A 261,465-nucleotide genomic window follows, 5' to 3' on the forward strand; every position below is an offset into this window, starting at 1 on the left:
AATGGTTCACTGTCAACATGGCAAAACTACCCCAGGGATCCATACTAGGCCCTGTCCTATTTGACATTTATTTCAATGACTTTGATAAAGGCATAGATGGCATACTCATCAAATTTGCTTTCAGATTAACAAAGCCAGAATCCAAAAAGGATTTTGTTAGATTAGAACAATGGGCCTTAATTGGTCTATTTGGCCCTAGAGGTGAGAACCAAAGGCAATGAGTGGAAGTTGTAAAGAAGCCAGTCTGGGCTTGATGTATGGAGAAAAAAAAACCTTTCTAATGATGAGGTTTGTCCTAAAGTGGAATGAGCTGCCTCAGGATCAGATGGGTTCCCTCTCCCTGAGTGTCTTTAACTTGAAGCTGTATGCTCATTTGCCAGTTTCGTTATAGTAGGTCTTCTTTTCTGGTGTGTGTCAGGCACAAAATGGCTACTGAACTATATTCCATCTTTCAAATTCTGTGATTCTGTAAAGTCCTGAATTAAAAAAATGAAATAATCATGGAGGAAAGGAGTAGCCATAGGGTAGCAAAATGATGGATGTCAAATATTCAGAAGATTTAACCCCCTACCTCTAAGAAGAACAAAAATATAAGCTAACAATACTATTTAAAAATTTATTATTTATTTATTCGGGATTTAACTAACACCAAGTGAAATGGGTATTTCCATCTATCTATCTATCTATCTATCTATCTATCTATCTATCTCTATATACGTGTAGTAGAACAGAAAAAGAAAATTGTACACAAAGCTGGAGCTCTCTAGCGTATACAACTTGCTTTTCTTTTTAACTATGTAATAAATTCTGCCTGTAGCTTTCAAAGCTGTTTTGCTCATCTCTGTCTCTTTCTGGCCCTTTTCCTGCTTTCTTCTCTGCAGTTTTATTTTTTAAAAAATGATGATTCAATAACCCTCTTTTCTTCTTTTTTTTTGGCTACACTATTCCCATAAGCCTTCTTCCTCTTAAACCACCTCACCTTCATGTTGATTTCTTTTGTTTTTATATCACCTTAACTTCCAAATACATCTCTTCTTCCTCCCCTATCCAGAGAGCCTTTCTTATAACAAAGAAGGAAAAAGAAAAAGAAAAAAAGCAATTTAGCACAGATAATTAACACAGCAATTGATTCTGACAGAATATACAATATTCCACAGTTCCTGCAGTTAAGTAGGGAAGATTCTGAAGGATTTAGGAAACCAAGATATAGTCCAGTTCTAGGTTTTACTACTAATTACTTATGTGACCTTAAATGAATCATTTTATCTTTCTTTGCCTGAGTTTGCTCATCTATAAAATGGCAGTGATGTCTGCCATATACTCTTCATAGAGTCTTCATGAGGCTCAAATGAGATCTCGTTGATTAGTAAAAGTGCTGCTGAAAAGTAGAAATGAGTATGCAAATTGAGGAATTATTGTTAACTCTGACCTTTAAATTCCATGCTGTATGTGAGAACATTTTCCTTGTTTTGAATTCAGCACAAACCCTTTTGCTCTCCTTGTGCTACTTAAACTGCTCTTCTAAAACTCACAAAATCTGATGCCTTTTTATCAGTTTTCATCCTCTGACCCCACTTTAGCATATGACAATGTTGACTTTTTTCCTCCTGGATCCTCTCTTCTTGTAGCCTCAGAGACACCACACTCTCCTGATTCTCCTCCCAACTTTTAAACTTATATCTCTAACTATCAATGAGACATCTCAAAGTAGATGTCCCATATACATCTTATATTCAACCTATCCAAAACTGAACTTATCTTTCTCCACAAATCCTCCTCTCTTACTTACTTCCTTATTATCATCAAGGACACCACCATCTTCTCAGTCACCCAGACTAGCAATCTACATGTCATCCTCATTCCCCACCATCCCCCTACCCCATTCAGTCTTTTGCAAAGTCCTGTCAATTTTACCTTTATAACATAGCTCATATATGCCTCCTCTCCTTCAGCACTGCTACCACCCAGGTGTAAGCCTCTCATCAGCTCATGCCTAGACTATTGCAATAGCCTGTTGCTTTTTCTTCATGCCTCAAGTCTCTCCCCACTTCCACTAAGCTGTCAAAGTGATCTTCCTAAAGTGTCACTCCATTTACTCAATAAGCAATCTATTACCTTAAGGATCAAATGTAAAATTCTCTGTTTGACTTTTAAAGCCCTTCATAACCTATGCCCCTCCCCTCAACCTTTCCACTATTCCTACTCACCCATATGTACTTTATATTCTATTGACACTGGCCTCTTTGCTGTTACTTGCACAAAATGCTCTACCTTCTGACTCTAGGCATTTTCACTGGCTGTTCCCCGTGCCTGAGATTATCTCACTCCTTATCTCTGCTTCCTGGATTTCTTGCCTTTTTTTCAAGTCTCAGCTAATATCCCACATTAATCCTAATCCCCCTTCATTCTTGTGCTTTCTTTCTGTTGATTATCTCCAATTTATTCTTTATATAATTTTTTTATACATAGTTGTTTGCACATTGTCTTCCCTCCATTAAACTGTGAGTTTCTTGAGGGCAGAGGTTATCTTTCACCTTTCTTTGGATCCTCAGGGCATATCACAGTACGTAGCACATAGGAGGTATCTAATAAATGCTTATTGACTGGCTACGGACATGCTAGATATTACATCTTTGAGGGATGATGGGAAACCCAGCTGCCTTTAGGCAAAATAATGAAAAACATTTGTTCAACTTTATGTAATGAATTTTCTTCTAAAAGTAACCTAGTTTCCTGAGATTATTCTAACAATAGCTTGATAGTTGAGCTTCAATGACTCAATTCTGTATACCTTCATTAATTTCCCACCTTTCTATGTCTTCAGTTATCTCCCACAACCTCTGGTCACTGGAATGTTTCTGTGCCATACTAATCTTCCTCCCAGTTTTTCTCCCCTTAAGCCATGATAGCTTGATTAAGGACAATCTTCCTTTGAAACAGCATATCCCAATTATAGAATAAGCAGGCAATATAATGACCCAAGTGCCCAGAAATGAGCTTGCATTCAAATAGTAGATCTTAGACCCTGGCTCTTGGTCAGCACAAGCATTCTCTCCAGTGTAACTAATAGAAATAGCTTCTCTATACTCCAGAATTTTTTTTTTGCTTTGTTGCTTCTGTATCTTCTTCCCTTGAATGGTTGGTAGATACTTGCCCCAAAAGATGAAATGACTACTTCGCTTCCTCACATCCCCCCATAAGTACTGGTACACATGAGCTTTGTATGCCTGTCTTCTGGAAGACTCCCATCTCTGCTATATTCTGACTAGCTTCTCCTTTTCTAGACTTAAACCTCTCTTGTCTTCCTAAGATCCCAAGACCCTTGGCCCTTCTTGAGACCACAGAATCTTAAGACTAGAATGGACTTTCTAGGCCTTTGAAACTCATACCTAAATCTCTTCTACAACATTTAGTTCCTGACAAGAGGCTATTTAGCCTCTGCTTAGAGATTTCCTTTTAATCTACTATCTCCTGAGGCAGTCTACTCTGTTTTTGGATGCTCTGACACGAAAGTTTATTTTATTTTTTTCTGTGTATGAGGCCTAAATTTACCTCCTTGCAGCATCTACCTAGTGCTGTTCCTAATTCTGTCCTAGGAGGATGAGCAGAGCAAATACAATTCCTATTCCAAATGACAGCTCTTCAAACACTTGAATACAATTCTAATGTCTTCCCCTTCCCCAAGTGAAATGATCCTTATATGGCACATTCCCAAGGCCTTTTACCATCCTGGTTGCCCTTCTCTGGGTGTTCTTCCTCTTAAGCCATGTCAACAAGAACTAAAACCACTCTTCCATATGTGATCTGACCAGAGCAGAGAAGGACGGGATTATCACCTCCCTACTCCTAGGCACGGTTTCTTTTTTCCCTTTTATTTTCCTTTTTTCCAAATTGCACGTAAAGATAATTTTCAACATTCATTTTGGTTAAATTTTGAGTTCTAAATTTTTCTCCCTCCCTCCCTCCGTACCCACCTCCCCAAGATAGCAAGCAATCTGATATAGGTTATGTGTGTACAATCATGTCAAACATATTTCCACATTAGTCATGTTGTGAAAGAAGAATGAAAGAAAAAGGGGAAGACCAAGAGAAAGAAAAAACAAAAAACCCAAAAGTGAAAATAGTGTGCTTCGATCTACATTCAGACTCCATAGTTCTTTCTCTGAATATGGATAGCATTTTCCATCCTGAGTCTTCTGGAATTGTCTTGGATCATTGTATTGCTGAGAAGAGCTATGTCTCTCATAGTTAATCATTGCACAATGTTGCTGTTGTTGTAGACACTGTTTCTTAATGCAGCCAAAGAGTATACTGTTTCTGGAGATGACAATACATCACACCATCATTGAGCTTGCTAAAATCTCAGAATTTTTTTTTCCTGAAAACCTAGGCCTGTTTTCCCCCATCTTGTGTGCAGGAAGTTAATTTTTTGAATGAAAGTATAAGACTTCATGTTTAACCCTGTTAAAGTTTATCTTATTCTATTTATTCCAACATTTTAACCTATCAAGACCTTTTTGAATATTGACTATCATCCAATGCATTAGTTTTCCTTCTGAGCTCTGGGTCATTGATACATTTGATAAACATATCATTGCCTTTATCAAAGCCATTCATAAAAATATTAAATAGCACAGGGCCAAATGCATATTCCTGCGACACTCCACTGGAGACCTTCTAAGTTGGTATTAACCCCTAGTGACTACCTTTCAGGTCCGATCATTCGACCAATTCTGAATCTATTTAGGTACAATCTTATTTGCTTTGCATCTCTCCAACTTTTTCACAAGAATGTAGTGGGGGATTTTTGTCAAATGTTTTTGCTAAGATGTAGGTTAATTATGCTTATAGCTGTCTCCTTATCTACTCGTCTACTACCTTGTTCGGGAAAGGAAATGAGATTGTACTAGCATGACTTGTTGTTGATAAAAACCATGCTGGTTCAATATGATCCTCCTATTCCAGATATTTACTCACTGTTCTCCTAAAAATACTTTTTTTGCCAGCAATTAAAATTTTGTCCATAGCTGGCTGACTCCATTGTCTTCCCTTTTCTGAAAACCAAGTCAAGTCAAGTCATCAAGGATTTATACTTACTAGGTACCAGGCCCTGTGAAAAGTGCAAGGGTTACAAAGAAAAGCAAAAATCAGTTCCTGTCCTCAAGGGGTTTATATTCTCATGGGGAGAGATAGCAAGGAAACAACTATGTATATAAAAGATATATAGAGGACAAATTGCAGGTAATTTTGGAATGACAGGATTGGAGTGGCGTGGCACAAGGGGAGAAGGTCTTTTTACAGAAGGAAAGACTTGAAGTGAATCTTGAAGGAAGCAGGGAAGCCAGGAGGTGAAAATGAGGGAAAACAAACATTCCTGGTTTAAAGGACAGCTAATGAAAAGTTACTGAGTCAGGAGATAAGAGCATCCTATGTGAAGAACAACAAGTGGTCCAGAGCCCCTGGATTATACAGTATTTGTGTTGGGGGAGGAAGGGGAGTTAAGTATAAGTTAAGGGGTCAGATTGTTAAGAGACTGAAAAGCCAAATAGAAGATTTTATATATGATCCTAGAGGTAATGGGAAATCACTGGAGTTTATAGAGTAGGAAGGTCCCATAGTCAGATCTGTGCTTTAGGAGATCACTGCAGCAGCTGAGTGGAAGACGGACTGGAATGGAGACAGATTTGAAGCAGGCGGACTGACCAGAAGGGTGTTGCAATAGTACAGGGGAGAGAGGATGAGGGCAGCTGTGTTAGAGAAGAGAAGGGGATAAACCGACCTTTGCCCTTCTCAAAATCCTGCTGCACCCTTCCCATTCTCCACATATAGTATTTAAAAGAGCTTTGCCAATGGCTTAACTATCACATTTACCATGGTTCTTGAGAGTTTCCCACTTCTCCTTGACTGACTACCATAGAATGGCATTCATCTAGGACTTACAACAAAAACATAACAAGGACAGAAGGATGCTCTCTTACCAACACCTTGGGTATTGACTGGGTCTTAATTGAGTATTAGCCATGTTTGTTCCATTCCAAAGATCATTAATACTTGGCAATGAGATTATCAGATCAAATGAGATAATAATTGTACATTGCTTAGCATAGGGTCTGCCACATAATAAGCACTACGTAAGTATTAGTTTTAGTTGGCAAAGAAAACAAGATAAGTTGATCAGCTGTGCCCATTATTATGGTTCTGTCCCCTCAGAGCATGAATCCTATCCTTTCTTTGATCCTCTCCTTTTGTCCAAAATCACTTAAAAAAGCCAATAACACCTTCTCTTTTTTGGGTTCAGACACAAAGCCATGGGTCTTGTTGCTGACTCATGTGTTAGATTCCGTCCCTTGTGAATTTCTGAAAGTCCCTTCTACTCTTCCTCTATTTGCTATGGTTTCTAACTTAGTAGGTAGGAGAAGATGGGCAGCATGATTTAATGGCTAGAGTGCTAGATTCAGGGTTAGAAAGAACTAAGTTCACATAGTTCCCAACTAAAATCCTATCTTTTACAGGAAGCTTTTCCTAACCCCTCTTATTTCTAGTGCTTTCCCTCTTTTAATTACTTCCTATGTATCCTTCGTATATATTTGTTTGCATACTATCTCCCCCATTAGATTGTAAGCTCCTTGAAGCCAGGCACTGTCTTTTGCCTCTTTTTGTATCCCCAGTGCTTAGCACTGTGTCTGGTACGCAGAAGACACTTAATAAATGCTTGTTGAATTGAATTGAGTCTGTTTCTGATAGTTACTGGCTATATGATCATGGACAAGGTACTAAACCTCTCTATGCCTCAGCTTCCTCATTTAGAAAATAGGGATACTAATACTTGTAGGATATTGCAAAGCTCCAGAGAGATGATACAAGTGCTTTGCAAACCTTAAAGTATGATATAAATGTCAGCCATTTCCTCCCTGATCCCTTTCTTTCTAATTTAAGACCCTATACAGATTTGCAAGATCCTATACAAATTCCTTCTTCCCAGCCTCTGTTAGGCATAATCCATCCCTGTCCAATATTCTTTATTTTACATTGTAGTTCAGAAATTCAAATTTCATTTTCATAGACCATATTCTTAACTGGCTGTTCACTTCCCAGAGTTGCCATTCTAGAAGTTTAGTCCGTGGAAAGCCTAATGCTACCACCCGCTAGGAAGACGAATTCTCCAGTTGATCTACAGCCGCATGAACTTGGACCTCTTTTGCCACCTCAGATACATTATATAGCCTTCCCAGTCCTGAGCTTGTTCCATCTTTCTTTCTTCTAGGAACTCATACAGCTCCATGGTCAGAACGATTAAAAGTCACCAAATAGTCAGGCTCAGGAGGTCCTGATAAACAGTTCTTTAAGCTCACAGCCAAACTGTTATGAAATGTTTCTGTCAGTACTGCCTCCTCCCAGTCCAAGATGGCCCTTGGTTGGTAGAATTAATTTATAGAGGATCTGTGGAGAAGTAGCAAGACGTAATGGAAAGATCATTGAATTTTAAGTCAGAGGAGTTGTAATGGGCATACTATGAATGACCCCATGCCTGCCTTAACTTACTTAGAGGTGCCCACCAAGGGGCTTTCCTCCTCTACCAGTGGAACTGACCTATTTAGAATCCTATTTCCTAATGCTTTATAAGCAACACTGAAAGGTATAAGATCAGATTGTCTCCTCTTGTATAATCTATTTGACTCCTGGGCCCGGTTGAACTTATCTTCAGGTTTCTGTTAAAAGGCAAATAAATACCTGGAAGGTCACTGAGCAACCTAAAGCATGCCTATGTTTAGAGCATCACAGATTTAGAGCTAGAAGGAACCTTGAAGGCCAGTTAGTTCACCCTCTTTATTTGGGATTTGAGGAAACCGAGGCCCAGTGAGTTTAACTGACTTGCCAAAAGTCACTCAGTAAGAAGCAAAGATGAGATTCATACCTAGGACTTCCTATTCCAGTTTCAGCACTCTATCCTGCCATCATCTCAAATAGTGAGTGTCTGTTCCAATGGCAAACCAATGGCGGGTATGGACCATGACAACATCACCAGCATGTAGCCTTATTCAAATCACTATGGTCAATGGTGTAGGATATTCTTGTTATACCACAAGTTAGTTCGGTGGCCACCTGTAACCAGGCATCCAACCTATGGATAACCACAATCAGACCCACTAGGGTTATGGGTTAGAAAATGGGATTGGTACCTAAGGCTGACATTACTTACCAGTGTCCCATGACTTCTGACTGATGGTATCTCGAAATCCTTGACACAGGCTAAAGAAGTGTTTTGATGCATTGTCAAAGATGCAACTATCTCTGACCTAATGACACAGAGTCCTACTTAGGCTCTTGAGAGCTCAAGAAGTTTACAGCACAGTCCAATGAAAACATGCCTCAGAGAGGAATGTGAACAAAGATGCATTGAAAAAGCTGCCAAGGTAACTAGACTAACTGGAATGGCCACAAACATTCTCATCTGATTTTCTTACTATCCTCCTATTGACATAGTCAAATTTATAGTCACAGTATAAGGGCTAGTTTAGGAAGTACCAGCCCAGAACATCTTTCCTTGTATTTCCTTGTATTTTCCCAACCTGCAACTGAATAAGGCTGGGACAAGAAAAGCAAGGGATTTGGAGTAACTTGCCCCCAACCATTAATGTAAAGATAATTGCTAAAAAGGTATTTAATTGTTTCACTGAGCGGGAGTAGACTTCTTTGAAAAAAAAACATGCCAAGACAGAAGTGAAATGATACCACTTGGACAGTGTGCCATGTGCAGCTGCAGTGTGTCAGGAGGCAGTTGATCTGCCTGTTTTGGTAGGGGACACTTTCCCTCTATCTTGAGTATCAGGACCTCAGAAGCCTTATATGCCTGAATGATGGGGACACCAGAGAGATCTGCCAGAGATCAGTCACAGAAGAAGGTTGAGTGTGCTAAATAGATATTGGTGGGGAGGTAGGGTAGGGAATGATGCACAGTTGACCCTAGGAAACCAATGAGAGGCTCCTGTCCCTGAATTCCCTGATGACGTTTGTTGACGGAGACACCAGATCCCCAAGAGGATGCTGATGAGACAATTTCTCAATTTTTCTCCATTGACTTTGAAAGTGGAGTATAAGCATATGGTCTCCTAAAGGGTCAATTAGATAATACCTAATTGAAAAGATGAGATGAAGTAGAAATTTCTTCAGAATTGATAGAACAGCCAATTTTAATAGTGTCTCTGTGATTCTGGTTTTATTTTGTGAAAGTACTCTAATTAGCTGGAGGCAAACACTGGGACTGGAGTCAGGAAAACTTGAGTTCAGATCTGACCTCAGATCCCTCACTAACTGTGTGACCCTGAACTTCTATTTGCTTTCAATTTTCTCAACTCTAAAATGAGAATAATAAAAGCACCTACCTCCCAGGGTTGTTGTGAGAATCCAATGAGACATTTGTAAGGGGCACTTAGCACAGTGACATAGTAGGTGCTATGTAAATGCGTATTCCCTCTCCCAAATCTATAATGCGAGCATGCTTTCCTTTACGTCAGAGTCTCATGAAGTTGGGAAGAAGATCAGAGTCTTGAGGGGGAGTAGGGTCACAAGCCAATTTTGATAAATTGGATAAAATGTTTTTATGTTGATGATTTTATACTTTAAACCTTAAATCAAGTTGAGCAGAAGAATGCATCCAAGCAGTGGGAAGTTAGAAATGTTTCCTAGTGCATATGTCAAGATCCAGTCAGGTAGCTTGAGGCTTAGTAGGTATGTGGGCCTAGTAGCCTTGCCTCAATCTGCCACCTGTTTGCTTGTGCTGAGATTGTGATCTAAATAAATAGTATTCAGAAGAGAAACAGATACTCATTTGCTTAATTTTACTTCCTCCACGAGTTTCCACTTGAGAGATAGGTGCATCAGTAGAAATAAAACTCCCAAAACACCTCATCCTTAAATCATGGCAAAATAAAATGATAAAAATGAAAACAAAAAGTGATCGCAGCATGAACACAATCATTGCAGCAAGGATGTTGCATAGAAAGGGAAGCTGTCTTTAGGGGAAAACATCCTTATATTAAATATCTTTCTATATGGATCTGATATACAAACTATGTAGGGAATTAACACCTACCTCCCAGGGTTGTTGTGAGGACCTAATGAGATAATATTTGTAAAGTGCTTTGAAATCTTTATGGAAATGCTAGGTATTGTTGTTATTATCATTAGAACTGGAATCGGTCCAATTTGGAATTAGGCTAAAAAACTGATTAAAATGTTCATATCCTTTGACCCACAGATTCCACTGTTAGGTAAATATCCTCTAGAAGGTCAAAGAGAGAGAGAAAAATATTGCCATGTAGAGCAAAATATTTATAGCATGACTTTTTGTACTAGAAAAGAATTAGAAATAAAGTAGATGCCCATTGATTGGGGAACTGTGTTATGTGAAACAAACTGTGATATAGGAATATAATGGAATATCACTGATTATTAAAACACTGAATATGAGGAATTCAGAGAAGCATGAGAAAACATATGGACTGAAGCAGAATGGAGTAAGCAGAACCAGGAAAGCAATGCAGGGGATCAAGGCAAGGGAACAATCATATATTGAGCACCTACTGTGTGCCAGGTATTGTACTAAGCCCTTTACAAATATTATCTTATTTGACTCTCAATACAACCTTGATATTTGGGTGCTTTTGTGATCCCCATTTTACAGTTGAACTCATTGAGGCAGACAGTGACTTGCCCAGGGTGTTGTAGCTAGTAAGTTTCTGAAATAAGACTTGAACTCAGGTCTTTCCAAATCTAGGTCCAGCACTCTAACTGCATAATGCATACAATGAAAATGTAAAGATCTGAAAAGAAAACAAAATACTATGTAATTGTAATGACAAAGCCTGGCCATAAAGAAAAGATATGACAAGGTACCTCCCTCCCTGCCCCTTTTTTCCAAAAGTGGGGGGTCTATGGGTATGAATACATACAGTTTTAGACTCATTGTATATGTTGGTTTTGCTGAACTGTTCTTTTGTCTCTTTAAATTTTTTGTTATAAGGGGTGGTTTTCTGGGGAGAATTGTAATTTTTAATTTATTTGATTAATTTGAAAACTAAGATGATATAAAAACAAAAAAGCAATAACTTTGAAAAATTATATAATTATATTTATTCATACTTATTTTTATATTTAAATATATATTTATTATTTATTTATAAATTATATAATTATATATTAATATAAACTTCTAATATTTATATATATTTAGTATATGTTAACTTTAACAAAGTTGCAGCAAAATAGTTCTTTGTAACAAAACTGCTGAACTTTTCCCCCTTGTTTTAACTGGATTTTGTTGCCCTTGTTGTCATGTTTATTTACATGGCTCTAGTTGGTGTTTTTATTAATCTTTGAGCTCTGAACATTTATGTGAGGCTAATGAAGTAATCAGGAAGGCCTAGCATGCATCCAGTAAAGGAACCAATCTGTGTTGATATCTGTGGTACAGTGTGTGGGGGAGTATGGGAAGAATGGTTAGATAAAGCTCTGGGGATTTGTGGAACATCTCAGCTGGGGTAGTCCTTTGCATTTCCCTCCAATGCCCTCCATGGCTCTCCTAGGTGGCTTTGGTTGTATATCTTCTGGCAGAGACAAGAGCTCCTATGCTTTGTTTAGGTTCTCTGGGCACGGAGCCATATAGTTATGGTATAGGATGAATGGGCTCTCATCCCAGGGCACTGACATCTGGATAAAAAGGAGTGTACTTCCTTCCCTCAGTGACCCCCCTTCCTCACGCATCACACCTTGGCCTTTACCACCTTGTGTTACAACCATTCCCAGGGACCAGCTGGGGTACCCTGGAAGAGAAGCACTATCCCTTTTCCTCTAACCCCTCTGGAGATGTGGGTTAAACTTTTGCTTTATCTTTTAGGGTGACTGTGCCTGAGGTTGGATTGTCTTTGTGCTGCTGGTTTCCATTCCCAATTGTTTTCTCCCTTAAGTAATACAATTCTTAGATATGGTTTTACCTGTCTGTGGGAGTGGGAGTGAGATGGGGAGAGGAGCACAATGAGACACGGTGCCAAGGGTGGGGAAACTGAGACCTTGAATAGCCTTCTACTTGGGTACAGCCTTTTGACTGAGTCCAAGTTTTACTGAACAAATCCTTTTATTAAGGGGATTTATTCTGTGAAGCTTGTATTCAGTCAAAGGGTTGTACTTGAGGACCTAGAGGGCCACATGTGGCCTTGAGTCCACAGGTTTCCCATCCCTGCAGTATGCTATATGAGTCAAAATATGGAATATATCAGAGAAGAGATATGAACGGTTGGGACCCGTGTCCTAGACTGGCATATTTGACCCTCACTGACTGAGGTCAACCCTCTTATCTCCACAAAAGGTGTGCCCATCTGTGGACATTGGGGATATGACAGAAGGAAAAATGGAACAAGGTCTTGTAGGAGGCAGAAATAGATTGGATCAAGGGCATTGGAGGGTTTAGTTATCTTGGAAATAATGAGGATCACATCTCTTACTCTAAGATGGCAGCTAGGTGAAGCAGTAGATAGAGCCTTGAATCAGGAAAATCTGAGTTCAAATCTGGTCTCAGATACATCCTAGTTGTGTGATCCTAGGCACTTAACCTCTGTTTGTCTCAGTTTCTCATCTTGTAATATGTGGATAATAATAGCACTTACCTCTTAGGATTGTTATGAGGATTAAATGAGATACAATTTTAAACACTTAGCACAGTGGCTGACATGTAGTGAGCTCTATGTAAATGTCATCCATTACTGTGATTACCATTAGATGGACAGGAAAGAGAGGGTGATCGAAAAGAAGCTTTGAGGGAAGCAGGAGGGAAATTGAGGAAGCTCAAGTTAGATGGCCTCTTTCTCAGTGGAGAGTCATCTGCTCAGAACAAAGAAGGCAGAGATGAGGTGAGAAGAGGAAAATAGGAAAGGTTTGTAATACTGATGTGGGGAATCTTATAGAATTAACAAATAAAAAATAAAATAATTTCTGGATGGTATTGATGGCTTGAGGTTAAACAATGTTCTTTTGAGGGGTCAAGAACTATGAGTTTTTTGGAATAGAGACCTCCCATTGGGGAAAGCCCTTTCTACTAATGTAGATCAGTGACTGCTCTGCCACTAGTTTTAATGAGATGCCTAGGGGCATTGAAGCTTGAATGACTTCCCCAGAGTCATTTAGCCAGGAAGTCTTAAGAATGGATCCTAGTAGCTCAAACTATCTACTCTACTGGCTGATGGGGCATAAATGCCATCCTTTGGGAATGAGGCCACTGCCAAAAACATAAGAACAGGAATTAGGAGATTAGTGTCCTAATGCTGATTCTAGTCTTCAGGACCTCCTGGTCTTCAGGACCTCCTTCATGTCTCAGTTTCCTCATATGTAAAATGGACATTATAATACCTCCTCTGCCTAGCTCAGAGGGCTCAAATAATATGTGTGAAAATACTTTGGAAAATACAAGTATTTAATATGTCATGCATGCCCAGCATTTACAAACTGGCTAACATTCTCATCCAGGAAATGAAAGTTTATAAAATGTGACAACTGTGCTTTGTGGGTGGGGCCTTATTATGTGAGAGTAAATCTTGGTGAATTCACAGGGCAAAACTATGAATGACTAGGTGAATTAGGACTGGGTTAATGAGTATCAACATGCTATAGTAACTTAGTTCTGTCTGGTACAGGAGATCCAAAAACACGGCTAGAACAAGTCAAGGAAAAAGGAAATGATTGACATTTTACCAGGAAGAGAGACGCCAGAAAATGAGACAGCTTCAGGTGAGTAGAGATCTCTGTCTTGTTTCTGGGACATATGCTTCTTTTAAACAAAAACAGAATAGAAATCCACTTTTGGTCTTGCTGGACCAAGAAATATTTTTCTGGGAGATATCTATACATACATGTGTATATATGTCTGGTTTATGTATCTTCTCCCTAAGACTATTAGTAAAGTAAGTACATTTAGGACCCAAGCATCAGAAAGGGCACATCTGGACAATTCGGATAATTCGTTATTGAAACACTCATTTTTCCATAAGTAATATAGAAGGGGAAGCGTACCTTGTAATTATTCACACTACCTTGGCCTCCTGACGATACAGGGAAAGCAAACTCAAATTCATTCACATTTCTTCATCAACTATATTTAAGTGAATGTTTAAATACGTGATTTAAAGAGATTTATTTTTGAAATACAGCGCTCCCTTCTTCTGCCCCTACTCCTATGCAGCTAAATTAAGGATATTAAAATTAAAAGCTTAGTCCTGTAATTTTCTCATCTGAGGAATGGACAGTGGTGATGAGAAATATGTATGTATAGGCATGTGCATATGTATATGTGGAGGGAAGCTTCCTGTAATGAATAGAAAGTTAGCCTCAGACAGAAAGATGATGTGGGTGCAACATCTGCCTCTGATTCGTATTGACAATGTGACCCTCAATAGTCCACTTACTCTTTCTGTGCCCCCAGCAAATCATCTCCCCCAGACTCCTGTATCAGGCAAGAAGGAAATGCTACTTCTTACTTAACTAGGATGAAAATCTGGTCCTCGTAAGTGACATAAAAAAAAACCCTCCTCCATTCCGGTTTGTCTAACACATCAAAGAAGATATAGTTATAGTTCATGGTAACAACTGACCAACCCCCAGGGAATGGAGGGTCAGGACCTCAGAAATCATCTAGTCCAGCTTCCTCGTTTTACAGATGTGGAAACTGAGGCCCCAGAAAAGAGAGATGACATGGTTAGAAACGGGCAGAACCAGGGTTTGAAGCTAGGTCTATAGACTCAGAGGCTAGAGCTCTTTTCTTTACATCATGTAACCTCTGCGGTAGATCTTTACATTTGCAGCTGAACCTTATTGGCCTCAGAAGTGGTTTTTCTTTTCTTTTTGGATACTGGGATTTACTTTCACTCTGGTACAAGATTCTTCATTCTAAGAAGTCCCTTCTACAGTAAGACTTCCTTGATTCTTCCCTTCCCCTCTAACGACCCTGTGTTTATCTCTTTTAGTTTAGCTTATGTATATTTATTTGTTATTCGGTTCTGTCCAACTCTCCATAATTTGGGGTTTTCTTGGCAAAGATACTAGGGTGGTTTGGCACTTTCTTCTCCAGCTCATTTTACATGTGAAGAAACAGAAGCAAATAGGGTTAAGTGACTTGCCCAGGGTCACAGGGCTAGTATCTGAGATCACATTGGAACTGAGGAAGATGAGTCTTCTTGATTTCAGCCTCAGCACTCTATCCACTGTACCACCTAGCTGATATATATATGTATACATACACACATATACATATATGTATGTATGTGCATATATGTATGTATAGGTACATGCATGTATATGTATATTATAAATGTATATTATATCTATATATACATACACATACATATATACACATTATATATATATATTTATGGTATTGTTTAATCATTTTTCAGTTGTGTCCAACTCTTGCTGACCTCATTTGGAGTTTTCTTGGCAAAGATACTGGAATGGTTTGCCATTTCCTTCTCTAGCTCATTTTACAGATGAGGAAACTGAGGCAAACAAGGTTAGGTGACTTGCCCAGGGTCACACAACTATTAAGTATATAAGGTCAGATTCAAACTCAGGAAAATGAGTCTTCCTGACTCCAGGCCTGGCACTCTACTGCACTACTTAGCTGCCTCATATATACTTATATGCATGCTTATTGTTTTCCTAGACTGGCAACAACAACAACAAAGCCTTGAGGATGACTATTGTCTCATTCTTTGTATTTGTATGTATTCCCAGGATTTAGGACAGAGTAAGCACACAATAGGTGCTTGCTTTTTGAAAAATAAATGTTATTGACATTTTTTTTACATTGCCTAAATTTCCGCCTTTGTTCATTCTCCTCTTCTTCCAGAGAGTCATTGCATATAAAGAAAGTTTGATAAACTCATTTTTAAAAAAGAGAAAAGAAGGGGGGAAGTAAGCAAAACAATGGAAAAATATGAAAATATATGCAATGTTCCACCCCCATGAACCACCCCCAATCCTCAAACTGTGGGGAGGAGTGGGGGAAGGTATTTTCTCATCTCTCTTCTTTGGCACCAGGCTTGTTCTTTGTAATTTTGTAACATTCATTTTCAATTATTTTGCGCTTGATGTTCTTTCCATTTACATTGTTGCAATCATTGTTTATATTGTTTCCTTGGCTCTGCTTACTTCCTTTTGCATCTGTTTGAGTAAATCTTCCCAGGCTTCTCTGCATGCATCATATTTACTACTTCTTACAGCACAGTAATATTTCATAGCATTCTTATATTCATTTAGCCTTTTCCCAGTGAGTGACATCTGCTTTGCTTCCATTTTTTTCTGTCAAAACTATAAATAGTTTGCTGTATATGGGGGCTTTCTCTTTATCAATGACTTCCTTGGGGTATATGACTAGTAATGGAGTATGGACATTTTTATCACTTTATTTACATAGCCATAAGCACTAACGGTTGATTAAGAACATGTGAGTGGTGTTACTTTACCGGTTCAGAACAGGTGACAGCAATATCTAACAAAAGAAAATCAAGTTCAATTCTGGCTATAAGAGTTTATATGGAAGAGTCGCAAACTGAAACGTATAAAATAACAGTGATTGGTCACATGAGCGCTCTCATTCTTTCTTTAAGTGAAAAATAAAGCAAGTGAGAACTCCCTCGGAGGACCAAGGATCAGTGATGAAAAGCGGACAACACTGCCCTCTCATGGACGAAAGAAATAAGAACAGTCAGAGGAAGGCCAAAGGAAGTTTTCAGAGCTGGCTGGCCTCTGGCATCTCCAGGGCCCATCATGCCCAAAGTCGAGAAGAAATGGTTTTATTAGAAAAAGAGTAGCATACAAGTAGGCCAGTGTTGCAATTTATGCATTTGTTGGCCATTTTAAATTAAAATCTGGTACACGTTTTTAACTTCTAAAGACATTACTGGCATTTTTCCTATTCTGATTAGTGGCTCAGAGAAGGAATCTTTTGATAGTAGAAAAAAATGAACTAATATTACCCTTCTCATAATGACATTTAATCACTCAGTAGTTTAGCATTGGTAAATAAAAAGGACAATAAACTGTTTTTTGGGGTGGTGGTGTTTTTTTTTTTTCCAAAAGAGAGCAGGCTTCCATACCAAGAATCAGGCATCTGTGTGCCAAATGGGTATATTTTACAATCAATTATTACCACCATTCAAGTTTTGCATTATTGTTACCTAGTAATAATTGAATAAACATAAAAATAAAAATCTATACACTAATAAAACTTCCAAAAGTTTAATCTTTTCTCTTCCCCCTCCATTTAGTTGTGCAATTCAAAGCAAATACCTAGTATGCCTTTGTGATGGCCAGTCTCTCTAAATCCCTCCTAGTTTGTGCTATCAAACTGAGACATCAACATCAAAGTAGAGTCTATCATAGGATTCCCTGAAGCACAAAATGAGGAGCAGACTGAGCAAACATGACCCAGGAAGGTATCAGTTGAACCAAGACAAATATGATAAAATGTGAGAAAAAATAAAAGCATGCCCATGAACATATTGCTTAAAAAGGTAACAACTCCGTGAGTAATTCTGGAACTGGGTAGATAGTTTCCACAAAAAGCTGAAAGAAGATAGGAATTTTGCTATTCAAGAATACTCCCAGCAGGCTACAGAAGGTATATAATATCACTGTAGATAAAGGCAGATGAGTAATGCTGTTCAGGCAGGTTAGGGTGAACCAAGGAGATGAGAATGTAGCTACAGAAACAGTAATGGGAGGATGAGCTTCAGTATGTGCTTCTGATAAAATCTGCAAACCTTGCACTGGCTATACCCCCAGCTATAGACCCAAATCCAGTGCAGCCAGGATCAACTTGGCTGATGTCAAAATGAAATCCAGAACTCCAAACCAACCAGCAAATACATCTAAAAGTATGTCATAGGCTTAAGCTATCATCAGAAAGTGCTTAAGAGTTTACAGAAACTGTCTGTATCTTAGTGGCTGGTTTGCTGCAGCCATGCTAGGAGGAAATGGAGACTGTGTTAGAAAATTGGCAACTGCCGAAACAAGTCAGAATTCCAAATTCTGAGTATAATACCATCTCTGTGTGATATCTCTACATGATCCTTAACATGGATGCTGTTACTTTCCGAGGCAAGTAGATGTGGTTTCATTAGGAAATGGAACACAAGAGGTCCAATCAGAAATGCATAAGCTCCACCAAGGTAACTGAGCATGAAGGCCATCACTGTAGAAGCAACTCATTCATCTGTAGAAAACCATGTAGTAGACAGGAATGGAGCAGTATTCATTACAGTTGAATGTGCTGATCCATTGAGCAGCTGTCCTCTATGGATCAGTCTTATTTTAATCTCTAAGTCTCATGATACAGGTGCGTATCTTAGACTAGTTTCCAAAACCATAAGAAAGGATGTCAGCTGCACAGTTAATCAGAGATCTCTTTGTCTTGCATTTGAAGCAGAACAAGATGCCAATGGGGCCCCAGAGCACAAGCAACCCAATGGATGTCCCAGCTGGAGAAGCCATATACCCCGACTGAGTTCTGGATGGAGCCCCAGGTGTTTCATACCAGGCCTGCAGGAGGCTGGCTACCAGGTGCTGATTTTTTTTTGGTCACAATAACCCAATGTTCACATTGTGATGATTAAGAAGGTTTGAGAGACATAGTTTTTGTGTAATTTAATTTTTAATAAGGCTAGCAGGTTGTTGATAAAAGGATGGTCATTTGGCATTCTCTCTTAGACCAAAGACAATCATGCCAGGCAGGCTCTGTAACAACAATGTTACTAGCAGCTGCTGTGGCTGTGTAAGACCAACAACACCAGTACCTAGGAGTGCAGCTAGTACAGGCTCTTTGATCTGTTTTCCTAAAGAAAGCAACTTTAAGGGGTTTACAATCTCACTTTGATTAAACATACATATATCGTTCACTTAGTTCAGGGGAAAAAGTCAGCACCCTGAACTTCAGAGAAAACACAAACAGAAATTACAAGCAGAAATTATATAAACTGAGCAAATAACACAAGTCAACAGATAGGGCTTCTGTCTGTCCATAGCAATACATACATGGTTACCAGAGCGAGAAGCACCAACATTTGGGTTTTCAAAGCTGAGGGGCTCCTTAACGGCTACCCAGAGTCTCATCTGGTCAAGTCAAAGGAATGCTCTTCCAGTGAGTGAGGCCCATAGCAAAATGCTAACCTCGGAGTATATATACACCTCCTCAGGGTCAGCCCACAGAGGGTGTCACAACCATGTGACTCAAACTCATGTGAACTAGGCTTTCTTGTGACTTAAGCAGGTCATCAAAGACTCCTGATTCTAACAAAGGCAAGACTCAATCATAGGCACTTTGTTGCCTTAGAGCTGAGAGGCACTCCAAAAGAAAAAAACAGCAAAAGTCCCACCTTGCTTGCCATTACAGGCTCACAGTTTCAATATCCTTCCAATGAGGGGCTGATGGTACCCATCACCATGGGTGCCTTGGACCTTGGAGGAAGGACCTTGGACAAAGAAAATATCTCTATGCCAGACCACTCCAAGCCTTGGACTATGTAGACCCAAATTTGAATAGGACACAATGGGCTTCCCCACTGTGGATTAAATTCTTTGTAACGTTGGGTGGGGTCTGATCAAGATCAAGGAGAGTCAGTGCAATCTCATTTTCAGTGATGTCCTTCAAGAGACATTAAAATCAGGACTTTGAAAGAAGGGAAGAGCCTCTGAATCTCCCCAAGGTATTGGTTATTAATAATCATTTCTCTCAACATTAAAAATATCTATTTGCCTTCATTTAAAAGTGAGCCCAATTATTCTAGTTCCATAGCAAATATTTTGCATTAAGTTTTGATTGCAGGTCTGCTTTTCTAGAGCGAGGTGAAATTTTTCTTTGAGTTCTTTGCAGTATTAAAAACAAGCCTTGTATTTGTATAAATTTACATGAAAATCTCTTCTGGTAGTGTCAGTAAATGAGCCATTACCTCAGGTCAGCTCTATGGGGGAACAGGAAGAGAGCTGAGCAGGGAATTGTTAGATTTCTGCATTGATTCTGACTTTTCTCAGAAGAATCTCACTATGTGGCTTGAACTATGCCACTTAACCTGTGCCTCAGTTCCCTTATAATAAAAATGGGGATGTGTGATAATACCTGCCATACCCAACTTTATGAATTGTGAGAGTTGAATGAATGTCATTCAGTCATTTTCAGTTGTGTCAAACTCTTCATGACCCCATCTGGAGTTTTTCTCGCAAAGATACTAGGGTGGTTTGTCATTTCTCTCTCCAGTGCATTTTATAGATGAGGAAACTGAGGCAAACAGGGTTAAGTGACTTGTCCAGGGTCACACATCTAGTAAGTGTCTGAGGCTAAATTTGAACTCAGGTCCTCCTGACTGCAGACCCAGTGCTCTATCCACTGCACTACCTAGTTGTCATACAAATTCAAGATCATCATCACCATCATCATTACCATCACCACACTGAAGAAGGAAAAGTGCTAGTGCAGGGCAGCAGGGATCAGTGATTGTACTGCATCCTAGCCAGAAGGGACAGCAGAGAACATCAATAATTTTGTTGTTTTATAAATGAGTAGACCAAGTCTCAGTGAATCTATGCGATTTGTCAGTCACCTTTGTAGTAGATAGCAGAGGTGAGGTTCAAACCTAGGTCCTCTGACTCCTGGGTACCACAATGTTCTGCAATCACCTTACAAATAAATAGAATAATCTACACATCCATTAATTCACTACACTCTATCTGTTGTGGTGGAAAGAAGACTGGATTACAAGTCATCAGACCTAGGTTGGAATCCCTGTTCTTCTCCTTACTATGGATAGAAAGGACATCTCAGAATTCCTGACACCCTTACTCCTCTACTTCCCTTTTCTGTATTAAATATGTTATTCCATATTTTTCTCTAATAATTATTTAGCCATACATGCCCAGCAAATCATTTCAATATGGAGAGCACAATCCTTTCTTTGTCTGATAACCCAGCCTAAATTTTCATAAATACATATATACACACATACATCCATGCATATACACACATGCATATACATGTGTGTATATGTGCATAAACATACATAACCCATGTGTGCATATACAAACACATGCATAAATATACATATGTGTCTATGTGTGCACACACACATATGCACAAACACACATATACACATGCATATACATATGCATACATATATGGGTACATACACACATGCATACATGCATGCATACACATACATACATGCATACATACATGCAATCTCCCAAAAAGTCTTAGTGCAATTTTAAACTTTAATAGCTTAAAACTGCACCAAGACTTTTGGAACACCATGTATATGACTACACATCTGTGTGTTTACACACATATGTGTATACACACATCTGTACGTACATATAATGTAAATATATAGGGATAGAATATGTACATCAGCCCTCCTGACTTATTGGAAAGGGTACTTGATTTGAAGGCAGAGGATGCAGCTTAGACTATATTAAAAGAGTCTGTATTATAGGAACTTGCCCATCTAAACTTAGTAGTGCTTTATATAGATCCATTCTCTATGTGGCTATGAGCAAGTCAGCTCATTTTCCTCACCCTCAAAAGAAGGGCTTATACCTTATGAACCTAAAGACCCCCTCTAGCTCTGAATTCTATGATTCTTGTGAAGCTGCATCAGCCACCTCGTCCTAATAAATTTCTACAAAGCTCCCTCCTTCTACTCAACAATCATCCCTGCTTTAGTTGTGAAGTCAATTCAACAAGCAAATATACCGGGAGCCTAATATGTACAATGCACCATGAAAAGCCTTGGGGATACAAAAATAAAAACAAGATCCGCCATTATGGAACTTACAAGGCAAACGCACAGATAATTGTGATTCATGTTATAAGGTGCTAAATGTGTTTAATGCTACATGACGCAGTGGATAGGGCACTGGGCCTGGAGTCAAGAAGATTTGAGTTCAAATCCAGCCTTAGAACGTTTACTAGCCATGTGACCCTGGGCAAGTCCCTTGCCTCATTTTCCTCACCTGTAAAATGGAGCTGATAATAACAGCACCTAAAGTGCTTAGCGCAGTGCCTGGCACATAGTAGACAATATATAAATGCTAGTTATCATCAACATGATTATCAGTGCATTGGAGAGGTCTAAACAGAGTAGTAAGAGAGAGCTGGGAGGATAACGGGGGGGTGGGAGAGCACAGGGAATCATGGAAGGATTCATGAAGGTGGTATCATCAAAGCTAGGCCAGGAAGGAAAGAAAGGCTAGGAAATGGAGTCCATTTTAGGTTTGTGAATCAGGTGTGAGAAGTCCGAAGCTGGGGAAATGTGAGGAGTCTTGTTTGGCAAAAGTTTATAGTACATGAAAGGTAATGAAATCTGGAAATTCAGTAAGACAGTCTGGAAGCAGGCAGTCATTCAACATTTATTAAGCACCTCCTAGTTCACCGGATGGCTTTGAGGCCTGGTGGATACCTTCAGCCTAATTACTTTCAACCTGATTTAGCACAGCTGCCAAGACAATTTTACTGGAATGTGGCCACTATGGCTTCTTGGAATCACAGGTGAGAGTTAGGAGACAGGTCGTCATCAAAGGTGGATAAGCAGCCCTGAAAAGGGCTCAGCATGGACCAGAGGCGCTAGTCCTCCTTGAACACACAATAAATATAAAGCACATGAAGACTTCCCCTGGTGGAATGGGAGGATCAGAATGATTTGCTTCAATAGCCATGAAGGCAGCTCAGGCAGGGGCTGTGGAGTGCTTAGAGTTTGGTCAGACATTGAAGACACCAAGGTCACCCTCTGCATCTGGGGCCATCACCAGTTGTCTTCACTTTCGTGCTGCCACTGGACTTCTATGCACCTGTGCCTCTCTTAAATCCAATTCATTTGCAAGCTGAGACATTACCCCATGACATCACTCATCCTCTTAGAGGACAAAGGATGAACAACACCGTTAAGCACCAACTATGAGGCAAAAGACAGTCCCTGCCTTCAGGGAGCTCACAATCTAAGGGGACAACAAACAAATAAGCTACACACACACACACACACACACACACACACACACACACACACCGGATAACTAGGAAGTAATTAGTGAAGTGGGGCAGCTAGGTGGCACAGTGCACAGAGCGCCTGGCCTAGAGTTGGAAAGATTCATCTTCTTAAGTTCAAATCCAGCCTCAGACACTAGCTATGTGACCCTGAGCAAGTTGCGTAACCCTGTTTGCCTCAGTTTCCTCATCTGTAAAATGAGCTAGAAAAGGAAATGGCAAACTCCTCCATCATCTTTGCTAAGAAAACCCCACATGGGGCCACAAAGAGTCAGACATGACTAAAATGACTCAACGACCACAATTAATCAAGGGAAGACACTAGAATTAAAAGGAATTGGGAAAGGCTTCCTGTAGAAGACAGGCTTTTCATTGGAATGTGAAGAAAGCCAAGGAAATCAATAGGTTGAGATGAGGAGGGACACTATTCCAGGTACGGAAGCCAGAGGAAATGCCTGGAGGCAAAGGATGGAGTGTCTTATAGACGGAGCAAGGAAGCCAGTGTCACTGGATCAAAGAGTACAAAGGTGGAGGGGTTTGGGGGTGGAAAGGGGTTCAAAGCCCCAAACAGATGATTTTGTATTTTACCCTTGGAGGTGATAGGGAACCACTCAAGTTTTACACAGGGGTGTGATACAGTTAGACCTGAATTTTAGGAAAATCATTATGGTGGCTGAATGAAGGATGGATTGACATGGGGAGAGACTATATACATAGTCTGTCATAAATATACATTACACATATACATACATGCACATATATGGATAAACATGCAGGGTTTATGTTTTATTTCATATACAATAGAGAAATACTGAAGGTCTGGGGCAAAGGGTGTGTGGTTATTTAAACGGAGACATAGTTATTTGTGCCTGAGGTGGATTTTGTGGGGAGAGAGGAGGGCAGAAAACAGTCAGCAATGATCCATACACCAGAGAGTCTGACTCGGGCCCCTATGGGGTTAGAGCTGTGAGAGGGGTACCACAGTGATGGGTATGCAGGGATGGTGGCTGGGCACTTGTGCAACACATTTCTGGATGATTACTAGGGAGGCATAGGCACAGCGGTTCCTGTGGGGAATTAATGTACCACACCATGTTGTTGTCCTAGGGCGAATCCCCAATTCCCTCTCCACATTCCCCCTCATTTTGCCTCAGGGATATGCAACGATCAGTTATCCCAATTAGTATGATTAATCTGGCAGTGGTTCCAGGGATAGATTGGAGAGAGAATAGACTAAAAGAAGGGAGACCAATTAGGAGGTTATTACAATAGCCCAGGAGAGAATGATGAAGTGAGAACAGTGGGACTGGATATTGACAGCCCAGCCACCTTGGCCAAGTGGGGAGCAAATTAGTCAATTTACAGCCTTTCTTCCCCACTTTGGGGGCAGAAAACAGTAGTTCATATTTATATGGTGCTTTAAAGCTAACCAAAGACTTTCCTTTACCAAGATTTTCCTATGGGGTAGGTAGCACAAGCATCATTGTCTCTATTTTTTTTTAGATGAGGAAATTGAGATTCACAGTAATGAACTGACTTGGCCTTGGTCTCATAGACCATAGGCGGCAGAAGTAGGACCCAAGCCCTGGTTTGCTAATTAATTACCAGTCCAGGGCTGAATTTACTGTATTGCTTCAAGGAGTGGAAGCCAATAGGTGATGCGAGATTAGCAGTTTTGTAGGTGGAGAGTGGGGTTATGCTAAGGAGGTTAGAAGGACTAGGGAACCAAAAACCTAGAGAATGGTGAAGAGGCTATGAGTATAGCTGGGTCGTGCCCTGGATAAAGTGCTAGGCCTGGAATCAGGAAGACTCATCTTCCTGAGTTCATATCTGACCTCAGACATTTCCTAGCTGTGTTCCCTGGGCAAGTCATTTAACCATTTGCCTCAGTTTCTTCATCTGGAAAGTGAACTGGAGAAGGAAATGGCAACCCACTTTAGTGTCTTTGCCAAGAAAACCCCAAATGGGGTCACAAAGAATTGTGCACAACTGAAAATGACCGAACAACAACAAAAGAGGTGGTGAGCTATGCCACTGGAAAAACTTCAGAACAAAACAAATGGTTGTGAGAAGCATGAAAAAAAAAAGGCATAGTAGGTTTGGGGTAAAGCCTCCTCCTAACAATGGTTTCATAGTAAATAAGGAGAAATGTCCCTTCAGAGATATTACATTTCCACGCTATAGCCAAACATTGTTATTTTCTCTCCCCTATCCAGGCTAGATTTTTCAGGAAATATCGGTCCCTTCACCTCATTCTTACCTTCCTCTTTGTGACAAAAAATAAAAAAATAAACACAATGCTTCTAGGCATTATAACTTCACCCCTATTTGTCCCTAGGAAAAAAATGCAAACTACTTAGGTTGGCATATAAGGCCCTTTGTAAATCATGGTCCAAACCACCTTTTGGACATTTTTTTCCACACTGCTCGCCTTCGTTCACCCTTTCAGCCTGTTTGGATTACTACCTCTTTTCTTAATTTGTTCTGCCATCTCCTACCTCCATGCATTTGTACAGTCAATCCCCCATACCTGGAGTGTATGACCCCCTTAACATCACTTTTTCAAAGGATTAGAGCCATAAGTAGGAATTTTTGCACGTGGGTCAAGTAGCACAAACCATGTCCAAGAAGTGGCCAAAACAGTATCGCCATCTTAGGTTGCTTTTAGAGAGGCGTGCATTCCAGGTGATGGAGAGATCTGTTACACTCTGCTTTGGCCAGACCTCACATTTTTGGAAGGAAATTGCCCAGAGGAAGGCAACCAGGATGGGGAAGGGCTTCAAATTAATGCCACATGAGAAGCCAGTGAAGGATCTAGGGGTATTTAAGACAAAGAAGAGATGGTTTTTGCCCAAGCCCTCTCCTTTTCCTAAATTCCCCATCACTATCAAGGTTACCACTATCCTGCCAGTCACCCAGGCTCACAACTTTGGTGTCATCCTCAACTCTTCATTCTTACCCTCCATATCCAATCAGTTGCCATCTGTTGATTGACTTATACCTTCTTATTTCTTATATAACCCATTGACACAACTGTCATACATGCCCTCTGGGACTGTGACCTTCTGATGAAAGCCTTTACCACCCATCCTTGAATCAAATCTGTTTCTATTCCAGTCTATCGTCCCCTCAGAAAATCCCCTTCTCTCTCAAGAATGTTTGATTACTGAACTCTTGAACTTACAACTCTCAAACTGGAAGTCTCCTGGACAAAGCACTTTCCCAAGGCTAGCACTACCCAAGAAAATGCCCCTTGTCTGCCTAGAAAGCTGTATCCTACAATCTGACCACCCAGGAGATAAACATTTCTCCTCTTCCACTCAGAAAACATCATCCATGAGCTGTCTTCTTGGTGTGTGCATGTGTCCACTTCTACCGTGTGATTGTCTTCAGAAAACCAATCAAAGCTCTGGTTGCTGCCATCTCGTTGGCTAGGGGAGTCTGCTCTCAGAAGGAACTGCCTTCTCCTGCCTCGCAGACAAGCTAATGACAATATCATGGGATCACAGAGCTAGAGCTGGAAGAGGCTTCACTGGGTATTAGGTCTAACCCTCTCATTTCAGAGATGAGGAAATTGAGGCCAAATTAATCTTTGCAAAGAGCAGGTCTGACCATGTCATTCCCCCTATTAAACAAACTTCAGTGGCTCCCTATTCCTCAGAGGAAACTGAGGTCCAGAGTTAACGTTAGAAGAGGGACGTTCTCCTTATCTCAGCTCAATGCTCAAAGCAAAACTTTGAGTGAAAGAAAAGTTGGCACAGCTTTCCAGCAGGGGTGGAACTGAAGTATCCCTTTACCCAATTTGATCTGTTTCCCAATACACAATAGGAAAATCATGAGTATAAGAAAGGGACCCTCCTTACCTTGTTGCTATTTCCTGTGCCAGGGGACCAGCAGGAGTTTCTGATCAATCTGACGAGCTTAGAGGGCATAAGCCTTTGTTTTGGGTCAGGAAAGTACCCCTACCCTCCCACAGAAAGTATGTATGCCCATTGGATCTCATGTGGAGGAACAAACTCCCAATTGACTGTCACTGATTGGGGCTGCTTCCCAAGGTCATTGGCAGGCTGGTATTGAGAAGGGTGGAGTCTTGTGAGAGGAGCCACCCTAACAAAGGGAACTGACAGGCCAGATCGGCCTTTTTTGGACTTTTCTTCTTTTTCTGTTTAGAGGACTGGCCAAGTGGGCCTGTCTCCTTGGGAAGGGTAAGCCTGTGAATATGGGATCTTCCTTTCTACTCTAGAAACTGTCACAGCTGCCTTGGACAGCATTGGGAAACATATGGCACTTTCATAAGGAGGTAGCATGATACAGCATAAATAGCCCTTGCTTTGGAGACAGGAAGTTTAGGTTCGTGCTTTGTTTCTCATGCTTATTATATGTACAATCCTCAACGAATCACTTAACCTTCCTGGGCCTCAGCTTTCTCATCTCTGAAATGAGAGGGTTAGACCTGATTCCCAGTGGAGCCACTTCTAGCTCTAGCTCTGTGATCCCATGATGGTGTCATTCACCTGTCCATGAAGCAGGAGAAAGTAGCTCCTTCTGAGAGCAGACTCAACCTAGCCCAAGGGATGGCAGTAACCGGAGCTTTGATTGGTTTTCTAAAGACAATCACAAAGTAGAAATGGACTCATGCATACGGCAAGAAAACAGCTCATGGACACTGTTTTCTGAGTAAAAGAGGTGAAGTGTTTCTCTCCTGGGGGTCAGATTAGAGGATACAGCTTTCTAGACAGAGAAGGGGCATTTTCTTGGGCAGTACCATCCTTGGCAGATTCTTTGTCCAGGGGACTTCCAGTTTGAGAGGTCTAAGTTCAAGAGTTCAGGAATCAAACATTCTTGAGAGAGAAGGGGATTTTCTGAGCAGTGTTGTCTCTTGGCAAAAGCATTGCCCATATGACCCTTGTGCTTAGAGAACTGGTGATTGGGAACCTTGAATTAGGGAGATAAAAGACCTGAAAACCACTATTTCAGTGCGGAGGCCCAATTGGAAGGAGGCATTACTTTTTTTTAAGGGTTTCCAAAGATGGGTTCCCTTGCTTCCCTTTAAGTGTCTTATATGTTTTCTACATGTTTATGGACTCCTGTAAGTCTTTTGTATTTCTGTGGGGCAAAATAAAGGCTGTCTATCCTACTGATTTTGCATTTTTAACTTTGAACACTTGTATGGTAGCTGGGATGGAGGGTTCTTTTAGTTCGTTTACCTTAGATGTGAGCTATACCTAAGATCAATATGGAGATTTTCCTGGAGTAAATTCATAATTTTGTTCAGTCATATTTCAGTTGCGTCCAACTCTTTATGACCTCATTTGGGGTTTTCTTGGCAAAGATACTGGAATGGTTTGCCATTTCCTTCTCCAGCTCATTTTATATATGGGGAAACTGAGGCAAATAGGGTAAAATGACTTGCCAAGGGTCACATAGCTAGTAAGTGTCTGAGGCCACATTTGGACTCATTAAGATAAATCTTCCTGATTCCAAGCTTGGTGTTCTATCCACTTCACCACCTAGCTGCCAAGGAGGTGCAATGAACCAAAGGTAAAAATTACCCTCTGGAGTGGACCCTATGATCAGTCCCAGTCAATGTGAGTCCAGTGGCTTGGGGCCTTTGGACAACCAGTTACAAATGAATGAATGAATGAATGTTGCTACTTTTTTAGGGATGAACTTAAAACAGAAGGAAGTAAGCAAGTCTCATTCGTTAACCATTGTAGCAGCACACACCCTAGCATATCCAGGATGGCCTGCTAGCACAGGTTCTTAGATCTGCTTTTCTAGGAAAGACTGCTCAAAAAGGGGTTAACAATCTGACTTATAATTACATTCACTAGTTCAGGGGAAAAGTCAGCACCCTGAACGTTGAGAAAATATAAGCAGAGAAAATACAAACAGAGAAAACAGAAGCAGAGAAATTAGTGTAAAGACCAATAGACAGGACTCTGACTGTCTGAATCAAGGCAATGTTGCTATATACTTTACGTACATCACTGGATCAAGAGAACCTTTACCTCTGAGCAGTTGGAGGGTTCTGAACATAAGGCTACTCAGAGTCTTAACCAGGAAGTCAAAAGATCCTTCTCATAAACAAACCCCCAAAGCAAAATACCAACTCAGGGTATGTATACACTTCTCAGAGCCAGAAGGCATCACAACTCTTGTGACTCAGTGCCTAATTAACTTAGTATCAAAAAGTGTGAAAGCCTTCCTACAAGCAAGCCTCCCCTAAGCAAGCTTCCCTCCCCCAATGGGCTCCATATGAGTCCTAGTAATGGGTGGGGAAGATCTTATATCCCATTAACCTTACAACCATTTATGAAGCACCTACTATGTGAAAGGCACTGTGCTAGATGTGTTTATCCTTCATTCTCTAAGAGGACCATGACATCAGGGAAATGATGACATGACTTACAGTTGACTTTAATTTGAGTGAGGGAGGGGTGTGCAAGGTCACCAGCCTCACTTTCTCCTCCAGAGCCATCTGGGTCCAGTGACCTATATCCGCCAGGACTACTGGAGGATGCATTAGGGGACCCTGGCCCTTCTGGGCTAAGGTCTTTTCAGGTTCTCACTTTGAGTGAAGTAATACCCATTCAATGAATAGGCCTCTTTAAGAAATTAATCAAGGGATGTTCGCTCTAATCAAAAACTCAAAAAAAAAAATCAGCCTGGGAGGGGAAGACCCTCAGGGTTCCTGCCCAAGAGAGAAACAGTTACTATTTAGTACTTACATTCACTCTGTGCTAGGAGGGCACTTGAGATAGAAAGATGAAAACTACACAGTCCTACCCTGAAGGAATGATATCTCAATAAGATGCTTATGATCCAAAAAATATGATCCAAATTTGGCTGGATTAAAGCAAAGGAGATACCCAGACAAAGTACTCTAGTAATAGGAGAGAAGGGAGAGATGATTTTTCAGTGGGAATGAGGAAAGCTTCGTGGTTTTTGAAGGAATAAAGAATTTTGAAAGGCAGAGATGAGGAAGGCATACATTCCAGGTTTTGTGGACAACCTGAGTGAATGGGGAAGGTGGTGTGCTGAGTTCAGAGAACAGACTAGCTTGACAAGGATGCACAGCACATTATAAGGAAGCTAGGTGGTGCAGTGGGCAGAGTACTGGACCTGCAGGCAGAGACTTGAGTTCAAATTCAATGTCATACACTGTGAGAATCTAGGCAAGTCACTTGACCTCTGGCTGCCTCCATTCCCTGATCTATAAAATTGAGACAATAGTAGTGGGGTTGCTATGAGGACCACATGAGATGATATTTGTTAAGCACTTTGCAAACCTTAAATCACTGTATAAATATTATTATTAGTAGTACATGAAAGGGAATACTGTGAATAAGGCTGGAATTAGGTCAGATCCAGATTGTACAGGTCTTTAATTGACAAACTAAGGAGTTTGTATTTTATCCTGGTCAGACCTATGCAACAGAAAGATTATTATTTTTGTCAGCTATGTAAAAGATGTGCAGCTGGGTGGCAGAGTGGCTAGAGTTCTGGGCCTGTCAGGAAGACTCATCTTTCTAAGTTCAAATGTGGCCTCAGAAACTTACTAGCTGTGTGATCCTGGGCAAGTCACTTAATTCTGTTAGCTCACTTTCCTCATCTGTGGAATGAACTGGACAAGGAAATGGCAAACCACTCCAGCATTTCTGCTAAGAAAACACCATATGAGGTCACAGAGGGTCGGGCACGGCTGAAACAACTCAGTAACACAACAATGTAAAAGAGGAACTGGTGAAAGAAGACCCTGGAGCTAGGGAGAACATTTGGGTAAGTCTGTTGGTAGTCCAGCTGAGAGGGGATGATGATCTGAAATAGGAAACTGCCAGTAGGGGGCATGTTGCAGAGTCAGTAGGAGCTGAATCAAAGGAAGCATCCAATGTAGTAGACAGAATGCCAAACATACTGGAGACATGAATTCGAATCTTACCACAGACACATCAATCAATCAAAAAACATTTGTTAAGTGTCTATTGTATGCCAGACATTGTACTAAGTGCTGGGGATACAAAAAGAGGGAAAAGACAATCCCTGCCCTGCCCTTACGATCGAATGGGGGAGACAACATGCAAACAAATATATACAGAGCCAGCTATGTACAGGATAAATAAGAAATAATTTAAAGAGAGAATTAGAATTAAGAGTTAATTATATAGATTATATAGATAGATATAGATTATATAATTATATATAAATTATATAAATTAAGAATTAATTATAAAAATTAATTATAGAATTAAGAGGGGTTGGGGAAGGCTTCCTGTAATAGGTGGGGTTTTAGTTGTGGCCATGGCAAGTCATTTAGCCCTTCTGGACCTCGGTTTCCTCATCTGTAAAATGGTGGAGTTGGACTTGATCTCTAAGGTCCCTTCTGGCTATAAATCACTGCCCTACAGTGTTTAGATAACAGAGCTTGGGAGAAGACCCAGTCTGCAAGGTTTCATGACTTCTTTTAGCATCATCAGCAGCTCTAGAGTAGGGATGAATGGCAAGGGTGACCAAGGGTTAGCAGAAGGACAAGGGGCAAGAAACCCAATAGTGCATCTTCTGAAAGGGCTAGCATGCTAAAGTGTAATCAGAATAGGAATGATGAACTTGGAAAAGAGGCCAGGATCCAGAGACCAGAGGTCACAATGAGGATAAAGGACAGGTTAAGGAGGAGTATGACAGCAGGAAGCAGGATCTTCATTTAGTCAAGAAATATTTATTAAGAGCTAACTATGAGCTGGGCACTATGCTAGGTGTTAGGGATTCAGGCACAAGAATCAAAATGGTCCCTGCCCTAATGGAGCTCATTTCTCATTGGGCAAAACAACATGGGCAGGTATATAAGTACATACGAAGCAGCTTGGTGGAGTAGCACTAGCCACTGGGAGGATGGAAATCAGGAATGTAGAAGGTGGCCTTTGAGCTAAGGTTTGAAAGAAGCTAGAGATTCTAAGAAGTGGAGGTGAAGAAGGAGCGCATTCCAGGCAGGCCTCGCTCATAGCCTAGGCAAATGAAAGGAGGCAGGAAATGGCACATCATACGGTAGGCCAGTGGGCCAGTTAGGTTGGCACATAGAATACCTGAAGGTAAGTAATGTGCCATAAGCCTGGACAGTGGCCCATTTTCTAAAAGATGTGATGTGCCAAACAGGAGCCAGTATTTAATCCCAGAGACCACAGGAACTTGTCGAACTGGAGCACAGGGCTTTAGGAATATATTTACCTTGGCAGATGTGTGGAGGATAAACTAGAAAGGGGAAACTCTTGAGACAGGCTATTGCAACAGCCCATTGAGAGATGATAAGGGCCTCAACTTAGGCAGTTGGGTGGCCAAGCTCTGGAGTCAGAAAGACTAATCTTTCTGAATTCAAATCTGGCCTCCAACACTCACTAGCTGTGTGACCCTGGGCAAGTCACTTAACTCTGTTTGCCTCAGTTTCCTTATTTGTAAAATAAGCTGGAAAAGGAAATGGCAAACTACCTTAGTATCTTTGCAAATCCAGGTAGCGAAAGGTTGAAGAAGCAAGAAGAGAAGCAGAGGCAAAGAATGGAGAGTTTTTAAGAAGAATTTGGCTGAGGGGCGTCTAGGTGGCACAGTGAGTAGAGCACCAGCCCTGGAATCAGGAGGACCTGAGTTCGAATCCAGCCTTAGACACTCGACACATTTACTAGCTGTATGACTTTGGGCAAGTCACTTAACCCCAATTGCTCTTCCTTCCCCCCTCCAAAAAAAATAATTTGACTATGAGAAGGAGGCTCCAGAGATGGAGATAACTGGAGTGTGGAGAGTAGGGGAAAGTACTGGTTTTTTGAAGGATGGGAGAGACCTTAGTGTGTTTGCAGGCCACAGGGAAGGAAGCAGGGTATAGGGAGAATTTAAAAATGAGAGACAGGGAATGATTGTGGGGGTGGGGAGCCAGAAGAAATGGGAGAGGGTGGGGTCAAGTGTACAAATACTGAGATTGACCTTGGCAAGGGGAAAGGGCCTCTGAGGTCTATTCCAGGTCAAGATCTGTGATCTTACGATCCTATGACCCCTTTCATCAGAGACTGAAGAGAAAAGGAAGAGAGAAGGGGGAAGTATATTAAGAAGTCTTGAAATGGAAAGTGGGGAAGAAGAGGGAGCTCACAGCAAATGTACTTTCTTTTCTCAGTGAAGTGAGAGGCAAGGTCATCTGCCGAGAGGGAGGAGGGTTGGGGTGTTGTGGGGGTGTAACAACAACGATGTGGCTTGTAGCTTCTGCTGAGGTGTAAGACCCAGCAAGACCAGCAACAAGAGCTGCCAGCACAGATTCTTTGATCTGCTTTACTAAGGAAAGTAACTTTAAGGGGTTCACAATCTCACTTTAATCACACATACAAATATCATTCACTTAGTTCAGGGGGAAAAGCCAGCACCCGGAACTTCAGTCTATCCATAGCAATAAAGTTACCAGGGAAGCATCGACATCTGGGTTTTCTTCAAAGCCGGGGGGCTCCAGAGGCTACCCAGAGTCTCCACACCAACACTCCTTCTGTGAGTGAGCCCCAAAGGCAAAACGCCAACTTCTGAGCTTATGTGCCCTTTTCAGCATCAAAGGGCATCACAACATGGGACTCCAACCCATGTAAACTAGGCTTTCCCTTGAGGTAAGCAGGTCACCAAAGACTTAATCAAAGAAACAAAGGCTGGACTCATCGAAGGCACTTGATTACCTCAGCGCTCTAAAAGAGAAAACAGTAAAAAAAAAGTCCCACCTTAATTACTGTAACAAGAGGACCTGAGGAATGAAGAGAAGGTTAAGAACAGTGAGGGCCTGTAGTGAAAAGGTAACAAATTTGAAGTGCATTCTATTAGCATGGTTACATGGCTTCTTTTGGCACAGGTCAGCAGCCCCTGGAATAGGAGGGACATGACTGAAAACCATTGAACAGTCTTCCAAATCCTATGATCTCCCATCTTCCCCTCACCCTGCCTCCCTTCTCTATCTTCTCTTCTTCAGGTTAAATATCTCCCTTCCTTCAATTGATCCTCATGTGACATGGACTCAAAGACCTACGCCACAATGGCTGTCCTCATGAGAACTTTGGATCTTATTTTAGAGTTGGAAAGGACTTTACAAGGCATGCGGTCCTACCCTCTCATTTTTCAGATGGGAATCTAAGGCCTTGGGAATTTAAATGACTTGCTGATCCTTTGGATGTTCTCTAGTTGATTAAAAAAATTTTTTTTTGGATCAAAGCTATGGGAGAGCTACATGGAGAACTCCCTGGGGGAAAATTACTTTTATCCATTCAGATCTACATTTGATCTGCAATTTATAGTATCAGATTATAAATTTACTGGTGTACTAAGAGTTTGTGACTTCTTGTTGTTTAGTCATTTTTAGTCATATTCAACTATCCGTAACCCCATTTGTTGTTTTCTTGGCAAAGATACTGGAATGATTTGCCATTTACTTCTCCAGATAATTTTACAGATAAGGAAACTGAGGCAAATAAAGTTAAGTGACTTGCCCAGGGTCACACAGCTAATAAATGCCTGAGGCTGGATTTGACCTTGGATCTTCCCGACTTCAGGCCTAGCGTTCTATTCACTGCATCACCCAGCTGCTCTAGTTGCACTTTGTTGTGACTAACTCAGGATCATAAAGTCAATTTGTTTCAGAAGCGGGACTAAAACCCAACTTGACTTCAAGTCTGGCTCTCTATCCACTATATAATTCTGTTTTCCTGAACTATGTCTCTAGGAATTAAACACAATACTACAGAATTAGTCTGACGAGGGCAGACTATACACCTATGCTATCACATTCTCACATATTCAAGTTATATCTCTCTTAACGCATCCCAAGTTCAGATGAGCTTTTTTCTCTGCCATATTACACTGTTGGCCCATAATAAACATGCAATCTGGTAAAGATCCCCCTTCCCCAATTATTTCTTTTCAGATTAACTGCTTTCCCTATCCTGTACTTGGGAAGTCAATTTTTTGAACCCCTGTCTATTGCTTTACATTTGATCCCTATTAAATTTCATCTTTATTAGAGTCAGCTCAATGTTCTAACCTGTCAAGAAGTTTTTGTATCCTAATTCTCACCCACTATGTTACCTATGTCTCCTAGCTTTGTGTCATATGCCAATTTGATATGTTCTCTGTCTATGCCTTTTTCCAAGTTAATGATGAACCATAAAGCTGAGCAGAGATCCCTGGGGTATTCTACTGGAGAGCTTGAGAGAGGATTAAGTCTTAGATGTTACTATTTAGGTCCTAGGTCAACAAATGATGGCCCATGGCCTAACTTTGGCCTGCTGCCTGCTATTTTTTTAATAGCCTGAAAGCTAAGGATGGTTTTTACATTTTTAAATGGTGAGATTTGGCCAATAGGTCATCATTTTCCAACCGCAGATTTACATGACTGAGGCAGAGAGGGAATGCAGGACAAAGAGTTGAGAAGGCTGATGAACTTGGAAGCCAAGGTGATAGAAAGATAATAAAAATGAATATTGAAGTCATTAAGGATGATGAAAGGGGTTGAGATTGAAAGGAAGATTATAAACCATGTGCAGGGCTCAATGAACAAAGAGGGAGAGTAGTCTGGAAGTCTGTTGATGACAAAAGGAAGAGTCAATATATACATAGTGACTTATTTAGACAGTGAGAAGATAAAAAAAGAGGTTGCTGAGTGATGGTGTAGTGTTAATAGAATAGGAAGATCTTCTCTGTCCATTAATAGGCTAATGTGATCACATGTGTTCAGCTCACAGCTATAATACATCCTGAGTCACATAGAGCCCATTGGGGGAGGAACTTGCTTAAAGGGGAAGCTTGAGGCAAGATTTGAACTCAGCTCTACCTGAATCCAAGTCCAGCATTCTATCCACTGCACCACCTAGTGCTTGACCCATTGGCGTCATAAAACCAGTGTCATTGACTTAGAGGGTAGTTGGAGAAATGAGTTTATTCAGCAGCTACTTTTGGGGAAGGGTATTAAGAAACAAAAGACCATACTGGAAGGGGCAGGATCAGTGTGAAGGGAGAAGGAAGGAGTGAAAAAGTCAGGATTGATAATATAGATCTGAAAAGGGACACAGGGAACAACAGTTTGATAAATGTTCAAGATCCCAGCCTCCAGTGTTCACTATTGGCCACCTAACTTTGAAAGGTTGGACCTTGACTGAAGCTCAATGGATGTATGGAATTGTGGGTAATACAGTGAATGAATTATACTTTTAGCTTCTCGGGGGGACAGCAGTCATCCAGGCTTACAAACTAGCCATCATCCTCAACTCCTCACTCTCTCACCTGTTATAGAAATATGCTGCCAAGTCCTGCCAATTTTACTTTCATAACCTCTCTCATATATGCCCTTTCTCTTCTCTGACACTTCCACCACCCTCTGCAGTCTCTCATCAGCTCACACCTGGACTAATGCAGTAGCTGCCAATTAGCCCTCAAGTCTCTCCCCACTCCCGTCCATCATCCACAGCTGCCACAGTCATCTTCCTAAAGTTTAGGTCTGACTATGTCACCCCCTTACTCAATAAACTCCAGTGGCTCCCCTACCTCCAGGACCAAATATAGAATTCTCTGCTTGGCATTCAGAGCTCTTCATAACCTGCCCTTCCCAGCCCACCCCCTGTACTTTCCCAGTCTTCTTATACCTTATATCCCACTACTGCCATGTACTTTGTGATCCAGTGATACTGGACTCCTTGTTGTTCTAATCATATGACCCTCCTGACTCTGTGCATATACACTGGCTGTCCCCCATGCTTGAAATTCTCTTCCTCCTCATCACTGCATTCTGGCTTCCCTGGCTTCCTAGAACTCCCAGCTAAAATCTCACCTTTTACAGGAAGCCTTTTCTTCTTGTTGTTGTTGGTGGTGGTGGTCAGTTGTATCCAAGTCTTCATGACCCCATTTGGGGTTTTCTTGTTTTTTAATACTTTAAAAAATTAGTTTATTTTTAGTTTTCAACATTCACTTCCATAAGTTTAAAACTTTTCCCCCTTCCTCCCCCTTCCCTCCCCAAGATGGGCTGCAATCTGATATAGGCTCTACATATACATTCCTATTAAACTTATTTTCACATTAGTCATTTCACAAAGAACAGGAGAAACCATGAGAAAGAAAACAAAACAAAACAAGAAAGAAAGTAGTCTGCTTTGCTCTGCATTCAGACTCCATAGTTCTTTCTCTGGATATGGATGGCATTTTTCATCCTTCAGAATTATTTTAGCTCCTTGCATTGCTGAGAAGGGCTAAGTCAATCAAAATCAATCATTGCATACTGTGGCTATTACTATGTACAGTGTTCTGGTTCTGCTCACTTCACCCAGCATCAGTTCATACAAGTCTTTCAAGGTTTATCTGAAGTCGCCTGTTCATCATTTCTTATAGCACAGTAGTATTCCATTGCATTAATATACCACAGTTTGTTCAGCCATTCCCCAATTGATGGACATCCCCTCAATTTCCAGTTCTTGGGTACCACAAAGAGAGCTGCTTTAAATATTTTTGTACATGTGGGTCCATTTTCCATTTTTATGATCTTTTTTGGATACAGTCCTAGAAGTGGTATTGCTGGGTCAAAGGGTATGGACATTTTTATAGTCCTTTGGGCATAGTTCCAAATTGCTCTCCAGAAAGGTTGGATCAGCTCACAGCTCCACCATCAATGAATTAATGTTCCAACTTTCCCACCTCTTCTCCAACATTTATCATTTTTCTGTTTTGTCATGTTAGCCAATCTGATAGGTGTGATGTGATACCTCAGAGTTGTTTTTATTTGCATCTTTCTAATCAATAGCAATTTAGAGTATTTTTTTCATATGACCATAGATAGCTTTAATTTGTTCTTCTGAAAGTTCATATTCTTTGACCATTTATCAGTTGGGGAATGACTCGTATTCTTGTAAATTTGATTTAGTTCTCTATTTATTTTAGAAATGAGGTCTTTATCAGAGACACTAGTTGTAAAGATTCTTTCCCAGTTTTCTGCTTCCGTCCTAATCTTGGTTGCATTGGCTTTGTTAATGCAAAATCTTTTCGATATAATGTAATCAAAATTATCCATTTTGCATTTCATAATGTTCTCTAACTCTTGTTTGGTCATAAATTCCTCCATTCTCCATAAATCTGACAGATAAACTATTCCTTGCTCCCCTACTTTGTTTATAGTATTAGCCTTTATATCTAAATCGTGTACCATTTGGACTTTATTTTGGTATACAGTGTCAGATGTTGGTCTATGCCTAGTTTCTGCCATATTTTTTTTCCAGTGTTCCCACCAGTTTTTGTCAGATAGCGAGTTCTTATCCCAGAAGCTGGGGTCTTTGGATTTATCAAATGGTAGATTTCTATAATCATTGACTACTGTGTCTTGTGTACTTAACCTATTCCACTGATCTACCCCTCTATTTCTTAGCCAGTACCAAGTAGTTTTGATGATTGCTGCTTTATAATACAATTTAAGATCTGGTATGGGTAGGCCTCTTTCCCCAGCATTTCTTTTCATTAATTTCCTTGATATTCTAGACCTTTTGTTCTTCCAGATGAATTTTGATGTTATTTTTTCTAGCTCTATAAAATAATTTTTTGGTAGTTTGGTTGGTATGGCACTAAATAAGTAAATTAACTTAGGTTGATGGGGTTTTCTTGACCATGATACTGGAGTGGTTTGCCATTTCCTTCTTCATCTCATTTTACAGATAAGGAAACTGAGGTAAACAAGGTAGGTGACTTGCCCAGGGTCACATTAAGTGTCTGAGGATGAATTTGAACTCAGATCTTCATGACTCCAGGCCTGGGGCTCTATCTACTGCACCCCCTAGCTACCCTAAGCCTTTCCTGGTTCCCCTTAATTCTTGTGCCTGCCCTCTGTTGATTTTCTCCACTTCATTCTATATATAGTTTGTTTGTACATAATTGTGTATGGGCTCTCTCTCTCTCTCCCTCCCTCCCTCTCTGTCTCTCTCTGTCTCTGTCTCTCTCTCTCTCTCTCTGTCTCTCTCTCTTTTCCCCTCTCTCCTCTCTTCCTCCCTGCCTCTCTTCCTCTCTCTCTCTCTCATTAGACTGTGAGCTCTTTGAGAGTAAGGACTATCTTTTGCCTTTCTTTGTAACCGGAGAGCTTAGTATGGTGACTGACACATAGTAGGCACTTAACACTTTGGGATAGTTCTGATTACTAGGAAATTCTCTCATGTCAAGCCTAAATCTGCCTCTCCAGACTGTTTACCCAATGAGGTCTATCTGCATTGGCACAACAAAGAAAGAGACAGGTAGCAAAGGCAAGCAAGGATTAGCAGAGAGGAGACTGTCAGAGGCAGACAACAAACATTAAGACCTCAAACTCCTAGGACAAAATGGGAGATGTTTTGGAGCCCCTTGCAGTGGAGAGTGGAAAAGAAGTCAACAAACAGAAACTCTTGCATACAAGGTGCTATTCCAACCATTTAAAATATCAAAATGTGACTGATTATCTTAGTGGGAAAAATTCCAAACAAGATTTGTTTTTCCTTCTTTGGCAGTCTGATTCTCCTGTTCTGCTCCTCGCCTAGATTGGAAACACCTCAAAAGCAGAGAGGCAATGCCCCTGAAGCCTCAGCATCCAGCATTATACCCTGCAGGGAGTAAATTGGTTCTCAACAAAATATTCATTGATGAATACAATCTGATGCTACATAAAATGTTGTTTCCAGCAGGAAATGGTAGGAAGGAGAAAGTGCTTAAATAAGAAGTCAGCCCCAGGGCAATAGTTGAGAAGTAGCATAAGGTAGTGGAAAGACCTCTGGACTTGGAGGAAGAAAGCCTAGTATCAAATCTTGACTCTATTCTTTTCTAATCTGTATGACCTTTGGCAAGTCCTGTAACTTTTATGGGCCTCAGTTTCCTTATCAGTAAAAAGGGGATAATGATACTTATACTATCTGCCTTCAGTGGGTTGTTATAAGAATCAAATGTGTTAATGTTTAGAAAGGCCATAAGGATAGGACCTCTGATTACATTGGTATTGGGAACTCCCAAAAGAGGTAATTCCTTCCACCAATGTAGATCAGTATCTCTTTTAAATAGCCTTAGAGAATATGCCCTAGGTCACAGAGCCAATGTATGTCAGAGGCTGTACTTGAACCCAGATATTTCTGGTTCTTGGGCTAGATCTCTATCTATCACACCATGCTGCATCACAATGTATGCAAAGGGTCCTATAAATCCCGATAGAGCACCATATAAATCATTGCAGGACTGATGATCATTATCATCTTTCTTACTGACTGGCTGCGCATCTAGGAAGGCTGGATTTGGACACACAGGATCTGAGTTTGGGTCCTAACTCTATCACTTACTACCTGTGACCTTGACCTTCTTGGGGCTCAATGGCCCCAATTAAAAAAATAAGGGGATTGGTCTAGATGACTTATAAGGTCCCAGCTCTGAATTTATTGGTTACCTCTCTGAGGTTCTGTTTCCTTATCTGTAATATAAGGAGGTTGGTCTCTCAGGACCCTATCAGTTTTGAAATTTGGTGATCATGTCCATGAAAAGGAAATCGCCCATTCTTAATCCTCATGCCCTTTGTTTAACATGGTCTGTGCCCATTTTCTTGTCTTTCTGATGATTAATCACCTTGCTAGAGAATGGTGTTGCTAGCTGATACGAAATATAAATTCGATTTATCACCAATCTGGACATGTGAAAGAGTTAAAATTCATTCATCATAGGCTCCTCGCATTCAACAATAAAGCCATTTGTTCATTCAGAAAAGGGTTTCCTGCCCTTGTAAAGGGCTGTCTAGGAGTAGGGACTGGTTGTCGAATTTTGTCAAAATTTAGCAGAGGGCTAGGGTAAGGAAGGAAGCTCTATTTACCAACAGATGGCCACATGTTGAATTTGAGTGCAATCTGAGAAAATAATTCAACCCTTAGTTTACCTGAGGGGAGAGAGAGAGAGAGAATGTGTGTGTGTGTAGGACAGGTGGGGGAAGGACCAGGAAGGGGGACACACAACTACTAGAAGCAATGTAGGGAATGGAGAGCTAGAGAGTAATGAAACCCTGTGTTCATTTTTGGCTTCTGACACATACTGACTGTATGACCCTGACAAAGTCACTTGAGCTTTCAGTGACCTCCCTCCAAACTTTCTATTATATTTATTTTATTTGTATTTATATTATAGACAACTATGTCATACAGGGGATAAAAAAACCTGGACCTGAGTTTACATTTGGCCTTAGACACTTTCTAGCTGTGTGACCCTGGGCAAATCACTTAATCTCTGCCTACCTCAGCTGTGAGGGTTGTGGTGAGGATCAAACGAGATAATATTTGTAAAGCACTTTGCAAACCTTAAAGCACTATGTTAATGCTAGCTATTTTTGTCATTATTTATAAGACCATAAGTTGTAGAACAGTTACTGATCTCATTGGTGGAGGGCATTTCCTTTCCAGGAGTTGTCTAAACCAATGAAATCCCAAGTCTGGGCAAAATAAAATAAAATAAGGGTGGGGCAGAGAAAAAAAAAACTAACATTCTACTTACAAGTATAATTAGAAATGAAAGAGTTAACTATGTTTATTAGCTTTATCTTCCACCCAGTGGAAATGTGGTTTGCTGATTAAAGCCTTATGTAAATGATTGCTAGAGACCTGTCATCTGTAGCTGTTCGTAGCTACTATGTGTGTTCCGCAAATGTGTGCTCCTCTGAAAGTTTGTGTATGGTAACCTGTCTCATTTTTCTGTCCCATCCTGTCCAGGCTCTTTTAAAGAAAGACAGCTCAGACAAACAAAGATGGAAGACAAATACTACAACACTATCTATGATATGATCCAAAAAGAGGAGACGTATGAGGTCCCTGATCAGCCAGCAGAAAATGAAGATAAATTTTATGACCAGGTTTGTGATGATGGGTTATCCCCAGATTCTACTACTGATGAAAAAAACACATACATCAACATCCAGGAGACTCAAGGGAATGCTCAGTATGAGTCTGTGTCCTCCTCCTGGGGCAATGATGAAGATTACAGCATGGTCTTTTCTCAGCAAGGAGAAAGAAACTATGAGCTGCACGGAGAAGTCTATGAGCAGGCTGAAGATGCCCATCAACAGTCTGAAAATGGCTATGAGTCTCCCACAGACATCTACCAGCTACCTGAACCAATCTACCAGGCACTGGATGAAATCGACCAGAAGTCTGAAGAAATTTATCAGCAGCCTAGGGCAGTCAACCTACAGGATGAAGAAATGTATCCAGAAGATAAATCCAGGGAGAGGATTGACACAGGAAGGGGCAGGATTCTCTCAGGGGACACATTGCCCTCTCCCACTAGCTTCAGCATACAGTCTACCAAAACCTCCTCCAGCTTGTTTTCCAGATCTGACAGTTTGCAAGAACACAGAAATTCTTCCAGTGATCCAGAGATCTATCTCTTCATCAAGGTGAGAAGATATTCCTCTTAGATATATAGATGCTTAGGTGGTGTGGTGGGGTTTTCTTTTTAAGGACAATCATGCATTGCTGGCCATGCTATATAGCAGAGAGGTATCAAACATATAGCCCTAACCATGTTAGGGGTCAAAATAAGGTAAACTGAGGCACAAAGTTATGAGCACAATAAATTTATTAGTAAAGTGTGAATTTGCCAATAAAGAAGATCTCAGCTTCCTTGGCAAAGCTAAAACCCTGAGGTGGGGAATGGCTACACTCTTATAGTTTTTAGGGAGGTGCAGAACAAAGAGCAGAACTTTATAGGTAGGAAACAAGTTATGGATTGGTTAAAAGAATTTGACATCACAAATGGCGAAATCGGTGTGATTGGCTACAGAGCTGAGGCATGGGGGACACTAAGATTAGCTGAAAATTGGGAACTAGGGGCTAGCAACAATCCTATCTTTCCCTCCTGTGACTAAGAAATGTTCAACGTTTGAGTCCATATGCCAAGTTAGAGATGGTGGACTAGAATTCTTTGGATAGCAAACCAGACATCCTTGAAGGATAGCTTGGTGGTATAAAGATCAGACTCCCTGGAGTCCATCTGCTTCCTTCAAGAGTACCAGGTTTCCTTGACATAAGAATAACAGTGCTTAACAAGGGAACTGGATTTCTAAACTTAACTCATTATATGCCCAATGAATTCTAAACTAAATTCAGAGAAAAAGAACCATGACTTAGGTAGTTATAGGACAAAATCAACTGTACGACTGTACAGGACAAAATTAATTGTAAATAGGATCAATTAAAAACTAATACAGATCCAGTTTGATTATTTCAGCTGCTTTGTCCACAGCATTCGCAAGTATTGCCTGAACTAGATAAAATATAATTGGGAAATATTTAATAAAATAAATAACAATACAATAGAACAGTGGTAATGATAACATGTGGTTTTCTAAGAATGTGTAGTTCTCAGGGATCCTGTTGCAGGGTTTGGTGGCCCAGTTTCTATTTGTGTTTGACACCACTGCTATACAGTGTCATACACTGAGACTCCTTCCTAAGCAACAAAGTTAAAAAGCCACAACAATAACCAAGGATGTAGTTGAGTGGCAGAGAAGCTGGATGCTGAGTCAGAGGACCTCACTTTGAATCTTAATTCTGTTAATACGATATCTCTGTGACCTTGGAGAATTAATGACCCCCGCTCTAGGCCTCTGTTTCCTTAACTATAAAATTAAGGAATTGGTAGAACTCAGCTCTAAATGTGTGTTATGATGTGATGTGATATATAATACGTTGTGGTTTGACATTCTATAGCACTTTTCTCATGGCAGTCCCTGATGTGGAGTAGGATGAGTCTTATTATCCTCATTGTACAGAGGAAGAAACTAAGACTTGGACTAGTGACGCCACTTGTTCATGGTTCTACGATTGGTAAATATGAGAGCTGGGGTTCAAACCTAAATTCCTCTTGAATTCAGGTCTGTGCTACACTGTTATTCAACAGCTATTCACCAAAGAAATTGACAGTCCCCAAATCCATCTAAGTATTCTCAAATATATGAAAACTTTTATTTTAAGAATGTGTTAAAATGTATCATTGGGTTTTATTTGGATATTTACCCTATCTACTATTAACACTTATAAAAGGCTGGCTGTTTGTCCTCATGTGAATTGTAGTTGTACAGATTAAAATCATTAAAAAACATTAAATGTCATCAAATGTCACAAAGACATTAAATGTCATTAAAAATGTAAAAGTCACTAAAAACATTAGAATGTCAGAGTGTGAAGGGGCTCTAGAACATAGAGTGTTAGAATGATCTATCAGCTGGGAGGGACCTCAGAAGATGGTTTAGTCTAGTCTAAGTCACTCATTTTATAGGTGAAGTAGCTGAGACCCCCAGGGAGTATAAGGAGGCAAGTAGAAAGTCAGTCTGTATTAATGTCCTACTGAAATAGGGGAACCTGGATTCAAATCATGACTCCGCTGCTTTCTACTTATACATATGGTCTTAGACAAGTCACTTTCCCTTTTAGTTTTTCTTCCTTGGAAACTTAAGGGGCTAGACTCCATGATCTCCTGGAGTCTGTGCAGTTTTATATGCTATCGAACCTAAGAATTGCCTCAAATTTCTGTGTTTTGGAATAGTGTAAGGTTTATATTTCTCCAACAAATGAAATTCCTTCTGTCAACATGGATTTTTCTTTCTTTCTTCATTTTTATGACACTATAGCTTGTGAAAGTCAGCTTAAAAATGTTTCTCAGTTTCCTTTCCTGTGTGTTTCACCTGTTATATAGAAATTTAACTCTTAGAATAATAAATGCCCTTTGGTTTTTGACCTTATCCTTTTGTTCCTGGTATCACTATCTAAGTTGACATGCAAAGTAATTACTGCTTTGATAATGGTCAGGAAGATGATGATCTGTGTTAATGTTTAATGACAGTGACATTCAGATATAAACCTTCAGTGATTTTTGAATTGGGGGACATTATGATAGAGAACAGATGAAGTTAATGAATCTCATGAAATATGATGATTATTTCAGACATGAATAAATAATTATTACGTATTAGAATGCATGTGATATTTCTCAACATTTTCTCCTGACAATGTTCACAACTGTTGATATTTTGAGGACCGAATATTAACAAACATCCAGGTGAATATGATCATGGACCTCACCCTAAAGAGGAGTAATTCAATTTATCAAATATTTGTTTTTAAAAATTTTGTTGATGTCTGTCTCTTGTTTTTTAGATCACCTTCATTTCTCAACATTTTCCTTCCCCACTACTTTCCAGGGAAAAACCCCTTAAAATAAAGATTTTTTTTAAAAGAAAAAAAAGCATTTAAGGAAAAATTAATCAACAAATATATTGATAGTCTGACAGAATATGCAGGGTGTTGCATTCATTCATAGTCCTTCACTTCTGAAAAGAAATGAGTGGCCAAAAATTTATTAAGCATTTTCTTTGTGTTCAGGAATGGGAAGAAATACTTCAAGTCTTCAATACTTAAAAATTGGGCATACTCTGTGGTTTAAATGATGTAGATATGATCTCCATTGGGGCAAATTGAAATCCATCCCAGCTTCCTCTTCCCATGTGATTCTGGTGCCCCTTTCCTCCTTTGTTTGGGGGATATGATATTTTATTTTTCCCAATTGCATGTAAAACCATTTTTAACATTTTTTTCAAATTTTAACTTCTAAATTCTTCCCTTCCCTCTCTTCCCTCTCCTGATTGAGAAGGCAAGCAATTTGACATGTTATACATGTGTAGTCATGCAAAACACATTTCCATGTAAGTCATGCTGTGAAAGAGAACACAGACCAAAAAAAAAGCCCAAGAAAAATAAAGAAAAAGTATCTTTGATTTGCATTCATACTCTTTCTCTGGAGATGGATGCCACCTTTCATAAGTCCTTCAGAATTGTCTTGGATCATTGTATTGCTGAGAATAGCTAAGTTATTTACAGTAGGTCATTATACAATATTGCTGTTATTATGTACAGTGTTCTGGTTCTGCTCATTTCACTTTGCATCAGTTCATGTAAATCTTTTTTTTTTCTTTTTTCTTTTCAAAGGGGGAAGGCAGGGCAATTGGGGTTAAGTGACTCGCCCAAGGTCACACAGCTAGTAAGTGTGTCAAGTGTCTGAGGCCGGATTTGAACTCCGGTCCTCCTGACTGAAGGGCTGGTATTCTACTCACTGCACCACCTAGCTGCCCCTAGTTTATATAAATCTTTTCAGTTTTTTCTAAGAGCATCCTGCTTGTCATTTCTTAAAGTACAATCATATTTCACCACAATCATAATACAACAGCTTGTTCAGCCATTCCCCAGTTGATGGACATCCCCTCAATTTCCCAATTCTTTGCCACTACTAAAAGAGCTGCTATAAAAATTTTTGTACAGAGAGGTACTTTTCCTTTTCCTTTTTAAAAATCTCTTTGGGAGACAGATCTAGTAGGGGTATTGCTTGGACAGAGGGTATGCATAGTTTTATAACCCTTTGGGCATAGTTCCAAATTATCCTCCAAAATGGTTGAATCATTATACAACTTCAACAATACATTAGTGTTCTAATTCTCCCATGTGCCCTCCAACATTTGTCATTTTCCTTTTCTATCATATTAGCCAGTCTGGCAGCTATGAGGTAGTAACTCAGAGGTTTTAAATTTGTGTTTCTCTAATTAATAGTGATTTAGAGCATTTTTTCATGACTATAGATAGCTTTGATTACTTTGTCTTAAAACTACCTGTTCATATCCTTAGATCATTTATCAATTGAGAAATGCTCATATTTCTATAAATTTAACTCCATGTCTGGACTGAGAGGTTTGGAAACCGCTGCTGCCATGACCGATTCAGTCGTCCCCAAGGCCTGCTCCTGGTTTTCTGGGACCAGTCTACTCTGGCATGGCCTGAACTGGACTGTGCTTCACTCTCACCCTGGCACAACAGGTCTTTCCTGCCAACCTTCTAAGTTTGTCTTGGGCTGGAAAAATGTTTCATTCTGTCTTTCTGTGGGTTCTATTACTCTAGAATTTGTTTAGAGTCATTAGTTAAAGGTATTTGGAGGGGTTTGGGAGAGAGCTCAGGCAAGACCGTGCTTTTACTCTACCATCTTGGCTTTGCCCTTCATGAATCCTTTATGGAGGTTCTACCTGACACGTTGGAGGCCTTCCTTTGACTCTCTTTTTTAAGATAATTTTTTATTTTTCCCCAGTTACATGTAAAGACAGTTTTTTTTAACAATTTAAAAAAGAATTCAGTTCCAAATTTTCTCTCTCCTTCCCTCTCCTTCCCCCATCCCTGAGATGGTAAGCAATTTGATATAGGTTATGCATGTTCAATCATGCAAAACATATTAACATATTAGTCATGTTGTGAAAGAAGACCCAAAGGGAAAAAACATGAAAAAATACAGAAAGTGAAAAATCATATGCTTCTCTCTGCGTTTAGACTCTACCAATTCTTTCTCTGGAGGTGGACAGCATTTTTCATCCTTTAGAATTGTCTTGGATCATTGTATTGCTGAGAGTGGTTAAGTCATTCACAGTTGATCATCACACAGTCTTCCTCTGACTCTTACGTGCAGTGGGCACCAGTGCCATATTAAGGCACTGTTCTGATTGCTGCCACCCTCCTCTTTAGCTGCCCATCTGACCATCCATCTCCTCTGTCATATCCCTTACATTGCTTCTTTCTCAGGGTTCATGGCTGGATATATGCTACTGCCTACTTATACCTATTGTGTAAGTGCCATTTGGGTCATCCATAGCTTTGATGCTTTGGTAGTGGTCCAAGATTCATAACCATACAGCATTATTGAGAGAGACAGACACAAAGAGGGAGAAACAAATATTAAATAAGGCAGGATCCCTGCCCTCCTGGAGCTTTTCATCTTGTTTATTGAGCTGGATTTAATTTAATAGTGGGATATAAAACATTCATGAACAACTATAATACAAAATAAACCGTGGGAAATATTGGAAGGGAAAAGCATGAGCAAAGTGTTATGTAATGTCCAAAGGTAGGAGTGTTTATTTTGAGGTGGGAGACAATAAAGAGAGTACATACAAAAAGAAGTACCATTTGAGTTAAGTTTAAAAGAGTTCATTGGATTTCAGCTGGCAGAGTGTAGGGGAATGGTGCTGAAAGATACCTGCTTCTTAAAAAGGTGAGAAATTCAGCCAAAATATGTTGGCTTTACTGGGCAGAAATTTAATGAATCATTTAACTCAACTCTAATTTGAGTTACTTTCAAAATTTTATTTTTTATGGAGGTAATTTTTTTTCAAGTGACCAGAAGGGGATCTGAGTGACCTGAGATTTGGGAATTAGAAACAGGAATTAGGAGCAAGCCAACTTATTAGGGATCTAGAAGGTAAGGATCTTGGGCCAGAAATAAGCTACAGTTTTATGACTAAGAAGTGAGGAATCTCTACAGGAGATTTACCTACTGAACTAGACAAAACTTGATTCATTAAGTATATATTCTACATAGCTGGAAGAGCCTATCCATAAAGGAAGTTCTTACTGTGGAAGTTTTTGTGGTGTTGGGTTGGGTCAAGTATCCATTTTGAACTTATTGAAAAAATCCTTCCAAAGGCAGACATTGGAATATTCTGGATTTTGGTAATCTTCATTTGGGAACTTGTTGATTCCTCTTTCAGTGGTGTCTCTTCCTTAACTATCACTTCTTAGCAATTACAAATAGAAGTTGTTTAGCACAGAGAAGAAAACCCTTGGGGGTACATGATAGTTGTCATTAAATGTTGGAAAGGTTGCCTTGTGGAAAAAAGATTAGATTGGTTCTAGCTGGTCCCTGAAGGCAGAGCTAGGAGCAGTGTGCTAAAGTTGCCAAGAGGAGGATTTAGGTTTAAGGTTAGGAAAAACTTCTAAATGAAGTAGAGCTATCCAAAAGAAGAATGGATGGGCTGCATAAAGAGATAGGGAGTTTTCCCTCACTGCACGTCTTCACGCAAAGGCTGGATGAACCGCTGTCAGGGATGTTGGAGCATGTGCTCCGTTTCAAATATGCCGTTGGCCATGCTGGTACCTAGTCTGTGAAGATCCTTGAGAGCAGTGCATATTCCCCCAAAGGTTACCCGGATGGATTTCTTTTTCCTAGTCTGTCCAGGACTCAGCTCCATATGCACTAACAATATAGATTGTATTTTCTGGCAGGCAGTTGTTAGCAAAAACACCAATAATAAATAACTTAAATTGATATTTATTTAAGGTTTTCAACAGGGCAGTTTGGTGGCACATTGGTTAAAGTGCTAGGCCTGGAGAGTGGAAGACCTGAGTTCAAATCTGATCTCAAACACTTATTAGCTGTGTAACCCTGAGCAAGTCACTTCACCCTGTTTGCCTCAGTTTCCTCATTTGTAAAATGATCTAGAAAAGGAAATGGCAAACCACTCCAGTATCTTTGCTAAGGAAACCCCAAATGGGGTCATGAAGAATTGGATGTAATTGAAAAACGGCCGAACGACAACAAGGTTTTCAATGCATTTTGTACATGTTATTTCACTTAAGCCTTACTATAACCTCCTAAGGTAGGTATTACAAGTATTATTATTATCTCTGCTTTAGAGTTGAGGAAACTGAGGCTAGTAGTGCCTTGGCCATGGGAAGGAAGGAAACAAGCTCTTATTAAGCAATTACTATGTATGTGCCAGGCACATGACAAATATTATCCCATTTGATCCTTATGACCCCCATTTTATAGTTGAGAAAATTGAAGCAAACAGAGACCGTGACATGCCCAGGATCACACAGCTATCAAGTGTCTGAGACTAAATTTGAACTCAGGTCTTCCTGACTCCATGCCCAACATTCTATCCACTGTGTGCCTTTATGGACACACGGTAAATGCTAAAAGTAAGTCTCTAACCTACGTCTTCCTAAAGAAGATCCTGCACATAGTAAATGACTAATAAATGCTTTTTATTTACTCATTTTTCATCCATTCTCATTCTCATGCCAGACTATCTCTCTATAGGCAACTAGTCAGTACAGTGGACAGAGCATTGGACCCGAAGTCAGGAAGACCAGAATTTAAATCCAACTTCAGACACTCACTATCTTTTTGACCCTAGTGTGACTTGCTACCTGCTTTTCTTTTGTAATATCCCATAATTCATACTTTTTAAAACCAATTCAATTGACCTAAATCCAGAGAATAAGAAATTATTATTTATTATTATTTATTACTTTATATATTCATTTATATTTATATATGTTTATAGATATATTTATATATATTATATTGTAATTTCTTATTTCAATTAAGAAGCTCCTGTTTTGATATCACTTCAAAATTTATAAAGCCATTCTTTTACAACAGCTTCAGGAAATAGGTAGGTAGGTTTTTTGTTTGGTGCAGGAATATGATTTTATAGATCTGCAACTCATGCAGAACTTATAGCCTTGGATAATTGTCTGGGTCATGGAGGAGTTAAATACCTTGCCCATGGTCATACAACTAACATGCCAGAGACCCTACTAGACTTCAGATCTTCTTGTTGCCCGGGGCTACCTTTATCTACCACCCCACAGTAGTATCTCTCAGGTATGTAGTATAAATATGATTATAAATATATAATATGTTATATTACACATTATTAATATATTATATTTATATATTATCTATAATAAGTGTACATTAATATTAATATAAATAATAAATATTTATGAATGATAATATATAATAATATAAATATTATTATTCTCATTATAGAGATGAGGAAACTGAGAATCAGATCAGTTATGTCTAAGGTAAAATACTACTGGAAACTGGAACCATGTATCTAAATACTTTGCTTCATACCGACAAAGCTTATTTTAGACATATTATCTCATCATCATACATTTTTCTATATGTCTATGTAACCACTTTCTGATATAGCTTTAACTGGAAGCTGTGTTCTCTTGTATTTTAATTAGTAATTAAGACAAGACTTAGGCACAAAGAAGATGCTTAGGTAATATGAAGGACTAAATCAGGAGGTCTTGGGAGTTCAGGAATATTAAAAATGGAGAGTATTGCTTTGTGCATTTATGTGTCTCTTTAGCTGTTTTTATTCCAGAGTTCAAGCTTCTAGTGTATGGGGGAAGGGGGAGAGTAGGGTTTAAGTTTGACTGCCCCCAACCCAGGACCCTGGTAGATCTGAAAAAACAAAAACAAAACAAAAAAACCTCTGAGGGAGCATTCAACAACATGGGTAGCTAATACAAAGTTTTCTAGGACCAGCCTCTGAAGGGAGTGTGCGTAGGATTCACCTGGGGGACCATCTTGGAGTTCCAAACAGGGTACTTTCCCCAAGATAGGAATTCTTAACCTTCTTTGTGTCATAGACCCCTTTGGCAGTCTGGTGACCACATTATTCTCAGAACAGTATATTAAAATACATAAGATTATAAAGGAAATAAATTATATTGAAATAGTTATTAATATATTTTACTGTAAACACATTTGTGGAGCTCATGTTAAGAATTCCTACTATCAGAGGAGGTTGCTTCAAAGTGAGCTAATTAGCTTCCTCCTTTCCCTTCCCCTTCCCCAAGAGATTATGAAAACGGGACACTAGAGAGCGCTTCCTTAAAATGGCATTTGGGCGTACCTGTGAGAATCAGGTACAGAAGATAAGGTGGAGGGAATAAAGGTAATTGAAAAAAGATACATACAATCCTTTCTAAGAGAGGCTGAGTAGCCACTCAGGAGTTTTAAGAGCTCTGTTTTCTTTTTACGTTGTATTTGAATTCGTTAGATAATTATGTGCAACTATGTATGTGTAACATAGCTAGGTGGGACAGTGGATAGAGAGCCAGACTTGGAGTCAGGAAGACTCATCTTCCTGAGTTCAAATTGGCTTCAGACACTTACTGGCTGTGCCACCCTGGACAAGTCACTTGACTCTGTTTGCATCAGTTTCCTCATCTGTAAAATGAGCTGGAGAAGGAAATGACAAACCACTCCAGTATCTTTGCCAAGAAAACCCCAAATAGGGTCTCAAAAAGTTGGATAGGGCTGAAACAACTGAACAATAGATGCATAAACAATTCTTTCTAGATGACATAACATTTTGAAAGCGAATGAGGTTAGAAAGTCAGTATTGTACAGTGGATAGAATGCTGGACTTAGAGTCTGGAAGACCTGGATTTATTTAAATCTTACCTCAAAAGCTTAATACTTGTGTAACCCTGGGTAAGTAATTTAATTCATTATTAAAACGTCTGTAGAATCATAATGAAAACATCTGTAGAATGTGAGGGTTGAATTGTAAAGCTATAATCCAATGGGAATATAGGCTAGAGCCAGTTGGAGTTATGAATTATGATGCAAATTATTCTTAATAACAAGAATAGAGAGAAACTCTGAATTGGCCCTGGAGGGAAAAAAGGCTGGAAAGACATAGAAATCAAGCAAGTCCCAGTCTGAAAAGGCCCTAAGACTTAGAATGTATAGTGCATATTACTTGAACAAATAGCTCAGAGATCAGGTCACCACCTGGTGGCTCGTACAGATATTGCATTCTATTTAGCTATTCCAATCATTCCTCTTAGTGCCAATGCAACAGAAGTTGTAAGGGGGTGTGTGTGTGTGTGTGTGTGTGTGTGTGTGTGTGTGTGTAGATGGGAAGGTTGGGGGTGGATCAGACACATATATACTTTATCAAACCCTATTACACATGTAAGAATATACACTGGAGGAAATTTATTCATTTTACCTCCTGTAGAATGGTATCTATAGGATCTATCGCCAGCTATGCATACTAAATGCCAAATATTGAGATATTTGGAAATATGTGGGCCTGCAAAGATGTCTTGTTCCACAAGACAAATAAAAGGTTGTTCCAGCTTGAACTAAAGCAGATAGTTCAAACTGCATCCCTGGAAACCTCTGTGGGGATTGTACAAGCTTGGACTTGTCCTGTAAGCCCAATTGTCATTTCATAAGACTACAGAAGTATTAAAAAAAATCTCTCTAAATGAGGAACAAGTTGGAGCTAAGATGAATTTCTTACTATGAATTCCTGCTTCTTCAGGGTGCTAGTCAGTCTTTTCACATGGGTCAGTGTTCAACTCAAAAACATCGTAGGCATCAAAGAGTCTCTAATAATTGCCCATAGTTATTGATTTGAACAATCATGAAGATATTCATAAGATTTAGAGTTGAAGGAACCTTAGAATGCAGTTTTAGAACACAGACCTGGATGAGACTTTAGAACACAGAATGTTTGATCTGGAAAATATCTTAAAATTTGGAATGTTAGAAGACAGCACACAGAATGTCAGACCTTAGAACATAGACTGTTAGAATATGGACTGTCAGTGCTGGAAGATGACTTGGAAACTACTAGTCCAACTCCCACCTTTTACAGAGGCAGCATAGAAATGTGTAGACAGAGGTCAAGAAGACCTAGATTCAATTCCTGTCTCATATAGGCTATCTCAAACAAGGGCAAATCACTTAAACTTCTTATAAACACTCCCAAACTAAAGATTTGGGAAGATTTGGGACAGGTTTAGATCTACGTTGGTAAAAGGAATTTCTTCACAGGGAATTCCTCCTACCAATAAAATCCTAGGTCCTCACCAATGATGATAATGAGGAGGAGGAGGAAGTGAGAGAAAATTAATTTACTATTAAATGAATAACCAATTATTAATTTGAGATCCAGGATTTTCTCCTTTATTTCCCCATTTAAAATAAAGTCAGTAACTGTAAAAAGTCTCTGTAAAAAGTCAATCTTTGAAGGACATGACTGATTGATTAGATTGTCCTAGCCCTCGAGGAACATGGTCTTCAATCTTAGGCAGGACCCTACCCAACTAGGAGACCTTACTTCTCTTTAGAGTGTAAATAGAATCTAGTCTAGGTGATTTCTTGGCCTTGGGGTAAAAGCCCCTGTCCTTATACCCCTCCACTAGAGGTTAGGGTGACCCAGCTCATGAAGGAGAAAACCAACCAGAGTGGTCTGGATAGAGTTGGCTTCTGTGTCCATATTGCTGGAGGTGGCTGAGTCTCATGATCAAGCCATATTCTCACCAAGAGGAACCGAAGACTTTCTAGCCCCATTTTCACTTGGCATTCCCTTTTACAAAGTATTTAAGGCATTCAGTGTCTCCATTGGTTGTCTTTAATTAATGAGAGAAAGCACTGGTCATCAGTTTATTGATTGCTGGCTAGTTTAATTAATTAATTGATTATTAATTACCCAGAAACTGTCTCTTGGGGTTTTCATTCATCAGAGAGTAGAAAGAGAAGGAGGAGGAGGAAGATGAGGATGATGATCACACATTATCAGTCAGAGAAAGGAAAAAGGCCCTGGTTAAGAGGCTTCAGTAAAAAGACCACTGACCTCAGAGCCAGAAAATCTTGATTTGAGTTTCAGCTCTGTTCCTTGGGTAGTGGCTTCCTCTTCTCTGGTCCTCAATACAAATAAGGAGTTGAACTTAATGTTCTCTAAAATTCCTTCCCCAGCTCTGACTTTTTATTTTTGAAAGTTTCACTTTCTCTTCAACAAAAGCTTTTCTTTTCCAGAAAAACAACATCATCATAACATTCTCTTAGAGACCTGATCAGTTCTATGACCTTAAGGTTACAAGGGGGTGAGGATATTTCTGCAAAAGCCAGAGCAGGATCAGAACCCAGATGTGTTGTGGTTGAAAGAACACTATATTTGGGGTTAGATGACCTGAGTTCAAATCCTAGCTTTTCTCTTTACTAGCTGTGTGAACTTGGGTCAATCTAGGCTTCAGTTTCCTTATCTATAAAACAAAAGGTTTGGACTAAGGGATTCCTACTCTATAAAATGAAGAGGTTGGTGTTCTAGCCTTTAATTCTCTGACCAGAAGTCAAGCAGTTGACTCTAGGTCCCTGGATCTCCTGAATTACTTTATCTCCTGATTCAGTAACATTGGTCACTATCAAAGGAAGTGGGCTGTGGCTGGGGCCCAGTTGGCCTGAAGTCAAAGCATCCTGTCATTATGTTGAGCTTATGTTACTGAAGATACAGCAAAACGTTTTTAGTAAAGGCAAGAATGGGTTGCTATCTTCACCAGTGCAAAGATAATCCGCATTGATGGAATCACAGATCTATTAATACAAATTTAATGTTCATTAATGGACTTATTTTGTTTTCAAATATGCTCTTTACCCTCATCTGGATCAAGGCAAGAAGAGGTCGGTTGGTTCCTGTCTTCCCTCCTCCTTGATTTCTATAACAGTGTGTCTTCTCCTGTACAAGATTTCTTATGCCTTAGACTCTTAACCTTTCAGAAACTGAGCAACAAATATTCTAGGCTGATCTGTCTCATCACCGAGCTCTGGACAAGTTCATCTCCTCAGGTTCCTCCTTTCACCAATTAACCTTGTGGTGATCCTATGTCTGCTATTCTGCTCCATCCCCAGGGTAAACTGACTTCCTCACTCATCACTAAGAAGGACCCTATTTCCCTAGTAATGCCTCAACTTCCCTACCCCCTTCATTCTTTTGCTTTGCTATCTGTGGGAATTGCATGGAACAAGTGTCAGAATCTGCTGATTAGTAGTTTCATCCCAGATAAAGCCTATCTCACAGTTAAGAGACTAATCTTTTTTGACCAAAGGTTGGCCTTTCTCACTGACTTGTGCAGCCTTCTGGGGATAAAGGTTAGGAAGCTGCACTCCAATATGTATGCCCCACTTATGTGCTCCATAAACAAAGTGCTCCTTCCTTTCTGAAAGCTCCATGAGTCAGTGGGGAGCTGGTGAAATCAGGTCCTCTTGGTAGCTGTCAGCCTCCCTTGGTTACAGGAGTTCAGTGTATGGCAGTCACTGAGCAACCACTAAAATAAACAGGAATATGCATTGTTTGGGAAACTCTTAAAGCTTAGAGGTTTCAGCAGCAATGACTGCCATGGTCATTGGAGCCTGGTCATGGGTAACTGAAATGTGATCCTTTTGTTAGGGACACTGCCAGGACATTCTTCTCCCTCACCTACCTACCCCACCTCTCCCCAGAGAGGTTGTTCATTCTTCAGTGATCCCTGAGCCTACAAAGATGTTGGGTGGAGGTGACTTTTTAGGGGTGCTACACTTTTATTGGCTCAAGACCCTCCCTGGGAATTTGGTACAGAACTCTACCAGATTGCCTGATAAATTAACACCCTTCCTTTAGGAGTCAGAACTAGAAGGGACCGTAATAGTAATAAAAACAGTAGTGATAAGAACTTGTATGTGGTGATTTGAAGTTTACAAAGCACTTTGAGTATGTTAACTCATTTGATCCTCATAGCACCCCTGTGAGGCAGGTGCTACTATTATTCCCATTTTTACAGATGAAGAAACTGAGGCACAGAGAGGTGAAATGACTTTCCCAGGGTATGCTTCTAGTAAGTGGCTAAGGGAGGATTCAAACTGAGATCTTAATGATTCCAAATTCTGCACTCTATCCATTGGGCCACCTAGCTGTCCTAGAACCTAGAGTGTTTGAGATAGAAGGGAGCACAGAACATGAGTTCAGAATGTTAGAACGTAGGACGTTAAATGCTCAAAGTAGAAGGGACCTTTGACTGCACGCCCAATTCATTAATCTGCTCCTTCTCTTTTTAATTGATGCAAATGTTTAGAGATATAAAATTTTCCCTAAGTATTGCTTTGGCTGTATCCCATACATTTTGGTATAGTGTTCTCACTGTTGTCACTGTCTTGAATGAAATTGTTGATTATTTCTGTTATTAGTTCTTTGACCCACTCATTCTTTAAGATTAGATTATTTAGTTTCCAATTAATTTTTAATCTATGCTTCTAGTGCTTTTTATTAAATATAATTTTATTGCATTAGGTCTGAAAAGGTTACATTTAATTTTCTACTTTTCTGCATTTGGTTGTGAGGTTTTTATGCCCTCGTACAGGGGCAGTTTTTGTGAAGGTGCCATATGTAGCCAAGAAAAAGGTATATTGTGTTCTATTCCCCTTCAGTTTTCTCCAGAAGGCTATCACATCTAACTTTTCTAAGATTCTATTCATTTTTAACTTCTTTCTTATTTATTTTATCATTAGGGTTATTTAGCTCTGAAAGGGGAAAGTTGAGGTCCACTTCTAGAACAGTTTTATTGTCTATTTCCTCCCATAATTTGTTTAATTTTTCCTTTAAGAATCTGGATACGATGCCATTTGCTGTATATATGTTTGGTATTGATATTACTGCATTGTCTATGATGCCTTTTAGCAAGATGTAGTTTCCCTGCTTATCCCTTTTAATTTGGTCTGTTTTTGCTTTTGCTTTGTCTGAGAACATAATTACTACCCCTTGCCTTTTTCACTTGAGGTGAAATATAATAGATTCTGCTCCAGCCTCTTATTTTAACTGTGTACGTCTCTCTGTTCCAAGTGTCAAGTCTCAATTCAACAACATATTGTTGGATTCTGGTTTCTAATCCATTCTGTTATCTGCTTCCTTTTTATGGGTGAGTTCATTCCATTCACATTCAAAGTTTTGGTTACCAATTATGCATCTCCCTCCATTCTATTTTCTTCTGTTTATCCTTCTCTCTCTCCCTTTTTTCCTTTCCCTTTTCCAATGTCTGTTTTACTTCTGACAACTGCCATCTTTTATCTGCCTTCTTTTTATCACCCTCACCCTTCTCTTATTCCTTTCTCCTTAGAAGGGACCTTTGAAGATAGAATGTTAGAACACAAGACTTAGAATGACCAATTAGGAAGGTTACCTTCGAAGAGAGAATGTTAGGACACAGGATATAGAATGTTTGAGTGGCAAGGGAGCTAAGAGACATCTAGTCCAACTCCTTTCTGTCATGGCTCTGCAACTAACCAGCTGGGTGACCTAACTTCAAGTCACATCATTTCTCTGAGCTTTTTATAAAATGAAAGGATTGTATTAGATCATCTCTAAAGTCTGTTATACCTTGAAGACGCTATGAGGCTAAAATCCTTTGACTCCTATGAGGTTAGAGTATGCTTAAAAACAAAATAAACGCTTACTGAAAATTATTTGTAGCAATGGCTCTATGAACTTGTGAATATTCCCTCCACTAATGCAGATAGCAACCTATTCATACTTTGTCATTCTGGGAAATTTTGGTTCATGTCCTTCTATAGATCTTTTGTTCATTGAGAACCTATCCAAGACACACAAAGCTTTCCTCCAGTTCTGTTAATATGTTGGCATTACGAATATGGCATTTGGACTGTCCATTTGTTATCTACTCCTCATTCTACATGCTCTATGTAAGCCCATGAACAAAAGTGACCTATTGCAACAATTCTTAAATCAAGTCCTAATGACCAGTGGCTATAGTTTCAGGGAATCCACAAAGAAATAAGATCTACACTATGTTCTCCACAACACTATCGCTGTCTCAGTAGAGTATTCCCAGGCCGCTTTGACAGACAGTGAGCCTCTTTTTCATTAAAAGGTCATCAGGTAAAGGTAGATGACCAATTTTGAAGTGTGTTGGAGGGAAGACTCTGTTTTTCAAAAAGGTACAGGTTGGACCAGACAAAAACCAAGTTCCTGTCTAATGCGGAGATTCTGCAATACGAGGAGGTATCATTGTATGGTGGGAGAAGCGCCAAATTTGGGATCAGATGACCTGACTTTGAACCCTGGTTTTATCATTTACTATCTGTGTGACCTTAGGGCAAGTCACTTACCTTCTCTGGGCCTCAGTTTTCTCATCTGTAATATTAGATGGGCTCTGGGATCCCCCCAACCTTAAACCTAGGAATCTAGAAATGAGCTGCAAGGGACATCAAGAGGCATAAGATCTGGTTCTTTCTTCCAAGAATTTGACACTTGGGTAGATGAGCCTCATATTCATCAAAGAATTATAAAACAAGATAAAATCCTATATCTAAAACCAAATCCTGGATTGTGTAATTCAGGCTGCATACATAAGGGCTGGTGGAATTCAGAGGAAGGACCAGTCACTGTGGCCAGGAGATCAACTGGAATTCATCAGGAAAAGCTTCATGGAGGAGATGAGTCTTACGGTGGGCACTTGTTGCAACAATTCAGCTAGCATCTGTTGTGGGGGTGAAAGACCAACACAAGCCAAACAACAAGAACACTGCCAGCACAAGTTCTTTCTATCTGCTTTACTAAAGAAAGCAACGTGAAGGGGTTAACAGTCTTATTTCAATCCAGCATACAAATATCATTCACTTGGTTCAGGGGGAAAAAGCCAGCACCCTAAACTTCAGAGCAAATACAAACAAATTACAAACATCAACAGACAGACCTTGTCTGATTCAAATCTCAATGCATAGTTACTAGAGTTTAACAAAGTCCTAACATCTGGGTTTACAAGCTGGAGGGCTCTTAACTACAGCTGCCCAGAGTCTCCACAGCAGCGCACTGCCAAGAGTGAGAGCCCTAAGCAAATAGCTCTGTCTTCCCTTTTTATGCACTCTTTAGCCCTCATCAAACGTCATCTGAGCCACCAGAACTTAAGCTCTTACTCTTGGCCCTGGTCTTAGCACCTCCCTTCATTGGCCCCACCTGGAGCCCCACCTTAGTTACCATTCACACCCACATAGGCTTAGCACCTAAAAGATAGGGGTTTGGGCCTGGGACTTAGCATCTGGTAAGACTCAATCAAAGACATTGAATTAATCAAAGGAAACAAAGGCCAAACTCTTCAAGGGCCCTTGGTTGAATAAGTGCTAAGAGCCCATCTTGATCCCCAATACAGCCCTAAGGAAAGTGTGCTGGTTTGGTTGACAAATAGGAACAAGGAAGATTTTTCTAGGCAGAGAACTTTATGAGTGTTGTCTTAATCCCTCCCAAGAGGCAGGAGTTTCTCTTTGGAGTGTCCCATAGCTCTCTGTTCAGTCTGTCACTTTTCTTTTCATCTCAGACCTCTGATTTCAGCAGTGTAGGGACCATCCCTTGGAGGAACCCCTTCTATCAATGAGGATCAGCAACAATTTTTTGTATATCATTTTATGTATGTATGATATATGTATTATATGTATTATTGTATAATATGTATTATTACTTTGTATATTGTCTTATAGATCTTAAGACAGTTGCCTGGGAGAACTGAGAAGTGTCTTACCCAGGGTCATCTAGCCATTAAGTGTTAAAAATGGGACTTGAACCCAGGTTTTCCTGACTTCAAAAAAGAAAGGAAGGAAGAAAGGAAGGAAGAAAGGGAGAGAGACAGGAGGGGGAGGAAGGGAAGGCGAGAGGGAAGGAAAGAATAAAGAAAAGAAGGAAGAAAGGAAAGAAGGAAACATTTATTAAATGATTACCATGTGCCAGGCATATAGGAAAAGTTAAAAAAGTCCCTATTCTCTAGAAGCTTACATTCCAATGGTAGAAGAAAACACAAAAGGGAGTTGAAAAGAGAGAGGGGAGGGCAAAAGGAGACGTGATGGAGGTACCTGGTGTGAAGAATATGGTTTGAAGTCCAGAGCCAGGAGAGAAATGAAGGCTGGCTTGGACACCTCCAGAATGCAGGAGTCAAAATGGAGACTCCATGATGAACTTAGCCATGGGAGAGTGGGTTTTAGAGAGAGATGTTCCATGTTGAGAAAGCCACGGGAATAGTTGGATGTTCCAAAGTGAGGAAGCCCCAGATGCTGAGGGAAGTTCCACAATGAAAGAACATCTCTGGAGTCAGAAACAGGGCTGGAACAAGGGCTGTTATCTATTCACTACATCATGCTGCCTCTTATCTTGGTACATTCTAATTTATGTCATAGTCATTTACGTACAGATCTTAAACTCTCTAGTTGGCTTCTTCTTAACACTCACACTATACTGTAAACTCCTTGAGGGAAAGCATCATGTTTTATCTATCAACAGGATTCTTATTCAGGTGTAGTTGGACTAAGGGACCTTGGAGGTCCTGCATAAGGCCTTTCCTGCTTTCCACAATAATCTCTGCTCCCTGCCTCTTGAAATTAATTTGTGTAACTCTGTATTCACTAGCTTTTGTTCATGTTCTTTCTCCCTAATAGAATGCAGACTCCTTTAGGACAGGAACTGTTCCTTTGCACAAGCGGTCCTTCACGACTAGGGCATATCGGCTCTTTAGCTTTCTGCCTTTTGGAATCCCCAGCTTCCTTCAAGGTACAGGTCAGGGGTCTCTTCCAGTGGGAGGCCTTTCCTAGCATCCCACTCGACATCTTAGAATTACTTTCATGTTGCTTTTTATGGAGTTTGTACTTATGTACTTGTGTATGTGTTTTACTCCTTGAAAACTCCTCGAGGGCAGGCACCATTTCATTTTGTTTCTTTGTACTCTCGGTGTCCGGCATAGTGCAAGGCAAATTGTAGGGTTTAACGGACATTGGTTGAATCAAATCTAACCCAACTCCCTCATCTCTCAGGCGCAGAGTGGGGAAATGACCTGATCGGCCCAAGGTCAGAGAGGCGACAAGTAACTATTGTGTTTGGAGCCCAGGTCCTCCGCATCCCAATCCAGTGTTTTTCACACTGTGCTAAGGCTGCTTTTTAAATAAAGCAAAGTGAGTTGCATTGAATTGTTACTGCTTCATGCTACACTAAGAATCAAACCTTCTGCCTAAAACCCAATTAAAAAATCATTTTAGCAAATGACGTTGAATCAGAACTTATGAATCAATTGACTCTAAGTAAATTGTAGTCTGCTCTTTGCTGATTCCTATGTATGTAGCACAGGGGCAGCCAAGCGTTGAAGTGGATAGAGTACTGGGTCTGGAGTCAGGAATACTCCTCTTCTGAGTTCAAATCTGGCTTCAGAGACTTACTAGCTGTGGGACCCTAGCCAAGTCACTTAACCTTATTTGCCTCAGTTTCTTCATCTGTAAAATGAGCTGAAATGACAAACGACTCCAGTGTCTTTGCCAAGAAAACCCCAGAGGAGGTCACGGAGAGTAGGACACAAGTGAAATCACCGAAGAAGGACAACAGTGTCCGTGGCAAGGCCCACTTGCTCTTGCATTCCTGGGTGTGGCTGGGTACTGGAGACCTAACTAATAAAATGTTGATTGCAGGGCTTTTACAGAATGAGCTGCCTGGCCCAGGGTAAAGTTCCCTTTGGTCTCAGGAGGTGATTGGCTCTCACTGGCACAGCCAGCAACAGCTAAAAATAGCCAGAGTATAAAACCCAGCTTGCCATAGCACTCAGAGGACACTCATTTCTGAGAAGTGAAACGGACGGACAGAAAGGTCTGCCAGGGTTTCTGCCAACGTGTTATCAGGCATGTGCTCTCTTGTCTGCCCACGATATCAACTATCAAGAAGTAACGTAGTTTAGAAACAGCATTTTTGAGAGGTTAAGAGGAGACATGGCTCTTCTTTCTCCATACCTTGAGTTCAATTCCACAAGCATCTACTCTTTTCCAGGCACTGTGCTAGGTGCTGGGATTACAAAGACAAAACTAAAATCATCCCTTCTCTCAAGGTTCTTTCGTTCTACTGAAGGGGTGGGCAGGAAGCGGCATGAACAAGCATAAATATTTTTGTAATGTAAATTGGAGGGGTGATGATTGAGAGAGCTGTGAGGGATCAGGAAAGGCTTCACGGAGTAGATGCAAAATCCTGTGTATCTGCAAGTGAAGAAACTGAGATTCTGGTACCTCAGATGACTTACCCAATGTCACACAGCAAATTAGCGGGAGAACTGAGGAGGACTAAAATCCAGGCCCTTGGACTCCTTTTTTGGAAACACCATGGTGTTTTCCTTACTAAAGGGAAAGAAATGCAGATGATGCAGATGATACAAAAATGCAGATGATGCAAATGCTCACCCTCTCTATCGGTAAACTAAGGTTGGCCCTCGACAAAATCATAAAATTTATTTTAGTAACACCATGTTTAAGATCTACAAAGTGCTTCACAATAACCCCGTGAGTTAGGCATTATTAACCCCATTCTACAGATGAGAAAACTGAGGTTCAGAAAGAGGAAAAGTGCTTCTCCCAATGCCATAGTAGCAGGCTTTAGAGGCAGGATTTGAACCCATGTTGCTTTTAACATCAGGTACAAAGACCTTTCTACTTCACCACACTGTCTCAAGCTTATGTTGTTAGATTTGAAGATGGCACAGCCAATACACTATTTCTATAAGAAGTTTGTCATCTGGCTGCTAATTAGTGGCTTTATTCACTCTTCATGCCAATTGAATTCCATTCAAGAATCCTTTATTTAGCACCTACTGTGCTAGGAGCTGGGAATAAAAAGAGAAAAATGAAACAGGATAACATTGGTCACATATGAATGAATAAGAAATGCATGAACAACCATTTCTAACAGAAGGGCACAGGTCTAACATGAAGAAAAACTTTGATAGCAAGAGAATATGTGCTTGGGGCAGCTAGGTGGCACAGTGAGTAAAGCACTGGCCCTGGAGTCAGGAGGACCTGAGTTCAAATTCGGCCTAAGACACTTGACACATTTACTAGCTGTGTGACCTTGGGCAAGTCACTTAACCCCAACTGCCCTGCCTTCTCCCCTCAAAAAAAAAAAAGAGAATATGTGCTCTTTAGAGATCCTATTTCTCTTCGATACATCAGCATCATTCCTTCAGGGGCTAAATGATGCTTTGTGCTCTAAGCATTTCTGGCTACATCTAGGTTATATCTGGTATAAACTGGCACCAAACACTGACATAGATGTCCCCCCATTTCTGTGCTTTTGCATCTTTGGGGGTCCTATCCTACCCTCTTGGTAAAGCCTTTCCTATCTCTTAATTTCCCTCCCATAAATTCTATCATTTAGTGACTTATTTGCCCAAGTTTCTGAGCCCAGACTCATGCCACCCTGCCCTCCTCAACCCTTAAACTTGGGGGCAACAGTGCTAGGCAGGTGACTGGAGAAGAAATTTGAAAAATGCGCTTCTTTGAAATCAGAGCTTGAGGCATCTCATATAGCTCATTGGTGCCCTAGGGGTAGGACCAACCCTCTTCCAAAAAACTTTTAATTTATTTTGTTGAATATCTATCTAGTCTTCTTCTGTCCTTCACATGACATACTTCTTTCTAATGGAAAGCACTGTTAATTTCATTGTTAATCATCTATATGAGCATACTTTTAATACTTTAAATAAATTTTGTTGAATATTTAATTTTTACATTGACTGAATTTCTTTCCCCTCCCCAGAGGATTATGTTATATAACTAGTTTCCAATTGATTTTTAATCTATGTTTTCATGGCCATTTATTGAATGTATTTTATGGCATTGGGATCTGAAAAGGGTACATTTAATATTTCTGCTTTTCTGCATTTGGTTGTGAGCATTTTACACCCTCATACATGGTCAGTTTTTGTGAAGGTGTCATACACAGCCGAGAAAAAGCTATACTGTATTCTATTCACATTCAGTTTTCTCCAAAAGCTATCACATCTAACTTTCCTAAGATTCTATTCATTTCTTTAATTTCTTTATTATTTATTTATGGTTAGATTTATCTAGCTCTGAGAGGTGAAAGTTGAGGTCCTCCACTAGGATAGTATCATTGTTTATTTCCTCCCATAATTCATTTAACTTTTCCTTTAAGAATCTGGATACCATGCCATTTGGTGCATATGTCTTTAGTATTGATATTACTTCATTGTCCATTATGCCTTTTAGCAAGTTGCAGTTTCTTTGCTTATCCCTTTTAATTAGATCTATTTTTGTTTCTGCTTTGTCTGATATCAAGATTGGTACCCCTGCCTTTTTTACTTCAGGTAAATCATAATAGATTCTGCTCCAGCCCCTTATTTTAACTCTGTGTATGTCTCTCTGTTTCACGTGTGTTTCATGTAAGCAACATATTGTCGGATTCTGGGTTCTAACCCATTCTTCTATCTGCCTTCTTTTTTATGTGTGAGTTCACCCCATTCACATTCACAATTTTGATTTCTAACTGTGCATTTCCTTCCATTCTATTTTCTTAGTATTTATTATGTCTCCTTTACTAAGCTGGTAATTGTCATTTCATATTTTTATTGCATTTCTCTCATTACTTTGCCTGATTTTTCCTTAACTACTCTTATTTGATTTTGAAAATATTTTTTAAACGCTTCCAGGAATTCTTGCTGGACTTGTGTCCAATTCACATTTTTTCTTTAGGTCTTTGCTTGTAGCTGTTTTGACTTCATTGTCTTCTGAGTTTGTGTCTTGATCTTCCCTGTTATGGTCACATTTCTTTTGTTGTTATTGTTTGCTCATTTTCCACCCTATTTCTTGATTTTGAACTTTATATTAAAGTTTGGGTTCTGTGTTTGTGTGGGGGAGAGAGGCACTTTCTCAAGGTTTAGGCTTTTTCCCACTACTGTTTTCCAAACTATTTCTGGTGGTTTTGAAGTGTTTTTGTGTTTCCAAGGTGGTGTGATCTATGGAGAGGTGTGGTTACTGTTTTACTGGTTTGCACTCTGTTCCTTACCCAGGGCTCCTGATCTCTTGGGATTGCAGTTGATACTGTTCCTCAGAGTCTCTGATCCCTTATGACCAAAAGTAATACTGCTCCTCAGAGCTCTCACTTCCCCTTGACCAAAGTAGAGGGTAGAGACAATAGATTTGCCAGACAGCATCTGGCTCTGTATTCAGTACTAGGGTCCTCTGTAATCTCTTTCTGACTAGTTACCATCTCTGGCTCAAGAGCTCCTGAAGATTCTGATGCTTCTATACCTACCAACTGGTCCCACCACTGGTCTTTCATCTACCTGGGCTTCAAGCCAGGCTCTCTTTTTGACTTCCCAAGTTGTCTTGGGCTGGAAGAATATATTACTCTGACCTTTTGCTGGCTCTACCACTGTGGAATTTGATTTGAGGCATTATTTTAAAGTTATTTGGAGGGGAATGTTGGGAAAGCTTAGCTGAGTGCTTTCTCTACTCTGCCCCCAGAAGTCCTGGTCATATTATACAACAAAGAATTTTTTTTAAAGAGAGGAACAAGAGGAAAAAATTAGCAAAACCAATTAATACTTTGATGAAATATGATGGGAAACACAATCTTCCTTATCTGTAGACCTCTCAGCTTTGAAAAGGAGGTAGGAAAGTGTTTTCTCATATGTCTTGAGATCAAGCTTGTTCTTTGTAATTTTTTTACATTCATTTTTGATCATTTTGTTCTGTTCTTTTCATTATATTGTAGTTTTGTGCATATTGTTTTCTTGGTCTATTTGCTTTAATTTGCATCCATTCTTTTCATGCTTTTCTATATTCATTATATTCATTGTTTCTTATAACACAGTAAGATCCCATTATATTCATATACCACAATTTGTTTAGGCTTTCTCCAATCATGAAACATCTACTTTGTTTCCAATTCTTTGCTATCACAAAAAAATGCTGCTATAAATATTTTGGTGTCTATATGGACTCTCTTCTTATCAATAACTTTTTTGTGATATGTATACCTAGCAGCAGAATCTCTGGATCAAAAGGTATGGACATTTTAGCCACTTTATTAATATTCTAGTTGTTTTGTTTCATCATGCCTGACTCTTCGTGACCCTATTTGGGGTTTTCTTGGCAGAGATACTGGATGGTTTGCCATTTCCTTCTCTGCCTTGGTTTATAGATGAGGAACTGGGGCAAACAGGGTTAAGTGACTTGCCCAGTGTCACACAGTTACCAAGTGACTGAGGCTAGATTTGCCCTCATGAAGAAGAATCTTTCTGATTCTAAACCCAGAACCCTATCCATTGTGCCACCTAGCTGTCCCTCATATTCCACTACTTCCCTTCTTGTCCCAAAATTGTTAGGTGATTTTTAACCTTTTCCTCATTGTATCTATCTGTCTTCAGGATTCCTACACATCCCTCAGGGTTTTCATAGAATACTGCCACCCCCTTCTTGAAGCTTTCCTTGATTCATTGACTTTAAAATGGTCATTCCTTCCCAAAGTACTCATAGCATTTTGACTGGGTCTGATTAATTTGAGTTATAGTTATTTGTGTATTCTCCTTTATATTCTGCGATGGCAAGGTCTATGTTGCCTCAAAGCTTACCACGGTACTTTCCACTCAGCACATTTGTTTGTTGAATCAACCAAATATGTATTGATTGCCTGCTATATATCCAGCTCCATGCCAAGAACTGTGAGGAGAATTAAAGAATACTTGTTTTCCTTCAAAGTACAAATCAGGTACCATTTCCTACATGACACCTTACCAGATTTCTCACCATTCCCTAGATGCTAATGTCTTTTTCCTTGAAATTGCTCTGTGTCTGCTTATGTGTACGTTGCATTTTCCCAGTACAATGTAAGGTGCTTGAGGGCAGGAACTGTTTTAATTTTGTCTTTGTAATCTTAGTACTCAGGACAGTTCTGTCTTCTAGTAAGTACTTGGGAAATATTTATTTAATTGAATTAGGCAACTAGGTGGTACCATGACCGGAGCAGACAAGTTGAGGTGAAGAAAACCTGAGTTTGAATCCTGCCTTAGTCACTCACTAGCCACTTGACCTCTCTCAGCCTCAGTTTCTTCATGTGTAAAATGAGTATGATAGCAGCTACCTCATAGGATTGAAATGAAGATCAAATTAGATAATATTTGTAAACTTTTTTTGCAAATTATTAAGGGCAAAATGAATTGATACTGTCTGCCATAAAATACTATTTTTCCAAGAAATCCTCAGGATCCCTCAGAGGCTCTCCTACATTTACTTCAGAGTTCTAGAGAAGGTGGGGGTTGGGAGGGCATGTTGTTTCTCTCTCTCTCTTGTTTTTTTTAGTTTTCTGAAAACCAATAGCCCTGCTTCTCCAAAGCCAGTGCATCTATTATCAGTCCTTTCATTTCCAAAGCTTAAAGAGCAGCAGATTGGTTTTGCACCTGTGTGATTGACTCTTAGCAATTAGTGACCTCATTATCTCAGAATATGGAGCTTACTTTGGTCCCAAATCAAGTAACATTCTTTTCAGCTTCTCATTTCCTTAAGTTCAGCTTGAACTTCTTTATTTCCCCTTCTTAAAATTTTCAGTTAGAAAATCCAATTTAGTCAAACAACCACTGGTAGCAAATAAAGCATTTCGTGAGCGTTTGCAGCTGTGTCCACACTCCCTGTAGCAAAGCCATCGCCAGAACTATTCTGAGGGTAACTTTTGGTCACAAGGATGAGCGCAGGCCTAGTTAGCAAAGGCTCAAATGGCAATGTGGAGAGGCTGCCCGGTTGGGCTGAAAGTAAAGGAGGATTCTAGAATCGTTCCTTTTTTGAGATTGTAGATACAACAGTAATGTGGTCAAGACCTCTCGCCGAGTCTGTACCAACACACTAATGGGAGGGAAAAATAAACAGAAGAAGAGGCAATTTCTTCATCTGCCCGGATGTTCTGACCAAATGATGCCCACGAATTATTGGATGGATTTTTTTAAAAGAAGGAACTGGCCAGATGTTTTGACAAAATGTAAAAGTGAAATCATCAATACCCATGAGGAAAGCAATTTGTCTCTTTTGACTGATTTGGCCAAGTGGCAAACTCATTCAACCAGATGTGCATTATAGACATGGCCTAAATCCAAAGAAAGGATCTAATTTAAAATAGCAACATTAATAGCTAGCATTTATAAGGGCAACTAGGTGGTGCAGTGGGTACAGTGCCAGGCTCGGAGTCAGGAGGACTCACCTTTTTAAGTTAAATCTGGCCTCAGACTGTAGCTCTATGCCTCTGGACAAGTCATTTAATTTTGACTCAGTTTCCTCATCTGTAAAATTAGCTGGAGAAGGAAGTGGCACACCACTCTAGTATCTCTGCCAAGAAAACCCTAAATGGGCTTACAAAGTGTCAGACACAACTGAAACAACTGAACAAGCACAGATGTAATAGTACTTTAAGGTTTGCATTTATGTGTAAGTATACATGCTATCTCACTATATATGTATTTATATGTATACATATATAATATATAGTATATATGTGTATATATATACTGTCTTATTTGATACTCAATGACAGTGTTGTGAGGTACTGTTATTATAGATATTCTCTCATTATTTCCATTACACTGTTGAAGAAACTGAGTCTGAGAAAACTTCAGTAACTTGTCCAAGGTCACTTAAATTAGTAAATGTCTAAGGCAGAATTTGAACTCAGGTCTTCCTAAATACAACTACAGCATTCTTATCCATTGCACCACCTAGCTGAGAGACAAGGATGTTAATGAGAATGTGAGAGTTCAAGGTTTGTTACGGATGTTTATCTGTATTTGTTTATATTTATATTTTAACAGAACTAAGATATGTTATGAATAAAACTCAGTGAAGACACTCCACCTGCAAACTGACATTCAGTTTTGAAAAGCCGGGCAAAAGCCAATGCTGGAGTCCTCCAAAATTCAGCAAAGCAATATGAGATGCTGTACATCATGTATGCAATTGTCAGAGGAGGTCTTCTCTCCACGGCAAATGGCAATCTCTCCATAATATACAGTTTTATGTGGCAGCTTGAAAATCAGAGAAATTAAGTGTCTTGCCTAGGTTCACATAGCTAATACCTCTGAGAGGTGGCATTGGAACCTTGTTCTTCCTGACTCCAGGACCAGCCTTGTGTCTACTATGCTACGCTGCAGGAAACTGGAAACTTTCCAGATTCTAGTCAGTTCATTAAACATTTATTATATCTCCTGTATGCAGGACACTGTGTAAGGCATTGGGGGTGGGGGTATACAAAATTTAAATAAGACATTGTTCGTTTCCTCATAAAACTTAAAGCAGCTAAGCAGCCAAGTTGGAGCTCATCAAAACTGAGTTTAAATCCTGCCAGGGATACTTCAGAGCTGTGGGATTATGGGCAAGTCACTTAACTTATCTCAGCCGAGTTTTCTCATCTGTGAAATGAGAATATAATAGCACCCACCTACCTCACATGGCTGTTGTAATAATCAAATGTGACAATATGTGTAAAGTACTTTGCAAACCTTAAACCACTATATAAAGTCAGCTATTGTTATTATTGTGTCATTGTGATAAAAGTGGGCTAAGACACAGATAAGGAGCTAGTGTACAGCTGAGGACATAATACTGGAGCTGGAATTAGGAGAGACCTAGGTTCAAATTTCATCTCTGATTCTCCTAGCTCTGTGTCCATGGGCAAATCGCTTAACTCCTCTGAAATTTAATTTCTTCATCTAGAAAATAATACCAGGAACATCAACTTCATAGGATTGTTATGAGACTTAAATGTGATAATGTATGGAGATTGATCTACCAGTTTATTATTAAGATGATACAGAATAATGCATATGTATACTAGAAAGGATGAAAACAAAATTATTTTGGCAAGGACAATGGTCCTTCTTGACAGAGCATCAGAGAAGGAGATAGGATTTGAGTTGGGCTTTAAAGGATAGGTAGGAATTTAAGAAGTAAAGAGGGAAATGCACCATGGTCCAATGAAAAGAACACTGGGTAGATTAAAATACTGGCTCTGCTATTTATTACCTCTGACTTTCAGTAAATTGAGTCACCTCTCTGGGCCTCAGTTTCCTCAACTGTAAAGTGAACAAGATAGACTAGATGATTTCTAAAGGTCATTTCTCACCCCAAATTCTGATCCTATTATATTGCATGCATATTAAAGAGTTAGTTGGTCAGTCAAAACCTTCATTAAGCATCTATTATGTACCAGGTACTGTGCAAAGTACTGGCTATCCAAGAAAAAAGACAAAAAAAAAACCTATCCCAGGTCTCAAGGGGCTCACAGTCTAATTGGGGATGTAATGTGTCAACAACTATGTATAAACAAATGACATACAGAATAAATTTGAGATAATCAATTAAGGGAAGATACCAGCATTAATCAGGATTGGGAAAAGCCTTCTTAAAAAGATGAGATTTTTATCTAAGACTTGAAGGGAGCCTGGGAGACCAAGAGTCAGAGATGAGGAGGGAGAGCAATCCAGGCCTGGGAAACAGTCAGAAAAAATGCTAAGTATTACAAGGTGGAGTCACTTGTTCAAGGAGACCAGCGTCACTGGATCAACCGGGTGAGGTGTTTGAGGAGTAGGGACAGGGTGGAAGTAAGTTGTATGAAGACTGGGAAGGTACATGGATGGGCACCAGATTAGCAGAGAATTTCATATTTGGTCCTGAAGGTAACAGAGCACTTACTAAAGTTTATCAAGTGACTTGGTCAGACCTGAGCTTTAAGAAGATCAGGGTAGAGTATGGACTGCAGGCAGAAGAGGAGACTTGAATCACGTACACCCAACGACAAGCTCTGCAGTATTCCGGGCGTGAAGTGAAGTCGGCCAGTTCAAGGGTGGTACCAGAGTTGGAGGAGATGAGGGGCCATATACTAGAAATGTTATGATGGCAGAATGAACAGATTTTGGCAACACATTGGACGTGGGGGAGGGATGAGAGTGAGGAGTGAAGGAAGATCAGGAGCTCTGGGGAGGTACAGGGTCTACCGGGGGTGTCAAGTCCAGTTTGTTTGGAGCATATACAAGTGGAACACAGCCATGAGGTAAACCCCACTGAGAGGTTTGAATATCAAGCAAAGAAGTTTTAACTTTACCTGTTAGACTGTGGATAGCCACTTTGATCAGAGGAAGAAGTAATTTTTCATTTATGTGCATTGTAAAATACGCTTGATCTAAAGCAAAAGACCAAGAAACAATTCAACAACTATTATATTAAACTTCTACTATGTGCATTCATTTAACATTTTTCCTTTGTCTGAAAACTATTTTTAGTGTGGGGTTCTATAATAATTCCCAGAATTCCCATCTTTTTTGTCCTTTGTTTCCTCTCCAACCCCATCAACCTGAGAGAGGGAGAGAGAGAGAGAGAGAGAGAGAGAGAGAGAGAGAGAGAGAGAGAGAAATTACATACAATTTGTATGAAAACTTGAGACTTGCGAAGTACCCTGCAATGCAATTAATGTTGTGGGAAGACTTAAGCACTCAAGGCTTCTGAACATTTCTCCCTTCATCACCCATCATACATGCTAGGTTGTTTGTATTAATTGGTTGTTTGTATTAATCCATGTGTGATGGCTCTGTACTCTCAGAAAAAGGTATTCCCAGGAGACACTAATTTTGGCTTTGTTGGAGCAGTCCTTAATGAGCCATTGTTCCAAACTATCATGCTCTATGCAAAGCAAGGGATGGCCAGAGTCCAATCTCTTATCTTCCCTGAATCAGTCTTCCCATAGGAGAGTGGAAAAGGGAATTCAGGATAAAGGCTTATAAGGAAATGCCCTTTAGACAGCAAGCTCTTTTGTTCCATTCTCCTGCTCCTGACCACTGTAACCTATTCCCTCCCCCCCCCATCACTATTCTTATTTGTTATTAAAGATTAGATTGCAGATGATTTGCAGTGGCAACTGTCAGCTGAACTGAATCCATTTTCTGTGGCCAGCTGTCTTTGTCAAGACTGGCATCTAATGGACTTTTTCCTCAATCACATCTTTAAAAAAAAGGTTGTGGCTTTTGTTTTTGAACTAGCTATTTTCCCTTGAACCTCACCATATTTCTCATTGAAACGTATCTTGTAATGAAAATAGAGCCACTTGACATAGGAACTATATGACAGGTTTGCCACACTTCAGACCCATCCTCCCCCACCTCTCCATTAAGAGAAAGGAGGTATGTTTCATGATCATTTCTCTCAGACTAAGAATGTTGATTACAATTCATCCAAATTCAATAGCTTTCAGCATTGTTGTCGTCGACATCATTGTAGTCCTTTTATATTGTTCTCACCTATCTACTGCCTTCTTTACTCTATTACTTCATGCAAATCTTACCTTTTTTTCTTCTCTCTTTTTTTATTCTCTCTTTCTTTTTGGTCTGGAAATGTGATTTTGCTGACACAGGGAATTCTTGTTGTGGAAATTACCACCATTGGTTGGCAATTCGTTTATACTTTCTAGTCTTTTTAAGCTGCTTGGGGCACTGAGAAGTTAAGACTTGTTTTAGATAACACAGTTGGTATGTGGCAGAGATAGGACTTGAACCCAGGTCTTCCTGACTCCAAGTCTAGCCTTCTATCCATTACATCTCCCTGCTTCTCATCACTTTTTTTTGGAAGCAATCGGTGTTAAGTGACTTGCCCAGGGTCACAAAGCTAGTCAGTGTTTAAGGCCAGTTTTGAACTCAGCTCTTCCTGACTCCAGGGCTGGTGCTCCACATCTACTGCACCACCTACCTGCCTTCATCACTTTTTAATGACTTGAAAATATTCAGTAACATTTTCAGGTATTCACACTTTTTGTCCTCTGACTCCAAATCTAGCTCTCTTCAACTCCATCAACACTTGTCATATGTCTACTTTGTGCAAGGCCCCAAACTTCTAATTGTCCCATGAGTCATAAGCCGCTGGAACCAAGAAGCTAATCAGCTCATTCTGAGAGATTAATGGGTCCAGTATTGAAGCTAGAACTAGAAAATTCTGAATCTATTTTTGAACTACAAGTCACAAAAAGGTCTATCTTCACACCAATGGAGATAGGATTCATCAATGGAGGACAAGGATCAGGTTGGAAAGTTGTCAAGGGACTTCCACCCTTTCCTGATTAATAGTCACAGAAAAAAGTTTCCTTTTATGAGGTTGTTTTCTCCCTCTTTATGGATTTCTTTTGGTTTTATTGAAAGGCGATTTATTAGAAGTCATCATGGCATAGAGAAAATAGCCCTGGACTTGGTGCTCCAGTTTTAGCTCTATCACTTAAGTAACTCTGTGGTCTTGGGCAAGTCATTTAATTTCTCTGAGACTCAATTTTTTATATAATCAACATGTACTGCCTATCTCACCTGGTAGGAAAAGCATTATGTAAATATGAACTCTTTTTCCTCTTCTGCCTCCTCCCTTCCTCCTCCTACTCTTCCTCCCCCTCCCCCTTCCCTTCTGTCCCTCCTCCTCCTCCTCTCCCTCCCTGTCTAACTCCTTTTCACATCCTCCCTTCTTCTTCCTCTTCTTCTTCCTCTTCTTCTTCTTCTTCTTCTTCTTCCTCTTCTTCCTCCTCCTCCTCCTCCTCCTCCTCCTCCTCCTCCTCCTCTTCTTCTTCTTCTTCTTCTTCTTCTTCTTCTTCTTCTTCTTCTTCTTCTTCTTCTTCTTCTTCTTCTTCTTCTTCTTCTCCTTTTCCTCCTCTTCCTCCTCCTCCTTCTCTTCCTCCTCCTCTTTCTCATCCTCCCCCTCCTGCTTCTCTTTCAGAAAACTGAAACTAATCTAGAACTAATCTATTTGTATAAGCTCTGAAGAAATTTGATCACCTAACCAGAAATGAATGAAATTGGTAAGGAGAGAGGGGTGGAAATAAGGATGATTATTCAATCAGAGTTCTAGACTTTTCTAGTGCTTTGGGTTTTACAAAGTGCTTTGGGAAATCGAGAACCAGAGACATGAAGTTATTCAACCAAGATTGCAGGATTAAAACCCAGAGGAACTAGATTCTTGAGACTCAGACTAAGTTGTTGTTCAGAAGACTGAGTTCCCTCTTGGGGAATCAGCGTTTTAGGGGATGAGAAACTGACACCCTAGCTTGCCCAAATGTCCATTTGTAAATGATGCATGAAATCACTCTCAGGCATGAGTCAGTTTACAATAACTGATGTTTTCCATTGGGTAGACAATTTCCCACATCTGGCATAGGAATTAAGAAAGGAAAGTTAATGCAACTTTGTTGTTTTCACATTGAACAAAGGAAGGATCCATCCTAAGAATATGAATCATTGTTCATTGGGCCAGGTTGTGAAATGAAAATAGATACTCCTTCCCAAGGGTTGACCATTTAGGGGATTATCTTTTTAGAGTCTTAGAAAATATGTTTATTTCCAACCTCTTGGAAGAGATTTCTAAGAAGAGTCAGCTAATTACTCTGGCAAACTTTGTGGAAATTTGACCCACCAAGTATCTAGGATGGTATTAAAAATGAATGAGGGCATTTTATTCTCTAAGGAGAGCAAGAGAGTGATCATGCCCACTCATTGCTCCAGGTCAGCAGGCTAATGATCATTTATTTATAGAAGACATTCTGCCAACAAGCATTGGTAAAGCCATTCACCAGTGTGCAGGTTGGGCCAGGTGAATGCCCACAAGCTTAGGAAGACTTAGGAAGGATAAAAAAAATCTGAAGGGGGCTAGAACTTTTTTCTATGTAGTTTCATAGATAAATGTCCTTGAACAAGGCACTTTTCCTGTTTCTTCCTCTGGTTCCTTATCTACCGAATGATGAATTTAGGACTAATAATAGTTATTATTATCAATTAACATTTATATAGCACTTATTATGCACCAGTTACTTTGCTGAGAACTTTGCAATTATTCTCTCATTTACTCCTCACAACCACCCTGGGAGTTACAAATGAGGCATACAGAAGTTAAGTGACTTGCCCAGGGTCACACAGCTAGTAAGTATATAAGGATCGATTAGAACTCAAATCATCTTGATTCCAAACCCAGGCATCCCACCCATGCATCTCATTCTATGTTCTCTAGCCTAAGTCACTTCTACTTCTTCCATTCTACCTTCTGTGGTCTAAGGTCACTTCCAGCTACAACATTCTATGTTATATATTTTTTGAATCAATCAATCAATGTACATTTATTGTCTACTATGTGTTAGTTGCTATGCTAATTTTAGATGTCAAAGACAGAAATAAAACAGCCCCTGTCCTTACATTCTATTATGTAAGAAGAGAAAACATCTATCTCTATAGCGACATCAAAATGGAAGCTAGTTCTTGAGGCAGAAGAAGGCATTAGTAGCTAGGGGGTGGGAAGGAATCAGGGCAGGCTTCTTATAGTAGGTGCCACTTTTGTTGAGCTTTGAAAGAAACTTTTTTAAGTTTCTCAAAGACGATTTTAAGAGGCAAAGGTGAGGAAGTAGTGCATTCCAGACATGGGAAATGGTCTAAGAGAGGGCAGAGATATGGGAGATGGAGTCTTTTACATGAGGAACAGTAAGAAGTCCAGTTTTTTGGACCATGAGCACATGGAGGGGAGTAATAGGTAATAAGGCTAAAAGGTCAGTTGAGGCCAAATCATGAAAGGTTTAAAATGCCAAACAAAAGACTTCATATTTGGTCTTAGAGGTACTAGGGAGGCCTTGAAATTTACTGTGCGATTGAGTGATATGGCAGACCTGAGCTTTAGGAAATATCTTTTGTAAGGGTATATTAGGGTTCAGAGACACCTGGAGCAGGGATACCAATTAGCAGACTATTGCAAATGTCATGGCAAAAGAAGATAAGAGCCTGAATTATAGTGGTGGATTTGAGAGATGTCCTCTGATTCTCTAATTCTTAATACAGTGCTTCAATTTTAAAAGGATGAAGTTTAGATGATCTTTTTTTAAAAAAATATTTTTAAAATTTATTACTAATTTTTAACATTCTTTTCTTTTTAAATTTTGAATTTCAAATTCTCATTCTCCACCCCCCATCCCCTTCTCCAACCACTGAGAAGGCAAGTAATATGATATTCACTATATATGTAAAATCATGCAAAGCATATTTTCATATTAGCCACATTTTGAAATTAAAGCAAGAAAAATAAAGAAAATGAGAAGGAATTATATTCATTCAATTATATTCATTTTGTATTCAGAGTTCATCAGTTCTCTCTCTGGAAGTGGATAACATTTTTTCATCATGAGTCCTTTAGAATTGTCTTGGATCATTGTATTAATAAGAGTAGCCAAGTCTTTCACAGTTGATTATCATTGCAACATTGCTGTTACTGTGTGTAATGATCTCCTGGTTCTTCTTGCTTCTTTACATCAGTTCACATGGGTCTTGCCATGTTTTTTTTTTCTGAAACCATACCCCTCGTCGTTTGCCGCAGCACACTAGTATTCTATCACAATCTTATGCCACAACTGTTTAGCCATTCCGCAAGTGATGAGCATTCCCCCCAATTTCTGATTCTTTGTCACTATAAAAAGAGCTTCTATAAATGTTCTGTACATATAGGTGTTCCCTTTTTTAAAATCTCTTTGGGATACTGAGATAATAAGTGGTATTGCTGGGTCAGAGGGTATGCACAGAGGGTATGAGAGTTTTGTATTCCTTCGGGACCAGTCACAAACTCTTCTCCAGAATGGTTGACCCAGTTCACTACTACATCAACAATTTGCTGGTGTCTCTATTTCCCCCTCATCCTCTAGCATTTGTCATTTTTGACAGGTATGACAGAATTATTTTAATTTACCTTTCTCTAATCGATTGTGATTTAGGACATTTTTTTCATGACTATAGATAGCTTCGATTTTTTCTTGTGAAAGCTGCCTATTTATATTCTGTAACCATTTATCAATTGGGGAATAGTTTTTATTTTTATAGACTTGACCCAGTTCTATACTCAGTATATATTCGAGAAATGAGGTCTTTATAAGAGAAATTTGCTTTAAAAACTTTTGATATTGCTTTGTAGTCTATGGTACCTTTTATCAAAATATAGATTCCGTGATTATCCCTTTTAATTAAACCTGTTTTTCCTTTTGCTTTGCCTGAGATCATGATTGCTGTCTCTACCTTTTTTTTTTTAGTTCAGCTGAAGCATATTAGATTCTGCTCTAGCCCTTTATTCTAATTGTGTGTGTTTTTCTGTTTCAAGTGTGTCTTTTATAAAAAAAATATTGTTGGATCCTGGTCTCTATTCCATTCTGTTATTTGCTTCCATTTTATGGGTGAGTTCATCCCATTCACATTCATAGTTATGATTATTGTGCATTTCCCTCCATCTAATTTCCTTCTGTTTCTTCTCTCTTTCTCTCTTTTTATCTTGTCCTTCCTCAAAAGTCTATTTTGCTTCTTACTTCTGCCTCCCTTAATCTGTTTTCTTCTTTACCCCCTCCTCCCTTTCCCTTCTACATGCAAGTTTCTTGTGCTTCCAAAGTGGTGTGATCCTGGGAGAGGGATGGTCTCTGCTATCCTCGTCTGCGATCTGGTCTTTAACAAGATAGGACCCATGGTCCCCTGCAGCCACAAGTGCTAGCACTCCTCTTGACCCTGGAACTGTGACCAGGGTGCCTGCTTCCTTCTGTCCGATGCCCAACACTCCTCTCTGCCCTGGAACCATGACCCAGAACTACATATGGGCAATAGAATTTCCGATTAGTGCTAGCTGCACCAACTGCCAGCAAGGACCCCCTGTAATCTCTTTCTGACCAATTGTCCAGCTCCCTTACCATCTCTGCTGAGCTACCAAAGCTGCTGCTGCTGCTGTGGGCCACTGTTGCTGCCACCACAGGTATGGGCTCCGTTTAGGCGCCCACCCCAGTGTCACAAACTTCTCCTACAGACCTCCTAGGCTCTCTAAGGCTGGAAAAATGTCTCACTCTGACCTTTTGTTGGCTCTGCTGCTTCAAAATTTGATTTTTCTATTTTATTTTTTCCCCAATTACATGTAAAAACAAATTTTGACACTCTTTTTTTTGTTTTGAGTACCAAATTCTAACCTTTGCTCAATCCCCAACCTCTTCCCTGAAACAGTAAGCAATCTGGTATAGGTCACATATGTGCAATTGTGTAAAATATTTCAATATTAGTCATTTTGTGGAAGAAAACAGACCAAAAAAACAAAGAAAGTGAAAAATAATATGCTTCAGTCTATATTCACACACCATTGTTCTTTCTCTGGAGGTGGATAGCATTTTTCATCATGAATTCTTTGGGATTGTCTTAGATCATTGTATTGCTGAGAAAAACTAAGTCATTCACAGTTATTCATCATACAACATTGTTGTTACTGTTTACAATGTTCTCCTGGTTCTGCTTAACTCACTTTGTATCAGTTCGTGTAAGTCTTCCCAGGTTTTCCTGAAATCGTTCTGCTCATCATTTCTTATAGCACTAGAGTATCCCATTACAATCATATACCACAGTTTGTTCATCCATTCCCCAAATTATGGGCATCCCTTCAATTTCCCATTCCTAGCCACCATAAAAAGGGTACTAATTTAAAGTTGTTTGGAAGGGAGTGTTGGGAGAGTTGCCTCTGATCTGCTGTCTTGGCTCTGCCCCCAATCCAAATGATCTTTTGAGGTTGTAGTTCTAGAAAGTATCAGGAGAATCCCAGAAAGCCTATTTCTGCTAAATGTAGTTACTCCAAGGATAAGCTATAATCTGGGAAATAAATAACTAATCAAAAGAGAATTGGAGTATTAGAAAGCGGACAGATTTATTTAAGCCCATGATAGTCCCAGCTTCACATGCAGTAACCACAACTGCTAGCTAGCATGTATATAGGTCATTTAAAGTTTGCTGAGTACTTTAGAAATATTATCTTGATCCTGACACCCACCTTGGGATATGAAGAAACTGAGACCCTGGGAGGCTGTGACTTGCACAGGACCATACCCAAAATGGAAGCATCTGAGGTAGATTCAAACTCGGGTTTTTCTGACTCCAAGTCAGGCACTCGATCCATCTAACTGCACCATTTAATTGCTGCTGAATTTGGATTCAAAAGACCCAGTTTCTGATCCCAGTTTTGACTTGAGCTGTATGATTTAGGGAAAGCAATGTCACATCTCTGAGACTCATTTCTTAATCTGTGAAATAGTTATAATGATATCTCTACAAAACATTTCACAAGTTTGTTATGAAGAAGGTGCTTTATAAACTGTACAATGCTATAGAAATGGGAGTTATTATTATCCGGGGCTACGGTGACAAAACAAAACACCTCTGCCCTCAAGGAGTTTATACTTTACTGGGGGCAGGGGGTGGTGGTAGAGAGAGTGTGAACAGTTAAGTATATAGGAGATAATTTCTGAAGAGAGAGAGCATCAGCTAACTAACAGCTAGGGGGACTGGGAGAGGCTTGCTGTAGGAGATGGTGCTGGAGCTAAGCCTTGAAGGAAACTCAAGATTCCGAGAGGCAAAGGCCGGTGGGGAAGGAGTTTCTTCCAGGTACGAGGGACAACCTGTGCTAGGCATAAACTTGTTGTTGTTTGTCTTTCCCTCTCAAAGAGGATCACCATATCAGGAAGGTGATGCCATGATTTGCAAGTGAACTGGATTTAAGTGAAGTGGATTTAAGGGTTCAGCAAAGTCACCAGCCTCACTTTCTCCTCTAGAACCATGTGGGTCCAGTGGCAAGATATAGATCAGAATCTGGAGGTGGCCCCCCAGGCACAGAATAATGAGTTCTGGGAATAAAGAGCAAGGTGGGCAGTTTAGATGGAAGGTAGAGTGTATTAAGGGGAGTGGTGTATATAATAAATGCTCGCTCTCTCTCTTGCTCTCTCTTGCTCTTGCTCTCGCTCTTGCTCTCTCTCTCTTACTCTTTCGCTCCTGCTCTGTCGCTCTCACTCTCTATTTCTGAAAATGTAAACTAGAGCCAAATTATGAAAGACTTAAAATGCCAAACTGAAAAATTTGCATTTTTCCTAAGGACAATAGGGAGCCACTGGAAATTCTTTAAAAAATGAGAGTGACAGTTAGATTTGTTTTTGTGAAGATTTTATTGTGAGACATGGAGGAAGGATTGAAAAAGGGAGAGCCTGGAAGTAGGGAGACTGATTAGGACCAGATGAGAAGTAATGAGGACCTGAATTATGATAATACCTGTGGAAGTGCACATCCTGCTGGTGATGGGTATGGTAGCCTTCACCCAAGATACCATATTTTCTGCACCACGTCTGATGTAATACCCAGAGTGCTGGATTTGCAACCAGCGGTCCCAGATTTACTACCTACTGTGTAACTTTGGTCCAGTCACTTCAGACTTAGTGGGTCTGCATTTCCACATCTGCAAAATAAAAGAGTTGGACTGGATGACCCCTTCTTATTCTAAATTCTTGGATTCTGTAACGTAAGATGTTTCATTTTCGTTCTTCCATTTCTCTCTTTTTCTCCTATTAGCCGAGAGGACAAAACAGCATCAATAAACTAAAGAAACTGTGCCCTCTAGGGACTGATTGAGAATAGCCCAGAATTAAGGATGAGTGAGAAAAAAGAAAGTAAAAGGGTATTTCAAAAGCATCTCTACTTTCTAGGATGAATAAACTTGTGATTCCTGACCTTCATAGTCCTCCAAGTCTGCCACATTCCCTCTTTAATCTCCCTTCTTTCCTCCTAAAAGGTCACTTGTTGTTCAGCTATGTTCAATTCTTCATGACCCCATTTAGGGTTTCTTTGGCAAAGATACTAAGTGGTTTGCCATTTCCTCTTCCAGCTCATTTTATAGATGAGGAAATTGAGGCAATTGGGGTTAAGTGACTTTCCCAGGGTCACACAACTAGTAAGCATCTGAGTCCAGATTTGAACTCAGGAAGATGAGTCTTCCTGAGTCTAGGCCAGCACTATGTGCACTACAGCACCACCCTGATGCCTTAAAAGGCTTAGTTAGTATTGTTTTTATGCTAATATAAATTAAAATGAATTTGGTGTTGACTCTTTTTTTTCGTGGTGACAAGCCTTAAAAGAACTGGAGAAACCTTAGGGTACAACAAAACCAGGGCCAAAGTTGGACTAGACATGTGAAGCCCAACTCCAACATCTTAGTTTATGCTTCTTCCATGAATTCGATAGTGTTAGCTTTTAATGAGGAAATAGCGCCTTCTTAACTTTTTTCATTTTTTTTCATAGACCTGGAAGAAACCACAAAGGTCATCTAGTCCAACACTTTTCATATTACAGATGAAGAAACTGAGGCCAAGAGAGGTTAAGTGACAGGAAGTAAGAATCAGAAGCACGATTTGAATTCAGGTCCCATTACACCAGAGCTTGTGTGATATCTCCATTACTGGGATGCACTACCTCTTCACCAAGCTGCCTCAGCCTTGTAAAAGTCAATTTTTACTTGAGATTCTAAAGAAAGCATATTGTCTGTTCAACTGAGATACATTAAAATACAGGCGCTTTTTAAAACCAGTTCTTTTATAAAGATCCATTTTGATTTACATTATCCCTTCTAAACATTTGTAGCAAAAAACAGCTCAAGTAACTATAACCTGAATGCAGAGGTACAGTAGAAAGAAAGGGGCAGCTAGATGGCACAGTGGATAGACTGCTGGGCCTGAAGTCAGAAAGACTCATCTTCCTGAGTTCAAATCTGGCCTTAGACACTTCCTAGCTGTGTGACCCTGGGCAAGTCACTTAACCCTGTTTGCCTCAGTTTCCTCATATGTAAAACAAGCCAGAGAAGGAAATGGCAAAACACTCCAGTATCTTTGCCAAGAAAACCCCCAAAGGGGTCACTAAGAGTCAGACACAACTGAAATGACTGAACAAAAACAAAAAAACTAGGCGATCTCTAAGGTCCTTTCTAGTTCTAAATCTATGATCCTAGAGTATCCATTTCAGATGCCTGTATTTTGAAATTCACAATTTATTGATGTCTGTGGGCTTTTAAGTATAACCACAAGCTAGCCAATGTTCTCATTAAGAAACATCACAATTCCTTAGGTTCCTATCTGTGGCTTTTCTATTAGAATGCACTCTCTGGGATCATAGCAGGGATGGAAAGGCTTGCTGAGTACTAAACAGAAAGCTCTTCTTGGTCCTTGTGAGGAATAAGAAATTTGAGGGTAGGGTGGAGTGAGGAAGGCATGTCAAATGCAAATGGAGGGATTCAGGAGAGAGAGTGGGAAGGACCATTTTAAGAACCGGTCACAAGGTGCCTGAATAGGATAGAATAAAATCATAGTCATAGAGTCATCAGGTCCCATGTCATGGACTTCTGCCACAGCCACAGAGTCTGTGTGAATATATGCTCAGGACTTTATGATTGGTTTTATATGGTTTTTGAAAAATTTCAATTTGATCCATTTCAACAAACATTTGTTAGCATCATCACAAGGTACCATGCTAGGTGCTGTGGACTGAAAGATGAGCAGGGCAGCTGAGTTGAATAGCGAACGGAGAATTCGTCTTGGAATCAGGAAAATGAGTTCAAATCTTACCTCAGGCACTTGCTAGCTTTGCAACTCTTGGCAAATTAGTTAACCTGTTTGCCTCAGTTTTCTCATCTGTAAAATGAAGATAGTAAAGCATGGACTGCACAATAATAGCCCGATAGAATTGTGGTGAGGACCAAGTGAGACAACATATGTAAAGTGCTTTGCCAACCTTAAAGTGCTACATAAATGCTAGCTTATTGTTTTGTTGTTGTTGTCACTCAGGTCCTGCCCTCAAGTGGTTTCTGAGCTAAAACAAAGCAAATTCAAATCCCAGTATATAGAGAAGGTAAAGTATAAGATGGGATGCCAAGTAGTTTAAGGCAGGGTCCTTGGCCATCAGAAGCTTGTAAGCCAGTTGAAGAGATAAACCATACACCCGTTAAAAGGAAAACTATAAAGATAATATGTGCCAGGTATATCAATAAGGCCTAGGATACTCAGTGTTATTAAGAGTTCAGAGAAGAAAGAAATCTCTGGGCTTGGCTAGGCTAATAAGGCTTCTTAGGGGTGGGGGAAATATGGATTTGGAAAGGCAAGAGGAAAAGAAAGAGCGTTTCACACCAGGGGAATGTCATGAGTAGAAGTAAATAGAGGCTAACGTTGGCTGTGTCCATGTGATATCGAAACAACCAACCACGTTAGTCAAACAATCAACCAACCTAGCAGAGAAAAAAATCCCTAATTACTCAAAAGCTTGAAAGAAACTTGAGGGAATTTAGACACTTCCCCTCAAGTGCAGGGTGGATTTGTTCTGGATGTTATAGTCACACAGGTTTCTTTCATCTTTCAGGGGCTTTCCAGACAAGATAGATCTCTGCTGGTATGAGGGAATGCTCTCCTTGTCTTAGATTTTGGCCTTGACATCCTCAGTGGTACAACTGGGCACCATTTCAAGTGTTATGTCTTACCAGTCAAGGTTTTCACAAAGATCTATATCCCACTTGAGATGAAGGACTGAGTGAAGGTGGATTCTTTCGGGATGCCATAGTCAGATAAGGTTCACCCATCTTCTAGCTGCTACTTAGCAAAGATTAATCTCTGTTGATCTGGGGGAATCCTTCCTTGTCTTGAATTTTGGCCTTGACATTCTCAATTGTATCATTGGACTCCACTTCAAGGGTGATGATCTTGCCAGTCAGGGTCTTCATAAAAATCTGGGTTGTCAAACAGTGGTAATGGTAAAGTACCTGCGGAACAACAGAGTCAACTCTTGTGCTTAGTGAATCTCAGGTTTTTTTTATGTTATTCTACTATTTAACCTTTCATTACCCTTTCCTGTCACCCTTCTTCCCCTCTACTCAAACACATCTTGTTCTGTGTTTGGTTCCCTAGGGTTTTGTTCTCATTTGACCTCCATTAAAGCTTAAGATAGTAGCCCTCTTAGGGGCTTTAAAATTATTGATACTTTTTGCTTTCGCATAACCTTTGTTTTTCCATATATGACTCCTTTATCTCTACTCATAATAATTTTGCAATTGATAGAGAAGCCTGGAGAAGACCAAGAGATCTATAAATAGTGTTTCTGTCCATTGGTTCCATACTACCTCTTGATTCAAGGTCAAAGCCTTCAGTCTCTATTTTGTCTTGGTATACATTGAAAGATTTACACTGATTGAATTCAATTAATATTTTCATATAATAAGAGAGACTTTCCATATGAAAGAGAAGCTGTTTAATGTGTTCTTTGATGGGACCATTCTATTTGATGACAATGTTGCATATAAAGTGATTGATTCAATGATTTGATGCAATTCTCTTCTCAACTTGGGAGCCATACTCAATTCCTTGAAAGTCATACTCAATTCTATTCAGAAGATAAGATAATGGATTTGGGGCTACGCAGAAACACAGTGAGCTTGGTTGTCCTAAAAGGCCATGTTTTATATCAATTATTCTTTATTATTGATGATATATTTTTGATAGAGAGTAATTTTCTATGTAGATACCATATGCTGTAGTATTCTCACTATATCCATGTCTATTTTACATATTTCCGGTACATGAATGGGCACTGAGCTGAATCAAAACCTCTTAATACTCCACGAAGGCCACATAAACATTTTGCTTTTGGGTAGCTTGCTTAATAATTATCAAATTAATAATGTGTTGCCCTTTATACCTCTAGGACTTTATGGCACACTCTCGGCTGATATATTTTTCTTCTTCAGTGCTTATAAGATTTTTGGATAATGCAAGATATGAATGCTTTATAGAACATGCATAAGCACATAAATGGCTTATATTTATAGAGGATAACTGGTTTTCTCATTTTTGGTGATAAATATGTGATACCTTCTGTTAGGAAGGGTAGAGAAGCTTATATCCAAGGTGAAGTTGGTGAACATTACTTTGTTAGTAATTCATACACCACTGTGAAGTGTCTAAGTCAATAATTATGAATCTCATCTGGACTCATTATTTTTCAGTTTTGCCAAGAAGCTAGAGTTTCAACCATCCCCCTTGATGTAACTCTTCTGTAATTTATTATATTAAAGTTCTTTGCTTTGTGCTTGATATAAATTGTACTTTCATTGTTGGAGGGCTTCCTGTATCCTCATGGATAATAGATGACTGGAAATTTTCCATAGCTTCCTTCTTTGGACGTTCTCTCTCTCCTCTGATTTCTTTTCTTCTCAAATCTCTACAGGAACATTTTTGATTGGTGTTAAATTATTTAGTTCATTGTGTTGTTTTGACTCCTTAACCTTTCAGCTCTCGCTCTAAACTGTTGATTGAGGCCAGCTCTCCTGATGGGTGACTGACTGTCCAAGTACTATTTCAGGAGTGGCTTCGGCAATGTTACACTCCACTCCTGACTCCATTCTTTGAACTGCTTTTCCTCCTGCACAGGTGCCTTGCCTTCTTTCTCCTCTACCACCCCCTCCTCTCCCAGCTCCCCTTTTTGTGTTGTATTCCCCCATTAGGATGTAAACTCCTTGAGAGTAGGAATTGTCTTTCTTGCTTATGTATGTTTTTCTGGTGTTTAATATGGCATCTAGCATATAATAAGCACTTAATAAATGCTCCCCCCTCTGTGTGTGTGTGTGTGTGTGTGTGTGTGTGTGTGTGTGTGTGTAAAATCTGTCTATAATTTCTGTTTTGTTTTGTTTTGTTTTTTGCTTTCTAAGTTCCATTCTGGGTTTGTTTCTTTGTTTATTTGTTTGTGTCCCTCTAATCAGGTATGGCCCTAAAGTTTTCTACTGCAAATGTAGGATTGATATTGATGATAGAAAGATTTCCAAAGTCTTTTCTAGAGGCCATCAATGACTTTCTCAAGCTGCTTCTGCTATCACAGGGCTTATCCTTAGGAGTATTCCTTGACAACTCCACCTTTTCCCCTACATTTCTTATGGTGGGGACACCCACAGCAAATATCTTGTGCAGATCCTGAAACCTTTTCACATTCATGTTGCTAATGCATAATCATTATAATTCTATTAATTATTATTATTGGTAGTAATATTCTGCTATGTCATTTCTTATGTAGGGTCAGGATCCCTTCTGTTTTATTTCTGCATCTATTTTCCACTATTGGAGACTGATAACTGATCAACCATATCTTTACCTTCACTTTTGCCGTTAGGACAAAATAGCCTAACATTCAAGATCCCGCACAACCTGGTTTCTAACTATCTTTCCAATGTTATTTCCCATTATTCCTTTTCAACAACTCTATCTTCTAGCCAAACTGGACTTCAAGTTCATGGTCCTCAAACTCCACATTATATTTCCTGTCTCTGTGCCTTCACCTATGCTAAAGCCCCATGTCCAAATGGCACTCCCTCCTCACCTAGGTCTCTTAGAATCCTTACATTCCTCTAAGGCTTGGTCGGCTCAGACGACATTTTTCTCTGTTAAGTCTTTCTCTGGGAACCAGTCCCCCTCTGTACTTCCCTCCTCCCTAGTTGTTAGTTCTTTTTCCTTCCTCAAATTACCTTGTATTTACTTATCTGCTGGTGTAATCATATCTTCTCGGTAGCACATACATTCCTTGAGGTCAGAGACTGTTCATTGTTTTGTCTTTCTATCCCTGGTACTTAGCACAGGGCCTCAGACATAGTAGGTGCTTAATAAATGTTTTTCTTTCTAACCCTGGTGCTTAATAAATGTTTGTCAAATTGAATTGACCCATTGCCATCTCCCTCTATTAACACGGAAGTATTTCTTCTGGTAGGGGTAACAAATCTCTTTCTGTTAATAGTTAACAAATAACAAGTGTTTAAGTGTTTATTAAAGGGCAAGAACTGGGCTAGGTGCTAGAGAAATTAAAGTCAAAACAGTCAAATAAACAGTGCTGGCCCTCATTGAGGATGTACTCTATTGCATGGCTTAAAGCCTTATAGAAATGTGAGTTTTTTAAGGTATATTTCTACTGTCCTGATGGGCCAAGCTCATCAGAAGGACCCAATTCAAAGAAGAAAAAAATGCAGATACAGTAGGACATCAGCCTTTCTTTCCCCTCCTCAAAACACACACACACTCACACAATCTCTATTTATCTGTCTATCAACTGGCTATCTATCTATCTATCTATCTATCTATCTATCTATCTATGTATCGCATCTCACACAGGTTCAATGTGGAAGCTATTTGGGAAAGCCACTTCAGAGACCTTGGTCACAGGAAAGAGGGCGGCAAGTATTGCCGGGAAGGAGGTATCAAAAACACATCCTTCCTGCCTCCACTCCCTTCCTTTCCCTCTCCCCCTACTTCCACACCAAACACACACATTGGGGTCATCTAAGTATCACAATGAATATCCATTGTGCTGAGCCTGGAGTCAGGGAGACATGAGTTCAAATACTGCCTCAAACACTCTCTGTGTGATCCTGGACTGGTCCCTTAAGCTTTTTCAGACTCAGTTTCTTCAATTATAAAATAGAGATACTAATAGTGCCTACCTCACAGGGTATATGCTTTGCAAAGGATAATATGCTATACAAATGCTATCTTAACAATTATTAGAACGATGTGACATCCTCCTTCTCCTCTCCAGCAGTCCAAACTTCAAAGGCCTCCCTAGGTTTATTTCATGACCTACTTCCTCCATTAGGCCTTCCCTGATTAACTTAGCCTGCAATGGTCTCTCACTTATTTGAATTCCTCTAATTTCACTTAGAGCCTATGAGAGTTATTTAGAACTTGGATCTAAGAATAGGAACAATATCTTCCCTAAACCATCTATTTCCCCTAGCATCTAGCATGCTGCTCGACACATAGAATTATAAATTTGGAGCTAGAAGGAAACTTGGAATTCTTTTAGTATAGTGGTTCCCAAAGCGTGGTCCAGGGACTCCTGGGAATCACCAGGAACTTTTCAGGGGTCCAAGAAGTTAAAGCTATTTTCCAAAAAAATACTAAACTTTTTAAAATGTCTACTTTAGTAAGTATCAATGGACATACAACTCACATAAACAAAAGCTCTTTGGAGTCCTCAATAATTAAAATTATTAGAGTATTATAAGAGTAAAAAGAGATCCTCAGAACAAAATGTCTGAGAACCACTGGTCTAGTCCAATTTCTACTTATTCTGCAGGTGAGGCAATTGAGGATCAGAAAGGTTGAGTCATTTGTCCAAGGTCACACAGGTGACCAAGGGGAGGTGAGATTGAACATAAATCTTGTGACTCTGAAGCTAGCATTCTTTCCAGGGGAAAGGAAGGAGGGAGAAAACAAGCATTTATTAAGCACCTACTCTGTGTCAGATACTGTGCTAAGAGTTACTTTTCTAGCATGCAAGGTTAGGGCCAGGGCTTTGAGAGTATTTCATATAGTAGTGGCCCCTTGACCTACCTGGCATATGAAACCTCTTGTCCTTCAGTGTGCCTTGTAACTTCAGCTAGACTGACTTTACTGACCTGTCAGTGGCAATTGGTCAATAATTGGTGTTAGTGGTGACAGGGATGCCAGGCCTCAGAACCACAGGTTCGCCACCAAATGATGGCTTTGGGGTAGAAGCCATGACAAAGGAATGGGGAGATGCTACTTTTCATGGGGTTTTGGGGCTTATCTGCCCATCAAAGTTCAGTAGGTTGGTGGACCCTATTGTATCCATGCATTCATACAAGCTATTATCCAAGCCTGAAGTAAATTTTATGTATATGGCATATCTCCCTATTCAGTTGTAGAATTTTTTTGAGAGGCATTCAGAGTTAAGTGACTTGCCCAGGGTCATACAGCCAGTAAGTGTCCGAGGTCAGATTTGAACTCAGGCCCTCCTGATTCCAGGGCTGGTGCTCTATCCACTGCACCGCCTAGCTGCCCCCAACAGTAGACTTACTGAAGTCAGAGATGGTATCCTTTTTCATCTTTGTTTGATCTGCGCCATGCACATAGTAGAAACTATACACACACAAATGCAGATATACACACACATGTATATGTACACGTGTATATCTATATGTATATACACATGTGTATATATATATATAAATATATATGCTTATTGAATTAATAAATGTTTTTGAGTAGCTGAAAGGATGGATTAATGCTAGGAGTGTATTTACATGAAGGAAGTGGGTAGTAGATGATGGGTCCACTGAATCTCATGAGAAAGTCCATTTTCCCTCATGAAAGCCTAATTCAGCTACAGATCTAAGGCTGGTAACTTGAAGCCACAGCTAACTCAGAATCACAAGGCAACAATACACAAAACTAAGGTTTCTTGGTAACTCAAACCCCCATTCTTCAGAGTCAACTGACAATGTGCCAGTTTTTTTTAAACAAGTTATTAGAGTTTCCTTCACTGAGAATTCATTTTACAGCTCAATGTGTGCCGTAGTTAGCTAGAAAAAGTGTCCCATGAGAACATAGTGCTTTGTCTAATCGTGTGTCATTCTTCTAAGAAGTCCGCCCCTAAATTTGGCCCCAACAGATTTGGTGAACTATTTAGTCACATAAATTTTCTGGTGGAGTTCATGTTGTGTCTTTAATCAGGATAATTGTAACTAGGGTGGGGTGGCTACCACTTTGCCCCAGGGTGCTAAAATTTAGAGTGCCCTGATAGCACTGTTTATACTCTTTCAGCTGGCAGAAACAGCTGAGTTTAGCAATCAGCTAGCAAGGATAATTAATAAAACTAGGAAGCTACCAGACAGTGTTTCTTTTTCCCTTTATACTCTTTACTACGACCCGGACAGCCATACCCAGGTGACCTTCCCCCACCCCCACCCCCAGTTAGACTCCATGCTACTACCTCCCTAGGAACGGATTCAAGTTGTCCTCCAGTCTCTGTGTCCATAGGGCCTTGTGACCTCTGAGCTGGCTCCCTTAGGTGAGTTTGAGGGGATTCTCCTTGTGTTTACCCTAGGCATTAGCATTCGTCAAACAATAGGCATTTATTAAGTGCTAATTAATTATATGCGGTGCATCATGTGAGCACTGGGGATACAAATAAAAAGAAAGAAAGAATCAAGCATTTATTAAGCCCCTACTATGTGCTAAGCACTGCTAAGAGCTTTACAAACATCTCATTGGATCCTCACAATAGCCCTGTGCTGTTGTTGACTTGTTTCAGTTGTGTTCGACTCCTTGTGACCCCATTTGGACTTTTCTTGGCAAAGATCCTGGAGCGTTTTGCCGTTTCCTTCTCCAGCTCATTTCACAGATGAGGTCACCAAGGCAAACAGGGTTAAGTGACTTGCCCAGGGTCACACAGCTAGGAAGTGTCTGAGGCCAGATTTGAACTCAGGAAGATGAGTCTTTCTGACTTCAGGCCCAACACTCTATCCACTGCGCCACCTAGCTGTCCTACTATTTTAATATACTATTATCCCTTCCATATCAAGACTTTCCCTATCATGGTTTTGAAAAATCGTGGGTTGGCGTAAGAAATCAAATGGGAATTTTTTGGGAGTTTTGAGGAAGCTTCAGACGACGAGTCTATCACCAGAAGACAACACGGAAGTTTAGAAATAAAGAAGTGCGTGAAATGTTTGTATCGTACTGTATAATAGCAATATGTTTGTCTTTTAATACCATGATAAGTCAGATTTCTTCTCTGGTACTAAGGGAGGGCCAAAAAGTTTGACACAGATTTTCCAGATTACTGGGGTGCTACTCCCCAAACCCCTGCGATGTGGAAGGGATAATGACAGACTCATCATCATCAGATCACAGAAGCTGGGTCTGGAAAGGATTTCTAACCCAATCCCCTCTCTTCACAAATGAGGAAAGTGAAGCCCAGGGATATCAAGGGACCTGCCCAGGGCCACTAATGTAGTGTTGAGACCCAGGTTTTCTGATTCAAGGAGCCAGTGTGCTTTCCGCTGTACATGGTGCCACCCTGGGCATTATTATAGTCATCATCCTATGAACCCTGTACCCATTTTCTCCTCTCTGTACCTCTCTTTGTTATCATAGGGGGTGCGGTGCTAAAGCAGGGTTCACATCCAGAGGCACATGGTATTTCCATGACCAGCAGAGAGGAAACAGCTGAGGAGCCAGAGCTGACCATTGAATTTAACAAAATTTTTCGGGTGTGGCTGTTTTACAGCCAGTCCTGTGTCCTTGAATTCAATGGCTTCCCACCAAATGAGGCGTGTGAGTAATGCAGGGTGTATGTCAGAGCTTTGGTTAGTCATCCATCTGGGCTCTTGGAGCTTTATAGTGGCATTAAGTGTGATGAGAGCTGATGTAATCATGCCAGGCTGTGTCAATCCAAGAAAAATGACTAGTGTTATATTCAGCTTTCTTCATCCAGAGGCTGTGTTTTATAAAGAGGGTGGGAGGGGGATAAGACACTAGTGACAATGGCTTTGTCTATCCTTCGATGCTCTAATGGGTCTGTAATCTTATAGATGAGGGTGCCCTTGCTAACAATGGGGATCACAGCCAGTCCTAGGCCACCCTTGGCATGATATAATCATCCTCCTATATGTTTGCCACCAAGGGGGTGTCCAACCAGCATGTTGGGAGCCTTCTTCATGTTCTCTTGATTTTGTGAGGATAAGGGACAGGGACTGATTTCTGGTTCCTCTGGATGAAGAAACTCCCTCTCTGGGTCCTTGAACAAGACGCTTCATCTCCCAACTGGAGGCATTTTCACTCCCTGCCTGGAATGCTCTCCCTCATCCATGCCTCCCGACCTCCCTGGTTTCTTTGAAATCCCAGCTAAAATTATACCTTTTGCAAGAAGGCTTTTCTGATCCACCTTGATGCTCATGCTTCCCCTACATTAAATATCTCCAATTTATTTTTTAATATATATATATACACATATAATACATAATATGTATAGGTATAAATATGTTTAATCATATTTATGTTAAATATTTCCAATTCATTTTAAATATTTACACATATAATACATAACATGTATGGGTATAAATACATTTAATCATATTTATGTTAAATATCTCCAATTTATTTTTAATATATACACATATAATATATACCATATATAGGTAGAAATATGTTTAATCACATTATATATATGATCAAATGAGATGATATATGCTAAGCACTTTGCAAACTGTAAAGTCCTCCATAAATTTCAAGTACCATTATTTATTAATTAGTAGTAATGTTAACGTAAAGAAGAGAGGTTTATCATCACCATCAGACCACAGAAGTTAGGGTTGGAAAGGACCTCTAGCCCAATCCCCTTTTCTGAGGAAACTGAACCCCAGACAGACATAGGGACTTCCCCGGAGCCATATGGTGGTGTTGAGGCAGATCTGACCCAGCTTCTCTGACTCAGGGGGCCACTGTGCTTCCCTCTGTACATGCTGCCACCTTGGGCTTTACCACTGTCATCACTGGACTATTGTCTTCTGGAAATAGGACTAGTTGATGAGGTAGAAGATCCTGACCGAGGTTCAGTGCTGTTGGGCAAGAAGCTCCCTTTATGTACAGTGTATTGCTCACTACTTTCAAGGACTGGTGATTTCTTCCATTCCGTGTGTGCACTTAGTCCATTGGGACAGCTGACAATCCAGTCACAGCTTCATATCCATCGCAATGCTTTCTCCTGTTCTCCCATGGATCCTCTCTCCGTCTCCTCAATGTACGGAGGACTTCCTTTTTAGGTTTTTTATTTGGCGGGGGGTGGGGGGGGTGGGTGAGGCAGTTGAGGTTAAGTGACTTGTCCAGGGTCACACAATTAATAATGTCAACTATCTGAGACCAGATTTGCACTCAGGTCCTCCTGACTCCAGGGCCCCGTTCTCTTTCCTTTAGGCTTTAAAAAAAAATATTTCATAGGTAATGGTGCAACACTCTATCTGTCTGTTTTCCCTCACTCTCAGTCAACCAACAAACATCTATTAAAGAGGCTAATAGGTACCAGGCACAGTTCTAGGCAGTAGGGATACAAATACCCAATATAAATTAGTACTTGCTCTCAAGGAGCTTACTTAGGTTCTACTGAGGCAATATATACATCTGATAAAAGAGCATGTTGAATAAAAACAAAATAAAAATAAGGCTGTTACATACAAAGTAGTTAGGGAGGGAGGAAGGGGTGTTCTGAAGCCAGGTAGCTTGTGAAAACTCATTATTAAATTTTAAGCTTGAACATTTACACCTTGGGAATCAGTAAACCAAGAAATCAGGACTTGATTTATTGATCTGTTCATTGTCTAGACTTAAGAAAGTGATGGAGAAATTTTGTGGTTGTTGTTTAGTCATTTTCAGTGTCCCCATTTAGGGTTTTCTGGAGATATTTACCACTCCCTTCTTCAGCTCATTTTCCATATGAGGAAACTGAGGCAAACAGGGTTAAGTAACTTGCCCAGGGTCACACAGCTAGTAAGTGTCTTAGGTCAGATTTGAACTCATGAAGATGAGTCTTCCTGACTCCAGCCTGGCATTCTATCCACTGTGCCACCTAGCTGCCCCCGAGAAAATGTTTGCAATGTATATTAAGCTTGAAAGTGTGTTGGGAATACTTTTTTTTGAAAGCTGATTGTTCAACATGTACCAGCACACCCTGGAAAGAGAACACTGGCATTTGGAGGGAATAAGGAAATGCTTCCTGGAGAAGGTGAAACGCTCAAGCTTTGTCTTGGATGAGGAGAAAGGGTCTATGAGGTCGAAGTGAGAAGGGAATGCTCCCTGGGCATAGGGGATACTCAGCCATTGCAGAGGCACTAGGATAGGACATAGAGCACTACATAGGAGGAAACAGTGAGGAAAGTCAGTTTGGATGAATTGTAGAAAGGAGGATGCATAGTAATATATAATGAGGCGGAAGAGAGAGGGCTGGACCAGCTTGTGAAGGGTTTTAAAGCTTAACAGAGGAGTTTATCTCTTATCTTGGAGGCGATGGGGAACCCATGGAATTTATAGAACAGGGGAATGACATAGTGTAGTGGCAACCACACTGACACACCCAGGATGGCTGCTAGCATAGGTTCTTTTATCTGCTTTACCAGGAAAGACTACTCAAAAAGGTGTCAATAATCTTCTTTTAATTACATTCACTAGTTCAGGGGAAGGGTCAGCTCCTTGAACATCAGAGAAAATACAGAGAAGGGAAATTAGCATAAAGACCAACAGACAGGGCTCTTAACTGCCTGAATCAAAGAGGATCAAGAGAGTCTTTATCTCTGAGCAGTCGGGGAGCTCTGAACATACATCTACTCAGAGTCTCCACCAGGGAATCACAAGGCCCTTCTCATAAGCAAGCCCCCAAAGCAAAATACCAACTCAGATTATATATACACTTCTCAGAGCCAGAAGGCATCACAACCCTCATGACTCAGTACCTAATTAGAAATTAGCAAAAGGGGTGAGAGCGTTTCCAAAAGCAAGCCTCTACTAAGCAAGCTTCTCTTAATGGGTTCCATGTGAGGCCTATTAATGGGCAGGGAAGATCTTACATCCCATTAACATTACACATAGTCAGACCAAGGTAAGGAAAACCACTTAAACAGGTGTAAAGAGGATGGTTTCAAGTAGGAAAAGACTTGCAGGTGGGAGGCCAATCAGATCTTACTACATTTCTTTTCCTATCATACCTTTCCTGAATGATACTGAGAGACAGTATAGCATAGTAGTGGGTTGGGCACTGGACTAGGAGTCCAGAAGAACTGGGTTGGGGTCTTTCCTTGGATGTTTACTAGCTGTGTGAGCCTGGGCAAGTCACCAAAAGGTTCTGTGCCTCAGTTTCCTCAAGTGTAAAAGTGAAAGGGGTTGTACTTGATAGACTTTAAGGTCCCTTCCAGCTCTAAATCTATGATCCTATGGGTTAAGGTTATCATAGGTAACATGTAGTATCCTACTTGTGCCTACTACTCTTGAGTCTGTATATGTATACATGCACATATACACAAATATGTATGAATATATGTAATACATATGTATATGTAATTATAAAATATACATGTATATGTATGTATGTGTGTATATACATATATATGTATATGTATATACACAAACACATACATATATATAGTATATGGAGTCTTCAGGGAAGACTAGTACCTTGGGTGTGAGGCCTTGCTGAACCCTTTTCAGGGCTGCTCCTCTACATTTGGTGTCCACCTTTCACCCAACTCTCACTTGTAGATCTAAGAAGCTGTAGCATCTGCAGCAGGCACATATCAGGCTAACCCACGTTAAGGGTAACCAATAGGCCTCAAACCCATTGGTGAGTTAGGGGGATGTCTCCTCCAAGCCATGTGAATACTTTCCCCAGATGAATGGGTGGATGAGAACAATTTGTTCCAATATCCATGAAGGTGGCTGAAGCAGACACTGTGGAGCTTGGTCAGACATGGAAAACATCAATGTCACCCACTGCATCCCGGGCCATCGCCAGATGTCATGACTTTTGTCTTGCCACTGGACTTTGATGACTCAGGAAGAGACTGTGAGTCTGATGACTTTGTGCAACTCTGCCTCACACCCAATTCATACGCAAGTGAAGACATCACCCCGTGATGTCATTGGTTTATCTATAGATCTCTATATAGAGATAGATACAGATATAGATAGATACCTATGTAGAAAGATAGGTATAGATCTATAGATAACCATAAATGTGAATAATATTTACACACATATATATGTATGTATATACACATATATATCTATCTCTATAGCTATAGAGATAGATGGATAGATAGATAAATGATGGATAGACAGAGAGATAGATATTAGACAGTGACTACCTGGGACCAGTCTCCAAAAGGAGAAAAAGAGCAGCTTAGACTGCATTTGGGAAACTGTGCAATGCTTTTAATGACCCAAGGCTGCTTACTCCCAAGCCCCCCCAAATTGTTCAAAACACAAAACCAAAAATGTCATCCTGGTGACATCGTGTGGTTGGGGACCTTGGAACATCATAATCTCTGAAGAATCAAAGTTGTGAGTGATCCAAAGATCGTTTTTTTACAGTCTAGTGAAAGTGGGTTATCCTGCCGACACATTCTCTTCAGCTGGAAGTGGAAATGGCATTTAGACCTTATGAGAACATTGTGAGCACAATAGATAAGATGTGTGAAGCATTTTGTGCCTTCTAATCAGAAGGGCATGAGGGTAATCCAAGGTACACTGCTATGATTTTATTTCCACCCAAGTCCTGTGGGATATTGGTGTCACCTCTCTGAGCCAACTATAAACAATCTAGTAACTGCCTAAAGGGCAAAGTGTATCATGAAACAGAGTCTTGTTTATCTCCCGTGTTTAGATTGAGCAGAACTCAGATAGAAAGTGTTGTAGCTTTAAAGAATAAAAATAAAATGGGTCTCCTTTTGCCACTATTGGCAATGACTATAGGATAGTTTTAAGGAATGTATGGAGATACTACACAGGTGGAGTAACTGGGTTTTTTAAAAGATAAAAATATAGAGAAAGGGCTATTTATAAAGAGAGGGACAGATGGAGCAACAACAACAAAAAAGGACTGACAGAAATATAGAACTATGTGTAGAGCCCTAGGGCTGAGACACGTCTTCATAGTGTCATTCCCATGCCTTCATGAAAGACTTTCTTTATATCATTGCCATTAGAGAAGAAACTATCTAATTATTAAATACTTCCCAAACAGATTTTACTATTTATATAATATATATCATACAGTTATTATAATATGTTATATTGTATATTATTATATTTTATTGCAGATATTTATATTATATATTTATTATTGTGGAATCATGTAGAGCTGGATGGGACTTAAAAGCTCAAAGAAGACAATTTAGGGCAGCAGAAAGAATGTGGTACAGTGGTTAGAACACTGACTCAGGGTCTAGAGGAACTAGGTTCAAATCCTTTTTCAGATGATGGCCACTTATACGACCTGAGGCAAGTCACTTAACCACTCTAGGCCTCAGTTTTCCCGTCTGTAAAATGAGGGGTGGGGAGATTGGTGGACTAAATTAAATGGCTTCTGTGGTTTCTTCTAGCTCTATGATCTGGTTTTTTTTTAAACCTGCAAAGATAAATTTTGCTTTTGACGCTTACTACATACATGATCTTAAGCAAGTCGCTTAATTTCCGTGGGCCTCTATTAGCAGCAGACTCAACTGAGGACAGTACCCAGCTGGTTCAGGTTCATTGTTGGAATGAAGTGAGGCACTCATAGGTCATTCAACTGGTAACATTCAAGTAAGGGGAGGAGCACGAAAAAAAGAGAAAAGTATACTCTAGCACTTAGCTTGAGTAGATGAGGCCACCTTCATCTCCCATGGAAACATATCTGGTGGGCAGGGAAGTGTGGCAATTCTATTTGCCAGCTAGATCATGAGACATCTGCTTCTAAGTCTAAAGGGCCCTGACCTTATAGACTCCATTTTATGCCCTTAGGTGACCAGGAAGCCACAATATAGCCGTCTATAGCTTTGGCCACCCGGTCTAGTCAAGTCCCAGGAACAGGATAGCGTACTGAGCCTGGAGTCTGGAAGACTCATCTCCCTGAGTTCAAATTTGACCTCAGACACTTACTAGTTGCATGACCCTGGCTAAGTCACTTAACCCTATTTGCCTCAGTTTCCTTATCTGTAAAATGAACTGGAGAAGGAAATAGCAAACCACTCCAATTTCTTTGCTAAGAAAACCCCAAATGGGGTCAGGAAGAGTCCAACATGATGGAAATGACTCAACAACAAATAACAAGGAGGAAAAAACATAGCCTAACTTGCATGAGAACAAGGATTAGGATTTCGCTCCTACCACTGCCTCAGTTTCTTCTACTGTGTGTCACACTAGATGGTCTCTAAGGGCACTTCTGGATCAAGATCTAGAGCTTATGATCTTGACCAGCCCCTCCTTTTACAGATGAGGAACCTGAGACCCAGAGACTTGTCTAAGTTCCTGCAACTATTTAGCGACAGAGATAGGAGCAGAATCCAGTTCCCTGCTTTCCACTATAAGATATTACCTCCTCTACATAAACTTATTCAGTTCTGAGCAATGACACCTATCGGACAATACTTCCTTGGACCTAGCCTGAATCTTTTAGGTGGCATTTTAATCCCTGTTTCTTCCTTAGAAGAGAACAGTGACCTGCATTTTCTATTTATGAGCTCTCATATTCTGGAAGGCATTTGCAGTATCTTATATTACATGGTATACTTTGGAAAGAATGCTACCTCTGAAGGACTTGGGTCTAAATCCCACCTCAGAAGCTTACTGCCTGTTATATCCTCAGACACTTAACCTTCCTTGGCCCCAGGCTTCAGTATTTTTATCTGTTAAATAAGGAGGTGAGACTAGGTGGTTTCTAAAGTCCCTTCCAGCTCTAGATCAGTCATCCGATGTTTGTGCAAATTATTTTTGTTGTTGTTCAGTAGTTTCAGTTGTTTTTCAGTCATGTCTGACTCTTCCTGACCCCATTTAGGGTTTTCTTGGCAAAGATACTGGAGTGGTTAGCCACTTCCTCCTCCAGTTCATTTTACAGATGAGAAAACTGAGGCAAACAGCATTGTGACACAACTAATAAGTGTCTAAGGCCAAATTTGAACTCATGAAGATGAGTCTTCCTGACTTCAAGCCCAGTACTCTAGGCTTCACACCCCAAAATAAGGGCATACAATGTGAAAATTTGTTTTGGTTGACTATACATACTTATTATGAAGGCTTTGTTTTCCTTTCTTTCAGTGGGGAAAAGATGGGAGGGAGAGAAAAATAAATGCTTGTTAATTAAAAATAACTATAATTTAATTTAAAAAGAAGGGCATGGAAAAATTGGCAAAGCTTCAGGGCTGAATGATAAAAAGAAAAAGAATGAAGAGAAGGCTAATCTATCTATTCAGCCTAGAAAATAAAAGATAGGTAGATAATTTGCATTAGAGATAGCTAGGTGGCATAGTAGATAGACAGTTCCAGAGATCTAGTAAAGTCCTGAGTCTTGTTAAGTATAATCAGTCAGTCAACATGCCTTTATTAAGCAAGACTTCGCATGTGCCTGGAACTATGCTAAGTGCCAAGGATATAAAAGCAAAAAGACAGTCCCTGACCTCCACAAGCTTATATTCTAAGGGAGGGAAAAGACAACACATAAAAGGGGAACTAAAAGTGGGGTGGAGCATGGTGGCTAAATCCAGAGAGTAAGAGATGGATGTTCTGGGATCCTTTCCTAAAATGAATGTTCCAGGAAAAGCTCAACTATGGGAGAAGGGGCCTGCAGGACCAGAGTCAGGAGGCAACTGAGGCATGGCAGCCCTCTGGAGAATGAGAAATGGCTCGTCTGGGTCCTACCCCAAAAATGGAGCTTCTGGGAAGAACTCACCAATGAGAGAAGGGACCTTAAGAACACAGTCAGGAGGCAGCTGAGGCATGGATGTATAGTCCAGGAGCACAGCAGGCCAAATCCTATGGAAGTATATTAACCTCATATTTTTTTTTCAAAAGAACAGTTCCAGTTTTTCCCATGCCCTCAAGATCATTGTCCTTTATAGTGACACCCAGTTCTTTGCCCTTGTGTATTCATGGGGCTTGGCAAACCTGCATTGGTCCCTACTGAACTTCATGTTTACCTATTCCTGACTATTTCTTCAGAGTACCAGAGATATTTTGAATTCCAATCCCATCCTCCCAGTATGTGCTAGCTGCTGTCAATTTCTTTCTCAATATTCCTCCCTTCTCCCCCTCCTCACTCCTACAATCCCCAAATCTGGTAGAATAACATTAGTAAATGATTGAAAGAAAATCTTTATTTATCCGATGACTTTGGAAAAAAAGATCAAACGTGGAGATAAACTGGATCCAGAGTCAAAGGGCCTCAGCTTGAATCACGGCTCTTCTGTTTTTTATGTTTTGTCTGATCTTGGGCCAGTTGCTAACTTCTCTATACCGCAGCGGAAAGAACTCTGGACTTTGTGGGGTTTGGTCCTATGATTCTAGTACCTATATTACCTTTTGGATGTTGTTTCAGTCATCTCTGATTCTTCATGACCCTATCTGAGGTTTTCTTGACAAAGATATTGAAGTGGTTTGCCATTTCCTTCTCCAGCTCATTTTACAGATGAGGAAACTGAGGCAAATAGGGTTAAGTGACTTGCCCAGGGTCAAACAGCTAATAAGTGCCTGAGGTCAGACTTGAACTTAGGAAGATGGGTCTTCCTGACTCCACTCTATCCACTGAACCACCATACCACCTTACATACTTTAAATAGTGGTAAGGATCAAAATGAGAAAATGTATTGGAAAGCACTTTGCAAGCCATAGGATAGATTTGTAAGCAGAGAATGTGCATTCAAATCATGGCTCTTCCATTTGTTACTGTATTGCTAAACACTGGACAGATCGCTTGACTTCTCCTGGCCTCAGCTACCTCATCTGTAAAAGGGAGAAGTTGGTTTAGATGACCAGATAGGTCCCTATGATCCTGTAATCTTTGTAATAATAGTAATTGCTATCCAATGTAAGCTCAGAAATTTAATCTCCTTGAAGAGGTCAACAGTCGATCAATCAAAAAGCATTTATTAAGGGCCTACCATATGTCAAGTGCTCTGCTGGGCACTGGGAATAAAAAGGGAAAAATGAAATGGTCTTTGCCCTAAAGTAGCAGTTATCCAGTACAGCTAGGTAAAATTACATGTGCATATATGGATCTATCTATATTCATCTCCATGTCTTCCTTCCTTCCTTCCTTCCTTCCTTCCTTCCTTCCTTCCTTCCTTCCTTCCTTCCTTTCTTTCCTTCCTTCCTTTCCTTCCTTCCTTCCTTCCCTCCCTATCTTTGTGTATGTATATAATCTATTTTAGAGTGTGTTTATATATGCATGTGTACACACACACACACACACACACACAGAGGAGTAAATCCTAACATAGATAAACCAAACAAGAAACCATAAAGTCAACTGCTAAGGGGCGAGGGGCAAATTACAGTTTTATGGGAGATCAGAGAATAGGGAGGACAGTAGGGTTCGAGTAAATAGGAAAACCATTGAGGAGGGTGGGACCTGATACAGTCTTGAAGGAGATATAGGATTTGTGTAGCTAGGGACAAATGAGTATAACATTCCTGGATCTAGAACTGGCCCAAAGATGGGAATGTGCAGGGCGGGACATATATATGGGGAGATAGAGGAGAGCCCAGCCTGCCCAGAGCAGTTGTAGGAGTGAGACCTGACATATTATCTTGTCCAACACCTTCCATTTTATAGATGAGGAAACATGAGGCCCCAAGAAGTGACATTGCCCCATGTTCCATAGCAGAACATTGATTCAGTCTATCCGGAGTGCACATCTTCTGAGTTCACATCTAATGTTTTTATTTCTATGGCAGCATGGAAAAAAAGGTGAGGTGGCTAGGTGGTACAGTGGATAGAGTACTGGGCCTGTAGTTAGCAAGATCTGAGTTCAAATTAGACCTCAGACATTAACTAGTCCTGTGACCCTGAGCAAGTCACTTAACCTCTGTTTGCCTCAGTTTCCTCCTCTTCAAAATTGGGGTCATAGTGGCTCTCAGGGTTAAATGAGATCATATTTGTAAAATGCTTAGCTCAGCTCTTGGCACATAGTTGGTGCTTAATAAAAGCTTATTTCCTTTCTTCCCTTCATTAGAAAGTGGTGTGAAACAGTGAAAAGAGAGCTGGCTGTGGAGTCAGAGGACATGGGTTTAAATCCCAGCTCTGCCGCTGTCTCCAGTGTAACACTTTCTTGCTCTAGGACTCAGTTTTGCAAAGAAGCAGAGGTTGGCATAGATGACCCTTAAGGACCCTTCCAGTTCTAGGTCTATGGTTCTTGTGGGAAATCATTTTGAATAAGCTGGTATGGCCAAATTGCAGAGGGCTAGAAAAGCTGAGTAGCAGAGTTTAGATTTGATAAGTGGGGGACTCTTTTCTTTTTTCTTTTTTTTTTTTATTGTCAACCACATTAAAATTGTGGCATGTCCTTTATATTTGGCCAGCCCTTAGGTGAGCAAAATCAGTAGTTCCTAGAAAAACCAGCAGAAATGTTTTATGACACTTAGGTATAATTCCATTAAGTGAGCTCTATGGTTAGTGTAACAACACGAGTCCACTAAACACAAGCAGTTTTCTTGGAGAGACACAGAAGGTAGTTGATTTAAAAAGCATTTGTTAAGCATTGGCTATGTGCCAGGCTTGGTGTTAAGTGCTGGGAACATAAAGACAAAACAAAACCAACCAACTAACCGAAAAACAGACCCTGACTTACATGCTGCTAAGAGTGGGAATCAATAAATAAATACAAAATATATGCAAATAAAATACACAACTGGGGGGAGAGGGATTAGGAAAGGCTTCTTGTGGAAGGTGATAGGAACTTAATCATTGCAGGAACCCAGGGTTTCCAAGAGACAGAGGTGAGGAAGGAAAGTTCTCTAGGCATGGAGAACAGCCTGGACAAAGACATGAGGCCAGAGTAGGCATTTTGGGTATGGAGACCACCAAGGAGGCCAGTTTGCTTGGAATTGAAGTAGGAACTGTCCCTGCCCCAGAATCTCTGCAACCAGTTTCTCATCATAATGAATGATGGGAAGTACTTTTTCCCCTTCTAGGTGACTCATTAAGGTCCTAGTCAACTAGAATTTATTAGGTTCCTATAAGCCAGCCACTGTGCTAAGCATTGGGGATACAAAGAAAGGCAAAAGACAGTTCCTGCCCTCAAGGAGGTTACAGTCCAGTGGGGGAGACATCCTGCCAACAATTATGTACAGATAAGATATAGGCAGGATACATGGCGGGGGGGGGGGGCAGTCTCAGAGATCTGTATACACAATGGGTGCATGCATGCATACCTTGACTTCAGACTTCAGTTCATACCATTTTCATTCCTTTATCCATGCCCAAACATCAGTGGACATATGGCTCTGAGTGCCAACATCATCATTGAAGCTGGGCACACCCAAGGCCACATTTGTTTATAGAGAAATTGATCTATACCTTCTGGCCCCACCCAGGTGCCTTTCTTATAGAGCTTTGACTTGCTTTCTCTTTTCCCTATGCCTCCTTGCCCTTGGGGCCCCAAAATGCCCCCTTACCCTCAACCTCCAAAAATCCATTGCTAGGGAAACACTAATTCACAGCTAGAATCATAACTATAGGAACGCATTATGGTTCTTTAATGCCCAGAGCTGGTCACTCCAGTCAGACTAGATAGAAGGTTCTGGGATTGACTTTATACTCCTTTACAAAGAACACATGAAAAGGAAGATTTGAGACTTCACAAAGACATAGAGATCTCTACTGAGCACAGAACTATAACTAGCGATTTTGGTGCTCAGGAAAAGCAGCAAAAAAAAAAAATATACTTGGAGCAAGTCATGTGAATATTGCCCTTAAATCAACTTTGTAATGTCATTTAGTGTTAATATCTTTTTTTAAACTCACTTAATCAGAAAGGAGAATTAGTCACTATAATAGTTACTGAATCAACTTTTCTTCCACAAGAGTGCCCAGGTCAAAACTTTATGCTTTCTAAGTTTCACTTTCCTGGGTCATTGTACCTACTGCCACACCCTGGTTGTATCTCTTCCACAAGAATGAAAATTACAACCAAACTTTGCCTGCTTTCTCCTCCCAGAATTATCACCATGCCCTGGCTCTATGCTTTTTATAGGTTGTCTCAAATACTTGGAATGCATGACCTTGTCTCTACCTTTAAAACTTTTTTTAAATTTTAAAACCTCCTTCATTTTTCAAGTCAAAGGCCACTTCCTATGAGAAGTCCAAAGTTCCCCTACACTGGGTACAAGTCCAGACACAAAAAGAAAAGAAAAAAAAAACCAGGTAGGGGGTAGGGGCCGGGAATTATCCATGCTGAAACAAATAGCCAGTATGAACTAGAAATTATAGTCTAAAGAGGGTCACTCTGTTTTTCCAAAATTAGAGTGCAGTTCTGAAAGAAATATTCAAAAGTTTACCCTGCCAGGTGTGGATTTTGTGTCTTTAGAAACTCCAGAGGTCAGGTTAGACATTGAGCTAGAGCTAGGCATTAAAGCAGGGTTACTTTTTGCAGTAATTTTAAACAAAACTCTGGCAAAACGCTTGTTCAATATTTTGAAATTATCTTGTAAATGCCTCCAACTAATGGTACTAACTAGCTGACACAGAAACAATTTTTTAAAATCTTCTATTTTCAGATGGATTTTATTATAAGGCTAACATTAAATAATCTCATGGAAAAGCCTATGATTATTTGCTAACAATCTTTGTTTAATCTTTTAAGAATCTATAATTTCTCCGGTGTAGATACTCTCCTCATCAATAAAGACCAACAAGGAAATAACTGTAGTGTGGATTGAGACTCTGACTTCCCATCTCAACTTGGCTATTTAACAGTACTTGGCACTCAGCAGGTTCTTTATAAAAGTTTGCTGACTGATCATGACCCTCTGGGATCTTGGGGAAGCCCTTTTCCTTCTGTGGATAAAACGTCAGAATTTTAAAACTGTAAAACTTCAGAGTTTCCTTCTTGACTGAATTCTGTGATGATATGAACCTCTCTGTGGGTTACTATATGGCTCTGGGGAACTCTCCAGCCAACCTGGTATTGAACCTCTCCCTACTTAGCTAGGCTGATCCTTAGATGACACGTACTCGTCATCAGGGCCATACTGGAAGTCTTTACAACTCTGCAAAAGGCATCAGAGCTTGTTCAATGCTGTGCTGATATAACCTTCAAGAAAAAATCCCAGGTCACCTCTATACCATGATGAGGGCTTTAATGGAATACTATAAATATTTGATAACAGGGAAGAATGTTGGGATAGCTCCTCTTATAAAGACAAATCACAATTTTCATTTTTTCCTTTATTTTCAATAAGCCTACTTGTCACTCGATTTTGGAGGGATTGCTTTATTTGTTTTTATTTTAAAAGTTTTACTGATGCTTTTTTATGTGGCGTCATTTCATGATGAACCCACTCCCCGACTTTCCCACTGAATTCTTTTATAACAAAAGAAAAGTTAAGCCAAACTGACAAATTAGCCTTATCTGATGTTATAAGCAACACTCTGCTCCCAGAGCTCCTTCTTCTCTACTGAGAGTAGGGAAATGTGTTTCATTATCTATTTAGAGGGACTGTTTAAATGTATCACATTTTAGTTTGAAAAAAAATTGAGGATTTATTTTCAAATCCATTTTGCTTAATTCACAAATGCCTTTGTAATTTTACCAGACTTATGGAACTAATTTTTTTAAGTTTTGGTAATATTACACATTGCATATCAGGTTTACTAGAAGTAACCTCAAATAGAGAGGTCAATAATTGTCATTCTAATGTTTCTGCTATATTGGGTACTGAAGGAGATTTGTAGATGTTTCAGTCATCATCAGTCTCAATTATCAACCTTTTTTTTGCTTTTTAAAAATTCTGATTTTTTGCTGGTGGAGTTGTGAGATGATCCAGCCATTTTGGAGAGTAATTTGGAACTACACCCAAAGGGCTATAAAAATGTTCATACCCTTTGACCCAGCAATATCACTTCTAGGGTTGTATCCCAAAGAAATCACACAAGCGGGAAAAGGACCCATATGTACAAAAATATTTATAGCAGCTCTTTTTGTGGTAGCTAAGAACTGGAAATCAAAGGGATGCCCATCAATTGGGAATGGCTGAACAAGCTGTGGTATATGAAGGTAATGGAATACTATTGTGCCATAAGAAATGGGGATGATGCGGACTTCATAACAACCTGGAAAAACCTACACGACATAATGCTGAGTGAGCGGAGCGGAGCCAGGAAAACATTATACACTACCACAGATATATGGATTCTGTGAGGACCAACCCTGACAGACTTCACTCTTCTCAGCAACACAAGGTGCAGGCACAACTCCAAAGGACTCATGATGGAGAATGCTATCTACATCCAGAGAAAGAACTATGAAATATGAATGCAAATTGAGGCATACTTCATGATAGCCTTCCCACCCCCCCCATTTTTTTTTCCTTTTCTCTCTTCTGTTTTTAGGTAGGTTTTTTTTTGGTCCTGTTTCTTCTCTCACATGATTCATTTCATTGATCACAGTTCTTCTCCATAACTTGACTAGTATGTAAATTAATTCAAGGCCAAGTTATACATGGAAGCTATATGGGATTCCATGCCATCTAGGGAAGGGAGGGCGGGAGGGAGAGAAGAAAATCTGGAACTCAAAATTATGTAGAACCGAATGTTGTGAACTAAAAAGAAAAAAAAGAAAAAAAATCTGATTTTACTCAATTATCCATATTATGCTGGCACATAAATATTTGTAACCCCAGTCCCAAAGCCAATAGGTGAGGGACTCTCTCCTTATTGGTGGAGATCAACATCCTACACCTGAGTGAGGGGTGGGGAGGAGTTGGTGACAGCTGGAGAGGAAAGCTCTGGAGGACTAAGCTCTGCATACAAGGCTTGACTCCTTTGCCAACAAATACCTGTTCAACAATGAACACACATATAACAATAAGTCAAGAAACCCACTTATCCAAATCGTTAGCAAAACAGAAATCAGAGAAAGTATATATAGGAGAATATATATCAGACAATACAGAATGAAGGAGCGCTCCAATTGGGAGTCAGCTCATCCAAAGTAGAGAGTCCTGGATCTCACCCAGGAGAATCTGTCTGAGATCCCAGTAGAGCAAGGTGGGGATAGGGATATGATGGAGACTGCCAGTTTTCTCATGTCTTTTCAGTCTTTCCTTCAGCAACCTGAAGGAGAGTTGACATCATCTATCTTCTCTTCCTCAAAACTAGAAGCCTTCAGAAGTTCCCAAAGTGATTGCAGGGCCCAAAGAGACTTGAAGTTTCAAGAAAGTAAAAAAAAAACTGAAAAGCTCTTCTCTCTTCCCATTTCGCCATCTCCGTCCTGCCCCTTACACAGGTGAGGCACATTGAGCTTCACCAATAAGGAGAGCATCCCATACCAATGGCCTTTAGAACTGGGGTTTCATGCTAATTACTTTATTTTTAAAAAGCTAAGACTGGGTACAGTTTACCTTACACATGTTCTGCCAGAGCACACTGACAATAAACAGTTCATCACTGAACAAATTCACTGATTGAGTATGGACCAATAAGAAGTCAGCTTTTCAGTTAAGTGATTGCTTTAAACTAAGCTTGGAGGGCATATACATATTGCCTACAACAAACACAGACTAAAACAAAAGGGATTGGTCTGCCGTATGTACTTCTCTACCATAACAACATATTTTTCCTTCATGGAACCTGTTAATCTGTTTCACAGAAATTCACATTTCCATGGAACATAGCTTCAGAAAGCCTACTTTTTTGTTGCAGCAGAGAAAGTGTTAACAGAGTAAGACTGACAATTCAAATGCATGTCATACCCTCCCAGTTTACTGACTGGTTTCCTCAACATAGCTCCTTAGAGTAGGTAGCACAATTATCATTGTCTACATTTTACAGACAAGGAAACTGAGTCTCAGAGAGGCTAAGTGATTTGTCAAACATCACACAGATAATATTTACAGAGCACCTTTCCTTTAGAGAGCTCAAAATAATCTTATGTCTGTGTCAATTTCCCCTCCTGACCACATTCCTACTGCATGTTATACCTGTCTCAAAGACAAAAATCCTTAGTGCAGAAAAGATAGCTATCTAGGAATGATAGAATCAAGGGAGGACCAAGTCAGCCTCTTCAGTCAGCTAAGGGCCTTATCCACCAACCATTTCTTTCTCCCTCCCCTACAGTGGCTAAGTCACTAACCTGGAATGTGTAATCATGAAACAAACAATTTTCCCAAGTGCTTTAGTGATGTAAACCCGAAACCAACAATGAAAGCAATTAACCACAATCTCGATTAAGTGTCCTGCTGCAAAGACTGCAAGCTGAGTTCTGCAGGTGCTTCCTCCACAGCAAAAATAGCAGCACCCTTCTGGTTTGATGGTGATGTACCTACCATAACTTGCTGTAAAGGACTCTTGAGATTCCCCTCCTTCTGTTTCTTTGAATTCTGCTCATTCTTCAAGGCCCACCACAAACCCTACTCTCCAGGGGGGGAAGCCTTCTCTGACCACACCACCCCATAGTGACCTGTTGCCCTCTTTTTTTGTACCATTCTTTTGGCACTCATTATATATTCTCTTTTATTGCTCATTATCTGGGTTTTTAGAAACATAAAATTTTTATCGTCATTTACTTTTTTACATCACCTATATTCCTACTGTCTCCCTACCCCCTCACTACCAGAGAGCTAGCAGCTAGGTAGCTATTTAGGTCTGGAGTAAGCAAGACCACCGGAGTTCAAATTTGACTTCAGATACTTACTAGCTATGTGACCCTGGACAAACCACTTAAATCACTGCTTGCCTCGGTTTCCTCCTCTGTAAAATGGGAATTAAAAACAGCACCAGGATCGTTTTGAGGTTCACATGAGATAATTGTAAAGCGCTTAGGACAGTGCCTGGAACACAGTAAGTGCTATATAAAGGTCAGCTATCATCATCATTATTATTATTACTTTGTAATAATGAATAGAGACAAGGTAAAGAAAAACTGTAAAGTTCCACAGAATTAACCAACATGTCAAAATAAAAATTTAATATTATATGCAGCATTCTATGCGAATAATGCCTTGCTTCTGCAAAGAAACGGGGGTGGTGGAAATATCTTCTGATGACATCTCTTCATTGGGACCAAGCTCAGTCAGTATCTGTTTCAATGGTTTTATTGTTCTGTCCATTTAACTTACCTGTTTTTATGTTGGTACCTGATTTGTCCAAACTGATTGTAAACTCCTTACCGGCAATGTAGTTTTGTATTTTCTACTTGTCTTACCTATAATAGATGCTTAATAAAAGTCAGTTCATTACTTTGTATCAATTAAGATTATTTTGTAAAGGGATTTGCAAACCCGGAAAGTAGTATGACTTATAAATGTTAGTGAATGGTATTATTAATGATAATAATGATCTGTGAAAGGAATACCGGATAGAGAGGTAGCTGCAAAGACAGGAAGACCTGCTTTAAAATTCTGCCTCCAATAGGAATGGTCCTTGAGATTGGAGGTAAGGCACTTAACATCTCAGTGACCCAGGCAATTCTAGGTGAAGGTGCAGATCTGCCTTGTGCATTAAGAGGAGACATTCCACACATGGAGTTCCCTACACTGATTAGATCACAGTTCAGGTCAAAAACAAAAACAACTATCAAAAAAACCCAACAACAACTTAACACTAGGTATATATTGGTAATTAAGTAAATTAAAATCCACATGGGCACTGTTGCAGGAAAAGGAAAATGAAAACAAAACACCTTTTTATGGGTTGTGTCAATCAGTACTATGTACCAGGCACTGGGAACACAAGTTTAAACAAACAAACAAACAAAGGTACAATCCCTACTTGCAAAAACTTACACTTTAATGGGGGAAACAAATACGTTAAAATATACATATAGCATAAATGCAAAGTTAATACACTTATTTACAAAGTGAGCTTAATGCATTGTTTTAAAAATCTGTCAAAGGTAAAGTTAATATTAAGGAAGAAAAAAAGAAAGTCAGAAAATGAAAGGAGAAAGAAGAAGAAACCGAAGGTTAAAAAGAACACTGATTCCTGGCTATGAGTGAACTTGACCTGTTTGGCTCCCCTTTCCCTTAACATGACACCCCGCGCTAGCCCATCTCTCCACACGCCTCCCTTTGACTTACTATCACTTTTTGCTGGCTATAAAGCGATAAGTACCTCCTCATTTCTCAGGGGGATGGTGTGGGCTCACTCCCTGTCTCCTTCTCCCCTTCTTGAGCACCGATCATGCAGAAATGGTACGTTCGAGTTGGTAACACTAGTATTCTGCTGTCCTGAAGAAACTCTTCATAGAAGAAACATAAGAACCTGAAAACCATCTCTATCTCTCCCTTCCTCTACTCTTAGCTCTCTCCTTCCCTTTGCTCTCTAGCTCTCCTGCTCTCTTCTTGCTTTGCTCACCTCCTCTCTTTCACGTTTCCTCTCCGCCTCCCCCTCCCCCCATCCCCTTGCCCCTTCACCCACTCTAGTTTATCTCCCTCTTCTTTTATTCCCTCCTCTCCTAAGGAAGCAGGGCGCAACACATTCCCCGCAGCCCAGTCCCTTCTATTAAAGGGATTGCGCCCGGGATGCGCAAAGGAAGACAAAGCCTAGCCCCAGCCCTGGGGTCGAGCGCTGATCCACTGACCCAGCCTGGGGCTGAGTGAGCCTAAGGCGCTGCCCAGGCAGTGTCTCCTCCTCCTCCCACTGGTCGCTAGCCCCGCCCTCCTGTGTTCCCGGCTATTTTGGGCAGCCTGGGAGCTCAGCAGCTCTGACAGATGAGGATACAGTGACATAACAGAGACGGCCCCGGCACTTGTTGCACCCTGTAACTGTTATCAGCGCCACGGGTTCATTTGTTTCCCTTTCTCCTTGGGTAGCCTGGCTCCTCTCTTTTTGGGTAGGGGCTCTGCCACGGAAGATCCTCCCCAACTGGGGAACCAGAATGTTTTAGAAAGCTTCCGTGGGAGCTTTTGAGGAGGGAGAGAGAGAGAGCATCCAGCTGTTGCTTGAAGTGGCCACCTTTCAGGCTACGGGCAGTGGCTCCTGCCTATGACAACATGACTGACTCGGCTTCTGCTAACGGGGACAGCAAGGACCCTGAAATTGAGCTCTTCGTGAAGGTAGGTCTGCGCCAGGCTCCACTTCCCCACCTGCCACTCACTAGCACCTTGAGTCGCCCCCGCCCTTGCTGAGGCTCACGTGCGGAGCCCTTGGGGGAAGGAGGAAGGAGCCAGAGTGAACCCTGGCAGGGGCAGCGGTCCGCAGGGGGCCCGCGCCGTACTGCACCCAAGGCCGCTTTCTCGAACCCCAGCGCTCCCGGGGAAGACAGACGGGAGTCAGGTGAAAAGTTGGCAGGTACCCCCTGTTTACTTTCTTCTAGGAGAGTTTGTTCTGCACTTTGTCAAACCTGCCGCCTGGGACCAACTGTGTCGTCACCTCCCCAGCTCTGGAGCCAGGCAGGAACTCCACCTGTCTTCCCACCTGGGCTTTTTACCGAGAGGAAGATAAAGGGGGAGGGGGTTGAGGCAGGTATCTGGATGCTGAGGCTAAAAAGGGAAAGACGGGATACTTAAGCCTCTAGGACCCTAACTGTGAAAGAAAAAGAAAGAAAGGTCAAAGATTGTAGATATGTTTCTCCTTTGGCGATGCCAGAAAACCAATTCAGTACTTTTCCTTGTCTTTTTTTTTTTTTTTTAACAAGAGCTACCCAAAAGGAAAAGCAAAGAAATGTTTTCCCTGCTCTGCAAAGCAAGAACGGTCTCTGCAAAGTGTCTATAATAAATGTGATGGTGATAACTCTCATCTTCATGATTGGTCTTAAAATTGGAAGCTATTATCTGGAAATGTTGAGTTAGTGAATAAAAGGAAAGCCGTGGAATAAGCAGCCTCTCAGAGAGTCTGAATGGACAATAGAGACTCCCAGTGCAAAATTAAGCAGTCTTGTTCTCCAAGCAGGAATGGCCTAACCTGCTACAATTCATTTACAACCTGTAGCTAAGAGAAGAGGTCTGGGAGAGGTGGCTGCTTTCTTTGGTCCTGCCAGTGCGAAGAGAAAGAAACATTTGATCAGTCCCTTACAAGGGCACCCTCAGGAGCTGAGTAACCTGAGGCCAATTGAATATTGCCTCCAGAAACTCTGTTGAAGGAAAGGGTAGGAGGAAGGAACTAATAAACTTCATACACCTGAGGAGGCTAAAGATGGAGAGGAAAGAGGGGATTTAAAAAAAATCTTAAAAATGCAAAGACAACCCCAAAACCTGGAGATAGTTTAAAGTGAGAAATAGTATGTGAATGTGGGGTCACAGAGGCTGCAGAAGCTTCTTAGTTTCGGTTTAACTTGAATCTTCCCTGGGATGAAAAGGAAATTCCTGTGCTAAAGTGACTCTTCATCATTTTTTAAACTATTAAGGGCACCTGAAACACCTTGCAACTACTAAGAGCTCTAGAAATCCGTTGACATTTAACGAGACTCCTTTGGTCCCCCGAAAGAATCTAAAATCCAGTTGTTAGCTCTTTTTACACTAGGAAATTGGATACACCCTGCGCTTACCTGCCTTCTACAGTGTCATTTTAGTTTCACTGAATCTACTTTGAGCATGTGTTGCATGCACACATGTACATTTTTCTAAGTTAACTCTGGAAGCATGTTTGTGAGATTTATGACTTTTTTCTCTGGCTTCCCCCTCACCACCCTCTCCTGTCTTCTTCCTTCTATTTCTATGACAGCTCTCCCTATGGATGTCCAGGTGCCTTGACAGATAGGGACCATAAAAGATGAGAAAAAACTATCCACTCCCAGTGGAGCCAGCCATATATCTGTAGTTGAGCTGTCGCTGATCCGTATTGTGGGACCAGTCAGGAATGACCTCAATCACAGCTTTCAGGTCAGGAGACCGGGAGGAAACCTGAACAAAGAGATTAGTCTTGCTTCTCTCCTGGAAGACAGCTATTCTGGGGCTTCCTCAGATTCCCTAGGAGTAAGTAGGTAGCTTCAGTCTCAGATTCCTGAATGACTTAAAACACAAATGGGCCCTTCAGAGCCAAAAAGTCTCTTAGTGGTGCAGGCACCAGTGTCATCTGCACCCAGGAAATTTGACATTGACAATCCCGAAGAGTTCTTTCTATGGCGTAAAATCTCCACTATCCCAAAGGGCTTTTAAAAATAACCACAATGATCATTTTCCCCCACAAAAGATAATTAATCCATACTTAGTAACCCAATATTTCGTAATGAGTCCAATAATCTGTCCAGTACTGAGGAGTTCAGAGGACAGAATGGGGCAGGGAATTCTTCACAAACAATTTTCATTTTTGAATTGCTGAATAATTCAAATCCTGCCTTTGTTAATTAGTAGCTGTGTGACTATGGAAATCACTTCACCTTTCTCAACCTGAGACAATTCTAAGACTACGGGTTTTTTTTTGTTTTTTTTTGTTTTTTTTGGTAATAGGTATCTTGTTTTTATATCAACTTAATTTGCTAATATATCCCCATCTCCCCCTTCTAGAGAACCATCCCTTATAATAAAGAGTTTTTAAAAAGAAGAACAAATTAACAATTAATCAACACAGCAACCTCTTGATTCCAGTTCCTTTCCTCTGTTATTTCTTATTTATTCTGTATGTAGCTTGTTTGTACATATTGCTTCTTGTCTCTACTATCATGTTATGAGCTTCTTAAAGACAGGGACCATCTGTTGCTTCTCTTTACATCCCCAGGGAGCAGAGGAGTGCCTGGCAAAGAGTTGTTCGGTCATTTCAGTTGTGTGCCATTTTTAGTGATCCCATTTGGGGTTTTTCTGGGCAAAGATACTGGAATGATTTGCCATGTCCTTCTCCAGCTCATTTTACAGATGAGGAAACTGAGGCAAGCAGGGTTTAGTGACTTGCCCAGGGTCACACAGCTAGTAAGTGTCTGAGACCCAGATTTCAACTCAACTGATTCTAAGATTGGCACTCTATCCACTGTACCACCTAGCTGCCCCCACCTACCGCACAGTAGTTGTTTAATAAACGTTTATTGGCTAATGGGCTGATAGCTGATGCATCCTCACACTCATCAAATTAGAGATAATTTGATGTAGTGACTTGGCCAAGTGATTTACCTTCTCTGATCCTGAGTTTTTCTTCTATAAATAGGATTCTCATTCATGGGGATAGGAAAATGTTTAAAAATATTCTGACATAATTACACTGGTCGGGGCTTTTAGCGGTTCCTTCTAAGGAAGCAATGACACATTTTATAGAGTAATGTTTTAAGGAAGGTATTTACTTATAATACTTTTTAGTGGGAACAAAAAGGTCAGTAAGTACAGAAGGATCTATGAGTGAATTAGCACAGCGAACTCCCAGTGTTTGAATTCCCTTTACTAACACAGATTGCAACCCATCTATGACCTAGTAGATAAATCCTAGGGTTGTGATATGTTTAGATCTGATTTTATTTCTGTGAAAAGCATTTTGTTAATTATGCTTGGAAATCAAAGGGATGCCCATCAACTGCGGAATGGCTAACTACGTTGTGGTATATGAAGAAATAATGAGCAGGCAGATTTCAGAAAAACCTGGCAGACTTACATGAACTGATGCTGAATGAAGTGAGCAGAACCAGGAGAACATTGTGCACAGTAACAGCAGCATTGTGTGATGGTCAGCTATGGTCAGCAATACAATGATCTGTTCCAAAAGACTCCTGATGGAAAATGCTGTCCACATCCAGAGAAAGAACTATGGAGTCTGAATGCCTTTCGATGTATACTATTTTCACTTTTTTGGGTGGCTTTTCCCTTTTGTTCTTTTCCTTCTCTCACAACATGGTTAATGTGGAAATACGTTTACATGATTGTAGACATATAGCCTATATCAGACCGCTTGCCGTTTTGGGGAAGGGGGAGGGAGAAAAAATTTGGAACTCAAAATCTTATAAAAATGAATGTTGAAAGCAATCTTTACATGTAATTGGAAAAAATAAAATACCATTTACAACACAAAAAACAAAGATACTGAAGTAGTTTGCATTTCTTTCTCCAGCTCATTTTACAGATGAGGAAACTGAGGTATACGGGGTTAAGTGACTTGCCTAGTGTTAAAGAACTAGCATCTGCAGCCAGATTTGAACTCAGGAAGATGAGTTTTCCTGACTCCAGGCCTGGTACTCTCTCTATCCACCTCACTGCCTAGCTGCCCAAATGAGTTGTAGGTACACCAGATAAGGCCACTAATTTTTTTTTTGTTAACTAAAAAAATGACACCAAGAACAAAGTTATTCAAGAGATGAAATCTTACCCATTAGTTTAGAGTGGGTTTTATTTTATTTATTTGTTTATTTATTGGTCTTGAATTGGCATAAGGCATGCCCAACGTGACAAAGATTTGTTCAGGTCACTGAGATTTTAAGTGACTTGCTTGTAGTCACACAGCTAAATATGTTGGTAACTGACCCCAAATCTTCTTGATTCCAAGGGTTAGCCTTCTAACTACTGTGCCTGAGAGTCATATGAAGCTGTCAAAGTCAAAGGTGTGTCCATGGATTAAAGGAATAGGATCATTTGGGATTCATTTCTTCACCGTGAAGACTGTCAGATAACTAACCAGCGTAACTTTCCCTTCACTCTTGCCCCCTCTTCTCCTGGGCCTAGCTAGTCTCCTTTTTCTTCTGATAACTTACATGTATACATTTCTCCTTTCCTCACAAGAACTATGTAAAATTAGGTATTTCCACTATTATCCCCATTTTACAAATGAACACGTTCAGTCTCAAAGAGTGTAAATGACTCACCCATAGTCAAATAAAGATCCTGTGATTTCACAGGGATGGGTTCTCACCTAGATCACACCCAGTCTATAATTTATAATGTTAGTTTTCTTTTGCTTATAGAGTTTAAACGACTTGCTCATGGCCATATATACATCTAGTATATCTACATACATACATTCAGAGGCAGAATGTGAACCCTGTTCTCACCTAACCCCAGTACCGGTCTTCTTTCTATTACTTTACACTACTTTCATTCTCCCTGTCCTCCTCCTTTCTGTCTGTGCCCCACCTTCTTGTCATAGTGCTTCTTCAATTTTCTTAGTCATCAATCAGAATTTCAAATTTAGCTTGGGTGTTGTCAATAGAATGTAGATAAGAAGTATGATCATATAGGTCTTCTTGAACCCTCTTGGTGGTACTAGGACTGGGCCTTGATGGATGGGAGAAGGTAGATGACTGGGGAGAAGGGCATTCTGAGTAGAGATGAGTAGGAATAAGAAATAAATGAGCATAGATTGGTAGAGATTTAAAAAAAAAACCCAGCATATCACAGAGTTAGGAGTAAGCTTTGTGCACATACTTGGGACAATAAAGAATTTGGCTAATTGACATAGAGGGCTTATGTTAGGATGAAGTCTGATAGGAAATTACATATAATAGAGAACCTTGAAAAACAAACAAGGTGGAGTTTTAGAGGAAAGTGTAGTGGATTCTTGAGAAAAAGGAATAACAATGAAAACAGATATAGGAAAATTAAGTTTGCATGAGTTTGCAGGATAGGTTGAATCCCAGAAAGACTGGAGGCAGGGAGACTAGCTAGGAAGAAGCAACTGTAGTAGTCTGAGTCTGGGCTAATGATGAATACTATTAGGATGGTAAAGTGGGAGGGGAATGGATGAACCTGGAAGAAATGGTTAAGAAAGATTTGATGAGCCAATTGTAACTGAATGGATGTAATGGACAAAAAGAGGGATAGTGTCAGTGAGGAATGATCTTAAACAAGTCTCAGGCTCCCCAGTAAAATGAGACGTTTGTGTTAGATGATTCTTAAGGTCTCTTCTGCTCTTAACAGGTGAAGAGATGTTTATTATGCACATATATGTGCCAAGAACTTTAAGTGCTAGGAATGCAAATAGAAAATAAAACAGTCACTTGTCCCAAGTAATCCGTATTCCAATTGGGGGAGACAATGCATGTAAGAGTGTTGAACTGTAGGCCAGATGGGCAAGACGTAGGAGGACTTAAGACTACGTGGGCACAGTAGATGGCAGAGCCCCTGGATCTATACAGCAGATCACATAGTAAGACCTGGTAGGCCTAAAGACATAGTGGCAGGGCAGGTGGTGGGCCTCCACCTTACCAGGAGGATTATAGTTGGTGACTTCCTGCTAAATCTGCAGTGGGGAGGCCTGAATGCAAATCCAGCCTCAGACGGTTCCTGGCTGTGAGATTATGGGCAAGTCACTTAACTTCTGTCTGCCTCAGTTTCCTGCCTTGCAGGATTGTTGTGAGGATGAAATGAGATAATAATTATAAAGTACTTAGCGCAGTGCCTGGCACATAATAAGCACTACATAGATATTAGCTACTATTAACATCAAAAGCAGTATAAGTGGCCATTGACCAGAGAGAGTAGGATTTATCACCTTTGCAGGAAGGCGGAGGAGGGAGTGGGCCTGAGGATATTTGGAGTACAATAGGCACTCCATGATTTATAAATGTGTATGTGGGGGAAGGAGGGTCAGCATGCAGCCAGGATGGGGAAGAAGAAAGGGGGAAAAGGAGGTATTCCAAAGGGATCTGGGCAGGGGACAGGGCAGAACTAATATTTTTATATTCTTAGATTGGGGAAGAACGTATTTGGAAGCAGGTGAGAGCTTGTGAACTCTTTTCAGTTCTAACCATGTAGGCAGCTGAATGTTCTATTTAAACTCCTCTCAGTTTTGCTACCTAATCCAGAAGAAGGAACTTCAGATTAGGAATGATACCACAGGTTTGGGGGGATTTTGGTAAACTTGAACCAGGCACTTCTCAGCCTTCCAAGCAGATTTCAAAAAGCTATGAGACCTGCCAAATCTCTGCTTTCCTTGAGGAAAGCCCACTCCTACCCTTTCCACCACCTCCTTGATTGTCTTCCTTTGCCAATAAAAACCGAAAGAATACTTGCAGTCACGGAACCCCTCTCAAACAAAATCCAGGAAAATTTAATTCTGGAAAAGAGCTAGAATGGAGAAGCAGGCAGGCTGTATTGTTCTTATTTTATATCTGTTCACTCAAGCCTTTTAAACCAAGTAATATACATACTCATACTGATAACTAATACATGCATAGACTAATATACATACATGTATGTGTTGCATATGTGATCATAAGCTCCTTGAGGACAGAGAACTATATGTATTTTTTAAGAGTACATAAAGCCACAGGGTTTAGAACCTGAAGGGACCTTAGACGTCATGTAGTACAAAGTCATCATTCAGAGAAATGGCATGAAATGCTCATGTGGTTTGGAAGTGGCAGAACCAAAGTTCCGACTTGGCCCTCTGGCTTCACATCCCATGCTTTTTAGACTACATCACATGGCCAAAGTGCCAAATATAATTTAGTGTATGATCAATATGTGCTTGTTGACTGATGTTAAAGAGATAGGGAAAGGTATGGGACCTGTGATTTCATTGGCCTGGGAAATTTATGGGTGAGACAACTTCTATTACCAATGCAACTCAGCACCTTCATTGCCACTCTGTGGTCTAAAGTTGCCTAGAACGTGGCGAGCTTAAATGAGTTGCTTACATAGCCAGAGTGTGTCAGAGGTGGGTGCTAAACCCATTGATTTGAAAATGCAGCCCAACTGATCTCCTACACAATTCTGGGCCCAGCTGCTTATCTTTCAGCAGAGTTTGTCCAATACTTACATGTTTGGGTTTTTTGGAGGCAATCAGGATTAAACGAGTTGCCCAAGGTCCCACAGCTAGTAAGTGTCTGAGACTGGATTTGAACTCAGGCCCTACTGACTCCAGGGCCCGTGCTCTATCCAATCTGCCACCTAGCTACCCCACACATACATGTTGATAGACTAATTGGAAAGGCTATCATTCCAGTTATGTGTTTAATCCGGAGAGTTTGCGTTTTTCATCCACTTTGTGAGTGTGGATGGTTAGATTGAAGTCTTTTACGTTTTTGGTCAGTTCTTCCAGGAAATCTGAACCCTAGTCTAACCATGGGGTATACCCTTGCTCCAATAAACCCTTGCTCCAATGCTGGCATATAGTATAGTATTCTAGAACTCAGTGCATGTAGGAGGTTATCTGTGAAGAGGAGCAGTTAGGTAACATCACCATTAATAGTAACATAATGGATAAAAATCTCCATCTTATAGGTGATGTATCTGATGCACAGTAATGCCCAGTGTTATTCCCAAGGTCATATAACTAAGAAGTGGAAGAAGCAGGACTAGAACCTAGGTCTTCTGACTCCTGAAGCCCATTATTCTCATCACTGCTACATTTTTTTTAAATTTTGGTTAAGGGGCCATCTTCTTAAAGAGGCCTATTCACTGAATGGGTGTTACCTCACTCAAAGTGAGAACCTGAAAAGGCCTTAGCCTGAAAGGGCCAGGGTCTCCCAATGCATCCTGGGCCATCTCCAGTCATCTTGGTGAATATCAGGCCACTGGACCCAGATGGCTCTGGAGGAGAAAGTGAGGCTGGTGACCTTGCACAGCCCTCCCTCACTCAAATCAAAGTCAACTGCAAGTCACATCATCAGTTCCCTGATGTCATGGTTCTCTTTGAGAATGAAGGGCAAACAAAACAACAATACTGCATTAATCAATTAACCAATATTTACTAATTACCTACTATGTGTCAGCTACTATATTAGGTGCTAGAGCATAGGGTGTTAGATCATATAGGCAGTTTGAGCTTTGATATTTTTAAAAAAAACGAAAGGACCCTATAACTTTTAGGTCTTGAAAGTAGAAGTGAGGGTGGTATTATAGAAGAAAAACATCCAGGGAACAAAGGAAAGATGAAAACGTTTTGGAAGTATGAACACATTTATATCTATATCTATATATCTATATATCTATATCTATCTATCTATCTATCTATCTATCTATCTATCTATATATATATATATATATATATGTATCTGTTGGGTCAGGATTCTCTTGGCTTCCTTCCTCCCACCTTTCCCTTCTCTGCCTCCAAGGCATAGGAAGCAGTGAAAATCCAATGCCACTGTTTTGCAAAGGCCCAGTATAATGTCACTTGGAGGCACTTAAGACTAGAGCTAGGTGTCTTCGGAAGGCCAGTGTTTCCCCTTGTGCTTGGTTACCACTGCTTGGTGGGCAAAGAACACACAGGGACTTTCGAGTAATGCTTTATGGTTGTTGATTCTGCAGGGGTTTGGATCTAACTGTTCAGTTGTTGCTTTACATGACCCCATGGACTTTGCCCACATGGTTTTCTTGGCAGTGATACAGGAGTGGTTTGCCATTTCCTTCTCCAGTGTGTCTCCATTTTATAGAAGAGGAACTGAGGCAAACAGAGGTTAATCGACTTGTTCTGAGTAAGTATCTGAGGCCAGATTTGAACTCGGATATTCCTGACTCCAGGCCTGGTGCTCTATCTGCTGCACCACCATCTAGCTGCCCTTTTGGATCCAATAGGGGCCCAGTCAGTATGCTAATTGCTGACAGACTGGGTCTACACAACTCACAATCATTCACTCATATGGTCTATCCAGTCAAACAGTCAGCAACTCAATGTGAAAAAAAGTCAAATTAATTACTTTACCGTTATTTTGATAGGTCATCGAATGAATGAAAAAAAAAACATTGTAATTATGGCAAAGAACATAAAGTACTCTGTGAACTCAGACGTAAAAAATGAAACTTTAACATGTGAGGGTCGTTGTTACATAGAATTGTGGAGCTGGCACGGGCCTTTGAGACCATCTATTCCAACCTCCTCATTTTATCTAGGAGGGAATTGAGGCCCAGTACCAGAGCAAGGACCTGATGAAGTTAATCTTGGATACTTTACCTCCTCTTCTTTCATTATGGTCCATACTTGATTTCTGCTTTTTTGGTAGGCATCCAATGTCCTGTTCAGGTTCTCCCACTTTGGCCAGCCTCCAGACCTTCCCTTCCTCTAATCTGTCCCTTCCCTACATACTCTCCCACCCCACCCCTAACCCTTACTACCATGGCATAGTGGGAAGCCAAGTGGCTCAGGGGATAGGGCACCAGGCCTGGAGTCAAGAATCTTTCCGAGTTCAAATCCAGCCTGGGCAAGTCGTTTCACCATTTGCCTCAGTTTCCTTACCTGTACAATGAGCTGCAGAAGGAAATGGCAAACCATTTCAGTATCTTTTGAAAACGAAAGACAAATACAACCTGTGAGTAGACGGAGCTACCTGAATGGGGACCCAGTTAATTGAGTAACTCAACTGGTCCTCTCCCTCTCCCTTTCCTTCTCCTTCTCTCCAAAGGAAGGAAAATTTTGAGACCCTGGGCCTTCCAGGTTCTCACTTTGAGTGAGGTAACACCCATTCAGTGAATAGGCCTCTTTAAGAAGATGGCCCCTTAACCAAAATTTAAAAAAAATGTAGCAGTGATGAGAATAATGGGCTTCAGGAGTCAGAAGACCTAGGTTCTAGTCCTGCTTCTTCCACTTCTTAGTTATATGACCTTGGGAATAACACTGGGCATTACTGTGCATCAGATACATCACCTATAAGATGGAGATTTTTATCCATTATGTTACTATTAATGGTGATGTTACCTAACTGCTCCTCTTCACAGATAACCTCCTACATGCACTGAGTTCTAGAATACTATACTATATGCCAGAGTTGGAGCAAGGGTTTAAATATACTCCTTGGTTAGACTAGGGTTCAGATTTCCTGGAAGAACTGACCAAAAATGTAAAAGACTTCAATCTAACCTCCTACAATCATGATTCCTTAACCCAACAAAGCAAATACTTTTACTGGTAGGAATTTCAGGTATCTTAGGCTAGTGGGAAAGGGGGCCTTTAGGCACCCCTCAGATCTCTCCTCTTAGGAGGCATCCACTGCCATATCTGACAAGAACTGCCTGACTTTGAACCCCATGTTTCTCTCCTTCTGCTATATTGATAATGACTTTTTCTCTAGAACAGAAAAAAAAATACAGCGCAAAGGCCATTTCTATTGTGGGAGAGAGTTAGGTGGCACATTAGAGACAATGCTAGATTTGAAGTGAGAAAGACCTAAGTTTGAATCCTGCCTCAGCCACTCACTGGTTGTGTGACTCTTGGCAAGTCACTTAAACTCTCTGCCTCAGTTTCCTTGTCTGTAAAAAGAGTGCCCTATCTCACAGGGCAGTTGTGAAGATCTTGTGTGATACTTGAGCTCTCTGCCTCAGTTTCCCCATTTATAAAATGAACATCCCTACTTCACAGGACAGTTGTGAAGATCAAATTAGATATATGTAAAGTGCTTTGAAAAATGTGAAAGCACTTTATAAATGTGTTAACTATGTCATTACTCAGACAAATGGTTTGCCTGTTTTGATGGTATGGATTACTCAATTAAGTCAATAATTGCTTTGACTCTGTTTCTAATAAATTGGACAAGGTTTTTCATTGAAATGATCAAGCTGACATTTGGTTTTGGCATGGCCTCAATCTTGGTCATGATCAGAGTTATGGAGGGGGGAGGGGTGAATGTGAATGATGATACATCTGCAGATATGGGACTTCTCACAGAGGCTTGATTTATTGTTTATTTGGGGATGGGGTGTGATTTCTTGACTGTGGAGAACTTCTGTGGTGGAAACTCCCTTCATCGATGAAGACTTGGCAAAGATAGACTTGCTGATTGGCAAAGCAAATATAATATAAAGTTCCAGTTGTCTGGAATGTGGCAACTTGCCAGTGGCTTCATTGCTAGTACGTGTAGGACTTGGCTAGTCTAAGACAGGATTTGAACCTAGGTCTTTCTGAAACTGAGGCACAACTTCAGTCCTCTTACTGCAGGGGTCAAACGCATAACATTCCTGAATATGCGCTGAACCAGATTAAAATGTAATTGGGAAATATTCAACAAAATAAACAAATACATTTTTCTGTTCAATTTCAGTCATGTTTGACTCTGGGGTTTTCTTAGCAGAGATACTGGAGTGGTTTGCCGTTTCCCTCTCCAGCTCATTTTACAGATGAGAAAACTGAGGCAAACAGGGTTAAGCGACTTGCCCAGGGTCACACAGCTAGTGTCTGAGGACGGATTTGAACTCAGGTCTTCCTGACTCTAGGCCTGGCACTTTATTTACTGCATCCCCTATAGATATTGTTAATATGTGATTTTCTAGGTCAATATGTGTCCAGCAGGGATCCTCGTGTGCAGTTTAGTGGCCGCCATTTCTATTTGAGTTTGACACCACTGTTCTACTCCATGATGCCCTTTTAGAAGAAACAGTTCTTACTATTGGGTTTAGGAGAAAGAGTGGGTAGGAAATTCCTATCCCAGATGTTTGTGTGTGAGTGATTCCCTCCCCTCCCCCCCCCAATCAATTTAGTCTTGGCCTTTGGAGAAAAGGTCTTTAAAGTTAGATGAGATCGAATATACTGGGATCAAAAGTGTCAGAGTGGAACCTCCGTGAGAAGAGCAAATGGATTAGAATCAATGAGCCCTTAAAGATACCCTGGTCAATAATAACAACTCCCAGAAGAATGCCAGCTACTTGAGGGTGTGTACTTCTCCATTTGTGTCCCCAACACTTGGCGCCATGCCTGGTGCATAGTGGGCACTTTCATATTTGTTGAATCATTTATATTTACATAGCACTTTACGGTTTACATGGTTCCTTTTTTGCTAAATTCCTTTGTGTTGGTTGCTCAATGATTATCATTCCCATTTTATAGATAAATAAATGGAGATTCTTAGAGGTAAGGTTATTTTTCCATGGCCATATACCTGTTAAAAGTCTGAAGCAACATTTGAGCCCAGCTCTCCAGACTCCAAGTTGAGTATGTACTGCCACACAAATGAGATGATATCCAATAAAAGAGATTGGGAACCAGACGACACCACATGAAATGCAGTGTAGAATCGTGGGCAGAGGAGTAGGCTGATGGCAGTAGGCTGATGAAGGAAGGTTCCATAGAGAAGCTGACCCAATTTGAGCTGGATCTGAAGGATGGGTAGGATTCAGATAGATGGCATGGATGGTAGTGTTCACACAGATGGCAATCCTAGTGTTAATAATAAGTGCAATAATTGCTGACTGAGACTGAGTCTACACACAACTTCCAATCATTCACTTATGTGGTCTATCCTGTCAAACAATCTGCAACACAATGTGGAAATCCATCAAATCACTTATTTGGAAGGGAGGCTAAAATGTGTAAGCCACGTTGGGAGGGATAGAATGTACAAATGCAGCTAGACTGGATGGAAAAGTGGGAGATGAGATTGTTAGGTAGGTCGGGACCTGATTATGAAGCATCTTAAATTTGACTAAAGGGTTTCATTTATCCTAGAGGCAACAGGGAGCTGAGCAAAGTGGTAAAATGTTGTTTTAAGACAGACTCACTTGGCAGCAAAGTGCTGAATGAATGGGAAGCTGCTCCAGGTGTGTGATAATGAGGGCGGTCATTGAGGTGTCATCAATGAGAATGAATTAGAAGACATAATGAGAATAATGGGAGATGTATTTTGAAGGGGGATCCATATGATTGAGATGAGGGAAAGGTAAGAGTTAAAGATGACCCTGAGCCTTTCAGCCAGGGTGACTAAGGGTCATGATGGTGCCTACTGGCAAAAAACAAGGAAACTAGGATGGGATTTGTATTTGGGGAGCAAATAGGAGATTTGATTTAGGTAGGCTGAATGTGTTAGGCCATCCCTATGGTACGTGGCAGGCAGCTAAAGATTGTGGGATTTAAGAGCAGGCCAGGGATGGAGCTTGAGATATCCAATCAGTTGCTAAATCTTACTGATATTACCTGCATAGCCTGTCTTCCATTTGTCTCCTTCTCTCCATTCATGTGATCACTGCTACAGTTCAGGCCCTCATTGTTTTTTTACCAACACTAATAGCCTCCTAAGGGCATCTAGGTGGGACAGTGGATAAGAGCGCCAGGCCTGGAGTGAGGAGACTCATCTTCCTGAGTTCAAATCCAGTTCAAATCAGACTCTTACTACCTTTTGTGACCCTGGGCAAGTTGCTTGACCCTGCTTGCCTCAGTTTCCTCCTCTGTAAAATGAGCTGCAGAAAGAAATGGCAAACCACTCCAGTATCTTTGACAAGAAGACTCTAAATGGCATCCCAGAGAGTTAGACTTGACTAAAGTGACTCAACAACAACCGAATGAAGATAGTGATAGCTCCGGCCTCACAGGGTGGTTGTGAGGATCAAATGAGAGAATATTTGTAAAGCTCTTAGCACAGTGCTTGGCACATAGTGAGTGCTATATCAGACTATTGATAAACATTTATTAAGTGCCTACTATGTGCCAGGCACGGTGCTAAGTGCTGGAGATTCCAAAAGAGGCAAAAGACAGCCCCTGCCCTCAAGGAGGTTACAATCTAACAGGAAGATCATGCAAATATACATATATATATATATATATATACACACACACACACACAATATGTATATTAGATATATACATATATATGTATATACATGTGTATATATTATATATAGCTATATATAGGATAAATAGGAAATAATTAACAGAGAGAAATCACTAGAATTAAGAAAGTTTGAAGGTTTCCTGTAGAAGATGAGATTATAGTTGGGACCTAAAGGAAGCCAGAGAGGTCAGGAGTCTGAGCAGAGAAGGAAGAGCATTCCTGGGCCTGGCAGCCAGCTAGAGAGAATGCTGGGAGCTGAGGTGGAGTGTCTTGTTTGTGGAACAGCCAAGAGTGTCACTGGATTGAAGAGTATGTGATATAGATAGATATAGTTTGTGTGTGTGTATGTACATATTCACATATATACTTTATATACCTAGTTATATATATAGTTATATGTACTTTTAAACATATAGTTATAAATGAATATTTATAACTATACATATTTGCAACTATATGTAGTTACATATATAGTTATATATTATATGTGATATATGTTATATACGTGGATGTATGTATGGATCTATTATATTATATAAGAGGAAAGTGAGACTCAGAGCCCCTAGATGACTTAAATGTCCAGTGACATATTTTAGCTTTTAATCAATCAACAAGCATTTATTATAGTGTAGCTGACAGAGCAGTGAACTTGGAATGAAGAAGTCCTAGGTTCAAATCCTCCCTCAGACACTAAATAGTTGTGTGACCCTGGACACTTGATCTCCCTGTGCCCATTTTCTCATCTATAAAATGAGATTGGACCTGGTGACCTTTAATCTCCCTGTCAGCTTTAAATCTATCAACATTATTTTCTTTTTTTGATAGTAGGATATTTTTTAATGAAGATTTTTTTATTTTTAGTTTACAACACTCAGTTCCACATGATTTTGAGTTCCAGATTTTCTTCCCCCCTCCCTGCCCATACAGCATGGAATCCAATATATCTTCTACATGTAACTTTGCATTGAACTTATTTACACAATAGTCAAGTTGTAAAGAAGAATTATGACCAATGGAATGAACCATGAGAAAGAAGAAACACAACCAAAAAAACCCCCAAAAACAAAAGAAAAAAAAAAGGAGAGCAAATGGTTTGCCTCAATCTGAATTCAGACTCCATAGTTCTTACTCTGGATGTAGATAGCTCTCTCCATCTTGATTCCTTTGGAGTTGTCTTTAAACCTTGTGTTGCTGAGAAGAGCCAAGTCTATCAAGGTTAGTCATCAAAGAATCCATATATCTGTGGTTGTGTGTAATGTTCTCCTGGTTCTGCTCCGCTCACTCCGCATTATATCGTGTAGGTTTTTCTGGGTTATTATGAAGTCCGTATCTTCCCCATTTCTTATAGCATAATAGTATTCCATTACATTCATATACCACAACTTGTTCAGCCATTCCCCAATTGATGGGCATCCCCTTGATTTCCAATTGTTTGCTACTACAAAAAGAGCCGCTATAAATATTTTTGTACATGAGTCCTTTTTCCACTTGTGTGATCTCTTTGGGATACAACCCTAGAAGTGGTATTGGGGGTCAAAGCGTATGAACATTTTTATAATCCTTTGGGCACAGTTCCAAATTGCTCTCCAGAATGGCTGGATCAGTTCACAACCCCACCAGCAATGTAACAGTGTTCCAATTTTTCCACATCCTCTCTAGCATTTATCATTTTCCTGTTTTGTCATTTTAGCCAATCTGACAGGAGAGATGTGGTACCTCAGAGTTGTTTTGATTTGCATTTCTCTAAGCAATAGTGATTTAGAGCATTTTTTCATATGCCTATAGATATCTTTAATTTCTTCCTCTGAAAACTGCCTGTTCATATCCTTTGACCATTTCTCAACTGGGGAATGACTTGTATTCCTAAAAATTTGGCTCAGTTATGTGTGTATTTTAGAGATGAGGCCTTTATCAGAGACACTAGTTGTGAAGATTTTCTCCCAATTTCCTGCTTCCCTCCTAATTTTTGTTGCATTGGCTTTTTTATACAAAAGCATTTAATTTAACAAAATCAAAATTATCCATTTTGCATTTTGTAATGCTTTCTATCTCTTGTTGTGTCATGAATTCTTTGCTTTTCCATAAATCTGACAGGTAAACTATTCCTTGCTCTCCCAAATTACTTATAGTATCTGCCTTTATTCCTAAATCATAAACCCACTTTGACTTTATTTTGGTATATGGTATAAGATATTGGTCTATGCCCAGTTTCTGCCCTACCATTTTCCAATTTTTGCAGCAGTTTTTTGTGAAATAGTGAATTCTTAGCCCAGAAGCTGGATTCTTTGGGTTTGTCAAAGAGTAGGTTGCTATAGTCATTGACTACTACATCTTGTGTACCTAACCTATTCCACTGATCCACCACTTTGTTTTCTAGCCAGTACCAAGTAGTTTTGATGACTGCTACTTAATATCTGCTATGGCTAGGCCACCTTCCCTAGCATTTCTTTTCATTAATACCCTAGATATTCTAGACCTCTTGTTCTTCCAGGTGAATTTTGTTATTATTTTATCCACCTCTGTAGAATAATTTTTTGGTAGTTCGATATCGTCATCTTCATCAGTGCCAGACACTGTGCTAATCACTGGGGATACAAAGAAAGGCACTTGCAGGAGTTAACGTTTTCTGGGGTGGGAGTTGGGGGAAGACTTTTAAACCATCAGCCTTCAGCTCATAGAGCCATCGCTGTGAAGTAGAAAAAGTGGCTGGATTTGGATTCAGATTTTGACAGTACCACTGTGTGACTTTGACTCAGTTTCTTCATCTGTAAAATGAGGATGTTGGAATAGATAGGCTTTTAAGGTTTTTCCTAGCTCTAGATCTCTGATCTTTATCTGGAACTTAATTCATTTAAAAAGAAACTACTGTTCATCACCTTATGGTAGGTAAAAGATCAAGAAACAGGTATCTGAATCCAGAAAGTATGTAAAAGGAAAAGCCTTTAGGAAAGTGTTGTGTGTTTTTTTTTAATGGAGTCAAACTGTGATCCCATTACTTAGAATGAGGAGAACTAGAAACAGTGCCCTAGTTATTCTCTCTTAAAAAAACAACAACAAAAACCCAATTTTAGCTTTTGTCAAGGCAATGGCAAACTGGTGCATTCAGTGGGTTATGGGCTTGAGAAAGCGGTGGTTGCAAAGGCAACTATAATTTTTTCTTGATGCTGCCAGTAGCATTAAAGTGGTGGCCTAGTAAATGCAGCTGAAGGGGTGGAATTTCATCAGTTAAACCCTTTGAAACTACGTGACGATAATAATAGCATTTATATAGCTTTTAGGGTCCAAAGTGCTTTTGAAACATTTGCTCCTCACAACAACCCTAGAAGGTAGGTGCTATTTTTATCTCCATTTTACATGTGAGGAAACTGAGGCCCAGAACAGTTAAGTGACTTGGCCAGGGTCACACAGCTAGCAAATGCGTGAGGGTAGAATTGAACCTGGGTCTTCCTGGCACCAAGTCTAATGATTTATCCCCCAACTTCCTGAGTATAAGTTTGTTGCTAAGGCTAGAATCACAGAGATATCTTTAGAAATTACTTCAGAAACAAGAGCAAGATTTTAAAGATAGATAAGCTTTAAAAATTCAATTCTCTTAGTGTGTGCGTGGGTGTGTGCATGTGGGTGCAGAGCAGGAGTGGGGATCCCAGATGTCAAGAAAGTCAAAATCAGAACAGAGTTTGATGTCCCTTTCTGAGCTCCTCTGGCATGAACAGTTGATGGTCAATGTACTCGGTTTTCAAACTCTCAGCTGTTTTTTAAAAGACATTTTATTTTTTCCCCAAATACATGTGAAGACAATTCTTAACATTTTAAAAAGATTTTGAGTGCCATATTCTCCCCCACTCCCAGCCCCACACAGTGAGCAATTTGATATATGTTATACATATGTAATCATGCAAAATATGTTTCCATGTTAGTCATGTTGTGAAAGAAGATAGACCAAAGGGGAAAAAAAAACAAACTCATGAAAAAAGAAAGTGAAATAGTATGCTCCAGTCTTCATTCAGACTCCATCAGTTCTTTCTCCAGATGTGGATAGCGTTTTTCATTATGAGTCCTTTGGAATTGTCTAGGATCATTGTATCACTGAGAATAGCTAAGTCATTTACAGTTGATCATCATCCAATATTGCTGTTACTGTATACAGTGTTCTCCTGGTCCTGCTCACTTCACTTTGCATCAGTTCATGTAAGTCTTTCCAGGTTTTTTTTTTCTGAGATCATTCTGCTTATCATTTCTCATAGCACAATAGTATTCCATTATAATCATATACCACAACATGTTCAGCCATTCCCCGATTGCACATTCCCTCAATTTCCAGTTCTTTGCCACCACTCTCTCAGCTATTGAAAACCCAGAGATAATTAACCAATCAATTGATCTAACGTACCTACAGGTAGTCAAGATTCAAGACAGGAGGGAGGGTGAGGGAGCCAGGGTCAGGAGGCCAGTCCAACCATAACAAGATATCTCTTCTCTTCTCCACTCCTGCTGTGGTTCTTATTCCCTCTCACCTTGTTGCCATGTTCATCTCCTTCTCAGAATCTTTCTTTCTGCCTTCAAATATACCCAAGACTCCCATATCTTATAACACAGACACACTTACTGTGACATTCAACTGCCATCCAATTTCTATCCTTCCTTCATGAACTCACTTATTTCCCATTCAGTCTTAAATTATTCACCATCACTCCATTGAAATTGTTCCCTCAGGTTTTCTCAATCCTAATCCACCTAAGGCTCTCTGCTGCGTTTCCACTAATATTCCTCCGGTTTACTCTACTGTTTCACACTTGGAGGAAGGCAGTATCATACTGAATAGAGCACTGGACTTGGAATCAAAGAGACTTTGGTCCAAATCCCAGTCTGAACACTCACCAACTGTGTAATCCTGGGCAAGTCACTTAATCCTGTTTGATCTGTAAAATAAGGATAATAATAGCTTTTATCTCACAGGGTTGTTGCAAAGATCAAATGAAGTAATATATGAAAATACTTTGCAAACTAAAAAGCAGTATGTAAATGTTTATTATTATACTAGTTTCCTCAACCAATCAAGTATTTATTAAGTGCCTCCTAAATGCCAGGCATTGAGGATGTCTAGTGACATCCTAAACACAACAGTTCTGTTGAATAAAGCTCATCCTAAGTCTGATGTTGAAGGTTCTCCATTTAGTGGTCTTGATTTTCCCATTGAAGAACTATGATAAAATGGAAAGACCAATGCTTGAAGTGAGGAGAAATGTAGGGCCAAACCCTAGTTCTATCATTCACTAGCTGTGTGATATCAGGAAAATCACTTAACTTTTTGACCCTCACTTTTCTTATCTATCAAATGTGAATAATACTTGTATAGTTGATAATATTCTCAGAGGCTTGTTTTGAGAAAAGGACTTTGTAAACTTGACTGTTATCTGACTATTACTCTCCAATAATAAAAAAAAACACCTTATACTTATGATATCCTGCACTTCAGGTACTCTGATGTTACTCTTGTCAGTGTGGGTACTCTCTCCAGTGGTGTAGATTGTAACTCACTTAACTGCTTCTCCTGTGCGGTTCTTCTCGACTGTGTTGTCGCAGAGATCCTCCTCAGGTGTCAGGGAGGGTGGGAGTTCTCATGTGTCCAGGGCCTTTCTCTAAATCTCTTGCTATTGTGTGGGTGCTGATAGGACACATGGGCAATCATTAGTTAGTCCTTGATCTCATCTTTTTGAGTGCCACATTTTTTTTCTGATATCACCCGTTAGCCAGTTTTCTTGTGTAATTTTTGTTGGTGACATGAGTTAGCCTGAAAATGCCCACTGTACATTTTGAATGACTTACTCCTTTAATTGTTCAGAGACTGTGGTAATCCATGTCTCAGAGTTAATACAGCATCACTGGCCTCATTGTAACTGATGAAGAGGATGGTGTTTTATAGAATCCTTGACAGATCTTTTCCATTTTTCACATTGCCCTACTTCTCATTTCATCCTTGTGGGATCTGGCTTAATTGGACCCTCCTGCTAAGTTTTGTTACTGCCTTCACTGATTCTTGCTATTCATGTGGCAGTTCTGCTAGTGAATCAACAAACTTATCTACTAAGCAGAGGACCATACTCACAGATATAGCAGGTTAGGAGGCTCAAAAGAGATAATGTATATAAAGTGCTATATAAATGCCAGCTACTATTATTATTTATAAAATCATGTGTTCTATCTTCTCTTTTGCCTAAATTCTAGAATACATATTCTTATGGATTGGAGAGTCTTTAGACCGGAGATACAAGGGCAAGAGTGAGTAGGCAGTAGGATTGTATACCAGAATATAGTAGTAACAACAGAAGTAGGGCAGGTTATTAAGGATTACAGATTGAGAATCGCAGATCTCTGAGGCCAAAACAGCCAGGAAATCAAGAGATGGCAAGAATATAATTATTCAGGGATGAAAGAAGGTTTCCAGTGTGATAGGTGAAAGCATAAGCCTGAATGTAGTGGTCCACCAAATGATTTCCTGTTAGAGAAGCTGATCACCTGGAAAACTCACATGTTTCAGGGAGGCCTAAGGCTCAGTTCTGAACCCTTTCCAGATATATATTATGTTTAAGCAGGAAGTAGAAGGGCTCTGTGTTGGTAGGTAGGCCTGGTTCTAGGTCCTGCAAGAAGCTTAGATGAATCCAATCTCTTCCATCCGCAGCAAGTATTGAATTTAACAAATCTAGCAGCCGTAGCTAACTTCCCTAGGGAAACAAAGGGTCCCTGATAGAGAGAACCTATGGACCACCCATTTAGGTCCCAGCCTTACCCTGATTATTTCTTTTAGGCCGAATGGAAACTCAGTCTAAAAGTAAATCAGATTCAGTTTGAAGGGCAGTAAACCTAGGGTAACATCAGGGACATCCTGCCCATCCTCAAATAATTCTTCATCACTTTCCTTATATCTGGGGCATTCATTTAATTAGAAAAAATGTTTTTCATTCCACAGCTAGGCAAAAAACTTGAAATGCAAATGAATGGCTTAGAGAACAACACGAGTAGGAGTTGAGTTTCAACCAAATTATAATCTGCAGGCAGCACAGTGTGCAGAGTAAAGAAATGTGGATGGAATGGCAAAAGAACTAGATTTGAATTTCAGCTAGTGTCTGATATAAGTCAAAGTATTTGACCTCTGTGGGCCTCAGTTTACCTGTCTGTAAAATGAGAGGGGTTAGATTAACTGATATGTACTAAATCCTAAGATATAAGTGACTGGCTTTTAGGGCTGTTTTGATTGTGCTTCTGGGCAGAGAGAAAGAGGAGGTGGAGAAGAAATGGAAGGATATTTAAATGGGGGGGCATCACCATGAATAAGGGTGGGGGGGTGGAGAGATACAGAAAAAATGCAGCTAAAGACAAAAGATAAACTTCACAACTTTACTATTTTGCCCATGTTCTATCCTTTACCTAGGTGGGTGCAAAAAAAATCCATACACTGTTTTTACCACTTAGCTATAAATCACTTGGTTTCTGAAGGTTTTTCTATAGAAATGCCATATGATCTTAAGATTCTAGATTTATAGCTAGAAGGGATTTTTAGAGATAATCTATTCCAACTCCCTCTTTTTGTAGATGAGGAAACTGAGGCACAGCGATGTTAAGTGATGTTCACAAGAAGGTCACACAGGCAGAGTCAGGGTTTGAATTCAGGTTCCCTGAATTTGGATCCAGTGCTCTTTCCCAGAGACACAAACTGCCTCATCTTACATTTGTTCTCTAGTTGTTTTGTACATGTAATTTAAGTGTCTTTCAGTCAAGGACCATGCTATTTAATGGCAGATGCTGAGAACTGGAAGGTTCTTTTCATCCAGCTCTACCGTTTTTCAGGCTAAGAAATGGAGGCCCAGATTCATGAAGTCACTTGCCCAGTCTCACAGAGACCATCAGAGCTGGGATTTGAACCCAGGTCCTCTGACTCCGTAGCCATCACTATTTCTACAATCTTGCACCTAACATAGATTTATTCATTCAAAAAATAGGTATTGAATAGCTGTAAAATTTAGAGCAAGAGACTTGGGTTTGACTTGACCTGGTTTTTAATTCTAGTTGCCTGTGTGACCTTGAGCAAATCACTTACCCTTTCTGAACCCTAAATTTATTTCTTCATCCCTAAAATGAGGGAGTTGAATTAAATGATTTCTAAGCTTCTATCCGACTCTTAATTAATGTTTGGTGGTTCTCTAATTTTACTGTGTACATAGCACTCTGTTATACACTGTGAAGGGTACAAAGACATATAATACAAGGTTCTTCCCCTCAAGGATTTTATATTTGGGGAAATGGCCAGCATCTCAGTGCACTAGGCATCTATCAGGTACTCATTTTACTAGAATGTAGCATTGAGACAGGAATTGTGGATTTGGCCTCTCAAAGGGGAGGTAACATAGCCTGTCAATCTCCAACAACCTCTGCCTGCTTTGTCTAGAGTATACTTAGGCACCTGGCCCTGACCTGTTCTTTTTCAATAGTTGAATAATAAGATGAAGAACTTTGAATCTTTTAGATCAAGTCCCTAGCATAAATCTTCAGTTGTTACTATTTGTAGCCTGCCTGTGTTGAAATATTTATAGCAGCTGAGACCCAGAAAGTTGTCTCACTGCCATAGACATGGGGTGCTGAGGAGCCTTTCTGTCTATGGTCAAGTATGGCAGTCCTGGTGTTGGATGGCTGCTTCTGAGCTGCTGGGCTTTGCATAGACATTCTTCTAGAACAGTAGTCATCTGCTCCTTCTTGTCTTCCCATTTCTCCTCTCTGTTGCCCTTTTCCCTGGGTATTTTTGGGGACATAGCTCTGTCAAGTGATATTCCTGACATTTATGTCTCTGGGACAAGCCATGTGGTAGCTGGTAAATGCCAGTGCCCCTGGGATAGTAGCCACAAGATCATGGGTTAAGAAGGGCTGGGAGGAAATTTAGAGGTTACTCATTCTCCTCATTTTACACAGGCCCATGAGGCCCATAGTAATGAAGTGACTTTCCAAGAAAGCAGAAGAACTAGGGCTCAATCTCTGGTCTTCAGATAACCACTTCTCTTTTCACAGTACCAATATCTCTGTCATCCCTGAACAGCAGCACAAAGAGAGAGAGCGTTTATTAAGGGTTTACTATGGACTAGGCATTGGTGGTGGTGCAGTGGATAGAACACCAGGCCTGGAATGAAGAAGACCTAAATTTAAATCCAGCCTCAGATGATTACTACCTATGTCACCCTGGGCAAGTCACTTAACCCCTATTTGCCTTAGTTCCTCATTCATAAAATGGGGAAACGCTGGAGAAGGAAATGTCAAACTATTCCAGTGTCTTTGCCAAGAAAACCCCATGAACAAAGTCCACAGGGTCAGATAGAGTCAGACCTAACTGAACAGTGATAGCAATGGGCCAGGCACTATGCAAAATGATAGGAATACAAATACTAGAAAACAAGTTGGTCCCTTCTCACAAGGCGTGTGCATTCTAATGGAGGAAGACAATGCATAAAGGAAAGATGGAAGCTGGGGACAGGGACGGCAGGGGAAGAGTAGGGTGTGGTGGTGTAGGAAGGGGCCTCTTGATGAAGCAGTGAGGAGGTGAAGCAGTCCAGAGAGTGAGTAATCTGGGAATTAGCAAGCATGGCTCTGGCTCCCCAAGAAATGCTGAGCCTTTGCAGGTACAGGCCAATTTGATGATGGTGATAATCAGAGATGATAGCAATAGCTAGTGTTTTGAGGTTTGTAAAATGCTTTACATAAATTATCTTATTTGAACCTCACAACAACGCTTTGGAGTGGGTACTACTATCATCTCCATTTTGCATGGGAGGAAACTGAAGCTGAGAAATATCAAGAGACTGGCTGTAGGTCATTTAGCTAATAAGTGACTGAGGAAGAATTCAAACTTAGGACTTCTTAACTCCCACGTCCTGGATTGTATCTGCAATACCAGTTAGCTGCCTCATGAAGTTCTTGAAGGTTACTTCAAACTCCTAAAATCCAATGATTCTGTTTTTCAGTTATTTTCAGTGGCGTCCAACTCTTGGTGACCCTATTTGTGGTTTTCTTGGCAAGCATACTGGAGGGGTTTGCCATCTCTTTCTCCAGCTCATTTTACAGATGAGGAAACTGAGGCAAACAGGGTAACTTGTCCAGGGTCATGCAGCTGGTCAGTGTTCATATTTGAACTTGGGAAGATGAGTCTTCTAGACTGACTCCAGGCCTAGATGTCTATCCACTGCTCCACCTAGCTGAGATCTACTAAGTGCGATATCATCTGCTCTGGGGCATGGCTTAGGGTGTCCAATAACAACATAAGATGTGTTTAAAGGAGATGGGAAATGACATGAGTTCCTCAATTCTGTACTAATTATCCCCCATAAATTAAATTTGTAAACCATCTTTTCCAAAAGGCAAGCCAATCTTGACATCACTGCAAACTATCCCAGAGGGTGGAGATGGTGAAGAAATTAGAGGGGCATTTTGCAGTGTTTAGAGGCCACACCCATAGCTGATGGCAAGAGCTCTTGGACGATCCTTGCCCATGACTTCCTTGTGTCTTTGGATAAGACACTACACTTTTCCAGGGAAGTTGCCCCGTCTCAGAAATGGGGACAAAAGGCAAACATAACGAGTGATCTATACAGTAAAACAAAATATGCAACAAAGTATTGCCCCTGTCATCAAGGATCAATCTAGTTGGAGAGCCACATGGTACCCCTTGATTTCATGGTATCCCATGAATAGATGTTAACATGATTTAATAATACTTTTGATAAGGGCATCGCTGGGGAGGTTCTGGTTAAGACAAAATATACCATTTTCCTCCCTTTTCCTTTCCCTTTCCGTTCTCACTCCTTTTCTCTGAGTGCTTTAGGGTTATGTTTTTATCTTTGATGTTACCAAAGTATATTTACTTCAACAATATAGCAAGAACAGAGCAAAAACCATTTTCCCCAATACGTACTAGGCATAGTTCCCCTACACCACCTCAGTCTTTGGGAGAAGTTTGCCCAAAACTTATTTCCGTTCCTACATTAGCCTTGGTCCCATTGAGTACCTGTTCAAAGGTGACGTTGCTGTCCCCATGACTCCTTTCAATTTTCATTGACAGGGGTCCAGGAGGTCTCTTCTTGCTCCTTGAGACATCAAATCCAGCCTCACCTGGAACTCACCAGGTTGAATAGGCTCCATTCCCTTTGACTCTGATGGAAAAGAACAAATGAAAAGGTCAAGGACAAAAGTCCTATTTCTCCTGCCCACATGTTCTCAGACGGAAAGAAGACTGTAAAAGGTCTTTCCCCTTACTCCACGTTCTCTCATGGTTAAATTGTATTAAACACAAAATAATGAGCTAAAGAGAGTCCCCAAGTTTCTCCAGACATGAATGAAATAGAAAGACCCTTTAGGGTTACTTTCCACATTTCAGTCTAACGCTAAGCTGTTGCCGTTACCCAAGTGTTTATTATTAGTCTCCAGTGGTTCCTAAATGAGAAAGACCTTTTCCTCCTTGGATCCTAGGCCTTTTCCTTTTGGTTTCTGACCAAAACTACTCTGTAGACAATAATTGCCATAGGAAAGACTTTACAGCGGAAGGTAGATTTGAGTTGGGTCTTGAAGTATATTCAGGATGGGAAAAGGTGGATAGAAGTAAGGAAAGGCATTCTAGGAGGCAGGGTAAGCTTGAGCAAAAGCAAGGTAGCTGGGAAAAGACAAGGATGGCATAAAGACCTTGGCTGGTATGTAGGGTTTGGGGAAGGCAGGTACTTGTAGGTAAGTTTGGAAATGCAGGTTGGGGCTAGCTTTTGGAAAGCCTTGAATGCCAGGTTAAAGAGTTTAACCTTCATCTTTTAGGTCAGTAGTGTCCAAAATTATAATTGTGCTCATATATAAAAAAGAGCATGCGCTCCTAGTATCCATATGTTTATTTCTAAATTATATGCAAGTTATATAAATATATTTATTTCTAAGTTTATATATATTTCTGAGTTATAAAAAACTGTTAATAATTTTAAAGGATGAGATAAAGATTAAATATTATTTGATCCTAGGATTAGAGTTAATTCAATCGGAAGCCCCTGGAATTTATTGAGGAAGGGGGTGATATGATGAGACCCGAACTTCAGTAGAATCACTTTGTAGTGGGGGCGGGGCCGGGCACGCCCCTCGGCCTCTATGGCTGTTTGCCTGGCTGCATTGTGGGAGTTTGACCCGGAGCCACCAGATGAGGGTGACGAGCCGCCGCCGTGGGCGCCATGGGGGCCGTAACGGACGATGAAATTATAAGAAAGCGTCTCTTAATTGATGGTGATGGTGCTGGTGATGATCAGAGAATCCACCTGTTAGTGAAGAGTTTCATTAAATGGTGCAATGCTGGCTTTCAGGAAGAAGGCTATAGCCAGTACCAACGCATGCTGAGTACATTGTCTCAATGTGAATTTTCAATGGGAAAAACCCTGCTTGTATATGATATGAATCTCAGAGAAATGGAAAACTATGAAAAAATGTACAAAGACATAGAAAACAGCATAGCTGGAGCGCATGAAAAAATTGCCGAGTGCAAAAAGCAGATCCTTCAAGCAAAGCGAATACGGAAAAATCACCAGGAATATGATGCTTCGGCAAAAGTCATACAGCACCATCCAGACAGGCATGAAACATTAAAGGAACTAGATGCTTTGGGGAAAGAATTACAACATCTGTCTCATATAAAAGAAAATGTTGAAGATAAGCTGGAACTAAGGTGAAAGCAGTTCCGTGTTCTTCTAAGTACTATCCACGAGCTGCAGCAGACGTTAGAAAATGATGAAAAACTCTCAGAAGTGGAAGAGGCTCAGGAAGCAGGCATGGAAACAGAGATGAAACCGTAGGCAAACGCAAGTCTCACCAGCATGAAGAGAACTGAATATCTGTCTTCATTTCCTTTGATGTGTTAAATCATTGTTACTTTGGTGAAACTAGCAGACTACGGATGATAAATTTTTATTAATTTTTTTTCAAATGTCCAACTAGACAAAGAAACTGTTTTAATGAAGTTTGTTTTTATGAAAAAAAATTTTCAAATAAAGAAAAACAATGTTTCAAGAAATTTGTTACTATCAGTAGAAAATATTTACTTGCATCTTATGAAACTTCTTATTTAATTATAAAAACTAAAAAGCCTACATGATAGGAGATCTTGTGTTACCTGCTGCTATGAAAATGTCAGAAATAGTTCATGGGAAAAAGTATTGAGATGAAATTCATAAAATTCCTTTATTGAATGATACTGTTTCCAAAAGAATTCCTGAAATTAGTTATGACCAATTCTAGCAGCTTATTACCAGGCTTAAGAGCAGTCCAAAGTTGGTAATTCAGTTAGATGAAATAACTGATGTTTCTAACATGGCATAGTTATTTTATGTAAGATATGTTTATGAAGGAAGCATACATAAGAAATTATTGTTTTTTCAGCCTTTTGAAAGGCATATAAGAAGGGAACATATATATCTTATTTTTTACCAATGAAGGTTAACAATAGAAAAATTGTGTTGAAGTCTGTGTGAGCAGTGTCAGAGCAATGATGGGTGAGAATGTTGGATCTGTAGCAAAAGTTAAAGCTGGTGGCATTGAACATATCACTTTTACTCGCTGCATGATCCATCGGGAGGCACTCATAGCCAAAAAAAGAAATATCACCAGAGTAAGATGTTGTGATTCGAAATACTATCAAAACCATTAACTTCATTAAAAGCAAAAAAAAAAAAGAATCACTTTGTAGCTGTGTATAATGGGGAGCCACAAGTCAGGAAAACAATTAGGATGCTCTTGTAATAGTTTAGGCAAGATGGGCGATGAGGGCATAAACTAGGGTGGTAGCTATGTGAGTGTGAAGGGAGGGATATATACTGGAGATGTGAAGACAGAAACCTGGAACCTGACTGTATGTGAGAGTAAGGAATTGAGGATCATACCAAGGATCTGAATTTGGCTGACTGAAGGGATGGCGATGCCCTTGATTGAAATAGGGAATTTCGGAAGAGGAGTGGGTTTGTGGGGAAAGATTGTATAATGAGATTTGATCATATATGAGCCTGCTTATCCCATGTGACTCACTCTGTCTTCTCTGCCGTGGTTCCCCTTGTTCTACCCCACAGGATAGAGCCTGCCCCTCTGAGGGGAGTCTGCTGCAGCTATGAGATGATCTGGGGGACAGGATGTGGTTAGGATAGTAATCGTGGTGGTGGATTTTTCTTGCATAGCTGCTGGTGCCAATGGGTCACTGTTAGTTTGTTACCACCCTGAGGGGAGGAGGGCTAGAGAATGAAGGGAAGGGTTGGGAGCTTGGAGTGGAGGTGGGAGCGATGGGGAGAAGGAAGCCAAGCAGATAAGAGCAAGGATGTTGGAAAAAAAACAAACTGGGATTGGCTATGGGATGTTATCCGTTTTCCCACCCTCCTTTTGGCTGATCAATATAGCCCCAGGTGATGGCTTTTGGAAATGGTAGGCCTTGGTTTGGTTTCTTCATCCCTAAAATGAGGAAGTTGGATCAGATCAGGGCTTCTTAGCCTAAAATCCACACAAGGGGTCCCTGGATAGATTTCAGAGGCTTAGTTAACTTGAGTGGGAAAGCAAACAAAAACAACTTACATCTTTATTGTCACTAGCTTCTAACTGAAATGTAGCATTTCCTTAAGTGATTTAAAAACATTATTCGAAGCAAGGGTCCATAGGTTTCATCAGACTGCCAAAGGGGTGGTCCATGTCACAAAGAACCTTAAGAACCCCTGCATTAGATGATTTCATAACCACTGCTTTGGAGACCACACTTTCAGTGATAGGAGCTGCGGAAGGGCTTTGAGCAAGTAATGCCCTATTGAGAGTGGTGCATTAAGTCTAGCAATAGTGTACAGGATAGACTTCCTACGCTTGGAGAAGAAGCTGCTTCTCCATTCTAGTAATTCAAGGTTTAAATAATTCAGCTGGATTTTTTTTAAAGATTAGAAAGGGTTTTTTCCCCTTCTTTTTTCTGTAGCAAGGAAAATCATCTTTCACAAAGTATTCATATAGAGATGATGATTACACCGTCCATGAAGTTGGCAGGAACAGTTGATAAAAATCAGAATTGCTGGGCGTTACAAAGGAGCTTGACATCCCAATTGGAATGAGAGATGCCATATTAAGAAAGGTCAGGGACTGAAATAATGTCAGTGCTACGCATCAGACTTTTCAGAAGTAGAAACATTTCTACTGTAATCTGTTATCTAAGAATGGAATAAGAATGATCATTCACCTTTTCGTTTTTTAAAAAATCTCATAATAAATATGTATCATAAATGGAATTCTTCTATAAAGGAGAATCTCCTATAAAAGACAAAACCATGCAAGAAAATCATTACCTTCCTTGATACCCAGGCAGAGTGGAGGGAGCTTAGGTGCCTAGGCAGCTGCCAAAAGAGTAAGGTAACACAATCTACAAATACACCACACACACACACACACACACACACACACACATCTCAATCCAGAACGGTGGCAATAACAGCAGAGGCTCTCCCTCCTCACTGGGTGCCTAATAGCCATTCTTAGTGTTTCAGAATGGTGCACAGGTATGCATGTGCTGTGGGGGATGCCCAACTTCCGCCTGAAGGGCAGCCCCATTGACAGCTGATACTGACATTCACCAGGTTGGATTCAGTGGAGGACAAAGGCATGGGGGGAATAATGACGAGTGAGAGTGGATGCTGGATTCTAGCCATCCTGCTGTGAAATCTGACCCCTGAAGGTCGCATGTGTACCACACAGACGAAGATGTGCGTATGCAGTCATTTCTGCAGGAGGCTGGGGCAAAAGCCTTCCCTCCTTCAAAATACCTTTTTGGATGGAGATGGATGGCCAGAGATGAGTATGTTAAAGTATAAATAGAGAGCCCTAAGTATTTGTAAATGTCCTAATACTGGGGGTCAGCTAGCTGTACAGCAGGGAGACCAAATCCACTGCTGCCCGTTCAAATTTTATTGGAAAATATAAAAACCATTCTTAGCTCCTTGTTGTTAAGTGGTTTTTGAGTCACGTTGGATACTTCATGACTCCATTTAGAATTTTCTTGGCAAAGATACTGGTTTAGTTTGCCATTTCCTTCTCCAGTGAGTCCTTTTTTGTCAGGCAATCAGAGGTTAATATGTAATATATGTAATATGTTGCCCAGGGTCACGGAGCTAGGAAGTATCTGAGGCTAGATTTGAACTAGGGTCTTTTTTAACACCAGGCCCAGTTGTCTGTCCACTAAGCCACCATCTGCCTTGGGTTCTTAGCTCATGATTGTACAGAAATAGGCATCAGGCCCTATGGTTTGCTGGTTTCTTTGGGCCTTATGGGAGCTTATGTAGAGTCCTTGGAACCAGGAAGGCCTGGGTCAAGTTCAGCCTCTGACACACACTGGCTTTGTGACCCTGGACAAATAATTTAACAACTCAGTGCCCTAGGCAGTTCTCTATCACTTGCAGAGAAGGTGCTGACCTTCATTGGTAAAGGGAATTTTCTCAGAAAAATTTGTTTGTTGTCCTTTTAATTTATAGGATTGCACTCATTGCATATCTTGTTTTCTTGGTTCTGCTCATTTCAGTCTGCATCAGGTCACATGAGTTTTTCCATGCTTCTCTCTGGTCATCAAAATAATAATTTCTCACCATGCAGTAATATTCCATCGCATTCACGTGCAATTTGTTTAGCTATTTCCCACCTGATGGGCATTGGCTTTGTTTCAAGTTCTTCACTACTATTTTAAAAATACTGGTTATCAATATTTCAAGTGTATATGGAGGCTTCCTTTTTGTCATAAAAAAGAATGGTTCTGTCCATCTCACTCAGGATGGAAATGCAAGGCCTGATCCCACTGCCAGAACTTTTACCTGCTCCATTTTCGACCTGGCCCAATCTGCGCCTTCTTAGGCAACCTGGTGGCCCCTCACTCCGAGGGGCTCACCATGTTGATCCAGAACTAAATGCAGATGCCCAATCTGCTTAGATATCTGCCGGCCTCAGCCTCCCCCTTAGCTAGAATTACAAGGATACATGCACTATCACAACTGGCTCTTTCTATCATTAATAAGGTATCTACAGTATGTGTGTAGCATGTGGATGGATTTTATTAATAGAAAGGGACACCACCTTATGTTTGCTTACTAAGTCAAAGGGTATTGACATTTTAATCACTTTCTTTGCATAATTCCAAATTACTTTACAGAGTGGTTGATCCAGTCCACAGATCCACCAACAGGGTAGAAGTGTGTCAGGCTTTCTATAACTCCTTTGACATGAACAATTCCCTCTTATATCACCTTTGCTAGTTTGCCAGGTGTGAGGTGGTTAGTTATTTGGATTTGTACTTCTCTTGTTAGTGATTTGGAGTATTCTTTCATATGCTTGATGGCACTTTGCAATTTTCCTTTTTAGAATTGTTTGTTCATATCCTATAATTACTTTTCTATTACAGGAATAGCTTGTCAAGTCAAATCAACAAGCATTTATTAAGAGACTGGGCCCTGCTCTAAGTGTTAGGATTTAAAAAAAAAAAGCAAGAAAAAATCCACCAAAGCAACCCCCCGCCCATTCTGTCCCTATTCTTAAGGAATTCACAGTCTAAGCGGGGAGACAACATGCACACAGCTATGACAAACAAGTTATATACAGGATAAAATCAAGACTAGCTCAGAAAGAAAGAGCTAATATTGGAGAGGGCCTAGAAAAGCTCCTTGCAGAAGGTAGGACTTCACCTGAGACTTAAAGAAAACCATGGAAGCCAGGAAGCAGAGATGTGGTATGGGGGACAGTCATTGAAAAGGCACAGAGGTCAGGGCTTCTAGGCAGTGCAGTAGATAGGGTATGGGCCCTGGAATGAGGAGGATTTCAGTTCAAATCTAGTCTTGGACACTAGCCGTGTGACCCTGGGCAAATCACCTAACCCTGATTGCCTCCCTCCAAAAAATGCAGAGTCAGAAGGTAGAGATCAGTGTTGCTAGATCACAGAGTACATGGAGGGAGAGTAATATATAAGAACACCGGAAAGGCTGGAAGGGACCAGGTTATGAAGAACTTGAAAGTCAGAGGATTTTATACTTGATTTAGGAAGTAATAAGGAGTTTATTGAACGGAGGAGGTGACATGGAAAGACCTATGCTTTTCATAGCTGAGTGGAGGATGCCCAGAGCAGGGAGAGTTGAGGCAGGGAGACCAACCATAAGGCTACTGTAATAGTCCAGGTATGAGGTGATGAGGGCCTAAACCAGGGTAGTGGGAGGGTCAGAGGGGGAAGGATGGGGTATATGCTAGAGAAGTTGCAAAGGGAGAACTGATGGGATTTGGCAGCTGGATGTGGGGTGTGAGAAAGAGTGAGGCATCAAGGATGATGTTTAGGTTATGAGCCCAGGTGACTGGGTGAGGAGCATGGGGGTACGCTTGATAGTAATAGGGAAGTTAAGAAGAGGCTTGAGGGGAAGTAGAGATGGACATGTTGAATTTAAGATATCTTTGAGATATGCAGATATCTAATAGGCAGTTAGAGATGTGAGACTAGAGATCAGGGGACAAGTTAGGAATGGACAAATAGATCTGAGAGTCATCTGCTTCGAGATGATAATTACATAACATAAATAACATGGGAGCCAGTGTAATCACCAAGTGAACAGTAAAGAAAGAGAAGGGAAGATGGCCCAGGACAGAGCCATGTGCGACTTTGGGGGAAGAAGACTTTTAATGACATTCTGAGGACGGTCAGAAGCAAGAGAAAATGTAAAATAAACGGATTAAAAATGTAGAGGTTTGGGCACTAGCCTACCAGAAAAACTTCAAAGCTTAGGGGCTACAGGAAACAGAGGAACAGCCATCAGGAAGAGTAGATATGGGGAATAACAGACATGCTGATAAAGATAGGAAGTTCAATTAAGGGTAAATGAACAATGCACTGCTATCACAAGGGCTAGTTAGAGATTTCCTGAGGGCAGAGCCCAAGGGAACTTACCAGCCAATTTAGTGAAGCAGGTGGTGAAACAGGATGCCAGTAGTTTTTCCCCAAAGCCAGTGGATACCACTTGGACCTAGATGCTAGATCCAAAAGGACCTTTTTCTTCCAGAGACCAAAAGGGGACTAAAATTAATTTCTTGGCTTTATACTACAAAGGTAGGATAGGGTAGACCAGCAAGATTAGCCATAACCTCAGAGGTTGGAGCCTAGACATGAATTTTGTGAATTAGGAAGGAAATGTGAAGAACGTGGAAGAAACCTAGAAGAGGGATTGCTTAATAATGCTTAAAACCTGTGCTAAACAAAACGATTAATATATTTAAAAGATGAAACAAAACAAAAGAAAAAACCCTTTGAATGTAGGACTTTCCATTTACTTTTATTATATATATATATATATATATATATATATTATATTTATACATAATATATTATTATCTTGTTGAGATATTTTAGATCCTTACTTCTGTCTGCCATTGTATTCACTCTCTCAGATACTCCAATAGACCTGGGGTCCCCTTTAAGGTGAGTATTCCCTTCAGAGATTATATTGACTATCTATGCCTGCTCATCCCGTGCTACTCTTGTCCATACCCTCCCATAGGTTCACTATGGGGGGTTCAACCAATGTTCCAGGCACCCTTGCTTTCTCCTGACATCACAGGGATGCCAGAGAAGCATGCCAGCTGTCTACTGGCTGTCTGGTTCTCTTAGTCTTCTTCACTTTACAGGGCCTTCCCTTCACAATTGTTGGTTTGTTGTATGTTTCAGTTGGCTCACATCCTCCCTGGGTCTCTCTGTTGTCTTTTGGGTGACCCTTAGTTCCAGTTCTTGGGTGATTATAGTGTCACTATCCCTCCGAATCCCGTGTCATTTGCATGCTTGTTAAGCATATCTTCCATATCCACTACAGTTATCCCTTCTACATTGTGACTTTCCACATCTCAGTTTTGGTATATTGCAGGTGAACATAAGAAATTAAGCGGGAGAGTTTTGCAGAAGCCACAGACAACACGCAAAAGCCAGCAGATGACACAGAAAAAGTTTAGAAACTCAGAAATGCATAAAATATATGTGTAGTATTGTATAATACCAGCATATTTTATCTTTTAATACCATGATAATTCAGATTTCTTCTCTGGCATCAAGGGAAGGTCAAAAAATTTTACATGGATTTCCCAAGTTGCAGGGGCACCACCCTCTAACCCCTGTGATGTGGAAGGGATTATTGTAAATTATTAATAAAAATATTTCAGGGTACAAGGCCAATGACACAGCCTTAATAACCACCACTTAAAACATTGCACCAGATAGACATTGACCTATTAACGCTTTTTAGATATAGTCTTTTTTTGTTACTATAATTATAGTTTAGATAGTTTTACATCTTCTATACTATACTGTTATCCAGCCCACACTTCTTCATCTTGTCAATAAGGATACTGGTAGATATGAACATCTAGCTTTTAAAATAAAGATACGTTAAAATGTCAATGACATTCCCCTAAAGTTACCCTTTCCAAAAAAGGAAATGGGGTTAGATTGAAAGGCATTATTTGATTTTTTAAATTTAATTTAATTTTACCTTTTTTGTGGAGAGGATCCAGATCTGGGATGGCATAACCATGGGGAACTCTTGGCATGGAAATTCCTTCCACTGATGCAGATTCTTTACTTGTCCGCAGCTTATAGTCAAAGATTTTGTTGTTTAGTTGTTTTTCGGTCATTTCTGGCTCTTCACCACCTCTTTTGGGATTTTTTGGGGGAAGGATACTGGAGTAGTTTGTTATTTCTTTCTCCAGCTCATTTTTTCTAGATGAGGAAACTGAGGCAAACAGGGTTAAGTGACTTGCCCAGGGTCACACAGCTAGTAAGTGTCTGAGCTGGATTTGAATTTAGCCTCTTCCTGACTTCAGCTCTGGTACTAGCCACTTAGCTGCCCCAATGGAAAGTTACTTGGGTCAATAACAGGTTAAGTGATTTGTTCATGAGTGTGTAGCAGACTTGTTCTTAGCAAACTCATTCTGGATCCTAAAAATTGCTTCTTCTTTCCCTGGTTTACAAGTCATCTATCTAATAATCTGTTAATAGAATTATGTTGGGAATACATATCAAACTTAACTACTCTATGATGTCCAGAATCTGCTTTTTACTCTTTTAAAAAATATATCAGAGCACTCACAGGACTCCAGTCTTCGGGAACTTTCTTCTCTCATTCTCTGTACTGTCTCTAAGATTACTGACCTCAGTTCAGCCATTGCCCCCCGCCCCACCTCTTGCAAGACTCTTTTATGTTAGTAGAATGCAATCCGTCTAAGGCCTGGAGATTCAAACTTCTTTAAAGCAGATAGGTCTTGTCTAAATGAAGAGCCAGACATTTGTAATGCCAGTGTGATACTCATAGCATCATAACCTTCACAGAGAAAATTTGGCAGATTGGCTACGCTGGCTTTCCCACCTCAATTTTTAAGAAGTTATTTTACTTAAATAGTATTGGTGATACTGCTCATGAATTCCTTAATCATAGAATTCTCTAAAATTGGTATCTGTGAATTTGCCAAGATCCTTATTCCTATTGTGAGATTGTTGCTTTATAACTTTTTAATACTATCCATCAGGGGATAATCGTTTGTTAAATATCTACTATGTGCCAGGTAGTATGGTAGGTGCTAGGAACATAAAGACACAAAATGAAGCACTCTAGAAACTTACATACTATATATTTTACTTAGTAGGAACTTAATACATACATATACATATATACACACATACACATATATGTTTTTTTAAATTAATGAATCCCAAAATCATATTATTTGGTTTAGTTTAAATGAGTTATATTGTATTTTTTCTTGCCTTCAGCATATGGCTACACTACCATATTGCCACTTGGTGAGTCAATTGAAAAGTCAATTCTCATTAATCTACACTATTGGAGAGAGCCTGTCGGTTTTATAGGTAGTATACGATCATGGTTCTAGAGCATGATGGGAATTCAGAGGGGATTTAGTCCGTCCCTCTCCTTTTACAGATGAGGAGATTGAGGCCCAGGGAAGTAACATGACTTGTCTGGGGTACACAGGTAGAAAGTGGAAGAGGTGAGGTTTGAACCTAATTCTTCCCATTCTAAATCCATCGTACCATCTTGTATCTCACCATATTCAATCTAAAGATTTCAGAGTTCATTTTAAAAAACAAACTTGTATTGCACCTTCAAGATTTGAGTATGGAATGATTGGTGTTATCCACTTAATAGCAAGGGAAACTGAGTCAGTGAGAGCTGAGTGACTTGCCTCAGGTTACAGAGCATTAGCAACTTTAATGCTAACATTTAAGAGTCTGGCTTTTGGTAGTTCAAAATAGTTGGGATTAGTGGTACTTTTTATTATGCTTAACCCTCAAGCCTTTTAAAAAAAGAAATCCAAGACACCTTGTAAAAATTTTTTTTAATAAAGAGCTAAGATAGACAGAGGCTTGGCCAATACATCAAGCTCAGCTCCCTTCTCTTGCTTTCTGTGTTCCAGTGAGTGTTTCCCAGAGCAATATTAAACATGTATACTTGACACCTAATGAACGCTAAATATACTTCCCCTTAGTAACCAGGAATTACTGCTACTGATTTCACACACTGTAATACCTAACCAGGACGTGTGAGTTTCCTGTCATTTTCCATTACTTTTGAAGCATTTCAGGCCATTGTATTATGAGACAGATTCCTAGCACCTCTATTTACCTTCTGGCCATAACTGAGGCACTTTCGGAAGCCAGTGTCAAAGTCTGTAACCCAGGAAATAGCTTCAGTTTGGAGATTTCTGTTCAAGAAAACAATCATAATTCAAAAGGATATTTTAGCCAAAATGCTTTTAAAAATATGACTTATCATGTTAATCTGCATGTCACCTTCGGGTGTTTGGTGGTGGGGCATTTTTTTCCCCTAAGCATTATACAGTGGAGAAACTGAGGCAGAGAACATAAAACTTGAATTGCCTGGGACACATGGTATTTTTGTGTTCTGTGGTTCAAACAGATGTCCTGGTAATTAGCTGTCTTCATTACAGATGGCCTCTAAGAGCTCCCCTGCGCTAGCCTTGGAGAACCTAGTTTAATAACTGCAGCAGCGTATCCAATTTTCACAAATTAAACCATTGTAAGGTAAGGCTCCAATACCTTAATATTCCAATAGGCAAAATGCCCAGTGACTTAGAGGATGCAGGATTGCGTTCTACTTTAGTTTGTATATTTCCAATGAATGCAAATTCTCCTGGCTTCTAATAGTGCAGGCAGACTCATGGAATTTCAATAAATAATTTAACTCTGGCCCTGGTGTCAGTTTCAGTGTTAACTTTCAGCACCTGGCTGCCATTACTATATGCAGCAGGCAAGACCCTCCTCCACTCAGAGGTATGGAAATTTGGCTGAGATTCACTACCCTTTTTAGAATACAGAAGTACCAGATTACTGTCCTGGAGTCAGAGATTTTTTTTTTCTTTTTCCTTAAACAGGAGTTATGTGATTTCCAGATGTGCACAGATATGAATTTTATTTATTTATTTTTTTTGCAAGGAACACTGGGCACCAATATCTCTAGTTTTAGCACATTGTTTGTAGAGTGTGTCTTTACATAGCTACTCGGGAGCAGTGTACTAATTTTTTTTTGTCAAACTGTGCCATATGGGAAAGTTATACCCTGTTTTACATCCTGTTGATGCTATTGTTTCTTTATTCTGTAAAGAACGTCCCTCTGGGGCTCTGGAGAAAATCTCAGGAGATCACCTCCTTAAAAAAAAAAAAAGAAAGAAAGGAAAGAAAACAGTCCTCTTTCTCAGGGCCACACCTCTGAAAGATAAGAGAGAATAGCTGAGGGAGGGAGGGAGGAGGAGAGAGAGAGAGAGGAGAGGGGGGGGGGAGAGAGAGAGAGAGAGAGAGGGAAAGAGAGAGAGAGAGAGAGAGAGAGAGAGAGAGAGAGAGAGAGAGAGAGAGACAGACTTAGGGGAAGAAATGTCATCTTAGAACAACTTGAAAAACTGCATAAGAAGTGTGCTTTCAATTATAACAACAATAAAAACTCATATTTTTCGTAGTGCTTTAGGGTTTACAAAGACCTTTCCTCACAATGACCCATTATAACCCCTGGGTACTAAGGGAAGTGTATTTAGCATAACATACTGTATTTTAATGAATAAATCCCAAAACCATATTGTTTGGTTTAAATGAGTTATATTGTATTTTTCATTTGCCTTCAGCATATAGCTCTACCACTATTTTGCCACTCAGTCAATTAAAAAGTCGGTTCTCAGTCATCCATACTTCTGGAGAGAGCCTGTCAGTTTTTTAGGTGATATAGCATCATGGTTTAAGAAAAGGATGAGAATTCAAGACTACTTAGTCCATCCCCCTCATTTCACAGATGAGGAAACTGAGGCCCAGGGAGGAGGTAAGATGCCTGAGATACACAGGTAGAAAGTGGCAAAGGTGAGATTTGAACTTAGAGTTGTCCCATATTGGGATTACATTTGTATAGCTCTTCGTGCTTTTTAAAGCATTTCAAAGCATTTCCGTATCTATTATCTTGCTGGATCCTCACAACCTCCCTATAGGCATAGACAGGGTAAGATTACTACCCTCATTTTATACATGAAAAAAATTAAGATTAAAGAATTTTCTGAAGGCTACATAAACTAGTATATCTGACTCCCTAGTTAATAATCTTTCCGCTGAACCACATTATCAACGATTGACCACATTAGTCAATCTGCAGAAATTTATTAAGAGCATAACATAGCCTCTTTAATCTTAGTGTCTTCCCTGTCCCCTATTTTATTCTGTATTTTTTTTTGTACACAGTTGTTTTCATGCTGCCTCCATCGTTAGACTGTGAACTCCTTGAGGGCAGGGTCTATTTTTGGCCTTTCTCTATACCCCCAGGTAGAGGTGTATATAGGTGTTTAGTACAGAACCTGGCACGCAGTGGGTACTTAATAAATGTTATTTGACTGACTGCTAAGTACTCTGCTAGAGACGTAAACATAGGATACAGTAGAGTGGATATAAGGCTTGTCTTGGTGTGTCTTGTAGCAACTTAATTCACCTTTTGGCTCTTGGTTTCCTCATCTGTAGAATAAGGTTGGGCTAGATGACTTTTGAGTCCTATTCTAGATCTATAAGACCTATGAGTAAGACCCAATCTCTCATAGCCATGGTTTCCTCACCACAATCAATAAGCATTTATTAAGAGCCTACCACGTTCCACGTACTATGCTAGGTGCTGGGGATACAAATGCAAAAGTGAGGCGGCCATCACCTTTGAAGCTTAAATGAGATTATGAATATATTTTTGAATATGATATGAATATATTTTTTAAAAATTAAAGTGCTCTATAAGCAGTTAATTATTATGTTCTTTCAAAGAGGTAGGCACTAAATGTAGTTCATTGTTTATAGAATTTAAAGCTGGAAGGGAGCTTAGATTTGTAAGCATGGTACATACAAATGTTAGTTGTTGTTGTAGACAGATTCTAGAGTCCCATAACCTTGGTCTGACCTGGCTCTGATGACACTCACTTTGTGAGTTTGGGTGAATCGCTCAGTCTCTCTGGGCATCAGACTCATCTGTAACATGATGGAGTTGCCCTACCTGACCCCCAAAGGTTCTTTCTTAGCTCTAAATTCCATAATGTTTCAACTGGCTCATTATACAGACAAAAAAATCTTGGGCAGTCTCCTTAAACTCGTATATTCCTCCAGAATTGCACTTGGGATGTTTTCTATCTTTATGTGCTGTCCTGTAACCTAGGAGATTTCACAGAGGTCCAGCTTTTAACCGTAAATGTCACGTGGGAGAGTCAGGGCGGCACCTTAACATTGTCTCACCCCACATTCAGGCAACGGAATTAAATACTGGGCAGAACTGAAGTGGGGGGGGGGAAGAAATTTTAGCCATGTTCTGTCTCCTACCCCTTGCAGCTAACCGCTTGATCACTTTGTGGAAAATTAATTTCTTTTTCATGAAAACTAGGTAGATGGGGAGAGGTCAGGAAATGCAGAGGGTAGGGACCAATCTGAGGGGAGTGGGAAACCAAGCTAGCTAGGCTAGAATAACAAAAACCACAATAACAATGATGATAATAGTGAGCATTTATGTAACACTTATTACATACAAGGCACAGGGCTAAGCGATTTACAAGTATTCTCTCATTAGTTCTTCCCAACAACCCTAGGGGATAGATAAGTAATGTGGTTAATCCCATTTCACCGATGAAGAAACTGAGGCAGATAGAGGGTTAAGTGACTTGCCCAGGGTCACATAGCTAATAAGCGTCTGAGGCCAGATTTGAACTCAGGTCTCCCTGACTCCAGGCCCAGCATTCTTTTGACTATGTCAGATATTATAGGGGGAGGGGCAAGGCTCTAGCTACTGATTTCCCAGCTGAATTGTAAGCTCCTTGAGGTCAGGACCCAAATCTGATGTTTCTCTGTTATCTCCTTCAGCACTGAACACCATGTTTCATAATAATAAATAATAATTCATAATTCATAATAATCAATAATAATAAAACATTGATGGGGTACAGTATACTATCCACACTTTAGCTCACTGCCTCTGGAGTCAGATGATCTGGGTTCAAATCCTGCCTCTGATGCTTATTATTTATGTGACTTTGGGTAAGTCATTTAATCTCCCTGTGCCTCAGCTTCCTCATTTGTAGGGTGTTGAGCTAGATAACCTCTGACCTCCAACCTTTATGACTTTGCAGAAGTCAACGTAACCTCTCTGGGCATCAGTTTCTTCATCTGTAAAATGAGAAAATTGGATTAAATGACTCCAAATGTGCTTTGGCGTTGTGTTGTCATTATCTGTGATGTTGTGGATCATAGCGTGCCAATACTGTCTTGGCAAAGAAAACTGAAGTGGTTTTGCCATTTCTTTCTCCGGTGGATAAAGACAAACTGAGCTTAAACGACTCGCCCAGGGTCACACAGCTAGTAAGTGTCAGAGGCCAGATTTGAACTCAGTGTTTCCTGATTCCAGGCCTAATACTCTATCCATTGAGCCCCCTAGTTTTTAGAGCTATGCTTCTAAGTGAAGGTGGGTGCTGCTATTGTCTCTTGTTTTGCTGATGAAAAAAATAAGATTCACAGTCTAATGACTTACCCAAGGTCACTCAGAGAGTAAGTGTAGGAGTTGGGGGCGTTGAATCCCTGTTCAGTAAATACTTCTCGAGTTGAGCTGAGAAACACCTTGAGAAGTGTCTGGGAGATCTGAGGTCTAGACCAGTTTTTGCCCCCTTACCGGCTTTGTGACTTGGACCTCCGTCATATGGCCAACACCACTATCCGTATGAACCTAGAAGTACTACTGAAATTCCACTAGTTTTTTTGTTCCTTTTGTTTTCTTTCCCAGACCTTTCCACATTTACTCATGTCCTAACGGGTGATTGGCAGGAGGCCATCTGTAACTTGAAGAATCCTAGAATGTCCTATTTGGAAGAGACCATAGCGATCATTTAGTCTGACCCCTTTCTTCTTACCAAGTGGGAAATAGACTCTTACAAAGGTCGAGTGGCTGCCCAGAGTTACCCTGATAGTTATTGGCAGAACTGGAAGTACCATGTGCTCAAAGCCTGCCCTTGCCTCAAAGCACACTCTCTTTTTAATTATTTTTTTTTCCTGATGGCCTGCCTCTTCTCATCTTATCTTAAGCTCTAGACCTAAGGATCTGGGCTTCACTTGCCTGACTGTAATGAATGAGAGTGTCTGGTTTTTATTTACGTTGCATGGCCAGGAAGAGGTAATGGAATGACTAAGTAGCATGATGTGCTCCTTCAAATAAAGATGTCCTATAGAAAGAAGATGTGATTAGTAGACACTTAGGTGGTTCACTAGGTAGAGTTAATAAGAACAGAGATGGAATACTGCCTTAGACACTTACTGGCCATGTGAAGTAATGTAATATAAATCAGAAGTAGGATTAGAACCCAGTTCTGTTCCAGAACCTGCTCTTTTTGCTCTGTATGCCAATACCTCCTCAAATGGTTGTGGCAAGGACCGAATGAGATAATTTACAGAAATGTTTTACAAACTTTAAGGTACATGAGTCAACTAGGTGGCTCAGTGGATAGAGCACCAGGCCTGGAGTCAGGAGGACCTGAGTTCAAATCTGGCCTTGAATACTTCCTAGCTGTGTGACCCTGGGGAAGTCACTTAACCCTGTTTGCCTTAGTTTGCCTCATCTATAAAATGAACTGGAGAAGGAAAGGGCAAACCACTCCAGTATCTTTACCAAGAAAACCCCAAATGGGGTCATGGAGAGTCTGACACAACAACAACAACAACAGAATTATTATTACTTAGTATTGTGTTAGGTGCTGGGAAAGTCAAGGAGCCTCTCCAAGCCTCAGTTTCCTCAGCTGTACACTGAGCTGTAAACTGCTACCGCTGCTACTACTTCCACTGCCACTGCTGTTACTATCACTACCACCACCACCACCACCACAACCGCCACTTCATTGAAAAGATACAAGAGGTTGCCATGACTTCTTTCTACCTAAGCCCTTTTCATTTTGTCTGCAAACCATTTCTTCTGACTGTTGGAAGACCCTGTGCTCTCTGCTCGTGAAAAGGGCCTGTATAATTCTGTCCAAAAACAATTGAAGGGACTGGCTGACCAAAGTATCTGATAAGACCTAGCGGGGCCTCGCTGCTATTTGTGCTTAAAAGGCCATTTTTCTTATCATCACATACTCCAAACATAGTCAAATAATAGCGGGTTTCCTTCCTTAGTAATATGCCATCAAAATAAATGGAAGCTGGTGTAACTCCGGGCTGCCCCAGGCGACTGGAGAGGAGACGGTGGGGAGGAAGAGGGAGCTAGGGAGGGACAAAATAGTCTCTCATTATTCAAGGACTGGAAGCAATTTTTAGAAACAGGTGAAACTACTTAATCCTGAGCCATGTCGAAAATTATTTTTGTTCCATATTTGTAAATGGACAAGGTTTACTTGAGAAGATTTTTATTAGTGCCTTTTGTTTTTATAGCTTGGTCATTTCCTGATGTACACCCTGCACCCCTACCCCCGCCACTGAAAACCTGCCTTGTAAAGAAGAAAACAGTTTAGCAAAACCAACAAATGAAGTCTGATGCACATTCTTCATCAATAGTCCCCCTCTCTGTGGAGAGAAAGGATGTGTTTCATCATCTTTCCTCCTGGACCAGGATTGGTCATCACAGTTAACCAGAGTTAGCTGCCTTTCCATATTGTTTCGATATGCATTGACATATTTTTGTAAATTGTTATCTTGTTCTCCACGTGCTTTGCTCTCCATGAGTTCAAATCCTTTCATATCTCTCTGAATTCCTCAATATTTACAGTGAGCAATTACCTAATGCCTACTATGTGCCAGGTACCATGTAAGCACTTTTACAAATATTATCTCATTTGATCCCCACAACAGTCCTGGGAGGTAGGTTTTATTATTATATTATCCCTGTTTTACAGATGAGGAAGCTGAGGCAAACAGGTGTTTCCACAATTTGGCTAGCAGCTGCTGTGGGGGTGTAAGATCCACCCACAGCCAGCACCCCAGAAAGCTGCCAACAGCACAGATTCTTTTGATCTGCTTAAATAAGGAAAGCAAGGTGAAGGGGTTGACAAGTTTACTTTAATCCAGCATACAGACAGCATTCACTTAGTTCAGGGGAAAAAGCCAGCACTCTGAACTTCAGAACAAAATACAAACAAATAATAAACATCAACAGACAGACCCAATACAGATTCATAGTTACCAACATCTAGGTTCAGCCTGGGAGCTCAGAACAAGGGCTGGTCTAGAGTCACACACCACCACTGCTGTAAGGAGGAGCTCCCAAGAACAGACAGCCAACCCCTGGTTTTTATATCTTTTTCAGCGTCAGGGGTGAGTCATACATGTGACTCACCCACATGACCTAGAATCATCACAAAGAGGCGGACTTAAACCCACATGGTCTAAAAGCCTCTGGTCTCCCAGACTGTAAACTAGGCCCTCCCTGGAGTTAGCCCCACCTTGGCCCCCACCTTAGTTGCCAATCCACACCCACTAAGGTTTTACACCTAATAGGGATTTGGGCCTGGGGCTTGTCACCTAGTAAGACTCAATCAAAGACACTGAATTAATCAAAGCAAACAAAAGCCAAACTCTTCAAGGGTACTTGTTGAACTAAGTGCTAAGGAGCCCATTTTGGCTACCAACACAACAGGTTAAGTGACTTGCCCAGGGTCACACAACTAGCAATTTATCCCTGAGGCCACATTTGAGCTCAGGTCTTCCTGAATCCAGGTCCAGTGCTCTATCTACTCCCCCATCTAACTCCCTCTATTTGTTATTTCTTATAATACAGATGGGATAGGTAGGTGATGAAATAAATAGAACAGTGGGCTGGGAATCAGGAAGACTCATCTTCCTGAATTCAAATCCAGTCTCAGACACTTAATTGCTGTGTGACCCTGGGCAAGTGACTTAACCTTGTCTTCCTCAGTTTTCCTTATCTGTAAAATGAACTGGAGAAAGACATGGCAAACTACTCCAGTATTTCTGCCAAGAAACCCTCCAATGGGGTCACAAAGAGTGGGACATAACTGAAATGACTGAACAGTAACAATGCAGATTGTATTCCATTATACATCTATGCCACATGTTTCCTCCCCAGCCATTTCCCCGATCAATAGGATCTACTATGGGCTTGTTTTGTTTTGTTTTTTAAATTATGAATTTGGCAAACATCAGCCAACCATGAACTACATCCACTTTCTTTCCTGGTTATGTTATTGTTGTTTGATTACCACAAAAAGTAGTGCAAGCAAGTGGTAAGAATTCTTTAAATACACAGAGGAGGTCCACGCATGACTGTGTTATAGTTGAGAAAATGCTATAACCAAATTCTTGTTGGCCTCAATAACTAGATCTTTATGGCTGAAATCTAAATTAAGCCTATGTTCAACCAAATTCTATTCTCTAATGGATTGTGGTACAGAATAAGTCTAGGATATTTGGTAACCTAAGCAAAGGAGAAAGTTCCAACATCCAAATGGCTTACAGCTTCCATTTTTTTGGTATGTGTATTCTTTTAAATTTTATTGATAGTTTTTGTTTTTATATCACATTTCTTTTCTAAAATATCCTTCTCCCTCTACCTCCTGAGAGCCATCTCTTATAACAACAAATAAAAAGAAAGGGAGGAAGCAGTTCAGGAAAACTAGTTAGCACATCAGCCAAATCCAACAATATGTGCTATGTTAAACCTCCATAGAATCTCACCCTTGCAAAGAAAGGAGAAATATACATTCTCATATCTCTTATTTGGAGCTAAACTTGGTCATTATAGTGTTTAGTTTTAATTTTTGTTGTTGTTTAGGTGTAAACATTGTTGTGAATATTGATTTCTTTATTTCACTTTGCATCAAACCATATAAATCTTTCTATGCTTTTCTGCATTTCTCATCATATCTGTCATTTCTTATTAGCATTGTAATATTCCATCACACTCATGTGCCATAATTCGTTAATCCATTTCCCAAATGATGGTTATCTTCTTTGTTTTCAATTTTCTGCTGCCATAAAAAAGTATTTCTGTGAATATTTTGGTTTACAAAGGATTTTTCTCTATCTGTGATCTCTCTTGGGTATATGTCTAGCAGTAGGATTATCTATATAACAAAAGGAATGGCCATTTTACTCATTTTCTTAAGATAATTCCACATTGCTTTCCACAATGGTTGAACCAATTGACAGATCCACCAACAGTGTATTAGTGTGCATGTATTACGACAATATTTTCATTACTGACTATTCCCATCTTTTGTCATCTTTGCCCATTGGACAGGTGGGAGGTACAACTTTAGGATGATTCCCATATCTTTCATCACTGATGATTTGGAGCCATCTGTCATATAGTTCTTAACAGTTTGCAACCCTTCTGAAAACAGTTCATAGGGAGCTAGATACGTAGGGTGGTACACATGGAGCCAGGAAGATCTCAGTTCAAATCTGTATCTTGGATCTCTTGTGATCTTCTCCTTCATCGTCATAGGTTTGAAATTTCCCTGAGCTGGCATGGTCCACTTTCATTAAGTGCTTCATAGTTTACAAAACACCTGTCTCACAGCAGCCCCTGTGAAATCGTCCAGTTATTTTCATATTGGTTTTACAGGTAATAAAAGTGAGACAGGAATGAAGTGGTTTACTCCAAGTTACTGGGCTAGTAAATGACTCAACCTCGGCTCAGACTTGGCCTTTTTGATTCGTTAAATCTAACTCTTTTTCCCTTATTTCGTTGTCTTTATAACCCATCCATAGGAATAATAGCTAAGGAGAGAACAGAGGTCTTCCTAGCAGGACAAGAGGTGGGGGGAGCCAGAACTTCCCAATTCTTAGTGGATTGTCCTTAGGTAACTTGGGTTAATTACATCATTCATAATTGAATTGGGAACATTAGGTTGGAGATAGGCCATAATATCTTAATGATGTTGCTATAAAATAACATTAATTGGGGAAACACTGAGTAGAATATATTCCAGGGGTGCGCTAGAGCCAACTCATCCAGGCTTGGGAGAGTCTGTTAAATTTTCAGTTAAAGTGCTTATAACTCAGAAATTGGCAAACTGCTACAAGTCAGGGCTTGATTTATTGTTTTGTTGACCGTCAAGTCTTAATAAAGGAATGGAAAAATGTTAATGCAGATTGAACTCAAACATTTCTTTGTATGTATCCTTTTTTTTTTCTTGGAGAGCTGGTTATTAAACATTTACCAGAACACCACTAGGGCAGAGCTGAAGAATTTGGTTTTGTTTTTATTTTTATTCATAGGAATATAGTAAACAGAATATTTCCTGCCCTCTTCAGAAGTTTGGAAGAAGGTGTTCATTTCCCTTTTAGGTCCTTGAGAATTAAAATAGCAAGCTGCTTTTTAATTGTAGCCTATCTTTAGAGTGAGTGTATAATGTAGCTGCCAACAAACTAAAAATGACCTTCTGACAGTAGAAAAGACAAAATGAAATCTTCCTTGTTATCCTTGCAAGAAAAAACATTGTGCAGTTGGAGTGTCAACTGTGTTTGAGTGTCATTTTCTCTAGCTGCAGTAAAATGTGTAGCCCCCACTGTAGGCTTTATAGAATCAGTCTGATAGGCCCCCATATGAAAAGAAGATGTTTGTTTGATGAAGAAAGACCTTGGACAACTCATTTTCCTTTTCTAGGTCTCAAGTTTTCTCATCAGTAAAAAGCATTAGAGATTAGAGTAAAAGATCTTTGAGGGTTCTACCAGTCCTAACCTTGTTTGGGTTGAATGGGGAGAACCAAGACTTCTGTGGAGTTCAAATTTCCTTTATGTAGCAAGGGGTAGGGAGGTGGGTATATTTCTACCAGGCTTCTTTCCTACATCTCCAGGATAATCTTGGTGCCATCTTTGTAGGCAGAATGGATCTTAAATACTATAGTAGAGTAAAAATGTCCGTGAAAACCAGAACAACCCAATTGGGGGTGTGATGGTATATATTTAACAATGTGTGTGTGTAAGTGGTGGGGGGAAGAAGGTAATGCAAAATTTAATCTATATTACTAACATTATCTCCATCCCTTTATTAAGACTAGACAATAAAAAAACCAACAAATCAGTCAAGCCCTGATGTGTAGCATTTGCTAATTTCCCAGGTGAAAAATTTATAATCCTCTCAGGACCCCTGAAAGGGTCTTCTCTGTTTTCCTTCCCCACTCGTTTTTCCTTTACTAGAAGGAAGTGCCAAGAAATCAAGCTGATATCAAGAATTTATATTTTAAAATCAAATTCTGGGGATAACCTGGGTGATTTGCAGATGCTACTTTATCTCCTATTTCTGTAAATTCATCCATAGGAGTAGTTACTATGGATGTGCATCATATTTCTACTGTAAAATGCCGACTCCATAAGGGCAGGGATTGTGGGTGGTTTTGTTTTGTTTAACGTTTTTGTCTGACTCTCTAGGGCCTAGGAGGCAGTTTGGTGAAGTGAATAAGAAACCATCTCTGAATGAGGAATATTTGGGTGCACGTTCTGTGTCTGCTTGAATACTTGACTGTGTGATCTTGGTCAAGTCATTTCTCAGTGTACCAGGGAATTCTCTAAAATTAAAATTTGAAGAGCAGTCCCTATACTGTTTATTGTTATGGGAACTTATACTAATGACATCATAGTCCTCTAACTCTGCCAAAAAAAAAAAAGCTTCTAGCACAGCGTCATGCACATTGGGGTTGGGGTGGAGTATAGATCTTTGGTTTCTTTTTAAAAAAATATTTTGTTGGAATATTTTGTTTACATTGCCTAAATTTCCCCTTCCTTTGTCCTTCCTTTTTTTCCCTCCTCCCAGAGAGTCATTCTATGTACAAGTTTTTTTAAATAAAGAGCAATTAAAAAGAGGAAGAGGAAAAATGTGCAAAAACAATTAATACATTCAAAATATATGAAAATATATACAATATTCCACATCCATGGGCCTCCCACCTCTGCAAAAGAATGGAAGATAGCATCTTATATCTTTTCTTTGGGCCCATGCTTGTTCTATAATTAAAACATTTTTTTTGATGGTGGTTCTTTTCATTTTACATTTTTGTAGTATAACAGAATATATTGTTTTCTTGGTTCTATTTACTTCTGTTTGCATCGGTTCATATAAATCTTTGCTTTTTATCATATTTATTTTCATGGTGCAGTAACATTCCATTATATCCATATATCACAACCTGTTTAGTCATACTCCAGTCGATGGGCATCTGTCTCTGCCCTGCACCCCCAGTTCTAACCTTTGATTTCATTGTTCCTTCATTCATACGAATCCACTATTCTTTTGCAACATATATAGAACTGACTAGGGCATTGAGAGGTTTAATGTCTTACCTAGGATCACACTAGAGCAGTGGATTGAGTGCCAAGCCTAGAATCAAGAAGACTCATCTTCCTGAGTTCAAATCCGGTCTCAGACACTTACTTACTAGTTGTGTGACCTTGAACAAGTCACTTAACCCTGCTTACTTCAGTTCCTTCATCTGTAAAATGAGCAGGAGAAGGAAACGGCAAACCATTCCAGTATCTTTTCCAAGAAAACCCCAAAGGGTCACAGAGAGTCAGACACAACTGAAATGGCTGCACAACAGCAAAAAAATCACACAGCCAGTTTAGGCTTACCTAGCCAGTGGTGGGAACTGAGCCTCGACTTTTCTGATGCCAGCTCTCTAGCATCATGCCATAAGCTTTGCCTTGCACAGATCAAGAGCTTAATTAAGTGACTGGCAAATTGAATCGAGAACAGTGGCCCCACGTTGTCCCAAGAGCCTCTCTCCTCCACAGTTGATTCAGTGATGTTCGCTCAGCTCCCTGAGACATGAGAACTAACAAATAAATCTCAGGAAGGGTTTTAAGGGCGAGTATCAAAACAAAAGGGAAGCATGGCTCTTAGCTGCTCATTCATCAGCTATTTTTGGAGAAGCCCTTGGCTGAGTGCCCTCCACCTGAGCATGTGGGGGCGGGGGGTGGGCATGTCATAAATGCAGCTGCCCCTGGTTGATTCTTATCATGGAGCAAATGGCCATTGCCAGAAGCCCTATTCCCTCAGGGTTTGGTCTCTGGATGTGTTCTGCGTGGCTTCCCCTTGGTCTTCCAACATTGCGTCTAAACTCAAACTTGCCTTTCCTGCCAGGATCTTGGCAACCTTGTTGGTTTCTCATTTTGAAGCTCTGGGGCTGCTGGGTTGAGTGTTGCATTTGGGATATGGAAGACACCAGTTCTAATCCTGTCTTAGACACTTAGTAGCTGTAGGATGCTGGGCAAGTTGCTTGACCTCTCTCCGCCTCAGTTTTCTCATTTATAAAACGGGAATAATAACTGCACCTACCTTGCAGAATCATTAGGAAGATCAGATGAGATGACATTTTGTCCGGTGTTTTGGCATTTTTTTATATAATGTTTTTTTTCCCAAATACATGTAAAGACAATTTTTAACATTCATTTTTTTTTAAAAATTGAGTTGTTTTGGAGACTTTTAAAGCATTTATATAAATAGTAGCTATTTGACCTTGGACTGTTACTGGTAGCTAGTTTGATCCTTAATATTTAAGCCCCTCATGGCTCCATATGCACACAATATAAAGTACAAATATAAAGTACATGCAATATAAAATACAAATAAAGTGCTAATGGGAGTAGAGAAGAGAGATAAATTGACTGGAGAGGCAGAGCCAGGGAAAGTTTTGTGGAGAAGGTAGCAAATGAGTCAATATTAAATATTAGAACTGGTGAGGACCTTAGAGATAACCTAGAGATAATCATTTAGCCCAGACAGGATGGTACAGTGGAAAGAACACAGAATTTATAGTCACAGGATCTGAGTTTGAATCTTGGATCTGCCATTGACTTTTTATGTGATCTTAGGCAAGACACAACCTCTCCGGGCCTTAGTTCCTTCATCTGTCAAATGAGGGGGCTGGAATTACTGTCAGTCGTTTCAATCATGTCCAATTCTTCATGAGCCCATTTGGCGTTCTCTTGGCAAAGATACTGGAGTGGTTGGTCATTTCCTTCTCCAGTTCATTTTACAGATGAAGAAACTGAGCTAAAAAGGGTTATATGATTGCCCAGGGTCATACAGCTAATAAGTGTCTGAAGCTGGATTTGAACTCCGAAAGATTAGTTTGCCTTTGTCTAGGCCCAGCACTCTACCCACTGTGCCATCTAGCGACTGGACTAAAATACCTTTAAGTTCCTTTGCCTTCTGGGATCTAAAATCCTATCAAACTTTCCTCTCTGTCCCCATTTTAAAGAGAAAGAAACAGAGGCTCAGGGATAAAATAACTTGCTAAAAGTCACAGAAGGTGATGATGATGATGATCAACAGAATCTTCTCATTCCCAACCCAATTTTGTCTATACTCAGGGCCACTCTTAAAGGGTTAATCAGAAAATCCATTCCACCAGAAAATTCTCCTGTTCCTCCCAGATTCTGATGAACCAAAATTTTACTGTTTATGAAGAAACAAGAGCATGTGTTGTTCCAAATACTTCTTGCTTATTAAAAAAAATACATCGCAGTAGTCTCCCACCTCCAAATTAATTAAACGGAAGCTTGTGTGTATGTTTTTAAGTCACAACACTTGAATTAAGGAACTAAAGTAATTTAAAATAAAGGCCTACATGAAAATTAAAGCCATTTGTTTACAGAGGTATTCATGCCCATTTGCCTGTGGCAACTACTGTTAAAAAAAGGGGGAAAAAAGAAAAGTTTCCCTAATAAATTGAGGAGGTGATAGGTGACTTTATCCCTAAATAGAGTAGGTGGCCATCTCTGTGGTATGACTTCAGGGACTCCAGCAAGTTGCCAATCATATCTTAGGAAAATAGTTGGGTGTACTAGAATAAAACATTGGTCTTGGGAGTCAGAAGAGGTGAATTGAGTTCCAGCTGTAACAGTTACTAGCTCTGATTCTGTTCAGTCATTTAAACTTCCTTGTACCTCAATTTTATCATCTCTTAAGTGGGGATGATAATACTCTTACTATTTTAAGGTAAGTGTGTTATAAAATTTTAGGTATTTTACATGTGTCAAAAATAGTATTATTAGACTTTGCTACTTCGAATGGATTTGTGAATTTATCCATATAGGTACACCCTCCAAAAGTACAGTTCATGGCCCATCCATTCCTTTTTCCTATGGCAAGATCCTTGTCAATGTCCTGTAATCACAGGGCTCCCTCCATTCAGTGCACTGGGATCCTTCCTATAGATTTCCACATTGTGTGGACACTAATGGGGTATGTGGGCTATTTCTCACTATTTCTTGTTCTTGCTGCATGGTCAGACCATCTCCTTTTCAGCTCATACATCTCTCTGATATAACATCCTTTATACATATTGCTTTTCCTGCGTGACTCTTTTACCATCTGTTTATATCCATCTTTTCCCAGGGACTTTCAGTGATTTTTATAAATTAGATGATAGCTACAGCGCCTGCAGTGGTTTTAGGTTTTTATGTTTATGTTTAATCAGTTTTTTAAAGGCCAAAATGAAATCTAGGTTCATTGTAGGTTCTTTTTGTTTTCTGAAGAGTTCAACAAGAAGGCTTGACTTCCTGTAGCAGAACTTCTGGTCCCTTGAAGTCTTGTATTTTTTTTTTCCTAACTGTTCTTTGCACCTAAGCCTTGATTCACAACTAAACTATGAGCCTCTTGCATTCTAGGACTGCATCGTCTTGTACTCCTTTAGTATTTTTTCACCTGACAAATATTTGTTGAGATCCGTAAACCTTGGATGAGGAGTCAGGAGATCTGTATTCAAAATCCACATAGGCCCCGGGGAGATGGGAAGCCTCGGCTATCATCATTTCAAAGCATAGAAATTTGTGTGAAGTTCAGGATGTGTGTGTCAAGATACCTTAGACATATCTTTTGCGCTATGAAGACTGCAGGACTCACATGCCAGATCTGTTTGCATCAGAGATCCCTCAAGTGCATGTTGGGGACATGACTCCATGACCAAGTGCTGGAAATAATTCCCCAACATCTTGAATAACAAATGAAAAAGTGTGTCAGGAGGAGAAGAAAACAAAAACTTTTTGACAGTGGTCTAATTGAGTGGAAAACATGTTTCCTCTATCAGGTTTGAGGATTCTCCCGGGGGAGATTTATGTAAGAAGGGCGTCTCTTTGGAATTAAGACCATGTGGGAAGGAATTCTTTTTATTTGAGGCTGTAGATTTGTATCTGATTTTGGTTTCCTGTGCTTGGGTACATTGCTGGGACAGAAGGATTCAAACCCGCCTTGTTGATCCAAGCATTAGGTCCAGTGAGAAAGCCTAAAGAATAACATGTCTGTATAATAAATATTTGTGGAAAAAAAGTTCCTGGTGCTCTCGAGCAAGACAAAGGCTCGCATTAGACTTCAGCAGCACATTCTCAGGAAGCAGCAACGGGGTCCAAGACCCCTTCTCATTCAATCTTTCAGTTTCATGACTTTGGTTCCTTGTATAATAAAATATTCTTTGACCGCTTACTTGGGATTTTCTGCTTCATATAAAAGCCTAATGGCTTTTTCCCCCCCAGACCTATGATTTTATGGATATAAAGAGCTTCCAGCATGGAAATGTACTCCACTAATACAGACTGGCAACTCACTTCTAATTTATAGTTAGAGAGAGTTGCCTGGATTGCTAGAGGCAATGGTGACCAGGAGAGGATGACTAGGAAGTAAAGCATGACAAGAGCTAGGAAGAGGAGAGCTTGAAAACATTGAGGAGGGAAAGGATAAGTGTTAGAGAAGCTGAAAGACAGGGGAACCACAGTACAGTTGGAGGGCAGGAAGAATCTCCATCCATAAAACTGCACGGAAGGATGAGAGGCATTGCAGCAAGTGGAAAGAACCACAGGACCCGGGGTTCAAATCCCAGAGCTGCCTATTAGGACAGCAATGGGCAAGTCCACTGTCTTCTCTGGGCCTCAGTTTCTTCATCGGTAAAAGAAGAGGTGTGTACTAGACGACGTCTGAGGTTTCTTCTAGCACTATATGCGGACAAAGGAAGAGACAGGAATATGGTCAGATGAAATTCGATGTGAGGACAGCTCACCTGAGATGGTCCCAGGCTTCTTGATGAAGACCACAGCATTAATAATGATAATTAATAATAGACAACGTTTATATAGAGCTCTCCATGTGTCGGGCGCCATACTAAGAGCTTTACGGTTATCTCATTGGACCTTCCCAACAAGCCTGGGGGGCCGTGCTATTTTATTATTTCCACTCAACCGTTGAGGGAACTGAGACAGCAGAGGTTAAGTCACTTGTCCAGACTCATAGAGCTGGTAAGTGTCTGAGGCAGGATTTGAACTCGGGCCTTCCTGACTCTGGGCTTGGCATTGTATCCCCTGCATCACTTTCATTTAGCAAATGTGCTCTCGAAGGCACAAGACATTAAGATATTAAGACATAGGAATTCGGGACTCGGGTAGAGCAGAGTTTCTGAGTTGAACCAGTGATTTCGTCAGCATGGGGAGGTCCCAGTGAGAAACTTCTTTGGCCAAGGGCCCTCTAGGTCCTCAAGTGCGGCCCTTTGAATGCGTCCAAACTTCTTAGAACAAATTCCCTTAATAAAAGCATTTGTTCTGTAAAACTGGGAGGCAGTCCAAAGGCTGCACTCGAGGCCACAGCTTCTCTATCCCTGGAGGCAGATCTGCATCTGCTCTGGGACTGGAGTCTTATGGAGTTGCATAGAGACATTGAGAGTTCTGGTGACTTGCCCAAAGACACACAGGTAGTGCAGGTCAGAGGTGAGGCTGGGTCATTAAGTCAATTTCTATAACTTTTCAATTATTTCTGCTGTTTTTTGCACCCAGCGACAACTTATTGAATTCTTTGTGGATTATTGTCCTTATGATCTAGGGCACCGATCATTCATTTGTTTATTTTGTCTGGACCTGTGGATTTTTCGGGGTCAGCTAGGTGGTGCAGTGAATAGAGCACTAGCCCTGGGGTCAGGAGCACCTGAGTTCAAATCCAGCCTTCAGACACTTTACTAGCTGTGTGACCCTGGGTAAGTCACTTAACCCTGTTTGCCTCAGTTTCCTCATCTGTCAAATGAGCTGGAGAAGGAAATGGCAAACTGCTCTAGCATCTTTGCCGAGAACGGGGTCACAGAAAATTGGACGTGACTGAAATGAGTCAACAACAACAAATGGTTTCTTCAGTGTAAGGCACTCACAGAGGGGACAGTCCCTCTACTTACCAATGGAGATGAGCAACTCACCTGTGGATTATTGTCTGAGAGGGCTATTTGGGGGTGGAAGAGGTCAAGTGACTTGAAATATGTATCAGTTGGCACAGTGGATAGTGCACCGGACCGAGAGTCAGGAAGCTCTGAGTTCAAATTCTGCCTTAGACACGTAATAGCTGTGTGACCCTGGGAAAGTCGCTTGGCCTCTGTTTGCCTCAGTTTCCTCTTCTGCAAAATGGGGATAATAATAACATCTGACTCTCAGGGTTATTATGGGATCAAATGAGATAATTAGCACAATGCCTGTAATATAGTAAAGTGCTGCTAAATAAACATTAGCTATTCTTACTAGCAGAGGCAGGACTTGAAGCCAGGTTTTCATGATGACGACAGTGGCAGTATATAATGATAGCTAGCATTCGTTCGGTCCTTTTTCAGTCGTGTCTGACTCTTTGTGACCCCATTTAGGGTTCTCTTAGCAGAGATACTGGAGCAGTTTGCCATTTCCTTCTCCAGCTCATTTGACAGATGAGGAAACTGAGGCAAACAGGGTGAAGTGACTTGCCCAGTGTCACCCAGCTAGGAAGTGTCCAAGGCCAGATTTGGACTCAGGTCTCCCAGACTTCAGGCCTGGCACCCTATCCACTGCACCATCTAACTGCTCTGTCATATTGATCCGGAAGGACAAAAGAAATAGCTCCTTCCTTCCAACTCCTATCCCCATTAAGGGACATTTTGGGGGACCCCTCACTCTGTCTTTTAGAAGTGAGAAACCTTGGTTCTCAGGATAGGAATGGGATGAAGGGAAAACTATTGGAAATAATAGTATAAAACTTATAATGTCTCAGGTCTCTATAAAAACCTAACAGAAGCTTTTCTGGCCAGAATGTTTTTCACATTTATAGTTTAGTTCCTAAGTAGCTATTTTTTTTTCATCCACTGTGTTTTGGCAGAACCAATAACTTCATCGGGCTGGGGATATGCCTTATCTTTTTTTCTAATGGCTCCCATCAGACTCGACCTTGCCAGATTTGAAGCTAGTCAGGCAGTAGGATTTCTGTTCCTTTCTCCAGAAGGACTATTATACTCTCATTTTTAAGCATTAGCTATTTTGCTTAAAGTCTCCCTGGTTCTTTTTATTGTCTTGTTGCTTCCCTGCAATTCCTCATAATTATAACTCCTTGGACCACACTGAACAGTTTTCCTCCTTCACTAGCCATTGCCACAAAACCAAGTGATGCATGTTTTGCTTCTCCCCACTTCCCAGTAGTAATAATTACACCCTGTGCTTTGGTTAGACTTTACTCTTTACAGACATGATCTAATTTGATATTCACAGTGACCCTCCAACAGAGTCAGGGCACTTCTTATTGTCCTCCTCATTTAACAGAGGAGGAAATAAATGCTCCTAGAAGCTGGGCAACCTAGACAACATTTGTATCTGACACATCCATCTCCATTAGCTGTGTAGTCCCTGGGATTCCGTTCCCATCTCCTCCATTTTTTCCACCATAATGAAATCCTCCTTCTAAGTGCACTCAACCAGCCCACTCGGGGTAGCCCAACCAGCTATATGAAAGGATCAAATTGTTGTATTTTCCAACCGACTTCACCCTCAAAATACGAGTGAGGAGCACTCTGGTTTCTGTGTGAGCGTCCAGGGTCAGTGCTCAAGAGGATTGTGGACTCTTGATAGCTGCCTATTACATACTTCTCCATTTCAGCCACCTACCGGCACCCTATCACTTTAATCTTTCCTCCAGGATTCAACATTCTCGGTTCATCCCCTCTGCCCACTATGTTCCTAAAGAACCAAGAGCTCCTTCTTAACCTTCAGTTTCAGTTCAATTCATCAAGCATTTGTGATTGGCTTTCAAAGCCCAGTGTTTGCTACTTCCACGTTTAGCACACATTAATTTAGTAGGTTGGATATTTCCAAACAAGGTCCTGAGGGGCATGGGTGCTGAGGATAAGTGTATTTAATGGAGGGAAGGGAGAAGAGGAAAAGGGGGTGCTAAAATGGAGATACAAGTATCTCTATAATTTTTACTTCTGCTTCTTACTCAAGAGATTTGTTTGGATTTTTTTGAGGGGGTAATTTTTCTGATGTCTAATTTTGTCTGTGTAGGGAACTTCTGACTTGAGAAGTCTCTTTACCCGCGTGGATAGGCAGCCCATCATAACTCAAGGTCTTAGACACCAAGTCCTCGTGTAACTTGCCCATAAGGTTGGTCAAGTGCTTTACATATTATCTCATTTGACCCTCACAACAACCCTGCGAGGTTGGTACTATCATTATCTCTCCATCTTTACAGATGAGGATACCGAGGCTAAGAGACATTTAAGTGACTTGCCCAGAGTCACACAGTCAATTAGTGTCTGAGATAGGACCTGAACTCGGGTCTTCCTGACTCTTAAGGCCAGGCCTAGATCTACTACACCAGGTTGCCTCTCATGCTAGGAATGCCAGAGCCACGATACTGGAGGAGATGAGGGTGAAATAGAATGGAAGACTGAAAGGTTTTGGAAATAAGACAGGGAAGGGAGCGCTGGACTGGAGGGTCAGAAGTCCTAGGTTCCAATTCTGACTACCAGTACTTTAGACCTTACACACATTAATTTGCCTCTCAGTGATCATCAGTTTCCTCATTTGTAAAATGCAAGTCTCGGACTAGACAAAAAAACCTAAGGATCCTTTTCAACTCCAAATTTTCAATAATTTCATTTTTTTATACTAGGTTCTTCCCTCTGCTAAAAAGAAACCCACTAACAAAATAAATTTAAAACAGGAAAAATGGTTCAAACTTCACTGAAATTAAATTGTCCCTAATGCTGGGTAAGAGTTTTTATCAGACTATCTTAAATCATTCAATCTCTCCACCAACTAGCATTTAATAAACACCTACTAATGCCGGGCACATAATAGATTAAAAGATAGAGACTCTGCCTGCTGGAAAATCCTCTTGGAGAAAGCAACATGTATCCACATTAGGAAACAGCATAAATGCAAAATAAATAAAAAGTACTTAGGAGTGTGAGGAGGCACAGGAGGCCTATACAGAAAGTCTTCATGGAGAAGCTGGTGTTTAAAATGGGTTTAAATGACTGAGGCAGCTAGGTGGGATTGGTGGATAGAGAAGTGGGCCTGAAGGCAGGAAGACCTGAGTTCAAATCTAGCCTCACATACTTGCTAGCTTTGTGACCTTTAGGACAAGTCACTCAACTGCAGTCTGCCTCAGTTTCTTCACCTGTAAAATGAGGACAATAATACCATATACGTCCCAGGATTGTTAGGAAGATCAAATAGGATAATATTTGTAAAGGACTTAACACAGTGCCTGGCACACATTAGGGGAAAGGAACAAGCATTTATTAAGTACCTTCCGTGTGCCAGGCCCTGTGTTAGCATAGCACTTCTTGCCTCCCTCAAATCTGGCCATGGCTTCTTGAAGTGATCTTAGGAAAAACACATGATGAACTCACTTTTCAGTTAGCAGCTACTCCAAGGGCCAAGGGGTTATTAAAATTGACAGTGGTCTGGCTTGAGCAAGCTCCGGAGTAAGGAACTGTCAGTAATTACAGCTCTGTAGGTGACATGTGATGCCCAATCATTTTATCCTCACACACATAATAGAGCCCATGCACCTTAGCTACTCAGGGGCAGGTCTGTTTCCAACACTTAAACCAGGTGAGAAAGGAAGAAGTGATGGGGTTGCTTGGTTTGGATTAGGACTGAGTTATAATGCCTGTAATTTCACAGCCATTACCTCTGTCCAACCCTGGAGCAGCTCCAAGTTTTCCATAGTAACTCTTAAGTCTAGGTGAGTATTTAATTATCAGGAGAGAAATGACCATATAATTTGAGTACACTCCCTCCAACTGTGCATCCCATCCAGTTCTCATCCTGGGCAACCCTTGACTATTTTGTCTTACAAATAAATCCCTGATCTCTCCCTTTCCCTCTCCTCCTTTTGCCTTCTCTCTCTCTGTCTCTCTCTCTCTCTCTCCCTCTCTCGCCCCTCTCGCTCTCTCTCCCTCTCTCTCCCTTCCTCCCTCTGTCTCTCTCCCTCTCTCCCCTTCTCTCTCTCTCTCTCTCTCTCTCTCTCTCTCTCCCCCATTCCCTCTCTCTCTCCCCCATTCCCTCTCTCTCTCCCCCCTTCCCTCTCTCTCCCCTTCCCTCTCTCTCGCCTTCCCTCTCTCTCCCCTTCCCTCTCTCTCTCTATGTCTCTGTCTGTCTGTGTCCCTATCCCGGTCTCTGTCTCTTCCCCCCCCACCCCCGTTTCTCTCTTTGTGTGTATATACATCTGATTTGCAAGCCTTAAAGAGCTTACATAAGTACTAGCTTGGTGTGACGGAATGAGTCTATCTCTGGGACAGCTAGGTGCCAGAACTGGAATCAGGAAGAACTGGTTTCAAATCTGGCCTCAGACACTTGCTAGCTGTGTGACCCTGGGCAAGTCACTTAATCCTGTTTGCCTCAGTTCCTCATCTGTAAAACGAGCTGAAGAAGGAAATGGCCAACCACAAAGAATCAGACATGACTGAAAATGACCAAACAACGTCTATCCATATGAAATCAAGACAGAGCAAGATCGAGGGAGGGAGAGGAGGAGGGGAATGCCTAGCTGCCCAGTGGGCAGGGTGCCTTCTTCCTCCATATATTTAATGTCAGGTGGATACCAGTACAATCCATGCACTGCCCCTCCTTCAGCATGGTTTGCCCAGCTCCTTTTCTAGTCATATATCTCTTTAATGTTTCCTTTTGTGCTTCTTCTTGGGCACAACAATATCCTACTTTAACACTATAGAAAATAGGTTGATCTTTTTTATCTTTCTAAAAGTTTTTCTTTTGAAAAAAAAAAAAGGATTTTTTTATTTACTCAACCAGATCAGACAACTTTTGCATTAGTAAATACACCCACATTTGTTTAGCCTTTGAGTAAAGACAGGGATTATTCTGCTGGCTTTCCATGAGCTTTTTAAACCTAATGCTACTGATTACAATGAAAATCTCTCTTGACCATTACAAGAACCCTCAATGTAAGAACTACCCTAGTTTTGACAAGATGTTACCAACAGAAGCCACTTGGCAAGAGTAGTGTCTTCATAACTCAATGTCTTATAGTCAAGTCTCACTGAAGAAAACCTCTGATATTACTACTACTATTAATGGTTAGCTTTTATGTAGAACTTTAAGGCTTGCAAAGCACTTTAAATATTACCTCATTTTATCCCCACAATAACCCTGAGAAGTAGGTGCTATAATTATCCTCATTTTATAGATCAGGAAGCTTAAGTAACTTGGCCAGGGTCTCATAGCTAGTAAATGTCTGAGGCTGAATTTGAACTCAGAACTTCCTGACTCAAGACTCATCATTCTATCTACTCTGCTACTTAGCTACCCTAAATATTAACATACTGATTTTGCATTACAAAGTTGTTGGGGTGTAATGGCAAGCAAAGTGGGACTTTTTGCTGTTTTCTGTTTTGGAGTGCTTCTCAGCACTAGGGCAATCAAGTGCCTTTCACTGAGTCTTTGATTGAATCAAGAGTCTTTGTTGACTTGCTTAAGTCACAAGAAAGCCTAAGGCACATGAGTTTGAGTCACAGGGCTATGACACCCTCTGTGGGCTGACCTTGAAGAAGTGTGTGTATATATTCTGAGGTTAGCATTTTGCTTTGGAGGCTCACTCATTGGAAGAGCGTTCGTGTGATTTGGCCAGAAAAGACTCTGGGTAGCTGTTAAGGAGGCTCCTCCCCACCCCCCTTGCTTTGAAAACTTAGATGTTGGTGCTTCTCTCTCTGGTAACTATGTATGTATTGCTATAGATAGACACTTAGAAGCCCTGTCTGCTGATTTGTGTTATTTGCTCTGTTTATATAATTTCTGCTTGTAATTTCTGTTTGTGTTTTCTCTGAAGTTCCGGGTGCTGACTTTTTCCCCTGAACTAAGTGAATTATATATGTATTTTTAATTAAAGTAAGATTGTTAACCCCTTAAAATTGCTTTCCTTTAGAAAAGCAAATCAAAGAGCCTGTGCTACCAGCCCTCCTGTGTGCTGGTGTTATTGGCCTTACACCTCCATAGCAGCTGTAAGCAGCATTGTTGTTACATGGGGGCCAGTGTGGATTTTTTATTAAAATGGATCAATCAAATGCCACTTCTTTGACAAAGTCTTCTTCAAGTTGGAAATTATCTTGTTTCTCCTATGTCATATAAAATTTTTACCTTGGCATTTGTCATAGTCACTTCTGTCACTACACAAGTTGTACGCCCCTAAAGAATCTATATATGTTTTTAAAGGTCACATATCAAAAATTCTAATGCAACTTCAGTTTTAATCAAGATGACCTGGGTTCAAATTCTGCCTCTGATAACTATATGACCCTGGACAAGTCACTTAACCTCTGTCAGCCTCAGTTTTCTGATCTGTGAAACAAAGGGGCTGTACTCAACGACCTCTACTGTCCCTTATAGCTCTAGTTCTGTGATCTTTAAACTTCTAAATGCTGTGTGGGGTGGGGGTGGAGGGGGTGGTGTTTAATATGTAATTTAGACAACAAGCCTATTGGATAAGTAAGCTAAATGGGGAGGAGGAGAAGCCAAAAACATATCTTGGGTGCGTGTTCCAGAGTGTGATGTAATGATCTGGAGAAGTGAGCAGCGTCGAATATGTGCTGGATGCCGTAGGAAGCGATGAAGGTCATCTTGTAAAGGTCTTAGCCTTTAGATCTCTTCATTTCTTTCCAGTGTCATGCAGTCAGACTGGCCTAGGCCCTGGGCCCAGAAAGTTCTTGAGTCAAGTGGTTTTGAAATACAGTTTCCCTTCTTGCCAATGTGGACTGAACAGCCAAAATGCTTTCACTGGCATTGTGATATCAGAAGGGGGAACCACGCAGGTGTGAAGGCCATTTTTTTACTTTTCTTGGTTGGTGGCACAGTGACTGTGGTGCTCAACCTCAAGTCAGGAAGACCTGTGTTCAAATCATGCCCCAGACACTTACTAGATGTAACTAGGCATTTACCCTCCTTTAGATTCAGTTTTCTCCTCTGTAAAATGGAAATAATCATAGCATCTGTCTCCCAGGGTTGTGAGGACCAGATGAGGTAGCAGATATAAAACCATTGGCTTATATCCATACTAGTTGGTATTGGTGGTACGTATCATGGTGATGTGCCCAAATAATTCATTATCATTAGCTAAACTTCTTACCATCAAAAGGTTGAATTTTTTTGAGGGTGGAAGGCAGGGCAATTGGGGTTAAGTGACTTGCCCAAGGTCACACAGCTAGTAAACTGTCTGAGGCTGGATTTGAACTCAGGTCCTCCTGACTCCCGGGCCGGTGCTCTACTTACTGCACCAAGGGTTGATTTTTTTCTCCCACCCCTGGGAATTTAGTTTTCCTGAAATGCTTTAGTCTTACCATTCTGAAAATTGAGGTGCGATGCAAAAGATAATGCTACCGTAGACAATGCCGTCTATTGCAAAGGTATTATTCCTGTATCCAAGGGGCTTACTCAGGAATATTTCTTATTTAGGGGGAGAGCCAAATGGTTTTCTTCAGTTGTTCCTGTTTGTTTACTGTTCCTGACATGCCCTGATTGTTCTAGCTTTTGCTCAGTGGCCCAAGTTTTCCTGTTTCAATGCCTATATTTCCATCTAACTTTTCTGCCTATCTAAAACATCAATAGTGTCTTTTAGGGTCCAGTTTACGGTCTTTCTCCCTATCGAAACATAAATAGTATTCTTGAAGGTCTAGTTTAAGGTCTATCTGGCAACCTTGCTGTTCTCCCATATAGGACATTCCATCTCCTGCCTCCATAGTTAGTCCAGATTGTCCCCTCATGCCTGGAGTATTCTCTATCCTCACCTCAGCTTCTTGGACACCTCACAATTTTCAGTTCAACTGCCATCTCCTTTGGGAGACATGGCCATTCTTAGTTCTCTCTCTGCCCTGAAATTCCTCTGTGTGTGTGTGTGTATTTGTATTTTTCTTTCGCATATATTTTTGTGTACTTATTTCCTTATGTACATATTATTCCCTGCTACCCCTCAATAGATTATTAGTTCTCTGAGGACTAGAAAGGTTTTGTTTTTGTCTTTGTATTCCCAGCATCTAAAGGACTGCTTGCACCTCTTAATTGCTGTTTGTTAGATTGAAATGAATTGAAATGCTTTGGGTTTCTTTTCTCCTAGGCTGGATCAGATGGCGAAAGCATTGGGAACTGCCCATTCTCTCAGCGTCTCTTCATGATCCTGTGGTTGAAAGGGGTTGTGTTCAATGTCACCACTGTGGACCTGAAAAGGTAACAGAAATATGCATCAACACCTAGAACGGCTTAGGAGAGTCACACATCTCTAGAGTGGGGATGCCCTTAGCCCGGGATATCTCAAGGAGCACTGTAGGTGGAGCGTTTGAATTTCCAGGGCTATGAGAACCATGCTATTTTCTCATGTCTTTGGAATTCCCTACAGGTTTTTAGCTTTTAGAGAAAAGTGTTGGTCCCCCTTATTTCTCTGTGATGTGACTGCTGTCATTTAAAAAATACATTTTGATTATTGGTTATAAGGCATTCAGGTACTTTCTAATAGAAGACCAGATTTAAGTAAAGTCAAGCTGTTTAAATAGATCACTTCTTTCTCTCTTTTCTAACTACCCTTCTTCACTTGGGGATGGAAGTGAGGTCATAAATCAAGGCTCAGTCCTTAGCTCTCTGGTTTTTTCTCTACACTCCCTTTCTCAGTGAGCTCATCAATTCTTCTAGGGTTCTTAAATCTCTTTTTGCTTTCAGTCTAAATATCTCTGCTTTCATTCATTCATATACATGCATGTATATATACAGATATGTATGTGCATGTATAGGTATATATGTGTATGTATAGGTATGTATATACAAGTAGGTATAGATATATCTATATTCATGTGTATAGGCATCCATATATGTGTATATATAGGTGTGTATAGGTATGTATGTATATAAAGAGATCTATACATGTGTCTGTATGTATAGGTGTGCATATATGATATATATGTCTGCATGTATGTATTATATTTGCATGCTATATATGTGCACATGCATTTATATACACATATATTTATAATATAATGTTGAATATATCTTTTGTTTTTATAATACCTTGATTTCCAAATTTCTGCTCCCCCTAGCCAGCAGGTCATCCCTTTAAAAAATGCAGCAAAGCTAGTGATATCAGCTGAGCCAGAGATACATAGATATTGCTATATAGATATAAATATTTCACACCTGTGGTCTCCCACCATTCCAGTGAAGGGAGAGAGGAGAATTTTCTCATCTTTGCTTTGGAAACAAGTCCGGTCCTTGTCTTGACTCCCCTCCTGATCTCTAACTACAGATTTCCATCTGTTCAGTCAAATTTTCACTTGGATATTCCACAATCACATAAAGCTCAATTTTGTTTAAACCTAACTGCCCTTCAATCTGTACCTTCTGACTCTGCTTCAAAAACAGGAGCCTAGAGCTGATTTTGGCTTGGGCTCATAATTCAGATATGCCATATTTAGGCAGAATAACTATGAAACTGTCATCATCGCTTATTCTGTACTCTTGCTCTGTGTGGGTGTGTATTAAAAACCAGAACTCAAGTCCCATCCTTTTCACACACACACACACACACACACACACACACACGCACACACGCACGCACCCCACCCTTCCACAGTTACCAAAGCTTAGGCTGGCACATGGTCAACAATTGTTGACTTGATTTGACTCACCATGTAGACTTCTGTTGACCACCACATTTGCATCTATTATTCCCTACTTTCACACCAAGCTGAGGGCTCCCCCCACCCCCAGGCTCTTGCACACATCTAAGACAAGGAGCCACAAACGCTATCTCCCCCGCTGCCTCTGCTTTCATGCTGCCCTGTTGATAGCTGTCAGCTTGGTTTCTAGCCATCCCAGGCCCCATACACCAGGCCCCTGCCTCTTCCTTCATGCCCCTAAGATCCCTTACCCCATGAAATTGAAGTTATACATCTTCACAATTGCTTTAACGATGGGGAGAGGTAAAGGATGACAACTTCCTGCATAAGGCAAAGACACCCATGGGAGCTGGATTTTTTCTTTCTTTGTATCCCAGATCTTACTTAGAACAGGGTCTGGCACATAGTAAGGTTCTTAATAAATTCTTGTTGACTGACTCACCTGTATTTTTGTCTTCTTTCAGTCTTGCAGCATCTCAATCTCTTGATGGAAGTCTTTTTTTTTTTTTTTGCTTCTCCTTTGAAGCTCATAGGTATAGTGAATGACCAAGTCATGTCCATGCTTCCTTCAGAATATCTCTCACTGTGAACATTATGATCCAAGACCTTAACTCCTCCAGCCTAGGTTAGTTTCTCCATTGGAAGCAGGAGACCAATGTGTTTTCAGTCTCATCTTCCAGTTTGTCCTGTATATTGCCACAAGAGTGATTCTCATAAAACGCCACTTCATCATTGCATTGTTGTGCTCGGAAACCTTCAACGGCTCCCCGTTGCCAAGCTCTGTATACTGACGTTCAAGGCCTTCCACATTCTGGATCTGACCAAGCTAATCAATCCCAAGCTCATCTCCTAGTATTCTTCCCCATAAACCCTCTAATCCAGCGGTTCACCTAGACGACTCATGGCTCTTGTTCATTCCCATCACACACTATTTCACTCACCTGGAATGCCCTCCCCCCTCCTTTTGGCTTATCCAAAGCCTGCATGTAACTCAAGGCTCAGAATAATCTTGATGATAGTAACAAATAGCTAGCACTCGAATAACACTTTAAGGTTTGCAAAGCACTTTATACCTTTATATTTTCACAGCAACTCGAGGAAGTAGGTGCTGTTGGTTATTCAGTCATTTTCCAGTTCTGTTCCACTCTTTGTGATCCCATTTGGGGTTTTCTTGGCAGAGATAGTAGAGTGGTTTGCCACTTCTCTAGCATCAGGGCAGCTAGGTGGTGAAGTGAACAGAGCACTGGGCCTGGACTTGGGAAGACTCATCTTCATGAGTTCAAATCTGGCCTCAGAAACTTGCTAGCTGTGTGACCCTGGGCAAGTCACTTAACCCTGTTTGCCTCAGTTTCCTCACCTGAAAAATGAAGTGGAGAAGGAAGTGGCAAACTTTGCCAAGTATCTTTGCCAAGAAAACCCCAAAGGGGACATGAAGAGTTGGATGTGACTGAAACAACTGAAAAACAACAGCGTTATGGGAAATACAGAAGAAACTTGGAGTCTAGCTATATATAATAATATAATTGATATGTATGAAGCAATTGGTAAATGATATATAACAACAGTGCATAAGTGAGAGTTGAATTTCATAGTGAGAAGCAGTGATCAAGTGCTGATTTTGGAACCCAAAAGACTTGGATAAAAATCCCATCTCTGACACTTCACAGCTGTTTGAGCAAGTAACTTCTCCATACCTCAAGCAGCTCTCTAACAGAAGGGTGGGATCTCTGAGCTTTTTTTCCTCAATATTTTGATAACTTTAAAAATATTTTGATATTCTATTTAATTTTAATTAAACTTGTTTAATTTTAATTTACAATATTTTAAATTTAATTATAATTCATTTAAATTTTTATTTAAATAAAATTGTATTTATTTAATAAAATATTTATTTATCTTTATTTAAATTTGTAATTTAATTTAATTTCCTTTGTAATCTTATGCATTTTATTTTGTACTTTTAAAAATATTCTCCTGAGAAGGGTCTGTGGGCTTCTCTAGACTGCCAAAGGGATCCATGACACATACACAAAAAAAAGTTAAGAACATGTCTATCTCTGCTAAGAAAACCCCAAAAGGGGTCATAAAGAGTTGGACACAATTGAAAACAACACAACAATAACTGCTCTATAGTCACCCTATAAAATCCCAATCTCTTGGCCTTCAAGGCAGAAAGTACTAATTATTGGAAAATAAGATCGGTGTTTCATCTTGGTTGCTGGGAACCCAAGAATCGCTGACTTAAATTGTTAGCTCTCAGAAAAAGAAGGTGAAACTAAACAGGCCTTTTTGTTTGTCTGAAGTGAGAAACACATACAGAGTAAACAAAGAAACTAAGTTAATGAGATTTTTAAAATGCTTTCGGAAGGTGTGCCACAAAGCACAGCTGGTAAGTGTGTGTATGTTTTAGGAATGGCATGGGAACAGCAATGTAATTGAAATTCTTCCTTGCCTCCTCTCCTGTTCCTAACCCTGCCCCCCAGCAACCCCCCTGAAAATTGATTTCTGTAGGATTTTAATTGACTTCAGGTTGATGTCAGTTCCAGCACTCCCTTCTCGTTTTTACAACCCTTGCACTACCACCTTCCCCATGGCCAAGGCCCCTAGAAAGGGCTCTTTTTCAATGTATATTTGGAGAGGGACTCTGACCTCACCATCCTTCATGTCGAATTTCCACTCCTTTCTGACCCAACTCTTTGCCTTAGGGCAGGGATTCTCAGTCTTTTTTTACGTCATGGATCCTTTGGCAGTCTGGTGAAGCCCATGAGCCCCTTCTCAGAATAACATTTTTAAATGCAGAAGATGAAATATATTGGACTATTGAAAAAAAAAAAAACAAAACCTAATTCTATTGTAGAACAGTTCTCAAAATATTTTTTAAAACAAGTTCCTGGACCCCACATTAAGAAGTCATTCCTCCTTTGTTTAATGCCTTTTCTTCCTTTCGTTTTCATCTTGCACCCTGCCCAGGTCGCTGGTGCTCATTTATTGCCAGTGAACTCTCCCACCCCTCACAGGTCTTTTTTTTTCTTCTCTACTGACCGTGGCTTTCATAACTAGTCATGATACATGAGTACTTAATACTATCATATTGATACTCGCTATGAATGAAAAGTTTTTTGTTGCCATTTGGTTGTTTGAGTCATGTCTGACTCTTTGTGACCCTATTTGGGGTTTTCTTGGCGAGGATACTGGAATGGTTTGCCATTTCCTTCTCCAGTTCATTTTATAGATGAGGAAACTGAGGCAAACAGGATTAAGTGACTTACCCAGGGTAACACAGCTAAGTGTCTGAGGCCGGATTTGAACTCAGATCTTCCTAATTTCAGGCCTGCCCCTCCATCCACTGTACCACCTTGATTCCATGAATAAAAAGTGTTTTGCATTTACATCCACAGAAGAATTTCTTTCTTGCTTTCTTCTCTTTAATTGATGTGAGATGAATGAATAAAGCATTTATTAAGTGCTTACTATATACAAAGCACCATGCTGAGCACCGGGAGTTACAAATAAAAAAGTAAGGCAGTTCCTGCTTTTTAGAACTTCTTTCTAGTGGGGGAGATGAAACATAAGGAAAGTTTCAGCTGGTCTGAAAAACCCTATGGTGCTTATGGACCGGTTTTGCAACAGCAAAACTGATGTTAATGCTTTTTCTTTGTGATAAAGGCTCATCTGTACCCATAAGTATAATACTAACTAGTATTTATACAGGGCTTTAAGGTTTGCAAAGGTTTACAAATATTATCTTCACAACAAGAGGGAGATGCTATTTTACAGCTGAGGATACGGAGACAGATAAAAGCTAAGTGATTGCCCAGGGTCACACAGCTAGTAAGTGTCTGAGGCCCATCCACTGCACCACCTTGCTACAAATCCTTCACTTCTGGTAAAATGGCATTGGACTTAAAAATAAGAGATTCCCAGTTCTGGCTCTCTATCACTGACTAATTGAGTGATCTTGGGAAAGGCATTGTGTCTAAAGTTCCTCATTTGTACAATGAAGAAATAGCCGCTAGGTGGCACAGTGGATAGAGTTCTGGGCCTAAAGTCAGGAAGACCCAAGTTCAAATCTAGCCTTTGACGTTTATTAGCTGCATGACCCTGGGCAAGTTGCTTAACCCTGTTTGCTCAATTTCCTCATGCGTAAAATGAGCTGGAGAAGAAAATGGCAAACCACTCCAGTGTCTTTGCCAAGAAAACCCCAAAAGGGGTCACAAGAAGTCAGACAGGACTGAAATGACTCAACACCAACAAAAAAAACATGAAGGAGTTGGTTAAGATGATCTCTAAGGTACCTTCTGACTCTAAATCCTATGGTCCCACTGCACCCTGGGCCGTTGTTAGTCTTCTGGACCTTTATCTTGCCACTGGACTCTGATAACTCTGGAAGAGAGAATGAGGCTGATGACTTTCTACAGCTCTGCCCCATTCATATCCAGTTCATTCACAAGTCAAGACATCACCCTCCTGACGTCACTGGTCCTCTTTAAGAATGAAGAATGAAGAACAACAAATCCTATGGTCTTGTGTGTTACAAAAATGAAATTACTGTGTAACATCACGCACTCCTACATTATGATTATTTATTATTGTCTTGAAGTTGTGGTAATCTTTAAATATTTAGCTTCTCCAACCTCTCAAACAACTTTTAACAATCCCAAAGTGTAATGTCTTTGTTAACTTACTGTGTCATTTTTAGAGTTTTCCCAGTAACACCAGGTGAGTTGAATATATAATCCCTGGTTGGGAAAAAAACAATAGCACATGGAACTAAGGATTGAAACGTCTTGTCTTTGCTTATTAATGGATGTTTGCCTCAATGTCTGCTGGGACATGTGGTCTATGAACTAATGTCTAGTATGCCTCTGTTGATCTTTTTTCTTTTCTTTTCTCATCCTAATGGTCTCCAATGCCTGGTATTCTCATTAGGGTTGGTTAACATATCACAGTAGTTAGTTGTTGAGTTTAAAAAGGGCCTTATCATTGTGAGACCAGAAGTTACCAGAGTTTAGCTGTAGGATGAATAGTAGGAGCATTTCATCTTGGATAATGTGGCAGCAAAGGATCTTAAATTCTCTCTGTCTGGGACAAACTATTCTTTGGGGATGCATTTCTTGCGCAATTCATACATTGCTTACATTCAGAATTCTCTTAAGTGTATTTCTGTTAAGTAAATGATAGCTATGCTGCCAAACCATGTTAACTTCCAAAAGAACTTGTTAAGAGCAAAAGAAGATATGGTTATATATAAGCTGTTGGTATAAAACTAAGCTAAGCTTATAGCTAATCACCTATTTGTGGATTGCCCTTGACCATTTTTTTTTGGGTAGGACTCAAAGTATGGGCTTCCTGTTCTATTTATCTCTCAGTAACATTCAGGTTTAGGCTATGGAACCAGAGTGTGTTAGGACTAAAAGAGAACTTAGAAATTATTTTTTATTTTATTGATTTTTATTGAGATTCAGAGAGGAGAAGTAATTTTCTCAGGGTAGCAGATGTAGTTAGGTGGTAGCCAACCACTGACTAGAACCTAAGTTTCCTATCTCTCAGCCCCATCCATTACCTATTATATATACCACATTGCCTTTTTTATATTAGGCCTCCTCTTGTTCTTTTTTAATTTTTTTTCTCCTTTTTCACATCAAATTTGCCTTTACTAAAGGGTCAAATTTGACTTTATCAAACGAAGAGTAGGGTATTAGATCCAAATAGATTTGGAATTTCATTGATTCACTGGTGGGTTGCTTCAGTGATACAGATCACAACTCACCCATCCCTGCTAATCCTATGTGACTATTGTCTATGTCCTCCCAAAAGTTTGACATGGGGAATCCACCCAACGTGCTTGGCAGGGAAGCTGAGCTCTATTTTAGAGTTTGATGTTTTCCTGAAACAGTAAGTAGAGTAGTATGAACCAATACCTGCTTCTCACTTTCTTTGTAGAAAGCCAGCTGATCTGCACAACCTGGCCCCTGGGACCCATCCACCATTTCTGACATTCAATGGGGATGTTAAGACTGATGTCAACAAGATTGAAGAGTTCTTGGAGGAGACCTTGACCCCGCAAAAGTAAGGGGGTATTTATTTTCTGGGATTTATAAAATAGTGGGGTTGGGGAGAAACCAGGTATCTATACTGGGGTCAGAAAAATGTTAATTGTTATCTGTCTGCTTTGCAAAAGGGTGTTCATCAAGTTTCGTTAGGTCAAAAGACTACAAAGAATGGGGTCTCTCTTCTCATAGAGAACCCTTAAATTTCTTTATCTATCTATCTATCTATCTATCTATCTATCTATCTATCTATCTATCTATCTATTTTTACTTTACAACATTCAGTTCCATAAGTTTTTGAGTTCCAAATTTTCTCCCCGTCCTTTCCCGCTCTCCTCCCCAAGACGGCATGCAATCTGATATAGGTTCTACATATACAGAGAACCCTTAAGTTTTATAGAGAGGTCCAGATGTCTGTGCCAAAAAGACCCAGACACAGAGGAGATTCATAGAACAAATACCCCTCCTTGACAGGGTGAGCCTTCCACTTAAGGGGGAATAGGGGATCTACCTACCTTATCCACTCTTGATATGGAAATTCCACTAATGGAGAACAGAATTCTTTCAGACCACACCTAGAGATTAAAAAGTTCAACATACAAATACCCATAGTGTGTCATCATGGATAGAGCCCTGGACTTGAAATAATAAGGCCTAGGTTAAATTCTACCTCAGACACTTCTTACCCGAGAAATTCACTTAACTTCTCTCTGCCTCAGTTGCCTCGTCTGTAAAATGACACTGGACTCAATGGTCTCACCAGTGGCTTCTAACTAAATCTGTGATCCCCGTGGCAGTTAACTAGTGACTTCAATTCATAATAATGTATAAGCCCTAGAATCATGTAACTTGAAATATGGACTCAGGGTCAGAAAGGGCCTTAGACATCATCTAGTCCTTGTGGAATTATGGAAAAAGCCCTGACCTTCAACGAGGGCTTTAGGGGCAGCTAGGTGGTGCAGTAAGTAAAGTACCACTCCTAGAGTCAGGAGAACCTGAGTTCAAATCCAGCCTCAGATACTTGACACACTTACTGGCTGTGTGACCTTGGGCAAGTCACTTAACCCCAATTGCCCTGCCTTCCCCCCTCCAAAAACAAAACAACAAAAAGCAATGAGGGCTTCAGGTCCCAAGTCTGATGCTGATGTCCTGTGTGAACCTGGACAGATTGTTTAGCCTCTTTGAGAAACTGTTTCCTCATCTAGTGTTCACACTATCTCAAAGGGTCATTTTCCTTTCTTTTCTTTTTTTGAGTTCCAATTTTTTTAAATTTATTAATTTATTTTTAGTTTACAACATTCCGTTCCACAAGCTTTTGAGTTCCAAATTTTCTCTCCCTCTCCCCTCCCAAGATATTGCATGCAATCCAATATATACTCTATATATACATTCACATTAAACATATATCCCCATTAGTCATGTTGAAAGAAGAATTAGAACCAGTGGAATGAACTACGAGAAAGAAACAAAACAAAAAAGAGAGAGAGCAAATAGTATGCTTTCATCTACATTCAGACTTTGGGTTGAGATTGAATTTTGGTTCTGCAAAGAAGTTGCGTGGCTTCTCTAAAACGATAGAGTTATCCTAGAGAATCTAGCTCTAGATCTATCCTAAGAGAATCTGGCTCTAAACAATCCTAATCAAATCTATTCTTCTTGCTGAAGATATTTATAGGTGGGAGTGCCACAGATTCAGACCAGTCCACCCTTCCTAGAGTCTTATCTCCTTTTCTTCCTTCCCTCCTCCTGCCCTGTTTGGAGGGGGAAGAGGTGCTCAGAGCCTAATTTACAGAGCCTGGACCATAAACAAGTTTTCTGTTGAGTTTTATTAACGGAAGTAGGGTGGTCAGCCCCTCCCAGCCTCTTGCTTGGTACCAGGGAGAAATGCTATGTTCCCTCCAGCAGTGCCAAGGAACACCTGTTGAGTCTCTGGGATTCTGATACTTGAGGGTACTCTGTTACTGAGTTCTTGTCTTCATTTTTCATTCTTCACTTCAAGATTTACTCTTTGGGGCAGCATGATTGGTTGAGGGGATAAAAAGAGGACTCCTTTGGCCTTTGATTAGCTTTGCAGATTAGGGACCTACCCAGGGTTTGCTGGTAAATATTTAACTGGTTCTATTTCCCCCTAAAATGTACATATGAAATACTTTTAAATTTAATCAGCATTATTAACATTTTCACCTTCACTTTCTCAAGTCTAGATGATCACCAAAACAATAAATCAAACTCAGGCCTGGAATCGGGAAGATCTAAGTTCAGAGCTGGCCTCAGACACACTGAGCTGTGTGGCCCTGGGCAAGTCTCTTAATCTCTGTTTGCCTTGATTTCTTTCTCTGTAAAAGGAGGATAGTAATAGCCCCTACCTCCCAGGGTTGTCGGGAGGATCAAATGAGATTATAATTGTAAACCAGTTAGCACAGTGCCTGGCACATAATAAGGGCTGTATGAATATATTAGCTATTATTATTAATTTCTTAGTTGTAAATGCTCACACTGAAAATTTAATAATTCGTTCTTTTGAGCTAGGTCCAACTGGCTCCAGCACAGTCCTAAGCCTGCATCTACATCTTACAATCATAGGACCCTCTATCTTATATCAATCAATCAATTAAGAAACATTTATTAAGCACTTATGCCAGGCACTGAGCTTCCTTGTTTTCAAAGAGCTTGCATTTTATCAGTGGGGACAACACACACACACACACACACACACACACACACACACACACACGATCCCGTGTTCAGTGAAGCCTTTTACAAAGTTCACTGATATAGCAGGCAAGTGAAAGTGTCCCACACTGTGTGTGTATGTGTGTGTGTGTGTGTGTGTGAGAGAGAGAGAAAGAGAGAGAGAGAGAGAGAGAAAGGGAGGGAAGGGAGGGGAGGGGGAGAGAGAGAGAGAATGAATGAATCATCTATCTATGCTTGGGGTCTCCTGGAGAGACCTTATAGTGACATCACACACATGTTTAAAACTCACAGCTGACCTGACCCACATTTATGTTATAACTGTGCCCCACAATATGTTAACTAAAAGATATATGAATTTAGAGTGGAGAGGAAAGACATGAATAGAAGTGCCAAGGAGCCAGAGAGCAGCATGGGACAGTGTATAGATTTTGTTCCAGATTTGGAGCTAGAGGACCTGGACTTAAATCCCAGCTGTCACTTTTAACTGTGTGACCTAGGGCAAGTCACTAACCAGACTCTAGTCCCCTCATCTGTAAATGAGAGAACAGAACCAGATGGATTCTGTGGTTCTTTCTAGCTCTGTATCTAGATACTTTTTAACCTCAGATTTTTCCTCCTAGGTCATACCTGCACACCCAGTACCTCCAGTGACATGGCCACCATTTCTGCACATGGACCCGTCTGTTGGCACTCGGTACCACCGAGGCATGCTTGTCAACAGGCAGAGAGGCTCTCCCTGTCAGTATAACATAGCAGGGTAGTATCTGCCCATTCATTGCCGGAGAGACTGGTAGCAGGCTCTGAAATGTGGCTGAACATATGGTCCCTCAGCTCGTAGAGGTCATCCATTGAATTGTCCATGACTCTGTCTTCCTCTTACAGTGTGATTGGTTGGCAGGACTGTAAGACCCCAAAGGTACCATTCTTGATGAGTCCAACCATCTTAGAAAATTGTACCATGCATAGGATCAGAAGATCATAGATTTAGAGCTGGAAGGAACTTCTGAGGCTGACTAGTCTGGGCATCTTCCTCATTTTAGAGATGAAAATCTTGAATCCCTCATTGGCTAAGTGACTTAGATCAATGTGGGTAATAAGTGATAAAGTTGAGATTTGAGTCCAAATTCTTTAACTCCAAATTGCATATTTGTTCCACCAGACCTCTTCATATTATAGGATATCCTGAACTGGTCTTTAGTGTAAGTTACAAGTTTTTCCCTATATCTATCTTGTACTAAATATAAGTGTATCCTAAAATCACATCATTAGTAAGAGAACAATGAAAATAATAAAAAATAAATAAGGCATCTTTAGTTGTATTTAAAAAGTCTTTAAAAATTTTTCATTAGAAATATTTTGTTCAGAATTTTCATTAATTTTTTCATTTTAGGTTTTTTTTCTTAAAAGAAATCTCATTTTTAGGAGTGTGTCCTATATTCAAAGCAAATTCTAGATCTAGATGAGTACAGTAAGGCAACCAATCTGATGCTCCTTCTGCTGGCATTTGAGGGGGATTGTTTGAAATGTTATGGAAGACATAAAAATCACTCCAAGATGTGACACTGGGAACTAAAGAGTTAAATCACAACTGTCTGGGAATTTCCTTTCCTGCTAGTTCTTTATGTGACTTTTATGTTCCTTACCTATAGTCAAGGGCTCTGATCCAGTGGCTCAGGAGAGAACTGTCCTTTTTTATAACTTTGGGAGAGGAGTCTAGTTGTGGGGGCAGAGACAGGTGGAGGTGGTCACTGGGGGTACTATCCAATTAATTGAAATTTGTTAAGTGCTCCTCTCCATACATTACATTCAATTTCTGGTCTCTTTGCCTTTTTGTCCATGCTGTCCCCCATAACTGGAATGTTCTCCCTCCTCATCTCCACCTCTTATAATTCTTAGTTCCTTTCAAGGTTCACTTCAACTGCCTACAGGAATTCTTTGACTCCTATGATTGTTAGCCCTCTCCAGACTTCCACACCCTCCCCACCCCCACAATTACTTTGTATATTTTGCAATTTTCTTATCTGTGTACAACTTATGTTAGTGAAAAACGACCAGCCAGGTTAACAGTGGGTGACTCTAATTTCCAAGAAAGATTTTTTTTTAAACTTTAAAATATCAGCTTGCATCATCAAAAAGTATTTATTGATCATTATGTTAGGTACTTTTGGAGTATACATAGGTGCATAAGACATCATCCCTGCCTTTAAGGAGTTTATAATTTAATCAATTAAATAGAAGATAGGCCAAATACATATGAAAAGATACTAAGTGGCATATATGCTAATAACAACGATCAGAGAGGATCCTGAGAAGTATAATGGATAATTATAATTGCATGTAATTAAAAAGTTTCTGTGCAACAAAACCCATGAAACCAAGATTATAGGGAAAGCAGAATGCTTGGAAATAATTTTTTATGGCAAGCTTCTCTCATAAAGGTCTTATTTTTTCAAATATATAGGGAGCTGAGTCAAATTTACAAAAATAAGAACCAATCCCTAATCGGTAAATGGTCAAAGGATGTGAACAGGCAGTTTGCAGAAGAAGAAATCAAGAGTCACATATAAAATTATCTGAATTACTCTGAGGTACACTTCATAGCTATCAAACTGACTAACATGGAAGAAAAGGAAAATGACAAGTGCTGGAGGGGATGTGGAAAAAATAGTGACACTAATGTACTGTTTGTGGAATTAGGAACTGGTCCAACCATTCTGGAGAATAATTTGGAATTATTCCCAAAGGGTTATAAAACTGTGCCTACCTTTTGGCCCAGCAATACCACTATTAGGTCTGCATCCCAAAGAGATCAAAGGAAAATGAAAAGGATCCATATATACAAAAATGTTTATCACAGCTATTTTTGTGGTAGCAAAGAATCGAAAATTGAAGGGATGTCCATCAATTGGAAAATGGCTGATCAAATTGTGGTATGTGATTGTGATGGAATGCTATTGTGCTTTAAGAAATAATGAGGGGGAGGATTTCAGAAAAACCTGGGAAGACCTATATGAATTGATGCAGAGTGAAGTGAGCAGAACCAAGAGATCACTGTACACAGTAACAGCAATATTATAACAATGATCAACAGTGAAAGACTTGGCTAATCTGAGCAATACAATGATCCAGGACAATTCAAAGGACTCATGATAAAAAATGTTATCTACCTCCAGAGAGAGAACTGATAAACTTTGAGTACAAATTGTAGTATAATTTTTTCACTTCCTCTATTTTTCTTACTTTTTTAAACAATATGGCTAATATGGAAATATGATTTGCATGATTTCATCTGTAGAATTGATTTCATATTGTTTGCCTTCTCAATGGGTGGGGGAGGGGTCAAAGAAGGGAAATAATTTGGAACTCAAAATTTAAAAAAAAAGAATATTAAAAATAAATAATATATTAAAATAAAATTTGCCAAGTGAGAAAATACTAATAATAGTTAACATTTATATAGCGCTTACTATATGACAGGAGCCAGGCTTTACAGTTATTATCTCTTTTGATCCTCAAGATAGCCCCAAGAGATAGGGGCTATTAATATCCCCATTTGACAGGTTCAGAAACTGAGGCAAACAGAGGTGAAGTAACTTGTCCACGTCACACAGCTAGTAAGTTGCTGACGCAGGATTCAGATTCGGGTATCTTAACTTTAAATACAGTGCTCTATTCATTACAACATATAGAAAACAAACTGAAAAGTGAGCAGCAACACCTATAGAACCTAAGGTAACTAACGCTCAGCTGTCCAGGCACCCAGAGCTGAGAACATCTTCTACTGAATCCAGCTGGTCGCTTTGCTCAAGGTGCCTGAGGACGGATGAGAGGACCAGATCTTCCTCCTCTGTGGTTCTGCCCTTCCTCATTGCAGGCATTTTAAATCCCTCCACAGAGGCAGGGTTGAGAAACTGTTTTCAACAAATAAATGGCATAGGCATAACCTGGGAGATAAAGAGGGTGATTTCAACAAATATGTAAAAATGAGTAAATGTAATAACAACCACAACAGCAGTCATGCTAACATTCTATTAGAGTCCTATACTAATACTTCAGTGGTACATGGAGGCAACCCTGGGTTCTTAAAGACCATGACCCTGGCCAAGCGTTCTGGTGAAGCGCACCAAGGTGGATAGCTTTCAGGTACGGGTCCAGTGAGAGACTGTATCAATCGTCCGTCCATCAGCCAGTCAACAAGCATGTATGAAGTGTCTTTTATTGTTGCTGTTTAGTCATTTTCAGGCATGTCCGACTCTTCATGACCTCGTTTGGGGTTTTCTTGACAAACATACTAGAGCGATTTGCCATTTCCATCTTCAGCTCACTTGACAGATGAGGAAACTGAGGCAAACAGGTTTAAGTGACTTGCCCAGGGTCACACAGCTAGGAAGTGTATGAGGTTGGCTTTGAACTCAGGTCTTCCCGACATCAGGTCCAGCACTCTATCTACTGCACCGTCTACCTGCTCATGAAGTACCTACTGTGTGCCAACCACTGTGCTAAGCACTGGATACAAAGAAATGAAAAAACAATTCATGTCCCCAAGGAGCTCATTATCTAATGGGAGAGAGAAGAACACACCATGCAAACAACTATGTACATTCAGTATAGATACATAGATATTTATACCCATACATATATATACATGAATGTGTATATGTATGTTTGTATGTATATGTATATATATGTGTGTATGCATGCATGTATATATGCACATATAGCATCAATGGGGAAAGAATTGTCGACTATAAGTCTATTGTAATAATCCAGGCATGACTGTTGAGGATCTGCAGCAGGGTGGTAGCTATGTAAGTGGAGATGAAGAGATGTATTAGGGAGATTGTGAATGAAGAAATGATAAGACCCGATAATAGACTGGTTATGTGTGGTGAGTGAGAAGTCAAGGATGAATCTGAAGTTGTAAGCCTATGTGATGGGAGGATGGTGGTACCTGTGGAGAGGGTGGGAGGAGGAGAGGGAGAGAGAGAGGATAATGAGTTCTGTTTTCAACATGTTGAGTTTGAAATTTTTACTCCGGTTGACAATGTCTGAGAGGCAGACAGTAATAAGAATCTGGAGGTCAAGAGAGAGGTTAGGCCTGGATCAGTAGATCTGAAAATTATCTTGAATAATAGATGATAGGTAAATCCATGGGGTCTGACGAGATTACCAAATGAGATAGTATAGAAGGAGAAGAGAAGGCCCAGGGCAGACCCTTGGAAGAGACCTGTGGTTGGTGAGCATGACCTGGAGGAAGATCCAGCAAAGAACGCTGAGGAGTGGTTAGACAGGAAGGAAGAAAATTAGGAGAGGATGATGCCATGAAAACCTAGAGAGGAGTGAGTATGCGGGAGAAAATGGTAATTGATAATGTCAAAGGCTGCAGAGAGAGGTTAATAAAGTTAAGGACTGAGGAAGGACCATTGACTCACAGCTGGAGGAGATGGTTGGTGAAAGGCAGAGGGCGTAGGGTAGGATTGGAGTGGACATGGGCATGTTTGTAGGCAGCAGGGAAGCAGCCAATAGCTAGGGAGACACTGAAGATGAATGAGGAGTGGGGTTGATAGAGTGATCTCTTGGACAAGACAGGATGGAGAGGCATCAAAGGTCCATGTAGAGGGGCTTGCCTTGGCAAGGAGGAGATCCCCAGGTCTTCATGTGAGACAGGGGCGAAGATGAAGGGGAAAAACATCCTAATGATATGAGATAAGGAGAAGTAGAAAAGAGGGAGTCACTGGCCAGTGGCCTCATTTTTTTTCAATGAGATATTGAGGCAAAGCCTCCAGCTTAGGAGGTAGGGGAAACAGACACTGAGGAAGGCTGGAGGAGGGATGAAAAGGTTTATTTCTCTTCTCTTCCCTGGGTCTCAGTTTTTCCTCCTCTTCAAAATCAGGGTGTTGGACTAGATGGTCCCTATAGTCTCATCTGGCTCTGACATTCAATGTCCTTGGCACTCTATGCTGTGTTTTAACATTTTGTTTTCTAAGATCCTTCTGGCTTTGACAATCCTAGGTTTCTAAGAAATGGCCTACTTTGTCATTTTTTTTACTTAGAATAAAAATTCTACTGTCATCAGCTCCAACGTGGGCTAGCCATGAGTTCAGATTACCAGTTTCACCACAATCTGCCGTTTCACCCTGGACAAATCTCTTTGTCCTTCCATCTATTAGTTATGGCTAGTGGCTATGGCTCATCTATTACAAGTCCAGTTTGGGAAAAGAAAAACAATTTTAAAGTAATCTACTGGTCCAGAGTGCTGAACAACGCTGATGCTGATAATGATGCATCTCCTTCCTTTCATTAGAAACCACCATTTATGGCTCCATCCTCTCCATTCCAGGTACCCCAAACTGGCTGCTAAACACAGGGAATCCAACACAGCTGGGATTGACATCTTCTCCAAGTTCTCTGCATATATTAAGAACACAAAACAACAAGATAATGCCTGTGAGTAACACCCAGATGCAGAACCCTGGTGTCTTGCATGCATCACAGCATCTTTGTTTGTTTCTGCTCATCATCATTTGTGAAATCTACAGCCGAGTGTCATCTGGTATAGCTGGATCCTCTTTGCTTTTGTCCTTCCCATCATTGCCACAGACAAGGAAATTGTTAGCGACAGCCTGTTGGGGATACTCCAACCTCATTTTTAAAATGGCTGAGCTTGAAACGGGGATGTAGTTTGGTTTTGGGGTGTTCGTTGTTGCACAGTAAAAGTAAAACAGGCTAAGGGTTCTCAGATTCCGATGTAGCTAAGTTAATAAGCTTGCTTATGTGTCAGAGCATAGTTTAGAGAAGCCCATTTTGCTTTCTTTATGATCTCTTACTTTTAGGATAATAGTTTAGATCTGGAAGAGACCTTAGAGGTTATATAACACAGAAGTTCTCAAACTTTTTTGGTCTCAGGAACCCTTTGCTATTTTAAAAATTATTGATGACCCCAAATACTTTTTGTTTATCTTTATCAATATTGGCCATATTAGAAATTAAACTTGATGAATTTTTAAAATATTTATTAAATGAATCGATAAATTCGTTTAAAAAAAACAACAGTAAGCTCATTACATGTTAAAACAAATAACATTTTAATGAAAAATAACTATTTTCTAAGACAAAAAGATGGTGAGAAGTGACATTTTTTTTTACATTTTTGAAAATGTAAATTTAAAATTGTTTTTATACTGTCAGTGCAAAAGTCAACCCAATTGTTATGGCATCAACCATGAGACTGGAAAGTTATTCCACACTGAGTATTCCAGCACCACTTGTGTTTGTAGCCAAGCACTCATGTCCAGATGATTGATGGTGCTGATGTCAGATCAGTACAAGCAAAATATCATATCTAGCCATGTCTGTAGATCCATTCACTGGTAAGGCAAAAGTGCAGTTGTACAGATGAGATACCAACTCAATCTTCTTGTAGCTAAATCTTTAATCCACAGGTCATGTAGCCTTTATAGAACTGTACTGCATACTCATGAGAGAATGAGAATGAAAAAAGTACATATCTTACTACTATCATGAAATTAATTTTGATCTTACTGACCCTTTGAAAGGGATCTCAGAGAATCCCAGAGGGTCCTTGGATCACACTTTCTTTTTTTTTTGAGGCAGTTGAGATTAAGTGACTTGCCCCAGGTCACACAGCTAATAAATGTCTGAGGCTGGATTTGAATTCAGGTCCTCCTGACTCCAGGGCAGGTGCTCTATCCACAGTGCCACCTACTTGCCCCAGACCATACTTTTTAAGAACTGCTAATATAGTCCAACTCAGTTTTCCATTTACTTTCTTCATTTTATACGTGAGAGACTTGATTATAGAGATGTATTAGAAATTAACAAGTGACCAGAATAAAACAAAAAATATTAGTACTGACAGTTTTAAGTTTAAGCTGCATTATTATATTCTCTTTATCAATTTCTTAAATTTAGACAATCAACAAAACAATAAGTCAAGCCCTGATTTTGTAGCCTTTGCTGATTTCTGAGGTATAAATATTCACACTGAAAATTGAACAGTTGGGCTTTTGAGAGCCTATACAAGCTGGCTCCAGCACACCCTTAGACTTGAAGCCCAGAATGGTTATGGCTGGCTGAAGATGGCTCAAGGTAGTAAGACCTGGGATTTGAGCCCAGGCCTTCGAACTCTAAATTCATTATACCATGTGCCATGTGTTCAGAGTTTCTTGGAAGGGCTGACAAACCATCATGACATGAGAGGTGAAGGCAGGAAAAATGTCATGCTAGAATCCTTCGTTTCTACTCTCAGCTCCGTGGCTAATGTAATGGCTAGAGACCTCCCAAGCTGAAAGGTGGTCCAGTGGATAGTGCTCTGGGCTTGGAATCAGAAAGATTCATCTCCATGAGTTCAAATCTGGCCTCAGACACTTACTAGCTATGTGACCCTGAACAAGTCACTTAACCCTGTTTGCCTCAGTTTCCTCATCTGTAAAACTGAGCTGCAGAATTAAATGGCAAATCATTCTATTATCTTTGCCAAGAAAACCCCAAATGGGCCATGAAGAGTCAGACACAACTGAAATCACTCAACAAGAAGAGACAGATCCCTTTGCTTCTCTAGGTTTAAATTTAACATCTGTCTGTACCATCTAGGATAGAGCTTCTTAAACTTTTTCCACTGGTGACCCCTTCAGTGCTCCTTAAACTGTGGGTCATGACCCCACCCACAGTCAGTATTTGTCTGGAATTTGGCTGCTGACCAACTGTCTTCCTGGCTCAGTCACTTAGTCTTTACGTAACTTTGAGCAATTTTTTCCTTTCTCTGAACCTTAATTTCCTCACCTGTTGAATTAGATCATCTCTGAAGACCTTTCCATCTATAAGAAGTCTACAGGGCTCATTTTTATTTTCATACCTGGTTAGAGTTTCCTTCCCTTCATTTCTTCCTAATGCATTTATTCCCTTATCCCATCCTGTCCCCAGGGACACACCTGATGGGAGAGCATTTTGGCACAATCTATCAATCAGCAAATATTTGTTGGCTGTCTATTATGTGCAAAGAAAGCATTGTGTCATATTGAGGGAAGTGCAGGACACCGTCCCTCGAGGAGCTCACAATGTAATTAGAGAGAGGTGATCTGTGTTCATAAGAAGATAACTCACAATACCAGGCAGTCTATGATAAGTATCAATGGATGGTAACTATAGACATTGAGTGCTACAGGAGTGCAGGATACAGCACTAGGCTGGAGTGGTCAGGAAAGGCTTACTAGATTTGGAATATTTGGGCTAGGATTTAGACGAGGACAGAGCTGCGATGTGCCAGAGCCAACTTTTACTGACTCAAGAGCCAGTTGTTAAATTTACGCCTTGGAATTCTGCAAACACTATAAATCAGGGCTTGAGTGATTGTTTTGTTGATTGTCTGGACTTGAGAAGATGGAGAAAATGTTAATAATGAGATTAAACTTCAAAGTATGTCATGTGTACATGCATGTATGCATGTCTATATATGTTGCTACATATACTGTGTGTATACACATTATATATGATTTACATGTATACATGCATACATATATACACACATATAGGAGAACCATTTGTTAAACATTTACCAGTGTGCTTCTGAAGGACATGAAGAACACACAAGGCAGGGGAATCTGCATTAGGAGAGGCATAGAAATAGGGATGCACAAAATAGGAAATAGTGAATTGACCTGTCTGGTTGGAATAAAAGGGTTTTCAAAGAGAGTGGTGGCAAATAATGCATAATTTTTTAAAAAAATTGTTGCTGTTGTTGTTCAGTCATTTCAGTCACGTTTGACTCTTCATGACCCCATTTGGGGTTTTCTTGTCAAAGATACTGGAATGGTTTGCCATTTCTTTCTCCAGCTCATTTTACAGATGAGGAAACTGAGGCAGTCAGGATTAAGTGATTTATCCAGGGTCACACAGCTAGTAAGTGTTTGAAGCAGGATTCAAACTCAGATCTTCTTGATTCCAAATCTGGCCCTCCAGATTTGGATCTATATACTGTCTAGCTGTTCAATGGCACAAGGCAATCAGCACCTGAGAGACTGTCAGATAATTGGTACAGATGATAAATGCCATAGGAGTTTGGAGCAGAGAAAGCTGGTCAGGGAAGGCTTAACGAAGGAGAACTTTGGCCTTTGTTCTGAAGGATTTGGACTTAGGTCGATACAAAGGAATATAGAAAGTGGAAATTGGATGGAGAATGTGAAGAAAAACCCAGAACTGAGAATAGTCTAAAAGGGAGGGGTAAAGGGAATGCAAAGGCTGGGGTTAACTGGTTTGGACAAAACAAAGAAAGTGTTTTGGAAAGTGGGAAGTAGGAGATAAAGTTGCAAAGACAAGGTGGGGCTAGATTTGAATACCAGGCTTTTGAATACCAATAGGACATTTGACTTTGTCCTCTAGGCCAGGGAGAACTTTTTGTGTAATGGACCCTTTGACAAGTCTGGTGAAACCTATGGACTCAAAATAATATCTTTAAATAATTAAATGAAATGCTAAATTATAGTTAGAGGTTATTTTAAAAAAGGTGTATTTTATTTTTTCCCATCTAAGTTCATGGACCCTCTGAATTTTTTGATCCTACATTAAGAATCTTTGCTTTGCATAGGTTACCAAAATGGGCAATACCACTCCCTGGGAGACTCTGGAACTATGGGGAATGGAGGGATATAGTAGCCTCAGGGGCAACTGGGGGGCCTTGAATGAAAATAAGGGGATGGTGGAAGTATAAGGAAAGAACAGAAGAAAATTTTGAAAAACCATTTGTACATGTTTCATCTGTTGTGCAACAGAATTAAAGTTATAGTGATTATACTATTTTCCAAATAAACAAACAAAATGCAAGTTATAACCTATTAGTGGTCAAGTCTGCTGACAGGTCTTAACAAGCAGGTATTGGCAGGCAAGTGTGTTTCTCATTGTTGGGAAGTCCAAAAGGCATCAGCAGTAATGTCTTATTTATAATACTATACAGTTACATGACATGATATTGCATCATCAAAATTTCAGTGCAGGAAAAACCCACAACTTTACAATAAATTATTAAATTTTAGATGGGTCATTAAAAATATTTTTTAAAATGACTCAAATTTTTTAAAAAAACAAACCATTAAAGGGTTAAAGAAAGTAGATTTCCAGGGTGGCCTGAGTAATTTTCTTTCTTGCTCGCTTTCTTGCTTTTTTGCTTTTTCTTCCTTCCTTCCTTCCTTTCTGTGTTTATTGCTTTTTTCTTTCTTTCTGTCTTCCTTCCTTCCTGTCTTCCTTCCTTCCTGTCTTCCTGTCTTCCTGCCTTCCCCCCTCCCTCCCTCCCTTCCTTCCTTCCTCCCTCCCTCCCTTCCTTCCTTCCTCCCTTCCTCCCTTCTTCCCTCCCTGCCTCCCTCCCTGTCTGTCTCCCACCCCTTCCCCTTTCCCTTCCCCTTTCCCCCTCCCCCTCGCCCCCTCTCTCCCCCTTCCTTCCTTCCTTCCTTCCTTCCTTCCTTCCTTCCTTCCTTCCTTCCTTCCTTCCTTTTTTCTTTCTTTCTTTCATTCTTCCTTCCTTCCTTTCCTTCCTTTCCTTCTTTTCCTTCTCTCTCTCTCTCTCTCTCTCTCTCTTTCTTTCTTTCTTTCTTTCTTTCTTCAGTAGACCAAATAAATTTGTGAACCTCTGCTAAGCCCTAGGGAGTCATTAAAGGTTTTTGAGCAGGGAATTGACTCATCAAATGGTATTGGGAGAAGATTAGATTGTGATGTCTTATGTGGATTTAGAGACAGTGTGGAAGAGTGAAAAGAGGACTGGTCTTAGAGTTGGAAAACCTGAGTTTGAGTCCTGGATTTGCTCTTATCTTACTATGTGACCCCGGACTAGACTTCTTTGCCTCATTTGTAGAGCTAACAGTACACAAACTATCTACTTTACAGGTTTCTTGTAAGGAACTTCTGTTCAGTCGTTTTTCAGTTGTTTCTGACTTTCCATGACTGTATTTGGGGATTTCCTGGCAAGGATACTGGAATGGTTTTCCATTTCCTCCTCCAGTGGATTAAGGCAAACAGAAATTAAGTGACTTGTCCAGGGTCATACAGCTAATGAGTGTCTGAGGCTGGATTTAAATTTGGGTCTTCTTGGTTCCAGGCCCAGTGCTCTATCCACTGAGCCACTGATTGCCTCTTGTAATTTTCTTTAGAGATGAGGAAATTAAGACAGAGAGTTTAAGAAACTTTCCCAAAGTGACACAGCTTATAAAGTGACAGTCACTCCTCTGCTCAAAGACTTTCAGTGTCTCTTTATCTCACAATGAATTCAGTTTGACCTCCTCATGGTGGCATTGAAGACTATCCATATTCTAATATCAGCTTCTTTTTCTAGTCTTACCTATCATACTTCTGTTACATTCTGCTCCTACCAGAACATTCCTCTGACACATCCCACTCTTTTGCTGTCTCTGCCTCTACTCGTGTTATTATCTCTATCAGCTGTGTCCTCCTTTCAGTCTCTCTTGTAATTCTAGGCAATCTTGAAGGCCTAGATCACATTCCACCTTCTTCATGATGCTTTCCCTTGATACCCCAGACTGGAGGCAATATTGTAATGCCCACAGCACTTCTTTTGTACTTACTTTTATCATATCCTGCTTTGTATTTTTTTCTGTTTTCTCTGTTTTTTTGTATATTTGTCTTATTTTTTCCTGCTCCATTCCATATTAGACTCTATAAGGTGATTTCTTTAATTCATTTATCAAGTACCTGTGTTTCAGGAATGTGGAGTTTGAATTAGAAGGAGGAGGAATTAGAAAGAGAGATTGGAATTAGGGGGACCAATTTAGGAGTGTTTTGCAAAAAGTGATGATAGGGTGGTAGGTGTGAGGATGGAGAGATCTCTCACATCTGTGAGAGATGTGGTGGTAGAATCCGCATGACTTGGAAGCTGATGGTAGGCAGAGGAGTTGTTGTTGTTTATTGTTCCTCCTTCATTCTCAAAGAAGACCAATGGCATCATGACTTGCCAATGAACTAGATTCAAGTGAGGCAGACCTGTGAAAGTCATCAGCCTCACTTTCTCCTCCAGAGTCATCAAAGTCCAATGGCAAGACATAAATCAAGATGACTGGCTATGTTCTAGGGTATAGTGGGTGACCTTCACCTTTCTAAATTCAGGTCTTTCCTCTCCCAGATTGAGGCAGAGGATTGAAAGGGAAGGGAAGATAGAAAATGACTTCAGGGTTGGGAACATGGGTGACTAAGCATGTCTAATTCATCCTTATATCTGCTACATTCCTTGGCATAGTGCTTTGTAAGAGGTGCTTAATAAATATTCATTGTATGGATTTCTTACTATCTTTCTTCTCTTATCACCTGTTCTTTGGCTACAATATTTTGCTTTTTCATTTTGATTTTAGCTATTTCTACTCTAAAGTCACCTTTAAAAATTTTTTCTATGTATTCCTCTTGCAGCTGGGAATATATATTTTGCTCTTTAGAGCTGTTAGCTTTATTTCTTCATTTGAAAGTATGTATATATATATACACACACACACACACATACACACATATGTATGTATGTACATGTGCATACATATATGTATATGGTGTCCCAAAAGTCTAGGACTTCTGGGATACCTTGTGTGTACATACGTGTGTATAAGTAGGTATATGCTACCAGGGGTGGGGAACCTCTGGCCCCAAGGCCACATGTGGCCCTCCAGGTCCTCAAGTACAGTCTTTGACTGAACCCAAACTTCACAGAACAAATGCCCTTAATAAAAGGATTTGTTCTATAAAACTTGGAATCAGTCAAAAGGCTGTACTCAAGGACCTAGAAGGCCACATGTGGCTTCAAAACCGCAGGTTCCCCACCCCTGTATCTCTAAGATCCTTTGCCATGGTCATCTAAATGAATATCTAAATAAGCATTCTTCAGTCTTCTATCTTACAGAGTAGTTCTATTTATTTGGCTTATACGTCACATTTTTGTTCATTTTCAACTTCTTTCCAATGATATAATTAATCACCCTCCCCCCAATCCCACACATACCCACACTTCCCTTCTCATTGTAGACAGAAAAGATGTAGACAGGAAAAATATTCCTAAATAGCTTGTTCCTTTCGCATTTCTTCCAGAGGACTTCTCTATTCATAAATTTGGCCTTTTCTCCTCTTCATGGTAATTCGTCTTCCAATACAGATCTTGTATCTTTGAGACATCCGCATTGTGCTCTTAAAACCAACAACAGGCAAAAGACCCCCACCTTTATATGGTACTTTCCATTCTATTGACTGATGGGAAGGTTTTTAGGTACAGTTTATAATTTCCCTCTTCATATTCAGCCTTGTTTCTTCTATTAAAATCATACCTAACTTTTCTCAAGACCTCTTTTGACATAGGCTCTATCTTTCTGCACATCATGATTGTTATTACCTGGATTCTCTATAGATATTTAATCAAGCTGCCTTCTCACAGTCAGAATCCCAAGGGCATCCAATTGTCATTCATGCAGTGGCTTAGCCCCCTCTTTCAGGTAATGCCAGGTTCTGAAATCAATCTCCAGGGTTTATATATGTCCACCAATCCATTCTCTTGGTTTGTTCCTCCATCTGTTGATTAGTCCCTTCTTTCTCTTTATGTTGTCAATTAAATCTCTATTAAAAAGATCATTAACTTGCTAGCACTTTAATTGAATTAAGCTAAAAGAGTTTTATATAGCAAAATAAAAAATAATATAAATAAAAATAAAATAGAAAAAACATTATATTCATTCAATCCCAGGTCCACACCACCTCCTGCCCTACCCAAGGCAGGAAAGCTCCTTTTGTGATTGCTATTCATTTTCCCAATAGCTATACTCCAGATGAGATCTGGGTCACAAGACTATAGGATTTAGTATCTACTCATAAACATCTTGGCTCTCAGTAAAACTGGAGCTGCACTTGGACAATCCATTAACTCATTATCTGTGCTAATATTAGACTGCTTATGGAAACTTTCAGTGCTTCTCATGGTTGCAGCAGCAGCATAGGCAAACAAGGTACAAGGATGCCAACACCTGGGTTTTGATGTGTCCTCATGCTGCTCACTTCCTAGTTGGGTGAGTAGGTTTCTCCCAAATGTATATGCCCCCTACATTACCCCAACCCCAGTCTCCCCAAACTGCTATGCCTGAGGTCAAAGTAGGTACGGAGAGAAACTTTCCTGATGTTACCATGACTATCCATGTCTCCTTTACTTTCATCTTTAAAATAAAAATAAAATGCTGTACTTTGTACAGTATACAAAGAGATTTTATATTAAATACAATGTTATGTTGTGTTACTGTGTTGACCTGTTTTACTGATTCGTAGATACTTTGGAAAGTTTTATCACTGATTAAATAGTTATGATTATTTCTATAAAAAGGTGGGTGTCAGGAGTAGAACCTCCTAATATTTTATTATTTCTATAGAAAAGTAAGGTATGACTTATAGCAAACACCATTTCCAGGAACAAAATCCTCTGTAAGTGTAAGAAATGCTTGTAAATCTTTTTTTTCCTCTTCTGATCTTTCATAAATCCCCAGTTCTCAGAATTTCAGTTACTACGAGTATGTCCTTTGGATACATTACCATTAAATTATAATAATTAGAGGTTTCACCAAAGAATCTCTAATTGGGAAGTTATTCCTTCTTTGCCAAGTAGCCCCTTCCAACACATTTCTTTTAAAGAGGTTTTCCCAATGTCTCCTCACTCTCAGAAATAGTAGAACTACAGATTTGAAGAAGACCTCAGAGACCATCTAGTCCAATCCCCTCATTTTTCAGATGAGAAAACTGAGACCCAGAGAGGTTAAGTGACTTGCCTATGGTCACACAGGGAGCAAGTGACAAAGTCAGGATTTGAACCCAGGATGCCTGATGCCAAATCCAAGAGCTCTTTTGATTGTACCACTCTATCTCTAAGTTTTCTTCTCTTTGCTTTTGCTTTATCTCCTGTAGCCCTTGCTAAAGATAAAATACACAAACTAATGCTTCCTATTTTCCCCCCTATTTATCTTTCTCATCCTACTTTTTTTCCTTTTTCTTCTATCCTGCTCTAATTTTCATTTTCCTCCATCTTTCATTTTAGTTCATAGTCTCCTTTGCAGCAGATCAGCAACACTCATCTTTCCCCTTGCCTGTACCAGCGTATCCAATTTAGGCTCAGCACATTCCAACTACCACCATTCTGCCATTCTGCCCCTGCTGAAGAGGGGTTTGTGTGTGCATGGGTGCGTGCGTGTGTGTGTGTGTGTGTGTGTGTGTGTGTGTGTGTGTGTGTGTTCATTTCTCCTTTTTCTTCCAAGTTCTATGTGGTTCATATCATACCAAGCTCTTACTGACCTCCTTTTCTGTATCTTAGTCATCCTGCTTGAGCTGCTACATCTCTTACTATACACACCCACAAGACTTTGTCATCTTCCTGCTCTTCCTCATTCTTCTAGGAGCTATGTTGACTTCTTCCTAACATGGACTATGTACGAGGGAACATGTATATATGCGAAGGAAGCCTATTTGCTTCACAATATCTCTGTGATGTCGGTATTTATCCCCACTGGCCAGAAGAGGAAGCTAGAGCTCAGAACTTGGACAGGAATTTGCTCTGCACTCCCTTCTTCCCAACACCCCACCCCCAAACCCACCAATGTCTGTGTCCAGGTTTTAGGGAAAGGCACAGAGATGGAAAGAATCTTTCCCTGCTGTCATCATGCCTCTATATGTTCTACGTGTAGGACGTCAGGAAAAATGTGTTTGCCACTCTTCATTAGAACTCTAAGAATTGGAGCCGAGAATGGAGCCCTGGTGATGGTGGTTGTTGTTGTTTAGTTGTTTACAGCTCTTTGTGACACCCTCCCCCTTGGGGGTTTTTTTTGGCAGAGAGACTGGAGTGATTTGCCATTTCCTTCTCCCGCTCATTTTACAGATGAGAAAACTGAGACAAACAGGGTGAAGTGACTTGCCCAAGGTCACACTGCTAGCAAGCATCTGGGGTCAGATTTGAACTCAGGAAGAGGAGTTTTCTTGATGCTAGGTTTGGTCCTCTAACAACTGTGCCCACCTAGTGGCCTGAGCCTTGCCTAATTTCCCCTTATTTCTAGCCTCTTTCTTCTAGTTCCCTCTTTCCTCTTTTATTAACTTCTTTGGCTTAAAATTAAAAAAAAAGAATCTGAAAGCATTAAAGCAAGGATATATGTGTTTATTTGTGGAATCATAGGGCTTCCAGATCTATCAAAGGATCAGTGCCTTTTTTTTGCCTAGGGTGAGAAGTGGGCGACAATATTTCCACTGTCTGCTTTCCATCCCTACCCTTCCCACTAAAGCTAATTTTCCTTGTGTAGAAAAATATGTTTCACTTCCTTTCCCTTCTTCCTCTCCCACCCCATTGGTCTGGCTCTTCCTTGGTGCCAGGAAATATCCTCTCTTAGATAAATGGGAATAACTATGGGCACTACCATGTCAGGGTTCCCCCACTCCCTTCACTTACTATTCTGGAAGATGTCCTAGATTTGGAGTCAGGAAAACTAGGTTTGCACCCTGACTGTGCTGCTCACTCCTGTGTTACCTTGGACAATTCCTTTTAATGTCTATCAAGTGGCTAATATACATTGTTTTGAGTATTAGGAATACAGTGACAAAAAAAGAAAGGAAGGAAAGAAAAGAAGCCCTCATTTGGAGGATCTTATATTCTGCTTGGGGAGGGGCGGACAGGAATTTCCTTCCTGCTGTGTAAAATGAAGGAGCTGGTCTCATGAGCAGAGTTGTATGGTGGGTTGAGCACTGGATCCAAATCTCTTTTCTGGTGTTTCCTACTTGAATGACCTTGGACAAGTGACTTAAGCCATCTTGTCCCCAGTTTCCTTATCTGCAAAATGAGGGTCTTGGCAGAGTGGGGTAGTATGCTGGACTTGGAATAAGGAAGACCTGCCTTTGAATTTGAAACCTGCCTTAGATACTCACTAGCTGTGAGACCCTGGGTAAGTCACTTAACCTCTGTGTGCCTGTGTGAAATGAGGGAGTTGGCCTCTAAGGGCCCTTTGAACCCTAAAGCTATGATCCTGTAACTTAATGACCTCTGAGGTTTCTTTCAGCTCTAGATCTATGAACTCCAAGGATGCTTTCGGTTCCAAATCCCATGAACCTATGCGTTCTTAGCCTGTCTTTGCCTTGTCATTTGACTAGACATCTTTTGACTTTGCCATCTCTGTTTATAGAGCTGTGTGCTGCCCTCTCCTGGCACTTGAGGGAATCGATGCTAGAGAGTACAGATGCTCTGTAGCTTGTCAGTCACGGCCCTTCAGGGACTCTGATACAGAGTCCAGCCTGGTCCTCTTTCGGTGGCATTCCATACCCAAGGAAGGAGATTCTGAGCACAGATCCAGCCTGACTTCTCTTTCTGAGGCAGCGGAAGATACTTGGACCTCATAGTTTCTCCTAACTTCCAGCCTCTTTCTTCTGGCTCCGCCCTTTCCTTCTTTATTAATTTCTTTGGCTTAAAATAAAAAGGGGTTTGAAAGGATTAGAGCAAGGATATATGTGTTTATTTGTGGAATGGTAGGACTCCAAATTCTGTCAAAGGATCAGTGCCTTTTTTTTTTCCAGCATCATGAAAGTAAGAAGGATGGAGAATCTGTTCCAGATCTCCAGGAAGTGGCAAGTGATGTAAAAAAAGAAACTGCATGTATTTATTATTCTAAGCCCCTTCAATTACAAGGCTCCTAATTCCTTCTGCTCTTCCCTTGCTCCTTTTGACAGTCCCTCTTCCTTCCCCCCTTCCCCTCCCATAATGATTAAAGAGGAAGGAACTCCAGAACAGGGTGGTGGTGAAAAGAGCCATGGATTGAGAGGAGGCAGACTTAGGTTCTAGACCTGCCACTTTCACTAATTTGTTGCACAACCTTGGGCAAGTTGTTTAGTCTCTCTGTACTTTTGTTTCCCGACCTGAAAAAATGAGCTTGTTGGACTGTTGTCGTTCGGTTGTGTCAGTCACATCCAACTCTTTTTGACCCCATGTGCGGTTTTCTTGGCAAAGATACTAGAATGGTTTATCATTTCCTTCTCCTGTTCATTTTACAGATGAGGAAAGTGAAGCCAACAGGGTTAGGTGACTTGCCCAGGGTCACACAGCTAGTAAGTGTCTGAGGCTGGATTTGAACTCCAGACTGGGTACTTTATCCACCGCGCCACCCAGCTGCCCATTGGACTCCAAAGATTCCTTCTAGCTGTCACATCCTGGGCTGTGCAGAGTCTTGAGAAGAGTCTTGCCATCTCTGGAGCTTGAAGACTTACTTTAAGAGGTAGTGTGTTATTAAGTGCTAGACAGATGCCATCATTGGAGTCGAGAGACTTTACGTTCAGATTCTGATTCTGACTCACCTTATTCGTGCTGTGAGCAAGCTACACTAAGCCTTAGTTTCATTATTTGTAAAGTGGGAAGAATGATATTGAAGGTTCTCACCTCCTGAAGTTTCAGGAGACTCAAGCAGGATAATGTAGGTAAAGAGATGTTGAAGATATCAGCCCTCATTGTCTTATTACTCTCCTTCTCTCATGGGTGGGATTCACAGCATAAGATATTCGCCACTGGGTGTAGCTAACTGAACAAGATCTCATTTTCAGGAGTCTCTTGGGTTGTTTGCATAGACCTGTTGTTTGCAAGGACCTCAGGAATGGAAGCACTATGGGGTTGAGTAGGAAGAGCACAGGATTTGTGAAGACTTGAGTTCCAATCCCAGCCCTGCCACTTACTACCTGTGTGTCCTTGGGCTAGTCACTTAACCTCTCTGGGCCTCAGTTTCCTCATCTGTTAAAAATGCAATTTTAGATTGGCTGACTTCTAAGGTGTCGTCTGGCTCTAAGTCCATAATCCTGTGACCTTATGTTGGTTTGCTTGGCTCCGGGGATCGATTGCTTTGGGAGTTTTCTGGCATCGAGATGAATAGGTGAATCTTCACAGCATTGGGAAAATGGGGTGACACTCAGCAGTGACCCCATTATCTCTTCCTTCATCGAGCAGCTCCTGTGGAGTAAGGGCTCTAGATGCCAATACACAATTACTTGTTTCACCCTAACCTCATTTGAGGGAGTAGGATTGGGAGGAGAGGAGGAGAAGGCCTCCATTGCTGTTATCTTTGTGGTGGGCAGTTGGGTGGTCCAACAAGTGCCACCAGAGCGATGAGGATAAGGATGTGACTGTCTACTTACTTTCACTTCCTCATAAACCACACGGTACTTGCTCCAAACCCACCCTGGTCACAAAGCGACCCTTCAGCCCAGCTTCCCTGGCAACTCCAATGTGTAAATGGCCAGCCTTGGTTGTTGATGTTGGGTGTTTGTTTTTGTTTTTGGCTGTTGTTTGTTTGTTTGTCAGTCAGGCTACAGTTTTGCTTTGCTTAAAATTCCTGCAAGGAAAAACAAACAACCTAGGTCTGGAGCACCCAACCTTCCAGTGAAGAGACTTCTCAGGGGCTCAAGGGGAGGGCTTGGGGCTTCCTGCAGAGTAGCACGTTCTCTCCTGTCTGAGGTGCGCATTTCCTACTGGCGCCACTTAGCTCCCCTCAGAATTGTCCAGGGACTGATCTCCAGAGGGCTGAATTATTGGAGAGGAACACTCATAATTTATGGCTCAGAGATGTTCTTGAAATGAATCGTTGGGCGGGCATGGGTATGGCGTGTGGTGGTGGCTGCAGGCAGCGTGCTCAGAAGGGAGGGCGATGGTGGAGGAGGGGAAGGGAGAGAACTGGGTCCTATGTGGGTGGGCGCATTCATTAGTGGGATGAGAAGGCCTTTCACTGTGTGGGCTCCCTCCTCAGAACTGAGCGGGGAGACCACCAACACCATTCCATGTGGTGGAATTTCCAGCCGTCTGACCAGAATGATTCCTCTCTGCCTGGCCTGGAGTCAGATCAAGGGCCAGGAATAAAGGAACATTAAATGACTAATTTGTCCATAAGTTAAACGCTCTTTTACCTCTTGCTACTGCTCCTTCATACTGTACGAGGAACCCTCTTTTATGCAATCTATAACTCTTTATGTATGAATCTCTTTGTGCATATATACATGTCTATATGTATTTATAGACACATATATGATATATACACATACATGTGTGTGGAGAGAAATGCACACATAGCCTATACACTGTATGTGTGTGTTCTGATGTTTTTTATGTACCACCAGAGGCCATCACATACCTCCTTAAATAAACAGCCACATATGCCAATTATCCAGAAAAAAAAAATGTGCTTACACAAGAAAGTTATTAGTGATAGGATGAGAAGCCAGGTCTCTCCACTTAGCTGCAAAATATAGTGGTCATTAAACTAAAGAAACTTAATTTTACATATATACATGCATATATGTGTATATTTATGTGTATGTGTATCTGTGTGTGCATTTCATAGTGTGTCTATGGCTACACATACACAACCTTCCAGTTAAGTTTACACGGTGACTTCCATACTAACCTCCAACTGTGTTTGGAAAATAGCTTGAAGAAATGTTCTCCTAGCGCTTACCTCCATGACGGCACATACCTGTAATCCCTTCTACTGGAGACGCTGAGGCTGGTGTATCACTGCAGCTCTGAGCTGCAGTAGGGAGAAAGCCAATCAGACATCTGCACTAAGTCTGGCATCAATATGTGAGCCTAGGGTAGGGCAAACCAGCCCAGGGTGGAAACAGACTAAGTCAGAATTTCCATGCCAGTCATTTATTCACAAGGCTGTGAATGGTTGCTGTACTTCCGGCCTGAGGGAGACAGGAAGAAGGGAAGGAAGGAAAGAAAGAAGTAAAGGAGGAAGGGAGGAGGGAGGGAAGGAAAGAAGGAGGGAGGGAAGGGAGGGAGGAAGGAAGGAAGAAGGGAAGAAGGGAAGGAAGGAGGAGGGAGGGAGGGAAGGAAGGAGAGAAAGAGGGAAGGAGGGGAAGTAGGAAGGAGGACAAAGCTTGTCCCACTTTGGCCAAACTGGGCTTAAAATAATGATGCTGTTGTCTTCTCATGTTAAAATCCTTGAACGACAGACAGAGCTAGAAGGGACCTTAGAGATTACCAAGTTCACCCCCCTTCTTTTTGGAGGTGAGGAAACTGCAGTTAGCAGTCTTCAAGCCCACATCTTCCTGACTCCTAAGTTCAGTACTGTTACCAATACATTTTATAGCCTCCCAAATCAAACTGACATTTTTAAAGGATAGATAAAAAACAATTTATAATCGTGACCTCTGCAACATGCCTCTTCTGATACCTCCTTATGGTGTGGAGGTGACCATCATCAGTTCTCCAAGGTGTGGAAGTCTTCATTTGTATCTGTGGAGATCTACTCCCTTGACCCCTCAGGATTCTCTCAGGACTTTTCCCCAGCTCTGACTTTATTTTTTTTCTCTTCCCAATCTTGACCCTATAGTTAACTAATTCAACTCTACCCACTCTTTTACTCTCAAATCCTTTACATCCTCATCCTTCCATCTGCCTCACCAGCTCCTACTCATGTTTTGCTGAATGGAGCTCAAGTCACACTGCTGTTCTAATTATAAATACATTTATTATTTTAACATTATAAATACCTGTCACCCAACTTCAACTGGGCCTTCACTATAGCAAGGCAGTCTTTTATTCCTCTGATTGATTCCCTTATCTCACTCTCCGCAGAAGCTGTTCCAAACCTTCTCTTCCAAGCCTCCCACACTTCTCCCTTCTGCTGCCAGCCTCTCAGCTGAGCATCTTGCCTCATGGTGTTTGAGAAAATTGGAACCTCCTGATCTTCACCTCAAAGCCCTTGACAGAATCCCCAACTTTCTCCTTCTTTTCTGTGAAATCTCTGCCAATGAAATGGCCCTTCTTTTAAAGGCCAACTCCTCGGGATGCGCCCTTGATTCCATCCCTTCCCATCTTCTCCATTGCCCCCTGGTTTTTCCCTGCCCTCTTTCCAATCTTCAACTTCTCCCTCTCTACCAGTCCCTTCAAATATGGGTCTCTCTATCCTTAAAAAATCTCCTGAGCTCCATTAGGCCCTATTCTTCCATGAGCTGTCATCGTATATCTCTTCTTTGTCTCAGCCAAACTACTAGGAAAAATTATCTATACTTAGCACTTCTACTTTCTCTCCTCCTATTCACTCTCTCCTATTCTGTTTTCCATCTGACTTCTAACCTCATCACTCATCTGAAACTAGTTGTTCTCTCCAAAGTTACCAATGATATCTTTCTCCTCTCTCTCACCCTCCCTCTCTTATCTTTCTTTCTTTCTTTCTTTCTTTCTTTCTTTCTTTCTTTCTTTCTTTCTTTCTTTCTTTCTTTCTTTCTTCTTTCTTTCTTTCTTTCTTTCTTTCTTTCTTTCTTTCTTTCTTTCTTTCTTTCTTTCTTTCTTTCTTTCTTTCTTTCTTTCTTCCTTCCTTCCTTCCTTCCTTCCTTCCTTCCTTCCTTCCTTCCTTCCTTCCTTCCTTCTTCTCTCCCTCCCTCCCTTCCCTCCTTCCTTCCTGTCTCCCTCTCCGTTCCTTCCCTCTCCCCCTCTCTCCTTTTTTCCCTGCCTTTTTAAGACTGTCTTTCTATCTTATCTAATCTGAAAGCACAGGAACTACTAGGTGGTAAAGCGGATAGAGCACTGGGCTAGGAATCAGGAAGAATCATCTTGAGTTCAAATTTGGCCTCAGACACTTGCTAGCTTGTGTGATCCTGGGCACATCACTTAACCCTGTTTGCTTCAGTTTTTGTAAAATGAGCTAGAGAAGGAAATAGCAAACCACCCCAGTATCTCTGCCAGGAAAACCCCAAATGAGGTCAAGAAGAGTCAGACGAGACTGAAACATGACTACTCACAGACCCAATTCTACTCTGATCGTCCTGGGAACTTTGCTTTGCTCTGTTTCTGATCTCACCGCAGGCAACCCCGCAACAGGTGTACTCCCCATCCTCTCCAGGGGGCTCACCATGCTAATGCCAACCTAGTGCAGGTTGGTTTATTCCGCTGCTCAGAACTCCTGAGCTCATGAGAACTGCCAGCCTCAGTCTCCCCAGTAGCAGGAGTTACATGCTTGTGTGGCACCACACCTAGACCAATGATCTCTTAATGGCCAAATTTAATTTTTTTTTCTTCTCTTTCCTCATCCTTCTTGATATCTCTTCTGCATTTGACATTATGAACCACTATCTTATTTACTTCAGTCTTCTCTCTGGAGCTTCACGACATCACACTCTCTTGCTTCTCTTCCTAACCACATGGTTGCTCCTCTGCTGGCTCATCAACTATATCATGTCCCCTAACTCCAGGTGCTCCCCTAAATTCTGTCGCTGAGCATCTTCTCTTCTCTCAGTGACCCCATCAGTTCCTATGGTTTCAATTATCATCTCTATGCATTCTATCATCTCTATAATCTAGATATCCAGGCTTAGTCTCTCCCTTGAACTTCAATCCTGTATGACTAGCTACCTCTTGGAAATTTCACATATTGCCCTAGAGACATCTCAAATTCAAACCATCCCAAACAGAACTCATCTGTCTCTGCCAAACACACCCATCTTTCAAACCTCCCTATTCCTGATGAAGGCACTACCATTCTTCAGTATTATTCCCCAATCCTCATTTTCCTTTATCCCACATATCCAATCAGTTGCCAAACCTTATCATTTGTGTTTTGAAGCAAGAAAGGAAATCTTTGGGGGTGGAAATGAGAAAGGACTACCTTCTAGGCATGAATGACCAGAGCAAAGGCAGAGAGATAAGACCTGAAGTACCATTTGGCGGGGTCAGGTTTGGGGGAGGGAGAAGCCAATTTGGCCTAATATGCATCCTCAAATGTGAGGAACAGAGAAGGCCATTCTGGCCTCCCACACATCCCCTTCTCTCTCCTCAAACAGCTACCACTTGAGTTCAGGCCCTTATCGCCTCTTGCCTTGATTACCTGAACAGCTTCTTCATTCAACTGCCTGTCTTAATCCTCTCCCCACTCCAGTCCATCCAACACAGATTTGCAAAAGTGATTTTCTTTCAGCACAAGTATGACCGTGTTTCTTGTTTCTTCTGTAAACTCCAGTGGCTCCATGTTGCCTTGGGGATAAAATATACTTTTTACTTTTGAAGCCTTTCACAACCTGGTCCCAAACTACCTTTCCAGCTTCATTATGTGTTACTTCCTATCCTGTATTCTCACATTCAGTCAAACTAGCTTTCTCTTTGTTTCTCCCCCATGAGATTCTATGCCCTATTTCTGTGTCTCTGCTCTGAGTGTCCCACACGCCTGGAATGTATTCACTTCGCATTTCAAACTCTTAGAACCCCTCTCTTCCTTCGAGATTCAGCCCCCAAACCACCTTATACAAGAGAATTTCCCCAATCCCCTCACCAGCTAGTATCCTTCCTGAACCATCTCGTATTTAACTACCTTGTTTTTTTATTTGTATTTATTCCCTTTTATTTATTTTGTACATACTGATATAATACATTTGTTGTCTCTCCCAAGAGGATGTAGGCTTATTGAGAACAGGGATTGTTTTATTCTTTGTATCTCTGTCACCTGGTATAGGTGACATGTAGTATGTACTCAGTCCATGCTTGTTGATTGATTCAGTGGAGTCACTTCCTCAGAACTACTTGGGGACAATTTTCTTTGTACCTTGCTTTGCCGCATCTTGTGCTTCTTGTCCATGCCACTTGCTAGTTACAGCTCTGCTTCTGACCCCTGGTTTTGAATAAGAACAGAGTACGGAGAGATCTGGTCTGAGCCCTGGGACAGGAGATCCTAGGGAAGGGAAATTTAGAGTTGCAGTGGAAAAATGTAGAGTCCAAATGTTCAGGCTTTGCTTTATTAACACTCCATTGAGGTAGGATATGATTATCATCTTAATTACTTACTCCTCACTGAAAAAGCTGAAACCAAGAGAGATGAGTCTATCAATTAACAAGCATTTATTAAGCACTACCATGTTGCAGGCACCATGCTAGGTTATGAGGGAACAAAGACAAATATGGAATGGTCCCCACTAAGAGTTTATAGTCTATCAGTATATACACACATATATTTAATAAACAGTATAAATTATGAATGTAAAACAATATATAAGAATTTATATAATAATATGAAATAATGCACTTTAAATATATTTATAAAAATAAATATAAAATGAATACAAAGGAAATTGCCTTTGGAAAAATCAGGATTGATGGTTTCCTTTGATAGAAGAACAGGAACAATGGGAACCAACCCTTCCTCTGCTAATAATTGGATGATTATAAACATCTCAGGATGAGGTAAGGGAAGTCTAAAAAACCTTCATTGTTACTCTGAAATCAGCTACTTTGGTCTAGTATATATACTGTATACTTTGGTCTATACTGTTGGGTATAGACCAAAGTTTGGGAAGGGTATTTAAAAGCAAGTATCAGTAATTGTTGAAATGACTCCCTATGATTCTTTTAGGCTGAACAGGGTGGGAAGTAGGGCTCTGTTATTTAACTTGGTGGTTCCAGCGAATGGATAGAGTGCTGGGCCTGGAGTCAAGAAGACCTCAGTTCAAATCTGGCCACAGACACTTCCTAGCCATGTGACCAGTCACTTAACTGCTGCCTGCCTCAGTTTCATTATCTGTCAAATGAGGATTATAATAGGACCTACCTCTGAGGGGTGTTGTGAAGATCAGATTATATACTATTTGCCTGGCACATAGTAGGTGCTTAATAAATTCTCCTTTCCTTTGCTCCCTCCTTCCCTCCCTTCCTTCTTCTTCCCTCCTTCCTTTCTCCCTCCCTTCCTTCTTTCCTTCAAATACTTAGCACAGAACCTAGACTTCAGTTTTATGACCACAACTCACAGTGATATTGGAATCCCTTTCTTTATAGCCCTTTTGGAATGATGAATGATGCTGTATGTTTCAGCTGTGAGGCTAGATCACATCAGGAGGCTAGCCTTCTCTGTGTGTTTCCTGGGGGAAGTGGACTGCATCAAGGCTTCAAGTTTGTTGTAATCATCTGGGAAGTGGTCTGTGATGACAGAATTCAGGTTTGGTCTAGGGGGTACAAGCCCATGTAGTCTTATCTGAGAATTCAGAGATAGAAAAAAGGACTCTTGGATTTTTAGTCTTTCCCCAAAATACTAAAGAACACAGTATGGTATGAATGGCCACCCTGGTCACATCTATGGTCCATTGAACCTAATGTTCTATCTGCAAAACGTGTACTAAGGGGATACCTCGTAGAAAAGCATCATGGCTGGTTACTTTCCATGATGGTGACTTTAGAAGTTGAAGAATAATGTGAAATGTCTCTGAAATTTCCTTAATAACCTATTATGGATCTACCTTATGTGAATTCATCTAAATCTTACTTGGACTTATTTGTATTTGTAGCTACTGCTACATCTTTGACTAAGGAGTTCCATATGCTCACTACCCACTGTGTAAAATACTACTTCCTTTTTTGGTTTATTCTATAAACTCTCTCTTCCAGGGTTCATGGTGGGGGTAGGATTGGGAAGAACCTCTGGTCCACTGAGGGTTAGCAAACAAGCCCATGCTTGGTCTGTCCATATCCTTTTTGATTGTATAAACATACACCATATTTCCTTGAAGCCTTCTCTATCTTCCTATCAGAAGCCTAACTTCTGTAGCCTACTTGTTTCCCCTGGGTTATTTCAGTCGATTCTGTTTATCCTGGTTCTGTGACTAGTCCTGAATTCCAAGTTGAAATGCAGGCTTTCATGACCTCTTCAACAATTGCTGCATTTTAGAAATAATAAATAAATTAGTTTAAATATATAAAAAGTGCCTTTGCATAGATAAATGGTATTTGTGTTTACCTTTTACCCTTTGGATGACTCATAATAATGACGACATATTTATTCATATATGCATATTTGCATATTTATTGCATATTGCACATGCATATATGCCTATTTACACATATACACGCACATACTCATGCACATATATACACATACACATATGCACATGCACATATGTGCATATTCCTGTACATACGGGCATTGGTATGTACATATGTGTATGTAGGTATGTACATGTATAACTTTAAGGTTTGTAAAACCCTTTACTTATGTTATTTATATATTTTAATCTCACAAGAGCTCTGTGGAATAGTTGTTTTTATTATTCCCATTTTACAGTTGAGGAAAATAAGACTGAGAGAGGTTAAGTGACTTGCCTAGGATCACTTATGAGTAAGTATTGTGTATCAGGATTTGAACTTGAGTCTTCCTGACTTCAATCCAGGGCTCTATCTACTAACTACTTAGCTTCCTAGATTCTTATATTTTCTCAGACAGAGATAGAATGGAAAAAAAATTATTTACTCCAGGAATCCTGGCTGTGCATCTGTTCAGTGGCTTAGAAAATTAGAAAGCCTTAAACCCAACTACTTGTCTCATATTTAGTATAATGCCCATCTTAGCCATGATGGGGTTGTGGCTCTTTGGTTCTGTCAAACACGTCTTCATTGACACCTGTGCCAGTATCCATACTAGCATTAACCAAGCCAATTTTGCCCACAGAATGCGTTGGTACTTCAAATATATTGATAGAACCTGTAAATTCTGATCTAAGAAGTCTGAGAAGGAAATTCTACACTGGAAATATTCACGCTGGAGAAGAGTGCGTAGGGATAAATTTTGTAGCAAAACAGAGGGAACAGTGAAGTTTTTTCATATACTCAAATTATGTGAACAGCATTTTTATATGAAATTGTTTAATATGTTACTGGGCTACTCGGTGGTACAGTGGATAGAATGCTAGGCTTGGAGAGAGGAAGACATCTACCTGAGTTCAAATCTGGCCTCAGACACTTCTTAGCTGTGTGTCCCTTGGCAAATTATTTAACCCTGTTTACCTTAGTTTCCTTATCCGTCAAATGAACTGGAGAGGGAAATGGCAAACCACCCTAGTGTCTTTGCAAAGTAAACCCCCAAAATGGGCACAAGGAGCCAGATACAACTGAAAAACGACTGAACAACAAAAACAAATTCAATATTTTAGGGGGGAAATTTTATATAAAATTTTTTACATATATATAATTTATTTTCAGTTTTCAACATTCACTTCCACAAGATTCTGAATTCCAATTTTTCTCCCTATCTCTTCCCTCCCCCCACTCCAGGACAGTGTGCAGAAAATATCATTAACTTTGAAACTTTCTCCTAGACTTCCTTTTGACATTGTGCAGAGGACCAGGGATCTATGGTCTATGAAACATAATCTGAAGAATAACGATATAATCACCAACCCTTTGTTATGACCCCAGTGCTCAAGAAATAGTGTTTTCTGATTCATTGTAAAAGGTATAGGACCACCAAAGATTAATTTACCTTACTTAACAGTTCCCTTGGTCCCCCTCGCCTACTTTTAATTTTCTGTTTCATGTTGCAAAGAGCAAATAGACTGCAGTCTTTTATGGAGACTTTTCCTCAGGGTGCCCAGATTTAGAAGAGAACCCTCCACAGCCCCTTCAGTAAATAGAAGCAACTTAACTTAGCCCCTAGCTAGCAAAAATAATTAGTTAAACCAGAAAACTGCCAGCACACTTCAGGCCAGCAGAACTCCAGAACTCTTCCCCAAACCCACTGGCCCACTCTTATCTCAACCATGGTCACCTCAGCAGGCCTTGAGGGGACGTTTCATATTGCTGGACCCAGGTACCTTTTTTTGTGTTTGCCAACAGAAATTGCTAGTTAGAGCTCTGCCTCTGAGCACTGATTTTGGACAGGAACAAAGTGCGGAGAGATCTGAGCTAGGGCCTAGAGGAAGAGATCCTAGGGCAGGCAGGTGGGATACCGTTTTCTAATAATTGGCAAATCTTCAAGAGACCACTTTATATCATTGTATTTAGGGCAGAAACATAGATGGAACCAGCGAGGTTATGAATCAAATGTTTGTCCCATGAAGCCAGGATCACCGACATCAGCTATTTCCTCACTAAATTTTGCAATATTGGAGACATTTAGTCTTGTCATATAGGCACACACACCTTTGTATAGAAAAAGGTGAAGAGTTGAAAAGGATCTGGGATTGTTTAAGTTGGTGAAATCGTAGATCGGGGTCTGACTTCCTACGAGCCTTAACTCCAGGTGAATTCTGACAAAGAAAATGTCTGAACAAAATATCAATGTAAAATGATTAGTATTAACATATTTTGACATCCTATGACAATTGTATTGTAGGATTTAGAGCTAGAAGGGTCTTTAGGGGTCATTTACTCCTCTCATTTTACACATAAGGAAACTGAAGCCAAGAAAAGTTAAGTGATTTGTTCAGAGTCATACAGATAATCAGATAATCAGTTAAAGTCTGAAAGGCAAAGATTTCTTCTTCTTTCTTCCTGCTTAAGAATTAGGGCACCTAGGTGGCACAGTGGATACGGTGCTGGGCCTGGAGTCAAGATGGCTCATCTTCCTGAGTTCAAATCTGGCCTCAGATACTTACTAGCTGTGTGACCCTGGGTAAATCACTTAACCCTGGTTGCCTCAGTTTCCTTATCTGTAAAATGCGCTAGAGAAGGAAATGGCAAACTACACCTGTATCTCTGCTGAGAAAACCGCAGATGAGGTAATGAAGAGTCAGACGTGACTAAAATGACTGAATAGTAACAACAAGCTTAAGAATTTACTAGCCTTTTTGCACTATTTCTGTTATTGCTGTATTATCATCCTCATAATCGTAATTAGTAAGATATATTTTAATTAATGAACCACTGTAAGGATAAAGTATGAATTTAGGATTTAATTCGACAAACATCGATTAAACATGGAACAGGCATTGTTCTGGGCACCGGTGATGCTCTCCCACACACACACACACACACACACACACACACACACACACTTATGCCAGCATTTTACAGGGGCTATAGGGACAGCCTGGGTTCAAATGATGCCTTTGAGATACACCATGTGACCATGGGTAAGTCACTAATGTTTCAGTGCTCCCCAGGCAATTTCTTACACCCGGAGACACACAGACCAAAAGAAACGGCCCATGCTCTCAAGAAGTTTTGTCTTCCGTGACTACACAAGCAAATAAATACAAAATAATGGAGAATAATTTGAAGGGGAAAGGAGCATTAAAAGGGAGACGGTGGTGAGGAAAGGGTTCTCACATAGGAGGGTGAAGAGCATGAAGAAATGGTCATCGATTCATAGATTTAGAGATGGGAAGGACGTGGCAGTCTTGTAGTCAAACCTCTTCATTTTATAGTCATGGAAGCTGAGACTCAGCTAGTTTGCCGGATTTGTTGCCCTTGTCGTTGAGTCTTTTCCATCGAGTCTGACTCTCCATGACCCCATTTGGGGTTTTCTTGGCAAAGATTCTGGGGTGGTTTGCCATTTCCTTTTCCAGCTCATTTTACAGATGAGGAAACTGAGGCAACCAGGGTTATCCAATTTTACCCAATTTACACAGGTAGTGAGTAGCAGTCTGGATTTGAACCCAAGTCCTCTGACTCTAACTCTAGCACTATACCTAACTAGTTAATCTATTAACAAAGGCCCACTCCGTATATGTCCCTAAATTTAGCCCTACATTAAGAATAATTTCCACAATGAGCTCAAGAACTCAAGAACCAGGCAGTGAGGTGACCCCATGATAAAGTGCTGGGCCTCAAGTCAGGAAGAGCTGAGTTCAAATCTGACCTCAGATACTAACAAATGTATGATTCTAGGCAAGTCACTTAACCACTCTCCATCTCAATTTCCGTATCTATAAAATAGGAATAATAAAAGCCCAATAATAATAATAGGGAAAACAGGGTTTTTGTGAGCATGAAATGAGATAATATTTCTAAGGTACTTAGCTGTGTGCCCAGCACACAGTAGGCACTTAATAAATGCTTGTTCCTTCTCCTTCCCAAAACAGGTATAATTGATATCATATTACTTGCTTCCTCAATGGGTAGGGGAGAGGTGGGAGAGAATTTTTAGCTCAAAAATTTAAAAGATAAATGTCAAAAATTTTTTTAATATAATTGAAAAATGTTTAATGAAGTAAATAAAAATATAAAAAATGGGATGAGTTTCAAAGGACAGTTCCAGAATGGCCAAAGTGAAAAGTTGAAAAGGATCTGGGGTTGTTTAAATTGGAGAAGTCGTAGATTAGGGTCTGACTTCCTACGAGCCTTCCCTTTTGTAAAGGGTTCTTGTGCCAGCCACAGTGACCTACTATGGGGCATCACCAGAACAAAAAGATAGTTAGATAAAGCATCAGGGGAGGGAAGAATCCTGGCTCTGGAGATAACAGGCCTGAGTTCGAATCTCAGCTATGTCACCGTCAGCCTGAGTGACCTTGATTGAGTCCCTCCCTTCTGTAAAACAGGAGAGAGGTTGGATTTTAAAGCTTTAAAATCTGTGGCTCTGATTTTAGGGGAGCAAGGAGGTGGAACCTCCCCCAAACATTAACCACTGAGTGCACCACCCAGGAAGGTTTCAGTCTCTGGCTTCTCTTTTTTTTTCTTCTTCTTCTTCCTTGCTGGTATTACACGAACATCCGCATTAAGTCCAACCTATGGCTCAATGTATAGTAATAACCTGTTATAAAATAACCATAAAAAACTTAGCTGTTCTCAGCCTAATTCAGTGTGCCGTATAAACTACGACCAGGACTAATAACTTTAGTCAGCATTTATGTCGCTCTTTCTATTAGCACAATGGGGTTTACAACCATTTATGAGTTTCTGGAAAGCCTAATAGGAAACACACATTCCCCTTCTCCCCCTCTCTCCACCCCGCCTTGGCTGCCCAGGAGCAGAATTCAAAATCGGGTGCTTTGCTTGAACACGGCCAGTAGGGGTCGCCGCCACCCCACTGCTGAAGCATGAGCTGGGCACTCTAATAAGGAACACGTTGAAGCCCAGTGGGAAGGCTTGGCTTTCCCCCCTCCTTTACTGGCTCCATTCATCGCTGCTCGCTCTTGGCTCAGTCTTTTTGCTCTCTGCTCTTTTTGCTTGCTGGCTTGCTTAATTTCTCCCTGCTCTTTCTTTCTTTCTTTTTTATCCTATTGATAAATAAACAATTTGGGGGCTACAGTCTGTATAAACAAAGAGAAACTTACATTCAATTCCCAAAGTGATAATCTTTTCTTTCAAATATAGCTTTTAGGAGATTGAGAAAATTATTTCATCCTGTAGCTGTGTATATTATTTTTTATTTCCCTTCAATCTTAATGTGTGTATACCCACATGCATCTATATATTTATACATGTAAACATATTATATATGTATATATTTTAATATACATCCATATATCCATTAGATTGTAAACTCTTTGAGGGCAGAGATTGTCTTTGGATCCTTTTTGTATTCCCAATGTCTGACATAGGAGGAACTTAATAAATTTTATACATATGCACACATACATACACACACATATATGCGTATTACATATACATATATAATATTTGTTGCATGAAAGGGAAGCTACAACAATTCTAAATACTGTAATTCACCTTTTTAGTTTGACATGTTAGCCCCAACCTGCTTTAAAACAGACAAATAATTTCCCAAAGCTGTTGCCTTTTATTATTCTTTTGGTTTAAATATAATGGCTCTGGATACCTGGATTTAGAACTTGAGGTTATTCAATCTTAATACCTCATTTTCTAGATGAAGAATCTGAGGTCTGGCAAGAAGAAATGATTTGGCTAGAATAATAGGATTCTAAATTGAGACATGTCAGTGACCTTTGAGGCCATCGCTTTCAACTACCTCATTTGGCAGATGGTGATCACATAGGAGGTATGGGATGAAGGCAGGATTTTTTTTACCCAGGTCTTCTGACTCAAATCCTATACTGTTACCACTATGTCATTCTGATTCAGAGCTAGGATCCAATACCCAGTGCCCTGACTCCAAATTCACTGCTCTTTCTACTGCTAAGATGATCATATTGATTTGTATAGATTATCTGTCAAGAAATATGGTCCCTTTAATTCAGTGTTGATCAAGAAGCATTTATTAAATGCCTACTGTATGTCTAACACTGAGCTAGGCCCTGGGGAAACAAATATAAAATTGAGACCATCCCTGTTCTCAGAAACTTATTCAAATGGATTTCATGAGGGATTGGAGAAAAGGAGATAAAAAGAGCCTGGCAGAAATATGGCTATCTGTGGCTATCTCTTTCTGAAGACAAGGTTCCTGAACCCACAGAAATCCAGAGAAAGTTTCCCTATCCTCTGTCTTCCCCATCCCTTGTTGCCACTCTCCAAGGAGGAAAGAGAAGCCTGTGGATACATACCTCCTTGACCTATAGTCCAAACTAACAGATTTCACACCTATAATCCTGTCTACTGAGCACTGAGTAGTTTCATAGATCTTAGAGATGGAAGTCCTATGAAACCTAGAGGTCATCTAGATTAACCTGCCCAAATTTTCATGCAGAAATCCTTCCTAAAACTCCCCAAATTAAAAACCAGCACCACCATCAACAAGCTTATATCGGTGTGCACCATAAACTTTTCTCTGACTTAACCTACATGGTTGAATGAGAGGATTTGGTTAAGTTGCCAGTTCCATTTTGTTTTCTGGTAATGATGTACCTTTTCTTTCCTCCTGTCTTTCTTCCTGTCATGAAGATCTAGAAACAGAGACCCCGAAGTACCCTCAGAAATGGAATCCTCTGAGCTTTTCACAGCCAGTCTCAATTTGACAGCATTGCTCTCTCTGGCTGTAAACCCGAGTCCAATTTTCTCTGTTGTTGTAGAAGGATCTTCTAGAACAGCTGACCAAGAAAATTGGGCCCAGCCATGCAGCCTGAGAGAAATGATGATGCCAAACCCTAAGAAATTATTCCAGCCAGGCTTGGATCATGGAAGTGTTGGAAAATGAATGAAAGATTTATCCTGTGAGCTATCCAGCCTGCTCCTTGGACCAGAAAGGTCCTGGGATGTTCAGATAAGTTTGAGTTGAGTCACTGACCTTTTACCTCCAACATATCTCTCTCACTCTTTCTCTTCTCTCTCTACTTCTCTTTCTCTGACCTCCTCTCTTTTTCCTTTTCTCTGTCCTCTTTCACTTCCTCTCACCCCCTCTTTCCCTCTCAGGGTCTAATGATAGAAACCAGGTTCATTCTGAACTCCACTGCCATCTCAGATACAGATATTAGTAACATACTACCTTAGCCATAAACCTGAAATAGGCAATTGCTCAAAAGGTGTGAGAGAAGTTCTTATTCTTTCTCACCCCATCCCCAGACTTCAGCCTTACCTGATAACTACAATTCTATCTCCCAGTCTCTACTGAGCTCCTTACTACTTGGTAGTCCATACAGTGTCCCAAAAATCTCAGTGCCATCTTAAGTTATTAAAACTTAAAATAGCACTGAGACTTTTGGAATACCTTGTTTAATACTCCACATCAAAACAGGTATTGTTAGTTCCAATTCACTCTGAAAGAAGGGAATGAGGGAAGATTTTTCTCAAGTAGAGCTTGAGGGAGTGGTATTGAGTGAGGAATGCAAATGTGTACAGTGAGTAGTGGAATGGTTAACTTGGTGCCAGGGGAGACAATTTTGTAATTTTTGCCTAGGTCAGGGGTGGGGAATCTGTGGCCTTGAGGCTGCAGCTTCTTTACCCTTGGTCCTTCCTATTGTATTCGGCAAAGATTTTTAAAGGATATTACCAGGGAAATGTATAACCAGGGGAAAAATGGGCACATAGCAAGTGTGAGGGATCACCAATGGACAGACCCATGTGCTAAATTGTTATGTACATAATGAGCAGAGAACATAAGGACAGCAAAGCAAGGATAGGCCCCAGTAAAGTGGGTGCATTCCCCCTTCCCCCCATAGTAGATTTATGGGAAGATACATATAAGAATCCCATGGGATAGGCTGGCATGGATGGGTTGCCCATACTGATCAGATCCATTGGGGTGCTAATATTTGTTTTTCCTGTCAAAAATTAATAAGGTGTGGCAACACCTTCACTTTCTTTAAAAAAAAAGGTAGATATTGATGATGCCCTGGGAATAACAACCTTAGCAGTTTCTGATTCAAGTCTTTTAAAAAAGATCAAATTGGTCTCTAAAAACAATAATAGCTAACCTTCATTATCTCTTTCAAGTTTTCAAAATTCTACAGTCCGGGGGGTCTTAACATGGGGTCCATAAACTTAAAAATTTTCTTATAATTATATTTCAGTCTTTTGTAATCTCATGTGTTTCATGTATTTAAAAGCATCATCTTAAGAAGGGATCCATAGATTTCACCAGACTGCCAAAAGGGTCCATGAGGAAAAAAAAAGCCAAAACATTAAGATTTCTTGTTTTACACAGATAATTTTATTTTGTGAGATAGATGATGTTGCTATCCTCAGTTTACATATGAAGAAACAATGCCTTGTTCATTCAGCTATATCCACCCACCTAGTAGGTATCATAGGTGGGATCCAGACTCAAAGTGAGATTCAAAGTCTTCCTGATTTCAGACCTGCTCGGCCCCATTGCCTCTGTGCAAAATTTCCGTCTGTCTCCTGTTTCATTTCTTGCTATTTTTGCACATTCCAGCTGAGTCTACAAGATCACAAACAGCAGATGCGAAGTGAAAAATTCAGTCAACTATATTTGGTTGCATTCAATCCCAAGTATGTGCATTTCTCATGTGACATTGCCCCCAACAATGTTGTTTCATCATAATGTTATAAATATATTATAACCAAACCCTACCACAAAGTCCCTCGATCATATTTTTGTAGCATTTTAAATATGGAACAGAGAGGGTAAACAGTTGCTCACGGTCATGCAGACAGTCAGTTTTAGAAGTGGAATTTGAACCTAGGACTTCCTATTACAAAATCAGCATTCTACCCACTAGACTAGACAGCTGCCTGTCTAAATTAGCATATTCAAGTTTAATAGACACCAACCTAGTGTTCTGCTTGTAAATGTTTTAACAACTGGCTTGCCAAATATATACCCAACTCACTTTTAAGTTTAATCTGCATTGCATTATTAACATTTTTCCCATCACTTTCTTAAGTCTAGACAATCAACAAAACAATAAACCTGGCTTTGCTTTTGTAGTTTGCTGATTTTCGAGGTGTAAATGTTCATGCTAAAAATTTAACCATCAGCTTTTCCAAACTAGCCAGCTCCATTACTATAGCCAGCAGTTTCCTCTTTACTTCTTACTTGTGTATATTTATGTGTCAGAGAATGGCTGTTCATGAAAATGAAGATTGTAGGATAGAAAGATACAAAAATATGGATAATCGGAGCTTCGTGGGTTTTAAAGGTCACATTCCCAAGTAAGTTTTGACTGGGTGTTGGGAATAAGGTACTTTGAGAGTGGATTGCTAGACAGTGCCACTTTCTGCAGTTAATGACCATATGGAAAGAAAGAAAAGGAGGGAAGAAGGAGAGAAAAGGAGAGAATATAGAAAAAAAAAGAAAGGAAGGAAATTCTGAGCTATGCTTGAAAGAGTGTGTTGGAGGCTGTGTTTTAAAACTTGGCTTCCCAGTCTCCATTCAGACTCTGTGCCCTGGTAAGAGTATATTATTTTCTTAGCTCAAATTGCTGTTTCCAAGTCATCATTTCTCTACGATGAGAAAACAATATTGGGTCTTATGTAATATCAACCTCAATGAATCTGGAAGTGATCAGGGAATGGGTGGGTTTTTCCCCTTCGCTTTAAAAAAAAAGAAGGGGGAATAAATTTGAGATTGTTTGCATATGGCTAAGAATATTTATGAACTATTCCCCTTGTTTCCTCATTACATATTTCACCCAGCGTGTTTGTGTGTGGTACAGGATAAATCTTTACGGGGTGAGGGGACGGAGTAGTTAGAGAAACAGGTATTAGTCAATAACCGAAGCTATTGGTGAATCACAGTTCTCTGGATACCCTAGAAACCCCCCCACCCCTCCCCGCTTTAACTTCCCATGCCAAGACAATTACCCAGCCTGCCGCTCAAGGGAAGCCATTGGGGTTGGGGGGAGGTTTCAGATCGCGAAGGCAGAAAAAGTCTAAGCCGCCTTGTTTGGACATTTTCAAAGCCTTCTTGCCACTCTGGTTTCGATCATACGGCCCTCCTATTTGCTGAAATGGAAAGTACAGCATACACTGCTGTTGTCAGGACCTAGGCTGAAATAGGTAGTGGAATTCTTAGGCTGCCAGATTGGGACAGAGCTAATGGTCTGAGATGGGAGGTAGGAGAAAAAACAAATCTCTTGGCAAGGGCTTTCTAAATGCAGACAGCACTCCTTAGATAAGCTTATTGGTTTTCCAGGGTGTGGAGACCAAGGACTTTGTTTGCGTTTCATGGTGCCTCTCCGCATACCCTCTCCCTCTTCTTACTTGAGGCAGAGTCCAAAGAACAGGGAAGTGAATGGGACTGACAGAAGACAAACAGACAGGAGCAGAATTTTGTGCTATTGATTCCCCCTTCATTGTTGTGACTTCAGACCAGACCATAGCTTTTAAGTCTATTGTATACCTTGGGTACAAGGGGAGGGAGGGAGAGAGAGAGAGAGAGAGAGAGAGAGAGAGAGAGAGAGAGAGAGAGAGAGAGAGAGAGGGAAGGAAGGAAGGAAGGAAGGAAGGAAGGAAGGAAGGAAGGAAGGAAGGAAGGAGAAGGACAGATACCTTCTTCCACAGAAGTAGGTAAATGGGGATGAGAAAATTAACTGGACTGGTCAATTCCAAAATTTCTTCAATCTATTTGTCCCAGGAGCCCGAAATCATAGTACTGTATGGTCCTACCCACCAAAGATAACTTCATTCCATATGACGATGTCTTTCACACCAGTTAAGAAATAAGATTACTAAATGGTATCCCTTCAAAACCTGTGAGCTCCGTGAGGGGACAGCGTATCTCCCCTACAGAGGGGAGATACACATGCTTATACAAGAAGCATAAAATACTTCCCTGCCATCCCCAATGCCTGCCCTGGAAGAGCTTCTATTTATGCGTTTGTGTCTTTAGTTCCAAAATAGGGGCCAGCACACAGCAGGCATTTAATAAGTGTTTGTTCATTGATCATTCCACTTTTGTATGTGTATACTCAGCATCCAGCACATGGTGAGTGATCAATGAATTTTGGATGGTTGATGATCTCAGAGGACTATTGTTAAAATAATATTTGACATTTCTTTGGCCTTTCTTCCAAGGCCTCCTTGGTGCTCTTCTGAAAAAGATATTGATTTCATAAAGTATGGCTCTCTCTGGCATGTGGTACTGGAACTGTGTCTCAGAACTATGAAATGACTTGCTGATGCCAAGGCGCAAAGTGGACCATGGAGTGAGAACCTGGATCTCATGACTTTTCAGTACATGGCCTCTTGTTTTTTTCACAAAAAAAGGTGTATTGGAAAAAGCACTGGATTTGGAAGCAAGGAACCCAGGTTTGAAACTTGCTTTTGTCATTTGCTACCTTTGTGACATTGGGCAAGCCACTTAAACTATCTGGGCCTCAGTTTCCTCATCTGGAAGATAAGTGGTTGGACCAGATGACCTCTGAGCTCCCTTATACCTCTAAAATATAGTTCTGTGATCTGGATCTTGGTTTTTTTTTTAAGATGTCTGGACAGAGAACTGGTCAGGAATGATGCACAGTCAAATGGCTTATATCAACCATAGTATTCTCCACAATTGACAAATGTCAATTAGCTCTCCCTTATCCTCCCTTTTCCTATTCCCCATGACTAAAAGGGCCAGAGGGACAAAAAAACAGTCATGAGTGTTTCGGGGAGAAAATACAATAAAGCTGCATTAATCCACACTTCTTCTAAGGCCCTCAAGGCTTACAAACCCTTGGAAGTCTAGACTCTGTGACTGAGGGGAATGCAGACATTTCTTCCCATCCCTGTACTCTCCTTCCCCTTATGCTAGAAACACAAAGCAGATGATGAAGCAGAAAGGATGAATGATGCACAAGGGAGGGGGAAGTATTGGGAAACAGCTTCCAACCTTCAGCCAGTTTTTGAACATTCCAGCCGGAATTCAATTGATTTATCCCTGGTTGGTGTCATTCCACTGTTTCCAACAAAAGGGCTCTGAAAAGAAGACAAAATATGTATAGGTGTTGAGTGGCCAACAAAAGGGGAGGGGAGACAGGAGGGGAAAAGCTGGTCCAAAACCAAAGCTGTCCCTTCTGCTCCTATTAGAATTAAGGCCAGGTTTGAATCACATTAGCTTGTGTGTTCATGCTCTAAGCAAACCCCAGTAAAACTGGGCAATTGGGGGTGGTGTCGACACCATGGCTTAATTAGCCAATAACCAGAGTAGCTCTTTGCTCTGGTTTTGCCAATTTTCTGGCTGAACACAGGCAGAAGATAGGCATGCCTTGCCCGATGTCATTAACTGGTTCCATAAAAATACAACGTTAGGTAAATTAATATTACATGGGCCAGTTAGTCCCATAGTCAGATCAACCAGTTTCTGTCTAGATCATTCCAGTGGGGTTCCATGATTCTTTGTCAAGGTTTTCTCTTAATGATTTGAGAGGCAGCAGGGTACAATAGAGTCAGGAAGACCTAGGTTCAAGTCCTACCTCAGAAACTTATTCATTGTGTGACTGTGAGCAAGTTACCTAAAATCTCTGTGCCTCAGTTTCTTCATCTGTACAATGAGAGGGAGGTGGACTTGATGATTTTATAAGAAGACAACTGTATTTATGCGTTTAAAAAAGAGGGAGAATGGTATAGTGTAAAGAACACAAATATGGATTTCCTCATCTGTAAAATGGAAATGATAATACCTGTACTACCTACCTCTTGGTGCTGTTGTAAAGAAATCAACCAGCAAGCATTTATTAAACGCCTTCTGTGTGCCAGCCACTGTGCTGTATAATCAGAAGTAAAGAATGAAATAATCCCTACTCCCATGGAGCAAAAAACCACAGACTAAACCAGAAAGTGTAATATAAACACAAGGAATCATCATACCACATCCAATGCAGTGCTTAGGACTGGGGAAGTGCTTAATAATGTTTGTCAAGTTGAATTGAAAATATTTATCACTAATATATCACCCTGGAGACATTAAGTATTCGGTGTTGTATCTATCACTGAATTTCTTATTTGAAACATCTCATGGCAATGTAGGATCAAACAATCCCCTTATTTTCCAAATGAGGAAATGGAGGCTCAAAGAGAACCAGTGACTTTTTCAGGGTCACATAGGTAGTAAGTGAGAGAGGAGAAATTTGAACCCAGGTCATTTGACTTCAGAGTCAGGTTTTCTCCTGGTACTACACAGCAGGCTAGTCTCTTGGGGTTGCCCATTTGAATGCCTTGTGTTTTGTTTCCAGAAGCCAGGATGAATCCTCCGATAGAAACCTTTTAGGGAAAGTCTTCAAAAGAACATTTGCTACTTGCTTCATATTAGAAGTTCAATCTGAGTCCAGGAATGGATGTTCCTGTAGCTTCATCTACAGCATATTTAGCATATGAAATACAGGAAAATGTCATCTGCTTTAGGGTTTTCAGGATGCAATGTCCAGATCCCATGATCTTCTCAACCACCTTTAATCTGTTGAGGCTTTTGGTCTCCTCCAACCCGCTATTTTATCAGTAGGGAAACTGCAAGGGTGAAAACTCTCTCCACCTAAGGAGCCCTAAAACTTATGGACTTGGGGAGTTCTTTGGGATACTCTCCAAGGCCAACCCTTAAATGTACCTCTAAACACTATTGTTTTTCAATTAAAAAAGTATTGGGGTAATCTGTAAAGCAACATATACATGCATATATATGTATGTAATATTCAAGGTGCCTTGTTTACTATGTATTTTTGTTGGGAAAAGGAAAAATATGATTATTATTAATACATTATTAATTTTTTTCACATTTTGGAGTGAAAGGGGTTTGGCTGTTGTTATCATGTCCATTTTTTAAGGTAGGAAGCGTGAGAGGGAAGTAATCTGTCTGGCTCATGTTACATTTTAAAAGTTCTTTGTGGCTATGCATGTGTGTATGTGTATATAAATATATCTATATATATATATATATATATGTGTGTGTGTGTGTATGTGTTGAGTTGGGACCAAATGTTCTAATTGAAATCTGTGACCTGTGGCAGACTCTACAATTCCCAGTCAGTTTTCAGCGGTACTTTCAAGGTCTGTCATCAGTTACACAGAGATTTTAACTAACTTGCTCAGAGTAATACAGTGAATAAATGTCTGAGGCAGGATTTGAACGTAGGTGTTCCTGACTCCGAGTCTAATGTTCTATGCACTACTTTGTGCTGCTTACTTCTCCTCTGCCGAAGTTGTTTCATAATACTACAGAATCATAACCACCCGTCATTTTATAGGTGAGAAACTTTCTCCTTCCCCCTCCCTCTCCCTCTCCCTCTCCCTCTCCCTCTCCCTCTCCCTCTCCCTCTCCCTCTCCCTCTCCCTCTCCCTCTCCCTCTCCCTCTCCCTCTCCCTCTCCCTCTCCCTCTCCCTCTCCCTCTCCCTCTCCCTCTCCCTCTCCCTCTCCCTCTCCCTCTCCCTCTCCCTCTCCCTCTCCCTCTCCCTCTCTCTCTCTCTCTCTCTCTCTCTTTCTATCTCCAGTGACCTGGCACATAGAAAGGGCTTAATAAATAGTTGCTGAATTAATTAATCAGTAATCATTGCCAAAGAAGTTAACAAAAGCCTTGAAATTTTTAAATTGAATTTGGTCTTGCCTCCTAGCTCTTGAAAGGGGCTTGACAAAGGCTTTGAAGAAACTAGATGACTACCTGAACACACCCCTGCCTGAGGAGATAGATGCAGATACTTGTGGAGATGATGAGAAGATCTCCAGGCGCAAGTTTCTGGATGGGGAGGAGCTGACCCTTGCTGACTGCAATCTGCTACCCAAACTCCATGTGGTCAAGGTAAGGCAGAAAGCCTCCTGATGCTTGTTAGATGCCTTCCAAGAGCCAGTAGTACCAGTGGTATCCAAGGCTCTCATTTTTCTTTGAGTGGGTTTTACTCCTCATCCATGTTATGCTTTCCCTCAAAGGTCTATTTTTCTTCCTATATCAGATCCTTCTTATCACTTCTAGGTCTTTCTGATGCAGGCTTTGTAAGTAGACTATGCCTCACTGTTTTATTTTTTTTAATTTAATTTAATTTAATTATTTAATATTTTTAGTTCAGCATTGATTTCCACAAGATTTTGAATTACAAATTATCTCCCCATTTCTACCCTCCCCCCACTCCAAGATGGCATACATTCTGATTGCCCAGTTCCCCAGTCAGCCTTCCCTTCTGTCACCCCACTCCCCCCACATCCCCTTTTCCCTTACTTTCTTGTAGGGCAAGATAGATTTCTATGCCCCATTGCCTGTATATCTTATTTCCTAGTTGCATGCAAAACAACTTTTTTTTTGAGCATCTACTTTTAAAACTTTGAGTTTCAAATTCTCTCCCCTCTTCCCTCCCTACCCACCCTCCCTGAGAAGGCAAGCAGTTTGACATAGGCCACTTGTGTATCCTTATGTAAAACCCTTCCACAATACTCATGTTGTGAAAGACTAACTATATTTTGCTCCCTCCTATCCAGTCCCCCTTTATTCAGTTTTCTCCCTTGACCCTGTCCCTTTTCGAAAGTGTTTGCTTTTGATTAACTCCTCCCCCTATCTGCCTTCCCTTCTATTGTCCCCCCTTTTTATCCACTTCCTCCTTCTTTCCTGTGGGGTAAGATACCCAATTGAGTGTGTATGTTGTTCCCTCCTCAAGTCAAATGCAATGACAGCAAAGCTCACTCATTCCCCTTCACCTGCCCCCTCTTCCCTTCGAACCAACTGCTTTTTCTTGCCACTTTTATGTGAGATAATTTACCCCATTCTATCTGTCCCTTTCTCCCTCTCTCGATATATTCCTCCCTCATCCCTTAATTTGATTTTATTTTTTTAGATCTCATCCCTTCATATTCAACTCACCCTGTGCCCTCTCTCTATACACACACACACACACATATCTATATCTATCATCTATCTATATATATCTATATATGTATATATAGATATAGATATATTCCCTTCAGCTACCCTAATACTGAGGTGTCATGAATTACACACATCATCTTTCCATGTAGGAATGTAAACAAAACAGTTCAAATTATGATTTTTCTTTCTTGTTTACCTTTTCATGCTTCTCTTGATTCTTGTGTTTGAAAGTCAAATCTTCTATTCAGCTCTGGTCTTTTCACTGAGAAAGCTTGAAAGTCCTCTATTTTATTGAAAATCCAAAAAAAGATTCCAAAGTCTGAGTCTGAATCTGAGACTGTTTTTGCTGCCTGTTCATGTTCCCAGCCAACTACTTGACCTTTGAGCTTTTTGTCGGATACGAATGCTTGTAGAGTAGAGAGTACTTTGTCCCAAGCTTGACGGGCTGTGCTGCTGTTTTCAGAGCTATTTCTACACAGCAAGCTCTGCCACACCAGTGTTCCTCCTCCCCCAAGAACCACCAACTAGGATTGTGACCCAGATCCAGGCAGGGCAAAGCAGGCTTTGCACTCCTGCTCTAATCCGCCACTTAATTCCTCCCACCAGGTAGGCCTGGGGCCAGAAACAACTGAAGCTGTAGCTCTGGAAGTAGCCTCAAAGCTACACCACCTCCACTGCCTCCAGGGTGGTGGCCAACTGTGAAGTCCTTTCACTCTGTCCCAGTGGCTTTTCCCACTAACCTTCTCTGTTGTCTTTCTTGTGGGTTGAGAAGTCTGGTAACTGCCACAGCTCAATGATTCAGGGCCCTATGGCCTGTTCCGCCTGGCTCCTGGTCTGGCTGGTCCTGGTGTGGCTCATGCTGGGCTCTGCTCTGTTCCCAGCTTTGTGCGATAGACCCTTCCCAGCGACCATCTAGGCTGTCCTGGGCTGGAGCCCTGCTTCTCTCTGCTATTTCATGGGTTCTGCAGCTCTAGAATTTGTTCAGAGACATTTTTATATGTGTTTGGAGGGTAATCATACAATTAGCATAATTAATAATTAAATATATTTTATATAATTATAATTAATAATAATATTTTGATAATAATAGCTAATACTTTATATAGGCTCGAAGGTTTGCAAAGCTGTTTTTAGATATTGTCTCATTTGGTCCTCACAGCAAGCCATCCCCATTTTACAAATAAAGAAACTGAGACAGAGGCTAGAGTCACACTGCTAATGAGTACCTGAGACACAAGTTGAACTCCAGTCTTCCTGATTCCAAGTCCAGCTTATGGAGAGATGTATTAGACAATACAATCAGATTCAAAACTGGTTGGATAGCTGGAGTTAAAGAGTAGTTGTTAAACAGGGTCAATGTCAATATAGAAAGAGGTCCCCAGTAGAATCCCCCAGGGATCCATTTAATATTTTTCTCAATGACATAGATAAAGGCATTGGTGATAAGCTCATCATATTTGCCGATGATATCAAGCTGGGAGAGACAGTTCAGCCTCTGGTTGACAGAGTCAGGATCCAAAAGGATTTTCTAGCCCAGACCAGAGCAACAAGCTGACTCTAATAAGATGAAATTTAATAGGGACAAATTAAAATCTTGTATTTGGTACCCAAATACAACTTCACAAATGTAAGATGGGGGAGTTGTGGTTAAGCAGCAGTCTGTCTGAAAACATAACAGCTTTTATATCTTATGACTCCCTTCCACCCTACAGTGAATAAATGAATGAATGAAAAAAATGCAAGTTCTTTCAATGAACCAGACACTGTGTTAAGCACGGGATGCAAATACAAAAAGCAAGCAACCTTGGCCCTTCTCTAATAGGAGAAGATAACACACTTGAATAATAATAAGAAGAAATAATGATAGCTGGCACTTATATAGCTCTTTAAGGTTTGCAAGGGACTTTACTTATATTAGCTCATTTGATCTTCACAACAACTCTGAGAGGTAAATGCTATTACAGATAGGAAAACTGAGGCAGAGTTTCAGTGACTTGTCCCGGGTCACACAGCTAGTGAGTGTTTGAGGCTGGATTTGAACTCAGGTGTTCCAGCACTTTATCCAGTCTCCTATGGCTCTATTCACCATTTGTGACTACCCAAACCATAGTATTCCTCCTGGCCACCACTCCCCTGTGTGTTGTTTTCCTCATGGTGCTCCTATACAGGGGAATAGTGGGCAGGTCAGGGAGGACGTTTTGGACCAGACATTCATAGGAATGGTGCATGTCATCATCGGGCAGTTTGTTCTTTCTAGGAAAGAGAATGTTGATTTGATTACTGTACTGAGAAGTAGAAAGACTATGTGTGTGGTGGGGAGAGGAAGGGGTCTCAGGGGGAGGAAGATGGAGGAGTTTCTAGGTCTGGAGAGATGTGGCAAACTCTCATCAGTTAGAAGTCCAGAACAGGACCTGGAGTGTCAGGTCAGAGGCCAAGGCTAGCACATAGGAACATCATTGATAAACATTTATTCAGTGCCTGCTGTGTGCCTACTACGTGCCACTATTTCTAAGCTTCTTGTAGCTGTTCGTGGCCTATTTTTACTGGAGTATGAGGCCAGATCTGTGCATGGTCCCTCAACTGAATTGGGATAAAGTCTAGCTGAAATCCATAACCTATAGTCAGCATTCATTAGGACTTTCAAAGTCTGTGATCAGTCAGTCAACAAGCATCTTTTAATGTCTTCCTTTGTGCCAAGTACTGTGCTAAGTCTGAGAATACAAAGGAAAAAACATAGTCCCTCAAAATAACTCATATTCCAATGGGGGAAATGTCATGAAAACAACTATCTACTTTCTCATCACAGCTAATATTTACATAGCACCTACTATGTGCCGGGCACTGCGCCAAGCGCTTTATTATTATCATCTCATTTCATCCTCACAACAACCCAAGAGGTACATGCTATTGTATCCCCATTTTGCAGATGAGAAAACTGAGGTGAACAGAGGTTAAGTAACTTGCCCAGGGTCACACAGCTAGTAAGTGTCTAAGGCTGGATTTGAACTCTCAGGTCTTCCTGATGGTAATCTCAGAAGGAAGGCGATAGTTTCTAGCCAGAAACTATGAGTGAACCAGATGTGCCAATGTGGGCTGGAAAAAACCTGTACAACTTGCTGACTTGAGTCAGAATGATGGTTTGGGGTTGATCCAATGGTCATCTGTAGGTCTGGCCAGAATATATTTCTTTACGGTCATCAATGGACTACATGCCTTTCGATATCTTTCCTAAGCTTACTTTATCTTTTTTTTTGTCCTGAGGGATACTTGGTCCCATTAGCAATGCCAGGATTCTAGTCCAATTCGCTTAGCCAGGGTGAGTTGATAGGAAAAGGACAGGACTGAGAATCAGGTCATCTGGGTTCTTGCCCAGGTTCTCCCACTAACTAGCTTTATGACTTGAGGTAAGCCACATAACTACTTTGGTCCTCAGTTTCCCTATCTGTAAATTTAGGAAATTAGATTCATTCATTCATCTAACCTCCTCACTTTACAACTGAGGGATCATTTATTGAATACCTGCCACGGGCAAGGTGGTGTGTTCGGTTCCAGCCCTCGGAGTCTATTGTAGGACTTCCTTCTTGGGGAAGGCTCAATTAGTCACTCTCTCACACAGAAATGAGGGATCAGATACAGGATGACCACTGGTGGGGTAAAGAGGCCAGGCGGCATATTGTATCTCCTTAGATTTCTGCTGATCCCACTTATCAGATCCCAGAGACCTGGCAAACTTCTGCAAGTCAGGAAAGATTGGAAGCAGGAGCCAAGTCATGCCTCCAGTTTGGCTTCTGGAGCCAAGCCTTAATCTGGGCTGTGGGAGCTAACTGTTTTCATATGAAAAAGCAAATTCAGAACATGAGGCAGGACGTCTCTGTGCACGTCAGAAAGTCATGTGCGTACATTCTCCCTCCCTTGGCTTCCTCTCAAGTTCATCCTCATACATGGAAGCTGAATGGACCTGGCTCAGGCTCTCGGCAAAAACCTGGTTTGAACTTTCATTGTCCGAAACACTTGTAGCTCACCCCTGCGGGAGTCCATTCAACAGACAAGGAAACAAATCAGCCACATCAGTGTAGTTCTTTGGGAACTCATGTTGGCCTCCAGGAGAGCTGCAAGGAAGGCAACTTTCTCTAGTATTAGAGGATCTGGGTTGAAATCCTACCACTGCCACTACCAGTGTGACCTTGGGTAAGTCACCTCCTGTCCTCTATATAAAATGAGAGGATTGGACTAGATGTGTCCTAAGGTGATTGTTGTGATCAATTAAACAGAGGGATTGGATGCTTTCCTCCTTGTTGTTGTCATTCAGTCATTTTCAGCCGTGTCTAACTCCTCATGATGCCATCTGGGGTTTTCTTGGCAAAGATACTGAAATGGTTTGCCATTTCCTTCTCTAGCTCATTTTACAGATGAGGAAACTGAGGCAAACAGGTTGAAGTGACTTGTGCAGGGTCACTCTGCTAGTAAGTGTCTGAGGTCAAATTTGAACTCATGAGGATGAGACTTCTTAACTCCAGGCCTGGCACTCTCTCTACTGTGCCACCTAGGTGCCCAGGACGCTCACCTAGCAGCATGTTTTACAATGGTCAACTTGTATGTCACCATTCTCTGACATCCTATATATCCTTTTTACTTTGGAGAAAGTTCTTTTAGAGCTTTCCTGGTAACTTTCCACTTTTCATCAGCAGCTTTACTTGGTTTTGACTTCTTGGAACATCATGGCCCATCCAGTATAAGCTGATCACCTGATACTCAATGTCTTCTCAGCTCCTCAGTGGCTTCTCCCATCTGCTTGGAGAGCTGGAGAATGGAACAATAAACTGCTCCATATACCTACCTTCATAGAAGGCTCAGAACTTTGCTGGTAACTCCATTTTCCATCAGCAGCTATGCTTCCTTTCAAACATCGTGCCCCTTGATGGTTCCCCACCTTCCTCTCCTTTTCAGCTTCATTTTTCTGTGTTGTCTTTCCCCATTAGATTGTAAGTTCCTCAAGGCAAGAACTGTCTTTCTTTCTTTTGTTTGCTTTTTAAAATTTGTATCCCCAGAACTTAGCACAGTGTCTGACACACAGCAAGCACTCATTAAATGTTTGTTGAATTACTGAATTGAATGGTTCTAATTATTAGGAAGCCTAAATTTTTCTCCTGGCAGCTTCCACCTCTTTGTAGTTCTGCCCTCTAAGGTCTAAGAGGAACAAGTCTAATTCTTTAAAATGCTTGAAAATAGCCATGACATCCTAGGATCTCCTAAGGTCTTCATTCTTCAGGATAGTTGCTTCAGCAGATTCTGCCATGGCATAATCTTGAAGCACATCTCCATCTTACAGAATCAGACTCTAGAGCCAGAAGGGAGCTCAGGAACCAAAAAGTTTGACTCTCTCATTTTACATATGAGTCTTGGGGACATTAAGTGAATTGGCCAAGGTCATAGACATAGTATCAGAGGTAGGATTTGAACCTAGGCTCCTCTCCTCTGGAACCATTGTTCTTCCTACTACAATATGTTGCCTCCCATAGCTCACCTTTCACTGGATACTTTCTTCGTGATAGTTGGGTTTTTTGTGTTTTGTTTTGTTTTTGGCTACCCAATCCTTCTCCCTCCCACCCTTCCCTGGAAAAAGAAGACAAACAAAGCTGCCGTAGCAAATATGCATAGTTGTGCAAAACAAATTCCCACATTGGCTATGTCTAAAAATATATGTTCTCTGGACGCTCTCTAGCCTAACATCCTCACTAAAATGTGGTCCTTAGAACCAAGTGCAGCACTCCAGATGTGGTCTAAGCAGGGCCAGAAGACAGAGATGACTTTCTTCCTTCTAGACACAATGCCTCCCATTTCAGCCTGATTCAGGCTTCTGTTTTCCCTGGTTGCCATATCACACTGTTAACTCATATTAAGTTTGAATTTTACTCAAAACTCTTAAATCTTTTCCAGTGGGTCTACTATCTAGCCACACCTCTCCAGTCTTATGAAGTTGATTTTGTGAATCCAAGTTGTAAACTTTTAAATTAATTACCAGTTAAATTCCACCCCCTTAGATTCAACCCATTTTTCTAATCCAGGGGTCCACAACCTAGCCCCAAAGGCCAAATCAAGCCTGCCCACCTGTTTTTGTATGGCCTTTAAGCTGAGAATATTTTCTCTTTTTAAATATTTTTAAAATTCAATGAAACTTGATATAAAAATGTAAAAAACTTTCTTTTTTCTGGTCTATATGGAAACAGGTAGTGGACTGCAGCCCACAGGGTGTTGTTTGCTGACCTCTTTCTTTATCTGTTGAGCTTCTCTTGGTTCCAGACTCAGTCTTCTAGTATGCCAGCTGTCTGACTCCTCTAGCTCTTTGTTATATGGCAAGCCAATGTAACAGACATTTAGACCTAAAACTTTCAGTCTCTTAATGATTCCAGGGCCCCTAGGGTTCTTTGTAATTCTTTAAAGCTTCATGTTTTACCCTCAAAGAATGCCTGAAGGAAGAGATCTGCTATTGCACATTGGATTAACACTGATGAAAAGTAATGCTATGTCCTTTGCAGCCTCAAAATACACTTGCAATATGGAGACCCACGAGGACATTGCAACCAACCTGCAATGGAGCCACACACACACACACACACACACACACACATATTTACTTATTTTGTTAAATATTTCCCAATTACATGTAAATTGTTTTGATGTTTTTAAAATTTTAAGTTCCAGACTATCTCCCTCACTCTCCTTCCCCACCCATTGTGAAGTCAAGCAATACCATAGCAATTATACCTATGAACTCATGTAAAATATATTTCCATATTAGCCATGTTACAAAAGAAAACACAAACAAGAAAAATAAAGTTTTAAAAAGTACGCTTTGGTCTGCACTCAGAGTTCATCAGTTCTCTCTCTCTGGATGTAGATGGCATTTTTCATCATGGATCCTTTGGAATCGTCTTGGATCATTGTATTGCTGAGAATAGCTAAGCCATTCACAGTTGATTATAGCGCAATATCGCTATTGCGGCGTACAATGTTCTCCTGGTTCTGCTCACTTCCCTTTGCATCAGTTCATACAAGTCTTGCCATGTGTTTCTGAAACCGCACCGAGCCCCGCCCCTCCCCCCCCCCCATCATTTCCCACAGTACAACTCATTCAGGCATTTGCCAGTTGATGGACATCCTTTCAATTTCCATTTCTTCACCACCACAAAAAGAGCCGCTTTTAAAAAATTGTACATATAGGTCCTTTCCCAGTTTTAAAAAAATTTCTCTGGGAGACAGATCTAATAGTAGTATTGCTGGGTCACAGTTTTATAGCCCTTTGGGTGTAGTTCTGAATTGTTCTAGAGAGCAGTTGTCAAAGCAACATTATTTTTTTAAATCATTTTTAAAGAACAATTTGTTTGTTGTAGACCTTTTTTTTTCCATCAACACTGGTGATTGCCTCCTTCCTATCTTTGATCAGAATGGCCACGCTAGGACCATACCACTGTTTGCCTTAAATAACCCCTTCTTATCCAGTGACATAAGATTTTATGACAGACACTGGAGAGATTAGCAGCCGATACTCGTGACCTAGGAAAAGTGAGGCAGGCCTGGCTTTGCCACCAACTCGCTGGGTGGCTTTTGCCAAATCGACGTTCTCCTCTTCAATTTCCATCTCTGTAAAACTAGTGGTAGCAAAGCATCATTCGAATGTTAGGCGTTATTGAGTCCCTACCACGTGCAAAACGCTTAGGGGAAATTAGACAAAGTAACACAACGACAGGTTCTTTGGGGGTAAGCATTTTATTAATTTCAAACTGCTCTGAACTTGTCTATCTAACCTTGAGCAAAGCACTTCCTCTTTGGGGGCCTCAGTTTTCTCACTGCTAAAATAAGTGGGGGGAAAGTTCCACTAGATGTTCTCCTAAGAGCCCTTCCAAGTGCTGGCATTCTAGGATTCCAGGACTTTGTTATGAAGTTAGACCTGCCTTGTCTGCTGGTAGTACACAAAGGGCCAACGACGACAAATATAAGTTTCTTTGTCTCACAGAAAATACTATGTGGACACAACCAAATCAGAATGTTCTTTCATTGGAGTAGTTTTTATGTTGTCTGCCAGAAAGAGGAATGGTGAGCAGCCAGAGAGGGCTAGGTGTTTGCCTAGCAGCTCCTGGACACCGTGCTTTGTCCCTTTCATTTCAATGATTTCCAGGAAGAGTGATACATACTGTACACTGGCCGTCTACTTTGCTGTCTCATTCTGGCCACAGTAACTTTGATCTAGACTCATTCCTTTCATGTTTAGTGGAAAGGTGAGAAAACACATCCCTTTCCCCTTAGTCTTTTATACTCCTCAACCTTACTGATTTTTCCTTCGGAGTTCTTTATTTTAGGTTAAACATGATGCTGCCTCATTAATTCAGTCTTCCACTTTTTTAAAATTACTGCATCGTTTCGGACATTCTCTGTATCTCTTAAAGTTTCATTTTTAAACTACATCTATGAATGAAAGCCTGGCACTGGACTTGGATGCAGGAAGATCTGAGTTCAAATCCTGTCTCAGGCATTTACTATTTTGTCATCTTTCACAAGTCACTTCTTCTCTGGATTCCTTAGTTTCCTGATCTGTAAAATGAGGAGGTGGGAATCAAGGGTTTCTGTGGTCCCTTTTAACTTGAGATCGATGACTCTACAGCCTGACATTTCAATGATGTTGGGAGCTCCCAGGAAGTAACTCCCTGTACCAGGGAAGCTCAGCCCCTTCTCTGCAACTTGGATTCTTGGAAGTCATCTGGGGTAGGTAGAGGGAGGTTGAGCAACTTGTTTGGAGTGACACCACCAATATGTGTCAGAGGCAAAACTTGAACCTACATCTTCCTGACTCCAGGGACTTCTATCAAGCCACTGTCCCAAACTGCTTGTCATCTCTCCAGTTAAGTGATGATCTGGGTTGTCTGGCAATTCTGCAAATGGTCATTCTCTTTTCACCCAACATACTGACAAGTGCCTGGTGGTAATATCTATTTAAAAAACAAATAAATAGAAAGTCTCATGCAGATACCCTTGGCGCTACTTTAAGAGAAACACAAGGGCAAGGAGGAGACTGAGGGAATGGTCAGATAGATAGGAAGATAATCATGAGAGAGTAGTGTCACAAATACCTAGAGAAAAGACAGTAAGTGTCGAGGACAAGAGGGTGATCAGCAGTGTCAAAGGCTGCACAGAGATCAATGTAATGTAAAAGAGACCTGTTCCTTGTGGCTCTAGGGTACATTTCATGCATTCTACCTTTGTGCACTCTGGATTTATAGTCTTAAAATTCTAACCACCCACCCCTATTTTGTTTCCTCAATTCAGCATTCCACCTCCTTGCCTTTGCGCAGGCTGTCTCTCCTATCTGGAATTCACTCCCTCCTCACCTCCATCCACCTCTTGAAATCTTAGCTTTCCTCAAGGTTCAATTCAGGCACAACCTTTTCTTATCACCATTGTTATTAATGCTCCTTCCTCAAAGTAGCTTGCATTTTCTCCTAACTTGTGTCTGCTAAATAGGATGCAGTCTTCTTTAGGGCAGGGACTATTTTCATTTTGTTCCTGAATTCCCAGTGGCTAGCAAAGTGCCCAGCATGGTCCACTGGAGAGAGCACTGGATTTTTGGAGTCAAAGGACATAGGGCAGAATCTTGTTTTCTGCCACTTAACATGTGACCTTTGGCAAGTCACATAATTTCCCTGGTCTTAAATTCTTCATCTGTAAAATGAGGGAAGTGGACCAGATGATCTCTAGATCCCTTATAGTTCTAAATCTCTAGTTCTTTAATGCAATCAAATTGAATCGGCTCATCGATCATCCAAGACCAATAGTAGAAATTGAAGGGAGGCAGAATTTGACTCAATGTTTTTTTTTATTGTTATTGATTTTTTTGAGAGAGAGAGCTGCCTAATAATGAGACAGTCTATGTGGTTAGGTAATAGGGGTGTTCAAGCACAGACTGTATGACCACCTTTTTTAAGAAAAGGGTTGTTAGAGATTCTGATCCAGCAATATTGCTGCTATATCCCAAGGAAATAAAAAAGTAGGGAGCAGGGAAGGACCTATTTGTACAAAAATTTATAGTAGCTCTTTTTGTGATGGCTAAGAATTGGAAGTTGAGGGGATGCCCATCAATTGAGGAATGACAGAACAAGTTGTGGTATATGATCGTAATGGAATACTATTGTGCTGTACGAAATGATAAACGGGATGATTTCAGAAAAACTTGGAAAGACTTACATGAACTGATGGAAAGTGAAGTGAGCAGAACCAGGAGGACATTGTACACAGTAACAGTAATATTGTACAATGAAGCAATGTGAATGACTTGGCTGTTCTCCACAACACAATGATCCAAGACAATCCCAAAGGACTCATGATGATAACTGTTATCTACCTCCAGAGAAAGAACTGATGTTATCTGAAACATACTGTTTTCTCTTTTTCTTTCCTTCCTTCCTTCCGTGCTTCTGTCCTTCCTTCCTTCCTTCCTTTCTTTCTCTTTTTCTTTCTTTCTCTCTCTCTTTCTTTCTTCCTTTCTTTCCTCCTTTCTTTCCTTCTTTCTTTCATCTGTCTTCTTACACAAAATGACCAATATGGAAATGTTTTACATGATTGCACATGTATAACCTATACCAGATTGCTTACTGTCTCAGGGAGGGGAGGAAGGAAGGGATAGAATTTGGAACTCAAAATTTAAAAAAATGTTAAGATTGTTTTAACATGTAATTGGGGAAAAATAAAATATTATTTTTAAAAAGGTTGTTGGAGAGGAGATTCCTATATTGGATGGGAGTTGGGACTGAGTGACCACTAAGTGTCCTTTCAGTGATAAGATTCTATGATTCTCAATGTCTTTCTCACTTAGAAATGAACAAACAAAAATCCCAACAGCAGTGACGTTACAAATTCAAATTCTGCTGGTGATCTTTTTTAGGATGCCCAACATAATCTTACAATATGCTTTTCCAAGAAAACTATGTCCATGCTACTCCTCTCCTTTTTCTTTGCTCCCTCAAAGATGCATTCAAATAAATTGCTGTTGTCTTTGTTCCAGATCGTAGCCAAGAAATACCGCAAGTATGAGATCCCTGCAGAGATGACAGGTCTATGGCGGTACCTCAAGAATGCCTATGCACGGGATGAATTCACCAACACCTGTGCAGCTGACAGTGAAATCGAGATGGCTTATGCTGATGTAGCCAAGCGACTCAGCAAATCTTGAACTCTCTCTCACCCTGTCTTGTCTCAGCTGCAAAAGAACTTATTCTCCACCAAAGACTCCTGCTTCATAGACTATTTCTTCCCTATTGCCTTGGGAAATTTTATTTTTTTTTTCATTACCAAGTCTTGCTAATGTCACCATAACATCAGCACTTGTCTTTCAGAAAGATCTAGAACTCATCTGGTCTTACCCATTGGGGAAATTGAAGGGCAGAGGTGCAAAATCCCATCAGTTAATCTCTTCAGGCACTGGTCTGATCTTTGTTTAGTCCAAGTGCGTGAAGCCCTCTCACACTTGGAATTGTTTAGCTGGCTATTCTGCCAACATCTCAAACCATGTTCTTGAGTGGATTAGGAACATGTAAGCAACACTGACTCCTCTTCTCCCCTTTTCATTGACCCCAGTGACTAAGGGTATGAGCCACATTTAAACAGATCTTGTCCGAGGCAGAATTTTTGCCTCAACATGAGAGGTAGAAGGCATGTGACAAGGATGAGGTGGGTGGATTGCTGGATTCTGGCAAATACACTTTCAGCCAGAACCTTTTAGCAACCCTCTTGCCAGTGAGTCCCAGATAAAGAGAAAAATGAATACTACTTAGTCACTGGTACAGCTGGCTCAGCTGCTACCTTTGGTGCTGGTAATGTTGTTAAAATGCTGCCCAGCAGTAATTAATCTAAACTTTCACTTGTCTCAGACTGGTGGGAAAGAGGGTGAACACACAATTTTCAACCCGTGTACTCAAAGGCCAAGGGAAAAGCAGGTGACCCAGAGGGAGAAGAGGGCACAGGGGTGAAGCAATGTTGATGCCAAAAGGCCCACTGGGTCTGCCAGCCAGTGGGGAATGCTTGAGCACTGATATTTGCTTGCCACTGGGTTGGGCATATTTATCAATGTATATGTTTTGATTCATGGGGAAGGGAGAAAAATGAGTTCTCTGTGGGGCTTACATGCTGAGATCTGCCAGGCAGGTCTTGTTTCTTCTTCTCTAGGTCTTGGGATGATGCATATCTCATTACCACCAACCTTCCACCCAAAGAACTAAGAAATGGCCAAAAGATTTCCCTTCAATTTCTCCTGGTTTTACTTGTCTACTGACTTCCTTAGATGAGTCCATCCAGTTGCTTCTGGATTTATATTAGCAGCAGTCTCCACTGCATGAGCATTACCGTTGGTCTATGGCTTGAGTACTGAGAATCTTAAGGAGAAATTCCATGACATTTTCATACTGAGGGAGCTATGGGTTTTGAACTTGAGTTCAACATGATTTATATCCTATTTTGTGAAATACACTAACCCATCCAAGTCATGTTTCCTATCTTAAATGTTCTCTGCCAATTACAAACAGGTGGCTGACATCAGAGATATAGCTAAGGTAGGGTCACCAAAGATTGGTCCATGGGCACCAGACTTTAGAGGGTGCCAAAAGTACCATCTTATAGTACTCTTCCTTTTCCTCTCATATGAGCTACTCCTTCACCTGTTTCAACTTTAGTGATGTTGGCCTTGTTTTGGGGATGTGCTTCTTGCCCTAAGTGGACACTCCTGAGGCTCCATTTCTACCTTCCTTTGACTTCTCATCTTGCTCCCTGCCCCTCCCTCAATTTTTCCCTGCAAAAAATTCCTTGTTATGACTCTGATCAACATTTTACCTGCTGGTTTTGCCTCTATCACGTTTCCTTTGTAACAGAAGGATTCTGGGAAAAGGGAGCTTAAAAAATGAACTGTCCACCTGCTGTGTCTCCCAATGAATTCATTGTGAGGAACACTATCTTGGGGCAGCGGCCAGACTCAACAACACCTCCCTATTTATTGTCTGCTGGCAGAGTAAGCAGGTTTAAGAGTACATCAAAACCACTAAATTTGATTCAACATTTCCCACAATGGTCAAGACAGATGGGTATTGGTCTCTCCATGGGAACAGCACCAAATCCTGGAAACAGAGAAGAATCTCCCTTCCCCCTGGGATTTGGGAGAGGGAAATGACACCTTGACCAGAAGACAGAAAGTGGAAAGGATGTACCTTAATTCTCAATATTTTGCCTTTTGCCGGTAGGAGGAAATGACTCAGTAAAACTTTTGTAAGCCCTGGGGGGTGGAGGGAAAACAGGATTGAAAGCATAGAATGAGCCGATTCAGTTCTCAGTCTCAAAGAACCTTTCCATGGGCTCCATGGAAACCCTGCTACTTGAGATGTTTAAACATGAGACCTGATGAGGAAATCAACCATTTTTACTGTAGGAAAATGTCCTGAATTGGGCCCTGGGGGCTGATGACCTGAATGGTTCCAGCGGTCTTTTAATTAGTGTGAAATCCTGTCATGCTCAGAAATGCTTCCTTGGCCCTATAGAACAAAGTAGATGACCTGGAAGAGACTTTACATTTCTCACTTCTATGAGCCTCCACACCATCACCCTTTTTTCCCTTAAAACATGTTCAATTAGTATACACAGGGACTTACTGTCAGCTCCAAGGCAGGGCAGCTTCAGTGAGAGTTTTAAATGGAATGCAAGTAACTCTGATGGATACCCCATCTCTTAAAATAGAGAATCACTTAAAAATAGCATCCTTAGAGCCGGCTATGATCTTGATACCTGAGGTAACTCCATGTGTAATAATCATAGTCAATAACTGAGTATTTATAATGTTGCCATAAAGGATGGCACTTTTGGATGAAAATTATATAACATTTGATTAATGTCCAGTTTTTTTATAGTATCTTAAGACTAGATGGATTGGAATAAGGCATAGTGGAAGCCCTGAGCTGAGAGTCAGAATATCTGGATTTTCATGTTGATTTGACTTCTAAGTCACTGTGTGGCCTTGATCAACTTATGTCCCTTCTTTAGGCTTCACTTTCCTTGCCTGTTAAACCAGATCAGATGACCACTTTCTTTAACTCGTTGACCTTCTGTAGTTCTAATCACACCCACAATAACATTACCGCCTGGTCATATTTTTGGAAATCCTTGCATTCTCCTCTAGAAATTTGCTTGTAGATCTGGTGATTATCATACATACTATCTGCTCACTATACAATCATAGTGAGAGATTGGACCAGCTCTAGATCTGTGTTCCTATGAACTAAATTTCTGGAATGAATTAGAATTAAGGAGGGGAAGGCAAAAAAAGAATTAGGTCTCTCAAGGAAGAATATTTACAACTCAAGTGACCCATGATAAGAGAAGTGTGAGCATCCACAGCCAAATCTACATTGACCCATAGCAATTTCCTGATGAATGCCTCTGTGAGACAACTTTTTCTACTCTCCAGGTAATGCCCCCTCTTCTTAGAGTAAATCCAAGATACTCCTTCCTGGACAGATACAACATTAATCTCATGATTATAATAGAACTAAGAAAGTTACTGTGTTTGACATCGCTACTTTTCATTATTATTTAAGTCCCATTTAAATTCCTTCTGTTCCCTCTGAAGTGATCTTTTCTCATGGTGAGGAAACTTTTTTCTAACTCATGACCTTTTGAACCATTCTGTTTCCAAGGAAGAAAAAGGCAGACCAACCTTCACCTATTTGGCTTTTGAGTTCAAGCCCAATACATTGGTACCCTCATAATATATGAAAGAAAATTGTGACATTTCCCCTATCTCTTCCAGGACTGTTCCAATTCAAGCTCGCATCCTATCAGAGATTTGTTACATATAAAGCTGATACTGGGTGTGTTTAAAGAAGGCAGAAGCCATCTTCCATGGCAGAAACTACATCTCCCTAAATGAATATGGGGTTGATTTTCTGAACAGCCCTGTTGGTGAAGGCTAGTCTTAAGGAGACAAGAATCTAAGATCTGGTTTAAACAAGTTCTCTTGAAACAGGCCATGCCAGCATTTAAAATGGGAGCTGTCCAATAGAGATGTTTGAATATTTCTCTCTTTGCCTCTGTACTGAGCCTCTGACAGACCCTCCTAAATCTATGGATTGAGTTAATATTTTTCTTTTTCACAAGAAGGAGCATTTTGTTTGCAGACAAACTCCAAGACAAAGTCACCTGATTCTCACTAGACCTTTAACTGTATGGATAAAATAACAGGACTTGCTGTGAAGCCTCAATAAATGTAAAATACTTTTTAAATGAAGGAAAAAAAAGTTGTTTTTTTCCTCCTCATGGATCTGCACCATTTATAAAATTATTTCCCAGTTTTGATTGGTACTTGATTCAAATAAAATTTGGTTTATTTTCAAATATTACAAAAGGATCATCAAACTTCTTTTGAACATGGATTGAAATTATTTCAGTGGACAGCGTTTATGGTGAGATATGTCTATGGTACTTAATACTGAAAAGGAAAATCATAAATAAGAGGGAAAAATTATCATGAAGTCTTTTTATATTTTTCATTGTTGATCTCCTTCATATATTTCTATTTAGAGCTGGCATAATTTTCTGGAATTCTGTTAAGTCTCCACCAGCCCCAAAGCCCAGTTCACTGGCTTGCCATTCTACTCTGCCAAACTGCACCCTCTCTTCCCTGTCCTCTCTTCCCTGTCCTTCTTTCTCTTCTTCCCCCCAAATCTCCATACAATTTGCCTCTTTCCAAGAATTTTTACCTCCAATGTAATTTCTTTGGATTAGAAAAGGAAAGGGGTGGGGTGGGGAAGGCATTGCCTGAAGAACTATTGGGAAAATGCAGGTAATTTATTTGAGAAGTGGAAGATTTCTAGCAGTAGTAGGGATTCTGCTATTGTCACTCAATCCATTAACATGTGTTTTAAATTATTTTAAACCTGACGAGCTGAGCTAGGTTAACACTAGCCAGGATAAATTGATCCTTGAGTTTAGTTCATTGTTATCTCAGGAAATTTGTCAGTCCTGGTCCCAAAGTGATGAGTGTCCCGGGTACTGATAGCAGTGAAGGCTACTATCAGTTTCTGACCAGAGAATCCAAGGTAGGGTTTCTTAAAGAGTTTCAGGGAAAACAAACTTCAGGCGATGATATGGGGGAAACAGCAGGGGATTTTAAGACAGACATTCTTGGTTTTGCCACTTACTACTTTGTGTGACCTTGTGTAACAACAATGCTACTTGCCACTAGCGTGGCTGTGTAAGGCCAAACTGCACAGGTTCTTTGATCTGGTTTTCTAAGGAAAGCAACTTTAAGGGGTTAATAATCTTACTTTAATGAACTATACATATATCATTCACTTAGTTTAGGGGGAAAAGTCAGCACCCTGAAATTTAGAGAAAACACAAACAGAAATTACAAGCAGAAATTATACAAACAGAGCAAAATAACACAAATCGACAGGCTTCTAGCCATCTGACCAAGACATTACATACATAGTTACCAGAGAGAGAAGCACCAACATCTGTGTTTTTCCAAAGCTGGAGGCCTCCTTAACAGCTACCCAGAGTCTCATCTGGTCAAATCACACGACACTCTTCCAGTGAGTGAGCCCCAAGCAAACTGCTAACCTCAGAGTATATATACACTTCTTCAGGATCAGAAGGCATCACAACCATGTGACTCAAACCCATGCAACCTAAGCCTTCCCATGACTTAAGCAGGTCATCAAAGACTTGATTGAAAAGGCAAGACTCAAAGGCACTTGATTGCCTTAGTGCTGAAAAGCACTCCAAAACAAAAGACAACAAAAAGTCCCACTTTACTTGCCATTACACCTTGGGCTCCAGTTTCCTTAGCTGAAAAATGAGCAAGTTGAACTATGTGCTTTTTAAGGTCCCTTCTAGGTCCAAGTCGATAATCACATAACACTTCTTTCCCAATCCTGCCCCTCTCCCCACCCCGCACCCCAGCCCCCACCGCCACACACACACAGTAGCTCAGTCCATCATCTCATTCCTGGAATGCTGAGACAGTCTACCAAGTAAATCCTGTTTCTCAAATCCATCCTGTTTACTTGTTGAGTCATCCTCACTACTCTGCTCATAATCTTTTATTGGCTCCCTATTGGTTACCATGTCAAAGAAAAATTCCTCTGACTGGCTTTCTTGGGCTTCCATAATCTGGCTCCATCTACTCAGCATTATCTTCCCACCACTCCCCCAAATGTATCCTTTTCTCTGGCCAGACTGATTTCTTCAAAAGTGGTTTTTGATGATTCTTCTCCTCCCTCTCACAGCCTTGTAATCTCTCCCTTTCTCCATCTATCCATCTATTCTCTGTATTACCAAGGCAATATTCACAGCACTGATGATTGCTATGTGAATATGCCAGCATAGTTCTGAATCACAAAATATGACAGACTCTCCATATAGAAGACAGAAGCAAAACATTTATTCAGACATCAGAAAACCCAATCCCAAAACCAGTAAGTCCAATCCATCTAAGCAGCAAAGAATTTAATACACATTATCGGAGCAGAGAACCATCTCCATCTCCAAGTCATTCCCCTCCCCTGCTGGGGCCTTCCCACAAACACACTTACAGCACAGCTAGCTGGCCTGCATCTTCTCTCTCCCTCAGTTCTAACTGCTCTGACTACTCCGACCAACTTCCTTCCTGCTCCACCCTTTACTGTTCCACTTGCTCACAAGGTCCTTTTTTGACTTAGGCCTCCTGTGACATAAGCAGGTCACATAGGCCTATTAATGGATGGGAAGATCTTCAAATTTACATTATCATTACATCCCCCCACCCAGTGGATAGAATACTGAGCCTGGAGTCAGGAAAACCTAAGTTCAAATCCTGCTTCAGGCCCTTACTGGGTGTGTGACCCTGGGCAAGTTACATGACCTCTGACTCAGTTTTCTTAACTGGAAAATGAGAATGATAATAGCACCTATCTCCAAAGATTGTCCTGAGGCTCAAATGATAATATTTGTAAAGTGTCTGGCACATAGTAGGTGTTTTATGAATGCTTATTCCCTTCCTTTCTCCCTCTTTCTCTCCCTTTTCTCTTTCCATTCTTCTTCCCTTCTCCTATCCTAGCCTTCCTTATTCCCTTCCTTCCTTTTCCTATTCAATCTTCAAACTGCAACTCAAATCCTACCTTGTCTTTGAAACTGTCCTTTGATGTTACAGCCCTCATTGAGATACTCTCCATTGTTCTCAGAGAGTGGATTTAGAGTTAGAAGAGGTGGGCCTAAATCTTGGTTCTGCCACTTACCAACTCGGGAGCTTTAGGCAAATCATTTAATTTCTTTGTCATCAGTTTTCTTATTGGTAAAATGGAATAGGGGCAGCTGGGTGGCACCATACTGCCTAGAGTCCTAGACCTAAAGTCATGAAGACTCATTTCTTTGAGTTCAAATCCAGTGTCAGACATTTACAAGTTATGTGAACCTGGGCAAGTCCCTTAACCCTGCTCACATGAGCTTCGTCATCTGTCAAATGAGCTGGAGAAGGAAATGGCAAATTACTCCAGTAACTTTGCCAAGGAAACCCTACATGGGGCCACGAAGAGTTGGACACAAATGAAACAACTGAACAACACCTGTAAAAATGGACTAGGTGGCCTCTAAAGATCCCTTCCAGATATGAATATGTGATGCTATGACCCCTACAGCATTCTGTTTGACACCAGGCAGTTTGACACTTTATTATAGACAAGGGCTATCCAACCTTAGGTTTTTATTGAAACAATAGACAATATATTTTGATTTGCCATTTTAGTGAGAGCTCTGCAGTAGCTCGGCTTTGTTTACTAAAGCATTTATGTAAATTTCTATGCTTGTAGGCAGGCTGCATAAATCGCACTGTGGGCTGCATACGGACTGTGGGCCACATTTTGGACAACTCTGTTATAGACTATCTCATAATATTCACTTCGGAATAAGTCTTTTTTCCTTAACAAAATTTTCAGCTCTGTGAGGTCAGGTGTACCAAGTCTTTACTACACAATAGCCAGTAGCAAGATGGACTGCTTGCTCTTTTCTTTATATGCTAATACATTTCCAACCTCCCTCTGGCACAGGCCATGTCCCCTATGGCTAGAATGCCCTCCCCTCTGACTTCTGACTCATAAAATCTCTAACTTTCTTCAAAGCACAGCTCAAGCAATGTATCTTATTGGAAATGTTTCCTAACCACTCGCTTTACGATTACTTATCAGTACACATGTTATCTCCCTGTGTAGACTATAAGCTCCTTGAGTGCAAGGAGTATTTTTTCCTTCTTGCCTTTGTATCCCTACCACTTAGCACATAGTAGGTGCCCCAAAGGCTTCTTGAATTGAATTATTAGAGTAACAGAAATCCGAGTGTTGGGGGAAAGACCTTAAAGATTTTCTAGTCAAGCCTCTAGATTTTTTAGGTGAGGAAATTGCATAAGTGACTGAATCAGGAATAGAACCCAGATCTTGGGAATCCCACACCAGTCTTCTTTCCCTGACAGTACTCTGGATCCTAAATGTTAAGCAGTTAGCCTAAGAGAGGAGTCTTGAGTAAGAGAGGAGAAGATGGGTACAGGCAGTGGTATGACAGTACCGAATGCCTTTGGGGGCAAGAAAGGAAAGGTATGAGACTTCTAACCCTGAAAGAATAATAATGACAAGGGTCAAAATAAGGCTTGAAGAGGGCAGCTAGGTGGCACAGTGGCTGGAGTTCTGGGTCTGGAATAGGGAAGACTCATCTCTCTGCGTTAAAATCCAGCCTCAGTTACTTGCTAGCTATGTAACCCTAGGCAAGTCACTTCACCCTATTTACCTCAGTTTTCTCATCTGTAAAATGAGCTGGAGAAGGAAATGGCAAATTGCCAAAAAAAAAACCCAGGTGGAGTCACAAAGAGTCAGACATAAGGCCTTTCTGGGCCTCAGTTTCTTCATCTTCAAAATGAAGAGGTTAGATTAGACAACCTCTAATGTCTCAGCTCTAGCTTTATTATTCTAATATAGATAAGTCGAACCTCATAGGTGCCATTTGAGACTGGGTGAGATGTGACTTCATGGGTGGATGTGTAAGGATAGAAATATATTCTATACTGAAAAGAGATTTGGCAAGAGGTACACCAAAGTAGCATTGAAGAACAGGTGTATTTAGTCCAATTAAATTTAACAAACATTCATTAAGCGTCTAATTTAGTGCCCTAAATACTATGCTAGCTTTATTAAGTGAAATAAATACCCCTAAAGCCTCATCCCTGCCCCCTAAGGAATGTATTAATGTAGCAGCCTTTTTTGCTAACCAAAGTGTAGCAATTCTAGGGACAAAACCCCAGGAAAGAAAACCTTTTGGGGTCTGTGAATCTGTGAGCAAAACTTCTCAAGTGCTCTCAGGAACAAACACCAACGATGCCACTCTTTGGTCTGGTACTGACTTGTTACCATATTAATTATCTCATTTAATTCAAAGGCAATGCAGTAGGTATAATCTGAAATCATCTTATAAATTATTTGAAGTGCAAAAACAATATTAATTCTCTCAGATCTCTCACTCTTGTAATACCAAAGAAACCTCTTTTCCCATCAGTTAAATCTCTTCTCAGTCTCAAAACCTGAACTTAGACAAATATCACGTTCCTGGCTATATATACAGAAACATAGACAAACATTTAAGTAACATTGGCTGTGAGAAAGGTCACTTACCAGCATCACCTCTATGCTCTAGAAAAGCAAGAGAAAGACAAAGTTGTTTGTCAGAATTCCTTTCACTCATGTCAACTGTCAGCTTCTCTAGAATAATGGAACTGCGGTCCAATGAATCAGTTCTCCTAAAAAAAAATACTGAACTCTTTTCCTCTCAGAATAACATTTTACTCAGTTCTACCTCAAAAATGCCATTTAATTGCTTTTCTTCAGAGAATAAGGTTTAATTCAACAAGTTAAATTTTCATCAAGATGGAAATATAATTAAACTTATTCAGTTCCCCACAGGGCTTCTCCTTAGGATGTCTTCTCCACAGACTGAGTGTTAAAGTCTCTCAAGTAAGACAGTTAACTATTCAAGTCTCCCCCAAACTCTTGTCCAGAGGCAGTCAGTTGTTAGTTTTCTCAGGAATAGTGGTTCTTTCTGTTCTCTCTCAGTGCCTTGGACTTGCTGAAAGATGAAAGTTAATTATCGGGCCCAATTGTCTGTATTTTAAAAGATTTAACTTTTATTTTTTCAGCTAATAAGCATTATTTGGTCTTCCTCCCATCCACCGCATTGAGAAAAAAAGAGAGAGAAAAAGTTCCTTGTACAAATATGCCTAGTCAAACAAATCAAATTCTCACATTGACTATGTCCCAAAATATATGTCTAATTCTTCATCTTGAGTCCATTAGCTCTCTCTTAGGTGGTAGGTAGCAATGAATCATCAGTGGTCCCCTGGAATTATGGTTGGTTATTGCATTGATCTGGGTAGCTAGGTAGCACAGCAGATAGAGTAGGCCTAGAGTCAAGAAGATGCATCTTCATGAGTTGAAATCCAGCCTCAGATACTTCCTAGCTGTGTGATCCTGGCCAAGTCACTTAACCCTGTTTGCCTCAGTTTCCTCATCTGTAAAATGAACTGGAGAAGAAAATGACAAATCACTCCACTACCTCTGCCAAGAAAATCCCAAATGGGGTCACAAAGAGTCAGACACTTACTGAAATGACTGAACAACAAATTGCATTGGTCAGAATTTTCAAATCTTTCAAAGTTTTGTTTTTATAATGTAATTATTATGTTAATTGTTCTCTTGTTTCTGCTCACTTCACTCTGCATCAGTTCATACAAGTTTTTCCAGATTCTCTGAAACTATCCCTTTTATCATTTCTTATAGCACAAAAATATTTCATTATATTCATACACCATGATTTGTTCAGCCATTTACTGTTTGATGTACACACTCTTACTCTTCTTTACTATAACAAAATATAGTTCTTTACTATTCTATAACAAAAAGCTGCCATAAATATCTTTGTACGTGTGGGTGCTTTTCCTCTTTCTTGGAGCTCTTTAGGGCTAGACACCTAGTTTCAGTATTGCTGGGTTAAAAGTCATGTGCAGTTTAGTAATGATTTTAGGATGCATGGCGTTAACAGATGGGGAGATCAGGGCAGGCTTTCTGGAGAAGAGGCTGTTTGAGCTGACACTTGAAGCAAAGTAGGGAAAGCAGGAGGTGGAGATGAGGACTGAGAGCCTTCCAGGTGTTGGGAACTGCCATTGAAAAATCAAGGAGACCCAAGATGGAATAAACAAAGAATAGCAAGTAAGTATGACCGGATCATACAGTATATAAAGGAGAGTAGAACACAAGACTAAATATAGGAAAGGTGGGAAAGGCCCAGGTTGTAAAGAGCTTATGATGCCAAAGGACTTTGTATTTGATCCTGGAAATAATGGGGAGCCAGTGGAGTTTATTGAGTGGAAGGAAAGGGGGCTTAGTTTCACAAAGCTAATAAGTATCTGAGGCTGGATTTGAATTCAGGTCTTCTAATTCATAGGGACAGCAGTGCAGTGGATTGAGCACTGGGCTTAGAAAACTCATCTTCATAAGTTCAAATCCAGCCTCAGACACTTACTACCCACGTGACCCTGGACAAGTCACCCTATTTGCCTCAGTTGCTTATCTGTCATATGAGAAGGAGAAGGAAATAACAAACCACTCCAGAATCTCTGCCAAGAAAACCTCAACTGGGGTCATGGAGAGTCGGACACGACCGAGACAATTGGATAAGAAGGACAGGCATCTACTGTGGGGCAATCATAGCGCTAGGCATTGAATATAGAAAAAGAAGCAAAAGAGAGTTCCTGCATTCAAGGAATTGACAATGTAATCAGATAATTGAAGCCGTGGGATCAGAGGAGGTTTGAAAGGGGGAAAGTATAGGGAGAGAAGAGAAAGAAATAGAGGCAGAGCCTTAGAGGAGACACACATTTATACACACACACACACACACACACACACACACACACACACACACACGATAGGTGGACAGAGGATGAGGATAAAGACCAAGAAACAATCTGACAGGCAAGAAAAGAGCAAGGAGAGGGCAATACCTCAAAAGCTGAGGGAGGAAAGAATACCCAGAAATAAGGGCTCAGCGGCAGATGGTACCAAATGCTGTAGAAAAATCAAGAATGAAGAGCATCAAGAAAGGCCCATTGGGTTTGGTAATTAAAAAAATCAGTTGGGACCTTTGTGATACCAATTTCAGTGGAGTGATAGGTTTACAGGAGTTACAGGTTTACAGTGAAGAATGATCAGGTGATGAAGAAATAAAAGAAATCCATAATCCTATACATTGACAATTGTCCAAAATGATGACCCCAGGAGCACAGCTATACTGAGAAATTCTGGTGCGTAGGGCAAGAGCCCCAAAATGTATACTATGGCCAGCAGCATGAAAGATATCTTCAAATCGTCTTATGGTCGGTCGTTGGCTGACTGTCTACTTTAACTGAGTATTCTTGCTAAGTGGTTGCTAGAGCAAGCCATTTTTTACCTGTTCAAAGAATATGATTTCAGAGTTTCCTCTAAATTTTAGCATGGGGCAAAGCTACAGCCATCTCAATTTAGTTGTGGCTCTGCGTTGAAGCACTACATCCAAAATTCGTCACCATCAAATAATCAATTACATGCAGTATATTATACTGACTGAGTCAAAGTTTATAAGTGGACTTGGACAGTTTGAAAAAGTCTTCAGCAACGAGGGTAAAAAAATTATTTTTCAAATTTTGACATTTTTTAACTCTTATGACCCCTTTCCTGAGGCCCTTGGGAAAATTAATGACCTTCTTTCCTTGACTATAAATTCCATAAGAGCAGAGACTTTCTTATCTAAGCCTTGTATCATTCCTAGGTCTAGCACGGGTGCTCTGCATTCATTCATTCATTCATTCATTTGTTTAAGTACCTACCGTGTGTCAAGCACCATTCTGTGAATGCAAAGACAAAAATAACGCAATCCCTGCCTTCAATGAACTCACATTCTATTATGAGGAAATGATAATACACAAATAATTTAAACTAAAATATATGCAAGTATACAAGAAGTAGCAGAGAGCAGAGGGGGCTCTCCAGCTGGAGGGGATCAAGAAAGGCCTCTACATGTAAACATAATAAAAGCTTGTTGAATTTAATTGAATAAATGGACTCAATTGGAACTGTAATAGCCCTGGATTTCTAGCTCTAAAATTTAAAAGATAGACATTCTTAAGTTAAAAATTAAAGGAAAGAACTAACAAATATATTAGACAAACAACCATTATCCAATGAATACGGGCAAATGGTTCTCAAAATCAGAATCACAAACAATTATCTGTTATATGAAAGAGTGCTCCAGAAAAATATTAATAAGGAAAACATAAAACAAAATGACTTTGAGGTTTTACCTCATACCCAGAAAATTGGAAAAGATGATGCAAGATGGGAATAGTCCCTCTTGGAGGGGTTGTGGAAAGACAGGCATTTGACTACGTTGTTCCTGAAGTTGTGAACTGGTCTATTCATTCTGGAAAGAAATTTGGAATTCTGCTACAAGTGACTAAATATTCATACCCTTTGACTCAGAAACCCCTCTGCTGGGGATATAGCCCAGGACTTCAAAGACAAAAAGAAAGGTCCTTTATAAGATAAACACAACATTTTAAAGGAAAACAATTTTGAGAGACTTAAGAACCAATGAAATTGCCAACCATGACTCTCGAAGACTGGTGATGCTACTCTCCTCCTGCCAGAGAGGGTGGGAATAAGTACTTATGAAATACCTACTACGTGTCAGGCACTATGCTAAGTGCTTTCCCCGCCCCAGTTATTATCTCATTTGATTCTCATAACAACCCTGCAAGATAGGTAAAATTATTGTACCTGTTTTACATCTAAGAAAACTAAGGCAGGTTAAGAGAGTTGCCCAGGATCACGCTACTAGGTATCTAAGGCCAAACTGGAACTCAGGTCTTCCTGACTCAAGGACCCATATTTTATTCACTGAGCCACCAGTGGCCTCTGAATGATGGACTCAAGGTGCTGAATGAGAGATATATTTTTAGCACTACCAATGAGGGAATTTGTTTTGCTTGACTATTCGAATTTGTTGCAAGGCCTGTGTTTTTCTTTTGTTCATCGGAGGGAAAGGATTTGTCAGGTAGAGGGGAGCTAGTGATAATTGTAAAATAAAATTGAAACAAGGAAAAGAGTTATTTAAACATTTAAAATAGGCACATAAGAGAACTGGAAGAAGTTCAAAAGGAAAAACAGAACAACTTTGAAATGGATTTCACTGAATAATTTTATGCACTTTAAAAAACAACAAATTGTGCCCAAGAGATTAATAGTTTAATATATAATCCTCCTTTTCTGTTTTATTTTGTATATAAAAAATATTCTCTTTTGGTGGGGGCCTGTGTATATTAGAGTAAGAATTTTTTTAATTCTTTTTTTTTTTGAAGAGGGAAGGCAGAGCAATTGGGGTTAAGTGACTTGCCCAAGGTCACACAGCTAGTAAGTGTGTCAAGTGTCTGAGGCCAGGTTTGAACTCAGGTCCTCCTGACTCCAGGGCCGGTGCTTTACTCACTGCGCCACCTAGCTGCCCCGAATAAGAATTTTTTTAAAAGTTTAAAAAGGAAAATTCTATAGATACCAAAATATTTTTTAGTTTTTTTAGTATGAACTTGAGAAATATCAGTAAGTATTAACATTTTCACATACAAAGAACAGAAATAGAAAATTGTCTATGAAAATGAATCTATTATGCCCACCTTGTCTTTTTAGTTACTCAGTCAATGTACTTGCTATGTACCAGGCACTGTGCTTAGGGCTGGGGATAAAAAATGAAACAAAAAATCCCTGCCCTCAAAGAGCTAATAATCTAACGGGACAGACAAGCAAACAAATATGTACAAACAAACTATACAGCTTGTTTATAGGACAAATAGGAAATAATTAAGAGAGGGAAGGCACCACTAGAAGTATATATTAAATTTAATAATGTAGTACCCACATTGGCCTGATTATATACATCCATTTCTGAATTTCCCTCTGGTCTTTTTATGTACTTTTTTTAAGTTCCACTGATGTTTTTTCCTTTTCTTTTCTCTTTTTCTTTTCCTCTCCCCTTCTTTTCTCTACCTCCTCTCTTTTCACTTCTGTTTTCTCTTTCTTTCCCTTTTATTTCCTTTTCCTTTTCATTCCCTTCTCTTCCCTTTTCTTTTTTCTTTCTCCACTTTGGCCTCATTAACACTACACTTATCTCCCCCAAATCTCTCCCCTTCTCCAAAAACCCTCCAAAACCTCCCTGGTAAATAAATAAGCATAATCAAACAAAATAAACACCCATGCTACCAGTGTTTGAAAATGTATGTCTCATTGCATCTATAATGTATCTGTCTGTCTATTTATCTATCTATCATCTATCTCTCTACAGTTTATCTTCCAAGAGGCAAGTAGTATATTTTCTCATCAGTCTTCTGGAGTCAAGATTGATCATTCATTGATCAGAATGATTAGATCTTTCAAAGCAATCTTCCTTCACAGTAGCATAGGCACTGTATACATTATTGCCTTGAGTCTGCTCACTTCACTCTGTATCAGTTCATACTAGTTAGTCTTCCTAGGTTTCTCCGAATCCATCCCTTTCATCATCTCTTATGATATAATAATATCCTATTACAGTCATGTATCATAATTTGCTTTGCTTTTCCCCAGTTGATGTGCACTATGCCAAAATGTTTATACTTTTTGTACTAGCAGAGTACTGCAAATGTAGTAGATGTCCATTGATTTAGGAAGGGATAAATAACTTGTGGTATGTGAATTTAATGGGATATCACTGCATTGTAATTAATGATAAATATGAAGAACTAGAGAAGCATAGGAAGACTTACATGAACTGATTCAAAACGAACTAAACAGAACCAGAGAAACAATACCCAGAATAACTACAGCAGAGTAAATGGAAAGGAAAAAAAATAGAAACCGAATGCTATGTAAGTATGATGATCAAGCCAGGCCCCAAGGAAGATATAGAAAAATGTCTCTTTCTTTTGTCTTTTCAAGGCTGAAGGTGGGGTGATATGGAAGTGGAATGCTGCCTATAATGTTTGCCTTAGTTGATTCATTGTTTAGTATTGCTGACATACTTCCCCCTCTTTTTTCTTTTACATTCTTTACTATAAGGGTTGGCAGCCTAGGGAGTGGGGCAGAAGGAAGAGTTGGGAAATTAAGGTGATACAAAAAACTAAAGATATCAATAAAATCGTTTAAAAATAGTGGGCAGGTGATTGGAATAGAAAAGAATAAGGTCAACTGAACTGCTAATAATAATAGCCCTCATTCCTATAGAATTTTTTTGTGGGGGGTGGAAGGTATTTGAGAGTCAAACAGGGTTAAGTGACTTGCCCAGGTTCACATAGCTAGTTAGTGTCTGAAGCCACATTTGAACTCAGGTCCTCCAGACTCCAGGGCTGGTGCTCTAACAACTGCACCACCTAGATGTCCCTATTCCTATTTAAAATTTTTATAGTTTATAAAGTTTATAGTTTATAGTATATTAAAGTATATAGTTTATTAAAAAATTAAAATTATGGTTTATAAAGTACTTTTATCACAACCACCTCATGAGGCAGACAGTCCTACCTCGTACTGTTTTTATCGTTATTTTATAGGTGAGGAAACTAAGTCTTATCTACTTGCCCATAGTCGCAGTGCCAGCAAGGTTCCGAGAGCAGACTTGAGTTCAGGTCTTCTGACACTATGTCCAATGTGGTTTCTATTGATTGTTGCTGTCGAATTATTTCAGTTGTATCTGACTCTTCATGACTCCATTATGGGGTTTTCTTGGCAAAAATACAAGAATGGTTTATTATTTCCTTCTCCAGCTCATTTTCACATATCAGGAAACTGAGGCAAACAGGCTTAAGTGATTCATCCAGGGTCACCCAGGTAGTAAATGTCTGAGGTCAAATTTGAACTCAGGTCTTTCTGACCCTAGACTCAGTGCTCTATCTATCCACTGCACCACATAATTGCCCCATTACAACCTGCTAGATAATGCTGATTTACAACAGAATTAGATGTTTGACATTCTGGGAAAAGTGAGAAACTCCCAAATCCATCATTATGTTACTTCATCTAGAAAAGGGAATTTTTATATGGTGAGGTAGTGGGGAGGGGGTTTAAATGAGTAGTTGAAAAAGTAGACCAGTGAAGGCTATTTTTTTTAAAAAATATTTATATCTATTTTATATAATTTTTAATTAAATTTTAAAATATTTTAGCTTGGATTCATAGATTTTTTATTAATATAGTCCTTTCCTTCTCCTACCCAGAGAACTATTCCTAAAACAAAGAATTTTTTTAAAGTGGAAAAAATCAATTAAAACTAACCAGGACATCAGACCTAACAGTGTATGTTGTATCCTGACTCCATAGTCCGCTACCTCTACAAAAAATAGAGGGATAGAGGTACATTTTTATGTCTATTTTTCAGGGACAAGATTGACTGTTGTAATTATGCAGCATTCAGCATTTGGACTGCTTCAAAAAAACCTTGCAAAAATGCAAAGTCAATTTCAAAGGACCTTTTAAATAACATCAAAATTAAGATTTAAGATTAATTAATTCTTAAGAATTAAAGAAAGGGGGTCAGTGGGCAGGTTGGGGGGGGAATTACTTGAATATAACAATGCAAAAATGATATTCAGAGGTAAAAAGAAGGTAGTAGACAGAGTCAGTGTAATTCTTTGCTTCAGTCTTCATGGAGAAAAACATTAAGGGAACTGCCACACTCAAATATTCTTTCCAAGGAGATAGATCAGGGAGGTTGGATTAAATAGTAGTGGGGCCATAGCCCTATTTAGTAACACGGGTGGGAAGAAATTGTTGGGAATAGATGTGCTCTGCCCAAGAGTCAGAAGGAAATTAAAGGTGAAATGATAGAATTGCTGGCTAACGTGTAACTGTTGGTAAAAAAGTGTCGTAACAACAGAAATAAGCCAGGAAAAGGCCTAATAGAACCAGGGGATCAAAGATTTAGAACAGAGAGGTAGGTGGCACAGTGGCTAGAGCGCTGGACCTAAAGTCAAAAAGACTCATCTTCCTGAGTTCAAATCTGGCCTTAGACACTTACTAGCTGTGTGATCCTGGGCAAGTCACTTAACTCTGCCTCAGTTTCCTCATTTGGAAAATGAGCTGGAGAAGGAAATGGCAAGCCAGTCCAGTATCTTTGCTAAGAAAACACCATGTACAGTATTGGCATGCTGTAGTTCACAATCCAACAAAGACTTGGACATGACTGAAAAACAACAAAAATAGCACCTACTTCCCAGGATTGTTGTGAGGATAAATGGAATGAATATTTGTGAAGTGTTTTGTAAACCTTGAAGCACTTTATGAATGCTAGTGGAGAGGGGGAGGGAGAGGGAAAGGGAGAGGAAGAGGGAGTGTGGGAGAGAGAGGGAAGGAGAGGGAGAGAGGGAGAGAGAGAGAGGGAAAGAGGGAGAAAGAGGGAGAAGGAGAGAATGAGAATGAATGAGGCTTCATCATCCTGGAAATAAGAAAGCTGAGAGGGTAAATGATCATAGGGATCGTGCTAGGAAAGATGGTGGATTTAGAGCTAGAAGGATCCATGGATGTCAGAGATCAGCTGGTCTCTCCCATTCATTTGACAAGGAGTCCACTGAGGTCCAGAGAGGCAGGTTGATTTGGTCTCTCATAGACATCCCCTTCTCTCCTTCTCTCCGCTCACACAGCCACCATATTGGTGCAGACCTTCATCACCTCTCACCCAGAATTGTTTCAATAACCTCCTTACTGTATTCCCTGCTTCAAGTCTCTTCCTGTTCCAATCCATCCTCCATTGAGCTGCCAAAATAATTTTCCTAAAGTGCAGGTCTGACTATGTCGCCCCGGTGCTCAATGAGCTACAGTGGCTCCCTATTACAGCTGGGATCAAATATAGACCCTTCTGTTAGGCATTTACAGCTCTTTACCATCGGGTCCCCTCCTACCTTTCCACTCTTCTTCCACTTAATTCCCCTCCAAGCATTCTCTGATCCAACTACATAGGCCTTCTTGTTGTTCTTCCCATCTCCCATCTAGTCTAGCGGGAGGACATAACACATACTCACAGATAATTAGAAACACAAAACATTACAGGATAAGAGCATGTGAGGGGGTGCAAATAATAAATAACATTTCATTTTTGAAAGTTTATAGAATCATAGGATATAGGGCTGGAAAGGACCTGAGTACTCTCCTTGTAATATTCTCCTGGCACAACAAAGTACTACGTGAGGTCTAAAATGAGGGAAGGAAGGAGAAGGAAGGAAGGAAGGAAGGAAGGAAGGAAGAAAGAAAGAAAGAAAGAAAGAAAGAAAGAAAGAAAGAAAGAAAGAAAGAAAGAAAGGAAGGAAGGAAGGAAAAAAGGAAGGAAGAAAGGAAGGAAGGAAGGAAGGAAGGAAGGAAGGAAGGGAGAAGGGAGGGAGGAAAAAGAAAGGAAACAGAGGGAAGGAGTGAAGGAAGGAAGAGAGGAAGGAAGGACAGAGAGAGGGAGGGAAGGGTGAAGGGAAAGGAGAAGAAAGGAAGGAAGGCAGAGAAGGAGGGAAGGAGAGAAGGGAGGAAGGGAAGGAGGAAGGGAAAGGTAAGGAGAGAGGAAGGGAAAGGAAGGGAGAGAGGAGGAAAAGGAAGAAAGGAGGAAGCAAGGGAAGGAGTAGAGAGAAAAGAAGCAAAGAGGGAAGGAGGGGAGGAAAGAAGGGAGGAAGGAAGAATGGAGGGTGGGAGGAAGGAAGGGAAGAAGGAAGAAAAGGGAAGGAAGGACATAAATATTTATTAAGTGCCTACTATGTGCCAGGCAATGTGCTAGACACTTTACAAATATCGCATTTGGTCCTCATAACAACACTATTATTATCTTAATTTTATAGTTGAGAAAACTGAGGCAAACAGATGCTAAGGGACTAGCCCCAAATCACACAACTAGTAAGTATCTGAGGTTGGATTTGAACTCATGTCTTCTTGTATCCAGGCCCAGAGCTCTCTAAAAGGTCACGGCTGACCCAGGAAGCTTGGCTGGTTTTGGTGTCATTGACGTTAGGCTTTACAGAATGATGGAATCACAGGTTTTTAGGGCTGACAAAGACCCCAGTAGCCATAATGAAAAGGAATCCCTACTTTCATGTATTTTTACAAGTGGTCGTCTAGCCTCTGCTTGATGACCTCCAGTGACTAGGAAACCTCCACCTTCGGAGGCAGCCTGTTCCACTTTCGTGTTCCTCTAATTGTTAGAGACTTCGCTGACATCATCCAATTTTACCTCTGTATCTTCCACTCACTGTTACTAATTCTGTTTTCAGAGACTGAACAGAAAAAGCCTAATTAATCACTCTTCCCTATGCCAGTCCTTCAAATATTTGGAAACAGCTGTCAATCCCTAGAGAATCTTCTCTATTTCAGGATCAACTTGCCCAATGCCTTCAGCTTCTCCCCCTATGACATGGGCAGAAAGCCCTTCACCTTTCTAGCGGACCTCTTCTGCACGTCCTCCACCTTATCAATAGCCTTATTAAACTTTGTCACCCGGGGCTAAGTAACAGTCCTTTAGTGATGGTCTAACTGGGGGAGAGTTCAAAGTAATTATCGCCACCTTATTCCTGGAAGCTAAGCCTCTTTTAATGCAACCCAAGATCACATTGGCTTCCTTGGCTTACTACATTCACTGCTGCACAGGACGAAAAGTAAATTGTAACCTTCTTTGAGAATGAAGGGCGAACAACAATACTGCTGACTCCTCCTGAGCTTGTAGTTCACTAAACCCACAGGATCCTTTTCAAAGTGCTATCTAACTATGCTTGTGGAAATGTTTTCTGAGCCCGTATGCTACACTTTACATTTATCCCTACTGAATTTCATCTTATTAAATGCAGCCTAATGTTCTAATCTATTAAGATCCTTTTGGATCCTGACACTTCTTAGCCAACTCTTCTATGTGGCATGTTGAGCCGTCACCCTAGGTTTATGTTATCTGCACAATTAATAACATGCCACATACCCCTCTCTCCAAATTGCTAATAACAAGGACGAGTAGTGGTTCAACCAGAAGGAGAGGGGGGGAACAACGTATTACAGGTACAGGTTGTGCAGTGGTTAGCGTGCCAGGCCTAGAGTCAGAAAGACTCATCTTTGTGAGTTCAAAGCTGGCCTCAGACACTTACTAGCTTTATCCTGGCCAAGTCACTTAACCTTGTTTGCCTCAGTTTCCTCATTTGTACAATGAGCTGGAGAAGGAAATGGAAAGCCACTCTAGTATCTTTGCCAAGAAAACCCCTAAATGGGGTCATGAAGAGGTGGACTCGACTGAAGTAACTGAAAAGTAACAACAAAAGTGAGTGAACAAACACTCTAGGACAAGAGAGATCAGTGTGTGTGTGTGTGTGTGTGTGTGTGTGTGTGTGTGTGTGTGGTGTTGGAGTAGCCCAGTTTGACTGGAATATAGAGTATGTGGCACATAGTCTGAAACAAAGCCCAAAAAGTAGGTTGGTACCAGGTGGTGGAAAGCCAGCCTTGAATGACAGGCAAAATAGAGACAAAATTCTTCCTTTTAGACAAATTCCTTGTCCCTATCCTGATGCCACATATTCCGAAGCCAAACCTGTATCTCTATACAACAAACCGATGAACAAAGGTGATCTGGCACATTAAGAATGACTCTTTGACTTCCCATTTGCCAATGCTGGCCTGAGCTATCTGGCTCCGTCCCTGGTGTCCCTTTGAACTCCGGCAAAAAAAAAGCACGCTGGTGTCTCTGAGTTCTCTGGATAAAAGAGATTTTGAAGATGAGTCCTGAAAAGGTAAGTCAGGTTATACAAGGGCTATGACCCACTCTCTCTAGTGAGACCAAACCGACTGAAACTCATGCACCAGTTAAATGCCCTTTACTTCTTTTCTCTAGCTATTGACAGGGAGAGACCATTCTAACTGTGAAGGCCCTTCTTTTGCTTTTATTCTCCTTGTTCTGTATGGAGAGACAATCTCTCGAAGCTCCGTCCAGCCCCAAATCAGATGCCTTTGAACTCCCCTGTGACTAAGGAGAGAGACCAAGTTTCAAAGGTGCTTGCCTTTAGGCACCTGGAGGAGTAAATTTGCTGGGCTCCGCACTCGGATTTCCTTTCAGGTGATCATGGATTTGGCAGTAAGAAGGCTGGCTAATCCTCAAAGAACATAGATCAACCCACCCTGCTCCCCTGCCCCATAATTAAGTGCCCCAGATACTCCCAATAAGCTTGTGATAAAAGGAAATCTCCTGAGTGTATGTTGGGCAGGTGGCTTTTAA

At 40.4% G+C, this 261,465-nt stretch overlaps 1 protein-coding gene and 2 pseudogenes across 1 annotated transcript; 2 read left to right on the forward strand and 1 right to left on the reverse strand.

The window, feature by feature from the left end:
- Positions 1-17,387: 17,387 nt before the first annotated feature.
- LOC118857853 lies at positions 17,388-19,487 on the reverse strand (annotated as a pseudogene).
- A 90,946-nt stretch (positions 19,488-110,433) lies between these two features.
- On the forward strand, positions 110,434-243,534 carry CLIC5 (chloride intracellular channel 5). The gene is made up of 6 exons (XM_036767504.1): positions 110,434-110,783; positions 173,989-174,098; positions 181,481-181,606; positions 190,622-190,728; positions 226,853-227,037; positions 239,147-243,534. Exons 1-6 carry the CDS (start codon positions 110,721-110,723, stop codon positions 239,312-239,314), a joined length of 759 nt encoding a protein of 252 aa, XP_036623399.1. The 5' UTR covers positions 110,434-110,720; the 3' UTR covers positions 239,315-243,534.
- Positions 137,287-137,901, forward strand: LOC118856945 (annotated as a pseudogene).
- Positions 243,535-261,465: the final 17,931 nt, after the last annotated feature.

Source organism: Trichosurus vulpecula, chromosome 7 (genome assembly GCF_011100635.1).
Source record: "Trichosurus vulpecula isolate mTriVul1 chromosome 7, mTriVul1.pri, whole genome shotgun sequence".
NCBI classification, from domain to species: Eukaryota; Metazoa; Chordata; class Mammalia; order Diprotodontia; family Phalangeridae; genus Trichosurus; species Trichosurus vulpecula.

What these genes read in the sequence shown, in the direction of transcription:
- CLIC5 (XM_036767504.1), top strand. Translation starts at nt 110,721, where the DNA reads ATGACTGACTCGGCTTCTGCTAACGGGGACAGCAAGGACCCTGAAATT. An exon ending in GAGACCTTGACCCCGCAAAA is followed by an intron (nt 181,607 to 190,621) that starts GTAAGGGGGTAT and finishes TCTCCATTCCAG; the next exon opens with GTACCCCAAACTGGCTGCTA. An exon ending in CCAAACTCCATGTGGTCAAG is followed by an intron (nt 227,038 to 239,146) that starts GTAAGGCAGAAA and finishes TCTTTGTTCCAG; the next exon opens with ATCGTAGCCAAGAAATACCG.